Below are 243,743 nucleotides of genomic sequence, written 5' to 3' on the forward strand. Positions count from 1 at the left end.
ATCCACGACCAGAGACAGGGTGAGGACCATCAGATGCAGCATGCTCTGCATTTACTTCACCATTAATGGAATTTCCTCAGTCCTGGGAAGAGATTCAGCAGAATCTAAGGGCCCCAGAGGAGGATGAAATATCATTAACCATTTAACTGGAGATGTTATTGGCTTTTTGTGAGTTACCATTACATGAGAAGGACTGCAGTTAGATGTATTGAAGAGGACAGCAGAAGGATGCAGACAGCCTGTGACTAAATACACAGCGAGTTTCCATCTCTGTCCCCAAAATTCCTAAATGGAAGTCTAATTAGATAACTAGAGGAACGTGGGATATGTTCCAAGATGTAGACATTAACTGAAAATTAATTATCTCCAACTCTCCTGCATTTTCTTAACTTAAGGTGAAATAAGGAGAACAAAATGAATATGGAAGGAAGTTTGGGAATGATAATGAGAAGATAAAGGGCACAGTGCAGTGCTGTCAAGTAAATTATATCTGCAAAAGACCAACCAACAACCCCCCTTCTCTCTCTTTCTCTCTCTGCCCGCCCCACACACGCACACACAAACTGAGCTGTTTCGTTTTTGTGATGCACAGCGCTCCCTCCAGGTGATAATGACTCCTGTGTCTGCTTAAATCAGCTGATTATTCTTAAATAATCACAAAGGATCATATAAACCACCTCCCCTTGCCAGAACATTCTCTCCACCCTTGCAGTTGTTCTTTGATTGAATAAGACCAGGGGACCATTTCCAACACTTACCCAAATTCTCTAAAACATTACTAAATACTCATCAATAATTGTTGTGTACTGTCAGAGAATGTTAGCAGTGCAGAAAAAAATTTATGAGAATAAATAAAATACCTGTATTTTACAGGCAAATCACATCAGCCATGTTGATAAGGCAACAGCCATTCAGGCAAGACAAGGAACAAAAGCCTAAGAGGAAACTTGCATCGAAAAACAATTCCCATGTTCAATCCCCATCCCCACCTCCATTTCTGGAAACTATTTACTTTAAGAGGCACTAAAAAAAAAAAAAAAAAAAAAAAAATCACTGCTTCCTGAAATCTGAAGAGTGTTTATCTTCTAAAACCACCTGGCAAAATAGCTTAACATTCAACTCATCATTGACATGCCAATGTTCTTTTTGATCTGTGTTTATTGGAGGTGGAGGGAAGAAATGGTAAAGAGCCAGATCAAAGGTGGGATCTCTCTGGGGTCACTGTGGGAACACAAGATGACCTTTCACTGGATAGTTGACCCAGTGAAGAATAGCCAGGGGGGTGGCATGCAATCAATAAACTTCAGATCATTTTTTCCTATAATTGAGCTCTTGGAAATATTCTAATTCATTTTGATAGCTAGTCTGTGGTGGAGCTCTTCTTTAGAGGCTAGAAAACACTATTTGCATTTGTTTGGAATTTTACCATTCCAAATGCTACTGCTGATTGGTCAGCCTCTTCTAGAATTCATACCCAGAACCGCTGCAGTGAAGGGCAGCATTGCTTTTGTTCATCTAAGCACCATCATGAAAGGCATTTTCTAATTCCTGCCATCAAGATTCTTCCATTCTTACCAGCTTTCAATCAGTCTAGTTCCTCTTCCCTTCCCACCCAGTTCTGTCCTAAACCCTTCACTGGGACACAGCAAGGTGAGCATATATGTAAGGATGGGGGAAAGAGGGGACCACAGTGACCTAAAGTCACTGCCAGAGCCTGAGCAAGCTCAGGAGTATTCCCCTGGGAGGCTTGAGTTGGCACAGATGTGGGACTGCTTGTGGGGAGAGGATATCTGCAGGAGGGTGGAGCTGCCATGCCGACAGGAGATTATTAGATGCCGAGGGATCAGTCAGTTACACTCACATCTGAAGGGTGAGGGGAGCATGGTTACTCATTGAGAACAGAGTTACAAACACACAAAGGGAGAAAGCTAAAATGAAGCCTGTAGTGTTGGAGTGGAATTGGAGGTGTTTTCCATATGGATGCAACATTTTTATCTGTGAATAACTTTTTACATAAGCATATTTCTATTCGTATGTGCATATTCATATGCAATTCCTGGGTCCATCCATTGAGAAGACCTACATGGAGTAACATCCCAGAGGCAATGAGCACCCTCAGCACCCAGATCCTGGCTTCTAAATACCATGCTCTATTAAAAGAAATGAGATTTCCTTGAAGAAAAGGCTAATTCTAGAATGGAAAGCAGGAAATGTCAAGGGCAATGAAATTCTCAAATAATGATGGTGTTATGGTACATGTCAAAAGAACACAAGCTAGCTAAATGAGCCCTTGCCAAACTAATCAGGGACAATCTGAGCACCAAAGTAAATAATGACATTAATAGATAATAGTCCATTGAATAAAGGGAACACCCATGCTTTCATAGTTATAGAAAGTAATGAATGAAAAACTGATTCATACCAAATGGGTTTCTTAAATTATTTCAAAGTTCCTCACCCAAAATACTATTGTTTTTTTACAAAATTCAAAATAATTACAACAAAGAAGACTAACAACATTCATCAGCGGGTCAATGAACACATTATCAGTAATGGAAGAAACATGAATCATTCACCACCTGGTGAGATGCCATGGGAAGACAGAGATGCCTCCATGATATTGTTTCCAACACTGAATGAGGCATAATACAAAATATCTGGCCTGCAATCCTCAAAAGACTCAAAATTACGCAGGTCAAAATAAGGCTGAAAAATGTTACCAGGATGAAGAATGGGCAGAGGCAAGACAACTGAAGACAAGATGTGACTCTGAACTGGGTCATTTTTCTCTAACAGGCGTTGTTGGAACCTTGACCTTCCTGAGGGAGGTGTTAAGAGTTGAAGGTGGTAATGTATAAGTGTTAATTTTCTGACTTCAATGGTTATATTTGGGAATGCTAAGCATCAAGCCATTCAGGAAAAAGGAGGGGGTGAAGGATAGAGGAGAAACTATTGTTTGCACTGATCTTGAAACTTTTCTGCGAGTTGTGGTTCGTTTAAAATGAATAAAATTATATGAAAGGCACATAAAAGAAATCCTTCACATCCCAATACTTCTGTCCCTTGGGAATTCATTCCCTCTCATCTGCAGCGTCTGCCCTCATCCTGTTTGTGCAATGTCTCTCTGCAGGAAAACCACCCCCAAACATGGTGGCTTAAAACAGCCACCTATTTATAAAGCTCGGGAGTCCACAGTTCAGCAATTTTCTTTGAGGTTGGCTGGGGAATTCTTCTGGTAGTCTGAGCGCGATGACTCATGGGTTTGCAGTCAGCTTCCAGTTCCTCTGGGCACCTCTCCTTCCAGGGGTTAGCTGGCTGTCATCTGGGATCATCAAGGTAAAGAGGCCATATGTTTGTAATTGCCCACCTGGTGAGGCCAGGCATGTCCCCAGTGCCACTCAAAGTTCCCAGAGGGAAAAGCAGCAACCACAGTGCACCTGTTCTGTGTCTTCATGTCTCTGCTGGCCTCACGTCTGCAGCTGTCCCACTGGGAAGTCTTACAGCCAAGCCCACAGTGAGTGTAGGGAAGTTCATGGAGCCCAACCAAATACTGCACCCAATCCACCACCCTCCTAAATCTTTATTTCAACTCCCATTCTACTGGAAAATGCTTCCTAGACACCTCTTCATAATGAATCTCAAATTTTACATGAATGAAATTCATCCTATTATAGGCAATATTACATGGTTAAAACTAAACTTAGTTCTGAGTTTGAATTCCACTTATTGTGAAATTTTGGTCAAGTTACTTACCATCTTAGGATGACTTCCTTCTATTTGCAATAAAATAACAATAATAAATATCAATAGAGTTATTATGGGGATTAGACAAGATAATGTGCTGTCAACCCTTAGCACATAGCAGGCCCTCAACAAATTTTTTGATGTTATCTATTGTTTCTGAAGAAAAACTTACTTCCCTTTTAAAATTTCTTTCTTCACCCACTCCCTGTCATCCAGGCCTGGGGAAACACTGGCTGTTTTAAGTTTTCCTTCTCTTTTTTCCATTTACATGCAACCTGCCCACCTAATGCACCACGGTGAATAATTACACTGAACCACTTTTCAAAGTGCCAATCATATCATGGCCTTTTGTACTTTTTTAATTTTTAGAAAGATTTTTAACAATTTAGTTAATTCCAATTTAGTTCATTGCATTTCTGCAATTTTATCCAACAAACACTGAGTATCCAGAGACGAGCTCCCCAGGTTTCAGGCCTCTCACACAAACCGAACGTCCTCCTCCATTCTGGGCACTGACACTGGTGGTACTCACAGCCAGGCGAGTCAGGACACAAACTGGAGAGCCCTCCATGATGCTGTTCTCATCCACTTTGCTTACATAATTAATCCAAACTCTTACTGATTTTTTGCCCAGTAGAATCGCACAGTGCTTAAGGGTTGCCTGGAATTTGAGTTTTGCCTCCAACACTTATTAGGCACGTGATCATGGACAAGTTCCTCAATCTTTCTGGTTCAGATTCCTCATCTGTCAAATGGGACGACAGTAAAACGCTCCCTTAGACAGTGCTGGAGGAGTGAATGGACAGTACAGAGGGCACTTAAGACTGTCCTGGTGCCCAGCAAGTGTCTGGCAGAGTTTGGTTGCTGTTATTGCCCCCTTGAAGCCTTCCTTTCCTCCCCTCTCTGCTGGCGGCCACTTCAGGTCACTATCCTCCCAGATACAAGGGCACCACCATCTAACAGCAGCTCACTCCCTCCAGTTCCCCACCCGCTGGAGCCAGAGAAATCCGCACCCACAGAAAGGCCCGTGTGCCACTTCCTCTCTTCACAGCTGCCTTCCAGACGCTCTGGACTGGAGGCCAGTTTGTTTCCTGATCAAGTCTCAGGAACAGAACATACTTTTGTAAGACACAATAAAAAGTAATTTAGAGAAAAATTAAATAGAAAACAAACACAGACGATAGAGAAGCCCCACATTTTCTACTGGGAGATGGAACAGGCATGGTGTGGCAAATTGCAGGGTGAGTTTCCAGACACAGGGTCCTGATTTCTGTTCTCCTGTTGTCACAGACCAGACAAACAGTTCCTGAAGCAGCCACCCTTATCGAAGCCTGGTTAGGAGCCCTTTGTCACCTGTGGTCTGGCTAGATTCAAGTCTGCTCCAGTTCGATTATCTCCCTGTTCGCACACCACCCCAGCTCCCCCTCAGACTTCAAGTTTATGTATTTATGTATCTATTTACACGGGGTCTCCCCGACAGGCCATCTTCCTCTGTCCGGTCCCTCCCTTTCCTCCTCCTAGTTCTGCAACCAGAAAACTCCTAACATCTGTTCAAGTCCCACACAGGTAATCGTGGCACTCAGTCTTCCTGTGTGCTGTTTGGAACTGTGCCAGGACTCTGTCCCCAACACCGAAGCTGGCAACCACCCTCCCCAGCACTCTTTCTGCTTGGCTGCCGGCTCTCCTGTACCTCATCCCTCATCTTAAGAGCTGCAAGTCACTCAAGCCTGCTCCCTCCACCAGGACTGCCCCGGTGCTGCTGCTTCTGGATCACCTGGGAACTTCTTCTCTAAGTAACCGAAGCCACCTGAGATTGTTGGGGAAAGCCTGCTCGGTTCATCCCTCCGGCCCTTCCCCTAGGGTAATTGGGGCAATGAACTTGAACACTGATCCAGATGATATTAAAGGAAGGACACCAGCTCATATCTCAAAACCTTTCCACACAACTATTCCAGGTGGTCCTAGGTCCTGCCTCCCAGGACTGCCATCATAAATGGATGGGGGCACATTCAAGGGACACTAGTCATGCTGGTGACTAAGATTTCAGTGTTGGGAGGCAGCTGTCCATGGATTTGTCTTCCTTTTGCACTTCTGAGTGGAGGCAAGAACAGCCTTCCTCACTTTTTCTAGGCTGTTTGAACATTTGGATGATACAGTGTCTTCTGGGGCAGAGGGCAGAAATGCCCGCTGTCCAGCAGGATAGCCATAACATCTCCTTCCTGGGCACAAGATAGGCAGGTTGCCTGTAGCCCCTTCACTAAAATAGATTGAGGTTCCCTAAGCTCAGAGTCCTTCAGCTATATTCACAGCATCCTGGACTCCTCTGCATTGCCCCTGGGGACCTGGGGGACAGAGCAAACTGACACAAACATGAGACACATGCTGCTCTCTATGTGAGGAGTGCCGAGGCTCTTTGTGTATTACCCAGGTGAGCCGTGTCTTCCACCCGCATCCATGGAGCCATATAATCAGCTCAGAAGCAGGATAAAATCTCAGAACCATCAGCGTTCTTGACATTGACATGGGCCAGGGAACTATTCCCAGGGTCCTGACACACTGCAGCTAAAGACATGCAGTCTTCTGAGTCAGTGACCAGGGCTTGCTAGAAGACAAAGAGAGAGCACAGGGAAAGGTGGGGGTATCCCCCCATAACACACTCAGGAAAACTCCAGGAGAGAGGTGGTCAGATCAGCAGTGTTTATTTTGGTTTGTTGGTTGTTTGGGTTGTTTGCTTTGGTTGCAGTCATGAAGCTGAATCAGCGTGCTCAAGTCATCCTCAGGGACCATTTTGAGTTAACATTTGAGCAGTATTATCCATAACCTTGAAATGGCTAGTGCAGTGCTTCCCAGACTACAGTCTAAGAAAAACAATGTATTCTTCTTTGTAGTGTTAATCAGTGCACCCAGAAAATTAGACTTTTCTTGCACTATTAAGTTATTTTTTTAACTGCAAGCAAGATTCAGTACTTTTTTAAAACTGAATCCCTTCTGGATACTTTAATACTTCAATAAATATTTTGAATCACAAAATTGGGAAAATTAGCATATGGCCCAGCCCAAGCTAATCTGATCAGAAGGCCCATGCTTGGAGAGCCCTGACTAATACTTCCCAGAATCATTGTTCCGCTCCTCCTGATATGAGTAATGTTTGTATAATCCATTTAAAAATCACTACAGCATTATAAGCAAGCAAATGAAATTATAACTGAATAATATTAATCTTGAGCTGAATTTGCTTTGAAAATATGTCTGTGGGGTTAGGATTCTGTGGCCCTAGACCTTCATAGTTCACATAAACTAAAATACTGTAGACGGCCATATCCATCTGTTCTATTTTCCAACAACCTACAAAATAACATGAATTGCAGAGGAATGTTTAAGTCACCTTATCTCTATAATTAAATTGTTGTAAGACCAACCTACCTAATATTGGAATATGTATACACATATACATATGTGTGTGTGTGTGCGCATGTGCATACCCAAACACAGAGTATAAAACACAGAAATTTTGAGGTTTATCTTGTACATAAACCCAGACATATTAATTAACAACTTTATAACTCCCTGTAGGGATGGGCAATTCCTGGGACAGGTTTCCTTAGCAACAGGTTGGAGCAGGGGCAGGTTATCTTGATAGGGTGGAGGAAGGGCTCTGAAGGCATTTCAGTCCCTCAGGGGCAGTCTCCAACTTCCTGGACTCACTCAAATTGGTCTCCTTGATCCAACTTGACTTGATTTACCTATCTATACTTACTGCCTGTCTAATTCTGGTTTCATTCCCCCTCTAATTTTAGGAACTCCTTACTGCTATAAGGAGAAGGGGCTAGGACCACTCTGGCTACTTCAAGCTGAGAAGGGGTGACATGAGGTGGGGCAAGCAGTTTGGAGTTCCCTTTTAGAAGCTGGGTTGGATTGAAGTCGGGTTGGGGAAGAACAGGTTGTAAAGTCATTTGGGGATGGGAGTCTTTATGAGAGATAAACAAAAAGACATGAGTACAAAATAAATGTTGCAGCATCTGGAACATGTCAATGAATATCGTGAAGATGATAGAAGCCAAAAATCTCTCACCAGGAGGTGTGGGGGCTGAGAAATTGTTCCCATAACAAGGCTGGAGAGGACAAGGCCTATATTTGGGAATGTAACATTGCCAGAGTTAGGAAGATGCGTAGGCCTTAAACTAACTAGAAACTTTTGACTCTGGCATTTTCTCTTGATAGTTATCAGGCATTCCTGCCTAAGAATCTCTCTTTTGTAGCCTCCAGTCTTACTTATTCTTGGGGGCTAATACAAGTGTATATAAGTATATATATGCTTTATTTACTTCTCAGAGTGCACTTAGAGTTTTGTTATACTGCAGGTCATTGAAAACAGAGTATAGCACACATATTATTTCAATGGAGAAAGTGCATATAGTGTATAGCACTATATGTCTTATGTGCATGCACATATATCATATGTAGACATTTTGAAACATCTATGCAGGTTTCTTAACTATAAAACAAAAAGAATTAGGAAGCCAAGTAAGACAAACTTGATGGACCTTTGGTTGTTGGTCACTTCATAGTTGAAACAAGGTTTAATCACTGGCAAACACACAAAAAAATGCTAGTAGTCTCTTCAATCAGTGGTATTGGATCAACTAGATATCCACACACAAAAGACTTAAATTGCTCCCTTATTAAAAAAATCACTTCAAAATGAATGAAAGTCCTAAGCCTAAGACCTGAGACTATAAAACTACAGGAAGAAAAAGAGGGGAAAGCTCTTCAGCATTGATCTGGGCAAAGATTTCTTGAATGAGACTTCAAAAGAACAGACACCAAAAGCAGAAATAGATATCTTGGACTGCCTCAAACCAAAAAGCATCTGCATAGCCAAGGAAACAATCCACAAAGTGAGGAGGCAACCCCCAGACTGGGAGAAAGTGTTTGCCAACTCCTGATAAATAGCTATTATCCAAAGTATGTAAGGAACTCAAACAACTCAACAACAGGACAACAACCTGATTTTAAAATGGGCAAAGGATCTGAACAGAAATACAAATGGTCAATAGATATATGGAAAAAAAATGCTCAACATCACCCACCATTACAGAAACACAAATTAAAATTACCATAACATCTCACACCTGTTAAAATGTCTGTTACCAAAAAAGATAAAATATAACAAGAGTGGTGAGGATATGAGGGGGAAAAAGGAATGTGTACACTGTTGATGGAAAACAGCATGGAGAGTCCTCAAAAAGCTGAAAATGGACTCGCCGTGTGACCCAGCAACCCCACTACTGCATAAATACCCAAAGGAATTGAAGTCAGTGGGTAAATGAGACATCTGCACTTCCATATTCATTGCAGCATGATTTACAGTAGCCAAGATATGGAAGCAACCAAAGTGTGCATCAGCAGAGGACTGGGTAAAGAAAATGTGGTAGCTATTCACAATGGACTACGACACAGCCTTTACAAAAAAAGGAAACCCTGTCACTTATGTCACATGGATAAAACCGAAGTCTATTGTCCTAAATGAAATAAGCCAGGAACAAAAGAAAACAAATACTTTATGAGCTCCTTCATAGGGGAACCTAAATAAGTTGATCTCCTAGAGACAGAGAATAGAGAAGGGGTTGTCAGAGCCTGGTGACAAGGAAGGGAAAGATATTGATCACAGACATGAGACTAAGGAATGTTTTTGTTTTTTTTTTAGTGATCTGTTTGTTTCAATGGATGGTGTCCACTGTTTGCAACCATGTATTGTATATCTCAAAATTGCTGGGCTGAGGTTGTGGCTCAGTGGTAGAGCGTTTGTCTAGCATGTGTGAGGCACTGGGTTCAATCCTCAGGACCACATACAAATATAAATAAATAAAACAAAGTTATAAAAAAGTTGTTAAAAGAATAGATTTTTAATGTGCTCACCACAGAAAAATGATAGGTTGGTAAGGTAATGGATATATTAATTAGTTTGATTTAATTTGTCTATAATATATAACTAGATCAAAACACCACATTGTATCCCATAAACAAACACAATTATTTTCTGTCAATTAGAAGTTGACTCCTCAGCCTAATAAGAAGACCTATTATCAAAAAGACTAAAGGTAACAAGTGCTGAAGAAGATGTGGAGAAAAGGGAACACTTCCACACTGTAGGTAAGACTGTAAATTAGTATAGCCCTTATGGAAATTTGTAGGGAGGGTCCTCAAAAATCTAAAGTAGCTATACCACTACTAGGTGTATATCCAGAGAAAACAAAATCAGTATATCAGAGACTTATCTGCCCTCCCATGGTCATTGCAGCACTATACACAATAGCCAATAAATAGGAACAACTTAAGTGTCCATCAACTGATGAATGAAGAAATGTGCATATATACAATGGAACACTATTCAACCATAAAACAGAACACCATGAGTGGAACCAGAGAATGTGGAAGCCAGGCACAGACAGACAAGTGCCACATGATCTCATTCACCTGTGGAATCTAAAACAGTAGATTTCATAGAAGTTGAAATAGAATGGTGGTTACCAGAGGCCAGGGAGAAAAGAAGGGAAGGTTAGGGAAAGATGGATCAGTGGGTACTAAGTTACACTTAGATAGATGCAGAAAGTACTGAAGTGCTCTTGTACAGTAGGGTTATAATAGATAATAATAATAATGTAGTATATATACATTTAAAAGCAGGATGAAAGAATTTTGAAAGTTTTTACCATAAAAATATTGAAAATATTTGAGAAAATAGATCGGTTTAACCTGATTTAAACATTATAAAGTATATACCTGTATGGAAACATTACATGGTACCATTAACGTGTACAAATTTTGTTTTTAATGTATCAGTTAAAAATAAATTATAAAATGAAAAATAAATTAATTAGCTTATCTTTAAAAAAAGGAAAAGTTACAAAAAATGTAAATATCATTTCCTTAGAATTGAAGAGAAATGGATAATCCCCACATTGAAAAATCTCTAGTAGATGTTGTACATGGGTTTTTCCAGGACTCCCTGGGCTATGGTCAGCTCTCCAATCTTTCCAAAGCACAATTGTGTTCAAGTTACCCCCCTCTTCAGGAGCTCCAAAATGTACCCCATAGGCTATGGAGTAAGCTATAAATCCCTAATTTACAATTATTGAAGGAGCTGGATGTCTCGGCTCCGTCTATGTTTCCAGTCTTAAAATGCTAGGATGAGAGGAGTGATTCACATTACCCACCTCTTCATAGATAAATCATCTCCACAGGGAGGCTAGAGACACAGAGCACTGCTGTATGTTCCCAACACATTTCATTTTCTCCTGGGCACACCAACAACTCTTTCTAAGCCTCTGACATCTCACCAGAGCCATGTGACTAGTTATGGCCTATGGAGTGTGGGCAGATTTAACTTCTTGCTAGGCCTGGTCCCTAAAAGACCCTCCACACTCTGTCCCTCCTCCTCTTCCTGTGATGATGGGAGACCTACATAAGGACAATGACATCCCAAGATGGGTACCTAAAGCACCTGTAGCAGGATTCCATATCCTGTCTCCCCAGCCCTCCAAACCACACAGGACTGTGATATTAGGAAATATTTCATTTGCATTGTTTCATGCCACTAAGTTTCAGGGATTATTTGTTATTGCAGCATAAACTAGCTTATTCTACGAACAGAAAGTAACTCCATCCTTTTGGACATGAAAAAGCTAAGGTTCCAAAAAGTGACCTCCAAATGCGTATGATTAATAATTAGGACCACAAACTCAGATCTTCACTTTCAGATCATTTCCTTCTTCTCCCTTTCCTGCATTCCCAAAGTGATCATTTAGCCCAGCTACCCTGAAACCCCAAGGGTTCCTTAAACACCCAGTGCACTTTCCCACCTCCAGCCTGGCCCTGGGTGTTGCTGCTGTGAAGGCTCTTCCCTCTGCATGCCTGGACTCCTGCCTGTCCAGCTCTGCCTCCAAGGGTCTCCACAGAAGTCCTTCCCATGTCCCCAACAGTTGTTCCTTACCACTGTGCTCACATAGCACTTCATCTTTCCCCTTCTTATTGCTTTTTTAATATTGTGAAAATGCATCTATTCTCTCCCATTAGGCCAAGGCCTCCTCAAAGAGGAAGACCATATTTATTCTCTTTGGCACAACTTGCTCTGTGTAGCACTGTATCCCACACGAGATGCTCCATAAATATTTGCACATACTTTAATTCACATTTAATACCTTTAGAAATTTTAACATATTTTCTACTTCTTTTAATGATTTTAAATGATCCTGGCCTCAAGACATAGTATGCAAAGTGTCATACTTTCTCATTTCTTCTTCTTCTTCTTCTTTTAATTAGCCATGCTAGGGATTGAACCCAGGACTTTGTGCATGCTAAACAAGTGTTCCACCACTGAGCTGCACCCCCAGTCCATACCTTCTCTCTTGAAAGTGCTTCTTCAGTGGTAGTAGTTCAAAGACAAAAGAATTGACAAGGACACAATAAACAATATTGGGTTTCATTGCTTTGCATGTAAGTCACTCAAGAATCGTGTCAAATGAATGAACGTGGTCGGTGTTACTGTTTAATCTCTCATTAGCAGGTACATGGACTTACAGTGAATGTCAATGGAAGTCACTTCTGATAATAATGCAGAGGAATAATATATGCAAAGGATCTTCCAGACATGGTGTCCACTTTGATCTTCCTTTTAAATACAGTACTTTAGTTCTGATTTTTAAAGTACACTTTGAAATCCTCTGATCTTCTCTAATGAGCTACTAGATTATAGAAAGCCTTGCTTCATGTTTTAGAAAGGAATTTGTGGTGTCTACATTAACCAGAGATGGACTTGGGGAATTTGAATAGTGGAACAGATTTTAACAAGCACTTGTTCTTATTTTATTTTTGTTACCACAAACCAATTTACTTCAGCAATTTTTACCTACTTAAAAAAAAAGTACACAAATTAGAGTATGTCTTTAAAAATGAATTGCTTTTAAATAAACTTTAGATGCAATTAGAATTATGATACTTATTATGAAGGGCTGTGCCTCCTTCCATTTGGCACTAGTGACAAAGGTTAAAAATGTCCTTCTATAAAATACCACATAATTAAACAAAGCAAATTTTGTAATTACCTACTACACAACTGGGTAAATTCCAAGTTTCATAATTATTTTAACCTATATATGATTTACTTGTGCAAAAGAGAAAAGAAGTTCAACAGATTAAAAAACACACTTTCTCTTTAGCATAATTTAGGTTTTTTCTCATTTTTCACAATTTGTTCAGCTATTCTGTTTAAAAAAAATAACAAATAATAGTTTTCTCCTTCTTGTATATCTCTCCTCATCTAACTCTGCAGATAAAGCCCTTGAATGTCAGGCTTTCTGTTTGAGCATTGATAAAAACCCAACATGGGAAATGAAACAAAAAGTGGTGTCTGGCATCTTGAAAACTCAACACAGGCACAGACACACATGCACCCACACACAGACATACAGAGCAACAGGTGCAAGGATAACGCCTAAGGAGAAGTTGAAGGAACGCCTTATAATAATCTGATAGAGACAAACGTCTGTAAGAAGCAAATCTCTGTTTCCCAGTAGGGTCACATTACAACACTAGGTAGGCAAGTTTCCACCATTCCTCCAGTGTTGGATTTCCAAAGACTTCAGTCTGAACTGTACACCATCCCCACATCCTTTCAGAGTACCACGGGGACAGGGGACCCCAAGTTCCAGATAAACATCCAGCAACCTCATTTCCTTTCTGTCACACTAGATGTAGAACAATTGCCTGTGAGCAGTTCCTTGGAAGGAATCTACTCTGCACAACCCACACACTTTGAGATGAGGAAGAAAAGAAAAAGACTTTTTAAACCATCTTCCAGAATTTCCAGGTCACTGCATGAATTTTAAAATCACAACGATGACCAAGTCCTTTCATCAAATATCCATGATTCACCTGAGGCATTTTGCTGAGTACTATTCCTAATACCTCAGCCAGGTTTCACCTCTGGGGAGTCTCCTTGTTCATTATTAGCCATTTTACTAAGGAAGTAGTGCTCTTGCTCTAGGCTCAGACCACTTCTCCACGGTACATTGAGCAAATGTCCCTAGATGCCGGGAAGCTGGGTGCAGTTTCCACAGATGAAAAAATCCAAAGTGATGACATCTGTTGAACTTTCATCACTCTTAGCTCTTGAGGTAGCATTTCCAGATGATCACTTTTGCCTTCTGGAAAGTTGCGAAACAGAACCTGCTGACCAATGAGTTCCTGGGTCCAAGTCCAATGTTGTTGCTCCAGGACTCACCTCCCAGACTGTGCATTCAGACCGAGGAGGAGCAAGAGTCGTGACTCCAGGCAAGACAGGCTGCATTTGTCCCAGGCTCCCCTCTGTCTGAGTTTTGGAATATAAACATAGGATTAAAGTATGATCTCTGCACCCATTGGACATCTTGGGTAAGTTTCAACTAGAAAATAACTTGGAGCAATATGAAAAAGACATACATTTATTCATCACTTAATGTGCCAGACACCTGGCTAGGTATAAAAATCATCATTTCAAATTCATCCTGTAATTTTTTTAAGTGTAAGAAAACTAAAGTTCTAATAATTTACGTGACTTTCTCAAGGTCATCCAATAAGGAGGTGGCACCTGAATTCATGACCATAGTTTCATAGTTTCACCTCCATGGATTTTAAGTTCATGATTTTTAACCTTTAAATCTTATTTTCTTTGCAGAATGGGAATGTTCCCAAGGTCACAGAGCTGATAATTGTCAGCTGGGTTTCTGGACATAATACATCCCAAAGAAACATTTAATCTTCCTCTGTTGACTTTTTTTTTTTTTCTTCCTCCAGTCTCTTCCTGCTCAAAACTTGGAGATCCTCTTAAGGTCACCTCTCCTCTCTTCTATGCATAAAAAAAGACCTGGTAATTCTACTTCCAGAATATAACTTCAACCTTTCGCTTCTCTCCAGTTCTGGGCTAACGACCACCACCAGCAGCCCAGGCAGCATCCCTCATCCTTTCTTTCTAAAGTCCTCCAACAGAGATAGGGGAATCTTCTGGAATCCCAATTAGGCCACATTACCCCTTTCCTAAAACCTTTTATTGACTTTTTTATTCCCTTGGGATTACCCCCCAATCATTTTCCCATCTTGTCCCACCCACTATTCATAGTTCCTGTCTTGCCAAAGTACAAAGATCTCTGATTTCAGGGGTTTTGTACATGCTATACCTTCAGGCGAGGGCATTCTCCCTCCAAATATTTAACCATTAAGCTTCAGATACTTCTTTCCCGGCCCCTCCACTCCACTTAAACTGGGACCCCTCTTGCCCCCTGCTATGGGCTGAATTGTGGTTCCCCCCACCCCAGACTCATATGTTGAATCATATGTTGAAGTCTTAAACCTCAAAGTGATGATGGTATTTGGAAAGGGGCCTTTGGAAGGTCATTAAGGTTAAACAAAGTAATGAAGCTGGAGCCTTTAGAATGAGGCTACTATAGGATCCTTCTAAGGGGAGGCCAGAGGAATGTGTCTCTTTCTCCTTCTGGCATAAGTCTATGCCAGAGCCTGACCAACCACCATTACCATGTTGCTAACAATGTTGGCATTGTCTTGATCTCAGAATTACAGCACCCAGAATTGTGAGGGGAAAAAAAATTGTTCTTTGAATCACTCATTCCGTGGCATTTGTCATGACAGCTCAGCAAACTAATGCATAGTCTTTGTTTCCTGTGTTAGCTAAGATACGAACTAAGTAGCAAGAACAAAGAGATCCAAAGATACAATGGTTTCAATAACATGGAAGCTCCTTCCTCTGCCACATGATAAGCCATTAGTCAACGATTGTATGGGAAGGTCTGCCGCCTTCAGTGCAAGGCTTCCATCTTGGAGGACAAGGCTGCTCTTATGGTTCTCAGCATCTTCCAGCTTGCAGGAAGGCATAAAGGACCAAGGGAAGGCACAAGCCTCCCCTGTGGATGTATACCAGAAGTGGCATGAATAATTATCTTTATATACCATTGGCCATAACTTTGTCACTTGGACAAACTGCAAGAATTGTTGGGTGGGTTGTCAGGCTCCCAGCTGAAACTCAGGTAGTCCATCATTAAGATGGACAGAATAGACACAGGTGAAGAAGCAGCAGCCATCATGCTCCCTCATCAAAAGACGAATTTCAAGTAGTAAGCACATACTCATTTGTTCCACGCCTGCTCTCCTGTTGACTGTAAGTTTGACAAGGGAGAAACTATACATGTTTCAATCACTGTGATGCTCCCATGCCAAGCACAGTTGCTAGAACTTAACATGAAGATTCCTAACTATTGCCTGACTGCGTGAGCAAGCAAGTATGTTCTTTACATGTTATACAATCTGGTAAGCCCTACCTCCCTCTAAATATACTCCTCAGAGGACAGAACATGTACTGTGTGGGGGGAGATATGTGTGTCTTCTTTCACCCCTGCCAATTCCAACACTGCATGTATTCTTCAATGCCCATATCTTCCTTAAAAATCTCATCTGGGGGGATGGGAAGGTAGCACAGTGGTACAGTGCTTGCCTAGCATATGGAAGGCCCTGGGTTCAATCCCTAGTACTGAAAACAAAAATCTCTGGGGCTAAGTAACACTACACTGAAATTTTTTTCTTGGCCAGGTTTCTATGTCAACCTATGTCAACCTATTTGTCACTACCAATCATTTCCTTTTGCTCTTAGAATTTTGCCCTGTTTTCCCCCTTTTAAATAATATTACTTCTAAACACCTAACCAAACAGGCTAGGTACTTTTGAGACATGGTTTACCATGCCTTCATTATTCCATTGCAATTAAACTTTACTCATTGATTCACCCTCTTCCTTCTTTTCATTCAAGAGCTATTGGAATATCTATTTTATGTTCTGTGCTAATCAGCAAGAACACAAAACTATAAGGCCAGGAGAGCTCAGAGTCTACTTGTGAGACAGAGCAGCCAATAAGCAATTCAAATGCAATGTAACGGGTGCTATAACCAAGATACGTTCAGAAAATTATGGGAACATAATTATGGAGTACTTGGTTATCTTTTTTTGATCTATGATTATCATCAAATCATCTCAACTTTAAAGATAAGGATGTTGAGAATCAGAGCTAAGGAATTTGTTCAAGGTTAGACAACCAGGAAGTGAAAAGGCAATTGACAATTCAATACTGATAACAATCTTTCCCCTCTGCAACGCCCTAATCGAGTTCTATTCTCCTTCAATGCAAGTACTCTTAAGATGGCATCCAGTTCTGCTGCTTCTTCCCCATGTCCACAAGCACCCAGCTCAGGCCAGGCCTCCACAACATCCTTAACATAATGACTACTCATGCTTTTAACCTCACTAGGATCCTTGTACACACTACTAGAGGGATACAGTGCAGAGAGGGAATTCCTTTTTATTCTGGTGTTTCCATTATGTGTTACTGCAAACTACTCCAAAACTCCACGGATTAAAACAATGATGTATTTACCTGTCATTGCTCTGAGTGTTTGGCGAGCCCCATTGGGTACCTCTTGCTCAGGATTTTCTGCAGCTGCAGTCAGACGCTGGCAGTAACCATCAGATTACTGGTTCTATTCTTGGGCTAAAATGACTGGAATAACTGGGAGCTGGTCAGATATGGCCACATGTTGAGCTTGGACTACCTCCCAGCATCAACTCTTGGGGGTAGCTGGGCTTCTCACATGACAACAGGCTGCTTCCAGAACAAACTCAGTTTTCTTATGTATAAAATGTTGATCACAATAGTCTCTCATTGGGCTGGTGTGAGGATTGAGTGAAATCAATTGTGTAAAGTGTCATGAGCCAGGCGGGTGCTCAGTACATTTCAGTTTCTTTTCCCATCATGTATCATGCTTACTCAGAAGCAGGAGATAGAATAGGGTTTCATAAAAGTTTGTTAAATGAATGAATGAGTGAAACTGTGCAAATCATGGAGTTCCAAAGCAATCTTCTTTGGACACATCATGCATTATGCCTCTCTCATAGGAATGCAGAGCATCTTCCAATTGCTAAACACAGAACTCAGGACCTCCCACTTTCTGTTACCCCATCCCCCCACACATTCCCCAGGCAGAACTTTAATATAAAATAGATGCCCATGAGTCCATACACACATAAATAAATGGTTAAATGAATAAACTAGTAAAGGGACAGATTTCCTTGCTGAATTCCAAATATATGTAGATATTTTACCCTCTGGAGAGTGAGGCATTTTATGCTCCCCCCGCCCATCCTTTCACATAAGGCCACACATAGTAACTTCTGTCCAAAGAGTACAGTATGGAAGATAGTTAAAAAAAAAAAAAAAAGAGTAACTCTTCAGTAGAGAAACCTGACAAACATGACTTAAATCAGGCGATCAAGGTGAATATCAACAGCCATGTAAGTCATGTTAACAAAATTTCCCTTGATGTATGTGTTGAGAATCATATTCCAGCTCTGTGATCCCCTTTCAAAACCTGTCATCCCAATATATTGAGAAAAATATCATACAGATCCTAGCTGAGGGATGAGTATTTGACCCCAAAACTGTCAAGGTTATCCAAAACGAGGGAAGTCTGAGAAAATGTCACAACCAGGAGGAGCCTACGGAGACATGATAGCTGAATGTCACATGGATTCTGGATGAGATCCTGGCACAGGAAAAGGACGTTGGGTAAAAGCTGAGGAAATCTGAACCAACTATAGACTTTAGTGAAAATAATGTACAGATGGCATTGGTTCATTTATCAAGCAAACGCACCACACTAGTTTAAGATTCTAATAATAGGAGAAATTGGGTGCACAACACATGGGAAATTTCTATGCTGTCTCCACGACTTTCTATAAAGCTAAAAAGTACATTTCTATTGGAAGAAAAAATTACACCTTGCTAAACACCGCCCTCCTATCCACTGCACAGAAAAGACCACCATCTTCTGGTGGGAGTCACAGGGACGGGGGCAGGGCAGGCTCAAGTCCTAGAGACAGAAGAGCTTCTGTCCCTGTGTGGAGCTGGGGGTTGGTATCTACCATTTAGAATTGCATATCCAGGGCTGGGATTGTGGCTCAGAGGTAGAGCACTCGCCTAGCATGGGCAAGACCTGGGTTTGATCCTCAGCACCACATAAAAATAAGGGCATTTTGTTGTATTCCATCTACACCTAAAAAATAAATATTAAAAAAAATTGCATATCCACACTAATCCAACCTGTCTTCTGCCTGAATGTTTTTGTTCAAGACACAACCGTCTCTCCAATCTCTAAGATCAAGACCTTAAAGTCAGCCCATCTGTTTTTCCCCATTTTCTAAGCCCAATTGCTTCTAACTCAGAATTTTGTCTCAAATCTAGTATCTGGCCTCAATACCACTGTCTTGGTTCAGGTCCTTGGCATCAGTCACACCATTGCCTCTGTAAAGGTCTCCCTCCCAGCCCCCTCTCCATTTCATTCCTTCTGAGGCCACCAGAGTTAGCATCACTAAATAGGTGAAGGTGCTTAATGGGTAAATGTTCTTAAAAATCACCCACTCGGATAGATTGCAAGCTTGCTTACACTGACAGAAGGCTCTTATCCTGACCCCAGCTCACACTTCGTCTGCTTCTTACCCCCCTCTTCTGATGCACCTCGTGCTGCAGTCCCACCAGTTCACCTCTGCATGTCCACAATCATGTCCTGTGTTCTCGAGACTCATGCTTCTGCATGAAGCTCCAACAGGAATGGTCTGGTTATCCTCTCTGGTCTCTTTGTTCCCTCACAAGATGAGCCACTCACTCCACAAACCTCATCTCAGAAGTTTCTATTCTAGAAACTTCCTTTGACTCTCTCAGGCAGAAATGGCCCATTCCTAGCTAGTGTCATTCATGTTTGATGATGCTGATTGCCACAAGAAGAGTAATGTGTAAGGACCACATATGGCATCCACACCATCTTTGTCTATGACACTCTTTCACATGGTGGCCCAATTACAGTATGCAGGACACTCCTGTTCTGACTCATGATAACCCCTGGAGACCCCCTGCCCCCTGTGCACCACCACCACTGACCCCATCAGAACCTACTTTCTCAGATGACTATATCCCTGGGGGGTTAACTAAGGAGTGGCCAAGACAATCTAAAGCAAGAAACAGCAGAGTTAGGAAAGAATTGGTACTTTGCACATTAGCCAGAGGCAGAAGCACAGAAGGCAGACCAACTGGTGATTGTTCCTCTCCTTTTGTGTAAAATACATTTCCTGTGTCATTGATATCTCCTGCTGACTCAGATTGAAACAGCTGTAGCCATCAAGGGCCAAGGGTAACCATTTGCTTTTCCCAGTGACTACAGTGTCCCATCTCTTTCTTGATGACTAAGCAAAGGCTTATGGGTTCCAATAGAGAACATCAGAGTGTCCCTGCCCAGTCCTCAAGCACATAGGCTGGTGTCCACTGGATTGACTGGCCTATGAGCCTCTCAGAACTCTTGGAGTCTATGAACTGCTTCCCCAGAATAGATGGCTATACCATCAGGAACACAGATCCAAAAAAAAAAGAAAAATGAATAAATGACAGACCAGATTACCAGAGGAAATAAAATAAATAAACTTCCTCAAGTAAATCATACAGAACCCTAACATGTTCACACATATTGCTGTTTAAAATTGTGCCCCTGATCACAGAATGCCAAATGAACATCAAAGCCTATCTACATTCATTCACAGATTATTTTTCCAAAGTTCTTTTTTGAAAGAATATATTTTATCACAATAAGGTTATTTCTTTACTTCTGCAAAATCTGTCTAATCATACAAATTATAAAGCTCCTGAATTTTTTCTCCTAGTTTTGTGTTTGTTTCTACGAAACACATAAGGACAATGATGAAGATGAAGAGAGAGGGAGACTGGCACCAAATTGTTACACCAGTGCTTGCAATTGGGCTCTACCATACTGGGGCTTCACCCCCATAAGACTGGAACCAAACCTGTTTTCCATGATCCTGACAATACCAAATGTGGCTCTATACTTGATGTAGAATTTTAACAAATTTTAAAGATTAGTGTTATATATTGTGATTTGCTTAATACAAGTTCATTAAATTTTATATCAAGGTCAAATGAATTTGTCAATGTCAAATAACTAATATGTTAATAAACATCAAAACCAGAAAGCCCACATTTTGATGCATACCCTCCCCCCACCCAATGCAGTTGCACACAGAAGGGCCTCATGCTTGGTTTAAAGCTCAGGTATTGCTATTCTGAAATTCTTAACACTTTTGTCTTTGAAGTTCGGTTTTATAAGCAGAATCCAAGGGAAAATGAGGCACACACATGGGCATGTTCTGTCTCTGCTCTTTGCTGTCTCATTTGCATATAGTGGTCATGGTTACACAAAAGCACAGTATTTCAATGGCCCCAAGGTATGTGAACTTCTGGAGTCTCAAGTCTGTGATGGAGTAAGCAGGCATGGATATGTTTTCTGTTCAAACCAGAACTTGCTTCAAATGCAGAAAGAAGGCAGTGACATTCAAAGAAAGCTGAACAATCAAGAAATCTCTTGGGTTGAATTGGGTCTCCCCACAGCCCCCAGTATACACACACGACTCCTACATTGAAGTCCTAACCATTGTATCTCTAAATATAACCTAACTTGCAAAGAGGATCTTTGCAGATGTTAGAAAGGACAAGTTAGGATGAAGTCATACTGGAGTACTATAAACTCTAACAATATGAGTGGTATCCTTATAAAAAGGGGGGATATGGGCATAGTCACACAGACAGGGAGAATACCAGGTGAAGTTTAGAGTTATGTTGCCACAAGTCAAGAAACTACCAGAGGCTTGGAAAATCCTTCCCTAGCACCTTCCAAGGGAGCAAGACCCTGCCAACATCTTGATCTCAGAGTGCTAGCCTACCAGAATATTGAGACAACACATTCCTGTTGATTAAGGGAAAAAAAATTATGTTTTTTTTTTCAATAGGGTCTCTATATGAGTGTTAGATAGCCATAATGTAAAAAGTCCCTTTTTTATTTCTTTTTTTTTCCTCCAAACTGATATTTGCATCAGAGTTAGCAGCTGATAACAGAGATTATGAAAATTCTGGCTAAAATTAAAATGCCAAAACTAGATCTTCTGGATAATGAGAAACTGATTGGCTCTATTACTGAATCGGAAATGAAAACAGCAATAGAGAAATTTGCAAGTAACAAGCCTCCCGTGGTGATGAGTACCAGTTGGAATAGGATAAAGCTTTTGAGAGCGAATCAAAGGATCTGTTATGCAGGATTTATGAGGAATATCTACTTATGAGACCCATGAAAGCACCAGTGCAAGGGCCTTTGTTCTTATAATCTGTCACAAGTACCAACGTTGGTCCTGTTTGCTTAATTAATTGCACTGGGGGGAAAAAAGCCTTCCAGGTAGTAAGTGAATAGAATAAATTCAAGTTGAGATTGGTGGTGGTTTCTCGCATGGCTGCACTTACAATATGTGCAAAATTATAATACGTGTAAAGTTGTGTGTAAAATTATAATATGTGTAAATTTTCTAATTTAAAAGTGTCAGCAAACAGATTTAAACCTCCCTTCTCTGGCACTTTACAAATTTGCACAGGAAACCTTTATCATGTAGAAAAAGAATATTTACAAAGGCTCTCAAGCAAACTTCATTTCAAGAACTTGAGTAAATGAAATATAAAGCAAGAACTCCTGTGTACCACCCTATTCACCAGGAAAGAGCTGATTTCTTTCTGGAATAAACACCTGGGATATAGACACCTCTTCACTCCATTTAGTCTGTTGACAAAAGAAGTTTATGTTCGATTCAATAGTGCAGTGATTTAAAGGTAAGCCAACTACCCTTGGTGACTTCATTTTGCAGCAATGGGTTCATTCGCCTTTTTCAAATTACTTTTAAAATGTCACTTCATCAAAACTCACCAGAATTTGCAAGCAAACACTTAACAATAACAACAACAACAACAAAAAAAAGACAAAAATATAAAGTAACTGTGCTTAACAGCACTTAGCAAGTGGGAAAGGACTAAAACTCAAGCCTCTTTAGCCAAGGAAAATTTTTTGACAGACAATATTCAAACATGCATTAAAAACATAGCAGTTGATCATTTATTTGTTCTCTTTGGTTTTTCACAAACTATAGCCTCATACTACCTGAGTGCAAAGGAAAAGAAAAATTCCATATTATTTCAATCACTTCTTAAATCACCCTCAGAGCCAACACAAATGTACAGCACACAAGCATACACCTGTGAAGGACTTTTTTATCTTGAGTCCAAGTTTCTGAGCACCAGTTCTGAGCACTACTTGTCTCTGTTGGACCCAAAAACCCTTGATGTAGATGAAGGCTTCTGAGCACAGGTTCCAAGACAAGGTTTGCCTGACCAATCGCTTATTTAACCAAAAATATTTTTTTTCCTTTTCTTTTCTTACACATCTTAAGTTTTACTTCCCAGTGAAGTGAGAGGTGACTCTAGCATACTAAAGACACAGGAATTAGTCACATCAGGTGCACTTAAGTGTACTAAGCACAAGAATTCTTTAAAACATTAAAAACTTTGTTGTAATATACACTTGACTTATAGACTGATTTTTTGACATTTTCTGACCCTCAGTTTGCATGTGAAATTAATATATCTATTTTTCAAATACTCAAACCAGGCTGACTAAAGATTATTGTAGATTTTTATGATTATAGGACTACATTGTTATTTTAATTTTCCAAAACTATTACAGATTACTGGGAGAGGCCATAACAGAAAACAAATTACTAAGGAAACTCTTAACTGTTTGGTGCTTTCAGCTCATATGGAAATACAAATGTTGTGTGTTCATGAGAATAGGGTAGGCATATTTAGCATGAAATTAATATTCTTTTGAGGTAGTGTTTTGAATTTTTGATTTTGCTTTTGTTTTAGCATGTTGTCAGACTTCAAAAAAAACCAATGTCTTTCAAAATTAAGCAGTGAGGTCTTTCTAGGGACACACTTCATTTTGAAGGTTGCATTCCAGAACAATTCATTATTGTTATAAGCATGACTTCAGCAGATTGACTGACCCATCTGAGAGGGAGCAGGGCAGGCATAATGGCCAGGAGACATTGCTCAAAAGGTGGTCAGCTTTTTAAAAACTTCCACAGGGTTTCATTAGAGGAGGGAATGGGACCTGGGCCCCACACCATCCAGAAATATCAGGCTCTAGAGCCTATTGAGCCAAACCCCAAATCTTAGATTTATTCCAAAAATATTCAAATGGGGCTTAAAGCTGACACAGGAGAGCCATGGTCCAGTGAAAAGTGTTGGGGTGTATGTGTACAAAGCGTCTGAGTCTCCAGAAGTAGGCAGCAGGCAGAGGAGATGACGAGTGAGGTCCACCTTGAAATATGGCAGGAGACCATCCCATTAACAAGAAAAACAGGCATCCCGTAAGAGGGAGTGAGCAGAAGTGCTGCTGCTCAGAGATACCACACAGCCCAGCCAGATGTGCACTGTGCTTCAACTGCACGGTGAGAATAGGGGACGGTGTTGGTATAAGGTAGAGTTTAGCTATTCCAAGGAAGCATCCTCCCAGACTGGCCTAGAGCCACCAGCCAGGGCATGTGAGAGTGTAGGTTCCAGAAGAGAGACCCATATGCAGGGTATAAGAGATGGTGGGCAAGGGCCTGGACTCTGGAGCAGACTGTTCATGTTCTCATTCTGGCTCTGCCCCTTTCTAACTCTGTGACCTTAGGCATGTGGCTCACTCATCTGTGAAATAGGAATAGTCACAGTATCTATCTTAGAGTCATCGTGAGGATTAAAGGAGTTAATTATTTGTAAGGTGTTTTGCACGCATCTGGCAAAGAGTAAGTATTACTTAAGCACTTGGTAAACAAAATAGTGGCTGAGGCAATTAAGTATTGGGTCTTCACCAAGAACACCTGCTCTGCATTCAGACTTGAAGGAGCCGAGTTTTTAGCCAAAAAGGACACACAAAGGATAGTCTGTGACTATAGACTCTTAAGCTAACAACCTGCTCTAAGGAAGAACTCCAGGCTTGACTCCAGTATTAACTGTGCCGAGTGTCAGAGGGTTCCTCCTAAAGGTGGCGCCTGGTCCCCTGCAGAAACAGAAAAAGTCCTTGCTTTAGTGGACAGTTGAGAACAAAGGCAGCAGCTGATGAGTCGGAGGCACAGCCAGGAGCAGGGATGCTCCTCCTCTGGGGCTCTGGTTATCCTTGGCCTCTCTGACAAGCCATCTTTCCTTTTTATAGGTTCTTCAAAAAGAAATGCAAGGTTATTAAGAACACTTTTTAATTCGCAAAGCCCTGATAGTCTTGGGTAACTCTGTCATAACTACTGAGTTATGCATCCTGATTGTATATAAAATAAAGTGTGTATATATGAACAAATGAAAAATGAACTACAACATTCCCTGTAATTGCAGCTACAATCACCTAAATGGATCATTAAAAACTTTATAGGAACATACTAGATTGTACTTTGTCTCCAGTTTAAACTTGTGTGGCCCAAGGGTCATCCAACCCCATTCACACAAATAGACAAGCTCATGCTGGATGATTCGCTGGCTAAATTCTGTGGGATTTATACTACAAACTGTTGTCTTCTACTGAAAATAACTAAAAAGAGCATTCTGCTAATTCCATCATAGTGAAATAAACACAAGATGGAAACATGGTGCAGCACAGAATGCTGACTTTTAAATTCAGCCATCCTGATCCATAATATGTCAGAATCAGAGTTTATTAAAAATTAATTACTGCTGTTAACTATTTCATGATAAAATGTTGAACGTTCACAATTTAGACACTATACTTCTCTTCAAAATGCAAATCAATTTTAATGCTTCAGTATATGTTCCCCGGACACCACCATTCTTACCCAAACGTACCTTTACCTATAAAGGTAACAAACGAGAAAACCCAGATGAAATGTAACTTGTACTAGATGGAAATCATGAGAGTGTATTGCATTTATATGTGATTTCTTTAAAAAAAATAAAATAAACAAAGCATCCTAAAATGTTTTTTAATGAAATAATAAATTTTCTTTAAAAAAAAGGAAGTAGAAAATGAAGTCAGGAGAATGAAAAGAAGAAAGTCTTCTAGAGAGACTAAGAAAAGGCGTCTGATGTCACAAATTACATTACCTTTCAACACAACTGTGCTCCCTGGTGGGAAGTTCTAAAAGGTTTAGTTTAAATTTTTTAGAAGTTTGTTTCACGTAAGCTTCACCACATATGCCAAATGGTCCATTAAGGGCGTTCCATTACAGCTTAAAGAGTTCCGAGTTAACACAGAGTGCTGTGGCCAGAGATGAAAACGCACAGCTCCATTTCCATTTGAGGTAACTCTGCAAGAAGATATTATCCACAGAACATTTGCTGTGTTAAAGCAAGCATTGATATGATGCCCTCAGAACTTTCCAGATGATTTGGGTGCTTCTGACCCCACTAGACCAAAGTCCATCTGTCTTAACATTTTGGAATGCTAGTCGATTCCCATCCTTCATATACAGGATCTATGTGTGAAAAGTGCACATTGCAAACATGCTTAGAGACCTAAGTTATATCTCTGTGTCTTCATAAGGACTTTGTTCCATCATATCAATCCATATATTTTTGGCCCTCATCCCCAAGAACTTTAGTCTTGAGTCTTTGTCAAGCTAGCAGATATACAATGTTTTTCAGTTACCAACTTTTGGGTTCATGTGTTCTCACATTCAAAGTGCTTCCTGTTTTTTTTTTTTCTGAAAAGATCCATTGCCATACCCTTCTGGAATTTACTGAGAATCTAACTGTTTAGGATTGCTTAACCCAGAGGGGCTAACTCATCCCCTCTTCCCTCCTTTGTCTTCTCTGTGGGGCCTCTCCTGTCCACACACCCCTGATTTAAAGCACATCACCCTCACCCACAGCCCCCAGAGCTTAGAGTCTGAACTATTTTTTAATAGCATGTAACTTTTAACAAGTACACTTACTAAATTAACTGTTAATTTTTGGTCTCCTTACACTAGCATTTGCAATGTCAACTCAAAGAGGAAAGTGAGGTTTCTCCTTTTCAGTTCCTTAGTTTTAGTTCCTGAGAACCATGCCTGACACTCAACAGCCTGCAAAAAACGATTCATTGAATTAATATGAGTGAATGATAAATGGTTTCTTTTTTAATATTTTTTCTTTAGTTGTAGATGGACACAGTATATTTATTTATTTTTATGTGGTGCCGAGGATCGAACCCAGGGCCCCACGTGCCAGTTGAGCCCTCTACCACTGAGCTACAACCCCAGCCCAATAAGTGAATTCTTATTGCTAACAAGAGTTTCCAGAGTTCCCGTCTTGACCAGAAAGACTTAAAGCCACAGGAAGTCACCAGGTAGGTTGGTGGGAACTTTTCCTTCAAACTGTGAACTGAGCCACCTGGATGGGACTCCCCACTCACTACTGACACGACTAGGTCTCTAGTATCAAGACATTTCTCTCCTTCTTCCTTTCACTCATTTACCCTTACATTTTGAGAAGTCTTTGAACAAAAGGACTCATACATACTACACATTTCATTGCTGACACTGACTCATAAAATTTGAAAAAAAAAAAAACCTGTATTAATTTTCTTTTATTCTAGACACGATGCCAGGTGGTACAGAGGGGTTTTAAAAGATAAAAAGCCATGGCCCTGTGCTCAAGAACCACACTTTTGAGGTAAGAAGATAGAAAATGACTACAGATGACTGGGTAAGGTCTATCTTTACAAAGGAGGAACATGTGATCTGAATCTAGAGGACAAGATGCATTTGGTGAGTGGAATAAGAAAAGAGAAACTTTCAAATTGAAAGAAGAGCAAGAATTAGGACATGAAGGGGCAGGGGCCACCTTGGCTTCCTAGTCATCTGCCTGTTTAACTCCAATGCAGTTGAGTAGCTTTTGAAAAGTTAGAAATGAACAAATGTAAGAACCATTACAGTCACTTCAGAAACTGAATTAGTGTGATCTGTATTTTGTAACCAGAGATATCAAAAATAGTATAGGGGACTGGGTTTGTTTCCTTTTGGTAACCCAAGGACACTTCTCCCTACTTTCGCATCAAGTCACAGTAACTCTTTAACTGACCTCCTGTTCAAAGAAAACTGGAGGAATACAGAGGAAGAGAGGAAGTGCAAAAGGGAAATCTGATAACGGTTCAAACCGCCTGTCCCACGCCATTCCCTTGACGCAGTGGTTCTGGATTTCCATAGGCTCTGGACCCTTGAGAACTGATGAGATTGAAACAGCTTCTCCAGGAAATTGCACATGTGCACTCTTGCTCAGAATCTACCCAGAAATTGTGGTTTTTACCTTTATACCCATTTCATGTAGACTGGAAGAGGAAATGAGTCTCAAAGGCATAGAAGGGGGTTCATAACATGGCCCACATGTCCATGAGCTCCAGGATCAAACTTCTCCATAGACTGAGAGGCCTTAGAACAGAAAGCCTTGCACCAGAGCGAAGATGAAGAACCAAACGCTGCACAAGCACCACTTGGCTACTCCTTCATCCCCACCCTTCAGACAATGAGGGCCCTGGGAAGCCTGAACACCACACTAGCAGGAGCCTTCACTGGGGGGGGATACAGTTGTGTGGTCTATGTCTTCAACTCCCTCATCCACAAAATGGGTCTAATGTAAGACCTCTCCTACCCTCCTCCTGGCATTGCTGTGAGAATCCCGGTCATAGGCTGTCGAGTGCTCACAAATGATAGCTATCGTTGTTATCTGCTTCTTGAATAGAGGCCACCTTTAAGGAATCAATAGCTGCTTCTACAACCCACTTCAAAGCGAAAGCTCTTACCTACCACAGTGCCCTAATCATTTCATAGTAAATAGTGTAAAATAAAATAAGCTGCTTCATCATCAGCCCCCTGAGTATTATCAGATTGATCAAGTAGCGTTTCCACTAAAGGATAATCTGTTTAACCTGGATGAATCAGCAGTGTTATTATTGAGCAAGTAGGTAGGGAAGGCCAGGTGTGCTGGAAGATAACTCAAACAAGCTGGGGAGCCTGTTCAGTTTCCCCCTTGAAACGCACTCAACACTCCAAAGTCCCCACCTGAGCTCACCATCCTCACCACCTGCCCAAACGCCTCCCCATCCTGTTTGTGCTCACCATCCAGTGCACCACTGTCCCCGGCTGGCTTTAATTATGCCCACCCCCACTGGCCCCCTCCCAAATGCACACATTCTGTCAGTACAAATCTGTCGCTCTTCTGGCTCTTCCCTTTCCACCCATTGATACTGTTTCTGCCCGATCTCTCTTTGGCTCTTGAAGAAGAGATGGCAGAATTCCACCTAAATGTGCATTCATGATATTGGGACCGGTTTCTCTACCCGTGAATTAGATCAAGCTTCTTAGTGTGTTGCTAACTCCATGGCAGCCCTACCAAGTTTTATTTTGCAAAATTCCACCAATTACTAACAGAGATGTGCTAAAAATCCCCCACTGCAATGGTGGATTTGTTGGTTCTGCCCTGTATTTATGTCAATTTTGGTTGTTTAAATAGAAGCTGCATTATCAGGTGGTTACAAGGTTAGAATTCATACTCAAATTTTCCTCCTGTATTATTCCTTTGATGAAAATGTGGTAGTCCTCTTCCACCTTAACAATGCTTTTTTGCCATCAGGCCCACGGTGCTGATGTTAACATAGTCCAACCAGCCCTCTTTGGGTGAATATTTAGCTCATATATCTTCTTCTACCCTTTCATTTCCAGTCATCCTGTAGATCTGCCCCTTGTAAATTGGAGATAGCTGACTTGGTGTTTATTTTTCCTGTGGGCTGTAAGGAATTTTTAATCTGTTCTGATAATCTCTGGATAACAAGTGATAAATGCAGTGTGCTTGTACTGGTTGTGCCGACTGCTATCTCATTTCATGCTTTCTTTTCATCCATTTCTATGCCTTTTTCCTCCTTTCTGCCTCCTATTGGTTTTATCATGTTTCACTTACTCCATTCCTTTCCTCTACTTACTTGAAAGTTCTAGATCCTATTTCTATTAGTGTTTCTCGTAGTATTTAGTAGGCGGCTCTCATTTGGGGTTACACAAAAATAGGGCGATGGCAAGGGGTGTAGCTCAGCTGTAGAGTGTAGGCTCGCATGAGCAGAGCCCTGGGTTCCATCCCAGCTCTGAAAAAATAAAATAGGGTCATGGGGGGATGGCGATGGGAACATGGGGGGGCACCAGCAGAGGAAGAGGTGGAGGTGGCGCACTCCATTCCGAGCCTGGCTCTCCTCATCCTGCAGGGTCTTCCCCATTCTCCCTCAATATGGTAAATTGTGCCATAACAAATAGTCCTTGAGCTATTACTGCCTAACTTACAAAGACATCAAACATCCATTCATTTATTTACTATATAAGAAAAGCCACTGTCGTGGTGATGAGATTAATGGCAATGAATGATAAAAAGTTGCAGCTCTCATGGAGTTGGAGTTAGTTCCTACTCCAGTAGGTAGGAACAGACAGTATATAGACCATCTGATGGAAAGGTAGAATGAGGAGAGGGGGAGGGGGAGATAAAGGAAGAGAAGAAAAGAGGGAAGGAAGGAAGGACCGACAGCTGTGGGTAAGGCTTAGTCAGAAAATTAAACCAAGGTGATGCCTTGGTGATGGTTGGGGTAAACAGTTCAGACTTAATGGTCTTACCCTCCTGATGCTGAGCTGAAATCTGACAGATGAGATCTGAGCCCTTCACAGGCAGGAACAAGAACATCCCAGGTACATGGAGCAATCCGTGCAAAGGCCCTGGTGAGTAAGCATTGCTCTTCCAAAAAGCCCACAGAAGCAAGTATGAGTGGAATGCAGTTAGATCCTGGGAGGGAGGTCGGAAGCAAGGGCAGAGAAGTAGACATGCACCAGACCATGCAGGGCTTTGTGCACCAGGTGAGCATCCTGAAGCTTATTCCACACGTGCTCAGAAGTCCCGGGAGAGTTTTAAGTAAGAAAGTGCCATCATCTGAATTCTATCTTTACACTATCACGCTGGCTGGGGAACCCCTGCACACTGTTGGTGGAAATGTAAATTAGGACAGCCCTACAGAAAATAGCTTGGAGTTTCCTCAAAAAGTTAAAAAATCAACCCAGTCATTCCACTAGTGGATACATATCCAAAGGAAGTAAAATCAGTGTGTCAAAGAGACAACAGCACTACACTATTCACAATAGCCAAGAAATGGAAATAATTCAAGTGTCCAACAACTGATGAATGGATAAAGGATAGGGAAAATCGGTGTGTGCACACACCTACACCCAGTGGAATGATAATTCTATCATTTTCAAAAACACAGATGGAACTGGAGATGATTATGTGAAGCAGAATAAGCCAGGCACAGAAAGACAAGCCCCGAATGATCTCACTCTTCCCCAAGGTCACACATGCGTGACAGCTGGGATGAGAAACTTCCCCACTACAGTAGACTCTAAAAGAATTAGTCTTGTAGAAATTGAGAGTAGAATGGTCATTACCAGAGGCTGGGAGGGGGTGGGGGAGGGGGAGATGGGGAGAGGTTGATCAGTGGGTCTGAGTGGCAGCTAGAGCCGAGCAAGAAGTAGGGTATATGGGTAACGATAATGAACTGTGTGCTTTTAAAAAGCTAGAAGAAAGGATTCTGAAAATTTTCACCATAAAGAAATGCTGAATGTCTGATTAGACAAATATGCTTAATCTGATTTTGAAATTATACAACGTATTCATGTATCAAGGCATCACATGGTACCCCATTAACATATACAAATTTTATGTTTTTATGTATCCATCAAAAAATAAATTTTAAAAGTATATCACACTGGCAGATGCATGTTGTAAATACAGAAATTGTTGAGGAGATGCATGTAAAAATAAATTGTGGGCAGTTCCATACTTCCTGCCTGATGCCTTGTCTCCCCTAAAACCACTATCATGGCCACACACCACCCTGCGTCTACTCACCAAGCTCTGGTCTCATGGCACCATCTCGTGGTCAGAATAGGAACTGTTGATTCTATAGCCTCTGAAATTACCCAGATCTTTCCAGAATATTCCCCGACAACACAGTCCCTCATCAAATTTATTCAGTCCCTTTAAAAATTATCTTTTTATTCTATTTTCTTACTTCATCTTTGTTTTTCTACATATTAATATAAGATATTTTATTTTTTTTTTTTGCATTATAAGTAAAGCAACATTTGCATGAGATGCTAATGGACTAGGTTATAATCTTAAGAGTGATTACTATTAGTCCAAATAGGTTTCATGAAAAAAGGAGTATCGAGTTATCTCCCCTTAAAAGCCACTTGCAACACTTCTAGAACATGACGAAGGGGTGCATAAGACAATCCACAATGCTGCTTTGCCGAGAGGTTTGACGTCAAGCTCAGACTGTGGTCCTAAATGTGTAATCACAACATATGGAGCAGCTGGTGAATGCGGAAAGAAGTACAGGGTTTTCTTTTTCCTTAAGAAAGTAGCAATTTGAAGTAGCTTTGTTTCAAAAGGGAAAGCCATTTATAAGAGGCAATTGGCAATTGCTGAAGCTCGCTCTGGCTACTTGAGATGTATGTATGGAAACTATTGCCTTTTCTAGGATGCTTATGGTCAGATCAGACAGCCCCCAACTTTTTCTCAGCTAAAAACAAAACAGCTCTTTTTATGTCAATTTAAGCATGTGACACCAAGGCCATCGTGCCCTTTTGAGAGGTTTTTCTACTCACAAATAGGTGGCTAATTGCAATGAGACAGGGAGAACTAGTCTTCTCTGGTATTTTCTTGTCCGTCAAATTGAAAAGACCTTAAAAGCAATGCTAACCCACCCCACTTTATTCAGGAAACTTTGACACATTATAGCAAGTCTGTTAAAAATTTATTTCACTGGGCATAAAGATCTCCCGCTGCTTTCCTAGGCAAGGCTGAGGCTGTGAATTTTCACCCCAGATGTAATTAGAGTGACTCTTACTTTGGGGATACTTCTGGATCCTTCCACATCAAAGTAAGATCTGGAGAATCAATGGCAAAATTCCTTTTTTTGGGAAAATTAATTAAGATGTGATTTTCAGTAGCTGTGGCGGGCTTTAATGAGACAGGCCTTTGCTCTTGGTAATGACGGTCCCTCTCCCAGCCCTGCTCTGCTGTCGAATTATCCCAGCGTGCCTCGTCTCCTGGGCACCCTCTACATGAAATGAGTTAGGGGTCTCGGTCCTCTCCTTAGTAGAGCCTTGCCACAGAATCTTTCTCCACCATCAGCAGCAATTAGCACTAATTGGTACCCTGGGCACCCGTCGAACGGCGGGGTCAGTGATGGAGTGAACAGGCAGCACGAATTACCCTTTTGCCTCTGGAAGTGAACTTATCGGTTGTGTGTGGAGTTGCTCTGATCCTGCTACCTCGGCTGGGCTGAGGAGGTGGATTAAGGAGGAATTCATTCTCTGAGGCTGTCAAACAAGACAACTGAGGAAGGTCAGTCCACTGGCAAAACAAAGGAGCTGAGTTATGGCCACGGGACAGCCATAAATAGGCCTCCATCTTCGCCCCCACATTACCTCACCCCTTCCTATCTCTCTCCCCACTTTCAGTTTCTCCCTGTGATATTATAAATCCAATCAAAGCAAGTGCTCCGTCAGCGTTTTCTCTCCCCTTCGCCTGAGAGTGCACACTGTTTATTCTCATTACTGTGAGACCCGGGTCACCCAGTGGCTGCGAATGGATGCTGTCATTTGTCTTTGCATCTCTGTGAATTCATCCTACCTACCTCACAAGAGATGAGGGAGCATCACAAAGATGCATAAAATAAGACCTGTGCAAAAGTTAGTCCTTGCAGAACATCAATTCTGCTAATTGCCCTTATGTTTGTAATCCTGATATCTTTACCGTAGCTGCCTAAGTCAGGGGGTGGAAAAATCCTTGGGAGAGTTATCAAGGAACAATTAATAATCCCTTCCTCTCCTACAAGTAGCCACTCGATGACTTGGTATCACTCACAAGACGACAGAAGGCAAAGGAATGTTGGCGTTCTGCCACCTTATAAAGCTCACTTCTTCTTCCACTGAATTCTGATGCCAGCGCTTGTCTGAAGGTTGAGCAGGAAGGACTCAAAAAGGGAATGGGCACTGGCTGACCAGACTCACAGCAAATAAAAAGTAGTCTCCAGATATCAGTCAGTGCCTTCCTACAGAGAGCAAAAAGTTTGAAACTCAGTGAAAGCCATTCATTTTCCACCTTGCATTACTTAGAAATACCTTTCATCCAAGTTTTTAAGTATTCCTGGGGGAGAAGAGAACCTAGAAGTGGTTGACCTAGAAACAATTCAGCCTTACAGAGATGCCGGAGCCCAGACATTAGCCAAAGCCAAGAGGGACCTTTTAGTGCCATTTATAACTAGATCAATATGTCAACTGGTCCTGCCCTCACCTCACTCAAGTTTCTGTCGGAATTGAAAGATTAACCCAGAAACAAAAACTGCCAGAAGCAGCAGCGACCATAGACAGTGTGAGGGAAGGATCTGTTTCTCAAGTCTTCCTTTTCCTTCTTTGAGGGTGCAAGACAAGTAGCTGAGTACCTGCTTAAGCTTCCTTTTTATTCTCAAAGACCAGCAAAACGCCTAGCAATAGAAATACTCAACCGCCGTTTGTCACATAAAAGAATGGATAAATCACCAAAGAGTCACTTAGAGGCCTGGAAGGAGTAGAATTTATAGAACTCACCCAGTCTACTCCACTCAGCCAAAGGGGTGCTCTTTGCTAATGTCAATCAAGGAGTCCAGAGCAAAAGGAAAAGTGTGTACCATTAGCTGAAACGATACACTTTCATCGAGTCAGTTGACAAACACTGACACCTGCAGCATGCCAGGCCACCTATCAGGCCCTTGGACACAACACGAACATTGACTGTCATCAAAGTTTGGCTTCGTTGAAAGGACAGAGATGAGACCAAATACAGACAGAACAATGTGAAAAGGCTTTTGGGGGTACCCCATGAGAGTGCGGCGGGAGGGTGTGTTTGAGCTGGTCTCTGTAGAGTGACCAGGGAACCTAGACGGGAGGCTCAGAAAGCAGACAGAAGAGCAGGGAGCCCCGTGTGAGAGCCCTCGGAGCTTGACACAGAGAAAGCAGGACAGTGAGAGCCTCTAAAGGGAAACGGAACCAGGTAGAGAAGAAAGGAGGAGAAAGGGAGGAAGGAGAGGAAGAGAAAAATGAGGGGCTGAGTAAGCTGGGAAAAGACCGTTTGGCCAGGGCCTGTGGTCCACCTAGAACCCAAGCCTGGACTCACCCACAGGCCACAGAGTTGAAGGCAGGGCGTGAGCTCACCTGGGAGGACAGTCTCCACCCTCTGGTCGGCAAGGCAGGGTTCCTTTGATCCCTATTCGTGCCTGCCTTTCTGGAAGCTTTGAATGAATGAATGTTTCTAGATAGATACTGTAGGATTTGGGTTTTTTTTTTTTTAGTTGTAGATGGCCATAATATATTTATTTATTTTTATGTGGTGCTGAGGATGGAACCCAGTGCCTCACACATGCAAGGCAGGCACTCTACCACTGAGCTACAGCCCCAGCCCGTAGGGTTTGTATTTTAAAAATGGTCTCACCCATGGGGAAATGCTAGCCATGGGATACGAAATTTCAGTCTATCTATCAGTTAGATAAAAAGGAATAAGTTCAAAAGATTTATTGTATACAACTATAGTTAATAACAACATATTCTCAAAAATTTCTAAGAGAAAAAATTGCCGTGTTCTCACATAAAAAAAAAGACACCTACATGAGGGTAATCCTATTTTAATGAGCTCCATGTAGCCATCCCACAATGTGTACATATTTCAAATCAATCTCCTGTACACAATAAGTATAGACTATTTTCATTTGCCAATTTAAAAATATTTTACAAATTGGAAAATAGAGCAGATTAGGGGAAATGTGTTGGAGCAAAAGAAAAATAAAGTCAGGGAGACCACTGTTCATTAAAATACTAGATTTGCTGGGCACAATGGCACACGCCTGTAATCCCAGTGACTCGAGAGGCTGAGGCAGAAGGATGACTAGTTCAAGGCCAGTCTCAGCAACTTAGTGAGGCCCTAAACAATTTAGCAATACCCTGTCTCAAAATTAAAAAATAAGTGAATTAATTAAATGGGCTGCAAATGTGGTAAAGTGCCCCTGAGTTCCTAGTACAAGAAGAAAAAGAAATCCTTTAAAAGAGTAGATTCAATATTTTTAACTCCAGAAAAGAGACACGTGGCCCTCAAATAGTCTCCAGTATCTCACTGTTTCATTGAACAATTATGTGGTTAAAAGTGTGAGTGGAGATATGTTTCCTGCGTAAGAAAATAACAAGCAAACACTTGAATCCAGGCGCCTCACAGAGGTCAAGTATGTGCTTGCAATTTTATAATTTCACCAATGTAAATTTCATGCTTTTTGTGCCCTGAGTGTATGAGGAATAAATGCTACGTTGGAATTAAGGATGAAAGTACATTTCAACAATAAAGAAGCTACCTGCTTCTTTCACTTGCAGTCTCAATTTCACCCCACCAAGGAGAGTATGCATTTGGTTTTTTTATGAAAGTCTGAGCTCAGAAACCTGTGCAGCTTCTCAGGCCGAGAAATGAACAATGACAGGCAGGTGAACAGTGCTCTCTGCCAATGTGAGGCTGCTCCCCCCGGCCCTCCCTTGATGATGGCCTTGCAGACTTCTGCCTCCTCTGCCTCAGGCTTCAGGGATCCAGACCTGTACATTATTCATTTTGCCTTTAGCACCCAGAGTGCACACTTTCAAACAGATGGACAGATGGGTGGACATAGCTATGCTAATAGCCACTTCCCCACTGCAAAAATGTACCTGAAAATCACATTTTCCCAAGCTTCCCCTCGGGCATTTTAAACACTCAAACGCAGGTAGACTTTTCAATTTTACACTGAAGTTAGCAAGTACTCTGCTATGCAGGAATTTTAGTCAATTCCAAGAGGAAAAAGTATTCTTAAAAAGTTATAAGCAGCTTAAATACAGTTTTGCACAATAAGCTGTTTCATTTTGGGTTTTAATCTGTATCAAAACTAGACAGTAAAATTTTTATTACTTCCGAACTGGTTCTAGCAAAGGTTTTACTCTATGTCCTTACTTTCTCTTTTCTCTCACAAATCCAGGAAATTAAAGATAAAATGCACATTAACAATGTTTATGTTACAAATGTAAACACAAGGAAGTCTGGCAACATTTTTATAAGGTTCTCATACTCATTTTAATTCATCCATGCTGTGCTCAGGCAAAAACTATATATTCTTGTGCTGTTCTCCATCCATATAGTTTATTGAGGAATAGATATGTCTCTGCAAATTCTTGTTTACAAAGAGAATACTCATTTTTGCCTTTATTGACTTGAATCTGTAACCCAAATAAACTGAATTACCCAGTTGTTTCACAAGTCACTTACACAAAGAAAAGAGCTTAATTTTTCTTCTCATACTTCTTAGTAATGCCTATCAGGACAGCCAATCAAATAGACTTCATAATCTCCTAAGGCTCTACAAAAGCTATTTTCTTTTTTCTCTTCAACTTACTATCTGAGATATACCATAGGTGATGAGAAGCATGAGAGAATTTTAATGCTACATGAATTATCCTTGGAATTTATATTTTTCATCCAAAAAAGAACTGTTCCCAAAGAACTCTCTTGTAAATAGAGACTTTGAGGAAAACAGAGAGGTGCGCTAAACTGGGCATCCTGCAAAATGCCTTCCTGAGCAGAAGATGACGCCACCTTCCCACTCAGTTCTGCCAGCACAGGATCTGTTAATGTCAAGCCATTGCCTCTTCTTGTCCCCTGCACAAAACACTTGAAGGATCTAACTCCCAATGCAACAGATTTCTTGATAGCTCATCACAGCCACCTGGTTGTACTGCTGATAGTCTTCTAGAATTCCAAATCAGCTTACCAATGTCATTATGTATTTCTACAGTAAATAAAACAAGAACTCTAACAGCACCTTTTTAAATCGGTAACAAGGATGGAAAGCATCAAAATGATTAGGCACAAAAACCTTGAGAATTTATCTTTAAATTGTTAGCAAAGGAAAGGAAAATAAAAAATGTGGCAGTCATTCATTCTATGGAACAACATTCTTTCTCCTAATACAAAATGAAATGCCATACGTGCAGATACTGGCCAATATAAAGGAGCCAAGTTACGTCTAGCAAAGATTTTTCACTAGGTGACCATTCTTGACAATATTTAGCATTGTGAGAAATAAGTAATGTTAAGGTTTGACATCTGTAAGTGCCTGAATTTTCATAAAGAACTTGAAAGAGATTCAATCGGGTTACTATGGTAAGATGATCTATCAAGAGGAATAATTTAAGAGGAATTAAAGTTTTAAAAACAAAAATCTTTTTTAAATTAAAAAAGAAATAAAAATCTTTTCCCAGAAAGACCTGTGCTCTCCTTGATGCTGCTTTGTCAATGGAAACCTGGCGGTAATAGGCATTTGTAACACTGAGCACAGATCCTGAGAACAGTAGCTAGGACTCCCACAGATCCTGATAGCCTGACCATAAAAATAACCAGCAAGAACACCACCTGCCTACAGTGACACCAGAAAATTCCCTGGGGTAAAGAATCCTCTGTCGTTTTTCCTAAGACCAAGCAAGTTTCTGGAGCTCTTAAACAGTCCAGAGTCAACCCTAGTAAGACTAACTATATTCTGCTAACTAGGGAAAGTGGAGCACACCATTTTGTTCTTAATCTTAAAAATGAACAACAAAAGTGAGAAGTACAATATTTTTGCACCTATGTTTTGGTTCATATATGTTTCAATACTGAAATATAAATAAAGCTAGGAAATTGAACTTAAATAAAAAGTGGACATAAATATGCCGACTCCAAAGGTCAGTAGAGCTGCTGTTGGCTCTGTGCTATTTTGAAATGATTAGTCAATGTTGAATGCTAAGATTTCTTTTAAAAAGGAAAGTTCCACAGCAAGTTTATTACTGTGACTTAACTTGAGCTTTCTGGAGAGAACATAAATGGTTTTAAGAAAATATTGAATATGGCTTTCAAATTCACTAAATAAATCTACATACCTCAGAAAAAAAAAATCTAGTACCAAATATAAAGTTCATTTCCCTTTTGGACCCTTTCAGATGGAGCCAAGTTCAGGTAGGTACCTAAATTTCCCAGATCCTTGTGGATGACAACTCCCTTCTATTTCTTATCTCTTGTATGGGTTTGAGTAATTTCAGAAGTTATCAAAAGGGAAGCATTGGACTCTGAGCTTCTGAAGCAAGTAACTGAGTTTGCCGAGGGCAGGAATTTCCACTGGAAATTCCACATTATATTCTCCCTGATTGGACCCAGACAGTACACCAAAGCATTCTAATACTACGTTTCCAATGGACAAGTAAAATCCGAATCCCAGAAAGAACACTTCTTGGTTTCTAACCTACCTGTGAAATGTCTGTATTCCATTGCTAAGGTGTTAAACACGTCAGAAGTAATTCTCCCTGTCCTGATGAGACCACCTCCACAGTACTGTCTCAGATTTTGGAGATCACAATTTAAGAGGTGATATTGAATAAATGGAGTACATTCAGAATAATCATCAAGATTCTGAAGTAATGTCAAATGACAAATGATTTTAAAAGAATTGGAGACATTTATCTCACAGTGGGGGGGAAAAAGACTGCCTTATACTCCTCTCATTGCATTTTTATTGAAAATGCTTTTTATTTTTTGTATAGAAAATATTTATTTTACAAGTTCTGAGAGGAAAACAGATTTTGGTTCCATGTAAGGGAAGTGTTTTCTCATAATTAGACTATACTTTTTTTTTTCAGAGAAAGGGGTCCCTTCCCTAAAACAATTCCCATTAACCACATGTTAACAATGCTTTTGCACTAAATAAGAGGTTGGGCTCCTTACCTCTAAAGTAGCTTTAAATCCCAGATTCCTAATAGTCTATATATTTGGTTAACACAATGTACTAAAAAAAATTTTTTGCATCAGAATTCTGAATTATTTCTGGAGCTGAGAGTTTCTTCTAAAGCAACACAATAAGCCAAAAATTATTTGATTCGATGCCAGTAGGAATAATTCCCATTTCCTTACAGATTGGGTTATAGATAGAACCAGGACAGCATGAACTTTAGTATTAGCTTAGGTTAAAAATCCTTCCGTTATCATGTATAACCTGTCATGACTTCAGCCAGTCTTTTAACCTCACTAAGCTTTAATTGCCTCATCTGTAAAATGGGACAATTTAACTCACATATGATATTTTGCTCATAAGATTATTGTAAGGATTAAATGAGTTGATGAATTAAAAAGCCTGGTGAAGTTCTTGGTTCAAAGAAACCCCTAAATATAGAGCAGCTCTTCAAGGACAGCTCATCAGGCCCTGTAATATCCCCTACGAGGGCCCAGCACGTACCTTTCCCATGCACTGTCACACACACATAGAGAAGGAGAGGAGAAGGACACCGTGTTCATGTGCATCATCCACAAGTAAATATGTCAGCATGCACTCAAACACAACTCAACTTGCTTTCTTTCAACTTTTTATTTTTTTGGAGATTCTCATGTAATTAAAAGATACAGAGAGAATCTTGGTACCCTTTATCTTTTTATGTAATTCTACATTTTCATATCGTTTAGGCCTTGTTGTCTTTTTTTTTTTTTTTTTTGGTCCTATATCCAATTTACTGATGCAAGACCTAAAAATAATAAAAGTTATCAAATTGACCTGGCTATGAAGGCACCCAGAGCCAGGGCCAGTATTCTCTCCTGGGACCTTGTGGTCACCCTGGGTTTTTCTCTTTAGCTTGCCTTCTTCCTTGCCAGCTCCTGGCCACTGCAGAGCCCCTGTTCTGTGAGGCTGATGACTTGAGCTCTTGGGTGCTGTGGCTCATTGGGCAAAGCATGCAATTTGTGTTTAACATAGTAATATTCCAATTTCTATTGATTAGATCAATTCATATTCCAGTGCTGAGAGGAGGCAAATGTTTTCTTTCCTCCAAAAACAATCACTCTGTATTGACTGAGCTCCAGGGGAATTGTATCCTAGGATGTGGCTAAGGTTGTTTTCAATACAGTTGGAGTCTCTCACGTGGAAAATTCTCTATTTAGCAATTACATACAAAGAGAAAACTTGGAATTCATAAGAGGTTCAGTAAATCACAAGCCATGAAGAGTGCAGTAAAAGCCAATGAAAGTCTAGGCATGATTAGTCACATACACCCAACCAATATTTCCCCTCAAATGGCCAATCAACAGAATCATGAGGGAGCTTTTAAAAATACAGATTTATGCACCAAAATGCACCCATCTTCACCCCAAATTGTTCTGGCTCAGTGGTCTGAGGCAGGACCAGGGAAGCAGCATTGCTATAGAGCCTCAAAGAGCTTCCGCTATTCAGCCACAGTGAACCAGCACCTTGGCCGTCATCTTTTCAAGCAATGCCTGTGCTCAGGTTAGAAGAAAGAAAATACACAACTCCCTTCACGCCCCCCCCCTTCCAGAACTTCCTGATTTCTGATGTTAAAATTGTTTTCTACAATGATAATGATAAATTCCAATTTTGGAATTACTACACAGAGATGTCTGTTGGAGGAATCATTAAGCTATTTCATAAACAAATATGACTCTAATTCATCCCAAAATTGGAGTGAAAAAATATGGTAGCCTACTACCAGAATATCACACTTGTAACAAAAAAAAAAAAAGTCTTATGATGTTAACTATCTTCTAGCTTGTCCAGCAGGGTGAAGGTGGTTAACCATGCTTGCCTAGGTCCACATCTACATGATGAATCAAGGCTTCTTCTTGGGTGAGGTTTTCTCTGAGAAAGACCACCTCCACAGTACTGTCTCAGATTTTGGAGAAATCCTGCTGCAACTGCTTGTGTAGATCAAAAACTCCCCTCTAAAAATATTACACCTGTGGAAAGTCGAATCTCTCGGACTAGGAACATTAACACATTTTTTTAAATTAAGAGCCTGTCTGAGTATGAGTCTATTACATACTGTAGCAATAAAATCAAGCGTTGCCACTGTCTGTTCTTTAATAGCTTACATGCATTTTATATTCAGAGTCCCCAAGCTAAAATTCCAAGAAATACCCCCTTTAGTCTTAAGCTGTAAAATAATCTCTGCAAGATTTTTCTCACTTCCTCTTCACTCTAGACTATAAATGACCCCACTTTAAGTGTTAGATTCAAGTGGACATAAATGGCACATAAAATAAAAGAATATAAAATGCAAGTAGAAGGGTTGGCCTATGATCTGCTTTGTTGAATTTTCCCTGCTGTCTTAGAAGGGATGAAGGCCTCCTGGGTAAGAGTGGTCATTCCAGGAAGAAGAATGCCTTTTAAGCACATGGGTCATCAGATACAGCAGACTAGGCAACTAGAAGATAGAGTCCATCAGCCAGATGCAGGTAACACCCTCATGTACAAAATGCCCCAGTCTCACATGACAAGCACTTGGTGGATACGTAACCTATGAGAACAATAGGCCTCAAAGTGTGGTTCCCAGCCAGGATCAGCATCCCCTGGAAAGTCGGTAGAAATGCAAATCCTGTACCCACTCCAGACCCAATGAATCAGAAACTCTGGGCTGTGCCAACTCATGTTTGAACAAAACTTCAGGTGATTCTGATCCACGTTCAAGGCTGAGAACGCACATGTGCTCCCGAGCTGTAAGATTTAGAACCTCCCTTCCCACCCAGCAATCTCTCCACTTGCTTCTTCTGTCCATCTTCTCCCACTCCACTGCTCTGCCCTCTCCCACCCACTCACACACCCACTCACACTCACTCACTCACAGCCACACACCAGCATGGTGTTCAAAGAACAGAAACCAGCCATGATTTTTTTCTTCTCCTTGGAGTATTTATTTCATAACGTGTGCATAGAGCTGAGGTGAGGGGTAGAATTTGAACAATCCCTAATTAAGGAAGATGGCACCATGCATTTATCACATTATACTGTTGTGTATTTACCCCATACCGCTTTTGATGCATTTGCATATAATCTTTCATAATTCAATTCGCTTGTTGAAATCATTTCTTTTATTTTCACTTGTTTATTCAGAAGGGAAAGTTCATTTGGCAGATCACTGGGGCCTCCCAGTGGCCACTGTATGTAATTTCCAACTGGGATTTTATTCTGGGAGCTTTGGGGGAAATGGTAACCAAATCCTTGGATTTTCACCTGAGAGAAGCATAAAATAGAATCAAAGCAAGAATTTTACCAAGATAGATTATATCAGCTGAAATCTCCCCAGACATTGGCTTTGTTGCCTTGCATCTATCAAATTTGGTATGCAGTACTTGCTTAGTAGAGATGACAGCAGCTTCAGGTTTTGCAGGTCAAGGTAAAAACCAACCAGGAACACATACAGTAAAAATACTATCAGAGAGCTAGGGTTCCCTCCTCTCATCCTTCCCTTGAAGTAGGGACTGCCCAAGGTAGTCTTCGCCCCAGATGTCTTCCTAGTGGTCTTGCCATCGCTCCCCAGAGGCAGTGGGCACCGTGCTACCTCATGGAAACAACTGAGCCACCCACAATTGCATCAGCAGACACCCATCACCTGTCAGAGGCTCCAGCCAGCGTGTGAGGCTTACTCTGCAAATCAGCCTCCCAGAACAAGGTGCCTGTCATTGGAGTAGTGCAGGCTGAGGACACCAAGAGCCATTTCGCTTAGACCAGCACATTGCTTGGCAGGTACCATGTTCCTCCAGTCTCACTCTGAGTCCCTCAACTTCTGCCTTGGCTTGGGGAGGCTCTGCTGCCTGAGTTACCGGCCCTTGCCTTGAAGGACAACTGGAAGGTGGTTTCCAGGAACTGCTGTCCTCACCTCACCCCAGGACTGAAGTCTGCTGGGCGGCACCACCTGGTGTCAGACCCACACACATCAGCATCATTCACACAGCCTGGTTTCAAACAGATCAGATGATGTCTTAAAGTTCAACCCCACCCCCTTGGCCTTCTCCGATGAAAAGTCACCCGAGGGCACCCTACCCCTGGTTCACATCGCTATTCCTGAGCCTTCTGTCAAGAGCAGAATGGCGCTGGCTCCATCGGGACACCTCCACACAAGAGGCCCTTTTCTGTTTACCGCACTGGCTGCTTTGAGATCACCAAATATCCTTAAATGTGTTAGTCTAATCTGTGCCCAATATTCCTTGCAAAGACTATGTAGTTAACCCTTTTGGGTCTATACACACATTTTATAAAGGCACACTATTAAAGATGTGTTGTGAAAGGGGTTCATCCTTCCAGGCCCCCTTGAGAGTATTCCACTTGAACTAATTCATTCTCAGAAGGCAAACAATGACCACAGTCACTAAATTGTTAGCTCCCAATTGACTGGAATACAATTCAAATTCAGTATTCTCTTGCAGAGCTCAAGTGCAATACCCCCAAAAGAGAACAAGCTTCAGCAGGCCCTGTAGAGGTCAAAGTTCCCATCCTATCTGTCACAGGTGTGTGACCTTGAGGAGGACACTCCCACAAACCTCCATATCCACATAGGTAAATTGCTCTAGGGGTGCTGGGAAATCTCAAAACAGGCTAAAAGCAGGGAGTATCCCATTGATTGTAGTTATTATTCCAGCAAGAGCCAATGGAAGCTGCAATTTTCCCAGCCAGTGGTTCTAACAGGTCACTGTCAGCTGCCTCTAAAGCTTGGTCCATGCTGTTTCTTCCACCCAGAACCCACCCCCCTTCCTCCTTTGCCAGCTCCAGCTGGCTTCTCCTGGCAGCCTGCATGGTTCCCTGGCTCTGGGTTGGGCTCCCCACCATCAGGACACCCCCACACTTCCCCTACTACACTGGCAACTTCACTGCCTCTGCCCTTGGCACCGACCTCAGAGTCTCCAGGAGAACTGGCACTACCCTTTTCCCTGCCACCCATAGCTCCTGGCACCTTATGGGTTTTCAATATATAGTGAATAAATGAATGACAACCACTAGGCAGCTTTCTAAACAATTAAAACTAAAATCCAAAGAAAAAAGTAGCTATGCTGATTATTTAGCATTCTTTTAATTGCCTTTAAGTCCCCTTTTTTTTTTTTCTTTTTTAGTACTGGGGATTGAACCTAGGCATGTTTAACACTGAGCGACATCCCCAGCATATTTTATATTTTATTTTGAGATAGGGTCTTACTAAATTGCTTAGAATCTAAGTTGCTGAGGCTGGCTTTGAACTCACGATCCTCCTGCCTCAGCCTCCAGAGCCACTGGGATTACAGATGTGCGCCACTGCACTCGGCCAAGTCTCCTTATTTATTTAAAAGTAAGTTGATATCTGTTCCCAGGAGCTCTAGCACTTTGTTCCCTTCACCCCAAATGCTATGCAGAGTTATTCCTCAACTCTTCTTTTATCCATGATTATGAAATGTGTCTGCCATGTTTGGCATCCTTCTAACCATTAAGTTGCCTATTAGTCAATCAACAAAGCTTTGGTGGGAGAGTGTTAATAATTTACTAGTTGCAAACTGTACATTTACCCTGAACACCAGGTGGATAGAAACATTACTCATGTTTTTTAATCTAAGAATTTCTCACATTTTTATGGCCTGTCCTTTGGGCTTATTTTTGATGGTTTATGACAAAAAAAACAACCCTTGCCATTATGATTTATACTCTGCCAACAAAGGAAACAAAAAGAGATAAGAAACCCAAATTAAATCATGGACCAGGTAAGAAACCCCAAATTAAATTATGACACACACACAAAATCCAGTGAAAGCAAGGGGCTGACTCATAATTTAAAATTAAAACAAAGAAAACCAAACATGTTAACAGACTTTGGACAAAGAAAATTTCAAAACCTCAATCTCAAAATGTAACACTCGCCCAAAATGTGATTTTCAAATGCCCTTCTTATATTTGTGACACTATGAAATAACCCCTGGCTATTAAATTATTTTCAATGGCATATCTTAATCTTATTTTGCTTGTACATTTGTTTGAAAAAACAAAAATACTTTTCAATATGGAAAATTGGTATTGATTGGCAGCAGATATTCAGTATTTTTCTTTCTTCCTTTCTTTCTTTTTTCTGTTTTCCTACTAATGTCATTGATCACAAACTTGACCTGGACATCTGTTTTCATTTTAGTGATCCCTTAGAATTCTTTGATGGCAAGTGTCAGCTCTAAAATTTGATTGGATTTTGGAAAAAGACAATTGCCTTAGAAACAAAGAAATTGGAGAATTGAGAAGCAAGAGTCCTGCCTGTGAGCTTGCCCAATAAAAACACTGTTTGTGATAGAGGCCAAGGGTTAGTTCAATAGAATAAGCAGTCATTAGCATAGGCTCAGCAACCTAAGTACTACAGAGTAACACGCCATCCATGCAAACACTAATGGAATCCTGAGCAAATGCAGTTAATATAACCTCAGAACTAATTGATGCTAACTAAGGCCACCTAAGACACCCTGTCTAACAAATACTACTATACAATTATTCAGAACACTGTCTTTGATTTCATGTGGAACTTGGAAGCAGAGCAAATATTGACATTGGGCTTGCAGGTAATACACTAGGCTTAATTTCACATCACAGACTCAGATGACAAAAGCTATGTGTGGAACTCATTTAGGAGCCACACCAATCTTTGCAAAGATGCACTCACAAAATCCCTGTACTTTAAATTTGTTTTGCCTATATCCCCCCAACTTTTGCAAATGCATTTACCTACTCTGTTCACAATTTTGTTTCCAATTATTGCTTTATAATTTGTTTTAAAAATACACATATTTGACAATTTTTATTTTCTCCATGCACAGATTTCCATGAAAACCAAATTAAAATGAAGTAAGAAGAAGCACACTATATTAATTTTCTCATAGTTTTACCTAAGCTTACTTGCCTGATTTGCTTAATATGACCTGACTTTAATTCTTGTTTAGAACCAATTCCTGGTTTGTTTTAATAGTACATACAGATCTCATCTAGTATCAAAATTCAGCCAAGTGGACATATTTCACTTCTAATGGATATTTGTAAATTATTTATCTGCTTATATGCAAATTAACACTTAAAACCAGTTAGACATAGCCTCTAAAGACAGGGCATTCTCAGAGAACACCAACTTGCAGGAATTTGAGGCCTTAGAGAAAAAAAGGAATATTCCATTCTATTATGTTTACCCATCTTTTTTTTTTCTTTCACAATAATGTGTTTACACTACTGACTATAAATCTGTTAGAAAGTTAGTTACCCAAAGCTACCCTTTCATTATCCAAAAAAGAAAAAGAAAAAAAGAAGAGACATTTAAGACATTTCTTAAAAATTCTGATCGAGCCAGGTACAGTGGCTCCTGTAATCCCAGCAGTTTAGGAGGCTGAGACAGGAGAATTGCAAGTTCAAGGCCAACCTGGGCAACTTATAAGACCCTGTCACAAAATGAAAAATAAAAAGGGGCTGGGAAAGTGGTTCAGTGGTAAAGTACCCCTGGGTACCAAAAAAATAAAATAAAATCTGATCAATAAAAATTGGTTCAAATGAAAGAAGATATATCATTAAATTCTAAGACAGAGATTGTAGTGCAGTACTTAATATCCTAAAGTCAGCTGACACATCTGGGGCACAAAACTCTCCTGGTTACCTGTGTGACATCTTGAGTTGCAGAGAATCACCTGCAGGTTGGTCTGTCTTCTGTGGAGCAATAAGTATTCTGATTTAACCTCTATTACAATTTTGACTATCAGTATGAATATTCTATTGAAAATCCAGAAAGTTACTGCAAGAATTAGACCAAGGTTTTTAATAACATCATCTAACTTCTCAAAAAGCCAGATACAAAGGGGCAAAAGCTCACAATAGAACTCCTTTGGATTGAAGTTAACAAATCAATTGCTATTCGTTAAAAAAAGAAGGAGAAATTGTAAGATAGAAAAGGTCTATTCAAATTTTATCTTCTGAAATTGAATTACTATAAAATTAACTTGAAAAGTATGGAGAAACTGCAGCAAAAAGAAAAGTAGACGAGTTCTCAGAATGAAGTAAGCAAGGAGGCATGGTGTGGGGGTGGGTGTCCAAGTTGGCAGGCGAGACCTATAAACAGAATGAAACAATGGATGGGAATGTCACATTTGACAGACTGACACACAGAGAAAGAGGAACTCGAAAGGACCATATGGCTGGTTTAGTCCTCATGCTGTCTTTAAGAGGAAGTTTTATCTATTCTACCTAAAAAATACTACTTAGTGATATTCTAACAGCCGATTTTCTCCTATATTTACCTACTACATTCACAATTTTGTTTCCAATTATTGCCTTATAATTTGTTTTAAAAATGCACATATTTGACAATTTTTATTTTGTTCTGGCTGAGATTCTGACTGAGGCATCCCCAGTACTCAGGCCCCAATGACTCTGAGCAACTCTGGGGAACCCTGGAACTCTCCTGGCCAGTTCTAAAACCAGCATGGATTCAATCCCTGGTATGGATAAATAAACAAACAAATAAATAAATAAAATTCATGTTTGCCAGAGCCCATGGATACTAACACAACTGTGGAGGGGGCAGAATCTCAAAATACAACAGAACAAAAACCCCAAATACCCCTGTCTGATCTCTTCCTGTGTCAAACCTCAGGACTCAGTCTTCATTTCATTCTCTCTGGCTCTCTGAAGGAGCTTTACAAACCGCCCCAGCTGATGCTGCTGCACTTATGTCCAGTGGCTCAGACCAAGCACAGCGGTCAGCCTGACTGTCTCCCTCATGCTCCACACTCTACTTGGCAGGAAGCCCTGCTGGCTCCGGCTTCCAAACACATCTAGAAATGACTACTTTCCATCCCCATTCGGATTCCTTGTTGCCAGCTGCCACTCTCTGGATGACTGCCGCAGCCTCCCAGCTGGTCCTTTGTCCCTACCTTCCAGGTTCAAAACATCAGCCAGAGTGGCTGCTATGGTTTGGATCTTCCATGTCCCCCCAAAGCTCCAGTGTCGAAGGCTTGGACCCCAATGCAGCAGTGTTCAGAAGTGGGGTCTTTGAGAGTTGATTGATCATGAGGGCTCTGACCTCATTGGTGGATTAGTCCCTGGGTGGATTCATAACTTAATGGCATATTGGGAGATAAAGAAAACTTTTGGAGATAGGACCCAGTTGGAGGAAGAAGGTCACTGAGGGCATACCCCTGACGAGGATACTGGAACCTCGCCCTCTCTCTCTCCCTCTTTCTACTTCATAACCACCATGAAGTGAACAGCTCTGTCCCACCATGCATCCTCCACTGTGATGTTTGGCCTCAGGCCCAAAGTAATGGAGCCAAGTGACTGTAGGCTAAAATCTCTGAAACCATGAGCCAAAATTAATCTTTCCTCCTTTAAATCCATTGATCTCAGGTATTTTGTCACAGAAAACCGGGAAGCTGACAGTGGTCTTTACACAAAATAACATTATTTACCATTCGACTTAAAACCCTCCAGTGATTTTCCATGTAGCCAGAGAGGAAAGAAGCCAAGTTCCTTCAGTGACCAGTAACCTGAAAGCTTGTGGTGGACACTGTGACATGCTGCCCAGATCCTCTTCAGAATGACTTATTACCCAGCTGCTGGAAGTGCTGTTGGCAGACAGTCCACAGCTGTCACCATCTTCAAGAAAGGCCACAGCTGAAGAGGGGCTCACCCAAGGTCATGAAGTCTTCCAAGGACAGCCATATCCATGACTGAGCCATGTGACGCTCTCAAGGCCTGGGCACCTTGTCCCATTCGGGACTGTCCCAGAGGCCACTTGAGGTCCGGCACTCGTGTCCTACTTCCTTCTGCTCCTTCCCGTAGGCCTTCAGCCCAACGGCATAGCCTAACAGGTGACCTGCAGCCTGCCCTCCCCCTCAGAGCCTCTGTGTGAAGATCACAGCCTGCAGCAAAGGCAGCCCATGGTCTGGCTCCCCCAGTGCCCCTCTGACTTCAGGGCGCATCAGTCTCCTGTGCTTGCTCATCAAGTCCAGCCTCTGAGGTGTCCTCCAGGATTGGCACCCTTCTGCCATCAGGCCCCGGCATAGCTCTCCCTCTGCCTCCAACACACTGTCCTCCTTCCTTCCAGTGCTACTCAGATGGCACCTTCTACGTAAGCCTACACAGACCTACGGGCTAGGGAGCAGGAGAAGGGTTTCAAGTAGGAGCTGTTCTTTTTCTCAAGTATTAGCTTATCCTTCTGGGTACACATTTCCTTTTGAATAAATGACTTTGGTTATATAAGAAAGAGTTTGACAATTGCTGTTTTAAATACATGACGACAATGCAATGGTTAGGAACACAGGCTTCAGGCTCAAACAGAGCCTGACTTGAATGTCCCAGCACCATACTCCACAGACACCAGCCTGGGCCTCTTGGCCTTCTTTCTTTATCTGTGAAGTAGGGGTAATGATATTACAGTCCTCCTCAGAATGGTTCTGAGTTTAAGTGACCTCAGGTGAGTAACAGACTATGAAAATAACAAAGATCCATGTAAATATGAGGAGATATGGAGGTGGTCCTAAGAAACCCCACGCACCAAAAACTCCCCTGGAGCATACCTGCACCCTGGCTTGCAAATCAGGGTCCCAGGAAATCATCTTCTCAGCTTTGTTCAACCCTGAGCTGATAACTTTCATCAGAGTAGAGAAGACTGATCCCAACGAGCAGTGTCACCCCGAGGACACAGTGACAGCCTAAATGCTCAGGTCAGAGCAATGGAGGGAAGAAACTTTTCAATTCATCACATGGACAGTATCTTGACATCTATGCTTATGCTAACTGGGGACACAGCAGAGTAGTTGCCAACCAAGACCAGGTGATTACGTGGAACAAAGCCCTAATTTTTTGCTCTTTTGCACTGACTTTAATTACTTCTGAGTTTAATCTTTAAGGCCCAATGTAGAAAAAAAAAAACACTCAAGATTTCAAATATCTAAGTCTATATATGTTTGTTCATCAGAAGAGCTTCAAACTTTAAAACCAGCCCTATGTCTAGTTAAGATTAGAGGCCTAAACCTTTTCATGTATTTTCAACACGAAGATTTTATATTTGCTTGTTTTAATGAAACAAATTAATTTTACTTGGCTTAAAAATAAAACAATAATTCCTCCAAAACCTCAACTATTCTTTGTGCTTTCATTCATTTTTTTATTTAGTAGCATGAAACATCTTTGCCCACAACCTCAAATCCATAGGCTGATTTCAGAGTTATGCTGGAAGCCCACCCTGCAAGCAGAGGAGAGAGAATACCTCTAAGCTTGAACTAATGAGAACCACAAAAGCCCATCATTTTCCATTACATTATGGATTTAGCTGCAGACCCCACCTTTGTCACTTTCTTTATTTCTATGGAGAGAATCCTTTAGGCCAGTGGCTAGAAGGATGAACAACAATGTCCATTTTAGCAATATCATTAAAACTATCATTTTGTAATTATACATTAAAATGTTAATAACATTTATTGAAAATGATAACAATAATAATGCTAGAGCAATGAGGAGAGCTGACAATGAACACACAGAGAGTTTGCCAAAAGTCCCTGTTACCATGTGATTGGAAGGTGGCCCTTAGTGCCAGTGGAGATAGATGAGGAGCAGGTTACCCCAACCCTACAGCTGCATCTCTTGTATGCAAAATTCCTGCCTGGGGTAAGGCAAATTTGGGAAGCTATCCTCTATTCTCATAGGAGTGTGTGTGTGTGTGTGTGTGTGTGTGTGTGTGTGAGAGAGAGAGAGAGAGAGAGAGAGAGTATACTGTACATTTCCCTTTGGGAAAATAGTGGTGCAAGAGATCATTCAGGTCTTCTTTAGAGTAATAATCTGCTAGAAATCACCTGAACACTTCCATGTCCTCATTAGAGGATATTATGCATTCCTTCGATTTTTTTTCATAGCTTTATACAACTTAATATTCAGACTAGGGAAGCTGGAAACTTCCTCCAGATCAAACAGCTCCTTAAATCTATCTACAAATTTATTTTCTTTTTCCAACCTGAACTTCATGGCCCAGAGGACGATGGTCGTTTCTTTGCACAGATGGTCAAAAGTAAGGAGGAGGTCTTCTAGGAACGGGTGGGCATAAACAACATCCGCTGCCAGGACATAGTCAAAACTATTGGAGGCCCTGGGGAAGTTTCTATCTAAAGCTACTCCCCAGGAGAGTTCCTTAACCTGAGGCAAATGCTTGCATTTCATTTTGGTGTTGCAGGAAATATTATACTGCAGGTTTCCAAGTAACTCAGGTAAGTCTGTCGCAGTCACACGAGCACCTGTAAAACAAAAGATTGGTAGAAAAAGTAATTCTATGGAATAGGGTCCCACTATCAGCTGACAAGCTGACATGCACTCTGCTATTCTGCTTAATTGCTAGTCCCAAAGAAAAGTCTGGCCAGCACATATTGAAAGATGATCCCTTTCAGAATGGATGCTAAGGTGGCCTCTGTCTGTGATATTCTTGCACACCATGGAACTTTTCTGTTCTCCTAGTTTTTTGTCTCAGTTGTTGTTGTTGTTTTCTATTTATGTAGTACATGTTAGGAGAAAAATAACTCAAAGAGATATTCAAAATCTTTAGTGCCCTGATTAGAATAATCTAAAGTCATGGGTGAAGGAGAAATAAGTTCTTCCCTAAAAGATCTCTGGGCTTCAGTCATGTGAGTCCAAGTGGGTGCATGTCACATTTCCTGCAGGTAAACAGGAAATGCTCAGGTCAGAGCAATGGAGGGAAGAAAACTTTTCAATGCATCACATGGACCGCTTATGCTAAGTTTTCAACTTGACTCCATCACAAGTGTAAATCTTCCCATCATGACCTGTCTAAAACCCATCCATAACATAAATGCAATGGTCATAAAGTCAAAGATCATAGATGCAGGAAAAATGTTTAGATTAAAGGGATAGAAAGAATTCCCAAGTTATAAGTATACAGCAGCGATCATTTTCAGGCAGGAATTTGGTAGGAACAAATTTATAGAAATTTCATTCTTAAAGAGAACTTTGAACAGTATCAGACCTGAAAATAATCTAAATAAAATTAGAGATGGCTAAAACCACAGCATCAGACAAGCACAGGCCGGAATACGAAATGGGAAAGCAAAGCTGGAAGAGAAGTCTAGTGTCGCTCGGAATAAATGAGAATCCATCCCTTAGCCACAATGTCAAGTTTCTCTTAACACTGATCAGGAATGTTTTGTAAAAAGTATAAAAATGGGAGGGAAATATGCACATAATTGGCAAAATCACAGAAATATGAACCTCCACATTCTAGCGTGTGTGAAATCGGTCATTTTCAACAAATATTTTTAAATCCCAAGATCAGGAATGTGCCCTGCCAATACTAAGTATAAACTGTTAATTTTTTTTTTTTTTTTTTTTTTTTTTTTTTAATTTTTTATTGTGGGTTGTTCAAAACATTACAAATTTCTTGACATATCATATTCCACACTTTGATTCTAGTGGGTTATGAACTCCCACCTTCACCCCATACACAGATTGCAGATTCACATCAGTTACACATCCATTGATTTACAAATTGCCATACTAGTGTCTGTTGTGCTCCGCTGCCTTTCCCATCATCCACCCTCCCCCCTCCCCACCTCTCCCCTCCCCTCCCCTCCTCTCTCTCTACCTAAACTGTTAATTTTGAGAACTTTGTGTCTAGAGAGATAAGCACCACCACTCTGAGAATACTGACTAAACAAGACCTCCATCTTTTGATGTTTGTTCCAAGTTAGACAAACTCACTGAAGGGATCAATTCTTCTTAATAAAACAAATGAGTTCCCAAAACACAAATTCTGTCTCTGTACCTGGAGGCTTTCAGTATAAATCAAATAGTGTCTCTGACTCTACCCATACCAAATGGAACAGTGACTTTGGAAGCACTGTGGACGGAGCTATTTCTTTAAAATACCTGGGAGAACTTCAAGGGTCCTACTCCTCTCCAGTGTTTAGAAAGTTGTAAATTACTAAATCTCAAATTCCTCTCAAGATTGTAGAGTGGCAGGTGTGCACTTCTGAAGATCAAGGAAATCAAGACAGATTTGGGTAGTGCACCTCAGAGAAGGCAGCTAAATTAAGGCGATGAAATAGGTAACAACAAAGAAAGACTGAACTGAAACAGGTTCTGGCAAACATGGAGATGATCACACGTTCCGTGGGAAAGCCGCTGTTGAGAGAAGGAGGGTCATAAAAGAATGGAAATGACCTGAGAAAATAAATCCAAACACCTAAAAATAGAAGCAGATGTGTGACTGTTACATGATTTCCAATATCCCTCTCTATTCTAACAGGCACTTTTCATAAAAGCATAGGACTTCAAAACCCAAAAGGAATCTACAGCTACCTAAGAACACTGAAATAATGTTAAAATCTAAAGAACATCAAAATCAGCATCAATAGACCATGTAAGCCTGTTTCACAGTCTGCTCTAATAATCAGGACGATGAACTGAACATCCACTTAGGTATGCTTCAGCTAAAGCTTGTGGGTTAGCGCCCCATAGGAGAATTACCACAAATTCAGGAATGAAATGGTCAAGAGACATAAGGATTGGTACAGTTTATTGATGAAGTCCATTTAAACAATTAAGGTTACAAAGAAACTCAGGTCATATAGCACATTGGAGAGTAAAGACTACTTATTTTGGATCATTAAATTCTCATTCCCCCATTCAATCAAAAATACCTACTTACCCAGTAAACTTGCCACAATGGAGACCAACCCTGTTCCAGCTCCAATTTCAATCACGTTTTTATCAACCATATTATACTGCTTTGCATTTGTTTCCAGGAAATAGCATAAAACAAGTGCCTACAAAAATTAAATTAAAAAGTTGGTGCTTGGCAAGTAGTAACAAAGAGCAAGATGAAACTCCAGTAGGTAAATGTGTCACTGATGTTACAGGTGAGTATCCCCATGTGAGTAGGAGAGCATCTGTGGCTGTTCATAGGCCTCATTCCAGGAAATCATCACAGAATTACAACCCCAATATGTTTAACATTTTGTCTAAAAATAGTCTTTGGGGATTACTGGGAGGAAAGAGAGATAACTAAAAGTACAGAGTTTAGTTGCTTAAATTGGGTCACGTTTCAAGGAAGCAACTAGTAATAATACCAGTTATTTTTAGTGTGTGGGCCAGGGCAGGCTGCAGTGGAGGGTCTGTGTCCTTCATGCTCAGTTGTTGAAGGAGTGGGTGCCCTTTGAGAATATTCTGCATGTTAGACTCATACAGATGTCACTATAATTGTTTAACCCAAATGGAGCCAGTAAAATGGGAAATAAAAACATTGACTCTTCTAAACTCTACAGTCATAAAAAACTGAAGGAGTAAACAATGTTTTTATGTGTCTCACAAATTTTGATAAAGTTAGAAATAGAATTAATTAGTGGAAATGACTTCCCAATTGCATGATTTCTAAGTTTTAGTGCTGTGTGAGGTCACATAGTAGCATTATACAACCTGTTTCCTTCTTCCATGTAAAACACATCAGTGAACCAAACTGACTGGAAAACAATTGAATGTAGCAAATTTTGTATGAAATTATACCGAGGGCCAAACAACAGCACCGTAACAGTCCATCGCTTCAGTAATCCGAATCTCATGACCAACAAAATGAAAGGCTTCCCAGGAAATGCTTGTTACCAGAGTTGGGATAAAACATCTCGCCATGATCTCTGAGACCACCTGCTTGTCGTCATGGTCTTCTCTGGCCTCTGCAAGGAAATCAAAGAGGTAGTAGGTATCTTAGAAACCCAAGACAGAAGAGAAGCAGCTAATGGAAATGCAGCATTTCCTGGGCTCAGTTACTTTCAAATATTCACTGACCTTAGATGAAACTAAAAAGTAAGGTCTACTCTCAAGTACCTCATAATGTAAGCTAACATTCACACATCAGGGTGTCCATGTTTTTCTGTTTTCTAGACGTCACACTATCCATTTCTGCAATGCTAAATACTACTTAGGCAATATGTTGGGCAAGGAGTACAGCTTAGAGGTAGTGTGCTTGCCTAGAATGTGCAAGAGGAAGGAAAGAAGGAAGGATGGAAGGAAGGAAGAAAGGGAAAGAGGGAGGGAAGAGGAAGGAAGAAAGCAAGGAAGTTTCCAAGGATCACCAATCAGTTCTTCCTGAACAAGAGAAGACTTTGATGGGATATAAGATCCTACCTTTTTGTAGAGTCTACACAGTATGATTTCAGGTGTTTTAGTGACATATAATAGGCTGTTCTATTTAACTTGCTTTTAACCAGATAAAAGATGTGTTGCAATACCACCCACGATATGCCCTAATATTATTATTTTTTATATTTATTTTTTAGTTTTCGGTGAACACAACATCTTTATTTTTATTTTTATGTGGTGCTGAGGATCGAACCCAGCGCTCCGCGCATGCCAGGCGAGCGCGCTACCACTTGAACCACATCCCCAGTCCTATTTTTTATTTTTATATTATTATTTTGGGGCACTCATGGAATGTTGGCATCTACAATCTTACTTATGGTTAATAAGTAACATTTAACTACTAATTATTGAGCATATACTTAACATGCTAGAACCTGCTATAATATTGACTTAATTTTGTTGTTGTTGTTGTTCTGGGGATTGAACCCAGGAGCACTTAACCACTGAGCCACATCCCCAGCCTGTTTTATTGTTTATTTTGAGGCAGGGTCTCACTAAGATTCTTAGGGCCTCACTAAGTTGCTGAGGCTGGCTTTGAACTTGTGATCCTCCTGCCTCAGCCTCCTGAGCCTCTGGGATTACAACTGTGCACCACCACGCCTGGCTGCTCTTAATCTTTGCAATAACTGTATGGTACACACTATTAGTTTCACTTTCACTGATAACAAAGCTAAGACTCAGAGAATCATGTTAACTTGACCAAGCCCACACAGGGTATAAATGAAAGAGCCAAAATTTGAGCTCCATTTGTGGTTGCTCCAGAGCCTCCTTTCTACAGTTTTAAAAAGCTGTGATATAATGTGTTTGTTTTTTTTTAATCTATTTGTCTCTAAGAGTTTACAAACTTAAGTAAAATGTGAAAGAGAAATCTATATCAAATGACGTTGGGAAACAAACAATATGTATAAAGTGCTTTGCATATTGCCTGCTACATGGTGTCTGAAAATTACTACTACTACTACTACTATCATTATTATTATTTTGAAAGTATAGCAAAGTGTATTAGAAGAGAAAGAAGAGGGAGCACCCTCAAGGGAGAGAACAGGTCCTCTCACAGAAGAGACATAAAGAATGATCATTATTTTTGTAACTGTTACTATTTTGATCACGAAATTCAGACAGAACAAGATCACCAGTTAATCAAACCCTGGATGGTATGGCACAGACTTGAAAACTCAACAGTTCATAGTGCTGTGGCTGAGGTACTTGGAGTGGTTTCATGAAAGAAGTCTGTCTTTGGTCAACCTTTGTTCTAACATGACTTCCATCGATAGAGAAGTTGTTTCTCTCTCACACCAGCCCTTAAAATCCACTGCTCCTTCCAGTATTTTCTGCTCTCTCAGCTCTTGCCATCCACCTCCCCTTCCCCAGCACTCGTGAAGTCAGGCTTAGTTTTCTCCCGAAGAGAAGATGGAAAATAAAGACCAACGGTGAATATAAGGAGGAAACAGCATGAAAAGACAAATCCAACCGAAAAAACAGTTTTAAATTCCTAAGTAGGAAGAGATGAGGCAGCAAAGTGTCATTGTAACCACTTTAGCCAGAGTACTCTTTGTTCCTGGGTTAGCCCATTCACTCACTCTAGAACTCTGTGCTGAAGGCCTGGTGTGCACCTGCCCCAGTCTGAGTGGTGGAAATATGGTAGCTGGCCAGAAGATGTGGTCACTCCCCTCAGAAACACTGGAAAGACAGACTTAATTCCTCTACACCTCAACAATGCATGTGATATCTCAGGGCATCAGAGATTGGATTTAATAATGTGAGCTACAATAAAGGTGAACATAAAGCCCATATTCTGGTAGAGTTTAGCAGCACTATTTGGGGTGGAAGCAGATATAATAGAGATGTAGGTTTAACTGGGCCTAAGCTCAATATGAGTCAAAAGTATAAAACCAGTATCAATAAAAACTTGTACACTAAGGTCATGTTAAGAATATAATTTCTAAAATGAGGTCAGTAAAGGCTCTGTTCTATTTCATGCTGGTCAGATCATACTGTTAGTCCCATATGCAACTGCAGAAGTCTCACTATACTGGAATGCCAAGAAACTGGAGGAACCGGGAGGTGAGACATCTTGAAACTCAGCCACAGGAGGACAATTTGAAGAGACAGACCTGCTCCTCAAAAATAGTAAAGACCTGAGGGAACACAAGAGTTGCTACAACTTTAAAAAACTAGTAAATAGAAGAATTGGGGGGGGGTGTGCGCATGCGCATGTGTGCCCCGCATAGAATCTAGTCAGAACCATGTGTTCCCCAAAAGAACTCCCGCTTAGGTACAGCCCACAGGAAGGGGCCTGTCCATCACCCGATTCTCCCACTATCACACTGACCCTCAGTAGAGATGCAACAAAAATAGCAAGATGAAAAATTGGTATTCTTCAGCAAGAGCCACCTCTTCTAATATATTCCACTGTACTTCTCCTTAAATAACTGCATGCATTCGCATTCAGAAGAGCTCCAAGAACCAAATAATACTGGTAATATGTTTTATTTGAACTTTAACTTTCATTCCACTACATGCACTTGGCTTGCTAAGAATGAAGGAGTGGGGGAGGAGGTTTGCTGTGGTGGCTCTTTAGGGAAAAGCAGAGAACATTAATTGCTTCCTTGACCTTTAGCTCAGCGTGTCCTCCTGGGCCTCCTTGCCTGCTCCTTGTAAATGCAGCACTCCTTTGACAAGTCACCTAAGGTACCAGGGATTAATAGATGTTAGAGTACACCAAATCCCAGGAGCATCTCCTAAAGTTCCAGCCTTTGATACAGAAACTTTGTCAGTGAATATTTACTGGTACAATTTGACACCTCTGACTTTGCACGTTCTTTTAAAGGTTAGTTGGCCAGATTAGTGCTGCTGTCTAACAAGTCGGTGATAACAAATGAATTCCTGGCTTTTGACTGTCTTTCTGAATATACTGAGCTAGTCCTTTCTTTTTGATAATGACTACATCTTTGTCCTCATGTGGAAATGAAATTTTTAAAATATATATAAGTATATGGTTATAATTGACAATTACACTCTCAATACAAAGGACCTTGAAAAATATTTCGTGAAACAACTATAGCCACTATTAATTGCATATACACGAAAAAGAACAACTTTATCTAACACATATGGCAATTCAAAACTAGTAATAAAACTATGATGATATTGTATCATATAGAAATCATTATCAGTTTGAATAAAATTTAATTGATAATGTTTTATATTAATATTCTGTTTTGCATTTAAATGTTATATGACTACTATAGGCATTCCATAAGCAGTAACCCTCATAAAATTAGCTTAATTTACATCACAAAGCCAAAATATGCTGAATATGGCTGCTTAAAACAATTTGTTAAAAGAGGAACAAGATCTTTGTAAGAACCACACTGATAAAATAATCAAGTTTCTTTTGAAATGACTGATGAAGCTTAAAACAAAATTTCTTCATGACAATAAAAAAATCACAATAATGTCTAGATGTAATATGTGAGATTTTAAAAGGAAACATATATATCTCTCTATGATTATTTCCATCTTAAAACACTGGCTGTTCTTACCCAGCATGAACTTCTACCTAAAGATCTTGAGGTAATAGTTGTAATACAGTAGTAATTTTTTATGTAAATGAAGACACATGTAATATTAAGTTCTAGTAATGACACCACCTACTTCCAGGTTGATAACAAGAATCTCTCACCTAGAATCTAATGAGAAGAGCAGTATACTACACAGGCATCCTGGAGCAGCCTCCTTGCAATAGAAGGGAGGGATCTATACCCCAAAGGTAATTTACAAAGCACACATTCCTCAAGCTGCATTGTTTACTGAATACGGGATTTAGTGTTTAAAAGATTTATGAATTAGCAGATAGTGTTTGGTTCTTAATTAATATCAGAAGAGCAATTTCCTCAAAAAGTTAATAACATTGTCATATATTGGAATTCTAGAAGCATTTTTGGACAATTTTCCCACATATATTCTCTCCTTATTTTCTAGCACTGGGACAAAAAACTAAAACTGGGTAACCTTACACAAAATAGTAGATCTTGACTTTCCTGGGTGAAAGCCCCCAAACTCCTGATGTCTTCACCTTTAGATGAAAGCTATCTACCTATCTTAGAGTATTATTTTCTTGATGAATTTAATATTGAAACATAACCATCAAAAGATCTTAAATAAAACATAATCAAGACACAGTATTATAATTATGTTGCTATCTTGGGCTTATCTATTTTAATGCTTTTTCATACAAAAAAATTCTAATACCATTTTCCTGCTATTAAATCTTTGCTGATTTAAAATTTACCAGGTGGCTCTTGTTCTCCTGAGAACTAAAGGGTTTTCAAGTATGAAGTGAAAATTAGCAATATTCTGCCACACTATGAAGACTATTCTCCTGAGAAAAATTCAGTGGTGAATTGATTTTGGTGCTGGATTACAGCAAGCCTTCCAAAATAGCAACTCTGTCTACAGTCCTCTCTTTTATATCTTTAAGGTCAGTAAGAACAATAATAAATGAAGGGTCAGAGCACAGAAATACACTAAATAAAAAAGGAAAAAAAACAGCAACTTTTTAATAGCAATGACAAGTGAATTCAAGCTTCCATTTGCCGGCTGTCATGAGAAAGTGTCAGCAAAATATCAAGTCAAGCCACTCTCCTAAATGAAAGCAACTGTCATTCAACCGAATCTTCTATTCAAAGAGGAATGTCATGTGCTTTTTAGAAATGCCTACGGATTTTTTTAAGATGTTAAAGATATTTTCAGATAAATAAATGGGCACAGGCTAATCTGAAACATACAATCGTGAATGCCTCAGCAATGCCAATATCTTGAGCCCTTATATTGAAATGGGTTCCTGAGAAGAGTCCACAGATATGTTCTATCTGCTGGTACACTGAGTTTCAAGAATGAAGAGTCTGGAACTCTAGTTGAGGAGACATCTTATGTCTTCACAGAAGAAGAAAATTCCTCTTTTATTGAGACTGCTCAGGATGCAAGTAGAAAACAAAGAAGAACCTCAGTTCATTGTCCTCAAAGTTCACTCCTTGAATCATGAAAGGGAAAGATTCAATTTCACTGTCAGTGGAGTTTGGGAAGTCTTGGAAAGCCCTTCTCTAAAGGCTATAGAAGTACCCAAGTTGGTGGGATCAGGAGAAGCAACCTTGAGGAGGAGACATTTGTGCTCAGGGAGCTATGAAAAGATCAAGGTGCACCTGGGATCATTGTGAGAAATGAGCCTGAAGAAGCTGCCTGAGACCAGAATTGTTGCAGTGTTGATCCTTGTTCTATAAGGGAAGGAGGAGCCAGGAACTGATGTGATCAGATGTGCTGCTCAAGAACTACCTCTGTTACGGCTTAGATGTGAGGTGTACCCCTAAAGTTCATGTGTGAGAAAATGCAAGAAAATTTAGAGGTGAAATTATAACCTATTCAGTGCATTAATCTCCTAATAGGGATTAACTGGGTGGTAACTGTAGACAGGCATGGTGTGGCTGGAGGAGGTGGCCATGGGCCATGGGGTGGGGGCTGCCTTTGGGGTTGATATTTTGTGAGCTGAGTTTAATCTCTCTCTGCTTCCTGGTGCTTTTCACCTTCATGCTCCTCTGACATGCCTCACCTCAGGCCAAGAGAAATGGAGTTGGCCATCTATGGACTGAGACCTCTGAAATGATGAGCCCCAAATAAAATTTTCCTCCTCTAAAGTTATTCTTGTCAGGTATTTTCATCACATCAGTGAAAAGGCTGACTGAAACAATCTCTGGCAGCAGTGGCTGTGGGACTGGTGAGGTCAGAAGCTAATGACAAGCCCGTTGCAAAGGCCCAGTTGACGGGAGTCTGATGAAGGCAGCAGACAGAGTTGAGGGCCGAGTCCCACCGGTGTCCTTTGAGCAGCACATGCCTCCTCTTGGGGACAGCAACTGGCACCCAAACCTGACATTCAAACCAGAGTTTTGAAGACATCTGAGGCAGATTGAGGCAGTAAACTTGAGTTACTTTTGTTAAACATGTGAAAAATTGGTTGTTTTTTAGCTGATACTTATTCGGGTTACTTTTTAAATATTTAAAATGTGTTAATGAGTGATGCTCACCTTAGTAATGCTATGGTACCCCAACTATAATATCACATATTTTACCTCACACTAGTGTGTGGTAGGTTTCATAAACAGAGATAGAATTACTCAGGTAAACTTTTTTCTTTGTGCAGTAAGGCTAATATTATTCATAAAAGCATATTACTCATTAATTCAACTACGTAAAGATTTATGAAAGTCCTCGGGAGAGAGTTTCATGTGATACCCTGAGTAGGATGTTATACTAGGCCTGAAGGGAGTCAACTGGCTGGTGACCAGAAATATAAGACCATCTCTAACGAGCAAGCCTAAGTCCAACCAATAGCCTTGGTTATAGTTAATTCATTTATTCACTCATTTATTGAGCACCTGGGCACTATGACGATGAAGACAGACCAACATGTAAGTGCTCTAACAGAGGCTCAACCAGATAATTCAAAAATTCAAAGTTCCACTTCTCAGGAGCTCAGCAAAGAATTACCTGAACCTTCATGATTAGGGGTTTGCCAGGCAAGTAAGATATGTCTTAAGAGGAGATGTGTCTCACATAGGGAACAATATGTGTCAGCCCACTGGCGAAAGATCTCTTGACCAATTTTACAATTCGAGGAACTCTGAGAATATATGAGGTAAGTGGAGGGGTCAGTAGCACAAGATAAGACACTTACACCATGCTTAGAAGTTTTGATTCTATCCTACAGGAAACAATGAGACACTGAATAATTTTAAACAGAAGCCTAATGTGGCAAGGTTTGAACTTTAAAAAGATCATGCAAGCCACAGTGTGAAAAAGGAACTAGAGAGGGTAAAGAAAGTTAGTCCAGAGTGAGATAGCCAATTAAAGGCAGTTAACAACACTGGAGAGAAGAAATGATACAGGTCAGAATCAAAGCAATTGATGCTGGGAATGGAGGAGGAAGAGTAGGAGCACTCATGGAGGAGGGCAGGCGAAACCAACAGGCTGTAATGGGGAGGGGCATGAAGGAGAGGGAGAAGGCTCCGGGGTAGCCAGGAAAGTGATTCTGCCATATACTGAGACAGGAAATATACTGAGGGGAAAATCTGAATAGGAAACCCACAGTTAAGGCATAGTCATCTGTGATAAGATGTGCTGGCCATCGAGGGGAGCCACTCAGATGAAGGGAACCTGCTATAAGGAGCTCAGTTGCCAACAGTGCCGCCCTCTGTGTCTTTGGCTCCTTGAGAGCTTCCTCCCCCTGCGGCTGCCTACCACAGCCAGCCCATCCCATGTTGGATGCCCCTTCAGTAGTCAGCTTCAGCTCAGGGACATCTCTTGCCTACCTGAGATGTCTCAGAACTGTTGGAAGCTCTTCCTACCCAGTCTATCCATCTCTCCCCTTCTTAGGTGTAGGACCTAAGCCGAGATCTGAGAATTCTGCCTACTTCTGCTCCTTCCTTCTTTATCTCCCACAAACATTTCCCCAAATAAAGTCCTTGCACATTTAATCCCACTTGGGCATTACTTCTGCAAAGACCCAAACTGACTCAAGGCAGTCTAATAAGCAACTGGAGTGATCTGAGTTGCTGTGCACCAGAACCCCTGACTCTGGGGAAGGACAGTCTCCTCCATGGCTGCAGACTCTCAGGAGACCGTTTTAGAAAACTATGCTACATGTGCTAAAGCTAGAGAAGGCTGCAGGCAAGTGTGGGACATGTGGCATTGTTAATGTGGATGAGGTTTTAGACAGATTATAATGTAGCATCAGAAACATGTAGAAAGGAATTGCCAGCACGTGCCCTAGTCATAGTTTTAATCTGTGTATAAATGAGTGACATTTTATAGTTCTTGAATCTTCATGCTGGTGTTGAAATACAAGCTAGGAGTCTGCTCCATCCTTTCCAAGTAAGAGATACTAAGTATAAAAGAGCTGGGGTAGGACATATCAATACGCTCCGGTGCCCGAGAACGCTGTGTTCCCCTTCTGGGAAGAGCCTTTGTCAGCAACACAACGCCTGGCTCTGCTCTAACAGCACACTCTTAATCCCCCAGCTCTGTGCTTTTGAACATATTTTTAAAGCTTTAATTGGCTATACAGATGATTATGGGGTGTGTTTGTTCATGTTGTAAAATATTTTAATACTACTTCTGTCTCAACCTTACCTTGAACTTCTTCCACTCCCTTTGTAATTTGCCAAATTATCATAAGCACAGTTGAAACCAAGAATTGTTACTAATGGTAATGATAATGATGTAATTTTATTCATAAACCACACAGAAATTGTATCTTCACTCAAATTATCTAAATGGCTGGATTCTCTAAGTGATTACAAATTAAATGTTTAGGTTTGCAAGAATCGCTACAGGAAAACCATTGGTGTTTAAGCCAGGTAGGCTGCCAACCCTGGGCACGCCCCCAACTCTCTCAGCCTGAAGACACGCTCATCTAGGTAGAAGCCACCTGGTGTGGCCAAAAAAGGGAAAAGCAGGATGACAATTCTTAGAAAGCGCCACATCATGATAGACCAGGAGGGAGAGAAAGAAAGAAGCAAGATGATTTTATTTGTTTTGAATTGCTCAACAAAAACATGGTAATTGTTCTAGTCTCTGTCAAGAATATCTACAAGTCTACACTTTTAATCTAGAGATAATGGGGTACTTATATTGTGATAACCATGCAGGTTCACACTTCATATGTAAGACTACGTGAAACTTGTAGGACAATTTAAATAATCACACTGCTGGTAGAACTCAAACTTAAATTCTACATCCAGAGGTCAAATTACATTAACACATACTTCATATTTAAGACCATGTAGTAATGATGGGCTAATTTCAAATAACTATACTGGTTGTAGAACTCAAATCCTTTTTACATCTAGAGGTCAAATTACATGATGTATTTGCCTCTAATTAATAGTCAGAGGGATGATCCATAAACACGTGTTACAGATGTTTTTATAGCCTAAATTCATCATTCATCCAAGCATTAGTAAAATCTTCAGTTTTTTCCATAAAACTATTTAGATCTCTCTTGCAAGCTTCTTACCTAAAATAACTTACAAATCGCAAACATGCATTTCATGTATGGTATTGGGTAAAAATAAAATTTTCCATCTTTACAGATAAAGAAAAACTCTAAATATATAGTAAGTAAGTTCTAATTACTTAGTAACTCTATATATTTTATTTATTGTCTGCCAAAATTATCTCAAACATATCCCCAGGATCCTAGGTATGATAACAGTAGGCATAAAAAATTACTGGAGATATCTCAGGTTAGCAAACACAAACTGAGACATAACATGCAGTAAATCAATGTCCTAGCTCCCTTCAAGACATGGATGAACACTGCAAAAGGAATATTTTATATTCTACTAATTATTTGCCTCCTTAGAATTGGTCAAATGGTGAAAGAAACAAAATTATTTACCTTCTTGAACTTCTGGCTCCATCAAGTGATCAATCAATGGATGGCTATATATTGATGTTTTCTTGATCATTTCTTGAAAACTAGGCAAGTAATAAAATGTCAAATGGTATTAATGAAGTAAAAATATGTACCGAGCATACTCATGCTTACCTACTAAAGTTTAACTTCAAATATAGCTGAGGGAATATTAAAGCACCACATAATAAAAAAGCATGATTTAATCAAGACCAACTCAACACTACCTAGCACAAATCACAACTGGAACAAAGGCTTCAGAGTCAGGACTTCTATAAGCTACTAGAGAAAGAACGTGTTCCTCACCAGAGACAAACAGCTGCCACAGAGAGGCACATCATACTGCCTGGTAAGACAGCAATGCCAAAATTTAAGAGATGACTAAAACATTGGGAAGAAATGGGTTCTGCTTGGTGCATTGAAAACCATAATATTAATCTAAAATAAAGCATCCTAGCAACCAGTGCAGAGTTCATTTGTTCCCATCTGTGCGTCATTAGCACTTCCTCAGTGTCAAACAGCACCAGGGCCAGATGATCGTCCTAGTAGCTTCTACCATCTATGCACACCATCCCAGCAGACATATAAGACTGAATAAATCAAAGTATTTCATGCTTCTCAAGTGGAGCAGATAATCAGAATTAGCTCAAATGAGCCATTACTTAAACCTCACTAAAGTTTGATTGGTATCATAGAAGCTATTCACTGTACTACCATAAATTAGTAAAACACTTTCTTCCAAGGATCCCAAACTACTTATAAGTCACATTTCTTCACAGCATGCCTCAGTAAATTAGAAGCCAAATTATTTTCCCTAGAGTTTACAAACAAGGTCACAACTCAAATAATAGCAAGACATATGTTTTGTTCCCAATTTAATCTTTTCCATTAAAGAAAGCAGTCTTCATTACACCTGTCCACATGAAAGCCAGTATTTATTAAATGTTAAACCTAGACACACCTAAATGACTTAGCCAAGTTTACAGAAGGTTAAAAAGTATCATCCACAACTTCTGTTTTGCTGCCGAGTCCTCTGGTAGAGCCTGAAAGGCTTGCACCAAAGCAGAGTTTACTACTGTACACACTGGCAGTGGGGCCCTGCAGAAGGATTAGGATCCTGACAGCTGCAGCTTCCTCGCCTCTGGTTACACAGCAGTGAGGCTGGGACACCCTTCTAAAGGGGCTGAATAACAGAATGACTGCGGTCCATGAAAGAGCTAAAACCAATAGCTAGATGTAAACCACTCCCATGAGTAAGCAAAGACTGCACAGAGGCAGCAATCCAGTTCTCCCACGTCAATGTCAAGGCTTATTCTAATACTCCACGGCTAACATGTCCTGTGAAATGGAGGCCACATAATTTTCATATCACCAGTCTGTCTGTTTTCAGAATCCAATTGCATCAGAATTTACGCAGCACTGCTCTGTGCCCAGGAATCAAAGCACCCCAACTCCTTCCTATTCAGGTGGAATGGCAAGCTAAGGGTGTGTTCATCTCTGTACTTACACAGGTGCACTATGTACCTGTAGGCATGCATAAACATTCCCCTGTCTCTGAAAAGATCCCCTTGATATAAGTTACTTGAAGCAACAAAGCCAAACAATATTGCAAATTTAAACTTAGGAATGCAAGAAACACTTGACATTCCATGACTTACACAGAGCTAACCAAGGTCACTCTGCTGTACTAGGCAGGCCTGCACTTCAGGAGGCTCCATTTAGTTACTCCTATCAATAATTAGCTGGTGATTTTGACCATACAGTTAGCATGTTCCCTGGCTTTCTCATCTACTAAATAGGGATATAAAAAGCATATAATATACATATTTGTTGGTTACGATTATAGGTAAAAACATTCTAGAAAGTCTAAAATCCTAAACAATACAAACTATTATTCATAGGCAGTTAATTTTGGGCAAATGACACTCTTTTTGACTATTTTTAAAGCAAGAATAAAGAATTATTTAATGTATAAAATTATGACTTTTTCAAAGAGCTGTTTGAAAGATGATGCAATCCTTGGTGCTGGATTTCTTCAGAAGCAGAATCCCTAAATCAATCATCTTAGCCAACTGTTAGACATAATCATTTCAATTATACAGAACTGTTTAAAAAGCAGAGACACAGAGATTTCTGCCTCTGGCTGTATGTACCTAGAGCAGACCTCTGCTTCCTTAGGAACCAGAAAAGCAGGTTTTCAAATACAAACACACATATGCTCACGTGCTCCTGTTAAACAGCATCGCATCAAGCTGTCCAGGTAACAAGAACTCCAGGCACTGATCCCCGGTGAAGAGAAAGAGGCTGAGTAGCCCAAGAGGAAACAATGGACCCAGCTCAGCTTCAGGCAACCTCACAGAAGTGGGCAGACAAAAGAACAGCTGGCAAGGCATCCAGGCACTGAAGGCCTGGATCCCAAAGAAGGGACAGGGAAGTAGCCTGACATTCCTCACTGACCTTGCACTCACAGCAATGAGTAATTGTGCTGTTTAGGGCACGAGGCCAATTTCCCAAGCATGACAAGGCAAAAAGCAGAACAAGGTTCAGAAGAGAAACACCAGGCTTTCAGCTGGTACTCCTGGAGAACCTTTTAGGAATAAGGACTGAGCAGCAGCTGGAGTTTTGTAAAGACTGAAAACCAGACTTGAGTCCACTTTGTCCTGACATGACATGACATGATCAGCCCTGCTGCCTGGCAGAATACCTCTGGGATCCCTGGTTTCGGGGGAGGGGAGTCAGCACAGCCACAGTTTCTCATTCAGAAATTTTTTCAGTCAAAATTCACCAAGCACATCAACAGACAATAGAAATAAACTCACAGGTGACCCAGATAATGGAATTATTTGATATAGGCTTCAAAGCAACTGTTTATGATGATCAAAAACATATAAGGGAAACTATACCAAAGAATTAGAGTATATTTAAAAAAAAAAAAAAAGAGTCTACTAGAAAGAAAGAAAAAATAACAATAAATGAAAAAAATTAAATGTATGGGTTTGACAGCAAATGTAGATAAAGCTGAAGAAAATATTAATAACCTGGAAGATAATTTCATTTTATAGAAAAGATGCTATCACCTAGATGTAATAGGTAATCAACTTGCTCTGAATAATGATAAATTGGCTTTGCTGCTGATTATTTTCAACAGGCAACCTATTTTTGTAAGTAAAACAAAACCCTGGAATTTTGAGTTAGATTTGAGTTCAGGTAAAAAATCTTTTTTTTTTTAAAGAGAGAGAGAGAATTTTTTTAATATTTCTTTTTTAGTTTTCGGCAGACACAACATCTTTGGTTGTATGTGGTGTTGAGGATCGAACCCGGGCCACATTCATGCCAGACGAGCGCGCTACCGCTTGAGCCACATCCCCAGCCCCAGGTAAAAAATTCTTACTGACTAGATGGGTAGCTTTTATAGTCAGTTAATGTCTCTAAACTTGTCTATTCCTTTGTAAAAGAATATCCTTCGGTCACACGGTTAAACTGAAAAAGAGGATATACTATCAAAGGGTTCTATAAATATACTTTTCAGCATGTTTCTCATGGTCCTGAATAACCATTTTCTCCTTCTTCCTAGGCACAGACCAGGTAGAAATCACATTTCTGAGCATGTCTAAGTATGGCCAAATGCTCAGTTCAGGTCAATGAAATGGAAGAAAAGTGATTTTTCCATTCACCCTTAATGTAAGACATTCTGCTTGTCCTGGATTTGGTTCTTTCCCCTTCCAGGAGGGTGAAAAACTGATGCAGTGGTCACAGTCTGTTCAAGCAAGACACCCCAGAGGATGGCTGGCCTGGGCTCTGAATAACTCAAAAGACAACAACTTCCCCTGTTGACGCGTCGACAGTAGAGTAAGAGAGAAGGAAGGCTCTAGCTCACCTAGACTATGTATAGGAAGGTCTCCGTTACAGTGACAGACTTTGTATCAGCTAACACAATGGAAAATAAATTTGAATTATCTATTAAAGCCAACAAAATCAAAATATTTAGCACTGTTCTACCCACATGTATATGCAAAAACTCCCAATTACCAGTACCTTTGAAAAATACCAATGATATGAAAACATGTTCCTGTCCTCACTGAGGTGTTCTGCTTCAAATACCTCTAGAGCAAAGAGGCATCAAGAAATGACTTGAGTTTATTGTGCAGATGTCATTATCAATGTGAGAAGGAAGCTGCTAGAGAAGACTGAGAGAAGCAGAAGCCATATTTGAAATTAAGAAGAAACAATGAGCATAGAAAAGCAACAGCTGAAGTCCAAGTATCCCAGAAGTTTGGTTGAACAGTAAACAAATGACAGCCTAAAATCCTGAGGACTCATTGAAAAGTTGTTGAAAAGTATCTGTTTGTATCTTATTTTCTTTGGTGAAGATTTTCAATTTGAAGGCCAAATGGTGGAAACAAGGAAAGATGGAAATATGAAAGATACCAGAAGGATTATGAACTTGGGAAGGCACATCTGAAGGTACCCTAGACTCAAAGTAGCAGGCTACTGGAGATCTCCGTCTAGTAATCCTAAAGTAACCTAGGCTGACCACTGGACAAAGAGCTGTGCCAACAGTAGTCAACACCTAACGTGGACCCACCTACACTGGCTTGATGAACCCCTGAGCCACCAAATTTATTTACAGAGAAGTCAGCTTCTGACACCTGAAGTAGTGTGAAAGCAAACATTACGGTGCAGAGGTTGCCATCATTAATGCTCACAGGAAGAACGAAGCGCCTCAGTCAGGTTTCCTAATTAATTGCTAAAATCGCAGCAATCATGTTCTTCAAATGTGCTCCGGCAGTGAGGGTCCCTCCTGCTATCATTCTAAGAAGAGCTTGAGGGAAAACAGCAAGCAGTGGGGTGCAGGAATTTATTTGTTACTGGAGCTGCCACTATTTATTCCTAAACTACACAGGTATCTTTCTTCTCACCTAGGTATGAGTCAGAGGGAAGGCATTCTGAGAGCCGGCGCTGGTCATGTAGATTCTTTGTTCTTTTTTTTTTTTCCTTATGGGTCAGAAAGCACCAGGCAGTGTAAGGTATGGAATCGGGAAGAGAGAAAGTCTCTGAGAACAAGAAAACACCCGACGTGGCAGGGGACACGCGCCAATCTTTTTAAAGACCACACACTGGATAGAAGACTGTGCCAACGCATTTAATTTCACTGTCCTCAGGGCCGCGGAGGAGAAGGCAGATTCTGAATCAGGTTTGCCTCGCTCTTCCCCTGGCACGGCTCGCCTTCCCTTTTCTCCTCCCAAACACGGGCCTGGCCGTCACCAGGGCGGCCCTGGCGCTCCCGCCGCGGTCCTCCTCGTCCTCGCTGGAGCTGCTGGTGCTCACCCCGGCCGCCTGCACGGGAGCGCGGGGCCCGACGACCCCCCGCCTGGCCCCAGCTCCTCTCCGGCGCACGTTCCTCGGCGGCGAACCTCCGGCCTCCTCACCCGAAGAGGCACCGGACTCCGAGAGGCAGCTCAGCCCCAAAAACCCACCGCATCCATCGGGGCCTCCAGACTCGGACAGCCTCCTCCTCCTCTTCAGGCTCGAGGCCTCCTGCGGTTCCTCGGCGAGGCTCCTCTTCTGGGCGCTGCCCGGGGCCTGGCCCAGCGTCTCGCTCTCTCCCTCCACCTGGGGGGCGGCCGCTTCCCTTTCCTTCCTCAGCATACACGTCACGGCCCTGTGGAGTCGCTGGCTCTTAATGCGCTTAGCATCTTGCTTCTCCTGCTGAGCCAGTCTAAAGAAAGAATCAATCCGGAGCTGAGTCTAAAATAAAACAACATGCGAATCAGACAGATTTCCACACCGTGTCAACAAGCTCCGCCTTGATTGCTCACATTGGATTACCACTTCAGAGAATGCTGATTTACACCTTCCAAAAGCCAGCTCTCTTCCAATTAATCACAGTGGATCTCAGTGATTTCTAAATTACACTGAAAGCAATACCTGCACTCACTCTGTCGGCTCAGTCCTCTGTCCACATCTCCAACAACAAATCTCTTCTGAGATACTCAAAAAGCATCATCTTCTCAAGCAATAAAATTTCATTGGGCTTGTTTCTAAGTCCTACGTCTCCTTCTTAAAACATTATATAATCATATAGTACCTCCAGGAGGCAAGCTCACAGGATACTTTAAGAGCTCTAAAAAGTCTTCAAGCCTTGGGAAGATACTCTTTAAAAATACTTACATGTGAGAAAAGTTTTAGGCTTAATGTCCATCACAACATTATTTACACTTTCCAATCATAGAGAAATAAACTTACATTAAGTTCAATAGTGGGAAAGGAGAAAGTTCTACAACAAAATGTATCTCGAGCCAAGGAGTAACCAGTCGGTGAGAAACAGCATTCACTCTCAGCTGGGCGATGCTTTCAGCAGAGAAAGGTCTTCCAACAAACAAGAGGGATCCCCTGGAAATGCTCTTTACATCAGTTTTGCTTATTTTTTTTTTCCAAAATTGACCAAACTTAATGGAAATTAACTCAATTATCTGAAAAGATATTTTTTCATTTCTGCTAAACAGTGGATTTGAGAGTGTACATTGTGGATTGCTTCCATGGTGGGCAAAAACTTGCTTTAAGTGAGCAAGAACACATGGACAGAGCAAGAACACATGGACAGAACAAGACCCACTCACCTGCCCAGGGGAGACGGTCCTACAAGGCCTCTCCTCCTCCAGATCCCCTCTCTTACTGATATGCTATAATGACTGAGATTCTACTATAAAGAGCTATATAAAAATCATAAATTAAGAAGTGCTTATAATTGAGAAACCCTAATGACCAGAACTGTTCTGGATTGGACATTTCCTAAGCTTTTAAAAAATGACAATAACACCAAGAGGGTAATATCTTTAATCAGAAATGCTTAGTGTGAAATTGATTATTGTTTTTTTTTTTCAAAGTCAGAATGAACATGAAAGGCCATCACAGTCCAGCACTAAGAGAGATATTGTGAAGACTAAGTCCAATTATTCTTTTTCTATTTTCCTCTGTTCTTTACCTAAAATGATTGGCAGCTGTTGAAGAACAGCTAGTTAACTCTTTGGGTATGCATCATAAATGTATGTTGCATACCCAAAGAGTTAACTAGCTGTTCTTCAACAGCTGCCAATCAAAGCCCTACTAAGTTCACCCTTCAGTGTGAAATCAGGGAAAGAGCCACCTGATTACCTGCTGGACATCCAGTTGCTTTAATACCGGAAATAGAGATTCATCCGTTTTAGTCCTGTTCCATCCAAAATACCGCTGACAAAATATGCAGGCAGTTAAGGTTATAAATGCTTTCAAAGGTACTTAACAAGTGATAAATAAAAGATCCAAAGAACTGACCCTTTATTCCCTTTCAAAAGATTTTCATATTTAAAACATTAAAGAGGTAATGATAAAAAGATAAGAAATTATTCCAACATGATCATCTTGCAGTATGTTCTTTTCAAATCCTGTAAGGCAGAAGAAACTCCACCCTCATTTTACGACGTCAGCCTTTTGACTATGAAAAGTCTGACTTAGAATAAAATATGTTTCAGATATCTTGTCTATGAAAGAAAAAAAATAAACTGTAGCTAGATTAATTCTACTCTAACATTTTAAACATCAACTGAAATACTTAAATTTAAGTATACAAACTAGAAAACCAGCAATAAAAAGGACAAAATTATGTGGGGCTGGGATGCAGCTCGGTGGCAGAGAGAGCACTTGCCCAGCACTCGTGAGGCCCCGGGTTCAACCCCAGCACCACACACACAAAAAAAATCATCATCATCTTTCCTATTTTTTTCAAAATAAACAGTACTTAAGTATGTGTTCATGTCTATGAATGCTATCATGGCTTATCTGAAAGAAGATCCTCTTTAATACTGAGAGGGAAAAAGGAACTAAAAGGAGGGTTTCAAGTGAATGTGATACCAGGGGAAAATGATCCAAGTTCTTGTTCAAAAGTTTAACAAGCCTTACTATGGCTCAATGTCCCTTATGTTTGCAGAGATTCAAGGATACTCTCTAATTTTGTCAAGATCCGGTTTCCCCCACAGAAACGAGCCCTTTGAGTCATCCACCACAGGTCTGAGGTAAGCATCCGCAACCGCTGGGTTAGGGAAACCAGGTGTGAGTTGCAATTTCCGTAGTTTTTTCTTCACTTTGGTGTCATAAGGATTGGGTCTTATCTTCTTATTTTTTTGAGCTTCATGCCACCACTCTCTATAAGGTAAAGAAAATATTTATAAAGTAATGAGACAGTGTAGTGCATGCACTGGGGGTAAAGAACTGAAGGTAGAGTTCAGAAATGGAAAATTCAAATCCTAATTCCAATGCAAAGTGAATGATGTATAGAACACTAATTGTACTGCTTTCAGTATTATTAACCACGAGGAATAGTGATAGGGAACATTTATTAAATGATGTCTCTGTACTTGGTACTGTTCAATATTTTATCTACCCCATAATCAAGCAGAGTCCTATCATCAGCCTCACCCAGAGAGGAAACTGAACTCAGAAAGAAGAAACTTGCTCAAGATTTGTAGTTGGAAGTGAAAAGCCTCTCCCAGAGCCTTCATGCATAATTACACTACCACAACAATTTCTCCAGGTCTCCTTCTCAGCAGTAAAATGAAGCAATGTATCTGCATTTTCACCTCTAACAAAATGCATCGATGAATACAAGAGTATTCAATAAAAGGTGAAAATGCCGAGAACATGGTAAATTTTATAGTTGAAAAACATAAGTCAACAAAAAGCATCCTATCATTTCTTTTCCCAGAGGGGAACATATAATGGAAAAAGGTCAACAGATATTAAAAATAATAAATAATAATACAAAATATTACTTTCTTGTGTGTTAAGCAATGTTCTAAGCAAAGATATGGCTATTTTTTCTTTATATTTTATCCATTTTTTCCATTCTAATACTCATCTATTATTTCTTGAACTCATCCATTGTGGTTAAAGAAAGCTACATTTTTTTTTTCTTTCCATAAAAATGTGGGACTGGGGGAGGTTCTGGGGAATTAAATTTATTGAATTATACGCATGTATGAAAATTCTACAATAAAGCCCAATATTCTGTATAATTAATATGTACCTAAGAAAAGAAAGAAAGAAGTGGGGCCAGACGCTCTGGGACTGGCTGGCCAGGGTAACAGGAAGTAGCACTGTGCTGGGCTAGGAGGATATCCTTTCCACTTTCCTCTTCCTGCCTCTTGGAACATTTGCTCTTGGAAGCAGCCACCAGGCTTTGAGGAAGCCAGTCTCACGAGCAGGTCCAGATGGAGTGGGTGCAAGGCCCCACCCACAGCTCTGTCTGGGCTTCCAGTGACAGTAAGACCACCTGGCCAACGTGTGTGTCAGCTATTTAAACAGATCCTTGAGCCCAGATGAGCTGTTCAAACAACATGGAGCAGAAACAAAACACACCCAGGAAGCTGACTAAACTTTAGATTCATGAGCAAAATCAATGACTTCTGCCATTTGAAGCCCCTGAGATTACAAGGTAGTTTGTACCGCAACAGCAGAACACCAGGAAAAATAAATACATAAAGTTAAAAACATAAAAATAACCCTCACCAATCCATGGACTCAATGGAACACACCTGCCCCCCGACCCACAAAAAACCCACTGCTTCTCCCACTTACTGGTGTTGGGAACTAATTCATGGAGTGGTATCAGCCTGCGTTCCACCTCATGACACACGAGTGCCATCTACTGTTGAAAAGACTAACTGCAGTCTTCGTTGAATCAAAACACACACACACACACACACAAATAAACAATAACAATCGTCGTCGTCGTCTATCTTCATCACTTTTATAACACTGTTTCCGAGGGTGTCCTGGGGAAATGCCCACGAGCCTGCCACCACTGCTTCACTTTTGAATTTTCATCATGACTGCCAGGTAGGAGAATGTGCTCAGCACACTGGGCTCATGGAGCCAAAAAGACCACTACTCCTTAAGCAAGAGGGCCAGACACTTAACATCCAGGACGAATTGTGGCATCTGTCAATCAGCGTGGCTGTGGGAGGAGAGCAGGGAGTAGTGACACCTGTGATGGAACTGAAGGACTGGTGTGCAGGAGGGAAGCAGCTGCTGCTCCAGCTCAGCTGCTGTGGGACAATCAGGGAACCTTCTCCCCAAAGAGAAGCTGAATTTTCTTGTGAAATGGCCCCAGATTCAAATGTTGGTAGCCAGTTCAAAAATTAAGGCTCTATTAAAGTACACAGAGAGTAGGCCAAACCAGAATTAGTTGACTACACACGGCCTGCTGGCCCAGAATAGCTCCACTTTAAAGAATGATTGACTAGCCAGGGTCTGGTTAGGAGATGATGAGACGAGAAAAGCACGGTCGCACACTCAGCTCCACTGGCCTCCCACCACTCCTCCTCATTAACTCTGTACCATCCTAAACCTCTGAGTCAGGCAGGGACCAGGCTGCTCCCATCCTGTCTTTAAGCAGCTAGAAGATCAAAGAGAGAAACTGCTAAAGCTGACTCTAAGTATATAACACAGTTTCAACCTGGTTTAAAAAAGTAATTACAATGTGCGTTGAGTATACTGTGCATAGAAAAGTTTAAAATATATAAAGCAAAATATTTAAAGTAGGTCCTTTTTAATCCACACTTTACAAATTGTTATGTATTTATTTCATTTGTATAATAAAGTTACTTGGCATTTTTTTCCAAGTTATTTATCATGATATATGAGTGACCTAGTAACTTAACCCTGGTACATACATTTCATCAACAATAAGAAAAATATGGGAATAGAGATAAAGAAAGCATTAATAAGATACACCGGTGTGTATGCTAAGTCTGAATATAGGCCAGCAGTCAGTACTACAATTTCTGATTTCATCCAGTGACTCTGATCACTGGTTCTCCAGACCAGAACGTCCCACATTTTCCAACCACAGGACAAAGGAGATGTAACTGTAGAGAATACAAAATCAAATTGCTACCAAGGCCAGAAGATGCCATCACGTCTTGTGATTATGCTAAACACCACAGAACTAGTCACTTCAGGGGTGACTTTTATGGTGTGTGCAAACTGTCTCTTCTTTTTTTTTTTTTTCCTTCTTTTGCAGTGCTGGGGCCCTATGCGAGCTAGTCAAATGCTCTACCGCTGAGCTATAGCCCCAAGAAAGAACTACTTTCACAGATGTGCTGATGACTCCTACCATCTCAGAGTCACCAGAACTAACAGCTGAACGGCACGACTCTGGGCTCCAGACCAAATGAGATTCCACAACTGGACATACCACAGAATTCACAAGGCAAGGAACAGACAGCCACCTGGAGGCCTCAGAACACTGAACACACGGTGCAAGCTCCTTTGCTCCTCACACCCCAAGGGCACGGGAAGCCCCTCAGGCAGTGACTTGCTCATCCTTCAAATCCCCAAGGCCTGTAGCATCTGACTTATAGTCAGGATTCAATAAATACTTGAATGGACAAAATGGCTTGTACACTCCTCCCCTGGGACCAGGAGAAGCCTGGTGCCACTCAAGAAGGAAACTGACTCTGATCTCATGAGGACTCCAGGGGATCAATGAGCACCTCCTGCTAGTCTCTCAGTCCACAGTGATCTGTGACAGCTCATGAATTGAGAAAAAGTTCCATTTGCTAGAATGGGTATTTCTACAAACATCTGAACTAAAGAACTGTAGAAAGAACTTACGAGAATTTTAGGAGAGGTTCCAGGCCACGTCCAGGGAATTCATTGAGAATCTCCATGGCTGTTACACAGCCTACAGTTGGTATTCCTTCAGTGTAATCACTTCCAAGCAAATAGGCCAAGTTTATTAATTTGTTCCGATCTAATCCTACAAGAGTAGCAATTTTAATTTAAATATTTATTTTATAACATTTATAAACATAATCACATAAATTACATAATTTACATAAATGTTATATAAACGTTACATACACACACATATACACACACACTCAACAGCCAAAGATATCTCCTTTTATTATATGAAATAGATTTTTTAAAATGGCATTCTATTCAGATTTTTAAAGTTTCTCTGTTCTCACAGCTTCAAATTCCCTCTACATGCTAACCTTTGAATTTAACTATCTAGCGTGGCTGCCTCTGAACCACAGTTGCATATATTCAACTACAAACTCTGTATCTCCACTTGGGGATCCCATGGGCATATCAAATTTGACACATTCCAGCCTGAACTCTTCCCTCTCCCAGTTCCACTCCTCTTCCTAGTCTCCCTCATCCTGTTGATGGTGGGTCCACAACACAGGCTGCTTGGTACCTTGTTCCTCTCCTCTCCCCTCCCACACCAGCTGGCCCACATTCCCTCCTCCAGTGCAGGACAATGGCCTTGACCCAGGTCTCTCCATACTCTCCCACCATGTAACTCTTCCCACTCCTGCTAGCCTCCTGGGAGGGGACTTGTGCCTCAGGGCCTCTGCACTTGCTAGTCCCTTTGAGCACTTATCACCAAGTGCTTCTCTAAAGTACTTACAGATCTCCTTCAGGCCCCTAAGGCTACCTATAAATACGGTTTCTCCAGACTGTCAATAACTTATGCATTTGCTCATTATCTGTTTCTCCTACTAGACTGCTTCATTCCATCTCCCTATCAAGAATAACTGGCATTCAGGGATCACTTGATGCGGTATTTGCAGAAAGAGGAACCAATACTAGGAACACCAGCGTGGGCCATGGGCAGGAGTCACTCCACCCGATTCCTCTCTCCTACCCTGGTTCACTCTGGAGAGCTAATGACTAGTCAACTAACCAGGTCAGATGATTAAGCTTGGAAAAAAACTAAATATACCAGGACTTTGATTGAAGTCCAGTTTTCAAAATCCTATTTCTCCACTTAAGTAAAAGATCTCTTACATGAAAACTTGTATGCACCTAACCATTTCCATTAAGGCATCAAATTAGTTCCCTGGAAAGAAAACAATGCATAAGGCAAATAGCAAAGGTAAATTTCAGAAATCTACTCTGAGGTCTTACCTAATTGGTTGTGAAAGTCCACATATTGGTAATATTCTACATATTTGTTTTTATTGAAAAAGTTCTTATAGACATGCCGTGCTCCAAACAGCCAGATGTCACTATCATCGGTGATGGTTCCAGAAGTCTGGTCGGTGAGGTCCAGGATGGCACACTGCGCCTCCGCCTCCATGGGAGCCTCGATGTAGGGAATGCCAAACAGGCGCAGGAGCTCCTGCAATCAGACACAACAGCCCCGGGGAAATGCACCCAGGCCGCAGCCAGAGGGAGCAGTGCAACCACACGCCATCCAGCCTTCCCTGGGGTCTAAGGAAGGGATGCGGATGCCCCGGCCAAGGAACACACCTGGCTTTCCAGGAACATCTGTCCCGTCACAGTGGCAGCGATCCGCTCTTGCTGCTGCTTCTGAGCTTTGAGTGAATTCTGTTGTGCTAAGAGGTTGCTCTCCAGGGTTTCCAGCTCCTCCTATAGAATAATTTTTCATTTGCAGATAATTATATTAATAATCCAATTAAGTTCATTTGTTACAAAAAGCCTGCATTTAATCTGACTGAAAATATCAACAACCTTCTTCTCCACATAGATTTCTGAGCAAGACTATAATACCTGAGCTCCCTCACTAAGTCACAAGAAAAGCAGAGTCTATCCCAGACAGTAATCTAGATAGAAAAGAAGCCATCAACAAGAAGATTCATTGCAATCAGCTAATAAATTTTCATCCAACAACTCTTAAAACTCAAAAGCTACTGAGGTCGGCTTCTTAGCAATAAGTTGAAACAGGCTGCATTATTACCAAGTTGATATCTTGCCATTCATCCAGGGAGTCTTCTGCTTCCTTTTCAGCTTTTTTGCGTGGGTCAGTATCAGAGTCCTCGCCTTCTGAGTTGTCCTGTAGGAGGCTCTGGGTGCCACCAGGGGCTTCTTCCTCCTCAGTTCCTCTTGGCTCCTCTTCACTTTGTTCAGAGGGAGGTTCGGAAGCTTCAAGTTCATCATCACTTGTCACATTCTGCACTTCAATGAAGCTTCCTGTACCAAAATAACAGGGTCACTTCATCTGCAACTGGAACATGGAAATTATCCTGAAACCATCAACACCTTTCTGAAGAACCCTGAAAAATGTTGTCTCCAAAGAGAAAATCTGAGTTTAGAAGAATACATGCAATTAATGTTACTGTTAAACAAACTCAATCACAGATGCCTGTAACTTCAAAACAAGCCTTTTCAATTAGATAGAGTTTGATTCCTACCTTCAAAGATAGTCTAAGATTTGCATATTAGATTAGTCAACTGTTATATGTCCTAAGTTAACTAATATTGTTTTTAAAATTCAAAAGGAGTCTGGGGTTGTGTCAGTGGTAGAGCACTTGCCTAGCATGTGTGAGGCACTGGGTTCGATCCCCAGCACCACATAAAAAATAAATAAACAAGATAAAGGTATAAAAAATATTTTTTTAAAAAATTCAAAAAGAAAAATTATCAAGTATAGATTGTTAAATATGACTTTATGCCATTTCACTATGAAAAGAGTAAATAAAGCTGAAAAAATCCCGGGTAATACTCAGAGAAATAGTTCTTTCTCTTCCACATTCCTTTCCTCTTCTCTTGTTATTTTTTCTTAATAAATACATATTGGTTCCATTCCTTGCTTTCAGGGGAGGGGGCTTGCACGTATTTGTGTGAGGAAACAATCAGGACAGAGAGGAGCAGATCGAGGAGGAGCCAGAGGTAAGGGGAGATCATTATAGATAAAGAAAGAAATAGCAGATAGGTAAATATATTGAAGATAATGGGAGGAAGTTTCTCACTGTTAAGAAAATTATAGGGGCATGAGGCACTGGGTTCGATCCCCAGCACCACATAAAAATAAACAAACAAAAAATTGTGTCCATCTACAACTAAAAAATTTATTTTAAAAAAAGAAAATTATAAAGACAGGGGAGGTTAGAATAAACCCTGGATGTTGGGAATTACAGATATCAGTGTGAACACCTGGATCTTAATACAAAGATAGACCCAGAAATAAATATAGATGTGTGCACACATGCATCTGTGTATGTATACGTAAATGTAGCTCCAGGCTCTGTTGCTGAGGGAAACAGGGAGCACTTAGCACCCAGCCATGCTTTCTAAATATCATGCTCCCTGAAAGAAGAAAGGGTCCTTGGTGAGAAGACCAGGGTCAGGGCATGAGTTCAACACAGGCCTGGAACATCTAGGCCAGAAAGTAAGGAAATGCTCAAAATGTAAGGGGGGATTGTCGAAAGCCACAGGAGCCAGCTTGAAGAGGCCCCACTGGCCAAAGCTGGGACAACTCAAGCAAAAAAATAAACTGTCAGAGTATCAGATTGTAACTCACTGAATAAAGCCAGAATCCAGGAGGCCACACAGAAAAAAATAAAAATAAATGAGGGAGTAGAGACAGATCTTCCTTATAGTAGGGTGCCCACTGATAAATATACAAGGAATGACGCAGTCAGAAAGCCCCATTTGGTAACTATCATAGCTACAATTTACACAGATAAAGTTATCAATGGATACAAAAACAAGTGGCTACACGTGTGTTCGGGTGCACTGTACTTATTAATCACAACTGGGAAATCATGAGTTTAGAATGTAGAGGCCCAACAGACACCAGGACACAAGGTGAGAGTGTATGTGTACGAAGATCTTCATCATGCAGGGTTTGGTTTATAAAGTTATGTGAACACTAAATTGGCAAAAAGAGGGTCATTGCTCCTGCAGAGAAATATGTGTATCTATATGAATATGTTGCACATATACTTTTGGTCCTACTAAACAACCCACCTTGGCAGATTACATTTTCTCCATTTTACAACAAGGAACGAGGTTCAGAAGTGTTGGGTGGCTTCCCCGAGGTGGCCCTACTCACAAGTTCTGAAGTTGGGATGCAAACCCCAACGCTGCAGCTGCTTCTACCACACTGCCACCCCACTGTCCCCACCCTCTGGCCATCTCTGCAGGAGCTCTGAATCAAGGCAGATCTCATTGGGGAACAGTGTGGCGATAGAAATCCCCACACCCTGCAATGTTGGCAAACGACACAAAGTACTGACTCTAGAGTTACAAATAATTTTATACAAATGTAGCATCTACACATAATGAGCACCAGCAGCATATAAGTACATACAGCAATAGACACATATATCATATCCATGGGGAGAAAGCCTAACAACAGTGGCAGACAAAATAAGAAATGATAAGACAAATACAAAGTGCTTGTCACTGAGGTACTGGCAAAGGAGCCTGAGAGCTAAAGGCAAACCCCAGCTTTGCCTTCTCCCTCTAGGGTACTACCCCCACTTTATAGCCAACAATGACGGAGCTTTGCAAAGCAGGACGGACGAGGACGCAGTCCCAGCTGTGAGTCCCTGCAAAGTCATTTCACCTCTTTCTGGTTTCTCATCTGTAAAAAGTGGGAACGGGGCTACGCTAAGGGGCCTCTCAGCTCCCACCCCACCTCTGCCGCTTGGAAATAGCACAGCACTTACCATCAGATTCACTTTCTTCAGACTCCATCTCCACTGGTTCCAAGGAATTCAGGACTGACACTCGCTCCTGGCCCGCGGGTGTAGTTATTTCGCATTCCTGGATGGTTTGGGGGATATCCTCGTGCTCTGCAGCATTTAAGGGCATGGCATTTTCTAGGTTACCTACTGCCTCTGAAGGGACACTTACTATGTCCCTCCTTTCTTGTAAAGTGCTGATGCCAGTGACCTCAGCGGGCCTTGCTCCAGCTTCTCTTTCATCATCGCTTGACAAAGCAGAATCATATCCACTCTGGGAAGGGCCAGGACCTGCCCGCACCTCGAGCTCCTCAGCATGTGCTTCGCTCCTGGGTTCAGAAGCTGTGCTTGTGGGAGGTGTCTGTGTCAGTTCCTGTCCCCGGGGGAGCCCGGGCCTGTCACTGTGTGGAAGAGGACCCTTCCTGGCCTTATCTGTGGACTCACTGTTCATCTGAGAGACTCCCTTCTCCGTGTGAGTGAGTGGCATGTGTTCTTCTGGAACGTCAGACTTACTGCCTTGACTAACTAGAGTGCTCAACAAATGAACCGAGTCTGTCAGCTCCTCTCCACTGCCAGGGCTGGCCCCGGGCTCCTCCAGGAAGTGCACGTTGGCTGGAGGGGGGCCCGTGGTGAGCAGCCCTGCTCCCCCTTCTCTCACTTTAGGCCCTTCAGCATGCTCTTGGCCGGGGCTGTCTCTAAGCAGCGTCCTCACTCCTGGCCCTCCTGCCGGCATGCTGTCCCCGGCACTCACTCCCACATTTTCGTCATCATCAAGAGCTCTCTGAATGGCCAAGAGGGTCCGTGGTGATACGGAGCCTTGGTCTGGCGCAGCACCCCTCTTGCTGTGCTGCTTTGGGGCTCCACTCTCAGGCTCCTCTTCGGAGCTACTGCCCAGCATGGCGGCTTGCAGAGCTAGCAGCGTTCTTGGAGAAGGAGGGGTGGCATCAGGTTTTTTCTCTGGCTTTGGGTTTTCACAGGGAGATGACTTCATGTCAAAAGAAATGTTGTGCATTTTGCTGGAAGAAGGAAGAGACTCCAAACCCACTTCTTCCACTTTCTTAGCTTGAAAACCTTAAGAAAAAGTAAAACATTTCTCACCACACAGTTCACAGTGTGACCACATACTTCTAGTAAGATGAACGAGATGTCACTGGTTCCCATAAATGAAGTTACAATTTTTGCTAAGCAGCAATTAATTTTTAGCTAATAGATTAGTTAATCAGCAAATTAGTTAATTTTAAACTGGGTTGGCGCTGGGTTCATCCATTTATAGCTGCATAAGTAGGACCTCACTATCATTATCCAGGACCGGTAGTTTACCGAACTCAGAACCACTACATACCTTTTATCAATATGTAATGTGAAGTGTCCTCAGAGACCACTCTCCTCGATTCTACCTCCTTCAGAAAACCCCCTTCTTCTTCATACTGCCTCTGGATCTGTCCTGAGTGCTGTTGATTCATTTCTTTTTGGACATTTTCTATGTGCTGGTTTAGATAGTTTTTTTTAAGCAAGCCTTTGAGTTGGTACTGTGAAAAGTCATTGGACTCCTAGAGGCAAAATTAACAAATAAAATTACTGTTTTACATTTAATACAGACACTATTCCACCTTTTCCCCCAAAAGGGGACAAAAAATAATTGCCCGTTTTAATTAGTGGTAGTTTCATATTATACAAATACATTGGTTTATTTTACAATATTGTAACATAAAAATAAAAACTGAACACTAGGACAGACTATAACTGCCTTTAAAAAATAATCCTTAAAACAAAAGAATTAAGCAAAAAATATAGAAATTATGGATACTGTCACAATTTAATCAAAAATATTTATTGAGTATACACAAAACAATCTTGGTCATGGCTTAACACATAATCTAGAATGCAAGTGGCCAACACTGTCCTTGGCCCATAGAAGACATACACCATAAGTCACAGCAATCACAGTTATTAAGAGTAATAGTAAAATTTACAAAGCTTTCCTGTAAAGGGCATTCTTCTATACACTTTGATATAAACCATCTCAACTTATTCTCACAACCACCCTATAAGACATTATTTCCCTTCTGCAAATGAGGTTAAGTAACTTGCCCAGAGGCACATGGCTAATAAGTGGTAGATATGGGATCCAAAGCAGACATATTTACCAAAATTGAGCTACTACTATTACTATTAGTACTACTGCTCACCCTCACAACTAGCATCAACATCACCTTTACACAACATACAGATGATACAAAACCCGGAAGACTCAGAACAACTCTGTTCCATCAAAATGAGAGATGCAACAAGCTGCTACTCCACACCACCTTTCAGTACTGCACTTGAGATGTTTCCCTGAAGGAGAAGATGAGGAGCAGGTAAGGAAGAACTGCGTCCTATTTCCTCAAGTACTACGGAGATCCTGTGTGAAATAAAATGCCTGATACACACAAGGGGCCCAAATATTTTTCCCTGAAATAAAAATAAATTTACTTCTGTACACCCAAAGACCCAAGCATCTCATTTCTTTCCATCTCAGTACTTTCCCATCTTCACATCCCACATGGGAAAACAGAAGAAAGTGAAAGGAAAAGAAACATATCCTGCCCTTTTCCTACTTCTCATGTCAATTGAAGAAGTACTCAAAATCTTCAGAAAACTTTTTTTAAAAAAATTACTATGTCCCTCAGTAGGGATAATGTCACAAGTTTTGCTTCTGTCCTGCAGTGGGCTAAAGAAGAACTATGGAATTGTAACTAATGCCCATTTCACCTCTGCATTGCTTCAAATAATGTTGTTCTTTGCTTGGTGAATTCATTTTTTTCCCTCAGGGATAAAGTTTAATCTCACCAATTTTGCATTCTATGCCAGATAGATATTCTTACATACTTAGAGAATTTACTTCCCATTAAGAGTATAAAACAAGATTATTGGTTGCAATTTACAAAGAGAAGGTAACTGCGAGAATTTACTAATCTTTCCTTCATCATTAAATATACATGTTCTTAAACAACAGAAATACTTCTGTTTTATGCTAAAACTATGGATTGAGTCACAACTGTTCATACAGTTATAATGGATTGTAACATTTACTTTAAGATGGAAAATTTATAACACAGATGTTACTATCAGACTCCAAACCAGCATTAGAATGGACTTGTAAACTTAATGTAATTATTTCCCCTTAATATGTTAATTACAGAATATTTGAAGAAGCTCAAATGACAAAGGAAAAAAAAAATTGTCCACTGCCCAGGGACAATGTCACGACAGCTTGTTGCATTTCCTTCCTGTCATTTTCAACTCTATTACCAGAAATTAACATATAATTTCAGTACTGCTTATCAAATTTCTCTCCTTTCTAATAAGAAGTTCTGCTGATGTTTTTCATTCTAAGTATTAACATACTACTGTATACTAATGTCTATGTCACCTCTGGCATTGCTTCAAACAATGTTCTTCTCCGCTTGGTAAATTCTTTCATATCTGTCAAGATTTCATGCTTTACTTCCGGGGGTAGGCTGGTGAAGTCCTCAGACTCAATATCTATTGAGTGAGGATTATGGAAGAACTCTTCCTGTAAAGAGTAAAATATAACACAATGAAATTTACATTTCATACACTTAATTCAATTCACTGTTACACTCAAATGAATTTGGTTATCAAAGAATGTTATCTGCTTTACTAGGAAACTTGAGAATATGTTCATTTTAAAAACTTTTATATACAGTATGACTTGAATTTATAAAAACATTATTCATTAAAATATGTGCAGTGAGAATGTTAAAACACATCCAGATTCATTGACATTCTTGTCTAATTCTCTTCTTAAATAGGCACTGGTCCTAGGAACTGACTTCTAACTAATAGAAAGTGGTAGAAAGATACTATATAACTTCCAAAGCTTGGTTAGAAAGACAGCGAAGTTTCTGCCTGGAACTTTTTTTTTTTTGGAATGCTTGCCCTTGGAACACAGCTGCCATGCTGGGAAAAAGCCCAGGCCATGTGGAGGCCACACACAGGTATTCTGGTGGCCAGCCTCAGTGAGGTCTATCTGACAGCCAGCGTCAACAACTGGACATACAAGTCCAGCCCTGGCTGTAGACTGACCTTTACCTACATGGTGGGCTCCAAGAGAGCAGTCCTAAATGAGCAGATCAACACCCAGACCAAGACAGAATGTGAAAATGCTCACTTCTATACCAAGTTACATGATAACAGATAACTAGAAAGTAGGCAGACATGCACACAAACAAGTGCATATACACATGTACATTTGGTGCATACTCGCACACCCAAATACAAACACAGGTATTCAACCAGATGGGTTGGGGAATGTGATCTACAATATACCAAAATTTTACTCCAAGTTAGTCCAGATGGTATGCTTTCTATATTCTACACAGGCACGTATTACTATTTATTGATTGGTCATTTGATTGGCTATAAAGAAAATGGCTATTTTGGACAAACATATATAATGGCAATTCCATACATGTGTATATGGGTGAGTTTTTATTTATACACACACATAAATGCACAGATATGTACATATATGCATATAAATACACACAATAAAAAGGGAATCTGTATTTACTTTTTATCAGGGACTTTGATTAATATACAATAACTAATCAATAGTATTTTCACGTTGATCATTTCAAATAACAAAACACATTCTGAATTTCAGAATTATTTAAATACCTGTAATGCTTGTTTCTGATCCATTCTTTCTTGCCACTCTTTTTCATCTTCTTCTTCTGAACTGAAAGTCAAACACGTATTTACAAAACCTAAGACCATTTTGAAGCCTAAAGATTTACTGAGTGCAAGATGCTGCTAGTGTTAGGGGCAACAACAGCAAATAAGCCAGCAAGACCTGGGCACCAGGGGCCGCACTGTCTGGTGGGGAGCACAGGTAAGTCGGCAACCACAACATGACCTCAAAGCCTGAGCCGTGAGGGAAGGGCAGGCTGCTGAAGGTGCACCCAGGAGAGTCATCTCAGTCCCATTTGGAGAGCCAAGAAAACTGTCCACGTCTCCTAAATTACACTGGCTGGATTCAGCCACTAGTAAATGTGGTGTCCAGTTGTGGGGTACAGAGAGATTCATGGAGGGAAGTTTTCCAGAGGGAAGAACTAAGCTTTAGAACTATCTAAAAACAAGGGAAAGAGAGCCTGCCTGTGGCCAGTGTGGTGACCAGAAGATGAAGCTGGAGCATGTGATTAGGGTTGACATTTATCCTCGAGAAATAGACAGAAATGGCCTGGGCTCAGCCCCTGCTGCCTTGTCTCCTGGGAATGGGGGCTAAGGATGAAAACTAGTCCTCCATCTACACACCAAACACAGACGCTGCGGGAGGCGGACAGGCCACCAGAAGAAGAGGGGCTCACAGAGAGTACTGAAAGGCACAGTCCCAGAACACAGGCCAGCAGGACAAGTGATCTGACCTCAGGGCTGAGAAGCGAGCACACCACAGTGCACGGTGCCCCCTGGACTGAGCAGCAAGGGTGTGACATGTGGGGTCTCAGCACATGGTGAGAGATGAAGCAGGTGACGAGAGCGCGCCAAGCAAAGTGTAAGACAACCAAAATGCTTGTCTTCCAACTTATAAATCCAGTGCTAGCAAAGGCTCTTCAGTATGCAAAAGAGCAACAGATCTCCAAAGCACAAAGACAAGTCAGAAAATGACAAACCTGGATTTTGGAACACATTCTGAAGGGTATAGAGAAGGTTCACTAATAAATCCCCACAGGCCTTATCATGTAGGTAAAACATAAAGTTTAACTATCTCAATACCACAATGACTAAAGTAATATTCTTTTTTTTTTTTTTTTTTTTAAAGTAATATTCTTAAATAATTAAATACTTACCTATGTTTTTCTTCCTCTTGTAAAGGTGGCAAAACGTAGATGTCATCCTCTCTTCGAACTTGTGTAAGACTGGGTAGTGCTTCATTTCTGAAAAGCAAACAAAACTCTGTAAACAGAGAACATATAAAAACGTATTTTGAGTTGGTCATCTTCCCACACTGCCTACCAAGCCTGCTCAAAGGCAGTGGCTCTCCCCCTCCTGGGGGGCTCTCCAGCACGGTGGGAGCTAAATACAGCCCAGAGGAAAGAAGGAGACTCACAGGGGCTCCTCAGCCTTGGCCACAGCCCACCCACAGTCAGAAGATGGAGCTTTATAAAGAACCAAGTGGGGCTGGGTGGGCAGCTCTGTGACAGAGCACTTGCCCAGCACATGAGGGGCCTGGAGCTCAACCCTCGCACCACAAAATCAATGAATGAAATGTAAGCACTGCGGGGGGGGGGGGGGGGGGGGGGGGGGGGGGGGGGGGGGGTGGGGGGGGTGGGGGGTGGGTGGGGGGGTGGCCCAGCCTTTCTCATTAGCAATGCTGATTCTCCTGGAAGGGGGAGATTCACCAATTCAAACTATCAGAACCAAGGGCAGTCTACTTATCCCTCTCATTTCACTCTCTATTTTCTTTTGAGAATTAAAGTTACAGAATGAGAACCCTAGGAATGCAATACAAAAGTGAAACATTTTTAATTAATCTCCCAAATCACTGTAATTCCCCTCTTGCCTTTTGCTGCTGAAGGCGGTTTTGATAGCCTGTCTTTTCAAAAACGTTTTCAGAAGCTTCTCTGTAGTTTTTCTGGAGTCACTGGAGGCCAAATCCTTCCTCTGCCTTCTTTTTGCCTATGAAAAGCAAGGACATAAGATTTGAATTCAGAGTTATCAGTCTATTAAGAACATTTCTGTGATTGTTTTTTTTCCCCATAAAATTTGGCTTGTCTGAGTTTTGAGATGACGGCTGTTCCAGTGTCTCCTCCAGTGAGCACCCTCAGGTTTCCGCTACGTGAAGGGCACCCAGAGCTTCCACCTATTACTTATATAGTTTATTGGGGGAATTATTTGTTACTCTCAGGCTCTTTTAAATGTCTTTTAATATGGCCTAAGAAGCCTAAAACTTGATATGTAATCAAATAAATGTTTCCCAAAATGAATGACAACATTAATTCTTTAAAATGCTGTTATGCCAGAAACAATTTTCGATATTACTTTTTTGCATTACTTGTATGTAACTCTGCCCCTCAACATCCAAGATTCTGTCAGATGAAATCCTAAAATGTACAGAAACATCTTAAAAGGAAAATCTAACTAGGGATAAATGAAACAATCTCTGTGCTTATGGTTGAGATAGGCAGGAAAAACAAAGTTATCCTCTTTTCCTTTCTAATCTTTCCAAAAAAGGACTTGACACAGAGTATGGCAAACTAAAACATTCAGGTCTAGACATGTATACAGAGTTAACAAATGTGCTCAAGCATTATGAATTTATGAATCCTCACTTCTACTCTTATTTCCTCACTTGGATAATAATTTGACATGATTATAAACTGATGAACTGATGAGCTGGCATTTTCTACATATAAAAGTCATATAAATCATTATTATTATTTGGATTGCTTGAAATTTTTAAAAACTACTTTCAGAACGATAAGGAAAATCACTGTCAATCTTTTATATCAGGCCCAAATTCCTCCCTGGATAATCCACTTCATCACCACCTTCAACCGCACCACACTGCGGCCTCCTGAGACCCGACCCACCTTTAAAAGAAGAGGTGGTACCAATCTCACTTTCAGGGAAATCTTAAACAGGTTTTCCTTAAGGTTCTGAGCAATGGTAGCACAGTGGGAATAAATGTGGAATACCTAAACAGATACTCTAAAGAGAAAACTCTCAAGTTCAAGAATTCTAGTAGTTCTAGTTAAATTTTATCATCCTACCATGATGTACTATAATAAACCTTCTTGAAAAAAGAAAAACTTGCTTGTTTGTTAAAGATGAATTTTAAAATGTAGTTGAAATTAAATTGGTTATATGTCAAAGTAAGTCTTGGTATCTAAAATTCTAAAAAGAAAATAAAATTAGAAGATACTTACCAAAGTCTGCTTCTTCAACAGTGGAGCATCCCCATCGAACACAAAAATAGGGCGAATTCGAAAATATAAGAGTTTGCAGAGCCGATGAAACAAAGTGAGAAGATGGGCATTCTCTATGGCGTTCCCATGGCGATCCCGGGCTCCTTTAAGTGCCTGGTTGAGCCAAATGCTGATATCTGAGAGGACTGTTAAAGAAAAGCGTTCTGGAATGTCCTCCTCATCCTCACAAATTCAGCCTCCTATACCTGGTAATACCAAGCACTGAACACCAAGATCACCACTCATCTGAGATTTTAAAACGTCTGGCCCTGACGGGATCTCACAAGAACACTTAACTTTTACTATTCACATACTTAATTTTTATACCATTCAAAGACAGACATGTCCTTAAAAAAGAGAAATTATATCTGATTCAATTGTATATGTCAAGATCATTGTACTATCATGTGTAACTAATTTAAAACAAATTAAAAAAAAAAGAATTCCATTTCCAGGCACTCATCCTCAAGAAGCATCATGGCTTAACAAGATTCATTTACAAGAATGCTTGTATATAGCAAGGAAAATGAGAAGAGCAATTCAAAAGCTTTCCAACAGTTTTTTTTAAAAAAGAGTTCTTTTTAAAATCGTGACATATGGATCTGCTAAAATACCAAGGAGCTCTTAAAAATGGAAACTGAAGAAGCATGTTTAGTGACAAGAAAGACAGTTACAAATACTACTACAGGAAACTTACAGGTAACAAAAATATATGCACTCTGATTCCATTTACAATACCTATAATGTTAAACATAAAAATCTAGAAAGTCATTCACCAAAATATTAAATAGCAGCTATTGTGGCTAAAACCAAAGGTAATTAATGTTTTCTTCTTGGAGATTTCATTTAAATTTTCCAACAAATGTGCCTTTTAAAAAATTTTTTGTTGTTGTTGTAGATGGACACAATACTTTATTTTATTTATTTATATGTGATGCTAAGGATCAAACCCAGGGATTCACACGTTAGGCGAGCGCTCTGCCACTGAGCCACAACACCAGCCCTAACAAATGCACCTTTGAAAATGCACTTTGTACTTGTCCATAAGAGTGGCCCAGCACCCTGCTGCACTTCCTGCTCTCATTCTCTTCGCCAGCTCCTCCACCTCACCATGGAGGAGCTTTCTTTGACCTTTCCTAGGCCTTCTTCCCTCTTGTCTGCACCACTCCATGGGCCACCTCGGCCCCACATCACACCCTACCCACGTGCATCTGGCTTTCCTAACCACACACCAGACACCTAGTTGGCACCCCTACCTGATGCCTCACAGACATTTCAAGCTGAATTCCATGTGTCCACCAGGCCACTGAGGCCCCTACCTCGGTGACTGCCACTCCTATTCACCAGAGAGAACTCCAGGTGTCCTCCCAAGTACTCCTCTCCTCCAACCATTGGCAGATTCTACCAATCCCACCTTCTAGTGCACCTTCAAAGTGCATTTGGATCTCAGCAGCAACAATTAAAGCCCCCTGAGGCTCCCCATTACCTTTAGGATCCAAAGTTCTCCCCATGACCTACAAAAGGCCTGAATCTGGCCTCTGCTCATTTCTCCCATCACATTTTAAGCCACTAAGCTCCTTCCTACCTCAGGGGCCTTCTCACATACTCTTTCCTCTTCCTCTGAGTTTCCCCCTCTGTTTTGTTACCATCTACTGAGGTCTCAGTCTATGAGTCCCCTCCCCAGCCTAGATTAAGACCTCCTGTTACACATCCCTATTTAAAAATGCATTATTATGTGGCAGAAATTCTTCTATGCAGCACTGGACAGTTTCTGCCCTTATGGAGTTTACAATGTAATGGAAGAAAAGCAGAACCTATGAGCGCCACACTCATCTAAAGCACGCTTCTGTGCACTACACTCCCTTCCACACAGCCTATCAGAGTGCAAATAAGTATCTACTATTAAATGAGCTGAGCAGGTTAGTATTTAAGTGAATGTACAGAGCCTAATTTTTACAACCATTAAAAAAAAAAAAAAAAAAAAAAAAAAAAACTTAGGCTCATCAACAATTACCTAACTAAATGCTATGCAACAAAACAGCTAGTGCCCAGCACACCATGGTTTTATTTATTCCTGTAACATCAGTGCTGCCGTGGGCTGGGCATATACAAGGCTTTAGGGAGATGCATCAAGTGATACAGTTGTGAAGAAAACAGATGTGGTCCCCATCTCTGAGAAACTTAAATCCAAACAAGGGACACAGACAAATAAATAAATAATGGACATGTAACAACTTGGGTTGTTGGTGAGCACCAAGGAAGAAACAGAGCAGAACAAATGGACACGAGTAACCAGGGCTAAGGGTTAGGATTAGAGAGGGCTTCTGAAGAAGACACAGAGACCTGAATGGAGGAGAGAACAGGCCAAACACAATGCCCTAGGACCAAAGCCACTTAAATACTCAAGGCCCACACGGCAGAAGGGATGGTGGGACTGATGTGCAAGCATCACAAACAGCCACTGGATGACTTTCAGAACCCCGAGGATCTCGCTGGGGAACATGAGAAGAATGAACTACAGGGAAACCAGTTAAATTAGCTGTAACAGCTCATCCGGACAGCAGGCAGCTGTGGCAGAGACCATGGGAAGTGGTCAGGCCTAGACCCATCTTGGAGGCAGGACTCAGTGATGTCTTAGAGCCACACTGTACTGAATAACTATGTCTGCTTGCTACACTGTTGTACGGAATTACCTGTCTGCATAGTAAGTTTATTCTCAACTTTATGATCAGACAAAATCTAATTTCAGATTATTAACTCTCATTCATGCTCTTAAAACAGGATATGAAGCTTTTGAAATATAGATTACTAAACTCCATATGCCTAAAATACTGAATCATAGAGACTAGATGGGGTTTTTTCGTACTTTTAAATTTATCAAGGATAGTGTCAATCCTCAGCCAGTGTTAAGAGCTTCAGCTGGAAATTCTTAGAGAAGAAATACATAGACTCAGACAAGCTGAAAATATTTGCATAACTTGACTTGTCTAATTTCAGAAAGCTATGTCAGGCAAAATTAAACTTCTCCAAGGGGTAGAAAAGTTAAAATCTATAGCAAATCCAAAAATCATTTCATGTTAAAAACCCAAAGAACCAATAACATTTAAAAAGAACAACAATTTTTAAAATGTCCTTAGTTATAGAGTTAGGTGAGTTAATTTTGAAGTAATCCCCCGTTAGTATGCATAGCATAGAGTGTAGTAACTTCATAATACACTTACGTGCACTTTACAAATGTTAAGGTCCATAATAAAAAAGAAAAAAAAATTAAACCACTGATTGTATATTACTTAACAGCCATTTAAATCACATAAATAAACCAGACATTCAACTATTCAGATGGTTCAAAACCACTTTATTTAGAGACCCAAGAACAAACTATGAACCTGGTATAATTGTGAATAAGTTCTTTATTAACAAAAAATAAATAAAATATATATTTCAGATGTCTGAATTATTCTGAAGACAAAGAAAAATCAATTATACAAGCTATCAAGTACTGTATATGAGGTTATCATTGTAACTAGGCTGACAGTCCTCTTTAGCTAAATGATTAGTTCTTTAAAAGAGCCTAAAATAAAAATGACTTCATATTCCAAATGGGCCTCTTCGAGCCATCTGCAAACATATAATCTAAATTACATGGTTTACCTTTCCTTCCTTTGACGTCCTACAAAATTAGAAATGTGACCTTGGTGTTTCATATCAGTAGTTCTAGAAAATCTTAATCTTTTAAAAGGATTTAACCATAAAATGACCTAAATCTTTGCTGACGTTTTAAGGGTTCCTGACAGTAAAAACCATCTTTTCATCCACTGATAGGCCATCTTCAGAATGCAATTAGACCGAGAAACCACTGGGGGGCAACAGAGTGCGGGTGCGTAAAAACAAAAAAACTTCCTTTTCCCCAACTCAAGGTACCCTGAACAAAAGCTTTTAAGCTGAGCATTCAATGCGGATGTATTTGAATATTATCCACTAGGAAAAACGTGGTAATTATCTCATTATGTTCTTAAAATCATTAGTGTTCCTCTTCATACAATGGCTTCTTCCCGGTCCTCCATGAGGACACTGGTATGAGGTCTCCGCGGCTTCGGGGAGGGAACAGGTACCGGATCAAGGCAACACTACTTAGCGAATACAAGTGTCCAATACAAGCATCACGTTTTCATAATGAAAAAAAAAATTTAAAATTCCAAAGACACGAAATCAGCCAAATATGCACACAAGCCACTATCCTTAACAAGTCAGTCACAGGGAGTGGGAGGAAAAGTATTCACTGCGTACTTTCGAAAACTTTCCCAATGTCGTAACAGGAATTCCTGCTTCCAAAAACCATGATTTAAAGAGTTGCCGATTCAAAAGAAAAGGGCCAGACAACCTGGTCGCACAAGCCCCCTCCTTAAGTCACACGAAAGGAACTAGACTCAGAAGAGGAGAGGACACGAAGGGGTGGGATGCTCCCTGCCGACCTCCCACCCACGACACCACTTTAGTTCTGCAGAAACTTCGCCAAGTTCACCTGCACTTGGCAGATGAGCCACCGAGAGCGAAGGATACCCACAGCGAGGACCTTCCCCTCCAGGGCCTCGGGGCTGACCTGCCGCCCCGAGCACTCCAGCAGCTTCCAGAGCCCCTGGACTCCCATGGGGCAGGCGCGTCCGGGATCGGCCTTTTACTCCAGCTCTTCTACAAAGTCAGGTGACGCCACCTCCCGGAACCCAGGAGCGGAAAACAATAGAAAGCCCACGTTTCCCGGGGAACTGGCCCGAGAGCGCACCAGGAAGGGGAATCCACGCCAGAACACTTCCTGGCGGCTGACACCTCCTCCAGGAAGAGAGCGGACGGGGAACGGTTCGCGTTGGCGTAGAGCAGGGCCTCGACTTGTCAGGGCTTTATCCCAAATGTTTGCATTCCGATGGAAGACCGGGGTAGGCGATGAGAGAGGACGTGACAAACGACAGAAGGCATAACTCGGATTCTGCTAGCTTTCCTTGGGTGGGTCTGTAATTTCACAAGGAATGGTGCCTTCTCAGCTTCCTTCTCACAGAATGGTGGGGCGGAAGTCCCGCCCTCGTCCATGACGTCAATTCACTGCGTCCACTGCACTCCGGAAGCGAGGGAGCGTTTCCGCCCCAGTGTTTGGGTCTAGGTGCTCTCTTCGGTGCCACGGTCATCAAGTGTGGCCACAAGACTGTTTTTGCGGATGGCGACTTTATGTGATTTTTCAGCACCCGTTTCTCCCCCAGTGAGCCTCCAGTTGTGCGGAATCCATGTGGCTGCGGTGGTTTTAGGCAGGATTTGTACAGTAGCGTGTAGTAAGTAGATAGAAGTAGTAGAGTTCAAAGCTTCACCCAGCGTCTCAAACTTAGAATTCCACTGTTTGTGGACAGAAATGGCAAGAAATGAATTGGCCGAGTAGCCAGCCCTCAGGCCAACATTCAAATCACGACTGTACCTCATTAATAAGTTGCTGAGATCGTATTTGTTAAGAATTTTTATCTTCAGATGTACACATAGAAGTGAAACTAGATTTACAGATAGGTAGTGTAGTTAGGTCTAATATGGAGAATGGAGGCCATATTGAGAATAGAGTCCAGGAAAAGGGGTATTGAGAATGTCCCCAAGGCCCAGAGCTCATCCCAAGGAAATGTTAATGAAGCAGCTCCCAGCAAACACGGAGATGCTAATCCAAAAGTCCTTCCTGCCAATATTACTCTTTCAGCCCTCCTGTCTCCCCCACCCCCCTCGGAAAACTGAAAAAAGACCTTAGCTATAAAAAGGGGAAGACATCGCCCTTCCACAGATTTCACCTCTTGGGTCCCCTTTTTCCTGCGGGAGGAAGTCTTTTCGGCTGTCCTTTAATAAAGCTTTTACATTACACTCTAAACTTGCCTTGGCGTGCTTCTCTGGTGTTAATACTTCAGCACTGGGGAAGCAAGGATTCGTCACCGATAAACAGCATAACAGAAGCAGCCTTGCAGACTTGGCGAGGTTAAAAGGTGATGTGTGCAATGCTTTTAGCACTAGCTATCAAGTGAAAGTATTAACTTACACATTTGTTCAAATTTAAGTGATGTATTGAGAAGAGATTCCAATCCAGTGAAAAAAGTTGGTTTAAAAGAGCAGGTAATTTGTTAAAAATATCAGAAACCAGTTTTTAGCAAAACCATTTGTGTTCAAACTTAGTTCATAGTAGCCATGTTAAGTTGACTTACAATTTTCCATCAGGAATAAGCCTTACAAAATGCTTTTCACATTTCCTCCGTGGTAAAGTAGTACCCAGAAATTGTTCAGAGTTGTGTTTTACTGAGGGTAGTATAATTACATATTTAATTACATATTTAATTTTTGCCCCCAAACCACAGAAGACTATAAACTTAATGAAACCAAGAACTATCATGTTGACTTTCATCCCCCACTTCTACTCATAGTAGGCATTCATAAATGCTGCCTAAATGACCTCTCAAGTCCCTGGTCTAAAACTCTCCATCCTTGCACCCTGTAGAAAAATATTTCCTAGAGGTCAGGCAAATGTTAGTTCAGATCTCATCTAAGCCATGTAAAAACTGTGATATGGGCTGAATTGTCCTACAAAATGCATATGATGAAGCCCTAACCTCCAGTACATCAGAATGTGGCTCTATTTCAAGATCAGATCTTTAAAGGGTGATTGTTAAAATGAGGGTATTAGGGACTTGGTGGATCACTCAGTGGTAGAGCACTTGCTTAGCAAGTACAAGGCTCTAAGTTTGATCACCAGCACCACTGAAAAGTAAGAGGGGAATGAAGCCATTATGTTAACCCCTTATCAAATTTGATGTTATCTTTATAAGAAGAAATTTGGACCCACAGACTCTAGAGGGATACCCCTGCCCGACACACACACACACACACACACACACACACACACACAAATACGAAAAGCCAATGAACACAGTAAGAAGGTGGTGGTCTAGAAGTTGAAGAAAGGCTTGAGAAGACACCAAACCTACAAAGAACTTGTCTTGGACTTCTAGACTCCACAACTGTGAGAAAACAAGTTTCTATTTTTTAAACCACACAATCTGAGGTATTTTTCTATGGTAGCTGTAGCATACCAAGACACTCTGTTGTGCTAGACAGGTTTCTTCACTCATGACAGCCTCAGTTCCTGCCAGCAAAATGGGAGTGCTATAACTTTTTTAGGATAGATTTGAGATCACAGTTCTAAAGTGAAACGCCTAGGAGGTAATGGCACTCAAACTAGTTTTTGAGTGAATGACTGGCAGGGTGAAAATGCTGCATGTGAAGTTAAATTGAAGAATGTGACAGATCCTGGAGCACCTGATTGAGCTCCTGCAGCGTCTGAGAGAAGGCAAGTTGGGAAGAATTGTAGCTGCTGCATCAGCTTGGCCTACTGATAGGATGTAGCTCTGTAACAATAGCAGTCTGAAAAGGAATAGTTAAAGCATTTGATCTAAATCAGCTTTGTTTCTGACTAAGAGCTAAATAAAAACAATTAGCCAGTGTGGCCATTTGAGTGATATAAGTGCTTTTAACATCAAAGCAATGCTCTTGAGTATGAAATGCCTTTGAAGGAATAGCAACTAAGGGGCATATATTGGATTAACAAAGAATTAGTTCTTTCAGATCCTGTTGAAAAGGCTCTCTATTAAGAATGAAAACAGTAAAACAGACATATTTTAGAATAATAATAGTAAGGACTTAAATAGTATTTTCTATCCATAAGGCACTGTTTTAAACATGACACATATCAGGTTATTCATTCTTCCAAACCATTGTTACATTTACCAATGAAGAAATAAGCACAAAAAAAATTAATCTTAATGTGCCCCAAGGCAATATATCTGGTAAGTGCAAAACCAGTATTTAAACCTTCATTGCATCTATGGAGACTCATATGAGTTGACCAAGAAATAAAATAGAGTAGGAATGTTACTAGTTTTCAAAGAGAAGTATACAATAGATCTCCCATTGCTAACAATCTTTGGTAAAACTGTGCCACAATACCTAAACCTCACTGTGCTCCAAATAACTGCCAGACTTGTAAACCAAGTTATTAAGTGATCACATGTATCAAGACTATTATAAAAATTATTGATTAGTATGCAGACTGCATAAACTCTAATTTCCTAGGCATCACCTTGTTCTTTAATATCTTCTTTTACTTTCCATTTTTCTACTTTCTTCTCCTCTTTGCTCTTTCAACCTACCTCTTCTCTAAAATATTCAGTTGAACTATATGAAAGAGCCTATATTCAACCATGTTTGAAAAATTATACTTTCATTTGGTTCAAGTAATATAAGAATCACATTTTCCACTTTTCTATTATAAAGTCGTATAGACATCTAAAATTATAGTCATCATAATGCATATTATTTCATTGATTACAAAAGTAATAAGATTCAGGATGGTTTCCTATAACACACTAGTTAGGCAGAACAGACAAATTATCATGTACATAAAAGAATACCCTTTTATCTAAAACAAAAGTTTGATAACACATGATTAAAAGTAGAAAACAAAATTTTATTTGATGAAAACCTTTTAAAAGTTCCAGTATGAAGTAACAAAATCAACAACCTACAAATCTTTCAGTCCTTTGCATTTCAAGCAAAATATTCTCTTCAGAAAAATGACCATTTCATAATATATATCCCTTTCTGTAGGCTAGACATGTGTATGTGGACAAATGGATATAAAATTCAAGAGAAAAAAAATGAAACTATTTTAAAAATAAAAGTCTGAACCCTCTCCTTGAGGTGTATTGCAATATGGTTACCAACATATCCAGCACCTTGTAATCACCAAGCTACTGTTGTAAGTCCTGGAACAAACCCCTAAAATGAAAGAACAAGAGATCCTAGTTGTTTGTGAGTCACAGGTTGGCAGCAGAAGAAGAACTGACAGCAGCTAGAGAGGAGCTCAAATACATGAAATCCACACTTCCAAAATATTTAACTCACTTCAAAAAGACAATTGGATCAAAAAAAGAAACAGCTCAGAGTTAGAGTTTAGAATGTGGAGAGTGCCCTCTGAGTGACCTGGGCATTCTTGATGCATCTTCAAAGCCATTATTAACATATGATGCCATTCTAGGGATCAGTCAAGTATCAGAAAATCTCCCTGCAAGGTAGCTTGGGTACAGAAACTTCAGATGCCACTGTTCTTCTATTCTATCACTAAGCCAGGTTTATTCTAGACTTACAGAAGTCTTCAAAACCTAAGGTTCTTGTCAATATTTGATACTAACAGTCAGGAAAGTCATGAAGGAATCAATGCACTAAGTCACCCTTTACACCAATAGAAAAGACCAGGTTTTTTGAGTCTTTCCTCTTTTGCCTCTTTATTGAGAATCCTGAGACAGTTAATCAGGAGACAAATGAGGCAAGCAAAATACTGCTATTAGTGAAAGAAGTACTAGACTCAAAATAATTTTAAATGAGCTTTAACCATGAGCAAAACCTAGAAATTGGCAGCCCCCATTTTTTAAGGGTAGACAAATGCTTTACATCTTCATCTTAGGAATAAAACTATCTGTAACAAATTAGCTAGGGATCGAGTCATAAATCACTTCATGCTTAAGTATTTCAAATCTTGATGCTGTTAAGTGAATTTGTGTTTCTGTTTAGAAATAGTTGTAAATTTTGGGATTTTTATGAAACTTTTTGTCTAGATTGTTTACATACTCTTAATTTTAAAAGGGCAATAATCTGTGCTTATCTGCTTATACATCTGAAATCGCCCATGATAATCATATATAAGCTTATTTATTAAGAACTATAAGGTTATGCTTTGTACCACAAGATCTGTTCTATTAATGTAGACGTTTCAACCTTCCACTATCGTATTGCAGCCCTGTAGGTAAGCTGTGTGGATGACACCATGCGGAGAGCCCAGCAGGGTCACTCATCCCCATCATAGTCGCGGTAGCCCTGGTAGCCACGGTTCCTTCTCTCATGGATGCTGGACATCTTTTTCCATGATGAGTCCTGATGGAAACTGGCACTGAAGGACCGGCCCAGATGCCCATGCTGCTTCTTGGAGATATTGTCTTCACTCTCAGATTTGGCCATGCCCTGGGCATGTGCTGGAGGTTGTGAGTCTTGTCTGATGGTTCCAAATGGAAAGTTCCAAAGCCCAAATCTTTGCCAATGAAGTCTCTGGAATGCTATGAGGCAGTGCAAATTCCCCCCAACCTGAAAAGAGAAAAAAGGCAGGTCAAGAAAATATAGAAAAGTAAATTATATAAATGTGTGGGTCCCGATGGACCCCCTTTTCTGTTTGTTGTTGTTTTGCCCTTACACATTCCTAAAAACAGTACTTCTCTGGTCAGACACCAGAGCACACTATCCTATGCATCATTCCTGACACTGTCTTTACAAAACAAAGCCCACAGGAGCCAAAACACCTCTCCCACCCCAGGTGCCTCTCTACACACACTGTCGCTGCCTCTTCTGCCTAATTCAAACACCAAGATCATCCCTCTTCCTCTCCCACTCTTCATGTGCTCTTACATTATAGGATTATATCAGGGATGTTTACAAAAATCCATACTGCAATCTACTTTTCTCTGAGAGCTTCCCTCTCAGCCTTGTTGAACACATGGCTCTGACCCATGATCATAATTAATTTGGTCCCAGTTCAGCCAAGATGATGGAACTAGACCAAGGCAGGTCAGTCTCAGTCTAGACTGGTCATCTGAAAGGGAGACATGAATTGAAAGATGATGATCTTCAAGAAATAATCAGAGGAAAAGAGAGCTAAGAAAACTATGACCTCCATAAGAGTGATTACTAGCTACGTGGGTCCTGCTATCATTCCTATACTGGGTGCCATTCCCTGGTGACTCCAGGCTCTTCTCCTTGTCCTTGAGTTGTAAACACAGCCCTAGGTCTTTAAGATAATTTTCTGTCCGATATGGTCTGAACTAACTTTCTATGATTTACCACCTATAGAATGCTGAGTTAAAACACTGCATTTTGGTTATTTGGAAAAATGCCTTCAAATGCAACAGTGTTTTTCTTACCTTCTTTGTTTTTCGAAACTGCAGCCCTCTCTCTAAATGCCGAATATCTAGGTATTCTGGATTTTGAGTGTTTAGATCAGTAACAATATCCGCCCATCTATAGTTAAAAAGAAAGAATACAACACAGCTTTCTTTAGGTCCATAATATTCTTTCACAAGCCCAAGTAACTACAATATTAACAAAACAATAATTGGCAATAATTCTTGTCAGCATTGTTCCATATACTAAGCTTTAAAAACTTCCTGTTTTATGACAATTGTGTTTATCCAACTATTTATTGTCAAGGATCATAGTTTACAACAAGTTACTTTTCCTACAAAATAAATATATGTCAGCATATTAGATAACAACCTTCAGGCGAAGGCAGGAACATGCCTTATTTCTTTGGAATTATAATCAACTTTTTTTGAAATGGAGTCTTGCCATGTTGCCCAGTCTGGCCTCAAGGCACAGGCCATATGCCTGGCTAAATTTTTAAAAGAATTAAAAGATAACATTTCTCCATTAATAAACAACACGATTGTGCAGAAAATCCAAGAGCCTTACAGAACAATTCCTAAAGTTAATAAGTGAACTTGTTAAATATATAAGATTCAAGGTCTACATAGGAAAATCAGTTATTTATTTGTATAGGACCAGCAAATGATGACAAAATTGATTTTTAAAAAGTTAATTTACAATAGCATCAAAAAATATGGTACACTTGGGAAGCAATTTAACAAATGATACATATGACTATTAAAAAATACACAACACTGTCGAGAAAAATTAAAGTTTAATTAAGTAGAGATATTCCACATTCACAGATTGGAAGATTTCATATTGTTAAGATGTCAGTTCTCCTCAAATGAAACTATGAATTCTATGGATTTTATCCTAATCAAAATCTCAACAAGTTTTTAAGTAGAAATCAACAAATTCTGAAATTTTTATAGAATAATATAGGTTCTAGATATGTTTCCTAAATGAAGAAGCAGACACAGAAGAATTTTGTATCATTCCATTTATATGAAATTCAAGAAGAGGCCAAGAAAAAATATGATGAGGAGATCTCAACTCAGGTTGCCTGTGGGAACAGACAAGAATAGAAAATGAGGGTACTTTCTATAACAATGAAAATGGACCACGTCTCCATGGGGTGATAAACTTATCAGAACTCATCTAATTTATACAATTGAGGTCCATGCTTTTTATGACATCTAAATCTTGTCTCCATTAAAGAAGAAAAAAACAGGAAAGTCAACATACTTTTTACAGTGGATGGCAGGATGTTTTCTACTTGATTCTCCAATTAAGATCCAATATTCTACTTCCTGTGGTGAGAGAGGACCCCTGCTAAATATAAAATACATTTGTGGTAAGCGTAATAAATGTCATTCACCCCCTCAAGTACACTGCCTCAACTATATATCAAAGGGTCTGCTAAAATGCATTCAAAGATGGCGTTCATTAATCTAAAATGGATATTAGGTTTTAAGCTTGGGCAAACTTCTGAAGACCATTAAAGACAACCTACAAATTAAATGTAAGCCTTAATTCCCTACTCAAAATCTAGGGCTCAAAGATTTTATATATCATCTTCAAATCCTAGAAGGAAAAAAAAAAATCCTAGCCTGCTACAAGCATTCTTCAATCTCTCTTCTCCTCTCACAATGCAACCAAGAAATTTCAACAGGTGTGATAAAATTACAAGCCTAAAACAAAGATGCACTAATGCAACTTTTAACTACACTGATTTCCTAGACATATCCCTGGAAATTCTAACTCAAACAGGTCTGGAATGGTCTTTCTTTAATAAAAGAAAGAAGCAAATATAACCATTAAGGTAATATAGTTCCTGACATTAGAAATAACAATGGGCTCTGAGTTTCCCTGCAACCAAGACAAAGGGAGAACCCTGATACACTGCATGTTTTTCAGGTGAAGAAGGGAAGAAAAAATCCCATGGTTTTCACTCGAAGATGGAAGATGCTTTTCACTTTACTGAGCTGTAGCAATCCTCTCAATACATTGTTCATGTGGGACACTGGATGAGGAAACAGAGATACAGTATGGAAAGTCCTTTGGAACTATTTTATAAGAGACATAAGAGTGAGTCTTCAAATGACTTTCTCTTATAATGGCTATACAACAGTAAAATGGATATGTGTTAAACTAAGATTAAACACAATTCCACAAAAAAGCTATATATAATCTTTAAAGAACAGTCTAAGTTTTCAATTTCTAGGAGACTCACAATATTTTTTAATATTCCTTAAAACACTTTCTACAACACAATTTTCCTGTCAAAGTACCCAGATAAAATACACAAACACTTACCTGAAGGCCTTATTCGCTTTAACGGGAGTTGCTTCAAAGCCAATTGGACAAAAATAATGATTTTGGCAATGATAGATATAAGCAAGTGACTCGTCTTTCAATCCACGTGTTAACTTCAACAAGGCTCCTGAAGCTACCAAAACAGAACCAAACACATTGAGGGCCCATAAAGCAGTGGTCATGCTTTATTCAATGGACTAGTTAGGACCAAAAGACAGAAAAGACATTGCTTGGAACACACTGACATTGCTGGGGGGAATGAGAAGATATTGAAAGGTACAAAAAGATTCATAAATTTATTTTCAGTTTCACTTTTTAAGATTGAAATTCAGACACATTGAATAGAACAATATGTCCTTGCTTACCCAAACCTAATAATACACAAAGTTGTCTATGAGATTTAATTCCTATATAAAACCCAGTAACTTGTGCCTACAGCAATGATCTCAACTTTTCTGGTTGTGCACATCTATCACTCAAAATTCTGAATTACCACGCCCAGTTTAATCACATTTGTTCATCCACTGCATACACACACTTTTATACTAATGAGACAAAAAGTTAAATCTTTAATTTAGATTAAAATTAAGATATATACATTCTAATATGGCTGTAGTATGTTCATCCCAGTTTAAAGACCACAGATATATATAGATAAAGATAGATTCCAGGTAATAAGTAGGCTCCAAAAACGCCTACTTCCCCCAATAAAACACTTTCTTTCTCCACATCTTCCTTCAAAAGTTACAGACAAAGTTGTTCTTGTAAGAACCTCAGTCAGGCTGGAGCATGACAACAACCTCTTCTAACCATTCTTCCTCCTCTATTTCCCATAACTATAAGAGTTGTCAAGCAATTTTTAAAGCATTACCATAAGAAACAAGTTTTTACCAGCACTCAGTACCCAAAGCCATTAACTGAGGCTTCATTAACTTGCATTCCTGGAAGAAATTAAATTATTCATTAACAAATAGCCCATTAAAACTGGAAATCCTAAAAATAGTAGATAAAAGCTTGCAAATTACAGTTACAATGATCGATTTTCTGGGCCCTGAAATAGCTGAAGACCACTAAAAACAGCAGGGCAATGACTAGAGAAAGGAGCAAGAGGTCCGCTTCCCACATCTCCCACGTGTCTCCTCTGCCCATGAAGACATAACGTTTCTGGCTTAAATTCTTTCTCCAAAGTTGTTTCTTCTTCTTCCTTTTTTTTTTTTTTTTTTTGGAAGTTCTAGGGATTGAACCCAGGGCTTCACATGCTCTGCAAGTGCCCTGCTACCGACCCACATCCTCAGTCCCCAAAGCTTCATCTGGACCTTCTGTATAGATTTCTACCACCAGGGCATCCCTGCACAGCTAAGGGATCTTTTCTACCACAATCACTATTTCATAATGACAAATGATAGTCAGTTTTTTGTGGGTTTTACTGATGATCTAAAGACTGATACACCTGGACAGCTCTAAATGAAGAATTTTAAGAACTGAAGTTCAGAAAAGAGTCAACATTTCATTTCCAAAACTGAACTTGACTGTAGATAGGTTCTGGGATAGTATACAAATCTAAATGTGTGGATTTAGCCATCTTATAAGCTCAATAATTATAAGACATTTATATACACAACTGACTTCGAAAAACTCCTAAAATCATTTTAAGTCTTTTTAAGGTTGCAAAACTGATAAAAAGTTTTCCAAAATAATTTAAAAGTTTTTCAAAAGAACTTTCAGTATAATTTTTTCCCAGTGGAAATCTTTATGTATTTCATATTTTCCTTCTTTCTTAATTCAAATGTAATACAAAAGTTTAGTGATTGTGAATAGTAATACTTTAATGTCCTAAAATGTATTCAAGATGTCATGAGCAAATGAGGTAGGTAAGAAAGTCTGCTACCCTTAATACTCACATCATTTTGTCTGCTGATGTGACCTACTTTTCTGGAAGACGGGAGGTGGTTTTTCTCCTCTGCAGTGATGTTTATGGGCTTATTATTATATATGATATGTTGAATATCTACCTACATGATGTAATATGTTAGAATGTTGGTGAGTTTACGACACTCAGGGATGTTTTTCTTCTTACTTCGAGGTACGTGACATCATTCTGTGTGGCTGAAGTTAGAGATCAGCAAACCTTTCCTTCTAGGGCCACCTAGTAAACACCTTAGGCCTACAGGTCACAGGCACTACTCACACAACTCAGCTCTGCCACTGTGGCCTGAGAGCAGCATGGGCATGTGTGAGCCAATGGATGAAGCTGCGTTCCAATAAAACTTTATTGACACATCAGGCCCTGTGAGCAGGGGCAGTAGTTTGCCAACCTCATGCCAACAAATTTGGATCAGCAATTTTCAAACTTTTCTTAAGATGCAGCCCCTTCTTCAAAGAAAATTTTCATGGCAGACTAGTCCATTAAAGGAATAAAAGCAGAGCTGCTAATGAAAAAATACTGGGAGGACTGCAGGTGCCACCCTCTCCCCTACCAGTCCAGAATCCCCAGGATGCATCTAAACACAGTTTGAAATGATGGTATTTCCTACAAATGGAAAGCCATGTTCTTGATAAAGAGGCTGGATACCAACTCTTAGGAAGGCTACGTCAGTGGTTCTCAAAGCTGAGAATGAAGGGCTTGTCAAAGGACACACTGCTGGTGCCACCCTTGGAGCAGCTGAGCCAGCAGGTCCATGGTGGAGACCAAGAAATCTGCATTTCTAACAAGTTAGCAGGTGATACCGATATTGGTCCAGAAATCATAGTTTGAGAGTCACTGGTCTAAAGTTAAGAGGAAATTTTAATTTAACTCAATTCATGAGCACCTTGTAAATATACCAGATACTACGAAGAAACGATAGGGAAGATGATACAAGTAACTTTAATATAAGGGGTTACAAGACAGGACTACAAAACAGATATAGAATTCAAAGGAGAAAGTGCACATTGGGTTTGAGGAATCAAGAAGATGTGGCATTCAAGATGGAACTTAATGAGGTGGCGGGATTTCAACAACCCACATAGAGGAAAGGGTGTGAGGAGAAAACAAAACCACAGGAGTGGGAGGGATGTGTCAGGGAACAGCAAGTCTCCTGGTTTAGAACAGAAGGTACAATAGTAGAAAGAAGCCTACCGTAGGACACCCCAACAATTTCAGGACAAAGCCAGAAAAAGATCACCCTCTGAAACAAAAGACAGTAAATACAGTATTTAATACATTACAGTCTTCATCCAAGAGAGTGCTTCTGTGAATGAGAAGGCATGAATGTGTTAGTGACAGGAGCCAAACCCAGAACAAAGTGCAGTCTAGACCTGTATATTATCTAAAAAATCTGGAACTTAAGTGACAGCGCAACCACCACTAAACAGAGTCATGAACTTACAGAGGAGAGAGAAGAGATTAAAACTATAGGAATTAGCAGGTTTGCTGTACCATCAAGAGAAGCCAGTGTTGAGCTGCCAACAAGAGAACTCAGGCCCAGGAGGTAGAATGAGTCTCACCTTAGTGCATTAACATCTGTCATTTTTAAGATTTGTTTAATATGAGCTTGTCATAAGAGAGACTGATCAGCTATAGAAGACTCCAGCAAACTCTAAAAGAATCTAATAGAATGTATTTTTACTACTTAAAAGGTAAGAGATTCTGGAACTGTGATCAGTCATTCAGTATCATCCCATCATCCTGCAAGGGCCTCACCCTCTTGACAGCTCTGAATACCACAGGTACACATGGGACAGCAGTGGAAGGACAATCTGCATCAATTTGGAAAGATACTGGGGGTTTGTGCCACAGGCAGGCACCCAAGAGCTGCTAGGGAGGAAAGAGAAGTTAGCACTGCACGGTGAAGAGATTTACCTGGAATTGTGTTTATTATGAATTGGAGAAAAACAGTGGACAAGGAAAATGGATATTAATGCACTTTCCCCTTGGGGTATGCAGGGATGCTCAGTGAACTGGAGTTCCAGCCATGGGTAGGATATGTGTGGGTTATGTCATGATGAGGAAGAGGTTGGTATTCTCTGTTAGGCAAAGTCATGAACTGCAATACCCACTGGAAAAACAAAAAGTAGTCATCTGAACAAAAGTCAAATTTCCAAGCCAGCTGATAAAAAAAAAATGAATCTGGACTTCCCTGGTATGATTATTGTGGTTAAGCCAAGCTATCTGAATGGATGGCTAATACTGAGACTAATTACACCTCTGAAAAAAATACTTCAACTCACATTAACAGTTAAATTTTATCAAAATCTCTACTCTTCACTTTTATTCCATGAGTAAGTTCAGTTTACTGAGGGCCCACTGGAAATGAACGTGTGCTCAAGCACAAGGGAATTATTGTCAAAGAAGCAGAGTCCCAGGAAAACTCAAGCCCAGGGTGAAAAACATCCATAAAAAATAATTTAAACATAAAAAGAAGAAACATTTCATTTTAAAAGCAAGTAGCACCAACTGACAAAGGTTTTCACTACTGAATATTTAAGACACAATCAAGAAAAGCCTATCTCTGTAATTCTTTATTCTACAGTGAGAGAAATCACAAAAAATGCTCATACTAGAGCCTCATTCCTCCCTGAATACAATCAGAAGCTGTAGGGAACATGCTCAAGGTCATGAGCATCACACATGGAATCAGAGGGCTATACAGGACCATCCCTATGGACAAGGAGCCAGGCAGTAAGCAGATTAATTAACCTTCAGGAAATTCACATAGAAAAGGTAACAGGAATGATTCAAGTGTTCTAAAATGAAAAGGAAAATAGGAATAAAAGTGGGAAAATATTTTACTAAAACTTAAAGAAATTTGCAGAAACCACCACTGATCCCTCACCTCCCTGCCCAAAAATAAAAAATAAAATAAAAAAAGGAAATTGGGTAGTTTATCCCATTCCTCAAATGAAAAGAGACTAGATGTATGTTGGAGGAAGTTTAAACACACAAGTCAAAAAAATCAGTGCAACCCCGTACCACAAATCCTGCACATTCGAGATTGTTAAGATAACTGGACAGCATGTCCATCAAATCATTACACTTAAATTTGTCATGAAGAACTTGGGAGGTACCAGACTACTGGAAAATTTCTAAAAGCATACAACTTCAAAATACTTATAAGTGAGAATTTCTAATAAAATTGGTATAAAATCTTAAAGTTGTCCAGAACATTTGGTCAAAACTCTTATAAATAAAATACCAGAATAGCAGTTCCTTGGGGAATCAACTTTATCCAGGGCCCTTTTAGTATGTTATTAATTAAGGTTTATATTTTCTTCCTTTGAGAATTTGATTAAATTTAATATGACTCATGTTTCCTCCATACCCAGAGTTTCTTTGCTATCCTATGTTCTTTCATATTCTAGTTTTTCTGAGTGTTCATGATTCCCTTGATTCTCCTTAATTTCACTGACCCATCTTTTCATTCATTCTCCCACTCCATCTTGATGCTGCCAAAAGCTGTGAAAAGCTCTGATGAAATCCTCTTATGATCAGCAGCCCAAAAGGCAAGCACATGAAAGGAATACGGGTCCTTATCCAGTGTCTCCCAGGATCCTACTCAGACCACAGCCTTGGGACACAGCCCAGGAAGTGTACAGCATGACTTTCCTTGTATCCTACACATATGTGTGAATGCCCCTCACTGATTATTTCTACTCCTACCTTTTGATCCATGCTCCATTAAGAAAGATACATAGAGTCCCATGAAACAGTGTAGAAGTGATTTTTGAGAGGTTTTAACCTTTTTCTGAACACTTATTACACAGAAGGCAATGTCCAGGGCACTGCTAAATGTAAATTTCAGGCTTTAGGAAAAGATAACAACTAGCCGTCTGAAAAACTTCCAAGGAAGATTCAAAGAGACAGCAGAAGGATACCAGATGGGCAGGGTGCAGATGCTGAGGTGTTTGGGAGGGAGGGGAGGGAGAGCAGGCTAGAGCCAGAAAAAGGGTTGCTGAAGAAAGAGGAAGCTAAGTATCTCCTTCCTATGTCAGGACAAAGAGCACTTCCAAAGGAAGAAGGCCAGATTTTTAGATGAAGAAAAAGCAAAACTCTCTTCTAGAAGCTTCCTGGCCCCATCTCCTGAGTTCCTCCTGCCTCACTGCCTCATCCTAGGATTTATTAAATTTACTGCTTATGAGCACCAAAGTATCAGGATGGTAATGCATAAATGATAAGAACATGGATTTTGGCCTCAAGGAAGCTCAGGCTTTTTTGGAAGAAACTATTTTTTTTTATATTTATTTATTTAGTTAGTTAGTTTTCGGTGGACACAATACCTCTATTTTTTATATTTATGTGGTGCTGAGGATCGAACCCAGCGCCCCGCACATGCCAGGCAAGCGTGCTACTGCTTGAGCTACGTCCCCAGCCCTGGAAGAAACTATTTTTTAAGAACAACCTAGGCATGGAACAAAAGTTCTATCAGAGGCACACACAAAATGTGATATTCTGGGGGATGGAGGGATTTGATCTTGTGTGGCAAGCAGAAGAAACAGTCCTTCTCGAACTTGAGTCCAGGATGAGCAGCTAAATAGCAATCTGTCAAAGTAAGAAAACACTGCATTCCATGTGTTCCACAACAGGCCTTTCCATAAGCAGGGTGCAAAGAGCTAACCATGATCTGTACTTTGTGAAGAAGAGGATAAGAGAGAGAAGCCCAGCAAAGCCCGGCAAAGAGACTGGCAAGAGAGCTGCCAGTCCCTCAAGTGTCAGGTGGCGGTATATAGGCATCATCAGCTAAGGTCAGGATTGGAAAGCTCCCGCCCACAGGTCAAACCAAGACTACAGCCTGCAGCCTATTTTGAATAGCCAGGAAGCTCAATGAATCAGGGGCTTTCGAATGAAAACTGTGATAGAAAAAAAAATTAAAACACTCAAACTCAATGGACAGTATCAAAAGCAAACCAGAAAAATGAACAACCTGGAAAATATATCCTTTTAAACTTTTTAATTGCCTGATTCATTACTGAGAAGGATGTGTTAACAGTCCGCCTAGAAATTAAAAAAAAAAAAAATTGACACAACATTTCAAGCTGTCTTTTCCACACGGACAGACAAGCCCCAGGTGAATGCACAGAACTCAGTCATAATAGAAGCTAGTGCTTGTGGAGTCCTCACTCCACACAATACAAGGAGCTCAGTGAGTCACAAACAGGTCTCCTTTTATCTTCACCATGCCCAATAGAGTGAGTACTAATACCAAAAGACAAAGGGTTTACACAAGGACACAGTAAGTTACTTTTTTCAAGGTCACAAACGAGCATGCATAGAAACCAACACATACTCTCCAAGTTGCCCACTTCATAACCAACTTGATAAACCCAACAGAGGTCAACAGAAATGCACCTTACTCAATGTTCAAATCTCTGACCTTGGTAAACCATACACCTCTATTGATAACAGCTCTCTCCTAGACCAATCCTTGAGCCCTCTTCTCAACCAGTCTCAACCTTGGGGTTTGTGTCCGGTTTTTGCAAGAATCTTGTTAAGGCAGCTTAAATAGAATCTTCCACTCTTGGTAGTTGATCAAGTTCCTTATCACCCCATCCTTGATGTCTAAGCCCTTGGTCTACATTAAGCAGGGAGACTGATATGCTGTTTTGATAAGAATCCTCCTAACCTTGAAGTCTCCTCTTAGTAACTGACCCTTGACTCTGCTCCTTGACTGTGAGTTCCCAGCTGTCTTTGTTGTCTTTGGAGTTGAGTCCAATCTCTCTTCCCTAGTGTAATAGTTGTCTTCCTTCCATTTCACAACTGTCAGAGTCATTTTTCTTTAACATGAAATTACATTTATCAGATTTGTAAAGTCAAAAAGATTAATGTATAGTTTTCAAATGGACATTGTTCAATAATACAAATAACTTAATTAGTGGCTAACTAATCTTTAAAATCAAGTCCACTTTTTTCTCTGTTATAATCAAGACAGTTTTATAATAGAGCTTTGTCACTTTCACAGTCTGTTGTCCTGTTGTTATCATGCAGGTCTGGCATCAGATATTCTTAAATCCTTTCATTCCCTTATAAGAAAAGGAACTGCAATTCTATGCTTATTCCCAAAGGTATTTCACTAGCACACATGCACATAGCCTAGACCCAGACAATACAAACAGTGTGTCACAGTCATGTTTATGGTAGATCTTAAAGTTCTAAAAGTTCTACATGCAAATATCAGAAAAGGTAAACATTCAACTGAATATTGAAGAGTCCCCTACAGATTACTATCATGATTTTCCATTTGGATAAACAGATATGAAAGTGACAGGTTGTGTTGAGGATTTACATAATGTCCCATGAATCAAATAGCCAATCTTTGAATTGGATGCTTAAGCAGGTATGTGTGTGTACACACACATATGTGCATAAATCTTGTATATGTTCACCTACCCGTTTCTCCAGCTGTTTTGTTCTTCCCATGAGGCTTATATAGAACATAGGAGCATCCTTTTACATGGAAGTGGTCATTAATTTGTCTAAACCATCTGAAAATAACAAGAAAATTTGCTTATAGCACCAATTCTTTAACAAGGAAGGCCGTTGTTTGAATTCTAGAGAAATTCAAGCCAAACCCAAGCTCAACATATCTATGACCGGTCAGAGACTAGCATCAAAGTACATGGTTTAACACACACCTACAGTATCAGTATATTGCAGAACTAGAAACAACGGATTGCTTCGAAGTAATGCTTCGTACCTCATGAGTGTTGTGTTTCCGGTGAAAGGGCCAAACCTGATATCTTCAAATGGGGGTTGAAAGCCCAAAATATGTAAAGCCTCTTCTTGGGTAATAGGTGGAAGACTATAAGAGAAACACCGCCTTTCATTTTACAGTTCCAATCACACACAAAAATCTGTCTCAATGTTAAAACATAAGTCTGGCTTGCACATAGTTTAGCACTATTCTTTGTTTTTATTTTATTGAAGACATGCATATGTTTTAAGTTAAAGATTAATAATATGATTCAGCAGTTTTTTCTTAATTTATGAAAAACCTATCCCGCCTTCTATTACAGAAACAACACCAAACCACTTTCAAATTTGGAATTGGAGAAACCAATAAAGTGGCATACTTACCTTCCAGCTCCCATTGTGCTATATAAGAAATTCCAACAAGAAATTAATGAGGAGATGCCACATGAAGTCTTATATTGTGGTCGGCTTATGCAGTACCTGAAAAAATAAAAGATCACTTTCTTCATTTGAATAAATATGAAAAAAAATAACAGAAATATTCATCTAATGATGATTTAAAGTGTTAATATAAAGAAAGTTTTGATCACTGAAAGCAATATGAAACCTTTATTCATTTAAAATATTTTTATACTTATTAAACATTATAAATGCATAATAATAAAAAAATCATCTATTTTAATAAGGATAGCTAATATGACTATTAAAATAAATAGTATCCAAACTAATGGAAAAATAGATGATATATGAATTTAGATATCAGCTACTCAATTTCAGCTTGAATGCCTAGCTGAGCAGCAACTGCAATTATTTGCAACCTCTGAAATACTGGAGAAACAGGGCAAAGCATTGTCCCCCACATTTCAAGTTTACAGGGAGATTCTTCAACTCAAACTAAAAGACATCCATTTATCACCCACTGTGTCCTGAACAAGAATCCATTGAGCAGAACTGTCACAGAGGATTTTAAAAATGAAACACAAAACCCTTACATGGCACAATTCAGTTGTGTAGCCCAGACAATTTTCCAAGCAGTCAAGTTTCAAGGGAAATGACAAAGACTCACATGGACATAAGGAAAAGAAACAGACTACAGGATTCAGTTTTAAAGAAGAAATAAGGTTAGCTTTCAAATGATGTTTTCCTAACTAATGAAGGTACTAAGGAGTAGCCAAAGTAAAAAAGAAAAACAAGCCTTATCGTTGTAATTACAGTTTTAGTCTTACCTGGAAAATTATTTACAAAAAAGAAAAATTTCATACATATGTATATTTGTATGTATATGTTTGTATATGAATTTATGATGCAGATATGTACACAAATCAGCAATGACCCTCAAATATATAGATCGAATTGTGAAACTTAAGACCCTGAGACACAAAAACTAATCACAGTCATTTGATATAATATGCTAAGTTTTATGGGTTTAACAGTGTCCCCTAAAAAGATAAGCCTAACTCCTGATATCTATGAATGCGACCTTATTTGGAAATAGGGGCTTTGCAGATATATTCAAGTTAATGATGTGAGGACATATTGAAGAAGGGTACACCCTTAATTCAATGGCTGGTGTCCTTCTAAGAAGGAAAAACAAACAGATAGGTATGAAGAAACAGATGCATGGGGGAAGAGGTTGAAGTTCCACACAAATTTTAGAATTTCTTTTTCCATTTCTACAAAAATTGCCTTTGATATTTTCATAGGGATGGCACTAAACCTGTAGATCCCTTTGGGAATTACAGTCATTTTAATGATAATTGAGTCTTCCAATCCATGAACATGAGATTGCTTTCCATTTACTTGTGTCTTTAGTTTATTTCAGTAATGTTTTGTTACTTTCAGTGAAGAAGTCTTTTACATCCTTGGTTGAGTTTAGGCTTAATTATTTAATTACTTTTGATACTATTGTAAAAGGGATTATTTTCTTAATTTCCCAGTATATGGATCTACAACTGGAAGTTAGGCAGTAAGATGATAAAGTGGTGGTTGTCAGTGTCTTCTTCTGCATTTCTGCCATGTTAAACTGAATATCCACAAAAAAAAAAAAAAAAAACAACTCTGCAGATTCTCCCCGACATTATTGCTTTCATCCCTTGACCAAAGGCTCACTGGATGGTTTAGGGGGACCATCACATAAACATTTAAGGAGACCTGCATTGCTTGAGGTCTGCAGTAATCTGTGCTCCTGAGTCTTCTCTCTGTTGATCCAGTATGCACAGGACATGGTAAGTACATTTTAGATGCTATGGTTCAGGGATATTGCTAATTCTTTGTTCTAAAGAAGATGGAGCTTTCCCCCTGGTTTTCATTTTGCTGCTGCTGCTGTTATTCATGGGTTTTCAGAAAGGAATAGAGTTTTTTTAAAAGCCTATACTTACTCTGTCATATTGAAATCCGCCCCGCCCCCCCACTTCCATCTTAAACACTTCACAAATCTTGGGCATCCCAAGGCATCTCATCAAGCTAGTTTTCCTCCTCAGACATTTGATCCTCCCGAGGTTCAAAGTGACCACTAATCCATTGGAATACCATTGATTTTTTTTTAGTGAAAACAAGGAGGCCACCAGAAAGCATCTCCACAGTTTGCTGTTGTCTTTATTCAAAGTAATCAATGTGAGTATGAATTTCAAGGTAAGAAATTTTTGTGGACAAGTGATTAATTTGTGGTCCACCCTGATGAAGCACTAGTAACTTATTCATTTATTGACTTTTTCTTTTTTCTATTGTGAACAATTCTGCCTCAACCTTTGGGATTATTTTACAAATCCAATAATATACAGTGTTTTATATGTCACAGAATTTATCTTTACAAATATTTGGAAGTATTATATGCCTACAAATTCTTTTTGTAATACCAAGTATGGCCTAAAGCATAAAAATTTTAATTTTTTTTTTAAAAGACAGAGGGCAAGGAAAGTTTCCCTTAAAATTTTTCATACTTCTTCATCAATCGAAACTTGTTAACTGGTCTTATTCTCCACCAGGTTAAAATTTTTACCAACACTTTACTATCTTTTATAGGCTTTCCTACTCCAACCCTAATCTTGCAATACTCTTAGTGGAAAATAGCCCTAGAATTATTCCCCTCAAGGCATTTCTCCCATCTGTCCTTCCTAGTCTGTCTTTGTGGCCTCACATATTATAACATTAACATTTAATTACACATACTTGTTATTAAAACAAATCATAAGTCTAGAAGGCTGGAAGCAAAAATGTACAAAGCCATTCTTCAAAGAAGTCTGAATTAATTTTTTATTTTTGTGTTTCTTCTCCAATACATACTACATACTAACTACTCCCAGATTATCTCTGTAAAATGGCTTTCATTAAGAAATCTTCAATGGTTTATCTCTACCTTAGGAAAAAAAATCTATGGGCTAGGTGTGAAGACATTTTCAGACAATCTTGGAACTGAATTCAGCCTAGGATTTATACGTTAAAGAAATATTGCTAATTTTATTAGATCTGAGAGTAGTACCTGGTTACATAAAAGCCATTTTTTAGAGATGATACTTAGGCATGTTATGTAAAATATGATTGATTTCAGTCATTTACTTTAAAATTCTTCAGCAAAGAAAAACTAGGCATATAACTATATCAAAATATGACCATTTAGATAACCATAATATGGAATTACACAGATGATTCTTTTTTAGTTATACATGACAGTAGAATCCATTTTGACATAATTATAAAAGCATGGAATATATCTTATTCTAATTCAGGGCCCAGTACCTCTTCTTTCACATAGATTATTCTAATAGCCAGGAGAGTCTGGGAAACATGGGCATGGCTCATAATTAATCTACTCCCAAAATTTGTAGTACACTTTGAATATTTATAAATCCTGGATATAATCTGAGAACTAGAAATATTTATCACATATGATTTATTAACTTATAATACCAAAGTTATTGCCAAAATATGTATTTTAAAAATTGAAAAGTAAAAATTGTAATGACAGCAGTACCATCGTCTGAGGTCTAATACTTTCCGCTGTTTAATGTCCTCAAGAGGAGAATGCTGAGGACATTCCCTCTGATGCCTTCCTTTTTTCTCAGAAGTTTTTTTCTTGGAAACTTGTTTCTTTGCATTGCCTAGAATACAAAGAATAAAATAAACAAACTGCTTGGAATGAAGTAAGCTGCCATGATAAAAATTACATATCAAAATTTAAAAGTGAGCTGGAGATATAGCTCAGTTGGTAGAGTGCTTGCCCTGCATGCACAAGGCCCTCGGTTCAATCCCCAGCACCACAAAAAAAAAAAAAAAAAAAAAAAGCAACTACCATTAGCTCTAAAAATGACATTTGCAAACACAGTGAAGTAATACATGTATTTTCAAGAATAGTTCTCATGAAGAGAAAGCAAGACAGAAAAAAAAAATTATTTGATCAACCAGGGTTGCTGTCTCTGATTAAGTTCTTACATTGCAAATCCAGAGCTAGTCACTTAGCTGGTGAAGAATCAATCACAAAATCTTTAGCTACATCTAGAAAATCAAGTTATCAACAGTAAACTATTGAACTAGACCATTTCCAGAAAATACATTGTGTTTTTTCTAACACAATTTCTTCTAATGTAGTAAAACCGCATTAATGCAAATTTGTTAAAAAGCAAAAGTGCTGTATGCAGTAATGTGATTATGGATGCTTAAAAATCCCTCGAGGCCTTCAGAGACACAAATGAATGGCAAATGATGCACATGTGCATTATTAGAATTTAACATTAGCACCAGGAACCAAAATGGTAGAAAAAGTCTCCTTTCCCTGTGCATGCACGTACATATGTATGCATGTATACACACAAACACATGCACGCGTGCACATACACCTCCCCAGAGACAGACAACCAACAGTGGTTTCCTACAGGGGAAGGGAGAATTATCAGCTGGACAAAAGGGAGGCAAATGTGAAAATTTACCTGTTTAATTTTTATTCTTTTTAATCTCTGAACCATGCTAATGGATTTTTCGGTCACAAAATTATATAAATTAAAATATTAGCAATGTCCAAACTCATTTAGTTAAAATGCTATTAACATTTCAGGCAACTACACTCAGATACTTTAAATACTTTCATAAAATTTAACTGAAGGTTAGTTAAGGTTGGGAATATAGCTCAGTAGGTAGGGTGCTTGCCTTGCATGCACAAGGCCCTGGGTTCAATCCCCAGCACCACAAAAAAAAAAAAACAAAAAACAAAAAAACCATAACTGAAGGTTATAAAACAGATTATATAGATACATTCCTAGAAAACAAACATGGCCAGGGAATTGCATTATTCATTCAAAATGCCTACCACAGCCAGGTGTGGTGACACACAACACAAAAAAAATTCCAGCAATTCAGGAGGATCACAAGTTCAAGGCCAACTTGGGCAACTTAGTGAGACCCTATCTCAAAATAAAAAATAAAAAGGTCTAGGGATGTTGCTCAGTGATAAAACACCCCTGAGTCCAATCCCCAGTACTGAAAGAAAAAAAAAAAAAAAAAAAGAAACTATTCACACACACACACACACACACACAACTTTTCTCAAAGTTCCTACAATGCAACCCTGTGACACCCAAAACAAGCTGGAACTCAGAAACTATTGTAACATATGTAATATCTGTAAAGTGTCAGAATAAGGAAGACTGTACAATCAAGAAGCAATTCCCCCCTTTGTTTAAATTATTCTTAGTCTTCACAGAGAACATCATATTTTTCACAGAGCTGAGCAACCACCTGCAAACGAGCTAAAACTCATTGTGCCAACTTTCCCTCACTGATCAAATGGACAGTAAAGAGTCAGAAGACAGAAAAATGGCTTTCTACCATTTCCTGAAATACCTTCACTGCCTAATAATGACTTAATTCCCTTGACAGTTTTCCTAGCCACTTAGTTTCACAGCTAACAAAACATGGAAATCTGTGACCACAGCAGGCCACGGAAGGTCTGTTCTTCCACTTTCCTCCAAGGGCTGCAGGAACCTGTCTTCTGTGCACTTTTGGTTTAATCCTGAGTCAGGGAAACTACCCCTGCCCCCAATAAAAAAACAGAATCCTCTTAAAATTAAGGGAGTAATTTATTTGGGGGAAAATGAGATAGCCAAGCAGGCTCTCAGCCTTATGCAGTTAACAGATGCACCAGAAAATTAGGAGTTAAAAATTGGACCAATCTTTAAGGCCATAAAATTAAGATAACTCACCAGGAGAAGGGAGGTTGGAAGACAGCTCAGCCTTCTGACATCATGTTGTCAACAGTAATACCAAGAAGCCACAGCCAGACAAGGTCACTAAATCAAACCCACTGAAATCAGACAATAGTCTTCCCTGTCCTGAAAAAAAATATTAGGGACTTTCCCAGATGACAAGGAGCAACATCAGGGGGTGAGGGGCAAATGCATGCACAGAACAGTCACTGAGGTTACCCACAGCCACCTTTACTTCTTTGGCAATTTTTAATCTCTGAACCATGCTAATGGATTTTTCATTCACAAAATTATATAAATTAAAATATTAGCAATGTCCCAATGTGAGACTGAAGATGGTAATGAGACATGTGCTGCATGAAACGGCAGGTTGAAGAAGAGACAGGCCCAGCTAAAACCCTGTAGAGGTGATGGCATCAAGGGACTGGACCCTGCCTACACTACAGACGCCATAAAAATTCTACAACTCGGGCTGGGATTGTGGCTCAGCGGTAGAGTGCTTGCCTAGCAAGTGCAAGGCCCTGGGTTCGATCCTCAGTACCATATAAAAATAAATAAAATAAAGGTATTGTGTCCAACTACAACTAAAAAATAAGTATTTTTTAAAAAATTCTACAGCTCTTGTATTTTGCTTTAGCCATCCTGACTCTCTCATCAGCACTGTCTCCTTTCTGGGTCAAGAAGAAGCCTCCACTGAAGAGCCTCATTCCTTTTACACATGTGCATGGCCTAATTCTTCTGGTAGAGAGCATAAGAACCCACTGAGCCCGTGGGTCCTGTAGACAAAAGGAATCCACATCAAAGTGGAAGTTGGGATGGGAACAGAAAAGAGCAACCTCTGAACACTTCTGTCTCCCCATCATATCAATTCAGTCACCTTTGCCCACTGCCCCTTGTCATTCCCACACCCTTTCTTCCATTGCTCATCCTACCCACAACTCACCATGTAGCCCCATCACCAATGTGTACACACACACACACACACACACACACTACACTGGCTTTTAGAAAAAGGTATAAAGCTAGCATATAAAAGAAAATGCATCATCATTTTTACTTGAAGGAGCATAAAAGAGTTCTGGACAATTACCATCAATGGAAAGTGGGAAGGGGCAGAAAAAAGGGGAGCTGCAAAGAAAGGGAGGCCCAGATTGTGTCTATAAATTGGGGCCAAATCTTGGGCTGATCCCTGAAGCATGCATGCATAGAGCAAGCCCCCAACAAAACAGCTGAGGCTAAAAGGACTGAACTGAGAATGAAGCTGTCCCCAAAAGAGAATTTACAGTTTTGGTTCAACCAAATTTATTGCTTGCTGTAACAAAACACTCAGCAGGCATTAGAATTACACATTGAGATCTATGAAATGTTCTGGTAATAAATGAAAAGATGGCAAACCTTTCCAGGTAAGAAAGAAAAGCTAAAAAGAAGTATAAATTCTAAAACTAAAATAAAAGAATGGAAAAAGACATCTACGTAAACACTAATCAAAAGAAAGCTGCAACATTTATATCGATATCAAACACACTGGCTTTCAGAACAACAAATACTGCCAGGGATAATGAGACATTTCATAATGACAAAAGGGGCCAGTTCCTGAAGAAGGGATAAAACCCATAAAGTTATGTGTATGCACCTAATATAAGCTTCAAATCACAGTTTTTAAAAGTCTACAGAATGAACAGGACAGTGGAGAGCAGCAGGAATCTATCTCCCCATGTGGACAATTACACCCACAAATCTGTTGTGACTATCTGGATACTCTGGAGTCTACAAAAAGGATGGTGCTTCCAGGGAAAGGCTTGCAGAGTAAATTGTTGATGGTTCTAGTCAATTTCAGCTCACAGCAAGGTACTGCCTACCCAGCCCCAGCTCAGGGACAGGCAGGAATGCAAGTGGTCCTGAGCATCTTCCAGGCAGCTTGAGGAAGCCAGGCCGGGCACCACAGGGACTGTGTCCTACAAAATTTGGGGATATGTGTTTTAATTGCTGGTTGCTGCTTCTGGTCTTAGAAGCACAGATGCATGGAGGGGGCAGCTATTCCTTTACCCCACTCCCACTACAGCTGTCCCCCTCCAGAGGATGAAAAGTCCCAATGCATTTTTGTGTTATTATTTTTTTCCTTTTTAAAATTCTCCTTCACTTTTCTTTTTTATCCTTTTTGGCAACCAAACCTTTAAATTCTAGGATATTCAAAAGCAACAACATACATAGGGTAATTTAGAAAGTCACTATGCATACCCAGGGAAAGACGTGGGTTTTAAAAAAGATCTCAGAATCCCTTAAGTTTAGACCTCAGTCTGATAAGCAGCACGGATACAGACTATAACAATCAAAAAACAAAAACAAGTCAACAAGCCCTAGCAGGAGAGAATAATCCGATTTCCAGATTATTAGATTACATTTGTAAGTCCAGTTTCCAACAGAAATATCAAAATCACAAGACACACAAAGAAACAGGGAAATACGGCCCATTCAAAGGAAAAAAAAAAAAAAATATATATATATATATATATATGCATATATATGTACATCACACACACACACACACACACACACACACACACACACACACCATCTCTGCGAAAGGCCAGAAGGCAGACTGGCTACACAAAGACTTTAAAACCACTGTCTTAAAGACGCTTGAAGAACTAAAGAGAGACGATATATATATTACAAATGGAAATAACAATAAAGAGACAGTAAACCCAAAAAGAAGCCAAAAAGAAATTCTTCAGCTGAATAATAACAATAACGAATGAAGAATTCACTAGAGGGATTCAATAGCAGATTTGAGCAGGCAGAAGAAACAATTGGTGGACTTGAACGCACAGAACAACTGAAAATATTGAGTCAGAGGAACAGAAAAAGAAAGATTGAAGAAAAGTGAACAAAGCTGAGGACACCATCACGTGGACCAACCTATACATTATGGTGGTTCCAAAGGAGAGGAGAGAAAGAAAGGGGAAAAGAGATTATCCAAAATAAATAACAGCTGAAAATTTCCCAAACTTGATGAAAGATGAATATAAACATTTCAGAATCTCAGCGACTCCAAGAGGAATGAACCCAAAAAGACCCCACTCCAAAACACATTATAAGCAAACTGTTGAAAGATAGACAAAGAATCTTGAAAACAGCAGGAGGGAAGCAACTTATCACCAACAAGATGTCCCCAAGAAGAATACCAACAGATTTCTCATCAGAAATTTTGAAGGCCAAAAGGTAGCAGACTGATGTATTCAAAATGCTAAAGGAAGGAAGGATATCAACCAAGACTCCTAAGACTAGCAATACTGTCCTTCAAAAGTGAAGGAACAATTAAGACATTCCCTAACAAAAACTGGGGGAGTTCATTACCAGTAGATCTGCCCTGCAAGTGAAAGGACACTAGACAGAAACTCAAAGCAATGGGAAGAAATAAAGATCTCAGCGAATGTACTTACATGAACATCTATAAAATTATTAGTTGATCCTTGGTTTGCAACTCCACTTCCTATGCTCCACATGATGTAAGAGACTAATACATTTTTTAAAAACTATTATTCGTTTGAAAGCTAGTATTATGGGGCTGGGACTGTGGCTCAGCGGTAGAGCACTTGCCTAGCATGTGCGAGGCCCTGGGTTCCATCCTCAGCACCACATAAAAATGAATAAATTAAATAAAGATATTGTGTCCAGTTACAACTAAAAAATAAATATTAAAAAAATGCTAGTATTATTAATTTGATTTGTAACTTCACATTTTTTCTACATTATTTAAGAGATTAAATGCATCAAAATATTAGTTTACGTTCCGGAAAACACTACATATAAAGATGCAATGCTGTACCATCAGTAACTCCAAGAGTGTGAGGGTAAAGCTTATAGGAACAGAATTTTTTAATGTTACTGAATTTAAGATGGTAAAAGTTCAAACTGGATTGTTACAATATTAGGATGTTCCATGTAATCCCCATAGACACCACCAAGAAAATGCCTATAGAATACACATATATAAATAAAAGGAAGTAAAAAAGAATTAAAACATTTCACTGCAAAAAAATAACAAAAAGCAAGATAGTAATGCAGAAAATGGGGGAAACGAAGCTGTAAGGCAGGTAGAAAACAAATAGCTCAAAGAAGGGAAGTCAGTCCTTCCTTATCAGTATTTACTTATATGCAAATGAACCAACTGTTCTGATCAAAAGACAGAGAGTGGTTGGGCTGGGGATGTGGCTCAAGTGGTAAGGGGTGGAGGGGGCTCTGGGTTCGATCCTCAGCACCACATAAAAATAAAATAAAGATGTTGTGTCCACCAAAAACTAAAAATTAATTCATTCTCTCTCTCTCTTTCTCTCTCTCTCTCTGAAGAATGGATTTAAGGAAGCAGATCTAACTGTATGTTCTCCATTCACTTCATTAGAGACACAAACTGGCTGACAGAGGAAGAATGGAAAAGGTATTCCAGGTAAATATTAAGCAGAAGAGAGCAGGGTGACCACAAATAAGAGTCCCCAAAGACAAACACTGTACCACTCCTCTTACACGCTGTTCCCAGAGTCAACAGAATCAGAGACAGAGTGGAATGGTGGTTGCCAGGTGTTGAGGAAAGAGGGAAGGGGGAGACATTTTTAGTGGGTACTGAGTTTCAGGTTGGCAAGATGAAAAGAGACCTGGGATGGAGAGAGGGAATCACTGACAATAATAAACATACTTAGTGCCACGGAATTGTACACATAAAAAATGGCTAAGACGGTAAATTTAATGTCATTTGCTGTTTACTGCCACTTTAAAAAGTATTATTTTTAAAAGAAATTCAATGGTGAAAAGATGACCCAACCATTGTTAGGGATTATCAGCAACCCCCTTTCAGCAATGGACAGAATAAAACAAGAATTAGAGACAAAAGATGCAAACACATCCAAATACTGACCTAATTAATATTGATAGATACACCCAATAATTGCTGAGTGCATTTTTTCTCAAGAGCACATGGTATATTCACCAAGATAGGTCCTATGTTGGCATTGTAATGGTTAATTTGAATTGTCAACTTGATTGGATTAAGAGATGTCCATGATTAAGAGACTTACTGGCATGTCAATGAGGGTCTGTCTAAGAGTCATTGGCATGTGGGAGAGCCAACTGAAACGGAGACCCTACTTAAGTGAGGGCAGCACCATCCAATAGGATGATGGCGTGGATGGAATAAAAGTTAGAAGAACAAGGAAACAGTAGCACAGCAAATTCTTCTTGAAGAGGTTCTTAATTACTACTGCAATCACCTGAAGGTATCAGACTCTGCTTCCAAAGGGGACTCTGCCACTGATTCTGCAGAAACCTTCAGTCTCATACTAGGGTAGCACTGTTGAACCCTCCTGTTCTGGGGCTTCAGCCTCTTGGACTGCACAGCTACTGGTTCTTCCAGCTCTTCAGCCCGCAGACAGCCATTGTGGACTATCCAGCTTCTGGTCACATAAGCCAATCTAATAAATCCCCTTTTATAATTATCCTTCCTGTTGATTCTGTTCCTCTAGAGAACCCTGATTAATACAGTCACAAACCCATATTGTCTTCTGTCCACCATGGTATTACATTAGAAATCACTATTTAGGAAAAAAAAAATATCTGGAAGAGAAACAGCACATGTCTAAGTAATGCATGTATCAAAAAAGAACTGCAAAGTAAATTAGAAAATACTTTAAATTAAATAATAATAATAAAGGGTATCAAAGTTTGTGGACTGCAGCTAAAGCAGCACTTGAGAACAACCCCAAGCATTACATGCATAGGGCAGAAAGTCTCCCATCCGTGATCTAAGCTTCCATCTTAAGTCAGAAAATGAAGAGCAAAGTAAGGAGAAGAAAGGAGACAACAGGGCAGAAATTGATGAAATAAAATATATAACGGAGAAAATTAACAAACTAAAAACTGGCTGTTCCAAAAGATGAAAAACTGGTGAATTCCTAGTTAGACTTAACAGGCAAAAAGAAAAATGTCCATCATCAAGAGTAAAGAGCAGTTGTCACTGAAGACCGTGCCCTTAACTGAGATGAGGAGACGGTGGTATTAGGTAGGGTGGCCAGCCTAATATGCTTCACAAACTAACAGGAATTCAGAAGGGCTTGGAAGCCAAATACAAATCCAAGTTCTACCTCCTGATAATGTGCAACTTTTAGCAACAGACTTGTTCCTGCTAAGCCTAATTCTTCATCTATAAAGTAAGGATAACAGTATCTATCTCACAAAATTCACACATTACCATGAGTTCAGAATTGAAAAGCGTTAGTACCCACCACAGGACCACTCAGCTGTGATTGTGAAAAGATGTGCACTGCACTATAAGTGAACGGCATCCTCCTAAGTTGTATAGTACACAGCCTATTCAATGGTACCTGGAGACCTCACTGGGGACTCAAAGCATTTCAACAGCAAAAGATATAAGGTTATTATTAATGAAAAGAAAACCAAATGTTTTCTAGTTTAGGAACTATGACTTCATGTCTGTGAAACTACAAAATAATTGCATCATTCTAGTCACATCATTAACCATGTCTAAGTTACTGTGTACTTATCTGTAATACCTGTTGTTAAAATATTCCTTGATATTCAAAGCAAAATGCACTTCCATTGGCAACGCATGAATGAACTAACTGACCTATGTCCAAGGTTACTTATTTTAACCACAACGACAGACAAGATGATAGCAATGTTTCTTGGTTAGTGTTATAAAAGGAAAACATGCCAGGCACAGGCACACACTTATAATCCCAGCAACTCAGGAGGCTGAGTCAGGAAGATGGAGAGTTCAAAGCTAGCCTCAGCAAAAGCGAGGTGCTTAGCAACTGAGACCTAAAATACAAAATAGGGCTGGGGATGTGACTCAGTGGCCAAGTGTCCCTGAGTTCCCAAGTACCAAAAAAACGAATAAAAAAATTTTAAAAAGGAAAACATGTTTAATGACAAGATTAAACAAAACACAGTGTTGGTTTTCTCATTGTTTGCACATATGAACAACAGGATTCCTTCTTACCTGATTTGTGTTTCAAATTTGTAGTCACCCCGTCAAATTCTGATTTATCGATTTCCCATGCGAGAGGTAGCTTGCCCAGACTGTTGGATAAGTTTTCCAAACTATTGTCTTCATTATAGATTATCTCTGATGTACTAGTCGGGATACCGACGTACCTTGATGAATTATTTCCAGAAGGTAACGAGGTACTATCAGGGAGGCAAGAAGAGCGGGCTGGATTGGGGGTTTTATAGATTGAGGTTGCCTGGTTGAGAAAGGCATAGTCTGAACAGATGGCATAAATTTTCTCCCGAGTATGAGTCACAGGACAACTCCATGGATAATGCCCATCTCCTCTGGGACCCAAGGGTGCTCCCGAGGCACTTGTGCAGAAAGATCTGACAGCACCTTGTAGATTTTCTTCTGGAGACTGCCTCTCAGATTTGTGTCCACCATTTCCAGAATCATTGGACCTTTCGGTTTCCGCAACGTTAGGCATTGAATGCAACTGTAAAAGTTTCTATTACTAGGAAGAAGTTGCAACCCTTTCTGTTTCTTGAAAAACAACTTTGACAATGACTTACAGCATTCTGTAAAATCTTGAGAGCTGTGGAATGGGATCCTAAGGAAAGAGGGAGGAGAAAGAGTGATCAACAACCCGCATGACACTAAAAATTCTATTAGGTATTATTCGTATGCCTTCGTTCAATCCATTTGGATTTTCCAATGGCCATATGCCTAGAGTTATGATCAGTAGCCATCCATATTATTTTTAAAATTAGCCTAAAATAAAAGATTAGAAAAATACAAATACCCTAGTTAAAAAAATGGACTGAGTATCTGAATAGTCACTTCTCCAAAGAGGAATGTCCAAGGAGCACATGAAAAGATGTGCAGCATCTCTAGCCACCACAGAAATACAAATCAAAAGTGTAAGGAGGTACTAACTTAAGGGTCGGCTGCCTATAACCAAATGACAGGTGATAACCAGCACTGACAAGGATGTGAAGAAACTGGAGCCCTCACACACTGATGGTCCAGTCAATTTGGGCAAAAGATCTTCAGGCATTTAAATGGAGTTACCATGTGGTATCAAGTTCATTCCTAGGTACACACCCAAGTGAAAACACATCCACATGTTAATAGCAGCGTTACTCACCATAGCCAAAAAGAGGAAATGAACCAGATGCCCATCAAGTGACTTATGCTCAGTAGTATATCCAGCAATAAAAGCAATAAAAGAAGTACTGATCCATGACGCAACATGAATGAAATTTAAAAGCATTATACCAAGTGAAAGAAGACAACCACAAAGAAAAAGACACTGCATGACTCCTTTTATATAGTTTTAGCACAGACAGGTCTACAGGGACAGAATGCAGCTTAGTGGCTGTGTACAGCTGGAGGGTTGGGTGAAGGGGTTTTTTGAAGAATTAAAATATTTAATAAATGATTGGCGGTGAATATACAACTTTGTGAATATATTAAAATATACTAAATGCCATTGAAGTTTACCCCTTAATGGGTGAATTGGATGGTGTGCGAATTATATCTCAACAAAGCTATCTAAAAAATAGTGCTTTGGGCAAGATTGTTAAAAAAGTATACAGGCAACAAAGATATATGATGGTCATGGATCTAAATCCACAAATAATATAGAATTTTAATTTTTAAGGTTCTTCACCTGACCAAAAACAACAGTTCCAATCCAGGTGTCACAACCTTCTGAATCATCTCAGAAAGGCTAAATTTCAGGACCAACCTGATTCTTTTGAGGAAGAAAACAGAAAAGTTTAAATAGCACCCGAGGGCACTCAAAGCAGCTAAAGATTCATATAAAAGGAAGTCTTTAATGACTCAAACCTTCCCAGGTAATGTGGGAGACACTGTGAAGCCAGCAGGCGCTGGGCAGAGAGTGCAGATTTCTCTGGGTTCTAGGGATGGAGCAGCACATAAGAGATTCCATCCACTGCAGGGGACCAGTTGGACTCTCTACAGTTAATCTCTCTCCCCTTTGCTTACATTAAAAATTAGAAACAAAAATAATTTTCATAAGTTACACAGAAATGATTATATAAAAAGTCATACAAACACTGAATGACATAAGTCTATAAGGAAGCCTGCAATGATGGAGACAATTCACACAGAGCCTCTAGCTTCTCCTGATCCCTGAGCAGAAACTGGAGAGAAATGGCAATTTCTTCATGGAGTTTAGGGCAACAGACTCCATGTGAGGAGAACTCCATATGTGCTAGATGGGATGCAGTTTCTTTTACTTCTAAGGAATGCTTTCTTTCTGCCCATACCTTCAGGGAGGGCTTTTCAGTAGTCTGCAGTTTATATTTGTGTGCAGGATTGGTTTGAGAGGTGCTGCACCCCAAAACATGGAACCTGCAGAGTTTCATTTTGGAAACATCCTTTTTTTTTTTTTGATAAGGAAATTTTAAGAGCAGGTGTATCCTATCTCCAGACAGAAGCATTCAAGCTTCCTGCTTCTTCCTCTTTTCGTGGTGTTGGAAGTTGCAAAGGAAAGCTATGCCTGAGGTTTACCGACCCAATTCTGGTCTCAGAGATGTCCTAGAGTAATATTTTCTACTTCCTATCTGTCATCCTCATGCCCTTTTCGAAAAGCTAGTGTGGAGAATTGGGTCTGTGGGGTTGTGTGGCTAGGCTGGAGTAGGTGAGAAAGAGACCAAGTTTCACATGTAGAGCAAAGGACAGAGGCCACTGATGCTGGTTGAGTGGGAGGAGATGGAGATGTCTCATGCACTGCCCTTTCTATATCACCATCTCAAGCTTAGCTGTGTTTTGTCATAGCTTCTTCCTCACTTAAATGAAATTTTGCTGGTGGGTCCAGTTCTCTGTATGGCAGTTTGGTAATTTTATGAAGTACGCTCATTTGGAACATATATAGTAGATATTTGGATCAAAAATACAGGCAAAAGGAAATTAAAAGTTGGGGTTCAGCTTACAGAAAGCTACAGCCAGAAAAGAATAAAACACTTCATTAATAAAAACACAACAGTCTGGCTTCATATGTGTTTGGGGTCTATTTGCTCTTAAATAATGGTCACTGAACAAGAATGTGCTCTTTGGATGCAATTTTACAAAAAGAAAAAAGAAAGAAAGAAAGAAGAGGAGGAGGAAAAGATCGTGGTCAACATGAAGATGTGTTTTACATTGTCACTAAAAACCAAGGGTATCAAAACCTTCTCATTTGAACCACTGTTTATATGTAAATTTATCTGTGAAAATTTTGTTTACTATTTATAGGTTTTACTATTTGAGTAAAATATATTGCAGAAAAAAACACAAAGTACCAAAAGATATCACACAGAAAATGAAACTTATCTAAAACGCATGACCCAAACCCACACTAGTGTTTATTTTCTTTCCACATTGTACTGATCCATGTCTACTCTCCACTGCAAGCCAGTGGGGCTTTACCATTGTGTCCTGAGAACTTTGCTCAGATCTTGGCTTTCTTACAGTGAACTATGCACAATTTTTTGCTGATAACAGAATCATTACAGACATCTATTGTTGTATTATGCTGTAATTACAGCCTTGGGAAATACTGGACATACTTCAGTATCATAAGGGGCAGAGTGTCCCTCCACTTAGCCTGCAGCTGTCATGGTTCTCACATGTTGGATCTCCCTTTGTCTCCATATTTATAAACCATCCCCAATTCCATGCTCACTTCTAGCTCCCCAGCTCACATCATTTCTAATCTGACCTGTACCCATACATTAGAAAACAAACTTTGCTACACATTATGATCATAGAACTTCCCTGCCTTAAAACCCTCGGCTCTAGGAACAAAAGGCCAACTCCCCATCTGGCCACAGATCTATTACTTTAGCTCTTCCTCACAACTCCCACCACCACCCACCTCCAAACTTCTTTTTGGTTCTCTGTGGTGCTTTCCCCTCCCACATACCCTCCTTTATTAATTTCCATTCATCTTTCAAATGTCCATACAGGTCACTTTCTGGGGAAGCTTTCTTTGCTCCTCAAACTAGGCCAGATCACCCAGTACATATTGGGGTAGTAGGTTTCCTGCGCAGGTCTTCCCAGGGTGTAACTGTACATTAGTGCGAGAGTGCACGCTTGTGTGTGTGTGTGTGTGTGTTTTCATATGATAAAGGTCTGGTTCCTGACTGTTGTATCCCCAGAACCTAACAGCTGTAGAAGTCTGGTTCAACATATATGTTTGGAGTGCCTACATCCACCAGACATTACTGTAAGCCTTCATTTTGATGGAGGTGCCCTCATCCAAATATGTGAGGCATAGATGTATTAGGACTTACTAATAAGAATGACTGCAGGGTGTAATGATTTATTCATAATATCATGTCACAAGCAACAGAAATGTTTAATTGTATGCCAAGCAAAATTTAATGAAATGGCAAGCTTTGAATACATCCTTAGGATAACGATTTGTAAAAGCCATGGGAACACTGTTCTTAAAAGAAACATACAGTTTGTAAAGCCAATATTCATTAATCATCTTATATTCCTTTCAAGTTATATTTTAAATCCGTGTTCTTCAGTATCAAGTTTACTCGAGAACTAAACATCCCTAAAATCTCCTCCGTAAAGCCTTCCATGTACGACGACTATGATCTATACCCTGTATGGAAGGCAACTGAGACGCAGGGGCAGTTACTGAGGGTTGAACGTGCCCAAGGGCCAGACCAGAAGGGCCCAGACCCAGCCTTGTCTCTCCTTCCCACCTGGTGCCTTCCCCACCGCTGCAGCCCCGCGATCACACCCCGTCTCCCCAGCGCAGAGGCCGGCGGCCTACGAAAGGATACCGGGACTCCTTGCGCCCGCGCCGGAGCCAGGCTCCCGGAGAGACCGCGCGTGTTCCGCCGCCTCCTCTGCGACGCTCGCGGCTCGGCCGGGCTGGGAGGACGCTGGGACCACGGCGACGGTCGCGCAGGCCGGTGCTCGCCGCGCAGAGCCGGTGTGTGCAGAGGCGGCGCGGGCCGGGACTAGACAGCGCGGTGCGCCGGTGCCACCGCCCTCCCGCGGCGGCCACCGCCCGCGCGCCCCGCGCACCTACCGAGGCCCGGCGGCCCGGGTCCCCGCACCCGCAGAGGATGGTCCAGGCCTCCTCGCCTCCAGGCTCCCTCCTCCCTGGCTCCGGCGCCGGAAGACGTGGTTTGCCGCAAGGGGGAGCGCGTGGAGGCCGAAGTGACCGTCACCAACCTGTCCGGGGACCCTGGGACTTTTGGGGCTAAAGATTCCGGGGCGGATGGGAAGCGGGCAGTTACTGCCCCCGGGCGAACAGCAGAGCCCCCGGGTTCCGGACGTGAATGGGAGTTTATGTTCCTAAGGACAATGGCGAAAAAACAGAAGAACCCCCTGCCTTGCTCCCCAACCAGACCCGCCTGGGCGCATCGAGCCACCCGGCCCATTTGGGTTTTCGGGTAGCTCAGAAGGGTCCAGGGAGGGAAACAGGCAGAGGGGGCGGCGCCCGGTTTCCAGCTGATCCTGAGGCCTCCCTAGTCGCGCACCCGCCACCACTTTGGCGGCCCAGGCCGGGTGCGGGCGCGCAGCGGGAGGGGACCGCCACCGCGAGCTGGGTGCCCCGGGTCCTGCCGAGCGTGGCGTGGAGACCAGAGCTGAATAGTGGTCACCGGTGTCTATTGGGCACTTCCAAATTGAGCTTTGTTCCCGAAAGGACTCGTCCTTTCTACCCATGGTGCTTCTCTCTCCCTCTGCGACCCTACTCCTTCCAGGAAGGACAGGCATCAATGCAGTCCATTCGGACGCGACAGAACTCCGGAGAGGCTAGACCTCTCTCAGCCAGGGAGGCGATGAAGGCTCCTAGAGCGTTCGGGCGGCAGCAGGCCCCGCCGTTGTACCCCGAGTCCCCCCCCGGAGTGCCAGGTGTGCGGGGGGCGGGGCGCACTGCTGGAGGTCACCTCGACTCCTGCCCACTCCCCAGTGTACCTCTGGTCAGTGCAGCCGGGTTGGGTCGCTGCGGCACTCGTGGAGCCCCGCGCCGGACCCGGATCACAGCTGCCAGCACGCCGCCAGCGATGCGCCTCGGGTTACCCTGGGGCTGGTGTCTCTGGTCCCATTGGAGCGCGCCAGGGCAGCACTTTGGACTGCGATGGCCGGCCACAGGTCGTCAGACATCAGTGACAACACCTTCCTTTCATCCCTCCTTTTATATCTAACCTTTGCACGTGCTGAGGATGTGGTGACCAAAGAAATGAAAAATCTTAGCTGTGACTCCAGACCCTTGTGCGCCTCTATTGGACATCTGTAGTGTTTATCTGTTCCATGAAAGCCACGACCAAAAAGTAAAATATGGATGAGAGTTGGTTTAAAAAAAAAAAAAAGCGGGGGAGGAGGGAGGAAGGGGGAGAAAAGGAAGAAAGAAAGAATCTGGCAGGATTTCCGCTAGTCCTGCCGCGAACTACATATCCCAGGGAGCCTGGGGGGCCGGGCCGCGTGTCCACTCTGCCATCCACTTGGAGAAGCCCTTACTCAGCCTGGCCCCGCGGCAGGCCAATCCTCTCCCCTTGTACCTTAGCTGGAACCTGGAACGGATTCGCCCCCCAAATGATGCTCCAACAGCAAAAATAGCACAAGTTTATAGTTGCCCCAAGAAAGAGAAGCAGCGCGGTTCTTGCCGGTCTTAGTGGAACGACTAGCATCCTTAACCTGGACATGCCAGCGCTCCGGTTGTGACTTTGTGGGGACTTGGAGAGTCGAGCAAGCGCCTGCCGTGCACATTAAAGGACACTTTCTGGAGCCGCGTTAGCTGCCGCGACCCACCAACGTGCCGCTGCCCAGGTCTCCGCTGGTGTCGTCCCCTTCTTACACGTCTGCATTTATCCGTGGATCATCTCGAGAGTCCGACTTGTAAATGTTCAGCATTTTGCTGCTTTACTGCTTTTTTCTGGGGACGGTTCCAGCACTTGCCGAGACCGGCGGAGAGAGGCGACTGAGCCCAGAGAAGAGCGAAATATGGGGACCCGGACTAAAAGCAGATGTCGTCCTTCCCGCCCGCTATTTCTATATTCAGGCGGTGGATACATCAGGGGATAAGTAAGTCAAGAAACCACTCTTCAACTATTCGGGATTGCGTTAAGACTTTTTGTTTCTTCCTTTGTTTCTCATCCACCCCAAAACTCGCTTCTCCACAGCAGTTTTACTCCAGGATATTTGGATGCTATGCACATCTGGATTCCCCTTCCCAGTCAACTTTTCTCTGTAGCTTTAGAAATAATTAGGAATTGCAATATGTAATATAATAATAGCTCTTCTCTTAACTGTTTTGATAAGTATTCCCGCATTATCAGGGCAAAACAAAGCTCCTACTCTTTGCTGGAAATGCTATTTCTAACTACTTTTTGCATAATCTGTTGTAAGGAATTAAGTTCGGTTGTTAGAAACTTGATTGGCTTCAGCTTTCTGTGGTGCTGCCCTAGAGTTTCAGGTAGACATGGGCGGGTAAGCATGTTTTAAAACCCAGTAAGAAAAACTAACTACTATCTAACATTTTAGAATTTAGAGGAAAAGTTTGGCAGTACAAAACTCCTATATGAGTGTAACAGAAATCTGTTTCATTCCAATGAACTCTATACTTTAAACTTATATTTATGTGCATTTTATAAAAAATATATTAGGAATAAAATATTTTCCAGGGGTTAGGAGTGCAGCTCAATGGTAGAGTACTCACGTATCATGTGTGAGGCTCAGGGTTCAAACCCCAGAACTTGGGGGGGGGGGGGGATTTTTCTAAGGAAAAATAAATCTGTAAATTTTGTCATTTGGCTATAAAGAGTACAGTTGGAGAAACAAATACCACCTCAACTCCAAGAGCACTCACTCCACAAACACTTTTATTTACAAAGATGGTATACTACCTACCTTGCTTTTGCCCACACCTGGGCATGATTTATAATTCTGATATTTTTTAAGAATTACTGAGAGTTATTTTTCAAAATAAGGTCATCTTTGCAGGCACACCATTGGATCACAGATTTTCTGATGTGACAGACATGAAATAAATAGCAGACTGATGCTGTTATCTATAAAATTATAAATATTTGCATGCTTACACACATCAGTAATCTTAACATATCCCTTTGTCAATGTCTAATGAAACTTTTAAAAATTATTTTTATTGTAGATGGACACAATACCTTTATTTTGTTTAGTTTTTTTCTTTTAATGTGGTGCTAGGGATTGAACCCTGTGCCTCACATGTGCTAGGCAAGCACTCTACCACTGAGCCACAACCCCAGCCCTAATGAAACTTTCATGTTATTTTCATCATTGTCTTCCTCTTTATTTTTTAAATTGTTGATCCATCATATTCATTCTGGCACTGAAAGCATAAAAGAGAAGAAGCAAGCATGTTAGAGGAAGAATGTGGAGAACAGAAAAAGTTTACTGATTGAAGAGCATAATCATTTGTTGCTTATTCCTTAAAATAATCTCTGTATCTCATTGTTCTTCACATCACAGATTCACATCTTCTCCAGGTGAAAAGGTGTTCCAGGTTAAAATCTCAGCACCAGATGAGCAATTCACAAGAGTTGGAGTCCAGGTTTTAGACCGGAAGGATGGATCCTTCATAGTGAGATACAGAATGTATGCAAGCTACAAAAATCTGAAGGTAGAAGTTAAATTCCAAGGTCAACATGTAGCCAAATCTCCATATATTTTAAAAGGTAATTTGGAACAGAGTTTTATAACAGTAGTACTGAACACAATAATACATGTCATTCTATCTACAAAACAACTTGGTGTATTTTTTTTTTTCACTGAAAGACAAAAGATGTGTCCTATCTGAAAGATAAGGTCGGAGTCTTGGTAAAAGAGAGAAATCCAAGATATGAGTAGAAATTGTAGTTTGCTAAAGAGCAAGGAACATAATTAGAGAATTTTCTGTCTGAAAACATAATATTAGCAAGAATAATCAAGCTGTATATATGATCCTATATGGTATTTTGTTAATTGGAGATAGAAGATGTTATATAACTGATAAGAGTTATTGAAACTTGGTAGACCACTTTAGGAAGGAAGATGGCTTAACGCAGAGAGGGGGAGTTGACTATTGTTTTTTGTCATTGTTCCAATGCCATTTTTCCAGGGAAATTTTCTGGTGGTTTGTAATATAGGATGAGACCTGTTACCCAGGCCATTCCCTCTCAGAGGAGGCAGGACCCCAAAACACTGGGGAAGCATTGTATATAACAAAAACATCCCAAGAAAGGTAACGTTTCTTTAAACGTCTAGGTTCCTTTCCTGCCTCCCATCAGGACCATGTGGTACCGAATAACCTGCTAAACCTAAAAAAAAAAGTACTGTGGGCTGGGTTGTGGCTCAGCGGAAGAACGCTTGCCTAGCAAGTGTGAGGCACTGGGTTCAATCCCTGGCACCACATAAAAATAAAATAAAGGTACTGTGCCCATCTACAACCAAAAAAAAAATATTTTAAAAAAACCAAAATACTGCATTCTCAGTCCTCCCCGAATCAGGTGGGAGTCCGAGGATTACAGAAAGTAATGACAGTAAAAATCCATTCAGATTCTGCTACATGATGTTAGTATTATTTCTATAAATGTGTAATTAACTCATCATAATATTAATGAAATAGACTGCTTTGAGGATTACCTTTGCAAATTTGTATTTCTTTTTTTTTTAAAGAATGGCAGAGGTTCTTTGTTTACTTTTGTTGTTTTTGATGATGTTTTGCCCATTGAGAAAAGTACTTTAGAAACTTTAGAAACTCATTTGTATAACAGACCATTGAAATATTAATTCTTATGATTTTTGTCCTTCACTAAAGCAGGTGTATTCCTCTAATATTCTTTTATTAATGTTTGGAGATTCTTCGGTACCCCAAACATAAAGAGCAACCAACTATAATATCCACTGTAGAGGACACATTAGAACCCATCAGCTTTCTTTTGAACTTGTATAAAGTAGACTCGAACATGAAGATGTCACGGGAGTTCATGTTGAAGAGCTGTCAGGAAGAACGCCGACTTATTCAGAATGCCCCAATGTAATAAAAGTGTATTTCTTTTAAATTATGTTTTCAATCCATATGCCTTCCTACTTCACTAGTCAAAATTCAAGAAGCCTGCATTTTGGGTATTTGTTGCATGTGTCAAATACTGAGTAAAATATTCACTCTTGTACTTTGTTTTTTGTGTGTAAATAGGGCCGGTTTACCATGAGAACTGTGACTGTCCTTTGGAGGACAGTGCAGCCTGGTTACAGAAAATGAACTGCCCAGGAACCATTGCGCAGATTCAGAAAGATCTGGCACATTTCCCCACTGTTGATCCAGACAAGATTGCAGTAGAAATCCCCAAAAGATTTGGGCAGAGGCAGAGCTTGTGTCACTACACCTTAAAGAATAACCAGGTACAACACATGATTGAGGTTTGCTTGATCTCCTGATTCTGTTTTGTTTTGACCATTTGGCTACAATTTGCTATAAACAGTCCTATTAATCATCATCCTCGTAGCAATCATTGTGACAAGCTTTTCCTCAGTCAAGTCTGACAGTACTTTTAGACTAATGTAAGAAATGTTAAATTCTCTTTTAGGTTTACATCAAGACTCATGGTGAGCATGTAGGTTTTAGAATTTTCATGGATGCCATACTACTTTCTTTGACAAGAAAGGTAACTATATCTTTTCTCTGAGTCATCATAAGCGATTGTAATCCAGCTTTCATAAAATAATTTTTCAAAATAAAACTAGTAACAGGGCTGGGATTGTGCCTCAGTGGCAGAGCCCTTGCCTCACAAGCACCACATCAAAATAAATAAATAAAATAAAAGGTATTGTGTCCATCTACAACTAAAAAAATATTTAAAAAAAAACACTAATAACAATACCAGGATGTTCTATTCTAGAGTCTTAGTAGAATGATATTCTGAAATCTTTTATAGGCTGCCTGTGTTAGTTTTCAAGACTGCTCTAGCAAAGTGCAGGAGGCTGAGTGCCTTAAACAACACTTTATTCTCTCGTGGTTCTGGAGCTCAGAAGTCCAAAATCAGAATGCTGGCAGGGCCACGCTCCCTCTGAGATTGTGAGGACATTCTTCCCTGCCTCTGGCTGGCTCTGGTGGCCTCAGTCCTTGGTGTTCCCTGGTGTGCATCACTCTGCTCTCTCCTCTCTCCACGTGCCCCTTGCCTTCCTGCGTCTGTCTCTCTTGTCTCTTTTCGTAGGAACATCAGTCATTTTAGATTGATGGACCACCCTCCTCCAGTGTGACCTCATCTTAACTAATTACATCTGCAACGACCCACTTTCCAAATAAGGTCATTCTGATATTCTGAGATTTAGAACTTAAGGATATTTTTTAGGGGAATCAGTTAGACTCGTATCAATGCCTTACAAAGGAAAGAAAATGCCTGTGGTAAAATGATTTTGATACTAAACCCACTTCAAGTCCAAAGAAGATTACCCCTTTTCTGAATCCTGTTCCTTGGCATAATGTGTTTTAATAGGAGCTAGTGGAGTATTTCAACAATACTGTTAAAATGGCTGATATGAAAAATTATACCAACGTTTTTTTACCAATTGTGTATTTATGTAAAAATCTATTACAACGTTTACTTATTGAATCATTTGTGCATATCTTGATTGAATTACTCATGGAAATCCATACTTTTCTTCTCAAGATTGCAAAGCCTATGCAGTCAGTGAATCCTAAATATAGTAGTACTTAGCACCAGTATTATGCCTCCTTTAGGCTAAGACATTAGATTACTGGCAAATATTCTTGCTTATCTGTGTCCATGAGAAAAATAAGAATTTTCTTCAGGACTCCAATTTCTCAAGATGCTTCTCAGACAAGACCAACACAATTCCTACCTAAACAAATAAATAGGTTTGTATACACCTTGTTTTGCAAATACCCCAAGCATTTTCCATGGCTAATAAAGCAGGTTCTTTCAACATGTTCACAACATTTGTTAGTCAGGGATGCATAGCTTGGAAGCTCCTGTATTGGCCTTTGGTTGGATTTCCTAAATTCAAATCCTGTCCCTACCACCCACCTGGTCTAAAACAGAAACATCTGGCGCATTCACATGAAACTAAGGCTAGAGTCCCAAGTGCTCTAAAAAGAATTCTTAGAGTTGTTTTCTAATGATTCTCTTGTCTTAGCATCTCTTGGCAGCTTTAGAACAAAGATTACCTTTGCCACCTTGTCCTCTTTAGTGAGTCTGTTGGCCAATTTAGACATCACAGAAAGGAAACTTAGAATGCTTATACATGTGACCATATTTGGAAAAGTTACCCACTATTCAAGCTAAAGTCACGATGGCCCAAAACTTATAAGGTTGGCCTTTCATTTGGTGCAATTGCTAATTTTAATTGATGAACATAAGGTAGTATGCAATGCAAGAACTGCCAATAAGCTCTTTGTTTTCTTTTTCCTAGGTGAAGATGCCAGATGTAGAGTTTTTTGTAAACCTGGGAGATTGGCCTTTGGAAAAAAAGAAGTCCAGCTCAAACATCCATCCCATCTTTTCCTGGTGCGGCTCCACAGATTCCAAGGATATCGTGATGCCCACCTACGACCTGACGGACTCTGTTCTAGAAACCATGGGCCGGTGAGAGTCGAGTCGGGTTGACCCAGCTGGGCGTGCTCTCTTGGGTGAGTTCTTTCCTCCTGCCTCTGTGGTGTGACGGTTTGGGAGGGAGCCACGCTGCCCTTTCTGTGTTCTAGAGTAAGTCTGGATATGATGTCTGTGCAAGCCAACACGGGGCCTCCCTGGGAAAGGAAGAACTCCACCGCCCTCTGGAGAGGGAGAGACAGCCGCCAGGAGAGACTGGAGCTGGTCAAACTCAGCAGGAAACACCCAGATCTCATTGATGCCGCCTTCACCAACTTTTTCTTCTTTAAACACGACGAGAGCCTGTACGGCCCCATTGTGAAACACATCTCTTTTTTTGATTTCTTCAAGGTATGACATCTGTAGTGACCAATCCTTTCTGCATTCCCAGTTTTTGTGTAAATAGCATTCTGGGAAAGGGGAATCGAAGCCTGTAAATCACAGGGGAGGAGAGAAATGGGTTTGAACAGCCTGCATCTGTTCTCGGCACCCAGCCCTGACATGGAATTATGCACGAGGGAGCTTGGAGTCTGAGAAGAGCTCTAAGTTTTTCCCCAGCTAGCCCTTAAGATAAGCACATGTCAGCTCAAATCCTTTTTTTTATTAATAAGTTCATGTCAGTCATTTTACACGGACTTCTCACCAGAACCAGAGCACGGCAGCAAACTAAAGAAGATAAAAACCAGGTGTCTCTTATCAGGCCTTCTGGTGAGGACTGACTTGAAATGCTGACATTCTGCCTGGGAATTCTGGAATGGCTTTTCACATCCAGAATGTGGATTACTCATGTTTCCCAGGAAGTCATACTTTTTCTAACAGCTCCTTTCCTCAGTGCACAGCGCCCTGCTCCCTAGATCACCGAGGGGAAGAGGAGTGTCTGTAGTCCCCTAGGGTAGAGAGATGGCAAAAGGTAGTCAGCCATCCTCCAGTAGGGAAGGACAAGTGGTGAGCGAACTGTCTGCTCCATAGACAGCCAGATTTTCCTTTGATGGGTTACATGGAGGTAGGTAGACCCAAATAATGCTGTGTGTTGAATTGTCATTGTTTTTTCATAGGCGTATCTCAAAGAAAGGAATGATCACAACTAGAGAGCAAGATGAGCCACCCCTCCTTAGACAGCTGTCACATCATGCCTTGGCTTTTTCCTGCCTGTGGAATTTTCTATAACTTAAGGCGATTGATGACCACAGCTCTGTGGATATTTTTACTCATAGATGTTCTTGCCCTGGAGCTTGTTAATTTCCTTGAGACATTTGGGTGGCCCATCTGGTGTTTCAAAAGTATGGTTAGCATGGCACAGAATGTGCCATCGTTAGGTGCTTATGCCATCCATAAAGAAGTAGAGGAATGACAAAGTTGCAAGTCTATTTTTTTTATGTTGTAGTCTTTTATTTCATTGGCTTCTTCAATATTAGATTTGTTTCTCTCTTTGTGAAATTCAGGACCATATCAAAATAAACATTTGTTTATAGGTGAGCATGTTATGTAATAATAATTACCAAATGACAAAGGCATAGGGCAAAATCTGGCCCCTGCTTTTGCAATTGTATCTGTAGATGGCAGATTGATGTGTGGAATGCGGAGAGGAAAAAAAAGAATGGAAAAATGGGAATTCAGTGGAGGTTCTTATACTCTACTGCTGTTTTGCAGCATAAGTATCAAATAAATATCGACGGCACTGTGGCAGCATATCGCCTGCCCTACCTGCTAGTGGGCGACAGTGTCGTACTGAAGCAGGACTCGATCTACTATGAACACTTCTACAATGAGCTGCAGCCCTGGAAACACTACATTCCAGTTAAAAGCAACCTCAGTGATCTGCTGGAAAAACTTAAATGGGCAAAAGACCATGATGAAGAGGTAAGGTCGGTCTCCTGGAAGGTTTACTCCCACTGTGCCAGATGTCACTGGTAGGTTTGCAACGTCTTGGGCCTGGAGAGTGCTCTGTGTATGCTCAGATACAAAAACGGGAAGCTGCCTGCCCAGGAGTGGTACAGTAGCTCCCTGGAGCAAACACAGCCCTTGATCTTAGATAACTGTCCACTCTGCATGTGAAATGAAAGCTAAGCCTCAACCAGATTATGTTTTCTCTTTTGGTAAGCATTGTCTCTGGAGATACCAGTTTTGCCCTCACAAGTAATGTCAAAATTAAGATGGCCAGTCTGGCAAGAGATGTCACTAACCTTTGTGGAGTAAAATGAGGAATTACAGGAATTAGCTTCAAGCTAATGGCTGAAAACTGTGAAGGTAGTGCATTAATATAGCTGCACCTTGCATTCTCTTTAGGAACTCACTCTTCCTTTGCTTGCTGTATATCTTCTCTCTCCACGAGAGGTTTAACTCTAGGAAGCACAATATGACTTCTCAGACTTTCAAGTCTTGAAAACCTCCCTTTAGTTTTGAACAGATAAAGTCTGTTAAACATTCCTTTGTCACATGAGAACCCCCAGGGCTATGCTTCCTGCTGTGGTCTCACTGTATGTGCTCTGTAGTTTTGGTTGCATATGTCTGCATAGGAAAAAAAATGCTTCATGAAAGTTTGTTTGTTTTTTTTTTAATTTCCAAGGCAAAGAAAATAGCAAAAGCTGGACAAGAATTTGCAAGAAATAACCTCATGGGTGATGACATATTCTGTTATTATTTTAAACTTTTCCAGGTTAGTATTTTCCAAGAAAATAGACATATAACTTAACAACTGGACATGTAGAGAGGCAAATAAGATTTAACTCACTTAATTTCTAAAACTATATTAATATAATGTACCTTTTAACAATTTCTAAAAGTATATTAATATAAGGAGATTCATGTACTTCTTTGGGTGAAAATCGGGACAAATACTAAGTAGTAATAATACATACTTGAAAAAAATGAAGCTTAGCTGATGGAAAATATTACAACATCAAGTGAAAGAACAAACATTAGAACTATGTGGCATATGATTAGGGAACGGCAGAGTTACCATACATGGTTTGTATTTTCTCTTTGTATTATGTTGCTGCTGCCTTGTCACTTCTTTGTGTAAACAGCTCAAAGTATGTGTTTGGGACTCTTGTCATGACCCCCCCATTGGGCCAGGAATTCTCTTGGAAATTATTTCCACAGACTTAAGCATTTAGGGATTATAGTCAAAGCATATCTGACAATTTCAAGGCTCATTAGAAAACTAATACAGCAGTAAAGATGTCATTTGCTAATAATAGCATTAGATCTAGATTAAGCTTTCTATCTGAGAATTGTACATATTGAGCCCCATACTGTAGGCTCTGCTGCAAAGCAAAGTTGATCTGTATCTGATCTGAACTGGCCCCTCCTGTTCTGAAATCTTCCCTACGAGATGATGAAGCAATATAGAAGAAAAAATGTTTAAAATGAATGAACTGGGGGGATTCAATCTGAATATCCAAAGATCCACTGGGTGGTGTTAACATCAGTGTTTCGCATGGTGCCCGCCCCAGGGTGAGAATTAGTGAAGAGGATACTGATTGAGGCCGGGGCAAGCCATGGAGGGGCAGGTAGAAATCTGTCCTCAGATTCTTATTCTAGGGCAGATCATGTGCAAAATTGTTTTCACTTTAAGGCAGAAGGTGGTTTAAAAAAAAAAGTCATATAAATTAGGAATAAAATAATGGCCATTTAGGAACAGACAGCCAGAGTTTAAAGAACTTCAGGACTCACACTCTGTTGTTGGGCATTTTGGGGATTACAGGGGACTCTGCACATCAAATTTTTACATACACATGTGAGTAAAGTGAATCTCGGTCTGCAAATTCCACTGTGTCTTATTTGGTGAATGCACTTAAAGTGTTGCATAAGGGTTGTTTTTCTATTGTCACTCATCAGGAATATGCCAACTTACAAGTGAGCGAGCCCCAGATCCGAGAGGGCATGGAGAGGGTAGAATCACAGACCGAAGATGACCTCTTTCCTTGTACATGCCATAGGAAAAAGGTAACAGAACAGACCCTGTGGCCAGCAGCAATGTAAGAGTTAGGGTTGATCCAAGTTTACACCCATCCCTCTAGTCATTCAATCAGGCAACAAACAGTTTAATTCCTCCTGAAGCCTCCAAGCAACTTAGTCTACTAGGAAGATGGTTGTAGTAGATAATAACATTGTACAAGAAAATGTGCAGTTAAGTGAGGAGCCAGAATAGCTCTGGCAAAGCTGAGCGAAGCCTTTTTCAACATGAGAATTCAGATCACATAGCATTTGAACAGATGTTTGCAGTTTGAAAAGTATTTTCACATGGATCATCTGATGCCCTCATCTCCCCATGTGATGGGTTTGGCAGAGGTCATCATTCCATTGCAGAGATGAAAAAAATATTCAACCATAAGTATTCATGCTACAGTATTTAAAAACAATCTCTGTTGATGCCACTACATGATGACCTCATTTGCAAAGTTCAGATTCACATATGGACTTGTAAGGCTTGAAAAGATAGAAGTCATACAGTGATTGTCTTTGTTTTATGGTTAGCAAAACTGAGCCCATAGAGGAATTTAGCTCAAAATTATCTAGCAGAAGTATAGCAAAACAAAACTATCTCGTGATCAAGTAATGCATTTTTGTACATGGAGGCGTAGTGTTGTTTTGATTATAGTTGAATTTTTGTGGGGAGGAATATAAATTACAGTTTTCTGCATTGCTTATATGTTTGTGTGTGTGTAAATATGCTGGCTAGACATTATTTTAAGCATAACAATTTTGTTTCTGAATGCACAAAGTCAAAGTTGTGGTATTATAACCCAAAATGGGAAGGGAGACTTGGCATCGGTTATGTCAGCCTCTCAAAGATGTTTAAAAGCAATAAGGTGACCACTGGCCCCAGTGATGTGACAGAACCAGCTCATGTGAGCTCACCACCTATTGGTATTCAGGAATTTCACACACTAGTTAAATTTTTGCTACCTTGGAATCATTCTTTGGGGGAGTGTTTGTACCATGACAGTCAGCATACCTTTTGGTTTTGTTTTTGGAGAACTGATTTACCACTAGCTCACTGACCCTCAAGTGGTACAGAATCAGTGGTGACCTCTGTCAAGGCCAGGAAATCACTTCAAGTCAATGTGGCACAGGAATTGCAAATCAAAAGGTTCCCCTCACCAAATTTGTGATTTAGGGTTATGACATTTCCCACTTTGGCTCCAGTGGAGACTGTAATGTTCAATTTTTTTCTTTATCTGTGAGTGAGAGGAGGTACCAATCAGTATCTTCCACTGATTAGTGGAAATTAGTGACAGGATAATAGCTTTGTTCATATTTTGTTCTTTGTCTACGCCAGCCCTTCACTGATTCTGTTCCTCACACAAGACCTTAACAGTAGCACAGACCCGTGGAAGTTTGGGTTCCCCACCAGTAGCCCTGTGAAACACAGTGTGATTTGCACTGGGGATGATTCTGATCCTCTGGAAATAGTTCTGGGTCCTAAAATTGTGGAGCAGAAACTTGGTTTTTTTCTTCCTCTCCCCTTTAGGAGAGAATAAATAATTGATTCATAAAAACTTCTTGATGGCTCTTCATATGTTGCTTCTTCATTGCAGACCAAAGATGAACTCTGATATGCAAAAATACCTTTCCTTCAAATAATGGTGCTCTGAAGACTCTTCTCAGCAGAAAAGAAGAATATTTTTTTAAGTATTAATTCCCCAATATAAAATCTGTTGTGAGATTATGTGCATTATGAAGATTTTTCTACTATACATCATTCCCCTGACTGTCCTTTAAAGCACATTTTTAGAATTTTATAATAAATGCATCTTTATTTTAAAGGCCCTTGCTGTGCTATCACTAGCTGTATCGGGACCAAGAGCAGAAAGAGGGAGGGTGAGCTTGACGCAGCAGCCTTGCCGCCTCCCTGTCTTCACCTACATGACCAAGCAACAGACCTGTCTCCTTTAAACCACTGCTCTTTTGGAAATTCACTCACTCACAGCAAACCTAATCCTAACTAATGTGTCACACAAGGCCTCTCTTAATCTGACCTCTCCCACTTCCTAATGCTACCTGAGGCCTGATAAAACCATTCCTCTCCCTCTTCTGTCAATGCCTGTTTCCCTACTGCCCTGGTATTTGCTTTTCCCTTGGTCTGGAATGGCAGGACCCACTCTTCTTTGTCCAGCGTTGACATCCATCAGTATTCCCAAGGTCACTAAGCCAATGCCCTGTGTTATCTTCTGTATCAGTTTTCTTGGGCTGCCTCAGCAAACCTCCATAAACTTCGTGACTCAAAACAACAGAATTTTTTTTTTCCTCTGGAGGCCAGAAGTCTGAATTCAGGGTGCCAGCTTCCTTCTGGAGGCTCTGAGGAACAATCTCTCCCAACAACTTCCTTCTAACTGGTGGCATCTGGCAGTTCTTAGAGTGGCACTCACCACTGCCTCTGTGTGTCTGTTTTCCCCTTTTCTGTCATTGAAAAGATGTCTGTCATTAGACTTAACACCCATACTAAATCCAGGATGATCTCATCTCAAGAATTTTCATATTTGCAAAGTCTTCTTTCTAAACGGGGTCACATTTCATAGGCACAGAGGTTAGGATCTGGACATATTTGGGGAGGCCATTCTTCAACATCTCCTAAGAACATTTCCTTGAAATCAGGAACAACATGAGAATTCCTACTCACACTCATCTAACATAGTGCAGGAGGTGTAAGCCAACAGTACTGTCCAGAAAAAGAGAGTACAAGAATTAAAAAATAACAAAGACAGTTGGCATTAAAAGCTGATGAAACACTATAGTACACACAAAATGCAGACAAATCTATGGACAAATTGTTAGAATTAACAAGAAAATTTGGCATTTGCTGGATACAAACCCAGCATACAAAATTCATTTGCATTACAATAGACCAGCTAGTAACAGAAAATTAAACTAAAAGACATAAAATACAACTTAATAATAGCTTTGAAGACCATGCAGTACTTATTTGAAGAATTAAGTGTAACAAAAATAGATAAGACAATTTTTGAAAACAAATTAATTAAATTGAAAGATACAGGCAAAATTAATATTAATGTTAATTCTTCCCTATATAGAATCAATATAATACTAATAAAAAAATTTGCGCTGCCCGTTTTTTTTTTTTTTTAAATTTTAGTTGTAAATGGACACAATACCTTTACTTTATTTATTTATTTTTATGTGGTGCTGAGGATCGAACCCAGTGCCTCAGATGTGTGAGGCAAGTACTCTACCACTGAGCCACAACCCCAGCCCTGCCCTGCCCACTTTGTGTGAAACTTGACCAATTTCTAAATATTCATGTACCTGTGAAAACCAATCGTTCTTGAGGAAGAATGAATTGGGAGAACTTCCCATACTATATAGCAAGATGACTTATGATGCTATAATATTTAAGACCTTGTGATATTGGTACACAAACAGGAATAAAAAACCAGAACAATACTGGAATGTTAAGGCATAAACAGGCCCTTGTTTATGTGGACACAGTCTGGCATGGAGAACTCAGATGTTGGAGAAAGAGTGTGCTTTTCACTGAAGGGAGCTGGGGTGACTGGATTCTCACATGGGGAAGAACACTTGGGTCTAGCACATACTACATCAAAGATGCGTTCCATGGGCTGAGGTGCAGCTCAGTGGGAGAGCACTTGCCTAGCATGTGTGAGGCCCTGAGTTAGATCCCTTGTACCACAAAAATAAATAAAGAACAATTCCACAAGATTAGTGACAAAAGGCAAAACAATATTTTTTAAAACTGGCATAGAGGATGTCTCCTCATCTAACAGTACAAACTGCAGCAGCTGAAGTAGTCAAATATTTTTTTTTCACTTTGTGACTCTAATAAAGTCTTCAGAATTGTTTCTAAAATATAGCAAGTCTCAAAGTTTCTGGAACGTATGTTTCTCATTATACAACTCTTTCGTCCGCCCCTTTGTTTCGAGAGAGAGGCCATTACAATCTATCACAGTGGCACCACCACAATTGGCCCGTGTGTTTCCTGGACCTGGAGTGACACATTAGCCTAACAGGAATTCCTCAGAGCAAGGCTCCTGTTGTAAAATGAGCGAAAGGTAGGTGTCGACAGGATGGAATTCCTCATCTATCCTGCTTGTCTTACCAATCTCTTAATTCTAAATGGGGAGATGTGAGATTCCAGTGAAGAATTCAGGCCTGACTTTGGCCGTTGAACATTGAGTGTGTGATCTGTTGATGACAACCTTTGGCACATGGCTTCTGTTAGCATCTTTCAAAGTTTGGTGTAGAGAATTGGACTTTCAGTTTGATCATTTCAATTTGGATATAAGAGATTGAGTTGAAAGTTTCATGTGATTATATAAACATACATAAATATTTTCCTCTCCAAATTTTTCCTCCAACTTATTTCTCATTCAACAACACATTTTTTTTTAAAGAATAATATCTTGGTTGGTTGCAGCGGCACATGTCTGTAATCCCAGAATCTAAGGACGCTGAGGTAGGAGGTCCTCAAATTCAAAGTCAACTACAACAACTTACTGAGACCCTGTTTCAAAATTTAAAAAAAATAAAAAGGACTGGGAATGTAGCTCAGCAGTAGAGTGCCCCTAGGTTCAATCTCCAGTACTACAAATAATAATAATAATAATTTGATGGGTAGAGAGATAGTCATGGCTATAAAGAAGTAGCCTAAGGCCAAGTGCAGGGTCCACACCTATAATCCTAGTGGCTCAGGAGGCTGAGGCAAGGAGATCAGTTTGAGGTCAGCCTCAGCAACTTACTATGGCCCTAAGCAGCTAAGTGAGACCCTGTCTCAAAGTAAAAAATAAAAAGAACTGGGGATGTAGCTCTATGGTAAAGTTGAGTTTTTACAAGGGGGTTCAATCCCCTGTACCCCCCCCCAAAAAAAAATAGTAGTTTGATAGATATTCTTGGTGATGTATTATTCTGCATCGTGGTGTGGTGGTGTTTACATGAATGGAGATAAAAATACATAGAATATACACACGTGTCTGATGACAGCAGAATAAACTCTGAGGATTGTTCTAACTTCAGATCCTAGTTCTGATATTACATTACAATTACTGAAGATGGCTACCATTGGGGGAAACTGAACACAGCACCTCCTTGATCATACTTTTGTATATTTCCACAAATCTATGATCATTCCAAAATAAAAAATTTAAAAGATAGGGTTTTTTAAAAAAAATAATTGACAAAATACATGCTCATAATTTAAAGAACTAGCTCTTTCTGATTCCTATCCTTTCCTGAGCAGAACCACCATTATTAGTGTGTAGATTTCCAGGCATTTCTTGGATGTACAAACATGAAGGGGAGGTCTATCAGGGGCCCAGACCATAATGGTTCATCCTCTCCACCCATTCTGTGGGAAGAAGTGTTTCTGCTCCATCAAAAAGAAGGCTGCCTGCCGTGAATTACTGAAGCAAAGGCCATGGGTAACGTAAATTTCTAACATGAAGGAAACTGACACATCACAAACTTTGTCCCCATCCACAGAAGAGTAAATCCCATTTCCCTGTGCTCAACAACTGGGTAATTTCAAAAGAAGAATATTTCATTACTTGTGAAACATATATATTAGATTCCCATTCGTGCTGTGAAAAACCACCCCAAACTTAGTTGTCAAAAACAACACACATGTACTGTCGCAAGGGGGCAAAACTGCGACGTATGCAGTCCAGGGGGAGAAATAAAGAATGTCCACATGCTTCTGCCCTTTTCAATGTTTTATTCATTCAAATCACTCAATACAATTTCACTCTATAGGTTTTTAATCAAGAAAACGACAGGGCTGGGGATATAACTCAGTTGGTAGAGTGCTTGCCTTGCATACACAAGGCCCTGGGTTCAATCCCTAGCATCACAAAAAAAAAAAAAAAAAAAAGAAAAGAAAAAGAAAGAAAGAAAAGAAAATGACAATCCTTAATGCTAAGCACTGCAAGAGACCTAATCAATTCATAGCAAACAATTCTAGATTAATTAATTCACAGCAAACAATTCTAGATTAATTCTAAGCACTGCAAACACACTTAATCACGACAGGCTAATGACAGACATTCCTTCTGTGTGTTAAGTTCAAAAGTCTCAAGCCTCAGGCTTTATGTCCAGCAGATGCACACTCACTCAGACCACGGTGATCAGGTCTGTAACCAAGGCAGGCTTTTCCTGGCGTGGAGTGGACCACCGGTAGAGGAGAGGGTCCTAGGGAGAAGTTATGGCTCCCACCAGTGTCCAGACAGGTGGTAGAGTTTGAGAGATGTGAGCTTCACACAGAGGATCAGGAAAACTATGACCAGTGATGGGATGGCAGGTCCTCATCAGCTCGAGTGTATCCTTGTTTCGGTGGCTGAATCCCTGTTCCTCTGCTCTATTATTTATACTAAACTTTGGGGCTTTTGACACCACCACCCCCCCCTTTCAATCCTTATCAGCTACCACCAGATTTCTCCATCATTTACCCTGGGGTCAGAAACATCTGGTCTGGTGGTCTCCACACTGATCTTCTTACCTCTCCCTCTTATCAGGTGAGGGCAGCCTGCCAGAGGCTTCACTCTGTTTATCAGGGTTGGGGGAAGTAACTTGTTTGAGGCCATCATGGAGGGCTCTGTGGGTGTGCCTGGTGAGACTGCAGGTTTCAAAATGAAATTTTTAAAATGTAGTTGCTTAGGCTCAGGCCTCAGGCCATCCTCACAGTACTTGTCAGGTGCTGTCAGCGATGGCGCCATCTGGAGTCTGGGAGGGGAAAAAACACGCTTTCCTTCCCTCCCTCCTTCCTTCTTTTTTTTGTTGTTGTTTCCTTCTTCTAGAGCTTTATTCTTTACATTTCTTGGTTGGGGATTCCTTCCTCCATCTTCTGGGTCAGCAGCTTATCATCCTCAAATTTCTCTGTCTCTGTTGTCACATCATCTTCTGCTCTGAATGGTTTAACATTATTCCTTAGAGCCAAAAAGTGGAAGCAAGCCAGAAGTCCATCAACTGGTGGAAGGATACACCAAGTTGCATGCACAAATGCGTAGGATTCAGCAATACAAAGAAATGAATTATAAGAAGAAACAGTACCGAGGCAGGCCGCCACCTGGATGAATCTCAAAAACACCCCAAGTACAAGAAGCCAGGTGGGAGACCTCATGTTGTATGACACTATTTACATGGGGTGGCTCGTAAATCTATAGAGAGGAAAGGTCTGTTAGTTGTTGTCTGTGGCTCAGGTTAGGAACGGGGAGTAACAGGATTCATTTTGGGGGTAATAGAAATGTACTTAAATGGTGATTGTTACGAATGGTTACAAAATTACCAGAAATCATTGAATTGTACACTTAAAACTAGTGAACTATCAGGCATGTAAATATTTTTTTTTTTTAAAGCTAGAAGATTAGCAGTCAATTAGTGTTTGTTAAGACCGCAATTTAGGAAAACATTCATGATAAATGACTGTGAATAAGTATTTCCTGGAATTTATTTCCTTATATGTGCTATGACAGAAAAGAGGGCAGCCACCAACTGCACTAGGCTTGGAAATAACGCATTATCTTCAAGAAATATTTCATATAGGGGAGGCTCTGGTTAGAAACACCGCACACAAAACCAGCTCTTTGTGGGGGAGCTCCCCAATGCGGAAGCCCCAGAGCATCAGTGCATGGAGCCCCGTGCATGCATGGAGCCCCGTGCATGCATGGAGCCCCGTGCATGCATGGAGCCCCGTGCATGCATGGAGCCCCGTGCATGCATGGAGCCCCGTGCATGCATGGAGCCCCGTGCATGCATGGAGCCCCGTGCATGCATGGAGCCCCGTGCATGCATGGAGCCCCGTGCATGCATGGAGCCCCGAGCAAGGCCTAGCTCATGAGTAGCAGGTGGGCACGGGCGCCGGGCCGGCCACGCCGCCTGGGCCTAGACGGAGGCCGCAAGGACTCGCGCAATGCTCGCCTATAGACGAGCCCTGGAAGGGCGAGGGCACTAACAAGACCCCAGTCAGGCGACTGTCAAGAATCCGAAGATGGGGCGAGGCTCAGTGTGGCCCAAGTGCGAGAGGTGGCTGCACACTGCTGGTGCAAGTGTGAGAGGTGGTTGCACTCTGCACTTCTGTGTAACCGAGCCAACGTTACTGAGGACTTTACTGAGGACTGTGGAAAGAGACTGGTCAGGGTCGACCCCTGTTTTTCGCCCCAAACAGCTCGCAACAGCACGGATGGCACGGGGACAGACTGAAGTTGAAGCATGGGGAGCCCGCCCTCGCGGCCGCGAGCTCGCCACAGTCGCCCCGCCCACAGCCTCGGCGGCGGGAAACCCACAGGGCCGAACAGGCGGGAGAACGCCTGCTCCCGGCGTGCCCCGCGGGCGGGGGCGTGGCCTGCGCACGCGTGCGTCGTTGCGGACCGCGCTGACGGGGCGGCGAGGCGGTCGCTTCGAGCGTGCTAGCTTGTGCTCTGTCTGAAGAGAGAGAGGGCGGTTGGGCGCCGGTGGCCGCGTTTGCCTTCCCGGGTGAGTGCGGCGGGGCCGGTGGGCGCCGCCACGCAGAGGGCGGCTTCCCGGGGCGTGTGGGCTGCCGGCCGCGGCGGCGGGCGGCGGGTGGAGCGCGGGAGGCGAGCTGCGGCCACTCGCCCGGAGCCGGGGCACCGCGCAGGGCCGCCCGGGGGCTCGGCGGACGGCGGCGGGTAAGTGGGGCTCCCGGGCGCCGCGGAGCCCGCACTCCTCGCGGCTCTCCAGGGACGTGCTCCGGTGTGGTTTTGGGGGTGTGGTGGCCGCGACCTCCGGCGACTCGAGCGCCGGCGTTTTTGTTCGCCCGTGACAGCCGACGCTGCGCGGGAGACGTAACCGTGCGCAAACGTCTTTTAACCGAAAGTCCGGTGCCTGTGGCGCCGGGAGCCCGCGGCGCCGGGTGCGGTAGCGCGTTCTGCCCGCGGCGGCTGTTGGGTGTTCACGGCGGCACCCGCCGCTCCAAACCCTGCCGCGCGCTGCCGTGGTCGCCTCTGCCCCCGGGGTGGGCTGGGCTTCAGCCTCCCGAGGCCGCCCGGAGCTGGAGATCGGGTCGCTGGGGGTCGCGCGGGGCTCGGAAGCCGCCCGGGACGCGCAGCGGCGGCGAAGACGAGCCGAGGCCGGGAGAGGAGGGTCCTGAACCAGCACCAAACCGAGCGGGGAGGGTGCGGGTGACTGAGAACAGGCTCTGCTGAACTTGTCCTGAGACTTCACCAAAACCAAAATAAAAATAAAGTTGTTTTTTTTTTTTTTTCTGAGACATAGACCCGCAGCACTAGAGGGCTTGGGAAAGCTGCCCTCCGGGAATGTCTCTAGAAAGCCGGTTTCTTAGCAGACCGAGCACAGTTCTAACAGCCGTGGGGAGTGCCCTAAAACGGCTCCCTGCGAACCCCAGAGTTTCCCAATGCGCGGGAGCCGGCAGCACCTGCTACCTTTGGTACTGCCAGTGAAGGTGGTCATGCTGCGGTGAGAGGCTTAAACAGAAATTAGGTGTCCAGCTCTCCTTTCCCATTTTACACTCTTGAGTGACTGCGTTTCTTGCTGTTAGAAGACTGCATGGAAGCTTGTCTCTAGAAAGTAGAGGCATTTTGAACCAGGGAACCCAAGGCAGAATTAATTGGAGGGGTACAGTTCGGATAAAAGGATACTGAAGCCTGAATTCTTCCATCGCCTTTTCCCTTTGACCCCCAGAACTTTTGTGGCCAGACTAACAACTCTTAATGCTCAAATAAGAGAATTCTACACACAGAAGGAAAAGTGCACAAGTTGGTCACAGTGATTTCAGTGATTGCTTCTGGGAAGAGAAATAAACTTAGTGTCTGAGGGGAAGAGTGTGAGGAGACCTTACTATGTTTTTGTTATTTTTTTAAATCATGTTCATGTGTTGCCTATTTAGAAATGAAATATACTTTTTTTTAAATGAACATATTTTTTGAAGCAGATAAAATTGGTTGCCTTAATAATGTGGACACAGTGGTAATGGAGATTCCGATGTTGATAATATCCTGCAAAATTAAAATTCTCTTGTAAAAGGAATGCTGCATAACAGTTCCTAAATTTCAATGGACTTAGATCATTTCATGGTCATGGTTCTTCAGTTCAGCTGTGATTTTGATCTTAGGTGGACTAGGCTGGACTTTGTGGGGTTCAAATCTACTCCATGTGTCTTCATTCTAGGACCAGGCTGGAAATGGAGAACTACTGGAGCATGTTTACTTGTGGCTCAGTGAAAATTCAGAAGGGTTTCTAGGAATTTGCCTTGTCTCCCAGTACAAGTAGCACATTGAAACACCTACCTTTATTCTGTTAAATCAAGTCACATAGCCAAACTCAGAGTCAGTAGAGTGAAGATGTGTTATTTGCCTACTGGGAGGCACATGCAAGGGTGTGGATACATGCTTCTTTTACAGGGAAAGGGAGATGAGAGTGATGATGAAGGAAATGAGTTAACAGATGCAAAGAAATTCAGTTGAGGATGGTTGAGAATAAAGTTGCTTACAAAAATGTGTATTAATGTATATTTTCTAAATTAAAATTGTCCAAGATATAGCATCCTACTTTAAAATGAGATATCTCAAGGCTTCCATGTCAAGGTATCATGTTTGGTTTATCTTATATCTGCCAGTCCTGCCACCCTGCTTTGTAATCAGTTCTTAGCATTGATAGAAACATTTGTTTGGTTAAATAATATACATATAAAGACACCAGTTTTTAAAGATATAGTTCTGAATGTGTTTATTTCAGCTACTGAATTTGTTCATTCTTAGTTCTTATGTCATATCCATGTCTGACAACTCACCTTTCACAACAGAATCTTCTTTTCAGGGAGATGTCCTTTGCTTCTCAGATGTAATGCACTTTAAGTTTATTATTCAACAGTGAAAATGAGTCATACAGAGGTAATAATATTTTCATATGTTATGTATCTTCAGGTTTCCTTTTTAAAAAAAAACTGTAATCATAATCAGAGTGCTTTTCTTATTTTCAACTTGCACTGTGAGAGGCAGTATAGTATTCGTAGTTAATAAGAGTAAGGACTGTGGAGCAGACTGCCTGAGTTTGAATCCTAGCTAGTGGTTTTAATACCTTAATCTATTGTGCCCTGGTCTATAAAAATGGGAATAACAGTAGTACTCGCCTCGTAGAATTATAAGAAAGGTTTAAATGAGTTAATACATATAAAGCACTTATAGTACCTGACACACTTAAATATTAACTTTTATTAATAGCATTAGTTTTTATTTGGAGGCCATGATTTGAATCTTGAGTCTCTCCAAACATGTATAGTTTATTCACTTGTCTGAGTAGTCAAGGAAGTAATTTAATTCCTTATTCTCTTGAATTTCAGGTTAAGTTAAAAATACCTTTTGGAAATAAGTTGCTGGATGCTGTTTGTTTGGTACCTAGCAAGAGTTTAACATACGGAATAATTCTTACACATGGAGCATCAGGAGATATGAATCTTCCTCATTTGATGTCATTGGCATCCCATCTTGCATCTCATGGCTTTTTTTGCCTGAGATTTACCTGTAAAGGCCTTAATATTGTGCATAGAATTAAGGCATACAAAGCAGTTTTGGTAAGAAATTTCTTTATATTTACTTTTAATAAGATTCTGTTTAAAATTTTTAATAAATTTAAGACAGTTTTGTTAGCAGTCATTTGGTTTTATTAAAAAATCTTTTAATGAGTATCCTTAGAAACACAACAGTTAAGAAGGCCATTTAGTGGTCAGATTTGTTCCTTTTTTGCCATTAGTTTCCATGGAGATGAATGCACACATCAGAAATGTTCCCCCATGCTACTGCCCAGAAAACTATTTAGTATTTTCTCACTGAACTCATATAACTTTATTATAGTTGTGGCATTCTGGAGTGTTTCACCTACTGTGCAAATATGACAGTGTTTTCTATATATGTTTAAGAATATTGCATAAGATTCCTAGATAAAGCTCAAATCTGAAATTTCTTTTAATCTAAATTATTTCAAGCTTGCTAAGTTTTTTCAGAGATTTAAATTAGATATTAGTATTATCAAATTAGAAGCCCTTACTGGCCTTTTTAAATTAATTTGTTCTTTAACAATAGCTCAGTGCTTGAATATTTTTATAAAGGGTAATATATAGGCATATCACATCTTTATATAAAGGTAAATTAATGTTTTCTTACATATTTGTGTTACCCAACGTGATTTGATAGTGACCAGAAAAGGAAAGAACTGATATCTCTTTCAAGAAGAATCTTTTTAAGATTTTTGTGATTGTCTTTGCATAAATTTTCATACATGTTAGTAATGATAAGAAATAATGTGTCTTGGCTTTCTGGTAGAACATTGAATAGGAGAAGAATTGATAATTTTTTGGTTGATTTGTCTAGAATTACCTAAAGACCTCAGGAGAATACAAACTTGCAGGTGTTTTCCTTGGAGGTAAGTTGCAATACTTGTGAATACTTGTTAGCTATCCATTTTAATATTAAAAATACTTGATTCCAGGAAGGTAATTTAAGGCTTTTTGTTTGTTTTGGTAAGTGGCCTCCTTGGTGTATTTTTTGTATTTTAAGCAAATTTAAACCTTTTTTACAGTAATCTAAGGAACTCTCTTTTTTTTCCCCCTTTATTTTTGGTACCAGGGATTAGACCCAAGGGCAGTTAACCATTGAGCCACATCCTCAGCCTCTTCTTGTATTTTATTTAGGGATAGAGTCTCAGTGAGTTGCTTAGGGCCTTGCTAAGTTGCTGAAATTGCTTTGAACTTAAAATCCTCCTGTCTTAGCCTCTTGAGCCACTGGGATTACAGGCATGTACCCACTGTTCCTGGCAGGAACTCTCCTTTTATTTATATCTTTGACTCTCTTGCAAATGTTTCCTTCACAGATTGTCCTCATATTTTGAAGTTTTCTTCAGAAAAATAATTGCTTTCGGGGGAAGGAGTACCAGGGATTGAATCCCGGGCTGCTTAACACTTCATCCCTAGCCTTTTATTTTTTGAGAAAGGGTCACATTTCTGAGGCTGGCTTTGAAATTGCAATCCTCCAGTCTGGGTCTTCCAGGTTGCTGGGTTTATAGGCATGCACCACCATGCCCATAAATAATTGCTTTATTTAAATGTGATTTTAGCTTTTCATAAGGCTATAGTTTTCCATTATGGGAATTGTAACTTGTTAGTTGCCACCTTTTAGAGCTAAGAAATGTTTTCAATGAACAAATACAAACAGTAAAATCCATTTGTGTAAATGTTTCTATTTCAAACTGAACTGAATTTTAATTGATTTTATTAGGTCGTTCAATGGGCTCAAGAGCAGCTGCTTCTGTAATGTGTCATATTGAGCCAGATGACGCTGATGGTTTTGTTCGAGGTCTCATTTGTATTTCTTATCCACTGCACCATCCAAAACAACAGCATAAACTCAGAGATGAAGATCTCTTTCGTATAAAAGATCCTGTACTGTTTGTGTCAGGCTCAGCAGATGAAATGTGTGAGAAGGTGAATTACAACTTGATGTTTGTTTAAATGAGAGTGAATGAGATATTACCTGCAAAATTCAGTCTCCTAAAAATATGCTAATTTGTCTAATGCTAGTTTTGTGCCTTTGTCACCCTGTTGCTCTAGAGAAAGTAAAAATAGCAGTATGCTGACAAAATCCATTTCTCTGGAAAGAAGGTTGGTAAATGGATTAGCCCTTATTTGGAAAGTGAAGGATTAATATCCAAATGCTCTGATTTGGAGATTATGAAGTTGTACTTTGATTTGTCATTTCATCATTCATGCAGATTGTTATAAAATTGACTTGAGAAAGGGTTGGCAGTGTTGGCATATTATGAAATATTAGCCCAATATTATGAAACATTTTTGTGTTTCCCAGAATATATAATTTCCTTGGGATTTTTTTTTTGGAAGGGGTTTAATTCACTAAACTCTTTTATTATTGGTAATTGATCCATTCTGTGTTATCATTCATTTCCTTGTGCATTCCATAGAGTAGGTATTAAATGAATAGTTGGTGAGTGAATGCAGTATGGGGGGATCTTTTATTAAACAATACAGCATTAGTCTAGTATCCTCTTCTTTTTCCTCTTAGAACTTGTTGGAGAAAGTGGCACAGAAAATGCAAGCTCCCAATAAAATCCACTGGATTGAGAAGGCAAATCATTCCATGGCAGTGAAAGGACGGTCAACAAATGATGTTTTCAAAGAAATAAATACACAGATTTTGTTTTGGATCCAAGAAATCACTGAAATGGACAAGAAATAATTGTCATTAGTTAAAAGCCATGTTATTTTGAATACAAGTACAGTTAATTTGATAAAGAATAATATACCTCTCAGCATTATGAGATATATTTCAGACTAATGTTCTTTAATGTTGCCCTATTTTTGAAACACATTTTAATTGTGAAAATAATATTCTTTACAAAATGTCTTTTGAAAGCACTGTTATAGTTGTATGAAGATGATGTACAAATATTAAAGGTGGTCTAAATATAATTTATTTTCACTAGTATAGTTAAGCTTTGAAAAAATTAAACTTTTGAATTTTGTTACAACAGTGCTTTTGTCTTACTGATATGCAACTGAAAAAAAGTAATTTTGTAGAATAGTGTCATTCTTAATGAAGAGAAATTGGGGTGGGGGCTGTAGCTCACTTGCCTAGCATTTGTAAAGCCTTTAGTTCAATTCCTAGCACTACAAAAAAGAAAACTAGCTGGGAGCGATGGCACATGCCTGTAATCCCAGCAGCTTGGGAGCATAAGGAAGGAGGATTGCAAGCCTGAGCAACCTTAGTAAGACTCTGTCTTAAAAAATAAATTGGGCTGGGAATGTGGCTCAGTGGTTAAGCACCCCTAGGATCAATCCTTGGTACCAAGAAAAGGAAAGAAAACTAAATTAATTTACTATATTAAATCTAGTCAGATTTATGGAGTTATATACATCTATACCTAGGAAGGTAGGAATGGAAATGCATTTCAAATGTGAGACCCTGAACACTTTAAAAAATGAAGTAACAACTTTCATTGAAGAAGCTTTTACTGAATATGTTAAAAGTGAGGCTACATAGGTTTGCAAAAAAAGTAAAACTTATACCTTACAACATGGTGCATGAAACCAATAAGTAGACCACTGTCTGATTAAGGAGTTAAATAATGGACTACATGGTAGGACTAACATATAATATGTAGGCAGAGTTGGGGCACTTAATTTTTGTCTTGGGAAATTCAGGTATCTCCTGAACTGAACTTGAAATGGTATTGAGAATATAAAATCTAAAATGCAAAAATAATGAAGTTAAATTTATAAAGAAAATGTGTAGCAAGGAATGGTTTTCTATAAAGAATTTACTCTAGCCTCAGATGGTGTGGGCAACTTGTAGATTTTTGAGGTTCCTCTTTCTTCCTGCCATGGTAAAAGCAATTATTTTATTTTAGAAAATATTGCATAAAGAATGAAAACCTAGGTAATAGCATCCAGATCATTCATGTTATAGAATGAAGTGAAGTACAACTACAAATCCAAAACTCCTATATCTGCTCTGAGACCAATTTATTTCCTGAAGAAAACCTAAATTAAAAAAAAAAAAAGGTAACAGTTCATATTTAAAATGATATGGGTATGAAAACAATCTAGATGTCTACATAATCACTGATCTGTTAACAACTACAAATCAACTGGGGAATAACACTGAGAACCAGAAGTAAAACTAATCAAAAAGACAAAGGACAACTTATTACAAATTGAACATACTATAAAATACTAAGACAAATGGATTTTAAAAGTTATTAACAAGGCTATGCAGTTATAAGAAGGCTTACCAAAGATTATGGAAGCCATCATATAGCCTTCACTGGTAGGCACTAATTAATGATGCAGCTGCTCATCGAGCTAGTCCAGTGCTTTCCAGCTGGGGGTGATTTTTGCCCTTTGGGGACATATGGCAATGTCTGGAAACTTGTCACTACTGAAGTGGTGCTGTGACATCCTATAAGTAGAAGAAAAGGATATTGCTGAATATCTTACCATGCAGGGCAACAGCTACAGCAAAGAAGTGCTCCATTCAAGATGTCACTAGTGCCATGAAAAGTTCTGTCCTAGGCATACCAGTTTTGGGATTATCTTTAAATGCTTTAAATGTTAGGGTTATTACCATTAGCTCCTCCACATGCCCTTTTGTTTCCTTTCGGTTGCTAAATCTTGGATTTTCAGGGTCTAAAATTCTCTTGCTTCCATCTCTTTGCTATTGGTACCACCATCATTCAGTTGAAGCCTTTATCAATTTTCATCTGTGTAATTGCAGTAGCCTAATTGATTTTCCTCTTTTATTGTCGATTTGCTTTGATTAATAAATTGATCTTACCAACCCCAAATCTTGAATGGCATTCTATAATAGCACCCTATCAACAGTTTAGCCTTTTTCCTCTTCATACTCAAACCTGTTTCAGCACTATAGCTACCTGGATTACAAAAAGCTTTTGTATAAAGGAAAATCTGTCTCTTACTGAAATTTTTGATCTTTGCCTGTTCTTAAGTGTTACTCATCCTTAAAACAGTTTTTTCTCTCTTTGCAACTTTCTTTGAATGATTTCCAAAATAAATATCTTTGTCACAATCTGCCTTCCTATTATTAATACATGTGCAGCATCCTATTTGTATTACAAACTTCAACAAGTCGGGAACTATATTTCACTTGTCTTTGAAGCACTTTTTCTGTGTTCAGTGCCTTCTTTACTCAGTAAATATTTGTTGCATTGAAATAAGGTAATTAGAAGGAATATTTGTAATCATTATGAACAATCCCTGGTTTTATGTTCCTGTTTTATATACCTGTCATTGGAACTTTTCTGTTAAAGAAAACCTGGCTTATAAAGTCCAAATAGTTCAAAGAATGTGATATTGGCTGGGGATATATATTACTCATTGGTAGAGCACTTGCCTAGTATTTGGAGGCCTTAGATTTGTTTCAACCCCCTAGTTCTGGGAGGGAAAAAAAAAAAATTCAATAAGTACTATGTTCTCCCAGCTTTTCTCAGGATTTTTTTTAAATATTTATTTTTTACTTGTAGTTGGAAACAATACCTATATTTCACTTATTTATTCTTATGTGGTGCTGAGGCTCGAACCCAGGGTCTTGCATGTGCGAGGCGAGCACTCTACTGCTGAGCCACAACCCCAGCCCCTTCTCTGAGGATCTTGGAAACCCGTTATCCACTCTTCTGCTTCCCCTCCATCCTGTGTAGCACCTCCCCAACACATCCAGCTTCATATTTTCACTACCAATTGCCTGCAAGGGTTCTGATGTGTTCCTTGTATGAAATTTTTAGGATTTTGCTGAATCAAAGGATGTTCTCTATCTGATATTAGGCAGATTCTAGAAACATGTTCCATGTTCTAAACTGAGAACACTTGTATATCAAGTAGACAGTATTCATCTATAATTTATTTTTTATTTTACTTTTTTTTTGTGCAAAAATAGAAGGTCAGTGGCATAGATGTTCTATATTTTGTCTTATACAAGTGTTATGAAAAAAAAATCTAATAAAATATTTTAAAGCAAAAATTTTTTTAAAAGTTTTATGAGCTGGTGATATAGCTTAGCGGTAGAACACTTCCCTGTGTTTGCAAGGCCTGGGGTTTGAGCCCCAGCAGTGAGCACCAGAAAAATAATGTGACATTGGTAGATACAGAGTTTTCGATTTTTTTTTTGAGTGTTTTCTTGTAGTTTCTTTTCTTTATTACTGTTAGAAATGGGCTTTCTCTGATGTTCTTGTTTTAACTTCATGATTGTTTAAATCTGTTTTTTTTAAAAATCAGTTCTAGTACAAGGGATAGAAGCATCTGTGCTGAACAATAGACGATTATACTTTTGTTAGTAGGCAAGAATAAGAACATGAGTAATAAAACAGTGAAGCACTGGAGGGGAATAATATTAACCCATGTTAATTTTCTATCAGGAGCAGTAAGCAGCAGCTCCTTTTCAGTTTTTATAAGCTATGCAATGGGATCCTAGTGAGGGACTCAGTACCATAAAGCTTGGAAGGATTTAAGTAACTAAAGTATTGAAATAACAAAGCCCCTTTATGAAAGTTAACATTAAGCAAATTAGAATTTCTGAAAGTAGGTGAAAGAAATTGAATTTTTACTAGATGCTTTAAATTTTAAAGGAAAACCGGGGCTGGGGATGTGGCTCAAGCGGTAGCGCGCTCGCCTGGCATGCGTGCGGCCCAGGTTCAATCCTCAGCACCACATACAAACAAAGATGTTGTGTCCGCCGAAAACTTTAAAAATAAATAAATAAATATTAAAGTTTAAAAAAAAAAAATTTAAAGGAAAACCTAAGCAGAATAAAATCACCCGCCCCCTATAAAACTAAAATAAAAAAACTCAAAAACACAAGAAGGGGGGGGGGATGGTCTTTAAAAATCACTCAGCTTAAATAAGCGGGAGGGTACAGAAAAGAGGGTGTGCTTTATTACAGTGCTAGAAAAATTGAGAGAAATTGCTAAAGTTTCATCCAGAGCTAAATAATACCTACCATACATTCTGGAGCACTATTTTTTGTAAATACAAAACCCAAGTTTAACCTAACTAAGTTTAACCTAACTGAGGATTACAGATACCTGGACAAATAGTATAGTTGACTGTAAATTATGATATTTGTGATCCTTGGTACTCAAGGGAAATAAGAACTCAAGTCAATTTTCACTGTGCTCAGAGAAGGCCTGAACCATTTACTCCAGTAGAACAAATAGTACTTCTTTCCTTAACCCGTCTTGCAAAAGTAAAGCCAGAGGAGGTATGGAGTACTGTTCCTTTGAAGAAGGAACTGTTCATCTCCAAAGGAACTGTTTTACCTTCAAAGTATTCATTACTAAGACTAACTCTGCTTTTGACTAAACTTGTTTTGTATGCTCAGGAAACATACAGGCCTGCCCTCTAGACTCAGGCAAGTGGGCCGTACTAAGAGCTACCTCTGCCCCACCCTTAATTCTGACATTGAAAGGACATCACAAGTAGCTCCTTGGAATTGCCATGGACTGGTGTAAAGGAAATTCACCATAAAGGCTGGTTCAAAGTCTAACTTTGTTTTTCGGCATATCAATAGATTGTTGAAGGGAAACTTGCCAGCAGAGCCCTCTAACAAAAAGAAATATAAAATGAAGTGTTCTAAAAATAGACTCAATTTACATAGTGGTAATGGCACATATCTATAGTAAATGCTTATTTGGAATTTATTTGAAATACAAATTAAATTGGGCATCCAGTATTTTATTTGTTAAACCTGTCAACCTTACATTCATTCTAAGAAAGGACTATATCTTCCTTACCACAAAGAAACATAAAATACACTATTACTGATCATAATAGAAATGATTATATCAAATGCCTTCTACCAATTCAAGTTTATTTATATTTTTTGAACTATAAGAATGGATAGTCCAACTGTGCTAAGGAATTGCATCTTAGAATTGCATTTCTGTATATGAAATTAATAGAGGATAATTTTTATTATCATTTTTATTAGAGCATTCTAGTTATACATAGTAGCTGAGTTCATCCCGGCAGAATTATACATTCCTGAAATGTGACCCACTCCGTTTCATTCCCAGTTCCTCCCCTCACACTTGTGCTTCTCACACTCACATAAAAGTAAAATTCCCTGTGGTTTATCTAATATGCATATGATGTGAGTTTGTTAAATTCACTCCACATTTCTTCCCATTTCCCATCCCTCCTTCCACCCTTCCAAGTCCTTTTCTACTCACCTTCCCTATATCTTTATGATATCCATCCTCACCCGCCACCCTTTTCCTTATTTTTAAGCTCTAGCTTCCACATATGAGAGAAAACATTCAACCCTTGAATCTAGCTTATTTCACTTAGCATTATATTCTCCATTTCCATCCATTTACCAGCAAATACCATATTTCATTCTTCTTTATGGCTGAGTAAAACTCCATTGTATGTGTTTACCACATTTTCTTAATTCATTCATACATTGATGGGCATCTGGACTGATTATACTTTTTTTAATTAAAAAAACTATAGCACTGTACATGTCCCCCCAGTGAACTTTCATTATTGCTGAAGAAAGCTGACATGAGCTCAGTTCAATACCCACTGTGACACGTACTTCACATTACTGAGGCCCAGAGCAATCATTGCTGCATTTGATAAGACACTGAACAGCACTGAAGTTTTTTTTCTGCATGTGATTATGAGATGGACATACCAACTTTTGTGTTTTGGAGCACCTGAAGTGGAGAATTTCTGAATGAGATACCAATTTATTTTACCTGCTATGTTAAAATGTCAAAGCCATATTATTCTTTTAAAAATGAAGTGAAGGATACATTGGAAGATAATACAGTTTTTACATTAATGGACCTTCTAGAGTCCTGGATTTTTCAAAATGACTGGACAGCAATCTTCTTTATAATTTTCCTAGGCATTATTTTTGAAATAATACTCATAAAAATTTGTGCGTTCTTTAAGAAGATGGTGCTTCCAGAAATAGATAGTTCAGTTTCCTGGGAGGTAAGAACAGATGTTGACTTCTCCCACTCCTATTTTTCAGAATTACACATCAGAATAATTAGTACCATTTTTTAACTGATATTTAGATTACTTTACTAATAACATTTATTTATTCATTTATTCTCCTGGAATAGAGTGAAGATAGTAGATGCCTGAAAAGGAAGAAATTTGGTAAATATCACAGAATTTCATATTTTAATATGAAATTTATTTAGCATGAATTACTTCCACTGATACTGTGACTTTTTGATTTCCATTTAGCTCTAGGGAATCAGTCCATCATTCCACCATCTTCTGAAGAAGGGTAAGTGACACATTTTGAAATTAAATGAAATGGTTTGGTTGCATTCTATTAAAAAGTACATTTCCTTCTGAATTTCAGAAGATTTTCTCATATGTATAAGGTACTATAGCTGTTCAACATTAGAATTCAATCTAACATTTCTTTTAAGTGATTGTTAGTTCCAAGTTGTGTTAGGGATTTTTTGCGTATTTGTAAGATCCTTCAAGGTAGGTAATATTTTTGTTTTTACCGATAAGGAGGAATGAAGCTTGGAGAGACTCACTGACTTGCTTTCTTTCTATAAATTCTTTCGCACTACACACAAAGCAGTTGTTACCACCACTTCTTATACTCCATTAGAGAGAAAAAAGGCAAATTCATTTAGCATCTACTGTGGACCAGGTCAACACTAGGTGCTGCAAAATTGACATAAAAGGACTTTATAAGATCAGAATCTTATCAGCATGCTAAAGGTAGCTCAGTGCTAGGGATGAAATACTGACATCATCACTACTATGGTTGCTATCAATATTTTAGTTGTTTTCATCGAAATTTGTTCAACCATTATTAGGTATCTACTATATAATGGACACTATATACATTTGATCGTGGGTTATTAAAGGTAAGATACTCTCTGATCTCAAGAGGCTTATATTTTTGTGGAGAGACATACACAAAGGCTACTTGCCTTGCAGTGCAGTAACAGTGACAAATATGACAACATTTAGGAGGTACTCACACCAGCCTTAGGATCTCAGGAATGGTTTCATGAAGGTTATGCTGGAGCTGAATTTTAGAGGACCAGTGAAAATTAGCCTGAAATAGAGAGTGAGGAGGATAAGAAAGGCATTCCAGACATGAGCAAAGGTGAAGAAGTAAGAAACAGCAGGCTATGTGAAAGAAATGGACAGTTATTTCAGAGTTGCTGTAATATTAATATTCAGTCAGGGATAGTAGTGGGGGATGGATGTGATGGGGTAGACAAGATCAAATCATGAAGGGCTCTCTACACCACGTTAAGAGGCTTAGACTCTGTAGACAGTGACCACCTAAAGCTGCTTAAAGCATAGGAGCTTGTGTTTTAGCAAGACCACTTTTTTTTTTAAAATAAATATCTAAAAGTTCATATTTGCATTCAGGTAATCAAATTGTGGCATCCAGATAGATGTTTACTACAAAATGCCACTTGATGAATATAGAAATAATTTAAAAAGAGAAAACTATCAGAGCTGGGGATGTGGCTTAGTGGTAGAGCACTTGCCAGACGTGTGAGGCACTGGGTTCGATTCTTAGCACCACATATAAATAAATGAATAAAATAAAGGTCTATCAACAACTGAAAAAAAAAAGTAAACTTTCACTAAACAAACATCACAGTAATAATTGATACAGGCAAAATTTGCCATTGCATGATTAAACCAGGTGGAGAAATTATTATGAGAAACAAGATATTTACATAGCTTCAAAATAATGGTTTGATTACAAAGGGAAAAATAATGAATTTAACAGTTAAATCTGTCAAACAACACATGTAAACCAAGAATCAAGTTGGGAATTACCAGTTATCAATTATCAATAACATGTATTGAGGCACTAAGAAGAAAATATACTATTGTTTCTCTACCAACACGAATAATGTCATTCTAATAATGAAAAATCACTAGACAAAACAACATTCTGCACATTAACTGATCAGTTAGTTACCTTGAAAACTGTGAATGTGATGAAAGAAAATGAAAACTCCAAAAATTGTGTGCTAAGAGTTAGTACATATCTACTTTGTAGATCCCAAAGTTTGTTGCTATTTTGTTTTCTTTGTCTTTGTTCTTTTTTTTTTTTTAGTTCATTTTATACACATGACAGTAGAGTATATTTTGACATATTGTACACACCCGGAGTATGACATATTTTAATTAGAATCTCATTCTTGTGGTTGTACGTGATGTGGAGTTTCACTGGTGGTGTATTCATGTATAAACATAGGAAAGTTATGTCCGGTTCATTCCACTATCTTTTTTGAAGAATGAATAAAAGATTGCTTTGCGTTAGTCTAATTTCTTTAATGTGCCAGTTTATAGGGCTTTTAAAATTTATTCAAGTCACTTTATGTAGTATTGGGTCCTAGCAGCTATAGTTATGAAGTGGGTATCTTAAGAAGCTGGAGCACTCTCTGAAGGTACAGGTGGATAGGATCTGTGTTGGGACAGGTGGGGAGCTGGGATGTGACTGTGGCACCTCAGTCACACAGAATAGTCCCGGCTATACTGACCGAGTCAATGTTTGAGGCATTTCAGGGCTAAGGCGAACACTATGACCCAAGCTTCACATAGAATTCAAAGCCAAAGGGTTCACAGGTAAGAGGAAATCTCCACAGAAATGGGAGAGAAAGATTTTCTCCTTCAGAGTCAAGGAGACAAGAGCCTGCCCACTCTTCATGCCAAGCTTCCTTTCCTATCTAGGCAGGATTAATTCTTCAGTAGCTCCTTTCTAGGGGATACTAACGGAGGGTATAGCAGTCACCCCTGAACTGAGATTTTACTTTCTGTGATTTCAGTTACCCAGTGTCAACCATGGTCTAAAAATGAACAAAACTGAAGAAATAAACAGTTTAAGTTTTAAATTGCACACCATTCTGAGTAACATGATAAAATTTCACGCCAACCCTCTCTGTTCTGCCCAAGATGTGCATTATCCCTTTGTCCAGCATATCCAGGCTATCTATATGCCATCTTCCTGTTAGCCACTAAATAGCTGTCCTGGATATCAGCTTGACTGTTACAGTATCACAGAGCTGTTCAAGTCATCTTTATGAGAGCAGTGAGGCTGGCAATAGTAGATATGCAAAAGAGGAGCCAAACAGTGTTTTCTTTAAGTGAAAAGGTGAAAGTAAACAAGATTTTTTGAAAAAGAAAGAGACCACATTCACATAACTTTTATTATAGTATATTGTTTAAATTTTCTACATTAAGGGGCTGGAGTTGTGGCTCAGGGTAGAGGGCTTGCCTCACATGTGTGAGACACTGGATTTGATTCTAGCACCACATACAAATAAATGAATATAAAAAAGGTCCGTCAACATCTAAATTTTTTTTTTAAATTTTCTACTTTAGTATTAATTGTTGTTAATCTACTAGTGGGCCTAATTTATAAATTAAACTCTAGGGAGTTCCGTCCTTAGCACCACAAATAAATATTTAAATAAACTTCATCATAGGTAGATATTATAAGAAAAAGATAGTATATATAGGTTTTGGTATTATCAGAGGTGTCTTGGGAATAAGGGTGGGCTACTGTAGAAGAAGAGATTAGTGCAATGACATAAAGAAAAGTATTAGGGAAGAGATACAGCTCCTGTACAGCAGCATCGTGTGGGGAAAACTCCAAATATTGGAATAAAAATGGTGTAAATTCATATTGCCTTTTAACTGATGGCATGGATTTGGGCTAATAGTCTAAAGTCACTATACCCCCTTTCTCCTTATTTTCAAAGTAGGAGTTAGAACAAACTGTTAGGGTTATCATCAAGATTGGTTAAAATGACATCTGTAACAAAGCACAAATATTTTATCCTAGCACCAGAATTTCCTTTCTGGAACAGAACTGTATTTGAAATAGCATCTTAAAAGATTAGTTTGGGGGTAAATATTTACTCCCAAGATGTAGGCTCTCTGTTCACCTCATAGATTCTTTCTTTTGCTGAGAAGAACTTTTTTAGTTCTTCCCATTTAAGTTTTAAATTGCACACCATTCTGAGTTCATCCCATTTATTGATTCAACTTTTTTGAGTTCATCCCATTTATTGATTCTTGATTTTAATTCTTGCACCACAGGAGTCTTAAATCTTTACCCCTCATACCCTAACCTCTAGGGTATATAAAGAACTCAAAAAGCTAAACACCAACAAAACAAATAACCCAATCAATAAATGGGCCAAGGACCTGAACAGACATTTCTCAGAAGATGATATACAATCAATCAACAAATACATGAAAAAATGTTCATCATCACTAGCAATTAGAGAAATGCAAATCAAAACCACTCTGATTTCATCTCACTTCAGTAAGAATGGCAGCTATTATGCACACAAACAACAATAAGTGTTGGTGAGGATGTGGGGAAAAAGGTACACTTGTATACACTGTTGGTGGGACTGCAAATTAGTGCAGCCAATCTGGAAAGCAGTGTGGAGATTTCTTGGAAAATTGGGAATGGAACCACTGTTTGACCCAGCTGTCCCTCTCCTCGGTCTATACCCAGAGGACTTAAAAACAGCATACTACAGGGACACAGCCACATCAATGCTTATAGCAGCACAATTCACACTAGCTAAACTGTGGAACCAACTTAAATGCCCTTCAGTAGATGAATGGATAAAAAAAAATGTGGCATATATACACAATGGAATATTACTCAGCAATAAAAGAGAATAAAATCATGGCATTTGCAGGTAAATGGATGGAGTCAGAGGAGATGATGCTAAGTGAAGTTAGCCAATCCCTCAAAACCAAATGCTGAATGTTTTCTTTGATGTAAGGAGGCTGATTCATAATGGGATAGGGAGAGGGAGCATGGGAGGAATAGATTAACTCTAGATAGGTAGAGGGGTGGGAGGGAAAGGGAGGGGGCATTGGGTTAGAAATGATGGTGGAACGTGATGATCATTATTATCCAAAGTACATGAATAAAGACAAATTGGTGTGAATATACTTTGTATACAACCAGATATGAAAAATTGTGCTCTATGTGTGTAATAAAAATTGTAATGCATTCTGTCATATATAAATAAAAAATAAAATTTAATAATAATAAAATTTTTGAAAAAGATTATTTTGAAATAGAAGGGTTTGAATATTGTTAGAAGCCCAAACCACAAAATGGTTAGTACACTGCATTAGAGACCCACTGAGTAGATTTTTTTCTAGCTTATAAAATGGAAGAAAGAGAAAAATGGGGCAACACATAAGGGAAGGAGATGCAATTGAAATTGGTGTGAGACTCAGGTCTGTGTGGCCTGAAGGATAGATCCACCTCTGAAATCAGAGGAGCCAAACTGGCTTGGCATAATCTCAGTAAGAAAACAAATTGCTGGTTTTACATGGGATTTAGGGGATTGCTTATTTCAGAGTTGGCATTGCCTATAGGTACATATCATTGGAGAATCTACTATCAGTTACTTGACTTTCAAAGCTTGAACCTGTCACTGACTGTTGGTTTCAGAAGTGTATTTCCTGAAGTGAGTTATCATTGATAAAATAGTTTAAAAGCAGATTGGATGTTTATTTTTTACTGACTATTGAGCTGCCATTGATGGATTTAATTGACTTAAAACCAGCTCTGTTACTACTTAACATGGCTATACAACTATCAGTCTTTTCCTAGGAAGACTGGGTGTTCCTATCAAATTCAAAGGCCAGTGCAGATTTTCTGGTGAGGCAGAGGCTAAAGGACATTTCACAAATGGGAAGACATACCTGGTGCTTAAGTAGGAGCTACATCCATTCCTATAAAAACCAATCTGTGTCTGCCTCAAGATTCTCAGTAAAGTCAGCCACATTTATGAGTAGTTTATTCCAGTTATATGAAATTGAGGAAAGGGTTGGATTGTATATTCACATCACCTTGTTTTAGAGGAAGGAGAAGCCTGGTGGGGAATGACTGACTACACAGCAATATTTACTGCCAGGCATTGTTCTAGGCTCTTTAGGTACATTAGTGAACAAAACAGAGATTCCTGCCTTCTTTTTTCTTTTTTTTTTTTTTTTTGGGGGGGGGTTGCTGTCCAATAATGAACAATAACATAACAAATTGTCAAAGGTACTATGTGAAAGCAGGGAAAGCCATGCTGGCCTGGCATGATTTCAGTGAGCAAGGAAAGCTGCTGATCTTATATTGGATTGGGGAATGGTTTGTTTTAGTATTTCCTTATCCTGGTATTAGATCATACCTATTCCTACACTAATCTCTTGGACATTTGATTCCTATGTTAGCCTGAGCCTCATTATCTCAGGTAGTCTGTGTGTTGGAGAGTACACATTTTGATGCAAAACATTGACTTAGTTGTAAGGACAGACCTTGGTACCAAGGACTATATACTAAAAGTAATGGGTAGATAACAAAAATGGTATGTACAGCCTGTATTAGTTTTCTGTGGCTATCATAACATTGTACCACAGACTGGGTGACATAAAAAACAGAAATTCTTTCCTTATTTTTCTGGAGCTGATAAGTCCAAGATCATTGTATCAGCAGGTCTGGTTTCTCCTGAGCCCTCTTTCCTTGACTTACAGGCAGGCACTTTCTTTCTTTCTTTTTTAATATGTATGTTTTTAGTTGTTACCTTTATTTTTATTTATTTACTTATATGGTGCTGAAGATCGAACTCAGTGCCTCACGCTTGCTCAGCAAGTGCTCTGCCACTGAGCTACAGCCCCAGCCCCAGGCAGGCACTGTCTTGCTATGTTCTCACTTGGTCTCTTTTCAATACACATATGTCTGTTTGTCCAAATTCTTCTTCTTAGTAAGAAGTTACATCAAAACTCTAAACACTGAGAACTCTGAATAAAAGGGCTTATTGAACCATTACAAATGCTAGCCAGAAAGGACAGACCAGTTCTGTGACAAGTTCCCATAGCCCCCAGCAGCAAGATTAGGTAAGCAGATGGGAAAATGTCCTCTGGACTAGAATTAAGAGCATTTAAAGATATTTTTATTAAAATTTGGGTAAGGCAGGTCTAAGTTGTTTACATTGAACCTACATCTTAGGCGGGAGGATCGTGATTACATGAAGCAGGAAGGCTGTAGGATAGGAGGGCAAGCCAGAAGGAGAAGTTATTGTTGCTTCTGGATTGTGTGGGGTTGTGAGCAGATGCAGCAGCATCTACAGAGTCATGATTGGAGTTGGGTTAAGACAGTAATGTGCATTCAACAGTGCAAAAAAATCTTGAGTTCTTTAGGTCTAGCTTGTTAAGTGATTAACTTCACCCCATCTCACTTCCTTTTTCATTCTCTGGCCTTTTTTTATTAAATGCAGGATATTTTTATTTTATTAAATTCAGAATTTCTCTCTTATTTTAAAAGGCACCAGGCATATAGGATTAGGGCCCCTCCTACAGACCTTAGTTTAAATTTGTTACTTTTTAAGCCCTTACTGTATTTCACAGCATAACCATCGCTGCTGCACTGATGTATATTCATGAGTAATACAGTTTAGTAATACATGATTAAGTAATATCCGCACAATTTAAAAAGAAAAAAAAACAAACCTTCACATAATGTTGCACCCCCACTTTTTTGCCAAGAAAAAAAATAGCATAAAATGACAATTGTTCAGTGAAATACAATATATCCAAATATAGTCATATGAATTAGGAACCACCCATATGGCCTCATTTAATCTTAATTTCCCATTCCAATCCCTGTCTCCAAATATGGGCATATTGTGAGTTACTGGAGTTAAGACTTCAACAAATGAATTTTGGGAGAACACAATTTAACCCATAACACAGCCTGTATGTTAGATTAAAAAAATAACAACTGAGGGAACTTGAAAGCTACAAAACATATTTTGAATATTCACCCAATATTTTTGTATTGCAACATAGTCTAAAATCTCCCAAATTCTAATTAGCCAAATCCAAATTAATGAGATTTAACAAATGATTTTATGTTTGCATAAACCATGATGATGGTTTATACTACCTTTACTTTTTTTTTTTTTTTTTTTGATTGAAGGATATTAATGAAAGTAAGGTCACACCTCCAGGAAACTAGGAGATAATCTGTGTTTCACAAATAGCTAGTGAGTTATCTTGCCTATTTTAGTTTCAGTTTTTCACTTTAGATTTGTTCTTTCATGAAATGGGGATTTTTTTCAAAATTTATCATGCATCAGAATCGCTTAGAGGGCAGATTTCTAGCTGGGCACAGTGGTATAATGCCCAGAATCCCAGAAACTCTAGAGGCTAAGATAGGAGGATTGTGACTTTAAGGCCAATCTCAGCAATTTAGCAAGAGCCTATCAAAAAAAAAAAAAAAAAAAGCTGGGGATATAGCTCAGTGATAGAGCACCCCTGGATATAACCCCTTAGTATGGAGGGAAAAAAACCCTAAAAGATAAAAATAAAACTAAACTCTACGCCCAGAGCTTCTGACTCAGCACAGGTAGGATAAGAAAAAGCAGAGAAGCAGAACTAATGGGATGTGTTTGTATATATAAATAGAATCATTTTATGAAATTGGTCTATGCAGTTATGGCAACTAACAGGTTAAAATCTGCAGTATGAATACACAAACTATATTGGCAGAATGTTCTCTTGCTCTGGAGAGGCCATTGTTTTGTTCTACAAGCCTTCAGCTGATTATGTGAGACCTGCCCACATTAGGGAGAGCAGTCTTCTTTACCTAAAGTTCAGTGCTTTAAATGTTAATCTTATCCCCTCATAGAAACATCCAGAATAATGTTTGACCACTTATCTGGGCACCATGATCATAACATTAACCATCTTTCCAAGTAGTGCTATTGGTCTGAGCACTCATTAAATTGAGACTGATCATTTGAGGTAGATGGATATTGGGATTTTGGCAGGTCAGCTGCCATGGATGTTTCTCCTTCATGAGTCCAATCCAAAATTGTACTGAGAAGTATTTCCCCCAGATGTAGGCTTTTCCATTAATCATTGTTCTTAAGATACTCTGTCTATAGAAAGCTACAGATTACATGATTGGACAGTTTCTGTTGTACCTATTAAATTTCCATAAGGATGTTTTCTTTTAAAATTTTATATAGAGAACAGAAACAGATTGATATTCTTTATAAAAGGATGCAATCTTATCTGGCCACTTTGACTCATTGCTGTCAAAAATAGATTTTGAGAGAAGTTACAATAAAAATTCTCTCATTCTCTGAGATATAAACATGATTTTCTTTCACTTTTTAAATCACACTTGATAGATTTATTAAATGAAAAGAACTATGTAGTGAAATATTTTGTGATAATCTGTAATTTTGTAATCTTTCCTTTCATCATTATATTGACCTCTTTTTGTATATGGTACTGAGCTTCATTTATCTAGAGTGAGTCCTTATGAGAAATATGTTCTAATTGGTAGTTCATTTGCACATTTTTCTTTTATTTCAGAGTTGCTGTCTTTTCAGAAATAATTACTTCAACCCTTACATCTGAAGAAAATGAAGGTAACTTTGGAGACAAAATTTTATCAGAGGAGGAAATAATATGGGCAGGTACCAGTGAAAGTAAATATCAAGTAAGTCACTTTTGTGAACGTCACATGCCATCTTCAGTTGGGACCAGCTCACATTTGTCATTCTTTTGTTCAAAAGTAAAGGAAATTTTTCTTAGTGATAGAGAGCATCCAGAAAATGAATATGAAGCAGTACAATTTTCCTCAAAGAAATTGTTTTCAATAATGAAAACCAACAAAAATAAAAACGCAAGGTTTTCTTCTGATTATAGGCTTTCAAAAACTTGTATAGTCACTGTAGAAAATGAAGATCTCAATACGGCACCATGCCCTCCTGCCCTTTTATTTCTTTCTAGAGACCAAGTTAAACTTTTGGAAGAAAATGTGAGAAATCAAATTCCTTTAAAACAGAGAGCATTAGAAATTATAAGTAATTATCTGTATTCCCGACCTCAAGAGTCATTGATTCAGGATCAACATTCTGTTGAGATTGTTATTTCTACCCAAGCACAAGATTTTTTTCCAGAACAAAATGCTATGCAGAATCAAGAGTTTTATGAGACACAATTTATTAATCAAGCCCAACAATTTGTTCCCAACCAAGAATCAGTCAACAGCCAGTCTGATATCAGGGCTAGCTATTTTGCTCAGGCTCAAGATTTGATGAAGAAACCATTTTACAGCAGCACACAAGACTTCTTCCAGGCCCAAGATACAGATAGGAGCCTATATTATACCGAAGCTCCATATTGTGTTGAGGCACAAGATTCAATCAAGGGCCTAGAATTTGATGAATACTTAGATGTCGCCCAATATTCTGTTTGGTTTGAAGATTCCAACAAGATTAAAAATTCAATCAATGTGCAAGAAAGTGTTTGTAAGAATGCTGAATTTCTAGTTTTAACTTTTAGTCCACAGTCAATTGCTGAAGATATGTCACAACTACAGATGGCAAAGCCAAAAGACCAGCAACAAGTTGCTTTATTAGAAATAAACCAGTATTCTATATGTAGCCCAATGCTCCTTCCACCTACTGTTGAAGGGCAGAAAAACAGAAGAAAAGCACCAAATTGTAAAAGCAAACTCAGTCTTAAAGTTCCACCTCTAAAAGCAAAGAAAACTCCTTCGCACGAATCAAAACTCATAATATGTCACACTTCAAAAAACAGGAATGAGTTAGAATGTGAGAGTAACACTGTCAAGAAAGAATTACAGCAAAGAAAAGATGTATCAGATGTAACTTCGCATCTTATTTCTATCTCCAGGCTTAGTACTCCTCACATTAACAAATATTGCCGAAAAAAACTAGTGACAGGCATGCCATGCTTACAAAAATGTGGATATTTTCTGCAAGAACAAAATAAGTCACCAGATAAAAAGAAAATCAAGTACGCAGATTCTATTAAGAGAGAAAACCCAGGTATCATTAAAAATGTAAAACTGTATGACAAAGAAAATATAGGACTAAAAAACATTTCACCCAAAATGTTACCTGAGCTAGAACAATCTTTCACAGTCAACACTGAAGAAGTAAAGGCATCTTGCACATTATTAGAAGCAAACCAGAAGAGTACAGAGTCTCCTAAAGACCTTAAGCAAACACTTGACCCACACATTCCAAACCATGATATGCCTTCAGAAGAAACAACAGGGGAACCTGTGCAGAAACTTGTTTCATCTCCTAAGATGAAATCAAACGGAGGCATGAAAGTACAGGATGATCTACCAAGTAAGGAGGAGTCCCATCTACCACTTTCAAATGGAGAGGAGTTTGCAGCTACTACACTAAATATGCAGAGGTGTTTTCCACAGGAAAATACACAGCAACAAAAAGATTTTCTGGAAGTTGTTATAGAAATGTCAGATGTCAATTTACTCATTTCCCTCGGAACCAAAAGGTATATAAGTAGTGAAGACTCAGAAGGCATAAAAAATCCAGTGAGTACAAAAAGTGTCAATCTGAAGCAAAAGAAACCATTAAGACTTAATATTTCAGAAAATGGTAACCTGAGTGAAAGTGAGGAATTGGAGTGCAACACTGGCAGCTTTATAAGAAATATGCATCAAGATGAAAGGACATCTGATGCATTTGATAATGCCACTTACACTACCATTCCTGAACCAACCAATGTGGAAATGCACGGCAGATTAAAAGCCAAGACAGATACATCAACAATAATAATAAAGGGAAGTCATTCAGCATCAAAGCAAGAAAAATTGCCAGATGCAAAGAGAACAAAGAAGGCAAAATATATTCGAAGCTCTGCTTCTAAAAAGCCAGAACAATATGATAGTGAACAAGGGGAAGAAGAGGAACAAGCAGTAGTTCCTCAGGTGACCCCAGACTTCAGGTTCAGCCTACAGCTGAAGCAAAAGCCCAAATATGTCAAATTTGAAATGGAACAAATCTGTTCAGGAAATAGAAAATCTCAAAATAAAGAGCAAGAAATACCATCACAAACTCTTTCTAATCAAACTATTCTGGAGACGAATCCATGCCCCATGATGGATTCATTTCAAGTTGAGAAACTGAAGCAAAACACAGACAGATCTGCAGGCAAAGAAAGTGCTATGGATCATATGAATCTTATCATTCCAGAGAATTTGCCAACTGGTGAATATTTAATTGAAACAATGGCATGTTGGGTCCCCTTTGGTGGAAACCCCAGAAAGACATTGCATGGTCATATTACAGAGGAGAAGGAACACTTAAAAAGAGATTTACCTGCAGTTGCTATGAGGTCTTCTCAAATCAGAAAAGTACTGTCAAGAACAAAAAATATACTCAGTGCCAGGCATGCAATTATGAAAGTAAAGAAGTTAGCAAATTCATTAATGCTTTGTACCAAGAGACATGATGCTCCAAGCCATAGGAAAAAAATGGGAGAGGGTTTTAAAGTTAAGAAGATGCTGCAAGACAAAATTTTGGCAGACGCACTTCTGGATGTCTACCCTCACTTGTCTATTTTGCCTAATGCTAGAATGGATAGCAGATTAAATGCAGAGAAAATCACTCATGTCAGTCTCATACAAGAGAGATCCCATGTTAATAAGGAAAATGAATCTCAAAACACACTAAAAGCTAACTTGCAAGATGAAGTGAATGAGGTCAGAGACCATCTACCAAAAGCAGTCCCTTATGCACATACAATGGAGGAGAGTAAAGCAGAGAAAAAAATGCATCAACCAGTCCCATTTACTGAAGCCATGAAGGAGTCTGTTGAGTCCCTTAGAATGGCTCCACCTCACACTGAAAATTTGAAGAGAAGCCTAGCAACACAGACTGACTTCCAGTGCACAGCAGGCTTGGAGATATCTCCTCCAATATCAGAAAAATCACTAAGGGGAGACCCTTTTGATCAAACAAAAGAAAATAATGTTCCAAGTATTAGGAGTGATACAAGGGAAATGGATCACCATTTTGCAGGAGAAAAAGCAGAATTACCAAAAGATTTACAAGAAACTTCCCCAGAAACTTTTAGTTGCTGCATGCCTGTGCGGTCTGACTCTAAAGGGAAGAAAAACAGAGTAAGATTTGCAAACGTGACAAATACAGTGAAATTCAAATGCATGAAAATGAAGCCATCAGTCTCACAAATTTCCAGTATCTCAAGCCATAGAGAGAAATTGGACTTTAAAAACAAGGTTAAAAAGATAAACCCAATTAAAGACTTGGTACCCGAATGTCTAAACGCCCTCTACTCTCCCATATATGAAACACTGCCAGGAGAGTACTCTCAAGCTCAGATGAAGCAAGGAGAACTGGCAAGTAAAAAGTATATTGATGTCTTTGCTAAGAGTAGTGTAGTCCATGAGAGAGAGGTTTTCCAAGAAGAGGAGGAACAAAAAGCTTCCCTAGAAGTAGCTCCACAGGAGAGCCAACACCTGTGGTCTGATGCATGTCAAATAAAGAAAACCCACCTTGATGAACCAAACCTATCACTGATCTGCTTAACACAGGAGCTACCTATTATTGGGCAAGGCGTGCAGCACCAAGCAGTTTTCCCACAAACTACTTTGGAGGCTAGTCTCAAAAAGGATCCCACAGAAGCTGAATTATGGAAACCCAACCAAATGCAAAATGACATAGAAGTCCCTATGGGTCCTAAGATTCCACCTCTCCAAGCGGGAAACTCATCATGTTATGAATTTAACACAGTGATAAACTGTGGCTTGCCATCTGGTGGAAACCCTAACAGGGAACTAGATTCATATTTTATGCAAAAAAATTCAGAGGTGCCAATGGATGTGCAAGTGACAATCCTGCAGTCTTCTGATTCTGTTATATTACCCTATGTTTCTAAATTTAAAAGGCAGAAAAAGACATTAAGATTAGCAAGGAGGCAAAGACCAGAGAGTCGCAGACTTAGAACTATGAGGGAAATAAAGCCATCAATCTTAAATACGCTTAATGGCAGATATAGCAAGGAACTGCAGAACAATATTAAAATGAAGATGAAAGGCCCACAGCAAAGAGAAAATGCAGCAGATACATTTTGGGACATCATTCTCTCCAAGGTGACCATTTTGCCCAACATCAAAATGAGGAGAAGTTTAACTGTGGGGAGAATAAATGTGCGAAGAATAGCAAGATTTGGTTATATGCAGTTAATGCAAGAGAAATCACTAAGTGGAAGAAAAGTATATTGCCTAGATTCTACTTATATGAGTAGTTTCTCTAACAGATTGAAATGTGGAAAGGAGAGGGAAGGGGAACCTAAAGCTTTACAGCTTCCAGAGAGTAGTCATGGCTTCATATTCAGCACACATCAGAAGAGAGATCATGGCCTTGTTGAATTTGGTGAGAAATTGTATCAACCAGGAAGTACAAATACACAGGCACAACCACAGACAAATCCTACATCAACTATCTGGCGTTCTGTTTCATGCCCCATGCTAGATCAATTTCAATCTGAAAAGCTGGAGACTTGGGTTAGGTTTTCACCTCCAAAATCTAGGGATGCAAAGGTTGTTTCTGCAAAAAAAGGTGGAGCCCCATCTGATGTAAGCTGTCACAAGGAACAGGCTGATAGTAATGAAAATAAAGGAACAGTGGCCGTTCTTTTCTGCACACCAGCTTTATCTACATCTGAAAGGAAGAGAAACTTCAAACAATTTTCAGACATGATAACTAAAGTGAATCTCAAATATGGAACTAGGAAGGCAAAGAAATTACCAGTTTCATACATGCTCAATATCAAGGGTTGTACTAGTCCAAACTGTAGGAAAAAATCAGTAGGGAACTTAACTAAAATGAAAGACATGTATCAAAATAAAGAAGTAGCAGATAAAATGTACTCTTCAGCAACTATTACATCTGATATTAATATGTACAACAAAATAGAAAGAAGAAAACGCACAAGAGAAAAACAACTCAGTTCTACAAAAGTAAAGCAAAGGAATGTTAATTCAGATGACATCAAAGAAACCAAGCTTCAAGATCAAGAGAAAGAAAAACGTAAACAGGAAGCATTATTAAAAGTAATTCCACAATACAGTCAACATTTTGTATTCTATTCAGGCCAGAGGAAGGATCATGACCATTGTAAGTCAAAAAACCAAGGAAGCAGGAAAATTCTGATTGTTACAGAACAAGATGTCCCACAGCAGATTCAATCCACAGATCCAGGGCAAGGACAGAACTTGAAGAAAGACCTCCAGACTCAAAATGGCATGATATATACAAGTTTAAAGATTCCTTTTCTAAACTCAGAGGAATCATCAGTTGGTGAAGATATAATTGGCACAGAAAAATATGGCATCCCAATTGACGGGAAGCATGTGAGGGAACCACACAGCCAAGGTAAAGAGGAAAAAGCAGGGTTTAAAGATGATCTACAGGCAGCAGCTGTACTGGAATCTTCCAGACTCTCCACAATTGATCTACCTGAATCCAAAAGGCAGAGAAAGACATTTACATCTAGAGTCATAAAAAGAAAAATGAGTCCTACAAGGATAATTATGAAGGCAAAAAAAATACCAGTTTCGAAGATATTTAATATTCCACAGAGTGGTTGTCGAAAACATTTTTTATCTCCAAAGACCCTAATGACACAGATTGTTGAATTTTTATCATGCTGTAGCAGCATCATATCTTCTGGGTTTCATATGGTCATACTGGAAGATCCAATAGTAGAGAAAAAGAAAATATCAGCACAGGAAATGCCAGCAATGATTTTGGAGTGTTTGGATTCCTCCACACTTGCTTTACCTGTATCTAAAAGAGAGAGGAACAACTTAATGCTAATGAAAAGGAGACATAAGATGAGACCAAAATGCATCACTCTGAAGGCAAAGAAGACACCATTCTCCCAGACATTTAATATCACAGGACGTCACACACCATGCCAAAGAAGGCAATTCAACTCTGAAACAACAACTAAACAAGGTAAACCTGCGGCAGATATATTCCTAAATGCCACTGGCTTTCTCATGCCTGTGCTGCTTGACACAAAAGTATGTGACAGAGTGGAAGAGACCAAGAGGCTGGGGAATACACAGAGTAGCAATGGGTTACAACAGCAAGAGCAGTCAGCACACAACAAGACAGACCCACATGCACATCTGGGTGACGAGGACACGAGCCCTAATGGCACTAAAGATATAATAGATCAAGGTGGAGAGACAGCCCTGCGGGTGTCCCAGCACTTCAGCTTCAGTGCTCATGGAATAAAGGCAACTAACTTTAAATCAGATCTAGAACTGAAGACTTCAGCAAGCAACAAAATCCCAGACGTCTTTTCTACACCTCTAGAGCTGCAGCATCAAATAGTTGCCGAACAAAGTAGATTAAATTCTATTGCAAATACATTTTCATTTGAGAAGCTACCAAAAAGAACAAAATCACAAAAAGACTTAAAAGATATATGGAGTGGAAAGATTTCATCTCCAATGGCAGAAAAATCAGTTAGTGAACTTTTAATTGATACAACAAATGGTCATATCCCATTTGAAAGAGGCACTGGGAAGGAATTTGCTAGTCTTACTGCAGAGGGAAAGGTATGTTTGCAAAAGGACTTACAAGATAGAACTCTAGAGCCTCTTGATTTTTCCATGCCTACTTCGTTTGAATTTAAAGGGCAAAGAAATGCAGTACAAATTGCTAAATCCATAACTGGGAAAACACAGATGCCATTAGTTTTTGAGAGAAGTAATATCACTAGATATTGTGCCCTTAGTTGTAGAAAGAAAAGGAAACTCATCTTGAAAAACATGACCAAAGAAACATGTCAAGATATATCAAATAAATTTATGAATACCTTTTTTTCCACACTTGTTTCACCTGGCATCAAAATGCATAAAAAAGCTGAATCAACAAGAAGCCCATTAAAAAAAACAAGCAATGTTACACAGTTAAAGCAAGATGAACTGAAAAGATTATATATAGATCCCTCTAATACATGGACTGTGTCAAGCAACACATTAGAAACAAGATGGCAAAATGAAGAAGAAAGAAAGGGCAAAGAAGTTTTACTTGAAGCAAGTCCACAATTCCTGAAGAGTGCAGAAAATAGAAAAGGCCAAAGTCTGCTTATTCCAGAGCAAGATATACAGCAAAAAACAGTTTCAGAAAATACTCTGGAGGTTTTTTGTTCTCCTCTAGTGACTTCATTTCGAATTAAAAATTTACAGAACATTCCACTTCAAAAAAACGTACTACATCAAATAGGTGAAAAGTTTCCATGTCCAAAATCAGAGAGGGCAATATTTGATGAACTTTTAATTGATGAAATAGAATATAATACAATATCTAATGGGGATCCTATGAGGATGCTAGAGGTTCACAGTGCAGCTTCCCCACAATGTGAGGAAAGAGAGAAAAATGTAAGTGCACCAAAAGTTATAAAATACACAGTTGATCAAAATATCCTACCTATCAACTCAGGGAACTTAGTGTTTGGCAATCCATGGGATACAACTTCTTTAAAGAAACTGGGTAGTCATATTGCTAAGAAAGATGATGAGGTGCAAAGAGATTTCCTAACATTGGGAATGGTGTCTTCTTTATCTGATGCCAGAAGGCAGAGAGATGTATTGAAATTTCCAGAAAGTCAAGCTCTCATGAGTCCCAAACGTGTAGCTATGAAGGCAAAGAAGCCTGTTTGTTCACAAATGATGAATGTCATCAAGCATGGCAATCTGTACCATAGGGGGAAAGAGGAATGCAATGTAAAATCTTTGCTAAAAGACAACCAACAAAATGAAAGTAGAGCTCACACATTTTTGTTTCCTTTACCTGTCTCAACTGGTACCAAAGTAGACAGTGAAGTACATAGGTCTTCAAAAACTGAGATGGATGAACCAAGAGTAAAAGTATACCATCAAACCCATCCAGAGTTAGAGAAGTTGCCACATGGAGACACACAAAAAAACGGTTTGACTGGTTTGCAAAACAGACCTAGTGATGCAGTGAAAATGAATGTGCTACACGCAGAGACACAGGAGGATATCTCAGACGTGCCATCGGGGTCTGGTCCACACTGCAGCCAGCACTTGAGCTTCAGTGTATATCAAATGGAAGCCCTTGATTCTCACAAATCAGAGTCTGATCTGAAGAGGTCAGAAGGCAGAAGGACTCAGAATTTGTCCTATATAGCACAGGAAACACACCTTCAAGAAGAAGATGTGTTTAAGAGAAGCCACCAGTTTCAAGAAACTATTTTGGAGCCTATTTCTGGACACACGATAAATTTTCAAGTTGAAACAATGCAAAGAAGTCCTCATATGCAGGAAGAAGTAAAAATTATGGCAGGTCTAAAGACATCATCTCCAAATGCAGAGGAATTAGAGATCATTTCAACAGTGTCTGATTTGTCCTGGGATGGAAATGCTAGACAGAAATACGATTATCCAGTTTCTGGGGAAAAGGCATACAATCACAAAGACTTATTAAGAACATCTTTAAAACCTTTAGATTTCTCCAGCTTTGTATCTTATGAATCTAAAAGTGAGACCTACACATTAGATTTTGTAAGCAAAAAAAGTATACTGAGTCCTAAGCATATAACTTTGAAGGCAAAACAACCACCAATTTCAAAACTGCTTAATATCTCAAGGTATCCCATGGGAGGCCATAGAAAGAAAAAGTACAACATAAAGCACAAGCTGAGAGAGGTGCAGTGGTATGCTAGTGTCAGAGAAGTATTACTTGAGGCCTCTGAAGATGCTAAGAGTCTTCCCCTCAAATTAATGATTGATAAGCTCTCATTGGATACAACTGTGAGGGGCATCCAGTCCAACAGAACATTTCAAAAAACTGTGGTAGGTCATATTCCAGAGGAAAAGGCAGAGTTAGAAGAAAATGTAACCAAAACTTTGTTGGGGCCTTCTGATTTTTTCATGCCTGGTTTCTTTGACTCTAAAAGCCAGGCAAGCACAGTACAATTGTCAGAAAATGAAACTATATTGAATCCCAGGTGTTTGGCTACAGAGGAAGAGAAGCCACCAGTTTCACAGATACTTAAAAGCATTAGACACTTTGGCACAAAACATAGCAAGAAATTTAAATCTAGTTTAAGAACCAGCATGAAAACAATGTGGCAAGGTAGAAGCATGACTGGCACATTTCCAAGTACCCGTTGCTTTGCACCAAATACCTCTGACATTAGAAAGCAATGTAAGTTAGAAATGGAGGCAGACGTGGCAGTACCAAGGTTTAGTCACACACAGCTAACACAGCAGTCGCCAGCCGGAGGCCTGTCACATTCCAATTCCATTGACCAGAGCAGTGCCTCCAGCTTTTTAAGGGAAACAGAATTACATGATGGAGAATGTGGGAAAGAGAAAAGAGAACCTCCAATAAAAACTGACTTATTCTACATAAAAAGCTTAACAATAAATGCACATCCCATAAAAGTACCCGATCCTGGCAAATCAGAAGTCATTCTTCTAGGAAAATCATTTTTCCCCAAAAAACAGGTGTATGAAGGGGATCCAGGAAAAAATGTCAAAATAGAAAACATAGAAAATGTGCAAGCAAGTTTCGGAGTTGGACACTCCAAGATGGAGAAACCACATATTTTTGCAGATTTAAGTGAACCAAAAGATGATGCTGTATTTAGTCAATATGATCAAAAGGGAATTGACCAATCTGTTTTAAAAGAAAAAGCTCCATACCATTTGGCTGGAACCATAGATTCTGTTGGCAGGCATTTAACTGTGTCAGAAGGAATTGAAAGACAGATTGACAATCTAAACATAGTTATCACAAGTCCAAAAGGCATAATATCAAAGGTAAAGCGATTGGCAGTTTCACAACCACTTAATCATGCAGGTCATGCTGCTCTAAGCATTACTGAGAAACCGAAGTGGAATTTTGAAACCCAAAAGATAAAAGTAGAGAGACAAAAGGCTGTACCAAGTACTGAAGTAAAATCTGTATATGCCTCTATGCCAATGCTACACGGTGCTACATATGCCAGGGATACATGTGAAAAATCTTCGAGGGGAAATGCTCCTAATAAAGCAGAAGTTAGGGAGAAAGAGGAGTATGGACAACAGATTTTGTCTAGATCAGCTCCACAGGATATCCAGCCAGTTGAGTTTGGAGCAGATCAATTGAGAGAGCCTGATCCTTTCAGCTCAGAAGCACCTTCAGTCAATAGAGTGTGCCCCAAGATGACCACTTCTCAGAAAACAGAAATTTATTTAATAGATCAAGAAGCAGAGAGAAAACCTGTGGAGTTGCTTAGTCCAGAGTTGGTTTCTTTCTCTAATGTAAATCCTCTTCAAATTGGAAACCAGAAGAAAAAATCCAAGACTGCAAATGGTGAAACGGTAACAAATCTCAAGACATTTGCCCTGCAAGAGAAACAGCAAGAGCCCAAAGAAAAATTTAGGGAAAAAGAGGAATATGAACAACAGATTTTGTCTAGAGCAGCTCCGCAGGATATCCAGCCAGTCGAATTTGGAGCAGATCAATTGAGAGAGCGTGATCCTTTCAGCTCAGAAGCACCTTCAATCAATACAGTGTGCCCCAAGAAGATCACTCCTCAAAAAATAGAAATTTGTTTAATAGATCAAGAAGAAGAGATAAAACCTGTGGAGTTGCTTAGTCCAGAGTCGGTTTCTTTCTCTAATATAAATCCTCTTCAAATTGAAATCCAGAAGAAAGAATTCCAGACTGCAAACAGTGAAACAATTACAAATCCTGAAACCTTTGCCCTGCAAGAGAGACAGCAAGAGCCTGTTATTTCAGGAAATATCTCAAGTTCTCCTTATGCCTTCATACCCATGTATCCTAAAATTGTAAGACACAATTGTACGGTGGAAACAGCATATGTGAAAAATGCTAGACATACCAAACAGGTACGACTGAAGGCAAAGAAAAGACGAGTTTCCTGGATGCTTGGATGTGGTTCAAGAAACAATAAGGAGGAGCAGGGAGGAAACATTCAGCAGGAGAAAGCATTTCAGTTGAGTAAAGCTGCAACAAACCCAGTTCTGAAAGCTGATTTTGACTCTCGATCCCCTGTGTCTTCCAATAAAAAGCCTATAGAAATAAAAATGAAGAAAGACAAGTTGAAGAAGGGGGTAAACATTTTTTTACAGCTAATGCCAGAGAAACCACTAAGCGACAGGCAGATATCATTGTCAGAATGTGTTGACATGGCCGGCATCATTGAAAAACCAGAAGAGAATATTAGAAAAGAACAAACCCACCAATGTACTTTAGTAGACATGCCCCAGCAATACCTACAACAATTACCGATTAGGTCAGAACAAATGAAAAGGCATCCTCATGTCAAATTAGAATATTTGGAAAGAAAGGTGTGTCTTGAGCCCATTTCACAGAAAGATGAAACTGATTACATTGGACTTGACCATGACAAATTAAAAGTTGATTTGGAAAAAGAAATACACCCTGTTATATTTTCACAGAAGAGAGAAATTAGTGGTGGTAGGCTCAGAAAACCAAGAACAGATACAGAACTTGATTTCTTCACTGCACAAGGAGAGAAACAAAGAATTGCAGATGTTGCTGCACATTCAGTTTCAGTTCCACCCAGGAAAGAAAGAGCAAAGAAAACAGATATTTCATTAAGTTCAGAAGGACAGAATATATTTACTTATAAAAAGCCAGAATCACGGAAACAAGAAAGTACTTTCCTGGTAGACATGGAATCTGTTTCCTATCCCATTAGAGAACCTCTTCATTTAGAAAACACAGGACAGGTAGCTAAGGAAGATATGCATGTTAACAGAAAAAATATTTCACATCTATTGGGAAGAAAAGAATTAAAGGAAACAGATATCTTAATAGATTCCAAAGGACAGAAATTTCTTTATTCAAAGCTAAAGGATCCACTCAAAATTTGTGCAGAGCAGAGAAGACATGTGAAACCAAGTCATACACCTGAAAGTATGGATTCTGCATCTTGCCCCAGTAAGGACCCTCTTCGTTTAAAACAGGCAGTAAATACAAGGAAAGAAAATGGTAGGCTCTCTCGAAGTTTCAGTGTAAATCAACGGGGAAAAGAACAAACAGAATTAACTGATAATCTATTAAAATTAAATAGACAGAAAGTGGACTTTTCAAAAAAATTGAGGGCAAGGCAACTGACTACTTATAACCAGCACAAAGACAAGATTTTAGAATCTATTTTCTCTCACACATTACATCATCTTCATATTGAAAATGCAAAGAAACAAACCTCAGCAAAAGCAATACTAAAGTCAGAAGTCTTGAAAAAAGCATCAGATGAAGTGAGTGTTCTGGAAGATCAACCTCCATGTACAGAAGGAATTAATCTGCCTATTACAGGAACAGAAGAACATCTACAAGAGAGTATATGCACGGTTTTTCCAACATCTGTTACTCATCCTCTGATGGGTACACATCAGTTTAATTTGCAGGTAAAGAGAACATTAAATGCAAGAGATAATCCATGCTATCACACTTTGACTACAGAAAGAAAACAGCAAAAGAAAAAAAGTATGTATAAGGCTCTTCCACAGTCCACATCTGAAAATGATAGTCCAATGCTAGATGCTGTAAATATCATGCATTGTGACTCTTCAGCTTCACAGATGAGGAAAACATTAAAGCAAATGGATGTTACAAATGGATATACTCAAAAAAGGAAAGAAGCACCAAAACAGCAGGACCTATCAATTTCCTATGAGAACTTGAAGGAGCGAATGTTTTACCCTCAAAAGTATCCCTGTCTCTGGCCACATTCAATTCCTCTAACAAGAGAGGTATTAGCAGAAGTGGGTAGTGCATTAAGCAGGGTAGAAGGACAAAATCTGTTTTCTACAGATCAACCAAGCACTGCATATAAGTGTGGACTAGAACAGAGTGTGTCTCCAGTTACTCCAAGGGACATGAGAAAACAAGACAAAATGCCTGTAGAACAAAGCACAGAAGCTAAGAAACACATGACTGGTTTATTTTCAGAAAAAAAGCCATCATCATATGGGGCACCAGTAACAGAGACAATATCAAATGGAAGTTCATCCAAACTAAGAGTTGGAATGAAGGTAAAATCACATAGGGGAATTCCAGGAAAGGTGCACCTACATAGAATACTATTACATTCTCTGTCTATATGTATGTCTGTTTTGCGTGAAAGTCAAAGACAGAAGGGTAGCCTAAAACAAGGTGTTAAGAAAGACATAATATGCCCCAAAAGAAAAGCTCTAGAGTTGAAGAATCTCTCCAGTGTCACTCACTCTGATACCCCAAGCAACAGAGTAGAAGGGCAGTGGAATGTAAAAGAGAAAACAGTAAGTACAAGACCCAGAAAGGGTGATCCAGATTTGGATGTGAAAAAAACATATCAGCCCATGCTTTCTTTACCTCACTTCAAATTGGATAAAGAAAAAATCGATGGGACTACTTCAAATGTAAAAAGAAGGAAACAACATATATCACAGGAAGAGAAGGATAGAGTGAAAGCTCTGGAAATGGAAGAAAAAATGAACCCATACTTCACAATGAAGTCAGAGAAATCACTGTCACATATGCTCAACAGAAAGGACTTGTCACTGTTGAAGATTATAAAACCAGAAAGCAGGGTACAAGAAGATAAAGGTAAATTGGATGTGGATCTAAGACTCTCCTATGCTTCTTTACCATCTCTGTCACATTCTAATTTGAATCCTAGGATAAAAGTAAGAAAAGATAAATCAAGAATACCAAAGGGCTGCCTTCCACCACTAAAGCCCCAGGCATCGTTAAATATCAGAAGAATATCATATTTGGAGTCAATGACTCGATATCGCTTCAATAACATAATGGAATCAAAATGTTTGCTACAGAAGAAAAGGAGAGGTAGAGGAAATATAGTAGATCTGAAAGATATAATTGGCCTCATATATATCATTCTGAAGGGAAAGAATTCACCTTTTAAACACTTAGTGAATAGGAAGGAATTACAGTGGTCCAACAAAAAAACAAAGAAAATTATGCAGGAGGATAAACAAAATCAAGACATAATTCAGAATGAACTCTGGGATTCCATTCCTCCACCTCACCCAGAATGGGATCCTACAATAAAAGATCTATACATGCAAGGAATCGTAAGGTTCTGTCTTCCATTATTGACACTCCAGGAATTGTCAGATGGAACAGAACTATATGAGGAGCCAATTGATGATGTCTTAAGCAGTATAAAAAGAGCAAAATACATGCAAAATATATATCCTACCCCCAACAGTGTAAAAAATGCTGTAGTAGTTACAATGCAGAAAGAAGAGGAAAGTGTAAAAATGGAAAAAGTAATGCTTTTGAAAGAAAGAAAATCATTGGCAATTTCACAGGAAATTCAGTTAGACATCAAAGAGCAAGATAAAAATCTGCCAAAAGTTAAAGATGAATCAAATGAGATTTTGACCAGTACTGATACATACATACCACCACCTCATTTAAAATTGGATATGAGGAGAAGAAAAACAAACCATGGAACTGAGGTGAGAAGATACTTTCTTCCAGAACTATCCTACCAGAAATCATCAGATGCAGTGAGAAAACCAAGCAAAGAGTCCATTGAGGGTGATATCACAAGTGGTACACAAAAATTAAAAGAATTTATGCCACAGACAGAAAAGGATGATGTAAAGAAATTAGCTGAGAAATGCACAATGTATCCAAAAGCCAAAGGTTTGGAAGGAAATGGAGCACTTTCACAAGACCTACCACCAAATTCTAAAGAGCAAGGGAAAACAGATCCAGAAGGCAAAAGACAAGGGAAAGTCGACAAAGGTCGTCAAGAACAGGGGAAAGCAGTTGCAGCAGGTAAAGCCCAGGACAAATGGGATCAAGAAGGCAAAGGTCAAGGGGAAGTGAATCAAAACAATAGAAAGCAAGGAAAAATAGACCAAGAAAGTGGAAGTGAGCAGGAAATGGTTCCCCATGTACATATGCCTTCCGAACCTCCTCTGATTTATCATAAGGCAGGAAAAGAAGATACGCACAAAATAACAAGATCTCATATTTCACCATTACAGGACCAAAAATTATCTGACAGCAGGCAGATGATGCATACAAAATCAACTGGGGAGGAGAAATCACATGATGTAAAACCCATACAAAAATACAAGGCCCAGAAAGAGATGGAGAGAAAAAACACAGTAAATATGAAACATAGAGTACACCCTGAGGATGTGACTTTCAAGGCAGATCAATTATCACTTCCACATGAACCCAGTATCACTGGCCATGGTGACCCAAAAACTAGAAGACAGACAAACGTAAATGAAAAATTGGGACGTGTACAGGAAAGAAAACATGAACTAGATGAGGTACTTCCTTTACCTCACTGTAAATCAAACAAAGGGATAGAAGTCATAGAACAAAAACAAAAAGTATCAAGGTCCTTTCTTCCCCCTTCATACCACATGGAATCTACAGTTGTAGGGAAATTGAATTATAAAGTGTCACCTTTGAAAGACATCTCCAGTGATTCAAGAAGAACAAAATGCATGACACATGGAGAAGAGGATAAAGAAAATGTTTTAAAGAAAAGCATAATGTATCCCAAGGACACATCTGGGAAGGCAAAGGAATCACTCCTTGATGATATATTGAAAATAAAGAAACTGCAGGTGAACATCACACAGCAAAACAAACAGAGACGGGAAGGAAATGAGGATACAGATGTTCTTCTCAACCAAACTTACTCTTTTATCACTTCTTTACCTCTCTTTGAATTAGACACAATAAAAGAAGAAGATGAACCAGGAAAACTAAAAAGTTATGTACCACATCCTGTGCTGCATGTATCATTTCCTTCAGGACAAATAAGACTTACAGAGTCCATTTCTAGCTGTGCAAAGAAAGAAAGCCATGCAAAGCCAAGAAAACAGTGTTTATCACAGGAGGAAGGCAGAATACAACCCTCAGCCACAAGGGGCTTGATAGGCCCCAGTGGCACAGCTGTCCAGGCAAAGACCTCAGCATCTTCTCATGTGGTCAATATCTGTGAGCACAGTGCTCTGCGCAACACTCAGGAAGCGCAGGGGGGCATTATAGGAAAAGTAGGACTGAAACAAGAAAAAACAAGAGATCCTAATGTGGTTCAGGCAGAAATATGTCCTTCCATACCATCTCCATCTCACCACAGAGTTGCTCCTTCACAAGCAAAGCTTCCTCAATTATTAGATATAGGGAGAATTGGACATGCTGGTTTTCGTGAAGGTGTTAGCTCACGTAATATAACATTAGGAGCAAAGGGGCGTGTGCCATGCAGAGAGGTAAGGGACAAAGTGAAAGTAAAAGGCAGAGAAAGTATTATAATAAGTGTGAGAACAGAGGCATCCCCGCATCCACATCTATACGATAGAAGGAAACTACCTTTGAATATTAAAAAAGAAAGGAAAGGAGAGCAAGAAGGCAAAAGGGAACCAGGAGTCGTTCTGAGGAAAAGCTCTTTACCTTTTCCATCTTACCTGGAGCAGGACACTAGAATGAAAAAACAGGAAAGAACCCTTGGAAGAACACAGTTCTCTTTTCCACCATTAACGACTCAAGATGCATCAGATTCAGATAAAAAATCATGTACCGAGTCATTAGATAGTTACATGTTGAGCAGCATTAAAGAATCAGTACAGTCCATAGCACAGCAAGAAGAAAAAGATAGATTCAAAATAGACATAAAAGACATCAAGCTCCCCAAATATGTGATGGTACAGAAATCATCACTTTCATATTCACTCAATAATAAAGCACTGCCATGGAAAACCAAGGAACAAAAAGAAAAAATGCAGGAATATAAAACTAAACTACTGGTGGGTCTGGCAAACAGAATTATAAAATCATGTCTCTCACTTAGGCAGTTCAAGGAATCAAGTACAGGGAGACTAGCATATCCAGAAACAATTGATGGAAAACTTTCAAATGAGGTAGAAGAATTAAAAGAACATATGCTACAGAAAGAAAACGAAGGAGAAAAAGTTGTGGGTATGAATGTCATAGTGGATCCCAAGGACACTTGTTTGAAGACAAAGAAATCATGTATTTTACATACACAATTAGGTAACCTTCAAGGGAAATCTAGAAAGCAAGAGGAAAAGGTTCTAGACGTTAAAAGTGAGGCAGATATAGTGCCCAATGAGACTTCTGCTGAATCTCCACTTCTGCCTGATGTGAATTCTGGGATCAAGGAAGAAAGCACACCAGCGTGGGCAAGATCCCTTTTTTCCATAGTAAACTTCCAGGAATCATTGAATTCTGAAGGAGGCATATGTATAAAGCCAATTACTGGTGATATTTTAATTTGTCTACCAAAAGGAAAACATCATGTCCAACAGAATGAGGAAGAGGATGGAGTACAAATAATAAAGTTCATGTTCCCCAAATGTCAAGAAAGGAAGGTGCAGAAACGTCCAGAGGAACCTTCAGCTTCATTGCCAACTCTGCCTCAGCGCAAGTTGGATACCAAAGTAGAAATAGATGATGAACTGCTAAGACTTCCAAGGTCTGCTTTGCCAAAAATATCAAGTGCAGGGAAAACAGTACCTACAGGGTCAGTTGGTAATGATACCATGAAAGATGTTAAAGGTGAAAAACAACATATGCTTCAGAAAGAAATGATAGATAGAGGGAAAATAGTAGGTAAGGGAAGCATAGATATATCTTTGAAGTCAAAGAAATCACCTTCTTCCCATAAACTCCATAGATCAGAACTGCATATGATTGTCAGAGGACACAAAGGAAAAGAACATGAAGGTCCAGGTGAACCACAAGGTATAGTCCCGAGAAAAATTTATGCTTTCAAACCTTCTCCACCCAACCCTAAACTGGATAAAGATACACAAGTAAATGAAGAAGAACTTGGAAATAAAACATTTCTGTTGCCACTAATGTGTTCAGCACTATCAGATGCAGAGAAAATAGCACATACAAAGGCAATAGGTGGTGATGTAAGGCAAAGAGACCCACAGATGTCATGGAAAGAAAAAAGGTATGAACTGAAAACAGTAGATATGAGGATCGGGGTGCATTACAAAGAGGCAAGGATTTCACCCATTTCACATATCCTTAATATGAAGGAGTTTGTACTGAATATGAAGGTGCTGGAGAAAAAAGTGCATGAAGGAAAAGATGAATCACGTGTGGTTTTGACAAGGACTTTTCTTTCCATACCATCAGCACCTCTCCTTTCTCCGGATTCAGGGAACAAAGTAGAGGAAGTCTCAGCAAGAATGTCAGGACCCTCTCATTCACAACAGAATCTCCAGGATTTATTAGATGCCCAGAAAAGAGCGTTCAGAGAATCAGTTGAAGATGATAGTAAAAACACCATGAAGCAAAGGAAACAGGGTGTGCCCCAGAAAAAGGCGGAGCAACAGGGGGCCTCAGACTTCATGATTGGAGCCCAGCAAAGGAATGACGCACCACAGGTTAAATCAGAAAGAGATTTAATTTCAAAAGATGAGAACGTTAATTTCACAAGATTTGGTACAACACAAAATGAGAGAAGAGTGGAATTGCACTTTACAGGACAAAAGGCTCAACCAGAAAGATGCAGAGAACCTTATGGTATGTTTTATTCCTACCACACAATGGATGCAATTAAAATTGGAAATCTGAAGAAGAAAACTGAAATAACATGTAACATAAATCAGAAAGTAAGTCCTAGGGTTTCAGCTTCCCTGCCAAGGGAAACATCCAAGGAAATATATATCAAATTTGGCACCCACATAGGTTCAAAAGGAATTTCTTTTCCAGAGAGAGATGCCCACCAACAGGAAATTTCATCAGAAGTGTCTCTAGAATATGTGGATTCATGTGAATTTGATATGCCAGAGAAAGATGTACAAAGTAATAATAAAATAAGCAAAATGTTTTCTCCCAAAGTGTTAGCACCACAGACAAAGCAATCACTTGAAAAAATAAATCGCACCAAGTTAGGTACATCTCAAAATAAAGAACAAGGCGTTATCATGGAAAAGCAAGCAGTGCCGTTGTCTGAGAGTACACAGGAGACCAGGCCAAATTCTGTGTTTTCTCTTCAGTCTCCACTTCAGGATGGAAAGCACAAGACACCGTTGGAAATAGATGTAGACAAAAAAACTACAGCAGACTCCAGCCCACAAATATTACCAGGAATCCACGTGGATATTACAGAGTGTGATGACATGACAGGAAAAGAAAGTCAGGCATTACTGGTTTCAGAACAAGAGCAATGTGTTATAGAGTCCTTTAACCCACTCTGTACTTTTCAATTTCAATCTGAACTTCTGGTGGAAGAAGGTGAAGTTAACACAGTACATTTGGAACAGAAGTTAGAGATGGCCAGTGACATTACTGTGAATCAGGAAGAAGGGAAATTGAAAGTACACACAGAGAGAGCTATACAGCTGAAAGAGAACAAAATGGAAATGCACAAGAATAATTCTGTCAGTCTGGAGAAGGAGGACACAGGATCAGCCTCAAACCGTCCTGCAAGCCTTCATGATTTATCTCCAAGAACAGAGGAGTCTCAGAGCCAGACTCCGGTAATCACACCTAAGGAAAACATCCGCCCCATCAAGCAAAAGCACAAAGAGGAACTAGGGTTGTCTAAGGTAAAAGAAAACATTCAAGTACAAAAACCACTTCAAAGAAACACTCTGGATTCACTTTATGCCTATATTCCTCTTTCCTTCAAAGGCCAGAAAGGCAAGTTGACAACTGCAGATCTGGAAAGAAAACTAAACCACAGACACTTAACTATGAAAGTCCCAAATCACCCAGTTTTACAGATTCTTGGTTCCATAAGACGTAGTTCTCCAAGCAATAGGATGAAATTGCAATATGAGTTTAACAAATCAAATAGAGAAGTTTCTTGGGATAAAGATGCCCCAGGAATATTTATCAGACATCTTCGTATTTCCATGAAGAGTCCGCCACAAAGTGAAGAAACTGTAAAATCTAAGACAAACCAACAACGGGAAAAGAGAGTTTGTCTTTCTAAATTCCGGGGGCAATCACCAAATGCTGGTGAAATTGTCAAGAGAGACACCTCAACAGTTGTAAAAAGGGAACGAAATTTTAAAGACACAGTTCCCCAGAAGTCTCAACCCTTTGCAGTGCACAAACAACAAATGCAGAAGCATTCTCGTGGTAAGTCAGAAGCAAGCCTCAAGAGTAAAACAAGTAGGAAAAGAGAAGTCAGTAAAAAAACAGGTCAGAAAACTCCACAAACTGAGAAAAGGATTATTCCAAGTCATGATGCCCCAAGGAGCATAAAAAAACCTGATTCACATATGATTGAGCAAGAAGAAAAGATACCAAAATGCATTCTGACACCCACAGAGCATCCATCCATGTTTAAAGGTCCAAAGGAGATTGTGGAGACTCACATGAGAAGGACCATAAGTGTGAATGATCCATCTCTAGAGGAGGAAGAACCACAGTATGAGACTCCTCTTGATGCCAGGGGGTGTTCTTTGTTTCCTAAGCACAGAGATCAGGGTGAACCAGCATGGGACACCACCTCCCAAGAGGTCCAGCAGCAAGTAGCTGTTCCAGGAACTGTGCCCACATCACTGCAAGTTACAAGTGACGAGACCAAAACACCTTCAAGTGCTACAAGTGCAGAAAGTTTATTTTTCATTTATGAAGCAATTAAAGCTGCCCTTGACTTCCAGGTAAAAAGTATGATCCAAGACAACGTTTCTTCTGAGAAACTGGACAAATTGCAAGCCGGGAAGTCTGATGACTCAATGTCACCCCCTTTTCCAGAGAGTCCAGATACAACATCAACAATAGTGAGTTCCAAACCGCAGCACAAACCCCTTTTAAGACATTTTAATCCTGAAAATAAAAATAAACTCACCAATCATTTGGGGTCAAAAGCACTTGAAATAAAACTGAGTCTGATGCCAGAGGTGGCAAAAAAATCCTTACAAATGTTTGACTTTTGTCCCAGAGAGGCTATTCCTGAAAATAACAGTTGGAGGCTCTATCCACGGCATAAACAAATGAGTCTTATGTGTCCAGAAGGGGTGGATAGTGTAGAACTTAACTTAAAACATGATTACCAAGAAGATTCACCTCCTCTCAGCTGTATGAAGACACTGCTGGTTAATGTTTCAAGCAGCAGCAATGAGCTCATTTCAAAGTTAAACAGTATTAATAACCTAGAAAGTGAGATGTCTTCAGTGATTTTGACTAGTGAGATGCCACTGCTTCATATTCTCCAGAAGTACTCAGTCAAAGGTAAAGACAAACTTGTCATGCACTTTTCTATGAAAATATTGGAAATACAAATGAAAGCCCTTCCCAGAGTTGTAAGAGAATCTTGTGCAGTGGCCACTGCCCAGGATAGAACAAAACCTTTATCTAACTGTATTCATTCTGTCAAAGTCCCAAAGCGTAAAAACAGAATTTTCTTACTTTTTGAAGAAAAATCTCTTCATCAAATTGATCTTGATTTACAATACAAATACCTCCGCTTTCTGCTGGGGCTTTCTGATGAGAGTATGTTCCCCAAGCCAAATGCACTTCCTAAACACATTCTTAAACTAAACCCGATTTCAATATGTAAAAAAGCAGGTGATGGTAGAGAAAGCCATTCTCTTTCCTTTGACACAGAACTGTTAGAACAGCATATTTCTTTTAAAAAGCAAAACCCCCACAAAAACTCATTACACTTCAGAAAGTTCTTGGAGCCATCCCATACGTGTACCTCTGACGCCGGTCTACCCAGTAGGGAGCAGAAAGATTCTAGGGCTATTTCTGAGCTCAAATCTGACATGACTCCAGAAAAAGATAAACAATACAGTATGTGGTTTCAAGAAACAAATACATATAAGCCTTTTAATTTAAGGATGCAGGAGAACGATACTGGTTTAGTTAACTCGCATTCCACTCAGACTTCTGAAGATTATACTGATATTCAGATAAATACTGAGAGTTCAGCTAACCTGGACAAGTGCTTCTCCCCAGAGACACGTGAGAGTCAGGAATGTATGTTTTTAGAAACCAACCCTTACTTAAGTCGGGAGTCACAAAACGTTCTCTTGGAATTACAGAAAGGCATTCCTTTGAAAAATTTTTCTAAGATGAAAGAAGTCACAACTTACTTGCAGCAATTTTGCAGGGAAGATTTGGGCTCCCATCATATTAGAGCCTGTAGGAAACATACATTTCTCATGAAACCACCTTCCTGTGAAAAGCACAGAAGCAGGAAATATAGATCAAATATATTCCAAATGCAGCCTCTTGATTGTTCTCCCAGCTCACTTAATACTGTGGACATTCAGTCTCTGTCTCCTTCCATCTCACTCAGAGAGGAGCAGCTTTCGTGGACGTCAGGGAGCAGGACAGGGTACTCTGTAGCTTCCTTAACTGAGTCAAATATGAAATTACATCTTGAAAATGACCAAGACAAGTCTCACATGTACCTGGAAAGCAAAGAAAGAAAGAAAGCCAAATTTGATTTATTCAGAAAGAACAACATTCATCAGGACCATAACTACATTCATACACCAGGTAAAGAGATACACACAAGAAAGAGGAAAGTGTGTAATTATGACTCACAAGGATCAACTTATTCCCAAAGCGAACATAGATCATCGTCAAAAACTCATCACATGGGTATTAACTTCCATTCTGACAAAAAACAAGACCAGCCCTTCTTTTATGCCTGTGTACCAGCAGATTCACTGGAGATTATACCCAAAACCATTCGCTGGACTATTCCTCAAAAAACCTTAAGGAAGGGAAACTTCAGAATTCCACTGGTGGTAAAGACTTCAAGTCCTTGGAGTATATGGAGCTCATCCAAAAAGTTGTTGGAGTCACTGTCAGGGTCCTTTAGTACAGTTCATCAGAGTTGATATGTCATCATATCTAGATTCCTCTGGATTGGAACTCTGGTCACTTGGTGGTATTCCATGACAAATAAAGTAATAGAATGTCAAATGATGTCCTCAGGAAGTGTCTTCTCAGTTGTTGGCTTTATTTCCACAGCAGAGTTTGCGTGTGTTCTGGCAAGCCAGGATGGAAGAGCAGGTGACTTTGGGTTCAGTCCTACCATGTCCAAACTCTCCTTTTAGTTGATGCTGCTGCCTGACAATCCTAAGAGGAGTGGTCCGCAGCCTAGAAGCCGTTTCACCCTACACCATTGACTGAAGGGCCCGTGGGAGGAATTGTATCCCATGTATGAGATGGAGACTGTTTAGAGAGTAAGGAGAGAAGGAGCACAGAGGCTGAAGGGGGAGTGTTTCAGATGGCAGTGAGGATTCCAGTGTCCAGTGCCACAGAATAGAGAACAAATACTGAGTTATGAGCACTGAGTTTGACAACCAGATGGAATATCTTATACTAACAATTCTAGAGAACTCTAGGGGTGTGTGTGTGTGTGTGCATAAACACACATACACACAATAGTGTGATAGACTTGTATGTACCAATTTACTGGATTGCAGACTATCACCCTATAGCAAACCTGCATTGTTCACTTCTCATCAATTCTCCTCCACTAGTATTTTGAAACATATCCTAGATATGTTATTTAGTCCATATTTTATTGCATATCTCTGTAAACTATTTTTTTAATATTTATTTTTTGGTTGACACAATATCTTTATTTATTTTTATGTGGTGCTGAGGTTCAAACCCAGGGCCTCACATGTGCTAGGCGAGCACTCTACCGCTGAGCCACAACCCCAGGCCCTGTAAACTATTTTTAATATAACCATAATCACATCTAAAAATACAGTAATTGCTTCTTAAAATCCAAATAGAATACACAAGTGTTACAGCATAATTTAAAATGTATTCTTTCGGAGATTGCCTGTCACAAAATAGAACAAATGAGGCTATTTCAGTAGCCTGATTTCTTACCATAAATGATACAGGAGGATTGAGTGACTGGTTCTTATGTTGTGAAGAACCGTCACTAAAATATCAAATGTCCATTTGTCAAAAGGGAAAAAAAGTTTAAAACTTGAAAATAAAATTAGATACAAAGAGGTGTATTTATTCAGAGCAAGAGAAGAAATCACACATTTCAATTTTTATAAAGCTGATTGAACCAAATACATTGTAAGTCCAGAAAAATAACATCATAGTTAGCTGCGGGATAGTCATTTGCCTATATTTTTTGACTATTTGATCACCTTCATAAAACAATTTTGAAATGTCACTTATGTAAAGATCAAAAGTAATCTGGTCTTCTAGTGGTTGATAGATGTTATTTATCGTTGATGATTTAGAAAATTCAGGCGCGCTCACTAACTCTGGCAACTTGGTATCTAGAACCATCAGACTTCATTAGAATAGGAGATGGCAGATGTGGTAAAGCAAACCAGTAAGTTAGATAGCATCAGCTATGTGACTTCACCCGCAGATGTCCTTGCTACTTGTGGTACTGCCATAGATTTGTATCTAACAAATAAAATTCTGGTCAATCTACACCATGAAGTTCTCGTTTAAAAAAAAAATATGTAGTCAACATATATCGTAAATATTTTCCTGTGAGAAGAGAACATGCATTTTGACTAGATGTCAAAGAGAAAGATTTAGCAGCTTATAATTTCACACATCTGATGAATGACTGCATCTTCCAAAGCCCACTTTCCTAACCTAGATCTTCTTAGCTACCCACCTTCCTCCAGTTCCAAGTCCTGTAGGAAGCGTTCCCCCTATGACATAGCCCAGCTTGCACTTTTGTGTCCCTCCCTGGGATGTGTTCTTCGCAATGAAGGACTCCTAGAAGCAGTTTCTATACCCAAATATGTGAATGTCAATCACATTATTATATAGCCCACCGATAAACCAAATATATCCTAACTCAGCTTGCTCTGAGCTCAATCCCAAAATGTTTGCAACTTCTCCAGCCTCACCAGACATGAAACCAGATGTGGAGGATAAGTCAAAGTAAAAAGAGGTAATGCTTTTAACTAAGGGCAGTGAAAATATTTTACAAATCTGTGAGGCCTAAAACTCGAACTCGTTTAGCTTTTATAGTATAGATGCTTTTGAAAATCAGATAACATTAGTTTATTAATTTCCATATTTCAGCAACAGTTTTTCAAATATCTACCATGTGCCAGACCTTGTCCTGAGCATTGGACCTAACCAACATTAACAAGCACAATCTTGACTTGGAAAACTCAGGAGTTGGGTTAGGGAAGAGAAGCAGACATTCTCCTGAAAGGCTGATCCCATTGTAGACAGACAGACACACACACACACACACACACACACACACACACATCGACATAGCCAGCTGCCATCTCATTACCACACACATAGGTGTTGCTGGTATCTTAGATGGAGAAAAGAAAGCAGGTCTGAGGCCACAATTATTTAGACTAAACCATCTGTCAAGAATTACAAATTTGGAATGGATGTTGACAAAAGGATGAATATCCAAATCGAGTCTTCTTTTAGAGACGCAAGATTCCAGCGAACAGAGGTACATGTTTCTTCTTGGGTTTAAATACTCAGAGTAGATGGTGGTGGTGTAGCCATATTCCATTAAAACAGAAGTGATACTAATGCTCAAGTTTTAAGGTAATGAGGAAAGTTGCTGGGGTGAGGTGGAGAGAATGTTTGTCATGATTTATACATTGAAAGTTTTAGATTTGGGTCTGAGATTTCCTGCTGCACACAACTACACCCCTCACGGGCTTTGACTCATTACTTGGAAGAAATAGAGAAAGCAACAAGAATTCATCTGTAAGTCAGAGATTCCCAGATGTTCTCAGTTAATAATGATTCAGAGTCATATTTTTCTATTGTAGCTACAGGCCAAAATAAATAACAATTAAGTAGCTAAATCCAAACAACTTAATGAGAATTTATATCTTAGCAACTTAGACTATTTGAAAAAATAAATTTAAATTAAATTTTTAACAATTTAATACTTAATTACAATTACTTAGTGTGGGGTATGTGAGCCTGTTGGATGCCACACAGCTCCTCAAACTTTGGAATCAGATTGTGTATTCCACACTAATTCTTGTGCAGTATTTTCTTTTATTTTATCAATGGCTGAAAACTCAGTGTGAGAAGAGAATTATGTAACAGAAGGAATGTGGAACAATCTGATTATGCAGTAGAGCAACCTTGAACTAGCAGTTCATGCAGTGTCCAGCAGGTGCCGCTGTGTTCCCCTCACAAGTCAAACACTCCACATCATCACAGGGCACACATTTGGAACCCTGGTCTTCAATTTGTTTCTATGCTCTATTTTCTGTATTTTTTTTTCTAAGAGCAAGTCTTTAAGAACAATAGGATAATGAGGGGTGGTATGAGTGAGGGAAAGTGAAAATTCAAAGGATGAGAGACTGAAGCCAGATTCATTGTTTTCTGCCATCATATTACACACAGGCACTGTAATTGAAATCAGTTTATATTTGTGACAACAAAACAGGTGGGCCTCAGTTCATTTCCATAGTCTTCACCACCCAGCTCTCCTTCATCCCTTCACTTTTCTCCCCAAATTTCAAACACCTTCTATCCCACCCTCACAATCAGAGGGCCTTACTAACACCTCATTGAGGAGGGAAGGGACTTCACAGACTACACCACATCACCTGTGTGACAGCCTTACCTCTTGCCACAGGTGAGTGAGCCCTGCTCTGCACAGCCCATGCCTCTTTTTATTCACAAGATACTGTTCCTCGTATTGTCTTAGTTGCTTGGGCTGCTATAACCAAATTCCTTAGACTGAACATGGATGTATTTCTTTTAGTTCTGGAGACTAGGAAATCCAAGATAAAAGTGGCAGCAGATTTAATGTCTGATGGGGACCTGTTCCTCATAGATAGTGTCTTCTTGCTGTGTCCTCACGTGGCAGAAGGGTTAAAAGGGCCAAACAGGCTTCCTCCTACCCCACACCCCTTTTTGAAGTATGGAGGATCAAACACACCACCTCTGGTCAGGCCAGGGAAACGCTCTGCCATTGAGCTACTCCCAAGCTCAGTCTTTATGTTTTATTTGGAGACAGGGTCTTGCTAAGTTGCCCAGGCTGCCCTGGAACTTGAAATCTGCCTGCCTCAATCTCCCCAGTCTTGGGGATTACAGACCTGTGTCACCAACTCATTTATCAAGCCCTTTGATTGCCACAGTCTGGCTGGGCACAATCAGGAGCCACTTGTCAAAAGAAACTAACTTTATTTTTAGAACCACACACGCCAAACAAAACAGCCTCTCAGGAAAAACCCTCAGAGCCTCAACTGCCACCACGGCTTTCCACAAGCCTCTCTCCACCTCCCACAATCCTCCTGCTCTTGAGGCCGATTGGCTGGGTCACGTGGGTGGAGCCAAAAAAGTCCCCCAATGAGCAGCTCCGTGGTCTGAAAGGGCAGGGAAACAGCCCAATGAGCATCACCGCAGAGGAGCCAATCAGCTAGATGTTGCTGGGGCCGCTGTGAGCCAATCATCAGCCGGCAGCTGGTTGCTGGCAGCTGGAAGTTTGCTGGGGCCCCTTCGGCTGTGGCTCTCAACATCTCCCCCTCTCTGTTTAAACAACAAGCATGTGGCTTAGGGACCGTGCCTGCCTTAGGTTGTCCAATAGTACATATGGTCCTTAGGTTGGCCATTGCAATTGGATCTTACCCGTCACTGACTACCGGTCCAGTATACAGCCACACCTGTGGAGAGGTCTTTGTACCAGCGGGGGGGGGGTGAGGTTCTTTGCCTCACCTCTGTTGGCCCCCAAATTTTAGCTGGACGATCATGACAAGCAGAAGGGAGGAAGATACACCAAGCCAATTGACGGCTCCTTTTGGAAAAATTGTACCACCAATGACATCATCAGCAAAAATACCCCAACACTACCACAAGTCACTGCACCAACAGATAGTTCACAATGCATACAGGTGAGTTCACAATGTGTCCAGGCAAGTTCTGCAAGCAGTTCAGTGATGGCTATTGCAGAAGCTGTAGATTGGTTTTATCTTTGACTTCACCAGCACTGGGATGAAGATAGGAATTCTGGCAATAATGGCTAAAGAAAAAATTATGTAACATTACAGAAGGCACTAAAAGAAAACAATTTTCTTAACAATTTACATTGTCTTCACCGGCACTGGGATGAAGATAGGAATTCTGGCAATAATGGCTAAAGAAAAAATTATGTAACATTACAGAAGGCACTAAAAGAAAACAATTTTCTTAACAATTTACATTATCTTTAAGAGAATTATTAAATATAATGAAAAGGAAAGGTGAAAGTAAACAAACAGATCTGTTAACCTTTTTTGTTTACATATTAAAACAATCCTCAACAGTTGTTTACCCAATTTAAATTAAACCATATAAATCACGTGAAAAAAAAATACTTGGATCCATTTTATCATGAGCGCTCATCATATATGATATATGGACATACATACATTCAAACATATAACACAAAACACAAGTGTGCACACATAATATAATACATACAACACATAACATTATAGTAAAGGCCTTATAACTTTTTACAGGTGAAATCTCCATTGCAATGTTTAAAAACTCTATAGTCAAAAAATAGAACTGATCAGCAAAACATTAACCTAGGTCTGTATGAGCTCAAAAAACAAAATAGAACTTCATGATATGGCAAAGGGCAATAATAAAATAGATATTGAAAAAAGCATCCTGGTTCTGTTGCAGATGTAAGAATAGCCAAACTGGAGTTTTGGATATCAGTTGTTATGGATTTGAGCCAAATCATCTTCTTTTTGGTCTGTAGAAATCGCTTTAGTTAATCTTTCTGGAATCCAAATCGGCTGCTGTTCTCCCTGTGGAAACACATAAACAGACCCCCGACTCCAGACAATCACTGGGTCAGGACCTTGGTTAATCTCTCTGGAATCCAAATCGGCTGCTGTTCTCCCTGTGGAAACACACAAACAAACCCCCGACTCCAGACTGGGTCAGGACCTTTCCATTGTCCTGTTAGAATATCCTTCCAAAGTACCTTGGGCTTATGTACGTTTTTTGGACACATATGCCTTTCCGCAGCACTAAGTCCTGATGAATCCAAATTTAAAAAGTTTAGAGTAAAAAGGGTTATTTTAAGTTTATCTTTGGGGAATATATACCCCTTCCCAATTCCTTCTTTTTGCTTTAATAAGTACATTTTAATAGTTTGATGAGCTCTTTCAACTATGCCTTGTCCCTGTGGATTGTATGGGATTCCTGTTATATGAGTAATGCCAAATGTTGAGCAAAATTGTTTAAAAGAGGTAGAAGTATAACCAGGGGCATTATCTGTTTTTAACTGTTTTGGAACACCCACAGTGGCAAAATTTTGTAAGCAATGAGCTATAACATCTTTAGTTTTTTCTCCGGAATGAAGGGAGCCCATCAAAAATCCAGAAGAAGTATCAACTGTAACATGCAAATATTTTAATTTTCCAAATTCTGGCAAGTGTGTGATGTCCATCTGCCAAATATGGTTAGGTATCAATCCTCTAGGATTGACTCCAAGATTAACTTGTGGTAAAAAGGTCACACAATTTTGACATTGTTTTATTATTTGTCTAGCTTGTTCCTTAGTTATTTTAAAATGCTTTTGTAAAGTATTAGCATTGACATGGAACTTTTTATGAAAATTTATAGCTTCTTCTAGTGTAGAGAAAATATGTATGTCATGTGTAGTTTTATCTGCTAAATCATTGCCCAAACTAAGGGCTCCAGGCAATCCTGTATGTGCCCTGATATGTCCTATAAAGAATGGATCTTTTCTGTCCCAGATTAGACTTTGTATAGTGGAAAACAAAGAGAAAACAGTAGAAGAAGGGGAAATCCTACCAGCATCTTCAAGAGATACTATAGCATTAACTACACACTGACTATCAGAAAATAAATTAAATACAGAATCTTTAAACATCACAAAAGCTTGTAAAACTGCATTAAGCTCTACCTTTTGAGCTGATTGTTTGGGTACTAAAAATGTAAAAGTTTGATCAGGGGGAACTACTGCTGCTGTACCATTATTTGACCCATCAGTGAATATATTTGGAGCATTCATGATAGGTGTTTTTCTTGTCATTTTTGGAAAAATTACAGGATGCAATGACCAAAAAGACAATAAAGGATTAGATGGTAAGTGGTTATCAAATGAAACATTAGATTTGCACATGATTATTGCCCAAGTATTTAACTCATTAGCTAACTCATCAATTTGATTCATAGTATATGGAGTAATAATTTTATTGGGAGAAATTCCAAACACTCCCTTTGCTGCTTTTATTCCTTTGAGTATTAATTGTCCTACAGCCTCAGGATACCTAGTCAGAATAGTGTTAGGAGAATAAGATAAATGTATCCATAATAATGGACCTTCTTGCCAAAATACTCCTGTAGGAATATTTTTTGTTGGTAGTACAATAAATAATAAAGGCAAACTTATATCAATTCTATCCAAATGCATATTTTCTATATATGTTTCAATGATTTTTAATGCCTTTCTTGCTTCAGGCGTTAACATTCGGGGTGAATTTGGATCTGATGGACCTTTTAGGATATCAAATAAAGGTCCCAACTCTCCTGTTGGTATACCTAAATAAGGCCTTATCCAATTTATGTCTCCTAATAACTTTTGAAAGTCATTAAGTGATTTGAGTTGATCTACTCGTATTTGAATTTTTGGTGGACGGACCATGGTCGAGGATAATAGAACTCCTAAATAATTAATTGGAAAATTTAATTGTACTTTATCTATTGCTATCTCTAGATTATAATTTTTTAATAAGTTTGTAAGTATGGCATAACATTCTAGCAATGTGTTTTTATCTTTGTGTGCTAATAATACATCATCCATATAGTGAAATATTTGTAGTTCAGGATTTTGATTTCTAAGTGGCTGGATTACTTTGTTAACATAAATTTGACACATAGTTGGGCTGTTAGCCATCCCTTGAGGGAGTACTTTCCATTCATATCTCTGATCAGGACCTTCATGATTCAGTGCAGGGATAGTAAATGCAAAACGTGGACTATCCTCAGGATGAATTGGAATTGAAAAAAAACAATCTTTAATATCTATAAGTAAAACATACCAGGTTTTTGGCAAAGCAGACAACTGAGGAATCCCTGATTGAGCAGGTCCCATAATAACCATCTCATTATTAATGGCTCTTAAATCTTGCAATAATCTCCATTTACCAGATTTCTTTTTGATGACAAAAATGGGAGTATTATGGGGAGATACAGAAAGTTGTATATGTCCTTCCGCTAATTGTTGTTTGACCAGGTCATGGGCTGCTTGTATCTTTTCTTTAGTCAGGGGCCACTGAGGAACCCATACTGGTCTTTCTGATTTCCAAGTAATTTTTATTGTCTCAGTGGCCCTTTCTGAAAATCCAACCCATGTCTATCTGTTCCTTGATCTATTTGTAGTGGTGCTGCTATACCTTGTTCTTGTTTTTCTAATCTTTTTCCTTTCCTAAAACCTTGTCTAGTCATAATAGTGGGTGCATTTTGGTTGATGTTATTTGTTAATGTCAAACCTAATTGATCTAGGACATCTCGTCCCCATAAATTTACGGGAAGATGATCCAATACATATGGCTGTATAGTTCCTTCACATCCTTCAGGATCCTTCCAATCTAATACCATTGCACTTCTATGGGGATTAGTTGCCACTCCTAGGCCTCGAAGCATTTGAGTGGCTTGTTGTAATGGCCAGTGTTTTGGCCATTCTTGACGAGAGATGATGCTAAGGTCTGCACCTGTATCCAGTAGTCCATTAAATTCATGTCCTTGAATATTTAGTTTTAGCATGGGGCGAGAATCTAAATTTAAAGAAAGCATAGCCCAGTCTACACCTGTGGAGCCTAATCCCTTGGAACCTCTTTCTACAGTACGACTGGAAAATTTATCATGTAGGCTGGGTATTATTAGTAACTGTGCTATTCTATCTCCTGGTGAAATTACTGATATACCCTTTGGAGAACTGGCTATAATTTTTATTTCACCTTCATAATCGGGATCAATTACCCCAGGACTTATCATAAGTCCTTTTAGAGTAGAAGAGCTGCGTCCCAATAATAAGCCTACTGTTCCTTTGGGAAGAGGTCCTTTCACCCCTGTGGGAATGATTTGAACTCCCAACTCTGGAGTTAGTACTGCTCTGGCGGAGGCGCAGATGTCCAACCCTGCGCTCCCTCTGGTTTGTCTGATGAGGGATCTGATGGACAATGTGTCCTGGGCACTACCCTGATGGGGTTGCTGGGTTCCTCCAGTGCTCCGTATATTTGTGGTTTTGGGCCCCGGAGCATTGGGCCCCCCTGTCCATTTTTTGGCAATGGAGCCCGATGCCTTTCTCCACGATATTGTGGATAAACACCTGGTCCTTGTTCGTTTTTTGATAATGGAGTACCCTCTATGGTGGTTTGAGAACGGCATTCATTAGCCCAATGTCTCCCTCTACGGCATCGTGGGCAAATACCTGGTATTCTACTCCTTTGATACCTAGTTTTGTTAAACCCTCCTCCAATGGGGCAATTCCTTTTAAAATGTCCTGTTTGTTCACAATTGTAGCATGTTCTTGGCCTGGCATCTAAAGCCTGTTTTACTGCAGCTGCCACAATTTGCCCTTGTTCATTAATGTCTCTGGCATCTAAAGCCTGTTTTACTGCAGCTGCCACGACTTGCTCTTGTTCATTAATGTCTCTACATAATTTAATATATGTGTTTAAATCTTCATGTTTCCATGGTCTAATGATATCTCTGCACCAACGATTCGCTTGCTCATAAGCCAGGTGTTTTAGTAATGGCATTGCTTGTTCTGTATTCCCAAAAACTCTGATAGCTGTTTGAATAAGCCTATCTACAAATTCAGCATAAGGTTCATTAGCTCCTTGTATTACCTTAGATAATTGACCTTGTAAACCTCCATGTCCTTGTAAAGTCTTCCATGCCTTAATTGCATCTGCAGCAATTTGTGCGTATACGCCAGGATCATATGCAATTTGTTGCTGCTGATCCTCATAAGGTCCCTTTCCTAACAACATATCTAGATTTCTCTGAGGATAACCAGCTGCTGCATTTCACCTAGCCGTCTCCTTGCAAAATTCCTCATTGGCAACCTTCCATAACAGGTATTGTCCTCCATTTAGCACAGCTTTACACATATTAGCCCAATCTGCTGGCGTCATGTTCAAGTTGTTAATGGATTCGACCACGCTTACAGTGAAGGGTGCTTGAGGACCATAGGTTGTTACAGCCTCTTTTAGCTGCTTCACTGTTTTGAAATTTAAAACTTAGTAAAATCGCTGCCCTCCTGCCTCAAATACAGGGCATGTTAATATTTGAGATCTTGTCTCAGGATCCCAACTATCAACTGCGGGGGTTGGGGACCTCCCAGCATATGGAGGTGGCCTTGTTAGTTGGACACTTATGTCCTCTGGTGATAGAAAGGTGTTAGTAGCAGTCTCCTGTAGAGGTGGTGCTGTTGGTTGGACACTTACACCCTCTGGTGATAGAAAGGTGTTAGTAGCAATCTCCTGTTGTAACTTTCCCCCTGATGGCTTTTTCTGTTTTACACTTTCTTTCTCTGTCTGACTAGCTTGAGAGGCCTTCTCTTTTACTTGAATCTTTTCCTCTGTCTGACTAGCTTGAGAGGGCTTCTCTTTTACTTGAATCATTATGTCTTCTCCTTCCTCTACCATTGTCTGAACTGAAGGCTTTGGACTAAGCAAACAAGATACGAACGTCCACAATGGCAATGTGCCAACTGGCAGAGTCCCTGGGCTTTTCTTTTCTATTCTTTTTAAATCTTCACCATGATGGTTCCATTGTGATATATTTAACAACTCCTCCTTAAAAAGCCATGGGCTACATTTTTGTATTGTATCAACGTATGCCCTGATTGTTCTTGATTTTACTGAGATGCCTCCTTCCTCTAACAATTTACTTAACACTCTTTCAGTTTGTTTTTTACTAATTTCTGATCCCGTATTTCTACTATAATACAACCCAACAAGATGACGCCAAACAAAACCGAGACAGAATGAAATAAAAAGGGAACAACAAAAAGTCATTATAGCCTTTCTATCCTCCTGACATGTGCATCCGTCCTTTCTCCCTATCTGTTCCTCAGACGTAAATAGTTTTTCCTCAGATGTGAGCGGTTTTTCTTCCGTCTCACTCATCTCCAGGGACAGGCAACTTAAAACAAAAGTGAAGCAAAACAAAAGAGGAATCTTAAAATGGCTACCCATCCTCTCGCCCTGCCCTCAGGGGCGAGCAGTTTCACTTACCCTCAGTCGCTCCCCGTGCGGCCCACCAAATGCCGCAGTCTGGCTGGGCACAATCAGGAGCCACTTGTCAAAAGAAACTAACTTTATTTTTAGAACCACACACGCCAAACAAAACAGCCTCTCAGGAAAAACCCTCAGAGCCTCAACTGCCACCACCGGCTTTCCACAAGCCTCTCTCTCCCACACAAGCTTCTCTCCACCTCCCACAATCCTCCTGCTCTTGAGGCCGATTGGCTGGGTCACGTGGGCGGAGCCAAAAAAGTCCCCCAATGAGCAGCTCCGTGGTCTGAAAGGGCAGGGAAACAGCCCAATGAGCATCACCGCAGAGGAGCCAATCAGCTAGATGTTGCTGGGGCCGCTGTGAGCCAATCATCAGCCGGCAGCTGGTTGCTGGCAGCTGGAAGTTTGCTGGGGCCCCTTTGGCTGTGGCTCTCAACATTTGATAAGGGCTCCAATCCCATTCTTGAAGCCTCCACCTCACCTCTGGTTACTTCATAAAGACCCATCTCTTCAGACAAATGCTTTGGGGATTAGCCTTCAACAGGAATTTTGGAGACACAAATGCCCAGGCCACAGCACTCACCTACCCAACCAATAATGAATGTTTTTCTTTCTTCTCCCCTGCACCATCATGACTATACCAAGTCATTTCTAAGAGGAGACATGGTGTCATTTCTTTTGTCTAAAAAAATTACACAAAACCCATCTATCACTCCTTCTGTTAAGGTTTGGACCTAGAATATCCCCTAAATGCTCATGTGTTGAAGACTCAGTCTCCAATGTATCAGTGTCCAGAGGTGGGACTTTGGGGAAGTGAACGGATCATGAAGGCTGTACCCTCATCAATGAATGAATGGATGAATTTGATGGAATAATGAATTGAATGGACCACGGGGAGAGGTGGAAACTGTAAGTAGGTGGGGTATGGTTGAAGGAAGCTGGTCACTGGGAACATGCCTTTGAACTGTAGATTCTGCCCGGCCCTTTTTTATCACTTTCCTCCACCCACTGACTCCCAGCTACCATTATCTAAGCAGCTTTCCTCCTCCATGACTGTCCACCATGATGTTCTGCCTCACCTCAGGGCCAGAGCAATGGAGTCAGCTGACCATGGACTAAGACATCTGGAACCATGAGCCAAAGTAAGCCTCTCCTCTTTCAAGTGTTCTGGTCACAGTGATGAAAAACAGTAACATAGGGGTGTGTGTGTAAAGGGACCTCAATGATAAGGTTTCTCATTCTACCACTTACTACTTTTAAAATATTTGTACTTAAAGTTGTGGGAAGACTCTCAAGTAACCAATTCGTAAAACCAACCAGAATCAACAACACAGCAATAGGTTTTAGAAGAGAAGTACAGTGTCAAATAACATCCTGATCCACATTCTGAGTCTGTAGTAAAGTACTTAAATGCTCATACTAGTGAACTGTGATTACTTATATCTGTATATTTTATCTCCTAGAGCAACCACCAAAAATTCAAAAACACCCCAAAAATTATAAAAGGGATATACTAACAAAATCTTCAGGTAAATAAAAATGGGATGCTAAAAATATTTCAAGTAACCTTCCACAGGAAGGTAGGAAAAGGAAAGCAAAACACAAATCAAAAGGACCAAACTTTTAAAAAATCATAAAATGGTCAACTTAGCTCCTAACATTAACAATTAACTTTCATGTAAATGTTTTAAATATGCCATTAAAGCCAAATTAACAGAGAGGATCAGAATTATGTTGACTATAAGAAACTCATTTCAAAGATAATGATATAAATAAATTGAAAGGTGGAAAAGATATACCAGGCATACACCAATCAAAATAAAACTGGACTAGCCATACTAATATCAGATAAGTCAATTACAGAGCAAAGAAAATTGCCATGGACAGAGTGAGATTAAATGATAGAAGGGTCCATCCTTAAGAAGACTAAATAGTTCTGAGACATGTATACAGAGAATAGCAGAGCTTCAAAGCATGCTCAGTAAAAACTGACAGACCCAGAAGGAGAAATGGACAGGTCCACATTTGTATTTGGGGATTTCAACACCCTCTTTCAATAATTAGTAGAAAATCAGCAAAGGAGAAAAAATACCTGAACAGCACCATCAACCAAAGTATCACCTAGATCAGCGAGGTCTCTGGGATCCATGATATCTAGCTAGTATTTATTGAATACTTCACCTGACACAGCAAAATAGACTCTCTGTTAATGTGCACCTAGGAATGCACCAAGACAGATAACATCCTAGTCATAAAACAAGCTGAAATTACACAGAGTGTGTTTTCTGACCATAATGGGAAAAAATATAGAAAATTGAAAAGGGGTAAAAGGGAAACCCCCACGTATTTGGAAACTGAACAACGTACTTCCAAATACTCTATAAAGAAGACATCTCAATGAAAATTTAAAAACACAATGAACTAAACAAAAATTAAAACATACCACATGGGCACGAGGATGTAGCTCTATGGTAGAGTGCTTATCTAGCATGTAAAACACTGAGTTTAGTCCCCAACCACACATACAACCCACCAAAAAATAAAGGGAAAAAAAAAGGAAAATTTACACTAAATAAATCTGTGCACTAGGGCAGAGCTTAGAGGGAAAATCATACTAAATATAAATTTAAAAAGAAAAAGTTCTCAAATTATTTGGCTACTGCTTCAAGAAATCAGAAAAAAAAGAACAAATGCAAAGCAAACAGAAGCAAGAAAATAAGCACAAGAGCAGGAATCAAGGGAATTGAAAGCAATAACAAAAAAGTTATTCAATTCAAAAGACAGTTATTTGAAGAGTTTTGAAGGTTCAATAAAATTGATAACCTATACTAACAAATTAAAAAGATACAAATTTGCATGTTCAGAAATTAATGAGGGGATATCACTATAGACCCCCAAAGATATTAAAAGGCATAAAAAGACAATACTACAAACAACTTTATGTATATAAATTTGACAATTTAGATGAATTGGACCAATTTCTCAAAAACCAAAAATTATCAAAACATACCATAAATGAAATAGATTATATGACTATTTCTATAACTTTTAAAGAAAATAAGTTCTTATCTTAAATCTTGGAGAAAGAAATCTCCAAGCCTAGATGATTCCACTGGAGAACTATAGCAAACATTTAAGGAAGATATAGTATTACTTCCACACAAGCTCTTCCATAAAATAGAAGAAACATTTCTCAACTCATCTTAGGATATCAGTATTACCAAAAAGCAAAACCAAATGGAGATAGCCCCCCCCACCAAAAAAAAAGTTCTGACTAAAAATCCTCAATAGCATAGATGCATACTTCCTCAAATATGTTAGTATGTTAACACTATGTTTAAAATATACACAAAAAATGTGATTTATTTCAGAAATAAAAACCTGGCTTGATATTTTAAAAAGTGTGCAATCCATCATATAAAAAGCTAAAGAAGAAAAACAACATGATACTCATTGATGTGAAAAAATTAATAAAATTCTGTGCCCATTCATGATAAAAAACACTTAGCAAACTAGGAATACACAAGAACTTCCTCAACCTAATAAAAAGCATTTTACTGTTCTTAACATCACACTTAATGGTTAAAGGCTGGAATTTTTTCCCTTCAATTCAGGAGACGTTTATTTTGACCACAACAACTAAACAAAGCACTGAAATCCTAACCAGTACAATAAAGGGAAAAAAGGCATGTGGATTGTGAAAAAATAAGTAAAACTCTTCCTATTTGTGGACAACATGATTGCTTATGCAGAAATTCCCATTATCATTGGGGGAAGCAATTGGAAGTGTACCTGGGAACCACCTGTGCAATTTTTACAACTTCATATGAGTATAACATTTATTTAAAATAAAAAGTAAAAAGAAACAAAACAAGATTCTGTGTCTGGTCAAGGGGCCATTTTATAGATGGTGACTTTTCCCTGTATCCTCACCTAGGGAAGGGAAGAACTCTGGTCTCTTCAGACCCTTATAGAGGCACAAATCCCATTCATGAGGCACCACCCTCTTAAGACTACCATATTGAGGGTCAGCTTTCAACATGTGGATATGGAGAAGCAAATATTCAGACCATAGCAAAAACGAGCCAATGAGAAGTCCTAGAATTGATGTTCTGACATGAAGAAAAGCACATCACTGACCTGCCTTCAAGTTTTTGAAATGAAAGGAACTTTGGTGTCCTCATCTAACCAACTCCCAATTTGACTTGTTGGTTGGAGTAGAAGAAAAAGCCCTAGATTGGTTTATAGGCTAATTGCACATGTGTATATTACAAACGTGTGTGTTTATTTTTGTCCATTTTTAAAATTTGTTCTAATTAGTTACACATGGCAGTAGAATGCATTTTGACACATCACTCTTCTATTTCTTTCACATTACATATCTAATTCAGCACAAAATTCTATTTGTCCTAATAGTCATGAATCTGACTTCTTCTGATTATCTCTTCTGCTACTACCCTGAGCTAAGCTCATCACCTTTTGCATGGGGGAAATTCCTAATTGTGCTCCCTCTCTTTCCTTTCTCACCATTCAGCACAGAAGCCAGATCTCTTGCAACTCACAATCACTCGTGGCCCTTCATTTCATTCAAAGCAACATTTTTTAAAAAAACGTCTTTACAACAGCCTTCGACATCCTACCTGGTCTGGCTGTCTTCTAACCTTCCAAGTTCGTCTTACACTTCTCTTCCTGTGACTCCATTCTAGCCACCCTGGCTTCCTTTCAATTCCTGGAATGCACCAGATGTACTTCTACCCGGGGCCTTTGCTCTAGCCTTCCCACTGAACTTTTCCCCAAACACTTGTTGAATTACTTGAATGAGAAAAGAGAATGAGAATATCAGCATGATGTACATTTAAAAGGCTTCCATTCCTTCACTAAAATATCCTTCGTGGGTCCCGGGGTGCTACTCTGGTAACATCAAGGAGTTACTTGGATGACATGTACTCTAGGGTCAGATCATATCCTTTGCAGTATCATTTAATAATAGCAACTAAATAAATTTTTTGAAATAGTAATAGCTAATTCTTGGATCAGGGAAAGCAAGACAGGCCTGGAACTCAGAGTTGCTTGAAAGCAGTGATTCTTCGAGGAATATTTGTGAGGTACTGCCGAGCGGGACAGAGAGGTCCGTTACAGAAAGGATCCTGCCAGGGGCGTGGCCAGCCAATGTCAATTTGAGCATGTAAAGAACAACTTCTATCAATTTGAAGAGGATGAGTTCATGCAAGCAGAAACAAAAACATTGAGTCTATAATTATGACATGAGAAAAAGTGATGTGAAATATGCCAAAAGATAGCTGTCTCTTAAACACCTTACGTGTTTTGTGATGTCCAAACTATTAGAGAATTCTATCTAACTAGCAAGCCAGATTATGGTGGGGGTATAGTACAAATTTTGTGTGTCATACAGATTATTTATAACAAATGCTTGTTGCCCCACCTTCAGACTTGTTCAGTTTAGTTTGGTCAGAAAGGAAAAGCAGTTCTTTTTCAAGGGGACAACAGATGTTCCTTTCTGCATCTTCTAGCTGCATGGCCTCCATATGAAAACTGTTGCTGCCATCAGTCTCCTCCAGAAGTCTTTATGCTGTCCTGTGATAGAAGCTTTTGAGACCAATTCAATAAATTTTCCGGGTGACTTTTGCTCTTCAGCCCTATCACATACTCCTGTGAAAGCAATAAAACTAGGCTGGATACCTCCGTGGGTGGAGGAAGGAAAAGGGGCAATTGCATAGAAAATTTCCATGGGGGTGGGGCTACACTCTACCACTGAGTATGCCTAGCATAAGAGAGGCCCTGAGATAGATCCCTAGCACTGCCAAAAGAAAATTCCAGAAATGAATAATATCTTAAATATCTTAAGATATTTTCCAGGTACACTCAAAGAAGAGAACTACTTTGCTGAAGGGAAGGTAGAATAAGCCCCTTCTGACTTGCCACTCTTCCTTGACTTGTCTTCCTTCTATGTTGAAAATGCACAGCTCCTCAGAGCTCTCTGAAAAGTGCTCAACAGCAATGGAGACAGATGGAACTCAAAGGATGTGAGATTTCATCAACAACCAACAAAAACACTGAGTCCCTACAACCAGGGCTGAATCCTTAGCTACATCCCAGGTTAGTGGTGCTACAAAGAACATAGCATGGCCTAGTGTCTCCATGTGGGGATGGTACAGTCATGACTGTGTTCAGACCTCTGGTGATAAACACTGTTAATATTTTGAAACTTGAATGAGTACATACAGTGGCAAATCTCTGAGAAATGGCTGGCCAACTCAGAAGACAGAACAGAGCTATCCCATGGAAACAAATTTGCCTGTTCATTGATGGTGCACAATCAGATTGTGTAATGTTAACATACTTTAAAATGAATAACCAAACTTTTAAAAATGTTTTGAAAATACTGAACTTCATTGCCAACCCTGAAAGGTCAAGTTTGAAAGAGAGGATTGTTGAAAATGTTCTTTTAGGCCAAACGAGAGTCTTTACAGGGCTAGAAGTAATTACTGTCACCCTGTCTTTTGCAAATAAATCAAATGAGAGAAAATGACCTCGACTAAAGTTGGAAAGTACAAAACTTCCTCTTTCATCATTTCCCATAAGAGTTAAGTACAACATTTATTCTTTTGTGTCAAATAAAATTTGTAATAGAAAATTAAACTATGAGTGATATACAATAAATAAAATATTCAAAGACTTAGAAAATCTATCGTACTACCTTAATGAAAGCATCCCAGCTTTGGAGTCACACAAACCTGAATTTGATTCTTGTTATTGATTTAACTTATCAATCTCATTTTAAAGCCAAAGAGGAACCAAGGCCACTGTACCATATTAAAATAGAACTGAGGATGTGGCTCAGTGGTTGAGTGCCCCTGAGTTCAATCCCCAGTAAACCCCCCAACTCCTGAAAAATAAATAAATAAATAAATCCACAGGGTAGGGAGAGAACAATTCTGTTACTTTGCAGTAACATAGTGATAGTCCCATACAATTTCACATTCTGTTTCTTTGTAGACTTCATAGTCCCTACAGGGAAAATATAACTCCAGAGCCATTTTTTTCTAATAACATGATTTTGTAACACTTGAGATGGCTGCTGGTTTTACTGTAACACTGATCTATTCCTGATCCCTTCTGCACACCATATACATATACCCATGGCTTTTCCAGCAACTTGTATTTTTCAGCAATCCAGAAAAGCAATAACATGTCATCGTAAGCAACTCATCAGTAGATTTAGACCAAGGGTATAATCACAGGATCACAAGAATTGTTACAAAATAAGTCATGTCAGCTCTCCTTGCTGACAAGAGTAGAAAAGAACTCTGGAAAGAAAGGCTTGCCCTTTAGCATGCATCTGAAATGGCTGTGAGCCATGACACAGGAAATGTTCTCGGCGTCTGCATGACTCTGCATCCACTTTCAAGTTAACATGGCACAAATTCTTCAAAACTGTTGCTGAGTACATCCTAAGCACTAAATAATGCCATCCTGATGTTCAAATCAAGGTATGGGACCAGACTCTGAGAGACTATTCGTTGGGGAAGTTCTGTCCTCAAACATGCAGGGAGGTTTATTTGCCAAGATTATTAAGCACAAAGCATGTTGATATACAGTATGTCATCTAACCCCACCCCTGGTATTGTTACTCCATTTACAAAGGTAGAAACCAAGGTTGAACGGTCCAATACCTTGCCCAAAGTTACTAACAAAGGGGAAGCTGGAGCTCTGCCCTCCATCTAATTCCCAAGCCTTGTTAGAGAACAGAATACACACTTCACATGACCTTGAAAGCTCAGATGGGAGATATTTTTTAATATTTATTTACTTGTAGATGAACACACAGTATCTTTACTTATTTTTATGTGGTGCTGAGGGTTGAACCCAGCGCCTCCCACAAGCAAGGCAAGCACTTTACCACTGAGCCAGTCCCAGCCCCAAGGTGTGAGACCTTAAAGGTGCTTTCTTCAGGCTACTTTCAGTCATAGTGAAGAGGCATCCATCCATTCAACTGGAGTTAGAAAAGTTTCAGGACTCTGGTCTCCTCTATGCCATCTTGGAACGTCCCTCCACACACCTTTTTTTTCCAAAGTGGCTTCTCCTAGCCCACAGGGAGCATCCCAGAAGTGCAAGAGCCTGAGCTCACAGCAAGAGGCCCAGGGTTAGACCCAGGTATGTTACTATCTGCAGAAACTCCCTGGGCTCTCTTTTGTAAAGTATGAGGATTGTACTAGATTAATGATTTCCCCCATTTTTCTTTTTTGAGAAGGATTCTCAATAGTCTCCCTATGTTTCCCAGACTTGTCTGGAAGTGGTGGCCTCAAGTGGTCCTCCTGTTAGAGTCTGTAAACAAGTCTGGATGGCGCCTGGCATTCTGCCAGAGGGAGTGGTTTGTGAAGTAACTCCAGTGAGCCATTAAGTGTGGAGATTCCTTATTGGTTGACTGATGTATCTAGTTTATGCTAATTAAGATAAGCTGTGTGGAATGTATAAATACCTCTGTTGTCCTACAATAAACGGCTCCCACTCCTGCTGTATCAATGTACACAAGTTGTTTGTCACCCCCGGTTATTTTGCTGCAGCCGGACTGCAGCATCCTCCCACCTCAGCCTCCCAACTAGCTGGAAGTGCAGCTGTGTGCCACCATGCCCAGCTCAAGATACTGGATGCTTTAGGTAACCTCAACAGCCTCTTCTTAACCTAAGATGACATTATCTGCAGTGAGCTCTCAGAAAGACTTTTGTTAAAGCTCTAACCAACCTACCACAGTGTCCTCCCCTCTGAACTAACGGCTCATCATTTGCAATGAGCCGTGTACAATGTGACCAAACATTTAGGTGGTCCAGGGAAAGACTGTAAAGGGAGAGCCACATAACATTTATTTAAATATTTGTTGAGGGCCACAACCAAGTTAAGATGGCGCCTGGCACTTTGCCAGGAGGAGTGGTTTGTGAAGTAACGCCAGTGAGCCATTAAGATGATGAGGATTCCTTAATGACTGACTGCTGCATCTAGATGATGTTAATTAAGTTAAGCTGTGTGTAATTAGTTGGGTATATATACCTCTACTGTCCCGTAATAAAGCAGCTCCCGCTGTTTCAATCTTCACAAGTTGCTTGTCACCCCACCCCACCCCGTTATTTTGCCCAGCCAGACTGCGGCAAATATTTACAACTTATAAATCAAACTTTCAAGTTGTCATATAAAGTAGGTTCTATCCTTGAAGTGTGACAAATCTTTCCATACGCTGAAGCCCAGGATTGCATTTACAATCCTCGGAGATCTGGGAGATCTGTCCTGGAAAAGGACATCACGGGCAGGGCCACCCTTGGTTCAGGACTCTTCTTAACAAGGAAGAGGGGCATTAGGTTCCTGGGTGTGGACACACCAGCACACACACAAGCTCCATCCACTTCCCCTAATGCATACACATAGATGCACACTTATAAATAGCACATAGTGGTCTATAAACAGCAGAAATTTGTTTTTCACAAATTTCTGAAAGCTGAAATTCTGAAGTTCTGAAAGTTTCTGAAGTTCTGAAAGCTGGAATTCCAAGATTCAGGGTGCCGGCATGATTGGGTCCTGGTGAACGTTCTCCACCAGGCTGCAGCCTGCTGTCTTTTCATTGTATTCTCATGGAGAAAGAACAAGAGAATGCTCAGGTATCTCTTTTATGAGGGCACTAATCCCATTCACAAGGGCTCTACCTCATGACCTCCTTAACCCCCAAAGTCCTACTCCATCACACCAACCTATTTGGGTTAGGACTTCTACAAGCGAATTTTGAGAGAACACAACATTCAGTCCATAACAATAAGTAAATGTCTTTTTAAAAAACTTTTTAAATTGTAGATGGACACAATACCTTTATTTATTTGTTTTTACATGGTGCTGAGGATGGAACCCAGTGACCTACACGTGCAAGGCAAGCGCTCTATCACTGAGCCACAATCCCAGCCCATAAATATCTTATTTATAGGTTGTTGATGGATTTTTTTGCAGATGACCTTTTATGTTACAAGAATATTTAGCATTTATACAGAATTCTAGAAACCTAAATAATCTGTATTCAACCATTTAGATTAAACCACACGTGTATCACGAGAGTCATAGCTCCAAAATATTTCTTCCCCACTACATATTCCTCCATATTTGAGTTAATTTTCTAAGTTATTTTTGAGTTATTATTAGTAGACTTCTGTAGTGTATTTATCTCAGAACCTGAGCTCTCTGAAACTGGCCATATTTGCCCAATTATTTTGAAATATATAGCAAGCTGTTGTAAGCCATACTTAATCTACAGCTCACTGCGTGTTTTTTTTGCAAGAACACACTCAACCACCTTAAGCAAGGTATAGAACACTGCCTGCACCTGAGAAGCCTCGTCTAGACTCTTCCCAGAAATCACCCCAACAAAACCACTCTTCTGACTCCCATCTCCATAGGCTCACTGTGCCTCTTTATTTGGGGATGTTATGTACGCATTGTGTCTGGCTTCTTTCATTGAACGTTTTGTTTGTGGCAGTTATCTGTGCAGAACTTGTGGTTTATCCTTATTGTGGAAGAATACTCCACCGCATGAACACATGGCCTTTTATCCATTCTCTTGTCTGCCCTGGAAAATGACTGCGAATGGGAACAAGGGAAAGCATGAGGACCGACACTGATGGATGTTCATACGGGAGATTCAGGAGCTGGGACAAGCCCTGGCTGATTCTGATCCACTTCTCTGTCAGGTTAAGGAGACTGGTGACCAAATTGTGGTCAGTGCACTTTCAGGGTATCACAGGTCTGGCAGCAGCTAATGCAAAGTGTTTGCAACTGCTTGTGAGAGACACCAGGTGTTTTCCTTAGATGGGAACCTCTGGGAGCTCTAGTTCTAAAACAAAAAGATTCTTAATGCCTCTCTGTCCCTCATGGGATCTGAGTCATCCCTCCCAGGTGCTTTCCCTTCATTGCTGTAAAATTGTCAGACCCCGTTCTGGTTTCTACCATTTCATTTGTTCCCCCTAGTGATCCCCTATTCATACCCAGACCTTCCTCCAACAGGGTAAGGTGCAAGAGGTACAAGGACATTTTTCATAAACTTAGAATGAAAAATGGTTCACATATGACTTGTGAGGGGTCTTGTGAGCCGTATGTGAAGCTAAGGGTCCTCATCCTTACGATGCTTATGACGTCAATCCCACCAGAGAATTCAGGGCCTAAGCCAGAACCAAGTTTGAATCTCCCAGTCTCTTCTGTGTCTAAGCTTCTGTAAAAAAAACTATAAAACCAGAAAAGTATGGGTTTGCTTTGATGGAAAACTATAAAAACAAAAACAAAAAGAAGAATTGTAACTGAAAAGGGCCAGAGTGAAATCCATTTTCAAAACAGGTCCCTTTCTCATCCCCCACCCCACTTTCATCCTGATTATTGCCTAGGAAGTGGCACAGAGATTATAATCCCTCTGTGGTCACAGCTGTATTCAGTGACCAAGCTGTTTCACTGAGGGGTGTGGACCAGAGAGAAGTGAGGGAAGCAGGGTCAAATCTTTGAATCAAATTTTTAGGAGACTGCTCCAGTGAGCAATAATACCAGATGCTGGCAGGGAGAGTGGAAGCGCTAAAGATCCAGAAAGCTGACAATATAACAAAGATGAACTTCAAGGACTTCAATTGAGTGTCCAGAGTTTGCTAATTGAACTGCAACAATGGCATCAAACCTGAAAAAGTGTCCAGAGGGGCATGGTGCCCCCCCATAGCCCTATAAGGGAACTGAGGTTTGAATTAGTCAAATTCAAACCAGGAGCAGCACCCTGTGCCCTGCAGCCTCTCCATGGCCAACAAGCAGGTCACCTTGTGGCTGGGCTGCAGTCTCATATGCAGGGCCCCTGCAGCAGGAACATGGAGCTTGGCTTTGTGCCTAAGCTGGGGACATGTCCCACATCCAGTGCGACTTGGGACCCAGGTAACAAGGTGGCAGTTTGACACGCCAGGCTCCATCCAGGCGTGGCTCTAACAGTGTCATCAGAGAAGGATTCCTGTTTGCATCTGTGTGAGATGGTCCTCTCAGCAGTTACCATTGGCAGCCTCCAAAGAGGGTGTTAATATGGAGTCTGCACAAAAGTGGCAGACCACACATCTGCCATTTGCCAGTGACAACAGCCTAAGAATGATTAACATACAGGACGTCTACACACAAGGAAGAATTGGCCAGAACCCCAAAAACTGAATAAGCTCTGACCTCTGGGTAGAGAGACCCCATCTGTCTTTGGTCCTGTGTGGGCAGCATGGCCACAGAGCCCAGGGGACACCAAACCATTAGTGACCCAGGCCAGGCATTTAGGGGAGACTGAATTTAGGGCCCCACAAAGCTACATCTTTGCTTTAGGTGGTGAAGTGGGGGGTGAAATTTCCTTTTGAAGTCCAGAGGTGACTTTTCCACCTAAAGCCAAGGTACTTCTAGGGGGTTGATTGAACTTCATCTTCCACATGGGTCCTTCCTACTTCCCCAGTCATGGGGACCAAATTCACTGACCTGAGAATGGAAAGATCAGTTCACAGAGTCACATGGCCTCTGTGGGTCAGGTGTACAGATTCAATGGCAGCCAGAGAGCAAACCAATAGTATTTCTTCGAAAGGGGCATGCCCTGTGGTCACACTAGGAAAGTAATAAGTCCAGAACTTACAGATGCTCATCTGGGCAGAGACTGTCTCCTATGGCCAGACTCTAATCAGAACAGTCATTGGTCTCAGGGACTCACAGCTCACAAAAGCCAGGTGGACGAAGAGCTCCCAAGGCTACTAATATGTCCCTACATGTGGCTCTTCCCAATTAGAATCTGCTACTGATGGGCAAAAAGTACAAGCTTAGAACACATGGATTCCTACTACACATCCAGATATAGAACATGCTACGTCAAGAACATTAATTAATTTTACATCTTATTAAAAAGCGATAAATCTCATACACTTATTCAAAAGAATCTTTGCTTGTATCTATTTCTGCTTGGGTCCAGTCAGGAAAAAGAAACCACTCTATAACTTGAACAAGGAACTTGGAGATAAAGTATAACAGGGGCTTGGAATAATGGTGCATCCACTCATAAGAGGAAAACTTAAAGAATGTAGAAATAGCAAATACAGGGAGAAATCACTGTGTTCAGGACTGAGATAGAACTTGCTCTGTCAACAGAACAGAGGTCCAGAGCTTCTTGAGAGGGCACGGCCATGGCTCTCTGGATTGCAGGTGACTCATCGTGGTAGTGTTCTGTCCCAGCTTGAGTTCTGCCCCTCTGCTCCAGAGGGTGCCTGGGAAAGCTGCTCATGGGCAGAATGGAGCTACAAAATTACCCAAGGGTACAGTAGGGGAGGCAAACTGATGACCACTGGGTGCTGTTGGCTGCTCTGCCCTGTGGGAGCTCTGCAGGATCTACACCCTGGGAAACAATGTGCTAGAAACTGGAGAAGCTGCTGGGCTGCAGAAGCACACCTGAGCCAGGAACAGAACCCTTTCTACGCATCGTCTACTGACAAAGGTTAGCCTCCTTCCAGCTGACTAAGGATACATGTTTAAGGTCCCATATCTGTTGGAAGGGACCTTTACTTGGGTCTTCTATTTTATTGTTGTTGTTATTATTATTATTATTTGTAGAGCTGGGGATGAGACCCAGGGCTTCATGCATTCTAGGTAAGTACTCTAATACCGAGCCACATCTCCATCCTGTGTATCCATCAATGTCTTTAAAAAATAGAGGAATATGATAAAATATAAAGTTCAGATCTAAGTGGTGGGAATTTGGGTGTTTATTAGATTAGTTTTTAGCTTTCTATATAAGTTTAGCCATGAAAATCTTGGTGAGAAAAGTGATACTTAAACTTGAGAAGCTGGGCGCTGGTAGTAGAACTTCTCCACTTACAAAGAAGCTGATTTACACCAACTCTTCTAACCTGTGTGATCGGAATTCTGTTGAGGAAAGCAGCTGGTCCCATGTTTATTCACACATCTTATTTATTCTTTAAATATTTAATGAGCATCCTTTCTATGCCAATAACCAGACCAGGTACATTGTCTCAACTATCATGGTCCTCGGGGTTCAATGGGCAAGAGAGAAATTCTCAGATAATTAAACTGGACTCTAAGAAAAGAGAACACAAGACCAGAACTTAGTAAGAAGTGTTCTAGGCAACCTCCTGGTGGCTGACGTTTGAGTTGTGCTGAAGGAAATAGTAAGAATTACTTGGGCAGAGAGAGGTAGCAAGAAATTTCCAGAGAGAAAAACAACTGTTTAGAAAAAAGAAGTCTTATCTCCATTTTCCACCTATAAAATAACGAAACCAAGAGATGGGGGAAATCTACACTCTAAGGAACGTCTATAAATGAGCTCTATTCTAAATAAGATGATTTATGCTTCCTGGTGTTAGCGCATTTATAAATGATCTATGATCCTTCCACTCCCACTGTGCCAGGAGAGCTAAAAAAAGAGAGGCTGAATTTGGGTCTCAGTTACCCAGCAATCTGCTAATGCAGAGGGTTTTAAGTGGTTGGAATAGCTCAGCATGCATTTCAGATTAGAAACAACGCTTTCTGGGACAGGTGACACAGGTATCTTGGGTGAAATTCACATTTTATCACATTCGTCCCCTCTTAAGTGAAAGGAGAGTGACACTCTGGTGCTCTGACCTGTATATCCTGGGCTTCCAAAGAGGCACCGCTAGATGAGGGCATTGTTTCCATGCGGGTGTCGTGGAGTATTTCCAATCCTATTGCCTATGTATGAAGGCACGCTGCTTTGTTTTGGGAGCAGAGAAGAAGCCACAGTTGTTGTTTCAATACCAAAGTGATTCACACGTCTGGAATGAAGACACAATCCTGCATTGGAGCCACCGATAACGCCATCGCTGTTGCTGTGCTGGGCAGGGAACCAGGACTGGGCCTAATCAGCTGACTGTCCACACATGTGTAAAGCACTTAAGCTGCCTGCAATTCAGGGTTTCAGCTTGCAGGGACCTGACGATTGACTCCCGACTACCACTTGGGGTTTTCTATTAACGTTGTGAGTGAGACAGGGTTAGGAGAATATTGACCCATCAGAATTGTTTTCTCGGAGAGCTGAAATGGAGCCTGACCTATTATTACGAAGAAAGTCTCTTTTAACAACAAGCTTTCTTAAAGATTTTTGTTGCCATTTACTTTTATTCTGTAGGAAGATTTTTAAAAAGTAGATTTTATTTGTTAGAGCAGTTTTAGGTTGCAGAAAATTGAGTGGAAAATACAGAAAATTCCCGTTTACTCTGTGTGCTACGCATCCCTCCCCAGTTTCTCCCTGTCAATGGCCTGGGCCTCAGTGGTACTTCTGTTACCATTGATGGACTTATGCCGATATATCACCAAAAGTCCACAGTTTACATTAAGGTTCACTTTTTTTTTTTTCCTACTAGGGATTGAATATTGAATCCTGGGCACTATTTCACAGAGTTACATCCCCAGTCCTTTTTATTTTTTGTTTTGAGATAGGTTCTCACTAAGTTGCTCAGGATCCTAATTTTAATGAGTCCAGTTTATCCAATTCTTTCTTGATTGGATGAAGGTTTTTTTTTTTTTTTTTTCACTCATTGTTTTCCATTCTATTCTGGTAAAGATTGCTGTCCTTGCAGCAACCTGCTGGCCTTGGAGAGGTGACTCTGTCCCAGGTGCTGATGACCCGAGCTTAAAATGAGATAACATTTGCCAACGGGTCTTTAACTGAAAAGTGGCTGTGTGCATGGCGGCAGCATTAAAAAAGAGATCGACGTCTCATTACGGTTGACAGAGTCACTGGAAATCTGAGCTTCAAAAAGTTGCAAGCATCCTCTTTAATTCCAGAGCTTTGAAGAGCTTGTGAACTTCCAGCCACCTCTGGGAGAGGGTGGGTCTGCATCAGTGCCACTGTCTCTGTAAGGGACAAAGATTCTCGGCTGGACCAAACTCTACACAAGTGCCTGAACCTTCGCTTGGCCTCTCTGTGTTCTTGTAAAAGCTGGTTTAGCAACACCGACCCTGGTCCGTGCTCAGTATCTGATCACTCTTCATCTCTCAGAGTCCTGAACTCTCACCACCCCCTGGTGATGCCTGCAGAGAGAATCCTGAGAGGTCGGTACTGCTGGAAGCCCTTGCCCCTGATATTTCCTCGTAACATTTTTCCATTCACTGATAACCCCCCACCTCTGCCCCACTTTGCTGCTACTCCGTTTTGAATTCTCACTCGCCAATGTGAGAGTTAGATCTGAGCCTAGTCCCTCCCCAAGTGCAAAACCCCATTGCCGTGCTGCCCCCCACCTTGATGGTCCTAGGCAAAGTGTGCCTTACCACACTTTAACAATCCTCATTGGTTTTTTTCCTTTGATAGAAGCACCAGGAATTGTTCTGTGATGTGCAAGATTTTCCTAGTTTACATTAACAAATGTAAATGTAAATGCTTCAGGTTTCTTTTCCCCTGATGTGTCATGATAAAAATAAATGAAACTACAGCTGACTTTAACTGAATAACTAAAGGCAACAAATAAAACAGAGACAGAAATAGAGTTGAGAGAGAGGGAGAGAATTACAATGAATTCTCTGGAGCCAGAGGTAGCCTCTGGGGTTTGACGTCTTCTGGCCTGCACACCTGGCCGGGCTGGCCAACCTCGGCGGACTGGCGTGGGAGCTGCCTAATTATGTAAGATATAGAAAGAGGAGAGAAAATCGGAAGGAAAAGAGTAGGAAGAGTAACAGAGGGCATCATGTCAAGTTTCAAACATTGCTGAAGCTCTAGCCATCAACTATAGGTAGGAATTACATAAATAGACCTTTTTTTTTTCCAACAGTGAAGAAAGATTTTCTTTTCACTAGCTCAATAATGCATACTTATCGTAGAAAACTCAGCCAGTGTCTACATTAGGACTATAAACCATCCTGCCCCTAGAGCTTGCTTCAGTGGTGTAGCCCGCCCAACTGGGCTTCATGATCACAACGAACGACACTTCTGCTCAGGCCCTGTTCCATCTGCTGCTTGACCTGAGGCTTCTCCCTTGCAAGGGCATCAGGCACCCTTGGAACTGCTGGTTCCTAGGCAAGAACAACCCAGAAACACGGTGGAGTCACCCTTGACCAATGCTAACAGGAGTAGATGGAAAGGATTTTCCCCTGGGACCTCTGGGTGAATAGTATTGAGGTGCAGTTCAGAAAGCTCCTGAGAAGGTCCCAGGGAAGTGAGTTCCAGTTACCTGCCACCAGAAAGTGTGCCTGACGTTGGCTCTCCCCTCTTTGTTTCTCTTCCCGTTTCCTAGCAGCACGTCTTAATCAACCTCACTGGAGGATCCCAGAGCAAGACGGAATGTAATGAAGGAACAAAAACCACCCCCCACATAGCCCTCCAGGTGCAACACACTGGTTACCCTCTACTCAAGCATGGGATCATATCACAAGTGATTTTTTAAAAATCAGCCTTTATCATCATCATCGTTAATATGTGCATATCCCTCTTTTCCTTGCTCCCAGCTAATTCCCTCTCCCACTCACTGATCCCGGATGCTCATAGGATCGTGCTCTGACATGAGCAGGCACACAGCCGCGCACACGCAGACCACCAGTCGGGCTGCACTAGAATTCTGTGTGCTCACAAGACCCCGGCATCTCAGTGGTCTCTTGCCCCAGGTTTTGTCTCAATGGCATAAGATCAGCAGGCCCTGGGGCGACTTCCTGGGGCAGCTGTGCCCAGGACGGCAGTTGTCCTCGGCAGCTGAGCCGTTGAGCAGTTTATGGGATGTCCTCGTGGATTCTCCACCCCAGGTCTTTGGTTTTACTAGGGCAGAGGAGAGGGACTCAGCACTGCCCAGAGACATTTTCTTCCAGAACTTTCTGGGGTAGATATGGTAAAGGTGTTGAAGGAAACAGAGCCTCAAAAATGAAGTGATTTGTCTGAGGCCCCAGTTGGAAAGCAGGAAGACAAAATTCCCTCACCGCCTCCTGCGGCCCTCTCCATCTGGATCAGTACTTCAATAATGCAGCGCATTTCCTCTGATCCTGACACCATGGCCTTGCAGGAGAGCATGCCTATCAGACCGAGTTTGCCCTGGAAGCAGGGAAAAAATGAAAGGAATTGCCCTCTGAGGAACATCCCAGAATAGTTCCACCAGGTAAACACATTCTTTCCTAATAGAAGCCTGTTTGGAAAAAATTGCCTTTCAGAACAGTAGTCAACTGCTGTTGCTAAAATCAGAGGATGATTAATTACAACCAAGTCCACCCTAAAAAGTGCCATTTCCAACAGGCAGATGGCAATGTGGAAAGAGCAGGGTGCAGAGGCTGCTGGTTGAGCTGCAGGGTGGCAGAGCTGGGGGTGGCCTGTGCTGCCTCACCCCGAGGGCTCTGGTGGAAGACCAGGGGTCTGTCTTGGGCACTTACATCCATTGTGGAGAATTGGATGTGTGTAGGCATTTCTATTTTTTATTTTATTTTTTTGTAAACAGGTCTGACAGTGAAACTAGAACTCAGGCCTAAGTTTCCTCCTTATTCTCAAATAAGCCATGTTTCCATAATGTCAAATTTATTTGGATTCATTTGTTCTGGGGTTAAGGCTATCATTTTTTCAATTTTAAGACAGATTAAATGTCTTTACCAAATTAACATTCTATTTTAAAGACATTTTCTTTGTTAGAATTTCTCATCAAAACCTGCTTCCAAGCACAGCATTCCTCATGGAATTAATACCACAGGCCCTTAGCTCAGCCCCAGAGCATTCTTGGCTGCTGTGATACCACAAAACCTGACAGTTGCCCATTGTGAGTTACATGCTGTTGCAGTTGGAGATCTTTCTAATAAAATTATAATAAAAGTTCTTTGAGAGGAAATCTGCCTTAAGAAATGGATTGGGAAATGAAAGAACGAACGAGGCTTGTTGTGGGAGCAAATGCCCGAATATTGAGGAACAGCTCTGCATATTTATAGAGCCAGGGGTGGTTTGACAGTTGGCATGGGGTGCTTTTTGATTGGAGGGTAAGGATCAGGTGAGCCAGCAGGGGCTCGTCTGATTGGTGGGTAGGATCAGGTGAGCCAGCAGGGATCTGATTGGTGGGTAAGGATCATGTGAGCCAGCAGAGTATATGGGCTGGGAACTAAAGGATCTATGTTGTAGGCCCAGAAGAACTTTATGGGCCTAACAGAAGTGTTGATGAGTCGTAGGTAGGACCATTGGGCTTTTTTACCTCTAGTATGGGAGTAAGGGGAATGAGCAGGACGGAGGTACCCCTTGCTAAGAAGATCCTGAATAAACAGGAAATGGTGGAGGGGGTGTGGGTATCCCATACAATCGGGTCAACTAGGTTAGTGTGGTATTTCATGTCAGCCTCACAAGTGGAGCAGAATGGCCAGTTTTCTACCAAAAGGGCCAGAAAAGATGAACAGACCGATTCTGGGGCCTGACTGATGCCAGGAGCCTGTATATTGATTGTTGTATTGAATTTAGAGAGAATAGTTCAGCCGAGCAAAGGAACTTGACATTGGGGCATAACTAGGAACGTCTGAGAGGTTGGGAAGTTGTCTATGGAATAGAGTAATAGGGGAGTCTTTCTTGGATAGATGGTCTTTCCTCCTACCCCAACAATAGGAGAGGTGGACGGCACTGTTTACCCCCAGAATTCTGTCAGGACTGAGAAAGTAGCTCTGGTGTCAAGGAGAAAGTCAACCTTGCACCTATCCACCTGAATCTGCACCCTGGGTTTCTGTCTATTGATCATTACGGCCAGGGACAAGGATCCAAGGCACTGTCAATTTGAAATTTGAAAATAGAAACAAACAACTGTTCTTCAAAATGCTTATAAGTCCATCAAAGCAACTCACTGGTTTTGTGACCGAGCTGCTTTATAGAGTAGATAAGTAACTGACAGCCTTGTGATGAAGTATTTCTCAAGGCTGTGTGTTTGGTTTTTCCACTTGATTTGGTGGCTGACCCAGAATCCTCCCCAAGAGCCCTCCGAATTCAACCTCCTTGAGTCACATGACACAATACAAAACATTAATTTATCCATGATCTTCTTGGGGTGCAATGGGCACCAGGCACCAAATGCTTCAAGATACATAAACTTTCATTGACTCCTCTGAGACTGCAGGAAGGGTGGGGCTATCGCAGACTCCGTCTGGCCTCACAGTGCTCAGACGCATCTGAGTACCCAGCTGCCCCTCTCTTTGTGTCTGAGGTGTTTCTGTAAAAAGACCCCGAAGCTCTTAGAACCGGGAGTAGAATGATTGTCAAATGCAAGATTTACCCAGCTCCCCCGCCCATAGTCCAGTGCAGTTGCCCACTGAGGACACGGCTCCTCAGCACTCCCTTTGCGGGCTGCAGTCTCCTCGGGTGACTTCTACCTTCTGCCCATGTTACTCATACTTCCCAGACATGCTCCCGCTCACATCGCTGTCTGCACATCTGCATCTTAGAGAAACCAGTCTAAGTAGGACTGGGGAAGGAAGGTGGGGAAGATGTAGCTCAGCATCGGCCATGTGTTGAGTGCCCTGCAAATGCTAGTCCACCTCTATTTTACACACGTGGACCCCGAGGGACAAAGGAGACAGGGTACTCACCCACGGTCACTCAGCTAGTAGGTGGAGTGCTCAGGATGGTCATCACCCTGCATGACAGCCCTGGTCCACTGTCTGGACAAGGGCTTCTGGAACGTGGCACTGTTGACATTTGGGGCCGGGTAATATTTTATTTTCTTTTTGTTTTGTTTTTAATTTTGATTTGTTCTACTTCATTGTACATGACAGCAGAATGCATTTCAATTCATCGTACCCAAATGGAGTGCAACATTTCAGTTCTCTGGTTGTACACAGTGTAGAGATGCACCATTTGTACCTAGGGTAATGATGTCCACCTCGTTCCACCATCTTTTCTGTCCTCATGACCCCTCCCAACCCTCCCCTGTGCCCAATCCAAAGTTCCTCCATTCTTCCCATGCCCTCCCCCATCATAGATCAACATCCACTAATCAGAGAAAACATTCGGCCTTTATTTTTGGGGGGATTGGCTTACTTCACTTAGCATAATATTGTCCAACTCCATCCATTCAAGACCAACAAAGAATGACCCAGAGTTGGAGAGTATTACTGATTACTGTCCGGGTCATTCTTTGTTGGGGCTTGACCTATGCATTTCGGGATGTTAATCAGCATCCCAGCTGCTGTGCATGGGTCCCCTTAGCACCCCACCTCCTGTTTTGACAACCAAACAAGCAAGTCTCCCCAAAATGCAAGATGCCCTCAGTAGGGAGGGAAGGATTCCCCCAAGAGAACCAGGGGCCAGAGAGCCAGCTTTAATCAGAAAAAGTGCAGGGACAAGGATCTGTGCTGAAGGAGGGAAGCTGAGCGGCCCCACCCAGACAGCCCCAGGTAAGCAGTCACCATCTGTGTCTTCTGACTGCAGCCCTGGCCCACCTTTCCAGTGTGCGGGGCCTGCTGGGATCAATTGTTCCACTGCTGTGCTGGTTAGAAAGTTCTTTCCTACTGAGCCCATGCCGCCTCCTGGTAACTGACTTCATCAGTGAGCCCCGCAGAGCCCTGCAGAGCCCTGCCGAGGGCTTGATCCCTCCTCATGGGCTGGCACTTGAACTATTTGAAAACAACTCATGTGTGCCCGCCCTGTGCACGGCGCCAGCCCCTCCCGGGCCTCTGGGTGTCTTCCCGGCTGCTCCGGCACTGGGAAAATTCACTCTGAAGAACAAAGGCAGCGACCACACGTGCCAGGGAACTATTCTTACAGGGACAATGACATCTGGTGGAATAAGTGACAGGAATGCAGGATGCAATCCCAGAAGTGGACCCACGGGGAGCAGAAGGGCGGTAGGATGGCGGAGCAGGAAAATGCCAGGTCTCCCCAGCACCTAAGGAACTGGAGAGAAGACCCCGAAGCTATGGCACCACAACACATCCAGACAAAGCTCTCGAGTTCCAAGAAACTGACATAAAGAGCAAAAAAATAGCAATGGCAGAGAAGTGAGTGCGAAGGTTGGAGTAAGTCAGTATCCATTCAGCTGCTGGTTGAACAGAGCCCTACGTATAATTAGATAATTCCCATTTGCCTGAGGCTTTACTTTACATGACCCATATTCTATTTTAAGGGTTTCCGAGCTCTATTAAGGAGCATGTAATTTTATTCCTTCCTTTAGCTGTCCCTTATTTCATTAAGTAAATCACAGTGGCTTGCTCCTTTTTGGGGGGTGAGTATTTCTGATATCCTATTCCTGCTGCCCCTCTGAAACAGCCCAGATGCAACTCTAAGCCTTTGACTCAAGTCCCTTCTAATGGATAGATGTCCTCCTTTCTTCCTCACCAACATCTTCCTTTCCTCTGGGTAGAGGCTCATGTTATTTCTGGCTGCCCTGATCGGGTCCTGGGCAGAGTCTGCAGCAGACACTCCCCTCCCTTGAGCCTCAAGGAGTCTGGATGATGAGCACAAAGTTTGTAAGTGGGTAAAGACCCCAGCTGCCACACCGCCACTTCTTTTAAAAGTGAAATGGAAGTCCACCTTGAAACTACACCACAGCAGCTGGGCACCCTCCCGGAAGCCTCTGTTCTGCTGGAGTTATATTCATGGATTTTTTTAATGTTTATTTTTTGGTAGCTGTACACAATAACTTTTGTTTATTTTTATGTGGTGCTGAGGATCGAACCCAGGGCCTTGCACATGCGAGGCAAGCGCTCTACCGCTGAAAGATAACCCCAGCCCCATATTTATGGATCCTTTGAGGGAAATTCCATTTCATGTTGCAAGGTCTCTCTCTCTCTCCCCCCCTCCCATGTGTGTGTGTGTGTGTGTGTGTGTGTGTGTGTGTGTGTATGTGTGTTGGGGAAGAGAGAGCATGAGAGAGAATATAGCAAAGCAATGTGCCTCTGCGTAGTGGCGGGTAATGCTCCCCTAAATAACTTGAGCTTCCACTGGCTGGCTGTTGTTCATGAAAAGTTAATCCTTTCAGGACAGATCTATATAAACATCATGATTAAAGGGTGCCCAGAAACCTCAAATCTCTTCTGCTCCATAAGGTAAAGGCATATCTAACAGAAATCATTTTGAGGGGTACTAACAAATAATCTTTTTTTTAAAAAAACTGTCCAAATCTTTAAAATACATGAATGTACAGTGTAGACACTAAGTAGATTAACTTATTTTTCTAGCGTGTTTTTCAATGTACTGCTGTCTTTTGGGAGGGAATCTGTCATGTCAGCTATAATGACAGGGAAGGAGTGACTTTGTCTCACAAGGAAAAGTATAGCAGGTATTTGACTGGAAACAGCTCTTCTTCTCTTGTGTGCCAGATGCAGAAATGTCTTGAACTTAATGTGCTGCATCTCAGGGTGACATGTGGGAATTCCACATGCAGTGTCACACTGCGGTCTCCTCTGAAGCCTGGAGATGACGCTAGCAGTTGATATTGTGTGTGAGAGAGGCTTGGTGGGTTACGGCTCTCAATACCCAGAGCCCTCCTAGGAGGGGGGACATTATCTGCGCTTTCAACGCAGATCACTTATGGTGGAGCCGCCAGATGCAGGCTTCTCACCAGAGCTGAGAGGTGTGCACTCAGGACCTACTGTGTACTTTTCAGTAGCCAGTCTGCTATTTTTTAGGCAGAACCATTAACTTCCTGAAATTGTGGGGAAGTGGAAAAGAAGGAGCAAGTATCTGCAAGAGAAAAAAACTCCTGCGTAACACAGACTGGTAGAACAGTTTCCACTGGTGAGTGAGTTAGAGAACGGGGGTGAATGTTTGACTGGCTGATTCTAGAGTCAGTGAAAACATCACATTACCTGCACCACAGCCTACTTCCTGTGTGATTCTGATGCCTGGAGGTGAGAGGGGCAGGCCCCCTGTCAGGGTGTGGGATGGAATTCCAGATGCTGCACAGGGCTGGGGTCCTTCTCTGTGTGCCTGTTCACTGGTCAACTCCTCACCTTAATAGCTGGCTCGGTAGTCATGGGTGGGTTGGGTGTCTGGTTGCCATCCTCTACTGGCTGAGACAATAGGATACAGCAGCGTGTGTAGAATAAACCCAGATGGTAAAAATGGGTAAGGAAAAGCATTTATGTTTTGTGGGAAAGACCAGGGCTGTCACTGTCACAGCATGGAGGCCAGCCAAGTGTTGCAAGTAATTTCAGGGCAAACGAGACAAGGAACACTAAGGCTGAACCCAGGCAGCTTGGGCTGCGCTGACTGGTGGGCACCAGGCAGGGTCTGCAGATGGGCTCCTGCTCTGCCTCAGGGCCCTGTCACTGGCCACCTGCAGCTGCTCTTGGGCTGCTTTTCAATTTCTCCCTGTCTGGATTCCCCACCTGAGACAGGATGTAACAACAGTGCCTGATTCAGGGGGTTGTTGAGAAGGTACACACAGAGCACTACAGCCCTGTGCTGGGCAGTGGTGAGCACGGTGGTCCTCAGGCTGCCTTGGGCATTTCTGCGTTGATGCCATAGCCAGGTCTCCTGTGCCCAGGCAGGCGGAGTTCTCAGTGGTTTACAATCACTTTGGCTCTTCTGTCTCTCACCATTGCCCCATGAGCAGGGCAGATGCTGTCATCCCCTTTCTGCTGGTGAGGAAATGGGTGCTGAGGGGATTAGGTGGCTTGCCAAGTGTGAAGAGTGGGGAGCCAGGCCAGGTTCCTGGCTTGCAGCCCAGTGCTCTCTACCGTCTTCCAGCGGAGCCTCAGATGAAAGTAGAGCAGCCTGGCGCTTGCTCCAAACCCTGGCTTGGCTCCTCGGCCATGATGCCATTACCCTTTATTATCCCCAATGGTATGCAAAGCGGGGCAGGTCTTCTTTATTGGAATTCAGATCCAAAAGTTATTGGAAATGCATTTTAGATCCCCAGAACTTAGTGATGTGTTACAACACTGGGTGACACTAGAGAATGGCAAAGGTTGCAAAATAACCAAACCTTGCTCTAGCCCCAAGTGACAGTCTTGTTCCCGGGCTACACCTGCTCTGAGTTTGCGTTTCTCCATGTGTGGACTCGGTTGTGTTTCATGTTCTCTCTGTACCTTGCTCTGCAAAGCCAAATGGCAGTTCCTTGGGTGGCTCCTGGCTCTCCCAGGGAACAAAGCTGAAAAGCAGTCGCTCTTTTCGGCTCAGCACATGCTAAGGCGATAAGCTACACTCTTTGGATCCTTCAGGGAGAGTCAGACTTTCCTTGGGCCAAGTGACATGGGTCTTGTCCAGTTCTTTCCTCCCAGCAGGCTCCAGCTATGGACGTGTGTCTCAGCTCTGCGCAGCAGTCCCTGTGCCTGGGAGAGGCACCGAACTCCCCAGGTGGCTGGTTGGAGGAGGAGGAGGCGGCTCTCCAGGAAGATGGCACCGGGGGACCCCCAGGAGGTAAACTCCTTTTCTTCACTGCCACAGCTTTCCTCAGTTGCTTTCCTAACGATGACATTTTCAAGTTAACTTCGGCCGCAAGAATTTCCATTTCCTTTTAACTCTAAATTCTTACCACAATGAAGCATGGTTGACAACGCCTTTGTGTGTAGACTGAAACATCACCCCGATTTTCTCATTCGCTTTATCAAGTCTGCAACTTTGTTTTATCTTGTATTTAAATCTGAGAGTGCCATATGTTTGTAACAAGAACTTTAAAATATAGTTTGTTCTTTGCCGAAATGCATTCCAGCAGTGTGATGGACCCTTGTCAATCACGGTGCATTTCTCCACTAGGACAGCAGAGTGGCAGTGTAGCTGCATTTCTGGGCACAGCTTCAGAAATACATAAATAACAGACATAAAAATGGTATCATAAGCGCCATTTAAAACACAATCATTTATAGAGTACAAATATGTCTTAACTCTACTAAATGAGCATGTTATTTATTTTTACTGACTCATTTACATAAAAATGCAACTCTACCTTCTCTCTCAGATCTGACCTCTGAACTAGCAGGCTAGCATAGACAAAATAGATGAAAATATTTAAAGTGCTGTAGTCATACAATTTTCTGTGTTTGTAGAACTTCAGGGGGTCTTATGGGAAAACATTTGTAAGCCAGTGTTTCTTAATAATGTTGATCAGAAAAGTACACCGTTAAGCTCATTCTTTGTCAGTTTACTTACTTGTGAAGGGATGAGCTATGCAAAATCAATCCACCAACTTTTCCTACAGTTCTGAGAGAAAGATAAGTCCCCAACAGGCCGTCCTTGGGAGGAAGGGAGGAAGGTGCACCTGAGCAGAGGGCAGGGGCGCAGGGGCTGGCAGGTGCTGGCTGCTGTCAGTCTCCCACCCCAGCGGCATGCTGGAGATGGCATTGAATTTCAGGAATTCTGGTTGCGGAACATGCCATATTAAAATTTAGAATATATAGACTTAGAATTCAATAGATTATATTAAAGGCAATTGTCTATTAAGAAGCCAAAACAATAAATGCTCAAAGCTCCTCAGCAGTTACTTTACTCCAGTTCACTCTCAGCCATGCTCTTGAGGTGGTTTCTGGGGGCTGGTCTGTGTGCAGGCAATATCGCTGGGCAGTGTGTGGCTGCCTGTATTTCCCCTCAAGTGGCAGAAGTTGGGACTCGCCACGGTGGGAGTATTTGCACCAGGGCCTTTGCCAGACACTACAAATCAGGGCTTTTTCCGTCTCTCACAAGTGGCTGCTCCACCTGCTTCAGCACAGGCGGCCTGTCCTGGCTTCTGCCTCTCAGCCCGTGGGTGAGGAGCTGGCCCTCCTGGGTCACTCAGAAGTGCCGGGCTGGTTTTGTTCAGTGTGCATCGCCTCCTATGACAGAGGCAAGTGAAGGCCGAAAGTCTCCTCCTTACCTGGCAGCCTCTGACCACCCCTGACAGGAGGGCATGTGACAGCAAAGAGCCCAGTCTCAGGCCACATTGGCTATTTATTGCCAGGCACCTACCAGCTCAGGGAAGCTCACCTTTTTGAGATTCCTCTTCCAAGTGGCAGAACACACAAAGGAGAGCCATGACCATGAGCAACACTGGGCAGAGCTCAGGGCATTCTCTGCTCATTTTCAAACGACTCACTTCACCCGTGTTCAAGGATCATCTCCTAAGATACTGCAAATGATACTTCAGTAAAGTACAATGGAAAAGGACAAAAAGAAATGAAACCTACATAGACGTTTCTGGGCCCTTTCTTCATAATTATCCTCAACGGACATCATCAACTGGTATTTCTAATGCTCACTCCACATTCCCGTACTGATGGGTCAGCCTCCCAGCATAGAGCCACTCGGGTGCACTCTGAAATCAGTGATGTCGGAAATAGCTGTGGGACCTGCCTGCGAGGGGCGGCCTGCAGATCAGCTTTCTTCCAAGGCTCACTTTCCTGGTATCCACATCTCCCTCTTCCACCTTGAGTGGCTACTTCTGATGAGGGCGCTTCAAATGTTAACCGACAGCTCTTCTCCCAAGCCCACATTTCACTGCTGGTTAAAGATCTTGTATCGTATCCCAGGCAACAAGGCAACTTTCCTGCAGATAAAACCAGTCCCTGGGCTAGGAAACTCCTCCCTGCTAATCCCTTCCCAGCGTCCACAGCCCCCCTCCGCCCCCACCAGGCAGGGTCCCTGAGTGCGCATGCGCTCAGCATCCTCCCTCCTGACACTTATACCCGCGGCTCTTTTACTCTGAAACCTTCTGGGAAACCCTTAACCATCTGCGATTCTGTGATGTCAGCCCCGTCAGGCGCTCTTCCCCTCATTTTATCTGCTATTCGAGAGCTGCTATCGCGGGTCATGGGGGTTAAAGGAGTATTTAAAGCCTTAGTAACTTAATAGCCAGGTCTCATATGACAGCCGCCCCACTCTATGGCCTGTGCCTTTTGAGGGGCAGTTGCGGGAAGGATTTTGGGAGCTCGCGGCAGTCAGCGTGTGGGAATGTTACTTCAGGTCAAGATCTAAAAATAGCCGGGTTCGTGTTCACCTAGATCCTCCTTAATTGCAGAGAGTCTGCTCTCAGGTGCCATTTTCCTGATAATTTCGCTTTCTCCTGACCCAGAACACAGGTTGGGGATGGTCTTCACCTCTTCAGCAGAAGGGAGAAGCCAAGGGCCTCCTTCAGTATTTTGCTGCATGATGAAAAGGTCACATCTGAACCTTGTGTCCCATCCCCTCATAGAACACAGTTTGGTGTTAATTGCAGACACTGGTTGATGGCACTGCCCCACTTGGGGAAAGATTGCTGGTCTCCTCAGTCTTACCCAGTGTAGGTTCACCCCGGATCGATGGAGCACGAAGCCTGTCTTATTTTTGTGCTTCACAGACGCTAACAACATAGAATCGTCTCTTCGTAGCCTCCAGAAATTCGTTCCGACAGATTATGCCAGCTACACTCAGGAGCATTACCAGTTTGCCGGCAAGAAGATCGTCATCCAAGAGTCGATAGAGAGCTATGGAGCCGTGGTGTGGCCAGCGGTGAGCGCATGGTGACGTTTGTGCCCTTAGTCTTTCTGAAGGTGACAGTTTTGTACATCTGTGTTGCTGTGGGCAGGTGGCCACCTACTTCTATCTCTTGTGCTTCTCTAGTTGAGGATGGATTACCTGGTCCCCCAGAGATGCTGGTGGTGTGCTTGGACCCCAAAGAAGCATAGCATTTCCTTCGGAAGCATTGGTTTTGCTTTAAGCGATGTTCCTTAAACAATATTTTTATGTTAAATAAACCTGACCTTATTGGGAAATAGAATGCAGCATGAATACAATTGCTAAGTAAAAAAAAAAAAAAAAAGAATATCAGGAATTTAGAGTTTAGACTTTGCAATAGGCACCTTTGGGTCACACCCACTGGCTCTTGGCCATCCATACCTCCTTGACTTGATGGACATTTTCACAGAAATATTTAGGAGGTATTATTCCACCTGATGTCACCCCTGTGACGGCCCAGCAAGGATGGTGCAAGAATGGAGGAAAACCTGCCATTTTCAAGCTGCAGGGGCCCAGGTGCTCACCTCCAATTGCCTCCATTTCCACATTTGAAACCTGGAGTAGAGGTAATGTCTAGTTCCTGACATGGTTATAACAAATGCAGGGCTACACGTAAGCCTACATTAATTGTAATTATTAATGCAACACTATTCTCACCTCCTGACTAAGGACAAGGGAGTTCAGAAAGCTTCCTTGGCTTGATGATAAAACCATTCTCCTGGGCACACATGGCTCTTTCCACCTAAAGGCTGTCAGCCTGAGCTTAGAAAGGCTCCAGAGCAGAACTTCTCAGCCTTTAGGTTCTGAGTCACACTGAGATCTTATTAAATGCAGACTGTGATTCAGGTGTGGAATGGTGTGAGTGTGTGCATGTCTGTGGTCCTGCATGTCTTAAAAACTCCCCAGTGAGGCACATCTCCTGGTCCAGGATCTCGAGCAGAAGTTCATGACAAGAGGTTCTCAGGAGCTGTCCAGGCAGTCCTGGGAAGTGGTAGCAAGTGAACTGGGAGAAGAGGAGCCAAAGGGTCCCCGGTTTTTAGGGTTCTGCTCCCTTCTAAGCAGAACCTTATTCATGAGTATGATTCTCTTCAAACAAAGGCTTTCTTTTGCTTTAATAAGTTTGATAATACCTAATGCCTTCCGAAGCTTCCTATTCTAATGCATTTAGCAAATAGACAACCAGAGCGGTGGTAACAGATTAGGAATGGAAACGGCACATTTGTCCACTCAGTTGTTTTACGCTAAGGCCTCAGCCATTTATGCACCCAAACCCACCTCTCTTGGGATCCCCTGAAAGCTTTAGGAGAATCGCATGTCAAGTGGGAAGACCCTCTGGGTGCCTGCAGGGGCGGAATCTGTGAAGGAGCTCCTTTTAGAGTTTGCTCACAGGGCTAAGAGGGATGGATGTTTGTCATGTCAAAAGTTGTAGCTGTTCCTGAGAAGGCTTTTATCTCCAGATGACCCCTGACTGGGGCCAGACCCTCCTGGAGGACAGGGCAGCATGTGTCCTCTGGCCATGCCAGTGACACTCTCCTTTTATTGAATGCCCTCACAGAAAAACTCAACTCCTTCCTCAAAACTCCCCTTCTCAACTCTGAGTGCCTTGCCAAGTGCTGCAGGTTGGTGCTATTTGACACCATTGTCTCACCAGGTGGCCTCACCTGGAGTGCCCCGCCCCCTCATCTTTCCACACTTGGCTCACCTCTCCCTGGCACCCAGAATGCAGCCCTGACTCCCAGCAGCCTCTATCATGTGCTGCCCCCAACCTGGTATATATCTATCTCCCTGAAATCATTGCAATTAGTTTATAATTGGTTTGCTTACCTCTAGCTCTGCCACCAAATACCTTGGCAGTAGAGAAAAAGGTGATATTCATATTTGCATGTGTCCATTCCCTATGCACACATGAGGATGAAGTAAAGTGACTTATGGGGTAAAATCTGCAGTACTAGCCTTGTTACTGGCAATCATAAGTGGCAGGTCTGGAATCACCCTGCCCAACCTAGACTAGAACCTGGAGTCCAGAGGCAGAAGAGCATATCTATATCTGGGGCCAAAACATAAAAACCAATTATAGAGCTCAATAGTTTTTCATCTCAATGTTCCTTCCCCAGCGCTAGGCTACTTAAATAACTTTCTTATGCACAGTTGTTCTTGTTCTCTCTAGCCCAGGGCATTGCTAGTGGACACTTCCTTTACATAAATAAAGCCTGGAGAAGCAATGCAAATCGAACATTCATTTTCTCTTTCCAGAAATGTCAGGACGGGGCTGGGGATGTGGCTCAAGCAGTGGCACGCTCGCCTGGCACGCGTGCGGCCCGGGTTTGATCCTCAGCACCACATACAAACAGGGATGTTGTGTCCGCTGAAAACTGAAAAATAAATATTAAAAATTAAAAAAAAAAACCCAGAAATGTCAGGACAAGGTAGAGACAGAATAGAATGAATAAAGGAGAGAGATGGTTGGTTTCATGTATAATGAACAACTTGTCCATACTCAGAGTGTGGTCAGCAGGCCAGCAGGCTGGCTTCACTGGGAGCTTCTCTAGACATGCGGAATTTTGAGACAGAGCTACAAGAGAAGGATCTGCATCTTTAATAAGCTACCCCGGGGCATTTGTTGGCACACTAAAGTTTGAGAAGCACTGTTCTTTTTTTTTTTTAAATCCTTATTTGTTATATATAACAGTGGAATGCATTACAATTCATATTATACATATAGAGCACAATTTTTCATATCGCTGGTTGTACACAAAGTATATTTACACCATTCACATCTTTTTAAATGTACTTAGGGTAATGATGTCCATCTCATCCCACCATCTTTTATACCCCTATGCCCCCTTCCCTCCCCTCCCATCCCTTTACCTTATCTAGAGTTGATCTAATCCTCCCATGTTCCCTCTCCCAACCCCACTATGAATCAGCCTCCTTATATCTGATAAAACATTTGGCATTTGTTTTTTTGGAATTGGCTAATTTCAATATTATCCAACTCCATCCATTTACCTGCAAATGCCATGATTTTATTCTCTTTTAATGCTGAATAATATTCCATTGTGTATATATGCCACATTTTCTTTATCCATTCATCTACTGAGGGGCATCTAGGTTGGTTCCACAGTTTAGCTATTGTGAACTGTGCTGCTGTAAACATTGATGTGGCTGTATCCCTGTAAGTATGCTGTTTTTAAGCCTTCTATACTTTGGGTATAGACCGAGGAGAGGGATATCTGGGTCAAATGGTGGTTCCATTCCCAGTTTTCCAAGGAATCTCCATCTTGGAGAAGCGCTGTTCTGATAGTCTGTTTCTTTGATGAACCATTTAAGAAAACAAGAACCCAAGAAACTACCCAGTTGTCCAAGATAGCACAGTCCTAACGAAGCTGAATTTTGATTGATTGGGAAGAGAAGTTTTCAAGTTTATACAACACTCTAAATGCAGCTGCAGGCCCAAAATGATGAAATCAGGGGAAGAAGTCGCTGTTTAGCTACATCTCCCCAATTTGTAAGAGCTGAGCTAATCTACAGATCTCCACCCCCTGCTTTTTTTTTGGGAGGGGGGAATTGGTCATAGCTAGTATAGTCAATTTAATGAATTTGTTTCTCCAGTTTGTGACATGCAATTTATTATAACTTTTATGTTCCAGGGGTCTAAATATGGCATTGAATGAGATTTTGGTTCTTTTGAACCCTTCAATAAATAGAAAATAATGTCTTTCAGTCTTTAACTCTGAGGGTAGAGGGGTTGCTCCTGGTGTCCAGTGTTCCAGTTCTCAGGTGAAAGTCCTGGTTGTTCCTGTGTTTTAGGCTACAGCTTTGTGCCAGTATTTGGAAGAACATCAAGAGGAGTTGAATCTCCAAGATGCCAAAATCCTGGAAATTGGTGCTGGACCAGGCCTTGTTTCCATCGTGGCCAGTATTCTAGGTTTGTTCCTTCCTTTCTTCCTGATTGTGTTGTAAAAGACCTTCACGGTGACAATGACAGAGTGCTTTTTGTGTGCCAGGCAGGCTGTGGTAGGAGCTTGGCCACAATTTCACTCACTGTATCTCCCCAAAATGCCATGCGCCAGGAATCGTGACTGTCACCTGCAGAGATGACCGAGTCCTGGAGAGGCTGAGCAACTCCTCGAGCTCACCTTGTTTTCAAAGTGACTAAGTTGAGAGTCCAGAGGTGACTCTGAGCCCTGGAGGTCTTCACCTCAGGAGTGGGGTGGAGGGTTTGCAGTTACTGACATCTGGGGGCGGGGGAGGGATAGACTGGGGAGCCTACTAATCACCTTGCTGTGTTCAGAATGGGCCCACACACAAGAAAGAACTGTCCAGCCTGAGCTATGGCAAGCGCAGGCCGAGGGGCCTGGTTCTCTTATGATCTCCCGGAGTGTATCAGTACTCTGGCCGCCCGAAAGTTTCCAGGTGATTGTTACCATCTCTCTCTCATTTAGGAGCTCAAGTCACAGCAACGGATTTACCTGATGTCCTGGGAAACCTTCAGTACAATCTCTTAAAAAATACCCTGAAATGCACAGCACATCTGCCTGAAGTGAAGGAACTGGTGTGGGGGCAAGACCTGGAGCAGAACTTCCCCAGGGCAGCCCTGCATTACGACTATGTCTTGGCCTCTGACGTGGTGTACCACCATTACTTCCTGGACAAGCTGCTCCTCACCATGGTGCACCTTTCCCAGCAGGGGACCGTGGTACTTTGGGCAAACAAGTTCAGGTTCAGCACAGATTATGAATTCTTAGATAAATTCAAGCAGGTTTTTGATACGACTCTCTTAGCTGAATATCCAGAGTCAACAGTCAAACTTTTTAAGGGGACATTAAAATGGGACTAAATAAAACAACTTGTCTTTCAAAATGTGTCTCTTTTGAATCATGTTAGAAGTGGCACAGGCAATCGGATTCACAACTCGTGAACTTACAAGATGTAACTTAATACTAAAGCAACTTTAAATATATTTCAGATTATTTGAATAATAAAGTATCTACAGAGAAAAACATAACATGAAAGTAATTTTGTTGACTTGCAAGAGTCTCAGTTTGTGTTCAACGGGTCTGACACGAGTAAGTTAATGAACAAAGGGATTTCTCCCTTGTTTCTGCTGTTGAGCTCAGGTTTTGCACTTGTCAACATACTTTTTCACATGCTTTTTGACACTGAGCTTGAAAAGGTCATTATAACAGTTTGAAGAAACTACTCATACAGATTTTAACTGTAGCAAAGGGAAAGAATTTTGAGTGATAGAAAATGTATCGGTTTCACATTGATTAAAAGTAGAAAATACAGAAACTGCTGGAATGAAGAAACAGGTTCTGTCTTAGGAACTTCTTAGGAGAATTTGTACAAATCCCCTCCCTTTGTGTCTATTACCTGTGACAATTTCAAGGTGAACTTCTTGATTGTCTTGTTTCTTTGTAATTTTATGATCAAAGTTCTTAAATATTATGAAAGAATGGAATTTTTAGTCCGATAAAAGCTATAGAAAATTAAAAAAAAATAATATACTTAAGAAATTGAGCTTATCTTTTGAGATAGGGAAGAATTTAAAACTCTCAGCTACCACTGTTTCTTTCTTACTTTACACTGGAGATTTTAGCTAATGTGGTAAAAGAAAGAAAATAAATAAAACAGAAGAACTAAAAACTGCACTATTCACAGATGATGATGATTGTGCTGTGCCAGGCTAGCAAACTTTCTGTAAAGGGCCAGATAATAAATATTTTAGACTGAGCAGGCCACTCACTGTTTCTGGAGACTGTTCCTTGCTTTTGGGCATTTACAATCATTTATTAAAAGGTTAAGAACTATTCTTGGCCTGTGAAAACAGGCTGTGAGTTGGATCTGGCCTGGAGGTCATAGTTTGCTGACTCCTGGAACTGTAGGCAATCTACAGTGGAATTACTGGAATTTGAGTTTAGCAAGCCTGTCAAATGTCAACAGGCAAATCTCAACATCACTTATAAATTCTAGCCACAAATAGAAAACAAAATTTCAATAAAGACACAACTTATAATGCAATGTCAAATATATAGAAATAAATATATACCAAAAATATATGAGAACACAATTTATAGCAATGTTTTAAAAGCTTAATGATATCTAATGAAGAAACAAACCAAGTTTGTACATTGGCAAACATTTCAAAGCTGTCAATTTTTTTTTCCAAATTTATCAACATGTTATGCAGTCATTACCAAAATCCCAGTATGCATGCTTGTGCAACTCGTCCAGCTGATTCTAATTAAAATGAAAAGGTCAAAAGGAACAGACACATTCCTGAGGAAGAACCTGGAAGACATACTTTGAGGTCAAGAACTATTCTAAAGATGTGATGATTGAGAAAGCAGTTAGTATTGGTTGCTAAGACTACTACATGGTTATTTCTAAAAGAACTTTAAAGACATAATTTTTTTTTAAGGGTAAAATACATATTCTAGATATAATTTCAAATATTTATTTGCCTGTGTTCTCCTTGATTGATGTTGTCAATTAAGAACATGAGTCTCCAAGGAATACCATGGTGATGTTTTAAAATATTCCTTAATTTCTGCAGATAGGTTAAAATTTCTTCTCTTTCAAAATAACTAGTATTAATCAACTAACATCAAGAGCTCTCTGATAAAAATCTCATTTGCAAGATTTTAAAATTAATACTTAAAATAATGAGAGAAAAAATTTTTTATATTCTTTTGGTTTTTTAAATTTGATTTTATTTTTTTAAATACACAACAGCAGAATGCATTACAATTCTTATTACACATATAGAGCAAAATTTTTCATATCTTTTTATATAAAGTATGTTCACGCCAATTCATGTCTTTATACATGTACTTTTTTTGCATTACAATTTTTATTACACATATATACCACGATTTTTCATATCTCTGTATATAAAGTATGTTGATAACCAATCCGTGTCTTCATACATGTACTTTGGATAATGATGTCCATCACATTCCACCATCCTTGCTAATCCCCTGCCCTCTCCCTTTCCCTCCCACCCCTCTTCCCTATCTAGAATTCACCTATTCCTCTCATGCTCCCCCTCCCTACCCCACTATGAATCAGCATCCCTTATATCAGAGAAAACATTCTGCATTTGTTTTTTGGAGATTGGCTAACTTCACTTAGCATTATCTTCTCCAATGCCACCCATTTACCTGCAAATGCCATGATTTTATTTTGTGTCTCCTACTTCCACCAAGTAGATAAACAATAAAGTTAATTCTTGGCTGAGGCAATAGCCTTAATTTCCTTCTCTCAAAAGGGAAGAAAAATGCCTTTTGCAATGACCTCTCCTAGAATATAGAAATCATAAGATCAGGCCCCCAAAGCAGATGAACAGTTGTAGGAAATGACAGATGTCTTCACAGCTGGACAATGTTTGGCAAGCAGGGGATGCTCACCTAGATTCCTGATGACCCACCCAGTGGCTGCTGCCTCTGTCCAATGAGCGAGGGTGGGAAAGGTTAAGTCAATCTGGACATCATTCGTTCATGTGAGTTTCAGTAACCAAGTCAGTTAATATTAACATAGGCATGTTGGTAAACGGAAAACAGAGTTCAGAAGTTGACCCACGTGTGTGGTCAACTGATTTTGACAAAAGTGCCAAGATAATTTAATTGGAAAGTATAGATTTTAAAACCAGTGGTATTAGAATGATCATAAACACACACACACTCCTGAACCTTCTTTCAGTGCATACACAAAAATTAAATTGAAAGAGATCATAAACCTAAATTCAAGAGCTACAGCTATGACAATTGTAAAACTTCCAGAAGGTACCAAGGTAAATCTTCATTACCTTGGGTTAGCCAAAGATTACCCTAGCTGTGATACCAGAAATACAAATCATAAATGAAAAAAATTGTGATCTTAACCTTATCAAAATTAAAAATCTTTACTCTTCAAAAGACACCATTAAGAAATACACTGGGCTGGGTGCAGTGGTACACACCTGTAGGCTGAGGCAGGAGGACTGCAAGTTCACGGTCAGCCTTAGTAACTTAGTAAGGCCTAAAGAAACTTAGTGACGGCTGGGGATGTGGCTCAAGCGGTAGCGCGCTCGCCTGGCATGCGTGCGGCCCGGGTTCGATCCTCAGCACCACATTACAAACAAAGATGTTGTGTCCGCCGAAAACTAAAAAAATAAATATTAAAAATTCTCTCTCTAAAAAAAAAAAAAAAAAAAAAAAGAAACTTAGTGAGACCCTGTCTCAAAAAATAAAAAGGGCTGGGATATGGCTCAGGAGCATAGTGCCCTTGAGTTCAATTCCTAGTACCAAAGGGGGAAAAAACCAACACTGGGCAAAAATGTTTATGAAGCATTTCTGGAAAAGGGGTTGTATCCAAAACTCCTACAACTCAATAATGGGACAGACAATCCAACTGAAAAAATAAGGGTGGTGGTGGCGGACTAGAACAGAAACTCCACCAAAGAAGATACACAAATGTCTATTATTTGTAATAGAAATGCAAATTAAATCCACAATGAAATACTAGAACTCAACCAAACACAAGAATAACTAAAGTTAAGAAGCTGAAAAATATCAAGTATCTGTGAGGGTGTATAAAACTTTCACACTTTGAAAGTGGGGATGCAAGATGGTATAGCCACTTTGGAAAACAGTTTGCTGGTTTCTTCCAATGTTTGAAAGGAAATATACCATTCAACAGCAGTTTTCTTTCTAGATGTGAGTAAACAAAATGTGTTTACATCGTACAATGCAGAACTACTCAGCAATATAAATAACCAATACACCCTATAGCTGGTGTTCTGCAGAAAAGACAAAGCTCCCCAATACCTCTTGATCCACTGTCCCTGGGGACCAGAGTGCATGTGCAGAGACCTGCCTACAGATGCCCAGGTGTCCTTCCTATTAGAATGACACACCTTCCTTTCCTGGAGTTCCTAGGAAGGGATGTGTCTGCTTCCTTTTTCAATTTAGTGTCCTTTACTAACGATGTTGGTTTTCTCGTCTTGGTTTATAATGTTCAGACTCATGGTTCTGAGCTCATTTATTTCTTACTCTTGAAGAAACCCCCTCCCTGCAAGTTGTTTTTGGATGGGCTAGTGGTGAAAAGGGGCCCTCTTATCCATCTCCCTACACACAGGCTTCTTGGATCCTAGAGGTGAAGAAGATACACATAT

The 243,743-nt window shown here is 40.4% G+C and overlaps 6 protein-coding genes and 1 long non-coding RNA gene across 16 annotated transcripts; 5 read left to right on the plus strand and 2 right to left on the minus strand.

Moving 5' to 3' along the window:
- The first annotated feature begins 14,036 nt into the window (after nt 1-14,036).
- On the plus strand, nt 14,037-20,821 carry LOC124099606 (uncharacterized). The gene is made up of 2 exons (XR_006854009.1): nt 14,037-14,175; nt 20,548-20,821. It is a non-coding gene; the product is annotated as an uncharacterized LOC124099606 (long non-coding RNA).
- Nucleotides 20,822-54,220: 33,399 nt separating this feature from the next.
- Nucleotides 54,221-94,836, minus strand: Ercc5 (ERCC excision repair 5, endonuclease). Of its 3 annotated transcripts, XM_046454973.2 has the most exons (18): nt 94,340-94,836; nt 89,741-89,916; nt 88,375-88,490; nt 87,662-87,748; nt 86,493-86,553; nt 85,222-85,365; nt 83,149-83,356; nt 81,792-82,877; nt 79,076-79,308; nt 78,628-78,747; nt 78,283-78,496; nt 76,978-77,122; nt 73,306-73,506; nt 72,481-72,565; nt 70,245-71,073; nt 65,311-65,390; nt 55,320-55,390; nt 54,221-54,487 (listed from the first exon to the last, which is right to left on the minus strand). In XM_046454973.2, exons 1-15 carry the CDS (start codon nt 94,425-94,427, stop codon nt 70,516-70,518), a joined length of 3,522 nt encoding a protein of 1,173 aa, XP_046310929.1. In that variant the 5' UTR covers nt 94,428-94,836; the 3' UTR covers nt 54,221-54,487; nt 55,320-55,390; nt 65,311-65,390; nt 70,245-70,515. The 3 variants fall into 3 exon arrangements, with proteins under 3 accessions (XP_046310929.1, XP_058438719.1, XP_046310930.1); XM_058582736.1 differs by having other exon boundaries at nt 54,221-55,390; XM_046454974.2 differs by lacking the exons at nt 54,221-54,487; nt 55,320-55,390; nt 65,311-65,390 and having other exon boundaries at nt 70,936-71,073; nt 72,481-72,555.
- Nucleotides 94,837-98,291: 3,455 nt separating this feature from the next.
- Bivm (basic, immunoglobulin-like variable motif containing) lies at nt 98,292-131,337 on the minus strand. Of its 6 annotated transcripts, none has more exons than XM_046454977.2 (10): nt 131,178-131,337; nt 125,004-125,604; nt 115,768-115,894; nt 112,182-112,277; nt 111,802-111,906; nt 111,495-111,589; nt 103,133-103,265; nt 102,062-102,148; nt 100,813-100,909; nt 98,292-99,982 (listed from the first exon to the last, which is right to left on the minus strand). In XM_046454977.2, the coding sequence occupies exons 2-10, from the start codon at nt 125,479-125,481 to the stop codon at nt 99,689-99,691; spliced, it is 1,512 nt and encodes a 503-aa protein (XP_046310933.1). In that variant the 5' UTR covers nt 125,482-125,604; nt 131,178-131,337; the 3' UTR covers nt 98,292-99,688. The 6 variants fall into 6 exon arrangements, with proteins under 6 accessions (XP_046310933.1, XP_046310935.1, XP_046310931.1 ...); XM_046454979.2 differs by lacking the exon at nt 131,178-131,337 and adding an exon at nt 130,947-131,091 and having other exon boundaries at nt 102,062-102,145; XM_046454975.2 differs by lacking the exon at nt 131,178-131,337 and adding an exon at nt 130,947-131,091.
- Nucleotides 131,338-131,446: 109 nt separating this feature from the next.
- Poglut2 (protein O-glucosyltransferase 2) lies at nt 131,447-143,367 on the plus strand. The gene is made up of 10 exons (XM_046454972.2): nt 131,447-132,053; nt 133,479-133,684; nt 135,184-135,389; nt 135,575-135,652; nt 137,421-137,593; nt 137,710-137,947; nt 139,247-139,456; nt 140,163-140,252; nt 141,437-141,544; nt 143,140-143,367. Exons 1-10 carry the CDS (start codon nt 131,872-131,874, stop codon nt 143,155-143,157), a joined length of 1,509 nt encoding a protein of 502 aa, XP_046310928.1. The 5' UTR covers nt 131,447-131,871; the 3' UTR covers nt 143,158-143,367.
- A 6,547-nt stretch (nt 143,368-149,914) lies between these two features.
- Tex30 (testis expressed 30) lies at nt 149,915-156,081 on the plus strand. 3 transcript variants are annotated; one of them, XM_046454993.2, is made up of 6 exons: nt 149,915-150,040; nt 152,346-152,433; nt 152,883-153,113; nt 153,910-153,961; nt 154,813-155,018; nt 155,614-156,081. In XM_046454993.2, exons 2-6 carry the CDS (start codon nt 152,419-152,421, stop codon nt 155,785-155,787), a joined length of 678 nt encoding a protein of 225 aa, XP_046310949.1. In that variant the 5' UTR covers nt 149,915-150,040; nt 152,346-152,418; the 3' UTR covers nt 155,788-156,081. The 3 variants fall into 3 exon arrangements, with proteins under 3 accessions (XP_046310949.1, XP_046310950.1, XP_046310951.1); XM_046454994.1 differs by having other exon boundaries at nt 149,921-150,040; nt 152,360-152,433; XM_046454995.1 differs by lacking the exon at nt 152,346-152,433 and having other exon boundaries at nt 149,921-150,040.
- Nucleotides 156,082-162,023: 5,942 nt separating this feature from the next.
- On the plus strand, nt 162,024-197,790 carry Ccdc168 (coiled-coil domain containing 168). The gene is made up of 4 exons (XM_058582793.1): nt 162,024-162,062; nt 162,197-162,233; nt 162,324-162,366; nt 171,483-197,790. The coding sequence occupies exons 1-4, from the start codon at nt 162,024-162,026 to the stop codon at nt 194,812-194,814; spliced, it is 23,451 nt and encodes a 7,816-aa protein (XP_058438776.1). The 3' UTR covers nt 194,815-197,790.
- A 33,367-nt stretch (nt 197,791-231,157) lies between these two features.
- Nucleotides 231,158-239,641, plus strand: Mettl21c (methyltransferase 21C, AARS1 lysine). Its single transcript, XM_046454783.2, has 4 exons — nt 231,158-231,541; nt 234,429-234,580; nt 238,397-238,514; nt 239,032-239,641. Exons 1-4 carry the CDS (start codon nt 231,415-231,417, stop codon nt 239,424-239,426), a joined length of 792 nt encoding a protein of 263 aa, XP_046310739.1. The 5' UTR covers nt 231,158-231,414; the 3' UTR covers nt 239,427-239,641.
- Nucleotides 239,642-243,743: the final 4,102 nt, after the last annotated feature.

Source organism: Marmota monax, unplaced genomic scaffold (assembly GCF_021218885.2).
Source record: "Marmota monax isolate L192 unplaced genomic scaffold, Marmota_monax_Labrador192_F-V1.1 WCK01_AAM20220418_F8-fsc00026, whole genome shotgun sequence".
Classification (NCBI taxonomy): Eukaryota; Metazoa; Chordata; class Mammalia; order Rodentia; family Sciuridae; genus Marmota; species Marmota monax.

What these genes read in the sequence shown, in the direction of transcription:
- Ccdc168 (XM_058582793.1), top strand. Translation starts at nt 162,024, where the DNA reads ATGGTGCTTCCAGAAATAGATAGTTCAGTTTCCTGGGAG. An exon ending in ATAGTTCAGTTTCCTGGGAG is followed by an intron (nt 162,063 to 162,196) that starts GTAAGAACAGAT and finishes CTCCTGGAATAG; the next exon opens with AGTGAAGATAGTAGATGCCT. An exon ending in CCTGAAAAGGAAGAAATTTG is followed by an intron (nt 162,234 to 162,323) that starts GTAAATATCACA and finishes ATTTCCATTTAG; the next exon opens with CTCTAGGGAATCAGTCCATC.
- Mettl21c (XM_046454783.2), top strand. Translation starts at nt 231,415, where the DNA reads ATGGACGTGTGTCTCAGCTCTGCGCAGCAGTCCCTGTGCCTGGGAGAG. An exon ending in CACCGGGGGACCCCCAGGAG is followed by an intron (nt 231,542 to 234,428) that starts GTAAACTCCTTT and finishes TGTGCTTCACAG; the next exon opens with ACGCTAACAACATAGAATCG. An exon ending in CATCGTGGCCAGTATTCTAG is followed by an intron (nt 238,515 to 239,031) that starts GTTTGTTCCTTC and finishes TCTCTCATTTAG; the next exon opens with GAGCTCAAGTCACAGCAACG.
- Ercc5 (XM_046454973.2), bottom strand. Translation starts at nt 94,427, where the DNA reads ATGGGAGTCCAGGGGCTCTGGAAGCTGCTGGAGTGCTCGGGGCGGCAG. An exon ending in ACATTACATATTGATAAAAG is followed by an intron (nt 82,878 to 83,148) that starts GTATGTAGTGGT and finishes CTTTTTCTTAAG; the next exon opens with GTTTTCAAGCTAAGAAAGTG. An exon ending in GAACCTCTCCTAAAATTCTC is followed by an intron (nt 73,507 to 76,977) that starts GTAAGTTCTTTC and finishes TTTACCTTATAG; the next exon opens with AGAGTGGTGGCATGAAGCTC.
- Poglut2 (XM_046454972.2), top strand. Translation starts at nt 131,872, where the DNA reads ATGTTCAGCATTTTGCTGCTTTACTGCTTTTTTCTGGGGACGGTTCCA. An exon ending in ACACCTTAAAGAATAACCAG is followed by an intron (nt 135,390 to 135,574) that starts GTACAACACATG and finishes ATTCTCTTTTAG; the next exon opens with GTTTACATCAAGACTCATGG. An exon ending in TACTTTCTTTGACAAGAAAG is followed by an intron (nt 135,653 to 137,420) that starts GTAACTATATCT and finishes TCTTTTTCCTAG; the next exon opens with GTGAAGATGCCAGATGTAGA.
- Bivm (XM_046454977.2), bottom strand. Translation starts at nt 125,481, where the DNA reads ATGCCTAACGTTGCGGAAACCGAAAGGTCCAATGATTCTGGAAATGGT. An exon ending in GTATTAGACCTCAGACGATG is followed by an intron (nt 112,278 to 115,767) that starts GTACTGCTGTCA and finishes TTATTTTTTCAG; the next exon opens with GTACTGCATAAGCCGACCAC. An exon ending in CAAAACAGCTGGAGAAACGG is followed by an intron (nt 103,266 to 111,494) that starts GTAGGTGAACAT and finishes CTGTTTTGGTAG; the next exon opens with CTTCAGGAGCCTTGTTGAAG.
- Tex30 (XM_046454993.2), top strand. An exon ending in AGGCATACAAAGCAGTTTTG is followed by an intron (nt 153,114 to 153,909) that starts GTAAGAAATTTC and finishes TGATTTGTCTAG; the next exon opens with AATTACCTAAAGACCTCAGG. An exon ending in CAGATGAAATGTGTGAGAAG is followed by an intron (nt 155,019 to 155,613) that starts GTGAATTACAAC and finishes TTTTCCTCTTAG; the next exon opens with AACTTGTTGGAGAAAGTGGC.